General features: G+C 39.7%; 3 protein-coding genes, 1 long non-coding RNA gene and 1 pseudogene across 9 annotated transcripts; 3 read left to right on the forward strand and 2 right to left on the reverse strand.

Moving 5' to 3' along the window:
- Positions 1-95,680: 95,680 nt before the first annotated feature.
- On the forward strand, positions 95,681-100,175 carry LOC130681132 (uncharacterized). The gene is made up of 3 exons (XR_008994216.1): positions 95,681-95,835; positions 98,162-98,281; positions 100,060-100,175. It is a non-coding gene; the product is annotated as an uncharacterized LOC130681132 (long non-coding RNA).
- A 17,938-nt stretch (positions 100,176-118,113) lies between these two features.
- LOC118931662 (putative gonadotropin-releasing hormone II receptor) lies at positions 118,114-119,865 on the forward strand (annotated as a pseudogene).
- A 176-nt stretch (positions 119,866-120,041) lies between these two features.
- Positions 120,042-120,735, reverse strand: LOC130683503 (RNA-binding protein 8A-like). Its single transcript, XM_057501207.1, has one exon. The coding sequence runs from the start codon at positions 120,725-120,727 to the stop codon at positions 120,206-120,208; it is 522 nt and encodes a 173-aa protein (XP_057357190.1). The 5' UTR covers positions 120,728-120,735; the 3' UTR covers positions 120,042-120,205.
- Positions 120,736-132,636: 11,901 nt separating this feature from the next.
- PLAAT1 (phospholipase A and acyltransferase 1) lies at positions 132,637-147,252 on the forward strand. Of its 3 annotated transcripts, none has more exons than XM_036875250.2 (5): positions 132,671-132,827; positions 136,833-137,037; positions 137,512-137,650; positions 141,159-141,427; positions 147,001-147,252. In XM_036875250.2, the coding sequence occupies exons 3-5, from the start codon at positions 137,512-137,514 to the stop codon at positions 147,127-147,129; spliced, it is 537 nt and encodes a 178-aa protein (XP_036731145.2). In that variant the 5' UTR covers positions 132,671-132,827; positions 136,833-137,037; the 3' UTR covers positions 147,130-147,252. The 3 variants fall into 3 exon arrangements, with proteins under 3 accessions (XP_036731147.2, XP_036731145.2, XP_057357220.1); XM_057501237.1 differs by having other exon boundaries at positions 132,681-132,827; positions 136,982-137,037; XM_036875252.2 differs by lacking the exon at positions 136,833-137,037 and having other exon boundaries at positions 132,637-132,827.
- Positions 147,253-147,433: 181 nt separating this feature from the next.
- On the reverse strand, positions 147,434-243,377 carry ATP13A5 (ATPase 13A5). Of its 4 annotated transcripts, none has more exons than XM_036875248.2 (30): positions 243,198-243,377; positions 230,454-230,627; positions 229,617-229,763; positions 229,384-229,412; positions 229,157-229,237; positions 223,580-223,649; positions 220,826-220,960; positions 212,389-212,461; positions 211,416-211,544; positions 203,959-204,129; positions 201,528-201,685; positions 198,575-198,763; positions 194,797-194,858; positions 192,981-193,131; positions 190,664-190,750; positions 189,890-190,046; positions 187,809-187,926; positions 184,370-184,494; positions 183,393-183,553; positions 181,225-181,350; positions 180,055-180,134; positions 177,667-177,709; positions 175,689-175,798; positions 172,270-172,366; positions 170,150-170,222; positions 162,360-162,534; positions 159,865-160,067; positions 154,963-155,051; positions 152,641-152,721; positions 147,434-151,104 (listed from the first exon to the last, which is right to left on the reverse strand). In XM_036875248.2, exons 1-30 carry the CDS (start codon positions 243,255-243,257, stop codon positions 150,844-150,846), a joined length of 3,615 nt encoding a protein of 1,204 aa, XP_036731143.2. In that variant the 5' UTR covers positions 243,258-243,377; the 3' UTR covers positions 147,434-150,843. The 4 variants fall into 4 exon arrangements, 3 of the variants coding, with proteins under 3 accessions (XP_036731143.2, XP_036731142.2, XP_057357208.1); XM_036875247.2 differs by having other exon boundaries at positions 229,342-229,412; XM_057501225.1 differs by lacking the exon at positions 181,225-181,350 and having other exon boundaries at positions 229,342-229,412.
- Positions 243,378-243,793: the final 416 nt, after the last annotated feature.

A 243,793-nucleotide genomic window follows, 5' to 3' on the forward strand; every position in this document is an offset into this window, starting at 1 on the left:
CCGGCACCATATGTATTTTCTTGGGGAAAACCGATGACCTAGGAAGTGGCTCTGTGATTAATGGGAAGATGCTTTGCCTCCCCGGTGGAAGTGGTACAACCCTGTGGTGAGCAGACATTAAATCAGAGCTTTTGAACACCAAGTATGACCTCCCCACCGGGATTCTGTGTTTATTAAGGGAATTCAACAAATTCAATAAATATTCACTGAGTGCCTGTTATGAGCTAGATTCTAGGCCAGGAACTAGAATTATGAAAATGTATTTCATAGTTTCTGCAACAGATGTACACAATTAAGTGTGTCAGAAGACAAAAATCTACTCATTCAGTAAGAAAGGAATAAGCAAAAGCTGCCGGACTGAGGGCTGTAAGGGAGGCATTGTGTTATTTCCCAGCTTGGGTAATTAACTCGACCCCTCTGTGAACATTTCTGTAAGTATGCAGGTAAGATTAACAACTTCTGTGAGGCTTAATGAGGTAATAGTGCGTGGAAGTGGGGGTTCTTAAGGAATTAGGTTTTCTCCCTCCTCCTGTATCCATTCCTCCCACACTATTACCATATTGCAGGCAGAGACTGGGTCTTGCTGCAGTGTGTCCTGTACATCTATGCTAATGCCGTGCCTACATATGCTCAATAAATATGGATTTGAGTGGAATAGTTCATTGATTTAGCTTAGGAAAGGACTAAAAATGACAAATTAAAAAAAAAGAAGGAAAAATAAAGAGCTGGCTTAAGCACTGTGGGCAAAAGACATGCAGTCAGTTACAGTAGCTCTGCAATTGGAAGCACACCTTCTACCAGACACACCCTACCTTTCTTAGTCTGTGTCTGCTTTCCTTGAGTTACTAAATGAGCCTCAGGTATTTAAAGTGAGATTGCCAAGTGTTATCAGATTATCCAAATAAATAGCAGAATTTGCAAAAATTGAAATAGCCTGAGGGTTATTATTATTTTTTAAATTTGTGATACCAAACAGTAAACCGGGCTGCTTTTACCTCCGGAATAAACTCATTATAGAACAAACATTTAATAGACTGATTTTCTTCAGTGTCCCATAGACCTATTCTAAGAGGGTATTATCTTTCCTCTTAGCAAATATGGCAACCACCACCAAACCCTCACCTACCTGGATTACCCACACTAATCCTTATGAAAAACAAGTGAAAGCAACTCCGAACAGAAAGGCGGACAGAGCTCATTGCTCTTTCATGAGAGTGGTATTCTGATTTTTTTGAAGCCAATACTGAATTTTTTCAAGTTGCATTTTTTACAAAGCTATATAAACTGGCCAAAAAGACATAAAAATTTTTACTGACCAGGGCCTGAAATCTACCCCTTTTGGGGCAGCATTCAGCATGCATTTGGTTTGTAATCTTGTCCCAAACCTGGGTGGGCTCTGTAACACCCAGCAGGTCACAGGTTAGGATACTAGAGTAACCTCTTTGCTTCCTCCCACACACCTTTTTACCCCAGTTTCACCCTTGAGGCTGCTCAGTTCCCCCAGCAACTCATTTAGCAATCCCCTGGCCTAGCTGCCTTGAATTATTTATGTTTTTGTGTTCCTGACTAGAATGTAAGCTCTTTGGAGGACAGAAACCACAACTCATACACCTTTATATTCCCTAATTGCCCTTTGCATAGAGATTTTGAAATATGAAAAGCATTTGCTAAATAAATATTCAGTAAAGCAGGCCAAGTAATATACTATATCAGATTCCCAATTATACAACAGTATTTATTGTTAACTATGTTGCTATTCAAAAATTAATCCTAATTCAAGTTGGTATTATAGTTTGAAAAACCTTCAGAATAAAAACTAATCTGAAATTATATATAAATATTTGTAGGATATATCCAATACTGTTGAATGGGCCTATTTCTGGCTCATTGTCCATATCTTCAAATTGACTTCAGAGAAAAAGATAATGTAGAAAAGGTTTGATGTTTGCGATTTGTACTAACAAGATAACATTAAACTGCTATAAGCAAATTTCATTAGATAGAAGTAAATCCTAATTAGTTTAAAATTGCAACATGTTAAATGAATTATAATATTTATATTGTCAGATAAAGCTCCACTGAGGAAAAATTACCCATGTTAACCAGATAAAAATACTGCATATATTACTGTAAGTCCCGGGAGAGGAAATCCCAGGGCAAAATACCGCTTAAAACCGAAATCAGTCAAAGAGAGAAATAAAGTTTAAAATCTGTTTATTGCTTACAAAACTCCAGTCCAGCCCACCTCTCCTGCTCAAGCAGCAGCAAAACCAGCCCTCCCCCTCACCTCTCAGGTACAGATAAGCCCTCCTTACCCAGGTAATTACCCATTGATATGGAGATGAACTTCTCTCCACCCCTGAGGAATGATGCAAATGCACTAAAGCCATACTTCTTTCCATCTCTGAACGCTTATTGATATGCAGATGTATTAAAGCCAGGTGAGATATTCTGGAAATGTTACAATTTTACCCACAATTACTCAACTTTGGGGATTCAAGATATGAGAGCTAAAATCCCCCTGAACATTAAACAGGAAGCAGAAGTTCAAACGCCCATAGAGGCCAGGCCAGAAGCTCAATGCCTCTAAGTGGGGGTAGAATACGGGCAGGAGTTGGGCCTCCTCCTGCAAAGGAGCAGCTGTTGGCAGTCTCAGGTTCTGATTGCCATGTAGAGATCAAGGTCCAGAAGAAGAGAAACTATTATATTTGAGGGAAACATCTTGAATTTTAAATGGCTTCAGATTTTGGGGGGGTCAAAGTAGGTCAGATTTAATTTAATAGGTTGTCAATTCCCAGATAAACCACAAGATCTTTAAGATACTTTCTGACTCTGAGATCTGATCCTGTTGCCTAGAGCATGATATAGTTAGCAGGAATCCTTCCATATTTTCTGCCAGATGTTGCCTACCTTAGTCTTACTAAAATTATTTAGCTATTATGTAAACATGCATTGCAAGCTTTTTATTTAAGAAAAAAAAAAGATGTTCCCAGAGAACAACTGAAAGGCTTAACTGTGTAAAAACCCGGCCAAATCTCGAACACCTCTGTAGAGTCACTCACAGATTTTTATCTCTACATTTTGTGTCTTTTTTGGGTTAGATCCATTCATTGTGAATGTTAAATGGCATTTTGAAAAGGAAACAGAAACCTAAAATGGTGTCCCTTTTCTTATTTAGGCCTCCCATTTTCTTTGGATCTCTATCAGAGATGTCATAACTGTAGATGTGCACCTGGAGAAATCTTCTGGCTTTGATGCAAGAATCAGTAATTTGCCTGGACTCAAATATATTCACTTCTTGACACTTAACATTTGACAACACTCCATCTAAAAGCAGATGTCAATGAGCAATTAATGCCCTTAAATGCAATTATATTCTTAAGCCACACTAACATCTTACCACTTTGATAACTATTAATTTTTAGACATACACATAATAGCAAGTGTCTTCTCTGATCTCTTGGGAAGTTCATATGCCTGAGTCTAGAAAAGAAACTCTAAGGCTAGAGTTGATAGCATGAATTAGATTGAGCTTTATGAATGATTTTACTAGTCAAGTTGGTTTGGAAAATAGCTAGATGTCAAAAATGTCTTCAGTTTTTTTTCAAATTATTGAAATCATGCTTCCTGACAAAGCAGCAGCCCCTCAGAGCACACCTTATATATTCCATGCCAATCCATTGGGTTAATGTGATTCTGTGATTAAGTAATTGGACATTCTTTCAGTTAACAGTCTCTGGGGATCTATAGGCACTGAGGAGAATGAGACAAGACACTTGTCCTCAAGCAGCTCAGAGCATGATGAGAGATTCCTGCAATGGGGTACCAGGCCCTTGACACCCTGCACCCTTCTTCATTCAAGACGCCTGCCATGTGTGGGACTGTGATGGAGCAGACAGGCATGGCCTTGCCTCTACAGGGCATGAAATGTACCGTAAAGTTGAATAAGTAATAAACTTGAGTATACATAAAATTAAACAAATAACAGGGTAGTTTTTGATTCTGTAAAGGGCTACAAGGAAATGCCTCATTTCTTGTCATGGTGTCCTTAAATTTTATGTTCTCTCAAAACAGAACTGCTTATGAGTCTCTGAGCATAACCCATTGTTTCATGCCTTGGTTTCTTTCCATATGTTAGCGGGTCTACTTGGATGGAGTCCTCTGGCCTGCCACCCCTTGTCTGCCTGGCAACTCCTACTCATCTTTGCAAGGCCATCTGCAAATTTTGTGTACCACTTGACAATCTCTCAGCCTCCCCTGCCTCTCATCACAATTGCTGCACTGGTTCCAGGTGGGCACCAACCAGCTTCACCCAGGTGCAATCTGACAGTGACTGGCCTCCGGGCCCCACCATGCCTTTCACTTGCCATGTCAGTCAGTGCCCAGGTATGCAGACTCTAAAAGTGCCAGAGGTTAGTTCCCTGAGGAACAAACCCTGGGTGGTCCTGAGAGTTTGTACAGCTCCTCAAAAGGAAAAAGGAAAAGAAATGAGAAAGGGAGGAAGGAGGGGAGACGGGAGAAAAAACGGGAGAGAGGAAAGGAGGGAGGCTGGAAGGGAGGAGGGAAGAGATTTGCACACGAATAATTGTAAGTCAAGATGCCGTAAGAAAGATACTAACACAGGATGTCTACTGAGCATTTAGAAAAAAAACCCAAGTGTGATAATATGAATCCAATGTGATAACAGGTGTTAGTAAAACCATGGTAAAATAAAAGCAACAATTAGAAATTAGCAAATGTTGTTGACTGGCTAGAAATTTTAGGTCTAAGAAAAAAGCCATCATCTCATGGTGTGAACATACCCAATTTGGCTGAGGAGTCAGAGAGCTGGGAGGGATAAGCAAGCTCTGTTCTCGGGATTTGCACAGAGCAGTGAAATTCCTAGTTCTACCTCTTTGGAGGTTCTTTCAAAGATAGCGCAGTGTGGAACCTAAGGGCCAGTGATGGGGTGTGGAGATTGTCAAATGTCGCTTCAGACTATCTCAAGTGGTGTTACAATGCTCTAAAGTGAGGCTAAAATTTCACCATGACCAGCAATTCAATATGAATTCAGATACTTTTACTATACTGGTAAAATAGTATTTTCCAGGTTTTGATTTTTTGTTAACATTTAAAAAAAATCTGACTTTTGTCCCTGAGCATCTATAGTGAATAAAAAAGTTGTGAATTTTTAAAGTGATAAATGTCCAACATATGGAGAAGCCTCTAGCAGTGGTTCTCAAACATTGACACAATAAACACCAAGGAGCTTGTTAAAATGCAAATTTTTGAGCCCTAGTCTAGACCTTCTGAATCAGAATTTCTGGGGGTATGACCAGGAATCTGTATTGTTAAAATGTACTGCATGTTACTGTGATATAATCTAAGTCCTTGGAATTTTGAAAAACACTGGCTTACATAAACAAGCAAAATTAATCCAAAGAATTCATGTGTATATATGTATGTGTATTAGTCTGTTAAAAGTAAGCATGTGTAAAGACCAACAGCTTATAACTTTTACTATTGATCATAATTAGTCAAAGAAATGAAATACCTGTAATTCCAAAGAAAAGAAATATCTTCTTTGACTCTAGTATTAAAGAATAGATATTTGTTAAAAATATCAGTCTAATCAGATGGAGTGTATATGTGAAAAAATCATTTGCAATTTTAAAATAAAAATAGATCATTGTATTGTAAAAGAAAAAAGCTGAAGCAATAAAATTCCCAAAAGCATCATGGAAAAATGAAGAAGATGGGTTTACGTTTTTATTTTTACTCTGTAGTTTGCTGTTTTAACTCTGAGAGATTTCCTGTTGTGTTCTTGGACTGCCCCAGCATTTTCCAGTCTGTGAGGTCCCAGTCACGCTATCAAGCGTCTGCGTTATACTTACCTACAGCAAGTCCAGACTCTCATGTCTACCCTTTCCAAGGTGTTCTGGAAACCCCCAGGGAATGCTTTGTTGTTCCCGCTCCATCCAGGTCTCGGCCACTCCAGTCCACTGTCCAGTTCTTGCCTTGGAGCACTGCGTCTTGCAGTCCTGCAAAAATTTTCTTCAGTTCAGGCTGTTGCTTCCCTCCCAGCACCCCCTCAGCCAGATCCTGGACAGAGAGCCTTCCATGAAAAGGGGAGAGCTGAGACCATGTTACCGCAATTGGAAGACTTTAGTAATAAAGGCTTGTTGATAACTGAAGGGAATCACAACACAAATAACTTAAACACGGTTATGCTGCCCTTAGAAAGTGACCACAGGCCTAAGACCCTTGTCACCAATCCCTTCCTATACAAATTCTTGTCTAGCTGTCTGTGGTCTAGCTGGGTCAGGGAGTGGCCTGCTTTCCCCAGCAGAAGTCCCTCTGTCATAGTCTCTTTACCACAATCCTAGCCCCATATCCTTGAATCCCAGAAAGAACATAATTTTCCTCTCCTTCAGTCAAAGGGCCACTAGTCACTCTTACTTCTTCCAAGATGACAAACATTGGGGGTGTCATTTCCCTTGAGAGGGAATTCCAACTTCATACACAATGACCTTATTTTAGACTTTAACCCAAAATAAATCAAACCATAGATAACTTTTAATTTTTATCAATATGTATATTAAATATACTTATTCAACATCAGTATAATTCTCCAAGTCTAGGTTATTCAATCATGAATAACACCACCTGTCAGACTTTCTCTTTCATTCACTTTCAGCAGCAATACTTTTCCATTTCAACAACAGGCCCCAGTATGGGGTTATGACCAGACCTGCACAACCTTCTGAGTCTTTTTGAGATCTCATTCTGATCTCCTTTGAGCAACAGTTTGAATAACAGCAGTCACTTCTACCAGGATTCAGTAATAACGTATGAGCACAGAGTAAGCTAATGTAATTTGGAATGGCAAGATCTGCTAAAAAAATGAATCCTATTTACATTATTAAGCAGAACCTTAGTTTTTCATCCTGAAGCATCAGTATCTGGATTCTTAAACTGTGCGTGAAAACTCTTCCCCAATTATAATGCACAGACGCTTGTCTTGCCTAGTGGTGGATTCTCTACATTCCCTCCCCACCACCAAGGAGGCCATCTCCCTGGGGTTCAAGCCTCCATGCCTTAGAAAACAAACATTCTGCACTTTATGAATAACATTTTTTTCCCAGTCTCTCTCTCTCTCTCTCTTCAGTGTTAAAAAAAAAAAAAAGATCTTTACAACCTTATAAAGATGAGATTTTTATTTGTTTATTTACTTGGTTTGGTTTGGTGATTTGGTTTAGTTTTAGATATTCAGAGACATGCATCCAAGAGGTAAGACGGTTGGTTATCCAGGCAGATCAACTTTTCTTCTTTCAGCTACTGCTCCTAATTCTTAGAGTTGATCTTTCTTTGTCTCCATTTTCCCTATTGTTAAATGAGAACAAGATAATACTTGCCAAATGTGGATTAATCAATGTAAAGTACTAGTTGAGTGCTAAGTAGTTTTGCTCTTGTACTTATCTTCAATGAGAAATCATCTTAATATTGTGTAGCTGACAGTAACTTTTTGCAGTCTGATAAGAAATAGCACAGTAATACATGAAACAGACATATACATCGTGATCCATTTTTTATAGGTGACATATTTAGATGGGGTATTTATGTTGGAACTCTGATATTATGACCTCTAATTAATGTACTTAACTAATTGATTAATAAAGACATTATCTTGAAATTTTTATAAATTTCCATTCTTGGTGGGATAGTGGATAGAAGTTTGAAATAGTCTTCTTTCTATGATTCAGTTCATGTCTCTCTTTACATTTTACCTATTATCTATGTGTCTGTCTATCTATCTAGTTATCTATCGATCTACTTATCTATCATCTATCTATCATAGCTAATGTTTTAACATATTTCTCTTAGTAACTCATAGAACAAGCAGATTTAAAAAGAACAATAGTAAGAGAAAAGATTTGAACAACACAGTTATTTAATTGAAGAAATGGACATTTGTAGAAACTACACCCATCAACGGAAGAATACACATTATTTTTCCAGGTGCATATGAAACCTTTATGAAGAAGGGACCATATGTTGTGCCATAAAGCAAGTTTCACCAGATTTCAGAGGATTAAAATTAAGTAGAGTATGCTTTTAGACAACAGTAGAATTAAGCTATATATCAATAACAAGATTTCCTAATTACTTGGATATTAGATCATATAGTTTTAAATACCTCATGTTTTAAAAAGAAAATAATGGAAATTAGAAAATATTTTAAAATGAGTAATAATGAAAACATGATATACCAAAACTTGTATGACTAAGTTAAAACAATATTTAGGAAGAAATTTGTGGATCTTAATGCATATAATTGAAAAGAAGATTGAAAATCAACTTTCTAACTTAATAAGCTAGAAAGAATAGCAAATCATGCCCAAAGAAAATAGGAAGAAGAAAATATTAAAGATAACAGAAGTAATCAATGAAACAGAAAGCAGATATACAAAGAAAAAAAAAGGCAAAAATTCTTTAATAAAATAAATGCAACTGGTAAACTCTTAAGATTGTTAAAAAAAAGACAGAAAATGCAGGTTATAATATTAAGAATGCAGATGAGGACATGGCTATAAACCCTACAGATACTAAAAATACAGTAAAAATATTATGAACTATATGTTAATTTGACAATTTCATTGAAATATAGAAATTCTTGAAAAACAGAACTTATCAAAACTGACCAGACAAGAAAGAGAACACCCAAATCCTCATATTTATCAAGAAAACAGAATGCATTTTGAAAAACCTTCCCGGAAAGAAATATACTGGCCTTGGTGGTTTCTCTGACAAATCTTCCAAGCATTTATGAAAGAAATAACAATCCTGTTTGATATCTTCCAGAGATGATACCCTTTTATTGCAGGGATATTAAAATAAAGGAAATTTATAGTCTATTTTCTCTTATAAACATAGAAATAAAAATCTTAAACAAATCATTAGCAAAATGAATAAAAAGATACTCATGACATAGTAGAATTTATTTCAAGAATGCAAGGGGTAGTTTAACAATAGAAAATCAATCAATATTGATTACTGCATTAATACAGTCACAGAGGGAGATTTTAATACACTTTCAGAATTGATAGCTCATGCAGAAAAATAGTAGTAGCACTGTAATAATATGAATAATGCATTTAATTAGCTTGATCCAGCACCTATATACAACTTAGCATCAAACAAATAGAGAAATTATTTTCAAGTATACACAAAAATTGTTCTCCCAAATTGAACTTTTCTCATGGCACAGTTAGGACTCCCAAAATATTCCAAAGAGCTGATATAATACACAGTACATTCCATTACCAAAAACAATTAAATAAAAAGTTAATTGAAAAGTTTTAAAAAATAAATTTATTTGAAAGCAAAGCAGCACTTAATTCATAAGTTTAAAAGGTAGTCATAATTGAAAATATGAAATATTCAGTTTTGAAAAAACAAAGGAATTACATATAAAACCTGTGTGATGTTGCACTTATTTAAAAAGCATAATGCAAATAAATGAGATAAGGTTTCAAGTCAAGGAGTTAAAAAAGAAAAGAACCAGAGCACAGAGAAAGAGTATAGGATAAAATAAAAAATTATGAAATAAAGAATAAAAGAGGAATAAATTATCGAAAGTAAAAAGCTAATTATTTGAATAATAGCAAAAACATAATGATAAAATTAATTGAAAAGAAGGAAAGAAATCACAAATAAATACTACAATGAATATGAAAGGGAAAATATTACAATTATTGTTGAATTTTTAAGATTCATCCAAAGAGTGCCTGAATAATTTTTGCCATAAATTTAAAAACTTGAATGAAGTGGCAACTATAAATTAAAAAAACTGAGCAAAGAAGTTTAAAAACTAACATACAGAAAACAAAAAAAATTCTTTTGCCTATATGAGGCAGTTTTACAGGTGAATTTCTTCAAATATAAATGGAATAAATATGCCCTTAATATGCAAACTGTTTCAGAGAAAAGAAAAAGGGGGTAAGTTACCTTACTCATTTTAAGGCTACAACCAGAGTTAACCAGTATTAACAATGCACATTAATGCGCAAATTATAAATGATGCCATACAAACAGAATTTAACACAGTACTACATACATACATATTTGAGCAAATAAGATTTGTTCTAAGAAATGATAATTCAGCATTAAGAGTCTATTAATGTAATTTATCAGACAAGTTTAATGGGACTGTGGGGAAATATGGGTAAAAGGGAAATTCAACTTTAAAAGTAGTATTTATTTTATGTTTCTAAAAGGTCTGAGACAATTATGACAAAATCATATTCCATCTAGGTAATGAGTATATGTTCCTCTTTACATTATTTTCTGTATTTTTCTGATTTTGGAATCTCCTAGATTACAGCCAAGGGTTTCTATGTTAGCAATTGCTAAGTCCAGGGAGAGGAAATCCTGGAGCAAAATACCTCTAAAAATCTAAATCAAAGGGAGAAATAAAGTTTAAAACCCGGTTACTGCTTACAAACTGCAGTCCAGGGCAGTCCAGCTCTCTCCTTTGCTCCTGAAGAAGCAAGCAAGAAAGCAAGCAAGCCCCTCCCTTTAAACTCTCAGGTTCAGACAAGACCTCGGTTGCCCAGGTAATTACCCACTGACAGGGAGATGAACTTCTCTCCACCCCGGAGGATATGCAGATGCACTAAAGCCAGGCGAAATTCTCTAGAAATGTTACAATTTTACCCACACAATAGATAAAGCTATTTCCTTAAGAAAGCCTATAAAAACCAGCCTCCTACTGCACTGATTTATTCAATTACAGTGCGTTTGCTTATAAAAAAATAAAAACCATATGTATTGCAGTGAATAAGAAACAGATAAACCTTAAAGGTCATGATTGACTTTCTGGGAGAAGGAGGAACCTGTTTTCCTCAGGGAAAGCGGCTGCCTGTGGTGTAAGGAACAAGCGGATCACAGCACCTCAAGCAGGCACTGTGTTGTGAGGAGACGCCACAGCCTGCAACTCCCTGATACCTTCTCTTTTAATGTAAGTATTTAATTCCATTCTAGGCCACTGGCCTCATAAAAAGCTGCCTCTGAGCCGCGTCAGAGATATACATCTCCACATGATCTTCTTTTGCTTGCCAGGGTAATCTGCCTCTCTCCTTAGAGAGACAGAGAAGCAAAGGTGGGATTTAATCACTGAGCTCTCAAGGTTACTGACTCCCAACTTCTGAGCTCCAGCTAAGCTCTTGGGTCGTTTTGCTGTAAGAAGGAAGAAACGAGTCATTTTGGACTTCACTGAAACTGTGCTAAGTTTTTAAATGATCGGGTCTCCATTGCAGGATTAACATCATCATCATTTTAAATTAAAAGGATGCTGTTGATAATAATGCTTCTTTTAAGCATGGGTACTAGACTTTTTTCTGTCTCCAGACTCGTCACCACGTTTGCTTGCTTGACTCAGGTTTCTGCTGTTGACTAGAGATGGCATGAGGGGTTTGAACAAATAATACACTGAGAGACTTAGCACAGTGGTCTGACTCTAAGCAGGTGATCAGTGTATATTAGTTTGTCCATGGCCTCTTGACCAGCCCATCCAAATCTTTGACTTGGAGGAGAACACAAAAGGTAGGATTAGAGATGATTCCAGAGTGCCTGAAGGATTTTGGAGGAGGCAGCTAGGCTTTGAGTTGGCTCCATGATAGTTTTAGAAGGATGCAGGTTATTGTAGGGTGGTACTGCCCTTAGATCAGAGTAAGAAGAAACCCACCCTGGGCCTTAGAGTAGGCGTGGGAAAAGCTTTTCTGTTAAGGGCAAGATAGTAAATATTTTGGGCTTTGTGGGCCACTTAGAATCTCTGCCCCACACTCTTTGTATTTTTTTTTTTTTACAACCCTTTAAAGATGTGAAAGCCATTCCTACCTCAAAAGCTATACAAACAGGCTAGAGGCTGGATTTGGCCCACAGGCCCATGGTTCACCAACCCTTGCCACCCATCTGTGTGAGATTTCCTAGGCCCAAGGAGTGGCCAGAGGATGTTGTTTGAGGGGAGGTGTATGGGAAGAGTTTGTATGAGGCCTGCATGCCCACATATGTGTGCAAGAAGACCCCTGTGCTAGAGGGTGCTTTATAAGATGGGAAAAGATGGGGTGGGCTGTGGGTTAGGGTCTTATGGCCAGCTCTTCATGTGCTATCTTGTTCTGGGCTGGAACTTGAAGGTATCTGAGAACTTTCAATTTAAAACTAGACTTCACATAATGTAGATGCATTTGTCAATGGAACGTAGAGTCTTATTTTGTTTAATAGTCTATTAGCTGAAGTTTGGAACTTTTATTAAAGTTTAGGCATAGGGTACATGGGCCTTTATTTACGTTGTTACTCAAGGCCCCACAAATGTTGAGAGCAAATCTGTCCCTAAACGTCTAGTACCCTCTCTTTGAAAAAACTCCTGCCAATTCCTAAGTAAGTTCCAGGGTATTCCGAATAAATCTGTTGTATCCTGATATGTATTCTCAGCAGTTTTCCTTTGCATAAATGATATCCAACCAGAGAGGCTAAGAACTGATCCAGCCTCTAAGCAACTCGCCTGCGTCTGTCCCAGAATTTCTGCCTTGGTATATGCAGTCTAGGGGTCACTATTCCCAGATCCCCTAATTCAGCATCACAAACTAAAATGCCTTCAGGGGCCTGGGTAATTAAAATGAAAGAAGCAGACTGGTGTCAGAAAAAAAATACACACTGAGGAGGGAAGGTACCTTCTAAACAGGACAGCCATCTCTCATCTCCAGTGACTGCTGTCACAAAAGAATTATGGCCCAACATTGCCAAAGTTCCTGTTTTCCAAAAAAAGAAAGGGCAGAAAATCTCAATTTACATATAAAATCTCCAAATTTAATCATTTGGCAACCAATTTAAATTTTTAAAAAATTTATTTGGTCAAGCAAACTTGTCTGGGGGCTGGATTTAGTCCACAGAATGACAATTTACGCCTTCTCCAATTCTTCCTAATTGAATATGTGTGTCCTCCGAGGTAAAACCCCTCTCCTATTCGTATTTACCCAGTGTGCATAGGCTTCCCACGTATGCTCTAGCAACTACAATTACAATGCAAAGGGCACATGCTGGTGGCAGGAGGCCTGGCCTCTGCATCTTGAATTGCCTTCACTCTTCTGTGAGACTGGGAGCTGATTACTGTTGTCCTTATTCCCTCAGTTGGGGAAACTAGCTAGGTGATATTTTAGTTCTGTTCCAACTTAAATATTTTTAAAAAGAAAATTGTAATCAGAAATGTGACCTAAGTGAAATTTAAACATGCTAAACTTTGTTTGACAGCACTGTACCACTACAAATGTTATTATAAACCCATAATCTGTTTATCATGTTTTTCAGATCTGTATGGCAGTAAGAATTTGTTAAAGCTGAGTTTTCAAGTCATTTGCAATACAACATCATTTATTTTGAGTGTCAGTAGGAGATAATACCTTTATTTTCTCACTTTGTACATACAAAATATTATTTAATACACACAACCTCTAACATCTGGAGAGCATTGTCCTTTCCCTTCCAGTGGGAAAAATACCCAAAGGTTACACAACAGGTATGCTATGACAGTACATTTTACATTGTTCCTGTATTTTGTCCTTGAGATTAAGCCGAGAACAACACCTCTTGGTTTCTTTATATCTAGGATAGATTATAGTCAGGTGATCCTGCAGGTGTAATGGGGTTGATTATATTTATAGAAATGTGACAATGTGCCACAGGGATAGTGCCACACTTCTATTAACAAAGGAGGAGACACAGAGCACATCTTAAAAATCCTGAACTAAGTTCCAGGAGATGTCAAAGGCTTTGGAGGTAAGAAATTTTGGCGACATATACAAGGTGCCTGAACTGCCCTGGTGTGCTCAGGACTGAGGTACTTCCTGGGACATGGGACTTGCCATGTTAAAAGCAGGAGACCCAAATGTGTGTGTGGGGGCACGGGGAGGGCTGTGCAACACAGAGAAGACAAGTAGTGATTCTACAGCATCTTACTACACTGATAGACAGTGACTGTAATGGGGTTTGTCGGGGGGACTTGGTGAAGGGGGGAGCCTAGTAAACATAATGTTCTCTATGTAATTGTAGATTAATGATACCAAAATTAAAAAAAAAAAAAAAGCAGGAGACCCAGGCGAGCCAAGACAGTTGGTTACCCTGTTAACAATATGGGGATTAAATGACACCCACCCGAAGACTGTTGTGAGGATTCTGAACCAGTGGAAAGTCTAATCAAAATAAAATTTAAATAAATGCAAAATGTATTCATTCAACTCATTTCAATAGTCTCCTCTCCCTACTTGGTTTTATCTACAATTGACGTCTACTTCAATTGTTGAATCAAATCTTCCTGAAAATCAGAAATCAGTATGAATTGATACTTGGTTTTTGCTTCCTTTTTGAGTGAAGGTTTTTTTTAAATTATGGTAAAGTATACATAACAAGAAAGTTATCATCTTAACCAGTTTAAGTGTATAGTTCAGTATGTTAAGTACATTCACATTGTTGTGCAGTCAATCTCTAGAACTCTTTTCATCTTGCTAAATTGAAATCTATACCCATTAAACCACAATACTCCATCCGCCCCCCTCCCTCTGGCCCCTGGCAGCCATCATTCTACTTTTCATCTCTGTGAATTTGACTATAAATCACACAGTATTTGTCTGTGTCTAGCTTATATTATTTAGCATAATGTCTTCAGGGTTTATCCATATTACAGCATATGTCAGAATTTCCCTCCTTTTAACACTGAATAATATTCCATTGTATATATGCATCCCATTTTGTTTATCCATTCATCCATCAATCAATACTTCAGCTGTTTCAACCTTCTAACTATTGTGAATAAAGCTGCTCTGAGCATGGTATACAAATATCTCTCTGAGTTCCTACTTTTAATTCTTTTGGGTATACACCAGAAATAGAATTGTTGGGGGAGCGTTGTGTATTTTCCTCAGTTCTTATCCCCACAGCAACAAAGAATTGAAGGGCAGAGACACAGTAGTGAAGCAGAATAAAAGTTTTATTTAAAGTTACTTAAAGAGAGAAAAAGTGCAGGTGACCTCAAAGAGAGAGAGGAGCGCCCTGAAAGGTTTAAGCTTTATTTAAAGAGAGCAAATTCACACCCGGAGAAAGGGGAGTGTGAACTACCTCATAGAAGAGGCGTGCTGAAAGGTGGAGATAAATTTTTAAGGCTATGCACTTAGAAAGTGTGGGTGACCTCAGAGAGAGGAGCACACTGAAAGGTTTAGGGTCTGGGGTTTTATAGGAGGTTGAGGATTTTCAGGAAAGCGACCAAGGGTCAGGTGCAGATCGGCCAAATTGTCCCAGAAGGTTCATCTTTGATAAGACATTGTTTCCTTTTTTTTTTTTTTTTAACTCAACACAAGAAACATACTGCTTTGATTCCTTTCCAGGATATCAGCTTCTGTCTGGAAGCATATCAATCAAGACTGTCTGCCCTGCCTCCAAGGTGGGCTGAGCCACTGTCTGTCTGATTAAAATGCAATCTTAGCTTTAAGATAGAATTCTTCCTAAATAAGGTGAGCTTCTGAGCAGGCTAAAGTAAATCTTACAATGGTAATTTCTAATTGACACAGTGAAAACATAGACTATGCTGAGATACTTTTCTTTATTTGGGGAGTATTCAAACTCCTAGGCCAAGTTGCTCCTGGACTTCGAGCTTTTTATTTTTAACTGGTTAACTCCCTGAGTCCCTTCTAGTGGGCTTATTGGCCTTATTTTCTTTCCAACCTGCTCATATCTATTTTCCTGCCTAACAGAATTATTGGATGGATAAGTACTTCTTAAACTTTAATGCACATACAAATAAACTTGGAGTCTTGTTGTGATGCAGATTCTTATTCAGCAGATCTGAAGTAGGGCCTGAGATTCTGTATTTCTAACAAGCTCCCAGGTGATATTATTGCTATTGGTGGGCAGACCACTTTGAAGTGCAAGAGCATAGAAAAACTGAAATACTTTAGAAGTGAAGACACCTGGGTTATATACAGTTCCAACTCTGCCACTGATTGGAGGTATGACTATGGGTGGGTAAGTCACCTAAATTCTCTGAGCCTGTTAGGTCATTTTCAAAATGAGGGGCTTGGACTAAATGACTTCTAAGGTCATTTCCTTCTCTGATATTCTGTGTTATCATGTATGCCTACCATAAGCTTTATTTTCTTTTATATACTTCCAATAAAATATATGGAAAATAATAACTCTGTTCCTATGGAACTGGAAGGATTGCTGCTGGGTGTGGAAGTCCATGAGTATTAGACCAGTAGATCTAGAAATATCAGACCAATGAGCAAACAGCAAATAGACTGTGTAGGAAATGGAATGTTTTCTTCAACTCTGTCATATTTATAAAGGTACTTATTGACTACTGTGGCAACCATTTTTATTTAAAAGAAGAGAAAGCAGAGAAATTTCATGGTGAGCTCTAGGAAAACTTTCATCTGAAATGATATTAAAAGAAAAGTGTTTTTGGTTACATATAATTTCTGTTTCCAAGGCAAGTGAAGCAAAAGGGGAGTGAACTAAGGATTGGACCAGTGGTGTGCTGGTAAATGGTTCACAATCGGCTGAGGGGCTGGAGACCCTGATTTGTAGTATTTGCCAGTAGGTAAATGCTCCTGTGTGACCACTTTCAATCTACCAATGTGACACCAACTGGCTAGCCAAATTTCTGAAATTTTAACAAACAGCTTTCATGAGCTGGCACAAGCCAATTTTAGCACACCACTGAAGAGTAAGAGTAAGTTTGAGTTACTGGGATTAATAGGAGAAACTGTTCTAATCATCTCCCCTTTCCTTCTGTCACAGTGCTTCTCAATTTTGGTTGAATATTAAAATAAAAAAAATTTTTTTTTTGAGAGGGCATCTCTCATATTTATTGATCAAATGGTTGTTAACAGTTAGCAACAATAAAATTCTGTACAGGGGACTCGATGCACAATCATTAATCCACCCCAAGCCTAATTCTCATCAGTCTCCGATTTTCTGAAGCACAACGAACAAGTTCTTACATGGTGAACAAGTTCTTACATAGTGAATAAATTCTTACATGGTGAACAGTGCAAGGGCAGTCATATCACAGAAACTTTCGGTTTTGATCACGCATCATGAACTATAAACAATCAGGTCAAATATGAATATTCGTTTGATTTTTATACTTGATTTATATGTGAATCCCACATTTCTCCCTTATTATTATTATTATTATTTTTTTTTAAATAAAATGCTGAAGTGGTAGGTAGATGCAAGATAAAGGTAGAAAACATAGTTTAGTGATGTAAGAAAGCAAATGTAGATGATCAGGTGTGTGCCTGTAGGCTAAGTGTTAATCCAAACTAGACAAGGGCAACAAAACAACCACGGATGCAGATTTCTCTCAAAACAGGGGGGTGAGGTTCTAAGCCTCACCTCTGTTGATCCCCATTTTCTCACCTGATGGCCCCCCTGCGACTGTGCCTGTCTTAGGTTGTTTCTCCCTTGAGGAATCTTACCCGTCTCTGGCTAACCAGTCATCTTCCGGGGCCATACAGGGAAATGTTAAGTTGGTAAGTGAGAGAGAAGCCTTATTGTTTGAAAAGGTTGGCTTTTTACTTCTTTGCATATTTATGCCCTGTAGCTTCTATGCCCAACATTTGTCTTGAGGTATCTTTACCACTTGGAAGAATTATGATACTCAGTAAATTTGATATGAGGCACGAATTCTATTTAAGGGTTGTAATTAGGAAGGAAGAAGAAAAGCTATAGAAGTAGCAGATGGAAGAAAACATGGGAAGATTGGTTATTTCTTTGACATATCTTCTTGTAGAGTAACTTAAGCATGTATAAGTTTTAATAAAAATTTTTAATTAAAACATTTTTTAAACATTGATAGAACACCAATGGTCAGGCCTCAACCAAAACTAATTAAATCAGAAGTTCTTGGGGTAAAGGTACAGGCCAAAACTGTCTCAGAGGTTTTTTTTTTTTTTTTTTAATAATTATTTTTTATTGAAGGGTAGTTGACACACAGTATTACATTACATGAGTTTCAAGTGTACAACACAGTGGTAGAACATTTATATACATAATTCTAGGTTCCAGCTATCACCCTACCAGGCTGTTACAATATCTTGACTATATTCCTTATGCTATACATTACATCCCGGTTACTAATTTATTTTACCATTGGAAGTCTGTCCTTTTTTTTTTTTTTTTTTGTGAGGGCATCTCTCATATTTATTGATCAAATGGTTGTTAACGACAATAAAATTCTGTATAGGGGAGTCAATGCTCAATGCACAATCATTATTCCACCCCAAGCCTAATTTTTGTCAGTCTCCAATCTTCTGAGGCATAACAAACAAGTTTTTACATGTAGAACAAATTCTTACATAATGAATAAGTTACATAGTGAACAGTACAAGGGCAGTCATCACAGAAACTTTCGGTTTTGCTCATGCATTATGAACTATAAACAGTCAGTTCAAATATGAATACTCATTTGGTTTTTATACTTGATTTATATGTGGATACCACATTTCTCTCTTTATTATTATTATTTTTAATAAAATGCTGAAGTGGTAGGTAGATACAAGATAAAGGTAGAAAACATAGTTTAGTGTTGTAAGAGAGCACATGTAGATGATCAGGTGTGTGCCTGTAGACTATGTGTTAATCCAAGCTAGACCAGGGCAATAAAACATCCACGTATGCAGAAGATTTCTCTCAGAACGGGGGGGTGAGGTTCTAAGCCTCACCTCTGTTGATCCCCAATTTCTCACCTGATGGCCCCCCTGCGACTGTGCCTGTCTTAGGTTGTTCCTCCCTTGAGGAATCTTACCTGTCTCTGGCTAACCAGTCATCTTCCGGGGCCATACAGGGAAATGTGAAGTTGGTAAGTGAGAGAGAAGCCTTATTGTTTGAAAAAGTTAGCTTTTTACTTCTTTGCATATTTATGCCCTGTGGCTTCTATGCCCAGCATTTGTCTTGAGGTATCTTTACCACTTGGAAGAATTATGATACTCGGTAAATTTGATATGAGGCACGAATTCTATTTAAGGGTTGTAATTAGGAAGGAAGAAGAAAAGCTATAGAAGTAGCAGGCGGAAGAAAACATGGGAAGATTGATTATTTCTTTGATATATCTTCTTGTAGAGTAACTTCAGCATGTATAGGTTTTAAGCTACTACTTAAATTGCGCACACACATTAACATAATAGGAGTATAGTTACATAACCAAAGCATATCTGTAATTACCAGCCATCTGCAGTGAAACCAAGAAAACCAGTTAGGCACCTTAGGCATTTGTGAAAACTTATCTATGATATGGTGGATATTGTCCAAATGAACTTGAACAGTCTGAGAGAAATCAGACAAATTAAAACAACCCATTCCTGGGGACTGTTCACATGCCATATGTTCTTTTAACAATAAATAGTTTGTAGTTGTAAGACTTTGGAGCGCTACAATTTGCACTTCTCCAAATTCTTGGTTGAGTTCCAACAGTATAGATCCAGTCCAATTTTGTTGTTTTACTGTATGCACAGGCCAGCTTAGATATCTCCTTCCTCATTCCCATGGCAGGTCCAGGAACTGGTGGGATGAGTGCATCTACAGCTGTAGCAGTGCGTGGATCTTTGTTGGGGTTTTTTGATGATCATCTTCTGGCATGAGTCTTCCAGAGGGTGCAGATATTGGAAGTTCTTTTTCATATCGTATCTTAGTTCATTTTCGGGGTAGCCCAATTAGGCTTTGATCCTCTGTATAAACACAAACAGACCCTTTGCCTACACTTTTATATGCCCTTTATACCCTTGTGTAGAACTCGTTGGAGGTTACCACACAGGAACTGCCCTTTTTTTTTTTTTTTTTTTTTTTTTTTTTTGCTATCACTAATCTACACTTACATGACGAATATTATGTTTACTAGGCTCTCCCCTATACCAGGTCTCCCCTATAAACCCCTTTACAGTCACTGTCCATCAGCATAGCAAAATGTTGTAGAATCACTACTTGCCTTCTCTGTGTTGTACAGCCCTCCCTTTTCTCCTACCCCCCCATGCATGTTAATCTTAATACCCCCCTACTTCTCCCCCCCTTATCCCTCCCTACCCACCCATCCTCCCCAGTCCCTTTCCCTTTGGTACCTGTTCGTCCATTCTTGAGCTCTGTGATTCTGCTGCTGTTTTGTTCCTTCAGTTTTTCCTTTGTTCTTATATTCCACAGATGAGTGAAATCATTTGGTATTTCTCTTTCTCTGCTTGGCTTGTTTCACTGAGCAAAATACCCTCCAGCTCCATCCATGTTGCTGCAAATGGTTGGATTTGCCCTTTTCTTATGGCTGAGTAGTATTCCATTGTGTATATGTACCACATCTTCTTTATCCATTCATCTATCGATGGACATTTAGGTTGCTTCCAATTCTTGGCTATTGTAAATAGTGCTGCGATAAACATAGGGGTGCACTGATCTTTCTCATACTTGATTGCTGCATTCTTTGGGTAAATTCCTAGGAGTGCAATTCCTGGGTCAAATGGTAAGTCTGTTTTGAGCATTTTGATGTACCTCCATACTGCTTTCCACAATGGTTGAACTAACTTACATTCCCACCAGCAGTGTAGGAGGGTTCCCCTTTCTCCACAGCCTCGCCAACATTTGTTGTTGTTTGTCTTTTGGATGGCAGCCATCCTTACTGGTGTGAGGTGATACCTCATTGTAGTTTTAATTTGCATTTCTCTGATAATTAGCGATGTGGAGCATCTTTTCATGTGTCTGTTGGCCATCTGTATTTCTTTTTTGGAGAACTGTCTGTTCAGTTCCTCTGCCCATTTTTTAATTGGGTTATTTGTTTTTTGTTTGTTGAGGCGTGAGAGCTCCTTATATATTCTGGACGTCAAGCCTTTATCGGATGTGTCATTTTCAAATATATTCTCCCATACTGTAGGGATCCTTCTTGTTCTATTGATGGTGTCTTTTGCTGTACAGAAGCTTTTCAGCTTAATATAGTCCCACTTACTCATTTTTGCTGTTGTTTTCCTTGCCCGGGGAGATATGTTCAAGAAGAGGTCACTCATGTTTATGTCTAAGAGGTTTTCGCCTATGTTTTCTTCCAGGAGTTTAATGGTTTCATGGCTTACATTCAGGTCTTTGATCCATTTTGAGTTTACTTTTGTATATGGGGTTAGACAATGGTCCAGTTTCATTCTCCTACATGTAGCTGTCCAGTTTTGCCAGCACCACCTGTTGAAGAGACTGTCATTTCGCCATTGTATGTCCATGGCTCCTTTATCAAATATTAATTGACCATATATGTCTGGGTTAATGTCTGGATTCTCTAGTCTGTTCCATTGGTCTGTGGCTCTGCTCTTGTGCCAGTACCAAATTGTCTTGATGACTATGGCTTTATAGTAGAGCTTGAAGTTGGGGAGTGAGATCCCCCCTACTTTATTCTTCTTTCTCAGGATTGCTTTGGCTATTCGGGGTCTTTGGTGTTTCCATATGAATTTTTGAATTATTTGTTCCAGTTCATTGAAGAATGTTGCTGGTAGTTTCATAGGGATTGCATCAAATCTGTATATTGCTTTGGGCAGGATGGCCATTTTAACGATATTAATTCTTCCTAGCCACGAGCATGGGATGAGTTTCCATCTGTTAGTGTCCCCTTTAATTTCTCTTAAGAGTGACTTGTAGTTTTCAGAGTATAAGTCTTTCACTTCTTTGGTTAGGTTTATTCCTAGGTATTTTATTTTTTTTGATGCAATTGTGAATGGAGTTGTTTTCCTGATTTCTCTCTCTGTTGGTTCATTGTTAGTATATAGGAAAGCCACAGATTTCTGTGTGTTGATTTTGTATCCTGCAACTTTGCTGTATTCCGATATCAGTTCTAGTAGTTTTGGGGTGGAGTCTTTAGGGTTTTTTATGTACAGTATCATGTCATCTGCAAATAGTGACAGTTTAACTTCTTCTTTACCAATCTGGATTCCTTGTATTTCTTTATTTTGTCTGATTGCCGTGGCTAGGACCTCCAGTACTATGTTAAATAACAGTGGAGAGAGTGGGCATCCCTGTCTAGTTCCCGATCTCAGAGGAAATGCTTTCAGCTTCTCGCTGTTCAATATAATGTTGGCTGTGGGTTTATCATAGATGGCCTTTATTATGTTGAGGTACTTGCCCTCTATTCCCATTTTGCTGAGAGTTTTTAACATGAATGGATGTTGAACTTTGTCAAATGCTTTTTCAGCATCTATTGAGATGATCATGTGGTTTTTGTCTTTCTTTTTGTTGATGTGGTGGATGATGTTGATGGACTTTCGAATGTTGTACCATCCTTGCATCCCTGGGATGAATCCCACTTGGTCATGGTGTATGATCCTTTTGATGTATTTTTGAATTCGGTTTGCTAATATTTTGTTGAGTATTTTTGCATCTACGTTCATCAGGGATATTGGTCTGTAGTTTTCTTTTTTGGTGGGGTCTTTGCCTGGTTTTGGTATTAGGGTGATGTTAGCTTCATAGAATGAGTTTGGGAGTATCCCCTCCTCCTCTATTTTTTGGAAGACTTTAAGGAGAATGGGTATTATGTCTTCCCTGTATGTCTGATAAAATTCCGAGGTAAATCCATCTGGCCCGGGGGTTTTGTTCTTTGGTAGTTTTTTGATTACCTCTTCAATTTCATTGCTGGTAATTGGTCTGTTTAGATTTTCTGTTTCTTCCTGGGTCAATCTTGGAAGGTTATATTTTTCTAGGAAGTTGTCCATTTCTCCTAGGTTTCCCAGCTTGTTAGCATATAGGTTTTCATAGTATTCTCCAATAATTCTTTGCATTTCCGTGGGGTCCGTCGTGATTTTTCCTTTCTCGTTTCTGATACCGTTGATTTGTGTTGACTCTCTTTTCTTCTTAATAAGTCTGGCTAGAGGCTTATCTATTTTGTTTATTTTCTCGAAGAACCAGCTCTTGGTTTCATTGATTTTTGCAATTGTTTTATTCTTCTCAATTTTATTTATTTCTTCTCTGATCTTTATTATGTCCCTCCTTCTGCTGACCTTAGGCCTCATCTGTTCTTCTTTTTCTAATTTCGATAATTGTGACATTAGACCATTCATTTGGGATTGCTCTTCCTTTTTTAAATATGCTTGGATTGCTATATACTTTCCTCTTAAGACTGCTTTTGCTGTGTCCCACAGAAGTTGGGGCTTAGTGTTGTTGTTGTCATTTGTTTCCATATATTGCTGGATCTCCATTTTGATTTGGTCATTGATCCATTGATTATTTAGGAGCGTGTTGTTAAGCCTCCATGTGTTCATGAGCCTCTTTGCTTTCTTTGTACAGTTTATTTCTAGTTTTATGCCTTTGTGGTCTGAAAAGTTGGTTGGTAGGATTTCAATCTTTTGGAATTTTCTGAGGCTCTTTTTGTGGCCTAGTATGTGGTCTATTCTGGAGAATGTTCCATGTGCACTTGAGAAGAATGTATATCCCGCTGCTTTTGGATGTAGAGTTCTATAGATGTCTATTAGGTCCATCTGCTCTACTGTGTTGTTCAGTGCTTCCGTGTCCTTACTTATTTTCTGCCCAGTGGATCTATCCTTTGGGGTGAGTGGTGTGTTGAAGTCTCCTAGAATGAATGCATTGCAGTCTATATCCCCCTTTAGTTCTGTTAGTATTTGTTTCACATATGCTGGTGCTCCTGTGTTGGGTGCATATATATTTAGAATGGTTATATCCTCTTGTTTGACTGAGCCCTTTATCATTATGTAGTGTCCTTCTTTATCTCTTGTTACTTTCTTTGTTTTGAAGTCTATTTTGTCTGATATTAGTACTGCAACCCCTGCTTTCTTCTCACTGTTGTTTGCTTGAAATATGTTTTTCCATCCCTTGACTTTTAGTCTGTACATGTCTTTGGGTTTGAGGTGAGTTTCTTGTAAGCAGCATATAGATGGGTCTTGCTTTTTTATCCATTCTGTTACTCTGTGTCTTTTGATTGGTGCATTCAACCCATTAACATTTAGGGTGACTATTGAAAGATATGTACTTATTGCCATTGCAGGCTTTAAATTCGTGGTTACCAAAGGTTCAAGGTTAGCCTCTTTAGTATCTTACTGCCTAACTTAGCTCGCTTATTGAGCTGTTATATACACTGTCTGGAGATTCTTTTCTTCTCTCCCTTCTTGTTCCTCCTCCTCGATTCTTCATATGTTGGGTGTTTTGTGCTGTGCTCTTTCTAGGAGTGCTCCCATCTAGAGCAGTCCCTGTAAGATGTTCTGTAGAGGTGGTTTGTGGAAAGCAAATTCCCTCAGCTTTTGTTTGTCTGGGAATTGTTTAATCCCACCGTCATATTTGAATGATAGTCGTGCTGGATACAGTATCCTTGGTTCAAGGCCCTTCTGTTTCATTGTATTAAATATATCATGCCATTCTCTTCTGGCCTGTAGGGTTTCTGTTGAGAAATCTGACGTTAGCCTGATGGGTTTCCCTTTATAGGTGACCTTTTTCTCTCTAGCTGCCTTTAACACTCTTTCCTTGTCCTTGATCTTTGCCATTTTAATTATTATGTGTCTTGGTGTTGCCCTTCTTGGATCCTTTCTGTTGGGGGTTCTGTGTATTTCCGTGGTCTGTTTGATTACTTCCTCCCCCAGTGTGGGGAAGTTTTCAGCAATTATTTCTTCTAAGATACTTTCCATCTCTTTGCCTCTCTCTTCTTCTTCTGGGACCCCTATAATACGGATATTGCTCCTTTTAGATTGGTCACACAGTTCTCTTAATATTGTTTCATTCCTGGAGATCCTTTTGTCTCTCTCTATGTCAGCTTCCATGCGTTCCTGTTCTCTGATTTCAATTCCATCAATGGCCTCTTGCATTCTATCCATTCTGCTTATAAACCCTTCCAGAGTTTGTTTCATTTCTGCGATCTCCTTTCTGGCATCTGTGATCTCTTTCCGGACTTCATCCCATTTCTCTTGCGTATTTCTCTGCATCTCTGTCAGCATGTTTATGATTCTTATTTTGAATTCTTTGTCAGGAAGACTGGTTAGGTCTGTCTCCTTCTCTGGTGTTGTCTCTGTGATCTTTGTCTGCCTGTAGCTTTGCCTTTTCATGGTGATAGGAATAGTTTGCAGAGCTGGGACGAGTGACGGCTGGAAGAACTTCCCTTCTTGTTGGTTTGTGGCCCTCCTCTCCTGGGTGAACAGCGACCTCTAGTGGCTTGTCCTGCGCAGCTGCGCGCAGACAGGGTTTCTGCTTCCTGCCCGGCTGCTATGGAGTTAATCTCCGCTGTTGCTGTGGGCGTGGCCTGGCTCGGGCAGCTGCTCCAAAATGGTGGAGTCGCGTTGGAGCAGGAGCTGCTGGGAGGCTATTTATCTCCGTAAGGGGCCTCCCTGCTCCCTGCAGCCCAGGGGTTAGGGTGCCCAGAGGTCCCGGATTCCCTACCTCTGGATTAAGTGGCCCGCCCTGCCCCTTTAAGACTTCCAAAAAGCACCCGCCAAAACAAAACAACGACCACAAAAAAAACAAGAAAAAAAATTTTTTTAATTAAAAAAAAAAAAAATTTTTATTTAAAAAAAAAAAGGTGGTCGTTCGTTTTTCTTTATTCTCCGGTGCCAGCCTCAGGCCTCTGCTCACCGGTCTTTCTGCCCTGTTTCCCTAATATTGGGGTCCCTGTCCCTTTAAGACTTCCAAACAGCGCTCGCCAAAACAAAGCAGCAAAAAAGCAAAAAAAAAAAAATGGTCGCCCGCTTTTCTTATGTCCTCTGTCGCCCAGCCTCCAGTGCCTGCTCACTGTTCTTGCTGCCCTGTTTTCCCAGTATCGAGGGCCCTACACTCTGGCCCGGATGGCTGGGGCTGGGTGTTCGGCAGTCCTGGGCTCCGTCTCCCTCCCGCTCCGCCTGCTCCTCTCCCACCGGGAGCTGGGGGGAGGGGCGCTCGGCTCCCGCAGGGCCGGGGCTTGTATCTTACCCCCTTCACGAGGCGCTGGGTTCTCTCAGGTGCGGATGTGGTCTGGATGTTGTCCTGTGTCCTCTGGTCTTTATTCTAGGAAGGGTTGTCTTTGTTATATTTTCATAGATATATGTTGTTTTGGGAGGAGATTTCCGCTGCTCTACTCACGCCGCCATCTTCCGCCCCACCCCCCTGTCTCAGAGGTTTTAATGCATTTTCCAGGATGAGAGCAATGACCAGGTATTGATTCTCTGACATCAGATGATGTCATTACAGCCCATACTTCAGGTTCTTCCTCCTGCCAAAAAGGATTAACACAGTCAAAGAGTAAAGTTTCTAAAAGTGAATGATGCCTTCCTGATCTAACCGATAAACTTTGTGTGGGCTGTGGGGATTTCAAGCCACTGAGGGACACTCATCTCTTGATCAGGCAATGGATGATCAGAAGTGCTTCACCTCTAAGGCTGAGACACCAATAGGTAAAAACCAATGAGGCTGGTGGCAGTTATGTCCATTGAATGGTGGTTATGCTCTCCTGAATCCTACTCTTTATAAATAGACCTGCAGAGCTTTATGGAGAGCAGGTGATTTGGGAGTGGAGAAGTAGGAAGAAATGAAGTTGAGATTAAAGAGGTGAAATTTAGAATGAAAACTTTTAGAAAACAGCTGCTTTTAGGAGATGATTCAGCAAGTTGGAACTGAGGGCATGCTGCTAGAGAAGAGCAGAGGGAGAGATCACAGGAATAATGGGGTCATCCAAAGCCAGAGTTTTATGGAGCAAATAATGTATGAGCGACAGGCAGTTGCCCCTGGATGATAGCAGGGATGAGTGGAAGAAGTAGGAGGGTGAGAAAGAGAATAATAATATAGACCCAATACTTATTGAGCATCTACCTTGCACCAGATACATCAGGAGATAGTTTGTATTTTCTCATTTAATTCTCAAATCAGTCTTAGGAGGTGCTATTATTATCTTTTCTATTTTATAATTGAGAAATTAGGGCTTAGAGAAGTCAAGTATCTTACCCAAACATAGATCATGTGCTTGAAAATTGAGTCAAAAGGAAAAAGAGACATCTCAATAGTCCTGTATCTATGAAAGGCATTCAATTTGTAAACTAAACCTTCCTGCACAGAAAACTCAAAGAAGATATTTTACTGGTAAAATCTCTTTAGCATTTAAGGAAGGAAAATATAAATCTTATACAAACAAATTCTTTCAAAAACTAGAGAAAGAGAAAATGCTTACCAATTCACTTTATAAATTGTGAAAGAAAAGAAAAAATAAAGGAAGGGAGACAGAAATAGAGAGAGGGAGGGAGGGAGGGAAGGAAGGAAGAAAGGAAAGAAAGAAGAAAATTAGACTTTATGAAAATGTAAAACTTGGTTATAAAAACATTGTTAAGAAAATGAAAAGATAAATCAGAGATTGGCAGAAACTATTTTTAATACATATGTATAACAAACAACCTGTATGCAAAATATGTAAAGAACTCAATTTAAAAGGATAAGCAAACCAATAAAAGTGGGTAAAAGGCTAGAATGAGCACCTTATAAAAGAAGATATACAAGTGGCCAATAACATGAAAAGATGATAAATATCATTAATCACTATTGGAAAAGTAAATTAAAATCAGCATGAGATACATTTTCATACTCCCTATAATGGTTAAAATAAAATACCTGATATATATGTATTAGTGGAGCTGTGGAACTATGAGAAGATTGATACATTACTGGTGGGTGTATAAAAGTGTACATCTACTTGGAAAACAATTTGCCAGTTTCTTTCAAAGTTAGACAGACACCATATGATTCAGTAGTTCCATTTAAGTCTACAAAATATCTGTATACTAGGTACATGGCAATTTTTTTCCTAACAACCAAACATGGATCAACTCAAATGTCCATCAACAGGTGAAAGAATAAATTGTGGTATATGTATACAAGAGAATATTCTTTAGCAAGAAAAAGAAATAAATTATTGATATATTCCACAACACAGATAAATCTCAAAAATATTATGTTGAACTAAAGAAGTTTGACACAAAAGAGTATATACTATATGATTTCAGTAATAAGTTTTGAGATATGTATTATATGCATATGTTAATTACTTATTACTCCATAAAACCATCACTACAATTAAGATAATGAGCATGTATATGACCCCTATTTATCCATATTGTTGTACATATTAATGAATTTGTTCCTTTTTATTGCTGAGTAGGATGCTGTTATATGGATGTATCATTTGTCTGCTCACCCCATGCTTACACTATTCAATACTTAATTGAAGGACACTCACCAAAAATCTCTAAGTCCTTTTTCTCTTTAGCTCTCTCCTCTCTACTACTCTGCTTTATAAACTCTAGGTACCTTAGTCTCCCTAAAATCCTAGCCCAGGGAGTTCATGGGGCTCCATCCGGGTTCACTCACCTGTGGGGCTGCCCGGAAACTCTCCCGGCTGTAAGATGGGGCATCACAGGGCTTACCTAATTTGTTTGCCATTCTCAGAATCGTTGTCCTTGCTGGTCCAATCACTCACAACCATTGCTTCACTTCATATATTTTGTATATATATTTTTTCTTTCCCAGGAAGAATAAATTGGTCCCCCTTATTTCATCTTGGATGGCAGTCTATGTCCCCTCAGTATGCACTGTATCAGAATTCGATCTTTAACTTTCCAGCTGGGTCTCAGTTAAGCAACCACATGACTGTTTTTATCCCTGGGGTTCCTCAAAATCTTACAGTTGGTTGAAAGTCATTATGTTATACCCGTCTCTATTCTCGTTTGAGTATATATTGTTTGCGAAGGCACTGGCATCTAGAATATGATTCCTCACATACTGCTTTTAAAAGCATATGCTTTCTGCTTCTTATCCCATAAACCTGACGTGGCAACATGGTCTACTCAACACGGGGCTGGGAGCACATAACCACAGGATCCCATGCCAATCCTGCCTTTAAAAGTCTGACCTTGGGCACTTTTCTTTGCCTCTTTCAGCCTCAAATTTCCCATTTATAAAATAATTTGGGGGTGGGTAGAGTAATGAACTTCAATTTACTTTTCAAAGCTGGGATTCTACCATGTCTCAATCACTTTGATAGCTTCTGAGAAATGAGGCCTCTAACAGTCTCAGTTCCCCCATCTGCTGTGAGCCAAGGCTGAGACCTTTTGAAGGACACAAGGTGATTCAATCTATCCTTGTTTCCTCTACTCTCTTCTACTGTCTGCAAGGAATTGTGGTTTATGGCAGCTTTTATCTCCATGGTCCTCCAGGGACAGAAACAATAGAGGACAGAGTTAGCAGGAAAAATCTCTTTTGTGGCCTGCTTCATTGAGAATGACTGGCTTTCCATTTGTCTTTGTTGAAAGAGCCAATCAGCAGGGTAGGACCCTGGGTTCTTTCACATTCTTTCTTGGCTGATCAGTGATTCATAGAGTCCATTAAAATGCTTGGATGACCAAGAGCTCAATTTTCCCAGGCGAAGACTGCTTGGCAGCAAAGAGGCTATTTCTCCCCCTTAGCAACCACTGAAGAGTCAGCATTTGTAGCTCTGGGGAAAGTACATCTCAGCACACTATATTAACCTCTCTGGCTCGGCCTGGTGGCCCAGGTCCAGCAGTTAGCCAGCCGACGTTAGGGTTTACGATTGCTCGGGCATTGATAAGTGGCCATGCTGACAGTGCGGCAGGCTCAGGAAGGGGGCTTATTGCTTCTGGGCACTAGGAGGATACTTGAGAGCTGTTTATTGTGAGTCCTTTTCCCAAAGCTTGGAAGTCTAGGCAATGACATGCTTCCCTTTTCTAATAAACAGTTAGAAATATAGTGAGGTGATTTCTGAAACACGAAGGCTAAAAATGTATATATCAGTGGGGTGTTCAGGTTTTTCCATTTTCTAACAGTGATTCTGTAGGCTATTACATGGGATTGGGGATAGGTCTACCTCACTGTGAACTCATGGATGTGAGCTCTGTACCCATAAAGTCCACATGGGACAGCTTAGAGTTATTATTGAGGACTTCCCTGATTTGCCGTATTGCCTAGTTTCTGATTCTACTAAGGAAGAATTTTCTCTGTAATGTCTTTCTCAGTTGCCCAGTGCTGTACCCAGCTCCACTCTTGATGTTGCTTTGACTTTCCTCTCTACTCCGTCATTTCTAGCCCTGTCATCTCAGAGGTTCTGCTGCAGCCCATCTTTCCTTCCTCTTGCCTGCGTCCACTTTGCCAGCTCCATCCATGCGTAGAGATGTGGCTTCTGAGAGCTCTCCACTCAAGTGTTCCCCTTGCCCTCAGTGCCCCTGGTTAAGAGCACTCATTTCAGGTCTGTCCCTGCTGACTTGTGACAGCTCAGTTCTAGCCATGTCCTAACAATAACAGCAATAGCTATTATTACCTGAGCACCTACCATGGACTGGATCTGTGTGTGCATTCCTTCTAAACCTCACAACACTATGTGGTAAGCACTGCCATTATAGTCATTGCATAACCCAGGAAACAAAAGCCCAGAGAAGTTAGATAACTTTCCCCAGGACACAGAGTTAATAAGCAGCAGAGCCAGGATTCCAAGCAGAGTCCATTAGCCTCCAGAGCTTGCTGCATTTCTATTACACCAAAGCATTTCTCTTGGAGGTGGACATTTTGCATTTCATAGATGAGTAGCCAAATATCTACTCTGGGGTGATTAAGATTAGGTCAAAGAGAAGAAATTGTGATCAATAAATATCTTCATAATTAAGGTAAAGCTATTTTCTGAGCATAGATAGGCAGGCCCAAGGAGCATTTTCCTATATAGCCGGTGAAGGTAGACTGAATTTACTTCACTTATCTTCAGTATGGTTCTCATATATTTAAACATACAGTTAACCTTAATAGAATGTTACCAGCTTCTGTGAATTGGGCACTGTCATAGAAATGTTCATATATAAGGCAGCATATAATAAAAAAATGATAAATACACACAATCAGATTCAAAGACTGGTATATATAGGACACAGAATATCATTCAATAAGGGATACTATTTCAATCATGTTTCATCAGAAGGCACAGAAAAATTGAATTGAAGTCAATAAATACAGGCATGTTTTTATTATTTAAATAAAGATCATTAAGTGGCTTGATCAAGACACCTAAAAACTGTGACCTTAGGTTGATAAATGAGGTTTCCTATTCAGTAATTCAAGTCGACCTTAACCTCCTGTCTATATTTTGCATACATGAAGTGTCTCAGAAATACATTATTAACAGATAGGGCAAGGGCCACAATAATGAAATCTACATAACTATATTTTTATGACAGCTTTCACAAAGGCATTTTTGTTTTCTGAGAGGAGTGATTACTCAGCCTATTTTGGGGTAGGTCAAACTCTCTTGACAAAAGAGCTTTCAGAGGTAAGCTCCTCAGTGGAAAAGTTTCTGATAAAACTGTGTTTCTTTTTGACATCAATTTGACATTATGTCTTAACCTTGATTCTTAACTCCATAGGGCCAAACTTGCTGGGCAAGGTAAAATGTTTAGTGGCTAACATCAGGATGGTTACTTATTTCAAAGATGCACAGTGTCTAATAACATTAAGTATTTGGTTTTTCTGTTCCTATTATCCAATGTGCATTTTCTAGAAGGTCAACGGTAAAATTCAAAGAGCCCTTTTCTACTATTTTCTGTGCATATAAAATAAATGTTTTGGGTTTTCTTACCTAATGTATTGCATCATTCCTGGATATAGAGCATAAATAACACATATTTCTTTAATCATTAATCTGCTGGCCTCTTAATTAAATACAATGGTATCCAAATCAGATTTTCAGAAAACTATAATTTCCACTATATTCCTCAAAGCCACTCCAAATGGACTTCAAATCCTAGTAAAAACAGTGTGTTTGCTACAAATTCAACATCAAGACCAAAATTGGAAAGCCATTTTGTTATGATATGAATTCTAGAACTGCTACCAGTCATCTCAGATGCATTTATACTTTTGAAAAGATTATTAACATTAATTAACAGTGTACTCTGATTTACAATCAATATGTTTAGAGATGGAAGCAATACAAGCAGTCTATAATTAAAAACTAAAATATTCAAAGTAATAAAGCAGAAGTTTTAAATTGTCATTGTATGTACCTTATCCTGGCATTCAGAGCTCTCTACCAGTGACCCAGTCTAGTTTCTAGCAACCTCCCCCCTGTTATCACACATTACACAGTCCAGTCATAGTAGATGAGCTCATTACTCCACAAATACAGCCTGTGCCTCTTGAGCTCTCCATTTTTGCCATTTCTGTTCCTTCCACCTATAATGTAATTTCATGCCCATCTTCCTGTTGGGTACCTATTGAATTGTTACTGCTTTTAAGACTCAGTTCCAAATCTACATAAAATAGCCCCCAACCCTCTACCTCCCTGTGTCCCATGCCCCAACCTCAGTCAGTTGAAATGAAATGCTTCCTTCTTTGGGTTTCCAAGGTCATTTCTATCCCTTGTTTGCAACTTAATAATTTCCTTAGGACAGAAGTTAATATAATTTATTTCAGAGCATATCTGTCTTTATCACCAGATAACAAGTTCAATGAGGGCAATGAATGCCTCAAGCATCTCTTTATCCCCAGGCCTGATATCAGCCTATTAAGCTAAATTGAATTGATGATACAACTAGTGTGAACAAACTCTGTAAGAAGCAGTCACAGATAATAGCAGAGAAGTACTGCATAAGAGAATGGCAGATTACTCCTGATTTGTTAGTCACTTTTCTTTATATAAATCACAAAATCTGCAAAGTCAGTATCTTTCATTCAAAAATTTTACAGTATATATGATACTTAGATAATCCATACTGGCTGTCATTGAAAATGTCACTTCCAAAAAGGAAACCCTTATCATGATCAGCCTTAATGAGGTTTTATTTCTAAGGTTATTGCCTTTTTCTGATTTTCTCTTTCTTTAATTTGTAACATTACTTAACTATAAAAACACAGTTTTAGTTCTACCATTCTTACATAGATGGAAGGCTTTCATTAGCAATACCATTCCTTAACCTCTTTGGGGATAAAAGAAACTTTAATCCTTACTATTCTTGTAGATGGGGTTGTGGTTTACTGAAAGCCAAGTAACCCATGGTCGGAAGTTTTCATTCTCCACTCTCCTTTTGATATTATTTTTAGGATTGGGTAATCACTTTCAGATTCTTCCTTAATTCTCTTGAATCTTTCCTCCTGTTCAGTGGTTTCCAGGTGGGAGGGATTTTGCCTAGGTTTTGTCATGTCAGGGATTCACTCCAGCTTCTCCTTTTTTCCTCCTCAATCCTCCACATTGCCAACTCCATCTGCCTACCCGCTAGGGTACCTTCTGTAAGACCCCCACTCTGAGTGTCCTCATGCAATATTTGGGAGCCATTCCGATGGTCATGACGAGGAGATGCCACTGCTTGCATCTCGTGGGTAGAGTCCGAGGAGACAGAGTCCTACAGAGCACAAGGCAGCCCTCTGCAGCCAAGAACTAGTCCCAAATGCTAATAGTCCTGCTCTAGTTGTACCCTCTGTGTGACAGAAACCATTCAGTCATTTTCTGTATACTTATTCTCATGGATGAAAAGTATTCTATTGTGTATATATATATATATGCCACAACTTCTTTATCCATTCATCCATCTATGGGCAGTTAGGTTGTTTCCATGTCTTGGGAATTGTAAATAATTCTGCTATGAACATGGGGGTGCAGATGTCTTTTCAAGTTATTGTTTTCATTTCCCTTGAATATATTCCCAGAACTGGAATTGTGGGATCATATAGTAGTTCTATTTTGAATTTTTTGAGGATCCTCCATACTGTTTTCCATGGTGGCTCTACCAATTTACAACCCCACCAGTAGTGCACAAGGGTTTCCTTTTCTCCGCATCCATGCCAGCATTTGTTATTTGATTACTCCTGGGAGATGTTTTCCTCTTGCAACTCCAAACAGACAGGCTCACTTGCTGCTTCCTTAGATCCATGCATGGGGATTTTTAGTCCTCTTTTCACTGAGAAGAAAGCCACCTATCTCAAATGGGTCTCAATTCTCACTCCCCAGCTTTGGCCAAGAATGTTGCTTTCTCTATAATGAGCATTAAAAACCTAGTCCTAAGCAATTGCAACTTAAATCTAAATCCAACTTGGAATTACAGTTTACAAACTTAACTTTTGACAATGTTAAACTTTATCTGAGCCTTGTGCTCCTGGAATATAGCAATGGTGAAGAAATCCCTATCCTTTTGTTTTCTGAGAAATGGCTAATGCACAAAGGACATCTAGCTCTTCCATATTCCAAGATAAGAGCCATCTCCACCTTTTCTCAATAAGTAATGTAAGACCCATCTTCATCCTTCTTCTCATTCTCATAAGAAACACAGATGACTCCTTTTTAACCTGCCTCTTCCTAGACCCCCTTTATTTTCTCTGAGATGATTCTCATTACTAAACATTCTACCAATCACAACAGCCTGATTAACTATCTTCTTAGCTGTCAGGTATAGTTGTCTTTGATATTTTGGTGCTGTGACTCACATGGGATTGAACCTCACCTTCAGATCCCTGTTTACTCTGTCTCCATAACAAAGCCTCTCAGGGACCTTTGTGTTCTGTTCCTGACTGGTGATCTGAGTACTCAGTGGTGTCTCTTATTCCTGATCGTGTGTTGTGGAATCTTGTCTATCAGTAGCATGATAAGGATTTGATTTTGATTATTTTTGAGTACTTACTTGATTTTTGGAGCTGCTCCTTTTGATTTCATGGTCTGACAATTTGGCTATTTTTATAAATGCATTGATTGGTAGAGATCTTATTTCTGTTGGGTGAAAGACAACAGGGAATCTGGGTTGTTAATCTGAAATTCAGACATGTCTTTACTTGTGTGATTGTGTAATTTTTTTTTATCTCTGGATGGTATTAATAAATAAGACTATAAAAAGTCTTAAGGAACTCTATTCTGATTGAGAACTCTAGTAAAGATAAATACTTACATAAATTGAATATATTTAAACTTCCCAGAATTAAAGAAATTGAACTTCCAAAACTTTCAGTAATCTAAAAAAAATTCTAAAGGAAACTAACAAATATTTTAAAAAATCAAGATCACATAATTTTGGGAAATGTTTGGCAAGTAAAACTAGTTTAATGATTTGGGTTTAATAAAAAACTATGTCTACTCTGATTTATCAGTGTTAAATATAATATGTGTATAGATTTTATTTCACTTGGTTATGTTCTTACTAAATGTACACAAGTTTACTTCTCAAATAAGATAGCATCATTTCTATTTAGCGTTTAAGGTTATACATGATGGAAATTTGTGTTTAACCAAATGGAATCATTCTGACAAACTTTATTTCAATGGTAATTTTAGTTTCTAGCATGTAGCTTGACAATAATTTCCAAGATCTTTAGGTAATCTTAAAATCTTGAACTGAAACTAAATTGGATTGATGAATGGATATTCGTTAAATATTTGGATCATTTCTAAGTAAGATGGAATACTTAGAACTATTAATTTCAAGACATAATTTTAGGCTTATAGTTTATCTTTTATTTTTACACTGAAGCTATATATATTTGAATCTATTAGTGAAAGTATTCATTTTTGCCACTCTGAGGAGTTGTTTTATAAGAGGTATGTATAGATGCAGAAATCAGTAAAAGATTCATGGAAAGAGAACTTTGTCATGGTCAAAGCTATGGTTTGATGAGTTCATTTATGAGATTTTCAAAAAGATCTATAATAGCAAATATTACATTAATGCATTACTAGAATTTGGCTTTTTCTCTCTTTGAGAAAAAGTGACCTTTTTCCTGAAGTAGTCTGCTCTTACTAAAAGTTTATAAAGATTTTTTTTTATCTTTTGTGTAATTTGTCTAGATAGTTAATATTCTGTGTCTTACCAGAACACTTCTGCAGTCTGTATTGACTTTATTATGTCCTTGATTATTTAAGAAAACAAAAATTTCTCACATATGAAAGAATTAAAATTCTTTTCAGTCCTGTTACCTCTTAGGTTTACTTTCAAAATCTTTTATTGCCAGTTTAATAGTATTGTTTCTCAGTCACCCATGATCTCACCTTTTTTTTTCTTTAAATTTTTCTACTTTTTAAATTTCACTATAGTAAGATCCATGATCCTGTCTTAATCAAGCTCAGATATGCTGACAACTTTGATGTTTTGCCTTCCAAATTGAATTTAAACTAATATCTTCTGGACCTAAAACTGTCTTTGATATTTCCCAGAAGGCCCCAGGAAAATCACAAAGAATATATTCTTCTACCTTATAAAATAGAGGTGCTAGACATAATTAGGTTTATCTGATATATTACCATTGATGAATTGCATGGGAAGAGTTGTCAGATCAGGAGTGATGATTAACTTTCCCTAGATTAAGTTTGTGATGGAAAAATGTTATTAATATGAATATTTCAGAAATCGTATGCTATATGGGAATTTCCTAGAGATTTGTCAATGCCCTCACTGTCCATGATGTGTTTCCCTTCATCAGAGTCCTGGTTCTGATTTCCCTGATTTCAGACAATATAATGAATAATCATTTTAGGTGATTTTTAAAATGTTAACTTAATCTCAATTTTACTTCTTTAACTTGAATCTATCATCTTCTAGGATGGTGATTTTCACTTGGAGATCCACATAAACTTACTTACGTGAAATATACAGATGTTTAGGACCTATTGTAGACTTACAGAATCTCTTTATTTGTTATTCTTAATGTAAGAATATTATATAGCTATACTGCTCAGTATAGCTATTGTACATTGTTTCTCATGATTATTATATGTTATATCTGACCATGTTTTTCTCTGGAAGAGTGTATTTTCATCTACTTTTACAGAGTAACTGTAACATTCACTTTTCTGTAAAAATAGGTTTAATCATTATGTGTAGAGATATTTTGTCCAAAATTTTTTGATTGATTTTTTAAATCTTATTTTGCATGCCACAAAAACAACCAGCTTTCCTGGTCAGTTGCATTATTCTTGAATACTCATTAGATCTCCCACTTTTGAAAATTATCAGTAATAAGTTAACCACAGCTATTTTAAGCCTTTTGTCATCTATAGGCTGTTTTTTATTTTACTCTGATGCTTCCCTGAAAGTATAACTGAAAGATTTTTCTCCAGTGACTTCATGGAATCCACTATACCAGCTACCTTCAGGGTTGAACTCTTCACTCTTACTTTAATACAGACTTTGATATTAATATTTCTCTTTTCCATTATAGGCATCCCTCTTTTAAGATGACTGATCACCAGGACCCTAAAACAACTGACCTTTGCCACCACCTCTAGACAGCTATTTCAACTGATTTGAAGGAAAAATGCCAATAGCTGAAGAGTATTATTAGACCCTATTTCACCCGATCAGCAGGTTTCTGATTGCCTTTGATTTGTTCAGAAAGGGAGTACTTACAGTGAACTGCATCCCAGCCCTATGCTCTCAGAAAATAATGACAGTGAAGAAATCCCCCAACCCTTTTATGTTTTGAAAGAAAAAGCTAACCACCCAACTGTAAAAGACTAGCAGGTGCTGGCATATTTCAATATAAAACCCACCTCCACCTTTCCTCAATGATCCATATAAGACCAGGCTCCATCCTTCTCATGGTCTCCCTAAGACTCAGAAACAAATCTTTGTTTTTGTGCTTTTGTAAGTCCCCAGACCCCTTTTCTTTTTTTTTTGTAATGCTCCCCATTAGTAAATATTCTCCCTTTTACAATAGCCTGAATAACATTCCTCTACTTAATTCTTTGGTACTTTTTTTTCTTTCACGCCTCTCTGACTTTTAAGTTCTATCTTCTTTCTGAATCCTGGAAAGTAATCTTTCTTTTTTCCAAGTTCAGCTGGATATTAAACATTTTCTGAATTTATGTAACATTTTTATAAGCTTTTAGCAGGAGAGAGCTCCTCAACAACCTCCTCATAGTGATGGGAGACTGATGTCACCTCTATTCTCTTTCCAGTCTTTTGTTGACAGGTATATTTTGTTCTCAGTTCCTTTAGGGCTTTGTGTTTTGATTTCCAAAAACCTCTTTCTCTTTAAAATATAAAGCACCAAGCTTTGGCTTTCATAATTACTGCCTCTGAAGTAGGCATTAAGAACCTTTCTTGGAACTCAAAATCTGAACACCAGCTCTCCTTGCATTTCTATTACATCAGTCTTTCCCCCAGTATTGGGTGCCTCTGGATGAATAAAGGGAAGGTTTTGTATGATTAAATGCCAAAAAAAATTTTTTTTCGATTTAATTTTGATTCAATTTAAGAAATTATGTCAGTGTAGTCTCTGTCATTCCTACCTGTCACCCAGCAGAATATACTCCCTGAATTGTTGCATTATGTAACTCTGGGGGAATAAGCCCAGGGCAAAATATCTTTGAAACCGAAATCAGTCAAAGGGAGGAATAAAGTGGGAGAAACCCATTTATTTCTTACAAGCAGTCCACTTCTGCTCTCCTGTGTCTCTCGTGACTCGGCTGCAGAAAAAGCAGCCCCCAACCAACCTCTCCAGTCTGGATAAGCCCTCGCTCCCTCTTGTAATTCCCTATTCATATGGAGATGAACTACTCCTCTCCATCCCCTGGAAACAAACACCTATTGTAGGGAGATGCACTAAAGCCGGTGAGAGATTCTGGAAATACTGCAATTTTACCCACACACAAGAACCCCAGAAGAGGGGATTCCTGTCGTGCACATTCATTCACAAGTCCTGAGCCACTGATCTGACCTTCACGTCAGGCTGTTTCCCCTCAGAGATGGCTGACTTTGCTACTTTCATAAACCTGCCTTGTTCTTTGAATCTGACTCACCCTGTTGCTTCCTGAGTTGCAATTTTGACTTCGTCCTTTTGTTAGCCATTTCAGACAACACAAGTCAGATCCATCCTAGGACAGACCTCCAGATGTTCTCACCATTTGTGAGAATAATATAATACAATACCTAACTATTATCCTTGAGATGGTGTTGATAAGCTACCAGTCAGAGATAGAAAGAACCTAAACAATAAATCCAGTGGGAGAAGAAAAGATGCCATAATTTTAGCACCTTTTAAAGAAAATTTGTTACCCACATAATGTGGTAACTACAGAAAAAAAAACAGAAAGGAAAATAAAATAATACTATCTAGAGACAACCAGTTATGGAGATTTTATTTTCACCTACATCATTCTATATTTTGATTATATATGTGTAAATAATTTATTCAAAATAATCCTAGTATTGGGACATTTGAGTTCTTTGTAATTGTTGCTATTATAAACAGTGATAATTCTTCCTCTCCAATGTCCAATTTTGTGCATTTTGGTATGCATGTTTTGATGCTCTAGTTACATGCTCCTATATTACCCTCCATAAATATAAAGCAATTTTTGTACTTACTACTTGTTATAAAAACAATTGACAACTTGTTTTTTGAGAAATTACCAAGGGCCAGGCAATGTTCTAAATGCATTGCACAGATTATTTCAATTAATTCTCCATACTATTCCACAACACAGATACTAATATTATTTCTATTTTACAGATGAGGAAACTGAAACTTCAAAAGGGTAAGCAATTTGTCTAAGACCGTGCAACTAGTAGGTGGCAGAAACTGAGTCCAGAGGATGAATTCTTAATCACTGTATGCTATCACACGCGAGTGTACAAGGGCACAAAGGCGCACGTGTCCACCATGTGATCAGTTCTGGAAATTTTATATGTATATGTGTATGTGTACACATATACACATACATGTATGTACACATACACATATATGTATACACACACATATATATACAAAATATACCAGACGAAGCAGCAAAGACTGGCATTTATCTTTTTCTTTTAAAAACCAAATTTTAATCACACTATCATTTGCCTAAGGGGAATGAACACTGATGACTGATTTAACATTTCACATAATTTTTTTGATCTTACAACAGTCATGTAAAGTAAGCAAAAAAACATAATCAGTGCCAGTTAAAGGTCTTTAAAGTCACTCTTCTCACAGACTGAGATACTCATTCACTCCCCCATCCTCATGTGGCCTTCAGTGTGAAAACATTGCTAAATAGTATGATAGGTATGAGAGTCTAACAAGTTCTGAATTTTCTCATAATTGCTATGGCAATCTTTCTCTACAAAATTGAATATTTCAGTTTTCCATTTCTCTGTTTCTCTTTGATGTTGTGGAAGATGTGGCAGTGTTAGGGGAGGTGTTGTGTATTTTCCTCGGTTCTTGTCCCCACTGCAACAAAGAACTGAAGGGCAGAGACACAGTAGTGAAGCAGAGTAAAAAGTTTTTTTTTAAAAGTTACTTAAAGAGAGAAAAAGTGCAGCAGGCAACCTCAGGGAGGAGAGGCGCCTCGAAAGGTTTAAGTTTTATTGAAAGAGAGAAAGTCTATGCACTTAGAAAGTGCTAGTGACCTTAGAGAGAGAAGCGTACCTAAGGGTTTAGGGTCTGGGGTTTTATAGACGGTTGAGGGTTTTCAGGAATGCAACACAGGGCCAGGTATGGACCTGCCAAATTGTCCCAGAATGTTTATCTTTGTTAACACATTAGGTTTCTTTTTTTTTAACTTAACACAATAAATATATTACTTTGATTCTTTTCCAGGATATCAACTTCTGTCTGGAAGCATATCAATCAAGACTGTCTGCCTTGCCTCCAAGGTGAGCTGAGCCACTATATGTTTGATTAAAATGCAATCTTAGTTTTAAGACAGAATTTTTAATAAGCTGCACTTTTTAGCAGGTGCTAAAGTAAATCTTACAATGGTATGTTCTAATTGACACAGTGAAAACATAGGCTATGCTGAGATACTTTTCTTTACCTAGGGAGCACTTCAAACTTCTAGGCCAAGTTGCTCCTGGCTTTTTTGAGCTTTAACTGATTCACTTATTAACTCTGGGTCTTCTTTAGTGGGCTTTCCTGGTCTTATTTTCTTCCCACCCTGCTCATATCTATTTTCCCGCCTAACAGCAGCATCCTTCCATTGCTATTATCTCAAGTACATGGGACACTTGAGTTTGCTCATGTGCATAAAGCCAGCATTAGGCACAATTGCTGTCGTTGTCATTTTAGTGTGATTAGAGGCTGGGGAAGCTGCAGGCCCTGACCAGACTTGCTCACCAGCAAGAATAGAACTGGAAGCAGATGGAGCTTTCACCTCTCCCACCCAGAGCTTCTCCAGAGGTGCTGCACAGACCCATGTCAGTAGCCAAAGTGTTTATTTCTGGTCCTTAGTGTGTAGGCACAAGAACTGAGGGTAAATGTTTGGAGACTTTATAGCAATTTGGCATTGCCCTGACACCCAAGCCTGTGACCAGTGGACTCATGTGCATAAAGTGGGTACAGACCAGTTGTTCTGCTCAGTGGGGAGTCATACAGGGTGAGCCCTTTCTGGACATGGGCAGTCATCTCTGCATTTCAGGTATTTTTTCATGATGAGCTGGGGTGGGAGTAGGGTCATCATGTAAAACACAGGACACCCAGCTAAGTTTGAATTGCAAAAATCAGTGGATAATATTTTAATAGAACTGTGTCCCAAGAATTTTTAGGGATGTATTTCTGCTAAAAATTATTTTAGGTTTACCTAAAATTCAGGTTTAATTGAGTGTCCTGTATTTTTATAGCTGTATCTGGAAACCTGAGGTGGACAACTGGTCCTCCCTTGGGGCTTATGTGAGAAGCTCTGCTCTGCCCTGTGCTCCTCCAAAGCTCCGGGCCCCAGTGACTGAGTCGTGGGGAGCGGTGGGTAGATCCCTCTGTCTTCCTCTGCTTCATTGACTTGATCTACCAGACATGTGGGCTAAACACATTCATGCTCTCCTCTGCTCAGCTGCTCAGTTATTTTTCAAATCTAGATGTTCAAAGGGATACTATTTCTTTCTTTTTCTTGCTATTCAGTGTTTTTAGAAGAGTAGATGTTTCTGAATAAGAGATCTGCACTACTCTGAGGATTAATGGCTGACAGCACTTTGAGAGATGCAAAGCGCTTTCTCCACAGCTCACTACACAATAAAACTGTTCCCAGTGTGCCTTGTTATTATCACCTAAGCTGTTTTGCTGTGTTTTCCACCACTATTCCAATCCATCTTTAAAATTCTCTCCTTAAAGATTAATGATGAAATACCCACTATGTCCAGTAATTTGTGTACAGGGAAAATGAGTATGTTCTGCTTTAAAAAGACATCTGAACAGTTCTGAAGAGTGAGTGATGACTTCAATTTCCTCATTTATAAAATTGGGTTGTTGGGCTAGGTGGCTGTGGGATTCCTTGGTAGCTTGAAAGCCCTGATTGTGAAAGTCGCCAGAGAGCCAAAGCTGTGTAAAAAGGAAGAGCAGCAGATTGCCTCTTTCCTTGCTGAAGGGAGAAGTTGCACAGGCTGATAAATGCCCACGAATACCAGCTGGCAGAGATGCTTCCTTCTCCATTTCCTCGCTAAATCTGCCTCCCAAAATCAAGTTCTTCCTGTTTATGAACTGTGTCAAGGTGCATTAATGCGGGAGGGGACCGACTGGGCTGGGAGTCAGGAGTAGATTGGAATCTTGGCTTTGTCATTTTCTAGCCATGTGCTTTGGGAGCCAATTTATAAACCGAATGACCACAGCTACTTCTCCCTGCACAGGAGTAGAACTGTCCACATCAAGATGGTAAGTTCTATTGATGAAATGATCTTAAAGATCTCAATAGGCCTTTTTAGTTGTGAAATTTAGGGTGGCTGGTGCTAGTTTAGATGATCAGGGTTGCCTCCAAGAGAATGAAATGCTTTGCAAGAAAAACGACAAGAATGCTAGCTCTGCTTTTTCCACCAAAAAGGAATTAGGCCCCTGGAAAAAGAAAGAAGGAAACTGTCAAGTGAAAGTTACAAGCCATGCCTGGTCCATGTTGAAAACACAGCGGGTGAACTCCTGGGGGAAGGGGTGCCAGCTCTGCGGGGCAAGGCCTGGTCAGGGGCAGCCGCTGCACTGTGCCAGGCAGCCACTGCCGTGCGTAAATGGAGGTCCACACTCTCAGGTCTTCCTGTCTTTCAAGGGAGTCAGAAATTGGAAAACTCTTTATTTGAAAATGTTGGAAACTAATTTAAAAATTTTATTTAATTACTGTACTGGCCAAACAAAATATGTCTGTGGACTGTGTTTGGTCCATGAATTGCCATTTTAGAGTGTCTTGTCTAGAGAGAGAAGGGTTCCAAATAAGGGAGTAAAAAATAATTTTGGTACAGTCTAGCCTTTTCTCAGTTGACTTATTTTCTGTTTGCCACAAGAATCTTAGAGTACTTCAAAATTTCAGTAAGAATCTGATATACATAACAGCTTCACTTAGTGAGGAGGTAAGATACTGAAGGAAGAAGTATGTTCCTCAAATGGGACAAAGTAGCATGAAAAGGGACAACAATAGAAGGAGTGAGCTAAGATAAGATTAAGAATGCAGAATTCAGCAGAAGAAATCTGAAGAGATGAAAAAGAGAAACCTCCCAAGAACACTGGAACATTTATCCATCTAGACAACAAGAATATTGGAGTGATGTCCTGATAAATGGAATGAGGACTGGTGCATTCCCAGTTTAATATAAAAATAAAGACAGATCCCAGAAAGCTGGAGAACTTGGAGCTATCTAGTGGCAGGTACTTAATTGGCAAGAGGAAGAAAATGATTTGAAACCCCTCAAAGAGTAATGTCATACACACAAAAATATCTGCTGCAGGAGTATTCTGAGGGTGTATGAGAATGGAAGCAAATGAAAATTTTGCTTCTGACAGGGTCTGGGACCAGAGGGAGGCGCTTTAGTGACCTGCCTACAAAGCCGGCTGCCCCAGTAGGCAGGAGAGGGAGAAACAAGGAGACCCGCACCGCCTGGCTTGTCATCACAATAATTAGCGTGTACCGAAGAGAGGTCATGTGCTCGGCACCATCTGAGGAAGCTGGAAGGGTGCCCGGCCTGGTCAGGGCCATCGAGCTAGATGAGGCATTGGGACTAAGAGGGCTCTGGGTCCTCCGGGAAGCTCGCACTCAGTGCTGACATTTATGGAGCACTGCACTGAACACTGGATTTGAATTGTCTCATTTCTTTCTTCCTCAAATCTCAATGGCAGAGATATAGTGGTTACTACCAGTTCATAGGTGAGGAAACTGAGGCTTACAGAAATTAGGTGAAATGCCTGAGGCCACACAGCTAGTCAGTGGCAGAGCTAGGACTTGATTGCAGGTTAGTCCGAGCCAAAACCCAGCCCCATAAGTCCCTGGCAATGCCATGGGTGACCACTGATCTGCATATGGCTAAAGTTATTGGATTCAAGTCTCTGTGGAAGTACAGGTGCCAAATCCACAAAGTATCACTTTGAGAACAAAGGCTGGGCTCTCAAATTATCAATGGGCCATCAAAATAACTTCATAATGTTAGAGCTAGGCCATGAGAAATGACCAGAACACCCATGGGGCATTTCTTCCTAACTCCTTCAGCCTCACACACAGTTACAGGGCTACCTTTCCACACCATCTGGACACCCAGACTTTAAGTCTCTGCATGAGTATCAGGGTGACCTAGAGCGACGTTATGTCCCATTCCAAATATCTCTGCTCCCCACACAACGTAGTTGACCACCTACACCCGCAACCTCTCTAACCTATTTCTGGGCTGGACTGAACACACCATGTTAAGAAAAAGGAGAGAACCTAGAAACATAGGTACTCAGCGATAAAAAAACTACCTTGGTATCTGGTGCAGCTGATAGGCAGAATTTCCTCCTTAATGTTTGTCTCTTCTGTTCTTTTTTATTTTTAAATTACTACCATTAAATTTTGTTTTTACCAAAGTAACCTACGCATACAATTAAAGCAAAATGAAATAATACTGACATAATTTTGATAAAGAACACCGCCCCCTAACCCACAGTCCCACACCCCCAAAAGGAACCACCTCTACTCTGAGTGGTTTCTTCTGGTAGTCACCTTTATTTTTTGTAAATGTACTGATACTGCATATTTCTTAATTTCTCCATTTTAAATGTTAACTCTTGATTTTCTATTATTCTACATGAGTTTAGTGCTCTTATACACCCTCAATTTCCTCCCAACCTTATTTCCTTCATGTAGTTTTATAATGGGTTATTGTTTAAAAAGAAAACAAACCATTATGACTATTTAAATTTTGACTCTATACATGAAAACTTTTTCCAAACAGTCCACCTGATCTGGCACTTATGTTCTCCTGAGATGCCTGCCCCCACTCCCTTTTTCCTGCAGCTCCCTGTCCTCTCTCCCCAGTAGGACTGTTTGCGCTCTGGGCCTGCTACACAGCAGCCATCCTCTTCTAATTTCTTGATTCTTAAGTCTTCCTTTTTCTTACTTCTCAGTGTTCATCCTTGTTTCTTTGTACAACATCCTGCAGTTGCTTAATGGTGTCTTGAAAAGGAGTGCATGTTGTCAGACTTTCAGCTTAACCAAAACACCTCTAGTGACAGGAAGCTCACTCTGTCACAGTGACAGGCTGGCTCTTCCATCTAAATGCCAAAATGTTTTTTATTCATTCATAATACCAAAGCATTATTAATTCTCTGTTACCCCAACATTTATCCTCATGTATCCTCATGTTTTCTTACTTTCATTGTTAGTGTTCCACATGATATCCAAATTAAAAGGCTGCAGTCCCCACCTGGCTCACTGTGGCAAGCAAAGTACATTCCTTGGCCACTGGTATTCTTGAGGTCAGGCTCCGCCTCTGTCTAGCAACACCTCAGCTCTTGATACTGAACTTCAGCTTCTCTGCTGGCTATGCGGACTCCCTTCCTGCAACCAACTGAGGGACAGCAGATCAGTGAGTCAATACCTTCCTCCTGGGGACTGGTAGAATTGGGATTAATCTCAGCACGTGAGTTCAATAGCTCCGCAAAGTAGAAATCTCCCCACCATCAAAAAGTTTTCATGCCTTCTCCTGCTCTAGTCTCTTATGTACTTGGGTTTTCTCCATTTCCCCCAAAGCAGTGCCTAAGATAAAGGTCTAACCCCTGCCTAGACCAATTGTAGCCAGCCTTCATTGCCCCTTGCCCGTGAGCCCCTGTGGATAATGTGAAGGTTCCTGTAGCCAGGATTCTCACCTGTCCCTGATTGGTTAGCTTACTACCCAGGTGTGGGCAATGCATCATTATTGGCTCTATATAAATAGCCTTGCCCAGTGCTCTGGGTGACACGGTGGCATGGCTGCAAGGCTGCAGGAGAGCAGAGCAGAGGCTGGAGTCGTGGCAGCGCCGAGGACAGAGGCCCATAGGCAGAGACCGGCTTGCTGCGTGCAGACTCTCTCTGAGTGAAAGGGATTTTAGTGATTGACCTACCGCTGTGGAAATAATAAAGTTGGGTATAACCCTTTCACCCCAAGAATGTTCTACTGTCATTTTCTTTGGTCACATTGAATCCATAGTGAACTTGCCCGGGGCTGAAACCCATTGGTAAGACAGTCCTGTTGCCATCATTCCCTCCTGCATACTTAGATGGAGTCCCAGATGAACTGATTTTGCCCTACATTCCTATCCTCTTCCCTAGGCTAACCTCATGCCTTTGAACCAAGCAGGATTCACGACCAGCTTTGGACTGATGTCTGGCTCCTTCCTTGAGATATCTTCTGTTGCTTCCATTTGTTCCAAGCTCTTATCAGCCCTTGGCCAGGACCAAGTGGTAGAGTATTTTCAGCTCCCTCCTAAAACTCAACTGTGAATCTAATTCTCCTTCCAGAAACTCCTGAAAAAGAAATCTGTCATGTTAAATCTTACAGATTTTCAGCAAAACCTGTTTAGAACAGGGGCAGAGATGTAGGAGTTCGGTTTGGGGGTACCAGAAGAGCCCTGCCCAGAGAAACGTTAATCAGCAGTCAACCAAGCCCCCAAATTCAAACAGCCTTTAACCAGACGGTGGTCTTACCCCTGGCTGAGACTGAGCCCCTAGAATGAATGTGTAAGCAATGCGAGTGCCCAGCTCCACACCCTGAGATTCAGATTTAATGATTGGTGAGGGGCCTGTGTGTCTGTGGGAAGAGTTTCAGGTGATTCTAATGCACAGCGAGGCTGTAAACCACTGCACTAAGGATAAGAGTAAGGCTTACAGTGTTGTTATCTCTTGAAGGAAAAACACCCCGCCAGTGATACTAAGGCACAAGTGCCTGATATGTCCTCTGACTGAGGGCAGTGAAGTGGGAGAAGGAAAACAGAACAGAAAGCATCACCAAGAATAACTTGGCCAAGGATGGGGCCTCATCTCCACCTAGAAATTAAACATATTTTCTTAGCCTTGATAACTTATATAGCCTCCCCCTACTAGCTGTTAGGCCTTCAGTTATGGGGCCAAGGGAGAAGAAAATGAGTTGGTACTGGGAACGGGGTAAGTGTGGCCTTGGTGCTCTCTGTGGGGGAAAGCGTGCTTGAACAGGGGCTTGAATGTAACATCCAGAGTGTGATAGCTTGTGTATAATCTGGACTTGTTTTCTTAACAGTCTGCATATAAACTGCTCATGATGGTGGTTCGGAAGTGGCAGTGTGGGTTTCTGAATCTAGGGAATAGGGTATCTTTGAAGCAGGATCCTGCCACTGATTGGGATGATGGGGTAGAGTCCTTCCCTTCCCCTGCCCTGACCCCTGGTGGGTGGCAAGTGCTAAGTAGATTCTCAGGGCTCCAAGCAAGCGGACTTGTCACATGGATTGGGAAAACCTCGGATAGAGGAAGGGAGAGTTATCACTCTGAGTATAAGATGGCTTGGGGAAAATAAATGATAGGACTTGAGATGGCAAGACAACCCCAGGTAATATTCTTAGATGCATCCTCATACTTTTAAATTTACTTTAAATTTACACTTAAAAGGAGCAGTAAGGTGACAGATGTGACAGTACGAAGCCTGTGGGCTGTGAGAGCCTTAAAATCCAAGCTCTGGATACAGACAGACCCAACACTGCACCAAGGGCCCAGGTCATAGCATGGTAGTGTTGTTAGACAGAAAGACAAGACATGAGTGGTGGAGGGAGAATAGGCCAGTTGAGTCCATTAAAAGGGACTCAAAGAGTTAACCAGATAAAACCAGAGAGCCCAGAAAGGACTCACAGAGTTAATGACTTAATTAGTTGAAGTTTCAAAAGCCAGGAGTGACTTGGAGTGTCCGGATATTGCCCAGATAAAGAAAAGTATTTGGGCGCAGCCCATGTCTTCATTGTACCAGTTAGATCACACCACTATAAAATCTACTTAGCCTGAAAAACAGGCCCAGCTTATTCTTTAACTTAACCTATATGCCATTCTTCCTCTTCTTCCAACCCCTTAAGCAAGTAACTTTGTGACCAGGGCAGGAGAAAGATCCCCGAAGTGTAAATAAACCTGTGCGGACAAAGACTGCTGCTGTCCAAACTAACACCGTCATCTAAATAACCCTGTTCTTAGGACAGAACTTCAAAGGAATTATAAATCACCTGCATACCTCATGCCTTATGGTGATTCCTACCTGAAAAGCCATATAAAATCCCATACCCTAAACCATTAGAGGTGCTCTTCTCTGAGATTGCTGTACTCCCCTTTCTTCAAGTGTGCACCTTTTTGCCTTAAATGAAAACTACTCACTGCTGAACTTACTATGTTTTGTCTCTGCACTCTTCCAGTGGTGTCTTTGTTACTTTGCTATTTCATTCTACTCTCCAGACTTAAGCATAAATCTTCACTCTGTTTCTGTCCTACATCAGGTAAGTAGGGAGGGGCTGGTGACAGCTCTGATTTGGGCTGGCAAGTTCCCCGTCACCTGGGTGACCCAGACAGGACTGCAGCAGTACAATCTTACTCTTTAGTCGCCTGCCTGAAAATCTCTTTTCTTTGGCTTTGGGAAGTTTTCAGAACAATCTCACTCCATCCAGCGTTCTGTGGTTCCCCCAAATCCTGGAGCGGTAGGGACTTAGTTTCCATGCTGTGCAGATTCAAGCAGATGCTGGACACCAGGGGACCCTGGCTTTAGAGTTGGCAAGGGACCTGCCCTGTGCCAAGCAGTTCAATGGACTTCCCTATCGTACATCTTTCCTGCCTCTATTCTTTGCTCTCTGCTGCCTGCAAGGCAGCTGCCATTCATTGTTGTTCTCACTTTAATGAATTCTCTCCTCCCCTTGTACTCTGATTTCCTTGAGTCTCTGAACCGAATTCCTCTGAAGCAGTATATGGAATGGTTATTTTTCTTCACACTTTAAAGTTATAGTAGTTCTAGTGGTTAAGTTATTTCTGCTCTGTCTCCACTTCCTCAGCATAAAATGATGATGCTTTCAGATAATCTGTAAGGCTCTTTCACATATAGCATTCTATGAGTTTGTTTGCAAAACATAATGAGAAACACATGGAAAAAGTTACAGTCATGCTCAATCCTGGCTGTTCACAAGTATCTCCCATTCAGCTATAATTCTGTATTAGCCATTCTTGGAGCTTCTTGCCAGTCCTTTTTTAAGATCACATAATGCAATAAAATTACTCATAGTATATGTAAATTTTGTTAGAGAGGTTTCAAGGACTTTTGTTTCTAATTCAGGAGAGAAAGCTAGGTGATCAAAAGACCAACGAATCATAATTAACTGCAAAAGAGAGGAATTCTAAATAGCAAAAATGATCTAGCCCTCTCCTGGACAAGAGCTATAGGAGTGCTGGTAAGCAGGTTAGGCAAGAAAGGAGGGAAACCAATTTCAGAGAAAGGTTTCTTTGAAAGAGAAAGTGTGGGGGCAGTCAGCTGAAAATAATGCTGATGATAAGTACAGACCATTCTTTAACATACAGAAATTAGAGACAATTAAGGGATCATATCTGTATCCTCTCCCTGAGGCCTCTGAGGATCATAAATTCTGAATGGCAACTAGTAATATTCTCAGGGGGATGGGGCAAAGCACAAATCATACTTTTCTGCTTCACCTTCAGTACTTTTGTACAGATGAAATCAAGTAAAAGGGGACAGTAAAAACAAAAGGAGTCAAAAAGGGTGGCAAACCTGGGACTATAAGGCCTCTGAGCTGTGAGGGCCTTGAAATCCCAGGCCACGTGGTGCTGATACACCCAATACCTCTCCTATGGCCCAGTTCATAGCATGGTAGACATCCATGAACGAGAGAATGAATCAATGAGTAATTGATCCTATGAAATTTGCCTTAGGAAGGGTGAGGAAAAGGGAAGGTTTGACTGCAATTATATTATGGGTGATATATGCATGAGCTAGATTTTAAAGTATGCTGGAGGACTATTTCCATCTTAGCAACACTCATGGGTTACCATCCATTGATCAGCTGTACGAGATGGCAGGTTACAGTGGGAAGAGCAGCGGGGCAAATCTCGTGGCTTGATGGCTTGATGACGGTGGTAGTTCCTCATTCTCAAGTCTAGTAGTATTCACTGGCTACTTTCCCAAAGGAATCAGTAGAGCAAATTAGACTTCAGAAGAAATTGAGGATATAATGCTAAATATTCAGTAACATCTTTGTTGGAAAATTTCTCTTAAGCCCAAGCTAAAGGCCCTCAGAGACTTAGAATCTCCTTCCAGATGGACCCACATGGTTGTAGGACTTAAATGGAGCTCCTGGGTTTTCACTAAGAAACTGATCTCTTATACTCAGATGGGTGTAATAGTCATCTCTTGCTGTACAGTTTTCCTCCTTTGCATATTTATTTCCACTCCCACCTTCATTAGATAGGGAAAATAAACCTAGACTTATTCAGAACTCTGAAAACTGGAATCTTGCTGCTTATTAGTTGCGTATCTTTAGGTAAATCTCCACACATCTCTGAGTGTTAGGATTTGTAAAATAAGGTTTGCACCTATCTCACAGTGGGAAATAGAATTTCTTAAAACCCTGCACACTTATCCCATAACAATTAGAATACATATTAGTGGAATAGCCTAAAGGATCCCTTTTGGTCTGGCCCTTGCCTGTCTCCTCAGTATCATGTTCTATTTCTCTCCCCTTGCTCACTCTGTTCCTGTTATGGGCACCTTCGCTCTGTTGCTTAAATATGAATATTTCTCCCACTTCAGGGGAAAATAATCTTCTCCTTGACATCCCCTGCTTATTCCTTGCCATCCAGGTCTCAGCTCATATGACATCTTTTTCAAAGAAACTTTCTTGATCCACCCTATGAAATGTTTCACACCTACACACACCACATTCCTGCCCACAACTGGTCATGGCCTATTACATTATTCTGTTTTATTTTCATGAGAGCAACAATCACTATTTGAATTAATTTACTGATTTGTTTGCTTACGTGTTGATTAGTTGTATCCCTCCAATTGATAATATAAATGTTAATAGATCAGGGACCTTATTCACTTGTACTTGGAATAACATCTGGCAAGCACACAGTAGATGGTAATAAATATTTGAACTGAAATAGTGAATGCAGTACATGTTGAAATATTATAATGAAAAGAATTTATAAATCGTGAAGTGCTGTGCCCAGGTAAGGTGGCATTTAGCTCCATTGAGAGGGTACCAGAGGGGGAAGAGCAGAAGGTAAAGAATACTAGATTTTCATTTTGCCTTTACTGCTTTCCAACAGTCTCGACTAGGTCCAGTCACTTCTTTGCCTCTCTCTACATTGACTTTCTCATCTGTAAAAGGAGAAAAATGGAATTTACCTCAGAGGTTATAAGACTCAATCCAATATTGACCAAATTACTGTGCACATTGAAGTTGCTCATATAAATTTTTATTTTTCTCTAAAATATGATCCTAAACCAGAATGAGGAAGTTCTTAACATCTTTCAAAAAAGCAAGAGTTATTTCAAAAAGTTGAGTTCTGTGTGACTTTAATGAGAAATTGTGGATGCAGTTAATTTTACTCAAACTCTTCCCCAAAGCATCAAAATTCTGTGATCCATGGCTTCATTTGCATAAGTATATTTGCATGTCCTAATTAGAACCTTTGGCAAGAATCCCTCAAAGGGATTTAGGCTTTTGCCCTCAAGGAAGAAGATAATGCTTTCGAAAAAGGCCACCACATTTTCATGCTGCAGAAGATAGGGAGCTAAGTCATTAACACTGCTTACAGAAATTAGACTGAGCAGTCGGACTAACATCAACCTACAAATGAAGCAGGATAAGCTATTTCAAACAAAGCACATTATATTTTATTTAGCAACAATTTCTTGCCTCTTCTAGCTCTGTGCAATGGCAACTGTTCTCATGTTTTCACAAACAAGGTTTTCCAAGAAGAGGAAAAGTGTGCCCATACTGGGTCTGAGTATACACACCACACTTTTCTGCTGAGGTCCAGAGGTTCCTTAGAGACAGCACACAAGCAATCTCAACCTTCAGGTCACCCTTTGACTCTGGGGGAAGCTCAGGACTGGTGTGATTCACAGCCCTCCAGCATGGGGCTTGGAATCAGAGAGTCTGGGCTTGAAGAGTAGGTCTGCCATTTATTATCGATGGGGGACCTTGGGCAAACCATGGTCCATTCTCTTAACCTTTAATCCCTCTGCTGCACAATGGAGATAAAATTGACATGTCTCAGGGCATTGTTGGAGGTACTAAATAAGATCCTATGTGGTAAAAGTCCTTTGTAAAGGGCAAAGTGCTATATGAACGTCCCAAGTTTTAAATACTGTCCTCCTTGTTCCCTGAGTCTTCTGCCACAAGGAATTATTATGTTGCTTCTCTTAGTAGAGGTTTGCAACACTCAAGGCCTTGAGTGCTCCCCAGGAGGGCACACGTGGTGCAGATGCAGCTTTTCCCTTCTTCTGCGGTCGCTGGCATTGCTAATGAATCACTTTGTACTACTGAGATTGGACCCAGTCTCAAAATCCTCACCTTCACCTACCATCCGTTGCTGGAGTTGGCCTGGGGGATAGAGCTGATTGCCCATTCCTATGAAGTCTTTAAGGCTGGTGGCCAAAGTGTCCCATACTCTCTTCACTATTGTCCAGAGGGTTACATAATGCAACACAAGCACACGGAGATACCATCCTGCAGTGACAGACCCACTGGTTAGTTAACACACATATACAGGAAGCTACTCTGGCTCATTCGTTTGTTACGTCTGAGTTAATTTCATAGTGGAAAGAAAAGCAAATGTTCAGGGAAAAGTTGGCAACAGTACAATTTATGATAAATCAAATTGCCTGAAGAGATGTGCAAAAAGGTTTCGGAGAGAACAAAGGCTCTGGGACTGAGCAGCAAATGTCAAGTTAGCTGCGTGACTGACTAGTGGGAGTACGTACACTGTGTAACTGCATCAGTTCCTTAATTGCTCTATGTTTGCCCATCAAATAGGATAATTAGAAGACATTTTGATTCTCAGTTGAATCGATTCTTTCCTTAGGCTTTGAGAAGAAGTGTGTCTTCTAGAGAATTCAGATGTTAATATTGAAATCTCTCCCTTCTGCGATCCTAAAGGTAAGGTTTAGTTTCATTGTGTGGATCTGATCACAGGCCCATCCTTTGCAATCCAGATAGCAGCCCTGAGCAAACAGAAGTGACCTGCACATCTCAAGCTCCCTACTTGCAAATGGAAAACTGTGTCTTTCAGTCAGTCCCAGTGTGAGTTTGCCAGGTGTGAGATTACCCACTCTTATTATATTTTACCAAGGTCAAGTCATCTCACATTTCATGGGAAAATGCATTTGGCTATGACCCAAATGGGATGAAAGCACCAGCTCTGCTTTGTGTCGTCAGGGATATGACCAAAGAAAGACTTACATTTAAATATGCTTTCTTAATTAAAATAAGAAAATGTGTTTTTTATGCAGAAATATAACCCATTTTACGTTTTCACCAGCTTAATTTTCAAAGTGGCAAGTAACAATTTGCATGTTAATAAATATTTTAAATCCTAGAAACTAAAAGTCTCATAATAAATAATACTAAGAACAAAAGTAGCAAAAGCTCTGATTCTTCTGAGCCTGGAGAATTGCCTCTATTTGCTTTAAGGGTATGACATTAGGGCCCAACTCAAGAAATATATCTTAAGAAAAGTGGATCTTTATTTTGGACCAGGGAGATTATAGCTCCTCTGAGACCTGCTGACCCTTTATTAGCCATCTTTTATTTCACTGTTGAATAGTTAACAATGACCTGGTAGTTTATCAGGACTCATTTTTTTTTTGCATTTTTTTGTTATCTTATTTGATCCTCATATGACAGTTTTAGCAATATCAATACCAATCTTCAGAGGGAAAATGGAGACTCAAATGGGTTAAGCCACTTGGCCAAGATCACATAGCTAAAAAGTGCAAAAAATAGGACCTGAACCTAGCCAGGTAAGCTAGGATAATGTTCTTCCCTGCCACATGCATACCTAAAGAAGGATTTAAGACAGGGATTGTGTTTTCTGTTAGAAACAGAACAGGGGATTTTTTTCTACCCAATAGAAACACCTGGGGCTAGGGGAGTGAGCCAAGATGAGGTCAATATGGGAAATCTGAGACCAAAATATCAGCGAGAGCAGAGCCCAGGGAGCTGAAGATGAAAGAAAGTCTGAGGCTGGGTGAGGGTGACATCACAACAAGAGCAGAGCAGTTGAGAATAAACAAGACAACTGATCTGCCTATCAGCGGCTATTCACAGTGACCTTAGAAACTGCAAGGTTTGTGATGCCTGAGTTAGGGGTTGGTGTAATAGGCCAGAAGTAAAGAGGTCAGTTTATAGTCTTCCCATGCTGGTGGAAACAAAGTGCCTACAACCGTTGCAGGCTGGGCTTCTACTGGTTCTCCGCCTTTGCTGCAATGGGCTGGGTAGCGTTTGTGAGAAACTAAACAGTAAAAGGCTGCCACTGAGGCAGAGTGACATGTTGACACATTTTAGATTGTTGTTTCCAATAATGCAGAATGTCATAATACTTACATTCTAGTTGATGAAACTGGCCCTCCAGAACTGGACATATTTAAGAATGGAGTACATGTACCAGTGGCAGAGGACAGAGCCAAACAGTAAAGAGAAATCCTTGTCAAACATAAAACAAAAGGAGGGACACATCCCAGCAGCTGACCCGTGGAGAGAGCCAGCCATAGACCAGCCCAGACCAGCCCAGAAGAAGGGGTGCAGAACAGGGCCCAAACCTGAGCTTAGCCATCACAGCAGCAATTGCTGTAATTTAGTGCCCACTTAATAGGTGTCACGCATGTATACAGTGACATACTCTTTCATTCATCTTCAAAATACTGCAAACTGGTTATTTTTAAGGACATTTTTGTAGATGAGAAAACTGTGGTTCAGCGATATGCAGTGACTTATTCAAGGTCAGACAGCTAGTGGAGATAGGCCAGAAATGAGCTAAGCGTCCTTCTTATCACACGTAGTGGTTGGACAGTAAGTTGCATGTTGAACTCTAATAGCCTTGCTCCAGGTCTTTCTTAGTTGTGTCAACTACATACAGTGGGCTCTGCCAAGTGTTTTCTTTATGTTTATGTGCTGCTCTACTGGCTTTGAGCACCACTGACAACAACTGTGAACCTACTGTCCTTCCTTCCTGAGCTTTAGGAACCTTCACTTAGTAGCCACCAACTCCCCAGGTGTCAGTGTCTAGCTAGCCTGTATAATCTTAGGAAATGCTATTGACCTCTTAGAGCCCACTGAGCGTCAGGGGAGCAGGTGGTTCAGTGTCTCAAGAACAGCTCCAAGGAGAAATCTTTCACAAAGATTTATATAGGCCATTGTCCATATTATGACATCTTTTATATTCCTTTCCTGGTCATCTCCCTCCCTTCACCACAACCCACAGCTCATGACAGGCCACTGAGGGCACAGACAAAAGAGAAAGAGCAAACCTGTTGATGCAGCCCTAACTTGGCCAGTTTGAAGATGGATGCCTGTGGGAGTCTCATTTTGAATGTGAGTCTTCTTGTGGGCATTTGGCATCACAACCCTGAAAACACCTCACAGGGATCTGCCTGCCTTCTCCACACTGGGTCAAAGGTATAGTGCTTCACTCATGCCCAGCAAACACCGGGACTGCACAAGTGCTAAGGCGCATCTAACTATCCCCCCTAACTGGAGGCTGTAACTTATTCTAAGACAAGAGGAATTTGGACGTTATCAAAATGGAGCACTTTACATTGAAAAGCAAAGGGTAGGGAACTATAGGCCAACACATCCAATGCCCCCTGAGCTTAGTTTCTGATATTGCTCACAGCCATTCTTTTTGGTGGACTCCAACCTCCCCCAAGAGTGTTTGTGCCTTAGAGGGTTGTTATTAGAGTGTAGGCAGTGTTTTAGTATTAGTGCTTTCGTTTTCAGTAAGAGAAGCTGAATCGCTCTGATTTCTGCAGAACAGTAATGATACAAGAATATTGTGGAGTTATTAGGGAGGCTGGAGAAGCAGACCCAGAACAAAAGGAAAGACTAGTTTGGTGAGGATGCTGTCCTGGTACCACGATGGCCACAGACAACACCAGAACTCATTCACTGTGCTCTCTGACCCTGGATGCAGCTCTGGCCGGCCCGCCCTGCTGCCAGTGAAATGGACTCTCACTAGGACCTATTTTTGCATCACCAGCTTCTGATTTGAATTCCCATGTGGGTGAATATGATCTTCCAGGTTAGAGTATGTGTTGATATTCTAGTTGCAAAGAAGACTGGGAGAATTACTATAGGGTCTTGTCAGCTTACATAGTGGAATGCTGGCTCTGTTTCCCTTCAGAATTCATAAGGTAGGAAACTCCCCTTAACATGGGTTTGGAGGTGTTATGATGTTTGCTAGTCAAAAATGTGACACTTTTTGTCTCTACTACTTCTACATTTTCCAAATGACACCATCTCCAAACTCTGATGATACCTTGTGTTTTAAAGAACATTATTTGTTTAATATTTCAAGTCTTTAAAGAACTTTCCGAGATTCAGAATTATTCTTACATCATTCTTAAAATCTATTCAAGGACATTACTGGATAATCAGGATGTTCCTAAAACTAGGTAAGTGAAATTCCCAGCTCAATAAGCTTTATTTTTGTTTCTGGGTCATTTCTATTTAGCTCTATCAGTCAGAAAAATCCATGCTTGCTAATAAAAAAAAAAATGAATAAATAAATAAATAAAAGAAAAGGCAAGCAGGCAGATAAATTGACAAAATACCAAGTATTTAACAAATATCTACTACATAGGTATCCCTTTGTTTTGAATTGCAGCTGCTTGCAATAAAGAATACAAATGTAAACAAATTCAATAGAAATTCCAGAAAGAAATTGTTTAGAATAGCAGACACTCCATACTCTTAAACAATCCCCAAAAGAATCATTCAGAATATGCCACTCTTTATTCAATACCGTGAAATCTGTTTAGAATCAAACCAGTGATTAAACCCCTGACAGAAACCCTGATGCCTTGTGTACAACTCTCTGTACTTTGATACAGATATCTGTTTCTTCTGTGGAGTTAAAATTAATATAAATGTGTGTGTGTGTGTTTACAAATAGTTTTTTTCACCTGAAAGAGACCGTCATGTTTAGTTGTTGACCATATAGTACTCCCAGATATAGGACCAACAAATGGCTGCTTTCAAATCTAGTTGGTGAAACTTATTCATCAAAACTTTCAGTTAAGGTAGTGAATTGAACATACCTATCTCCACTCTTTCATGAAACCAACTTAACGAAGAAAGAAAAAGTATACATTTTAAAAGACAAATCAAATTGGAAAGGAGACAACCATGGATACATTTGGGGAACCTAGAAGGCGCATGGATGAATTTCCAACTTAGAAAGGCAGACAACGCTGAAATTTAAGTCAGTAGGGATGAGGTAAATAAATAGGAAACTGGCCTATTTGCTTTGTAGAACCCTAAGAAGGTTCAAGAATGAGAGATACTAGGAATCTGTGAAGATAAAGGGGCACATTTGGGTTAAAAAAGGACTGTTGGAAGTCTTTCTAAGGAACATTTAGAACTCCAGTATCCTTACTCTTCCTTGGAAGAAGAATAGAGGTCTGCCTTCTGGAGATGGAATATACAGGCTCTGGGCTAAGGGACACCAGGAACTCCAAAGGACAAAAGTAATGCCCTTTATAGACAATAAGGGCAGTAAGGGGAAGTGGACACAAGTGAATGAGAGTGTCCATCCATCTCCATGTCTGGGCTCTTGGATGATGGCTAGGTGGTTTACATACATGAGAAATGCTCAGCAATCAGTACATCACAGTCACCAATGTTGGCAAGAGAAAGCAAGATCTTAGTGGAATTGAGATTACTAGGACATGGTGAAATGGGGGGTCTGTGGCTTCTGGTATGTCTGTCAATATTTTTTAAATTGCTATGGCCATATCACTAAATACATGCTAAATAGCAACCCTGCTATATTCTCAGGCCAAAAAAGAAAAAAATAATAAGAAAGAAAATTACTCTAATGGGTGTGTGGACTAGTTTGATAGAAAAGAGCACAGGCACTGATACTTGGGGTTCCAAACAAAATGGCTAGACCCTACCTGATCACCCTACAGTGAAGCCTACTATGCAAGAAACTCCTCCCATATTCATTGTTTTCAATCTGTATTTTAGATCTTATTATTATGTGAATCACCAAGGATATCTAGGCATTAGGTAACACCTCTGTTTATCTTTAAATAATTTAGAAAAAGGGAACTCAGAGGAAACAAATAGTTTAAAGAATAGAAGAAAACAATTGAAAAGCTGACTTCACATTCTCAGAGATACTTATTCATTAAAAAATATTTATGGAATATGGTAACAAATGCTCTTTTAAGTACTAGAGATATAACATTTAACAAAATAGACAAAGATCCTTCTCTTGAGGAGCTTTTATAATGTGTACTATACTATATTACACTATGATATAGATAGTATACTAGAATCATATTAAAAGTGATGAGACTAATAAAGAAAATACGGGAAGGGAAAGCAGTAGAGAATGTGGAGCAGACAGTGGTGAGCAAACACGGCTATTTCATGTAGTGTATCACGAAAGGCTGGTATTTAAAGCTATGGAAGTAGACTACATAAGGAGAGAATGTGACTAGAGAAGAGCAGAGATACCAGGGCTGAGTCCTGTTTTAAATGGCTAATTAGTTAAAACATTTAGACAGAGCAAGTGGACAAAACCATTTAAACAAAAGTGAAGTGTTTTAAGTAGTTAAAATGTTTATATATTGAAAGGGAAAGCAAAGGAGATGAAGAAGGAGAGCTTGCATCCAGGGAAAAAAAAGGGGGCTATAAAAAAGAATATACAGAGCATAAGTGTTCTATCCAAAAGGTCTTTTGACAATGAAAACTTGACAGCAGAAATACAAAATTCAATAGATGACTGAGAGATAAGGTTGAAGAAGTTTGTCAGAAAGGAAAACATAAAGAAAGAAAAGAAAAATTGGAAGAGATTAGAAATCTAGAAGATCACATCAGTGGTACTGATGCCGGGGTTCTTGTTTGTGGAGCCGAAGAATGAGCTTCCCAAACAGCCAAGGTAGGAGAGCAAGGTACAGGCTTTTATTTAGAGATAAAGTGAAAGGACAGAGCTCCCGGCTCATGCCAGGAGGGGACAAGAGAGTCCGTAGTGGTGCGTTGTCTAGGGGGTTTTATAGGCAGTTGAGGATTTTTTGAGAACATGAAAAAACTTAGGGGTGGGGACTTGTTAAGTGGTCCCTGAATATTAAAAGTTAACTTAACTGTAAGGAATTTCTTGCCTTGATTTTTCTCTGGGACACCGGCGCCTTGGTCTGGGAGCATATCAAAAGGCTGCCTGCCCAGCCCCCAAGGTGGGCCGAGGTATTGTCTACTTGCTAGAGAATCTTGCCTCTTGAACTTCTTGGGTGTTAATTTGCAATCTTATCTTTCAGATGGAATTCTTTCTGCCTTTAACCATGCCGTCTACAGCTGGGTCTGCATGCTAAGTTAGTTGCTCAGTTTGAAAAATCACCTTGTCAGATGTGAAGGAGGAAAGACAGCACATAGGCCTGGGCCTTTTAGCATGCTAAAGTGAATCTTCTACATGGTTACAAATGTTTAGCATAATAAAACGTGTGCTACTCTTCTTTATCTGGGGAACATTAACTGATTTCACTAAAGAATGATTCTAGAGCTCAATGTTAAACATAGAGTTTTAGCAGGGGGGGTTTCCTTGCATGTAGTTACATTGCTCTGACTGCAAATATCCCGCCCTGCCCCCTCCAGAGGCCCTCACCCTACTCTGACTACATCCATGGTCCCTGTCTCAGTACCACTGTCCAAATGATAGGCATTTCAGAAAAAGAGAGCATAAAAGGAGGAGAGGAAATAGAGACGATATAATGGAATTTCCCAGAACTGAAGGACTTGAGTTCATGAGTTGATTTCTCATACGAGGTGAAGGGATCTGCTGAGATCCTAGCATAATGAGTGAGTGTGTGTGTGTGTGTGTGTGTGTGTGTGTGTGTGTGTGTGTGTGTGTGTGTATGTGTGTAGTTGTGCAGGAGCTCATCTAAGTATCCGGAATCACAATGCCATGAGATAACTCAACAACAAATTGAGAACTAGTAGTAAATGGAGCAGTTCTTTCAAAATGCTGAGGAAAACTAAAACGTGTATACAGCTAAGTTTGAGAAAAATAAAGATATTGTAGAGGAGGAAATATTTCCTTTCTTCCCTTTTAGGCTCTTTGGCTGGTCTAGTAATTTAATTGACATAGGGCAGATAAACAAGAGAAAACCAAATTTAGTTTTGCATGTATATGAGCTCAAAAAAATATGAGACTAAAAGTGACCAAAGCAAGCAGTTTCGGTATCTTTTAGACAAAGAAACAATACATTTCTGAAGAACTGACAAAATAAAGGAGTTGGGCTTGGGGTAGCAAATGATAAAGTAACAAGATTTGTTTATGTAGCCTTCTTGGCTGGGAACTGCCTATCTCGAGATAAGGATGCCTTTTACTCTTCAGGTGCAGCGACAGCAGGCTTCACCTGGGAGGTTTATTTCCTGCCTTCAGGGCAACAAAGGGCCATCAGGGTGGCCTCCTTGCATCAGCTCTTTCTTATGTAACTTTAATTCAAAATAATCAATCTGCCACAGTGGCACATTTTGGGAAGGCCTGCCCTGAACCCCATCCATATCTTCAGACATGTAAAACCGCAACAATATTACCTTTTTCATAATGCTACTAGAAGATTTGTTCTAGCAAAACTGGAATATAAAGTATGAAAGTGGAGGACCCTATATACAAGCATTGAACGACAATGTTAAAATGATGGTAAAGGGACATCTCAGAATAACGCATTTGAACAGGTCTAGAGAGCAACCTGTTGAGAACAGAGAAAGAGGTCAAAGGGCTCCAGAATAATGTATCTAAAGAGGAAAAAATGTCTAATAGAATGAGTACCCGATAGGCTTGAACAGGTAGAGGTTTACAATTTTGCTAGTTTGGGAATAAGTAAATAATAGGTAAATAAAAACAAGCAAAAAAGTAAGTCAATTTCAAAATTATATAAGAAAATATGGTCTAAAATAATACATGATTCCACTATTAAAACTGTTTACTTAGTTTCAAAAATGCAAGCAGTGAATATTGATCGTACAGGACTCAGTTTGTATGGCTCCAGACTCGTTCTTCACCTCCCCTCAACCCCACACATTGGCTTCTGGCTCAGTGAAGAGTAATGGCCACCAGACTGTCTCCTGATCTTAGCCTCTCCCAGCGGTGAGAGCTGGGCGCCTGCACACCTTCATCACATCCCCTGCAGAAGGTCGCACGACCTGGCAGTGTGGTGTAGTTAAGACCCCACTGGGCAAACTTTGATGACTCTTGAGAAACAGAACTTGGGAAGGAGATAACAAATTCTCTACCCTTCCTTCTCTAGAGCAGACAGTTGGGAGGTTAAGGGTTCTAATCTCCCTCTCTGGAGGGTTCATATATGGCCACTCTACTGGCTAGGTTTCTCGTGAGGTTGAAGCAAGTGCTCAGTAATGCATCACCTCTTACATTTGCTTCCCTTTTTTTTTTAACCTTTGGCACCTTGGGTTTGCACCTGCAATAAAGCATTAGCATGTAACCTTTGTCCTAAGAACTGTTCTCTGGGAACACAGGCTAAAACATTGAACCAAAAGAGTTCCTAGAACTAACTAAACTGGTGGAGGAGAGAACATAAAGAATAAAATTCTCATCTTGTAGGAAAGCAGCTTACGTTCAAACAGAAAATCAAGTAATGATGCTATAATCTTGCAATTTAGGAAAACAGAGATGTGTGCTAAAAAGAGTAACTAAATTGTTTTTAAATGGTCCTTTCTGGAGTGAGAATCAGTGTGTCTATCAGGCATTCAGGAAACTAATGGTTTTCATTATAAGCATAGTAATACTATTTGACTTTTAAAACTATGGATGTTAAAAAATTAAGCAGAAATAATATTCACAGTGTGTTGCAATTATTCAACAGATTTTGAGTGCAATATAACATATAAGCAGGTCAGAAAACAACACGTATTGCAATTCTGTTATATCTGTATCTATATTTATATAGATAAAATGTAGAAAGTTACACGAAACATTTTAATAATTATTAACTCCGAATTATGAAATTTCCAGTGCTGTTTGTTTTCTTCTTCAGAGGCTTCTGAATATTTTGAACACCACTTGAATTATATTTACAGATAAAATGAATAATAAAGCCATTTCCAATTTTAAAACTTCATCAGATGACTCAGTTTTTCATAACAATTTGTAACCTGACAAAGATATTTACTATATATTTAAGATTGTTTGTGAGCTAAAATACATTCTAAAACAAAAGAATAATCTGTGACACTAACACAAAACATTTGTATTAGTTATTGTCTCCCCAGAAAGGATATAAGTTACCTTGGGGGCAGTGCTTCTGTCTCAGCCATCATTCCGGACTCCACCGTTCAGCCGTGGCGCCTGGAAAACCACACTTGTTCTCTTGTCTCTCTCTCTGTCGCCCTATATAGATACATATACCTATAAATATACACATAAATACATATAATATGTACACTATTAATTAACTATACATTATTAACTATATATGTTAATAACTATACATATATTAACTCAGAAAATATATGAGCAAAGACTGTGTTGAAAGCATGACATTTAGTTTGTTGAGCTGAAAAAGTATCAGTGAAATAGAATAATGGTTAAAGGAATGAAGGACCCCTTCATGTCTGTGGTGGTTAATTCTATGTGCCAACTTTGACTAGACCAAAAAGTGGCTAGACATTTGGTCAAACATTATTCTGGGGGTGTCCGTGAGGGCATTTCTGGATGAGATCAACCTTTGAAGTGGTAGACGAGCAAAGCCAATTGCCTGCCCGCCTGTGGGTGGGCCCCACATACTCAGCTGAAGGCAAGAATGCAGCAAGTATGCTCTTCCCATAAGTAAGAGGGAACTTCTCCTGCCTGACTGTTGAGCTGGGATGCTGGTCTTTTCTTGCTTCTGGACTTGAACTGAAACATTGGCTTTTCTTGGGTCTCCAGCTGGCCAGCTTTCAGGTTAGAATTTACACTATTGGCTCTAGCTCTTAGGTGTTTAGATGCAGGCTGGAATTATGCCATCCACTCTCTAGGTCTCTGGCTTGCTTACTGCAGACCTTGGGGTTTTTCAGCCTCCATAGTCATTTTCTTGTAATAAATTCCTTTCTCTCTCTCTCTCTCTTCTCTCTCTCTCTCTCTCTCTCTTTTTTCTCTGCCTGTCTGTCTTTCTGTCCTGTTGATTCTGTTTCTTTGGAGAATCCTGGCTAATTCAAGCATTAAGTGAAATTAGGGTCAATATTTATCATTCTCTTTGTGACCCATGGCCATTCATGTTTCCCATGCTGCAGCCTACTTGCCATTATCATTCTAACTTTATAGAATGTTCTAAATATGACAACAAACTCCAGCTCCCTGAATTTTCAAGGGTAACAGGATAAAGTCAACTCTGTGTGAATAAACGTCTCTGACAAGCAGATGTTACCCTTACCCAAGTCTGTCTGGAGAGCGGTAGGACACTAGCAGGGTGGATAGAATTAGTTTATGGACTCAACACACAAGTAGTTACTTATCAAGCACCTACTATGTGCAAAACATTATGCTAGGTTTTGTGGGAAATACTGAGATGGATAATCTCCTGTGCATATCTGTAGACCATGAAGGCTGGGAATATAGAATGCAACATTCTGATGAGTTATACTGTACTTTCTTTTGACATGCCATCTTTATAATTTCTCTTTAAGTGAATCTGATTGAGGCATGATTCATGGGTGTTTCACTCTCCAGTGGGCACATCATGCTCACAGGTAATCAAATTAAAAAAAAAATGCCCTTAACTATAATAATGTGTGACACCAAAATGAAAACCTTGATTTTATAATTTTCTGAGTTAGTAGCAATGATACTATGTGAACTATTGGGAAGTTCACAATTGTATGTCCAGCCAATTAAAGTCCACCCTGAACATATAGATAATAAATTCATTTTCTGTGCCATGATATACTTTGGAATCTCTTAGGTTCCTAGTCATAGTAAACAAAGCAACCATGTGGTGGCTAATGTTGACACCACATTTTTCTCAGGAACTGAATATTTAATTCAAACATGTAGAGACTAAAGAAATTTGAATACATCTACTTAAAATAACAAGCATACAAAATAGGAAGCATACATAGAGAAAAAATATAAATCTATAGAAACAAGATGAATCCTGTTCTTTGTTGCTTTTTGATAATTATTAGTTGGAGTTGAACACTCTTTAACCCCAGGGTGAATATATAACTGGTGCACCAGAGCTCAAATTTCAGGCAGTATTGAAAGCCTCTCCAATCTGGTGATAGAATAAAAGGGGGGAAATGAGTTAGGTTAAGGAATTTCCATTTTTATTAGCACTGTCACATCTATCTTCTTTTAAAAAAAACAAAACAAATTGTAGACCTTTGCCTCCCAAATTTAGACATGACAACAAATATTTATTTCTAATGTGAATTTTCAGTTTTAATGTGTATTTTATGTAAAAGAAGGCAGTCAACGCAGTGAGACATCCCTGGTAATAGTTATCTGGGCAGTTGGAAAAATAGATAGCTGTTTTTTACATTTTTAGCAAATGGAATTTTTTTCCTTTAACATATTATATGGTTATCACTTTTGATAGTGTATGGTTGTCATTGAATCAATCTCATCAGCATTAGTATTTCTATAAAACATACTCCATGCACAAAGTACCTCAAATCTCAACTGTTTTGAACATGGACACCATAGTTATATAGACATAAATTATATATATTTATATGTAATTCTGTGTACAGGTGTTCTATCTGAAAATTAAATTAAACCTTTGCATACATATTACATATATGAATGTATGCAATACATTTTACATATTTGTTTTAGAGAGAGAGAGAGACAGAGATAAAGAGACACAGAGACAGAGAGAAAGAACAAAAACATACCTGACTTGACAACAGACTTCCAAAGGCTTCAGAGTTTTATTCATGTCCTTATGAGGGATAAAGAGTGTTGGCAACAGGAATTAAATGACAGGATTCTTCAATGCTGCTTTGTCATTTCTGAATAAGCTGTATGTTACAGTATTGGTTATTTCTTTTGATGCCCTCTAATATCATAAATACCAAGGAGGATGTTCTTTTTTTAATTGTGCATGTCTAATTGTCAATATTTAGTGCAAAGTTTGCTAGATTTGCAATGAAAATACTGTGGGACTCTGGAAGAGATGCTTGGCATTTCCATTTCTCTTGGCACCTTGGCATCTCTATCTTGGCATTTCTATTTCTTACTTATGAACTGGAGAGAACACCTAACTCTCAGGGTTGTTACAAGCTTTGAATGAGTCCAGGAAGAGTGCTTTGTATATCTCACCCAGCCAGGGATATTACTATTCATTTTCACAGTGTAAGTCACCTTCATCTATTTATGACCCATCATAGCATTTTGTAGCCTACATATTACCTCAACCAGCACTGCAGCATCTTGGACACTTGCCTCCTTTGCTGCTTTGGGCAGTAGAGAATGTAGACAAGCAGTGAAGCAGTCGGATTTAGAATCATAAAATTTTATAGCAGAAGCGACCAGTAAGATTATCGTGTCTTTTGCATTGTGCTAAGCATTTTTGGGTCTAGAATGATGGGCAGATGATTTTGAGGGTGCTTACTTACAAGGCTGGTCTGTGCCTAAAATTTAGATAGCAAGTTTCAGTCATTTTAAAATATGATCATGATTTTTTTATTCTCTTCTCTTAGATGAAATAATATTCTAAGCAAATAGCCTCAAGATTCTTTGGCTTTCACTTTCATGCCCCACCTGCCCACTGACCTGCCCCCCACTACCTCTCTGTATAGGATAGGTTATATGTTTTTTTACCACCAAAAGAACACTGACATCGATTCAAAACATAAGCAGCTGGTTGCTGGATCTCATATAGCTTTTTAAAATTACTCCATGATCGTGTATATTTTTATTTGGAATGACATGGGTAAGTAAAAGTTTCTAATCAATGAAAAAATGAGGTTTAAACTAAAATTACAATTAGAAAAACATTCTTTCACACTGTAGCTGTAAAACTGTACTATTTAAATATGAAAGAAAAAAATGTAGAAGAGTATAGTGAAGCTTGAGTCCCTGGGTTCAAAGCATGGCTCTACCATTTCTTAGCTCTGTGACTGGGGCCACAGTTTCCTAACCAGTAACGGTACCAGTTACAGTCTTAGTGTCTAACAGTAATGGTGCCTAACTGACAAAGTCACCATGAGGATTAAGTGGTTTAATACAAATAAAGCACTAAGAACTTTATCATAATAAATGTTAGGTATTTATCATCATCCCATCCTCCTCCTTTTTAGGAGAAACCTTTTTAAATTCTCAAAATGCAGACTAATCATCTTACTGAACATTTAATCAAGTCTTTTTCTTCTCAAACTGAAGGTTGAATATCACCCACATGACCTTTTATGTACATAAGAAGCAGTTCCAGGCACAAGAGCTCACCACCGATCTGCTGAGCTATGTTCCAGCACACTGAGAAAGCAGAATAATGGTCCTGGCTCATTAAATATACGCAATGTTTAAAAACTCCAGAGCAATACACTTACTTGTCTTCAACCAAAAAAAAAAAAATTTTTTTTTAAATTTAAATAACTCAGGAGAGGAATAGTTCTAGCAAATGAAGTTGGAGTATTAGTCAGGCTAAGAAGTAGACATGTAAGCAATTCTTTGTCTTATAGGAAAGTCATTAGGAGGAATCAAAAGGAAAGTAGAGTGTTGAAATTGGGGAACTACGTGAATGCCAGGGCTGACTCCTGGGACCCTGGATTTTGCGTCAGTCCATGAGGCGCTGGGAGTTTGGGCACACCACATCAAGTCCTATGGATCATTAAACAGCCCTCTGCTTTCCCTCCAGACCTGGTCTTTCTGGGCTCTCTGCTTCTCCTATGTTGGGGAAGTGGTCAGCCTTGTACTAGAAGATCCTCTACCAAACACTACAAGACTTTAGTGGCAGAAGTACACCAAATACAGATTTGGGGCTAAATGTTAAAGCCAATGTAAAGTCGAATCCAAGTTTGAGGCTCACTTTAACCCCATCATCAGGGTCACCAACTCATTCCAGTGTGTCCTGGACTCTCCTGATTTGGGCACACCTATCCCATGTCCAGGCACCCCCTCAGTTGCGGCAAACCAGGGATTGCTGGTGACCCTAATCTTCAGGGAATGAATATCTGAGAACACTAAAATCTGAAATGTTATAAAAATTTTAATTGTTGACATTTTCAGAAGTCAAAATTTAAGAGTTTGACCTAGTGCAGGAACAATAATTTCTCAGCACTGTCAGCTTCTGGACCACATATATGGTCACTAAACTGCATATGTGGATTGGGAATAGATGTTTACTTTCAGCTGAAGTGAGAGGAGGAACAAGATTCTTTTGGCTAACTCTCCCAGTGTAGGCAACAGTTCAGGTGGTGTGGCAACCAGGATGTATGACAGGCTGCTTTCTTAGAGTAATAACTGAAGTGAAGACTTCTTTTTCTCTTCAACTCCTGTGCTTGACAATTTAGTCAGTGATGGCGACATAATTTCACTGAGGCAATTCCATGAGCTAAATATTTCTCTATTTAACTATCTGAAAAATCTTCAATTATTTTTATGTATACAAGGAACATGTTCACAATCAATATGAATTATTACAGCATTTTACTCTGAATTCATAAATACATATTTATACTTCAACTGACAAAAATCTCGAAAACAAAAGCATACAAGGAAATTTTAATCCTACCTATATCTAAAATGCTTACCCATATTTGAAAGTGAATGTTCTCATGGTAACAATACATCTCAGTGACATGCCGTTTTATGTTCCTGATGCTGATACATTGACTAGACATGAGGGGTACTTATGCAATCTCATGATCATTGGTCACCCATAATTTTTGAGATGCCAAGAATGACACTATGGTTAGGCATTCAGCTATTTGGCCTCTTAAAGGCTGAGGCTGGAGCCAAAGCAGAAGGGCAGATATTGGCTAAATTCAGAGGCCGATATCCTATGTTGCAGCATACCTATCTGGAAATTAGTGACCATTTCAAGGAGGCTTTGAGGCCAAATCCTATGAGCTTCCATTTGCAGTAGCAGCTCTTGATTGCTTTGAAGGCTACTTCTCCCATTGACTTGTCCACTCACTCACTCATATCATACCTGAGGGCATTCAGTAGGACATCCCCAAGGACATGGCTAAGTGAGCCCAGGACATACTGAGTGCAGATTCCCATGGCTAACCAGATTAGGGGATGACACAGGCATGCCGGGAGCAGCACATACGTAATGTCCACGTGTGTGCAGTAAGCATGTTAGCAGTCATTTGACTAGATCAGACAGGTTATTTGCAGAACTTTAGGTTATTTGAAGAATCCATTCACCCCACTGCTGGCCTTGTGAGCCAGTGTTTATGAGGAATTGAACCCTGATAACCCTCTGATTCTGTCTTCCATGGCCCCTCATGGCTAGGTTCAGGAAGAGCCTCCATCTGGACCCTCAGGGAACAGGGATGATGCTCGCAACTCTGTCACTCTTGCCTCCCACAACCACCCGACCCCAACTCACCTTTTTAAAAAAATTGTGTTAAAATTTACATAGCATAAAATCTGCTGTTTTAATCATTTTTAAGTGTATGGGTCAGTGGCATTTGGTACAATGACAATTTAGTACAACCCCAAAGCTGTTCAGCCATCACTTCCTTTCATCGTCAAGAGCTTTTAATCCTCTGACAGAATCTCTGTATCCATTAAACAATAACTTTCTATGTTCTCTCCTCCCAGCCCCTGGAAACCATATCTCTATGAATTTGACTAAAGATTTGATTAAAAATTAGTCCAGGCCTATCATACCCCATGGAATTGAAGAAACAAATGCAAAAACCTCAGCCCGGGCTACTCAGGATGTCTACTGCCAACAGGTGATAGTCAGTGAGATAATGGCTCGAGAGATTTTAGGAATTGATGGAATCATTTCAGACTCACAAAAAACAATATTTTCTACTATATTGCTAACTCTTCCGCATAAGATTCCCACAAACATAATGTACCACATTTACAATCACAAGAGGACAGTCACCACAGACAAGTTTACATCCCCTTTGTGTGCCCCTGAAGAACATTATATTATCCTCTCTGGTTTAGCTATCAACAAATTAAGCCAAATGCTTTCCTCAATTATAGTTACTAGTTCTTATTAATAGTAATGTCTGTGAATTCTCCTCTCTTCCTCTTCTCTCATATATATTGCATTTTCACATAAATTGCTTTTGGAAAGAGAAAGGAAAACGTCATGAAGGAAGGGGGACTGTCTGGGACTCTTGGATATTCCTGTCCCTTCTCATGTTGAAGGCCCTGAAGATTTTGCAGCTAGCATCTGGGCTGCAGTCTGGCCCTCAGGGAACCTCTGAAGGTGTAGTGCCTCCCAGGTATCCTAATTATCTCCTCCGGTGGCCCTTATCACCTCTTACCTCAATGCTGCCTCTTGCCTTAGTCTTCAAATCGATTGTTCAGTTGGACTTTCCATCTGCCTTTTGCATTGTAAAGATGCTCTTTTTCTTGTAACTCTGGGATCTGTGAGTGGTACCTCCTGCCTCAGCTTAAAACACTAATTTCTAGGTGTTTATCAGAGAGGAGAGTTGGAACTATAAAAAAGAAATGATGAAATGATGAAAAGATTGGTTACCTCCTTGCTACATCCTTAAAACAATGTAACACATTTGCGGAGTCACAGTTGCGATGGTCATGACCAGTGGCAGTTAAAATGGTAATAATGAACTCACAGCTTTATTCCTGGAGCTACAGATGAACAAGACAGATCACTCTACGTATAAGAAGCAGCACCCAGTTCAACAGTAGCTTGCTGCCTACAGAATCCTCCTCAGAAAAGGAGCAGTCACTGCAGGGAAATGCCGTTAATGCTCGCCCGAGTGAGAAGAATCTACACCACGGGGAGAGAAATAGCTATAGAACACCAGATGTGTGCTAATTATTTTCAAACGAAATTGATTAGACTGAGTTTTAAGCAAAGATAATCTGGGAGGGTAAAATAATGTTGCTTCTTCCCTTGACTTTCATAAATAAGAGTAAAAGTACTCATCATTGCCTCTGTGCCCAGTCCTGTCTCCAATTATTAAGCCCTTCATTTTGCCTCAGGAATCACACTGGGTTCTGCTTGACTCAGGAATTCTGCAGTGTTCGCTTTCCTACTTCTCTTCTGCTCTCCAGTGTGAACAAGCTGCTCCTCATTCAGCTGCTTTCTCTTGGCCCACTCTGTCGGCATTCAGTATAAAATATCTTAGGACTTCCCACCTCAAGACTCACTGACAGTCACATAAGAGAATGCTTCTGGGAAACTCAGAATTATTTCAGTGTTTGGGCAAGACAGCAGCAATTTTGACAGAATGGACCCTCTACTCTTCCTGGGAGATAAGCTAATTATGGAAACGGATAGGTTTTCTTTATTGAGGAACAATCAGTAAAAGCATAGAGCTGCGCAGAATTAAAGCTGCAATTCAAAGGAAATGGACCACACAGAAGAATGAGCGTTGATCTCCACCTAAAACAGATGGGCTGAAAGAAACACACATTTATAAATTCCTTCATTCATGTTCTCCACACAAATCCAAATGGGTGCTCTATCTCTAAAACTAAAACAAACAGCCCTAGAAAGGGAACTACCTGATATCAAGTAGAATTGTGTGGAGGTTTAAGGATCATTTCCAAGGTAAAAACTATGATAGAAACAGTGTTATGAAGTGAATCCTACTAAACATTGCATTTCTTAAGTGCTAAGACAAATATAAGAATATTTTCTCTTGACTTCAAATACAGCTTGGTGTGGCATAGAATATGAGGATGTATTTTCCCTTACCAACTCTGTTGACATTGTCCCAAAGGTTAGTATCCTTAAAATTCATCGAAAACAATGAAAAAAAATGACAAAACCAAAAAAGCTACAATCAGCAGTTTACAGATGCCTTAGCCTCTGAAAGCAGAGGCTGAAGTAGGACTTTTGTGCAAGTAACTTATTTAGGGGAGAGGGGCTAAACCCAGGGGTCAGAAGTGAGGAACCAAGCAGATTGAAGTTGGGGAGGAGGGAAAGCCAGCACCATGATGCGTAGCCGAGTCGGCCACCACCATGGCAGCTGAGGCCCGGTCCCACTGGGAGGTGCTCAGGAGCACAGAGGATGCTCCACATTATCCCCCTTGTTCCCTACTAACAGAACTCAGGTTTTTTGTTTATTTCTGTTTGTTTGTTTTGTTTTTTTGGAGAGTACAGCAATTTGTAGTTAGACTATGATTGGTCTAAGCCAAATCTGAAAGTCCTCTTCCTTGTTTTCCAGCATTCCTTGCAAATAGGATTGACAATACGACCAGGCTCTGGCCAGTGAGACCAAAAGAAAGTCAGTGGGGCTTCTGAGAAAGCCTTTGCTTTCCAGGTAAAAGAAGACAGATGGAGGTACTATGTGTATGTCCCCACCCCTTCTCTTGCTCTGTGCCTCAGACACAGATATGATGTGGTGCCCAGCTTTGCAAAGCTCCAGCCTTACATTTGACTAGCTTGGCAATTCCAGTGCATCAGGGGGCCTCCCATCCAATGGGTTTCAGCATGTGCCTTTGCAGTCAGTCCTACTGGCCTCACTTAGGTAACTTGCAAGTAAGGAGCAGAGGGATGCAATACTCTGAAGGATAAGACCTGAACTATGCTCTGACCCCTGGAGTGTGGGGTTGATGTCAGTCTTACACAAACTACATGGAGTGAAAGTGGGGTCATGTAGGTCCCAAAAGGAAATCAAGGTGTGTGTTATACCCAAGGATAGAGGAATGGATGATGATCAGGTAGAACAACAATGACATTGTTCATTGATGTCTCTCACACCAAAATCCTACTTGTCCTTCAAGAGTCAGCTTGGCTATTACTTCCACTGTGAAGTTTTCCTGTCCTCCCCATGACATCCGTTCTAGACTAGCTGCCCCTATTCTGTTGTCCCATACCATCTTGCACATTCTCTATCATAGCAGTTCTATACTGTTTTGTAATTGCCTATTTGCTTCTTTTTACTCTTCACTAGACTACAAAGGCCATTAAGGCAGGGAACTTGATTCCTATTCACCACTGCATCTCCAGTGTTCACCAGAGGGCTTAGCACATAAACATACTTGATAAATATTTGCTGGATGAATGAATGAAATGCACATGATAGAAGACAAGCATAATTGAAAATGCTTTCAAGGCCTTGAACAAGATAGGTACTGTAGAGTACCTCAGTGTCCTCTCACCATGTCCATACCCTTGTGGCCTTCATTTCCTTGAGGAAGACAGAGTTGGCACATTGGTGAGAATCTAGAACATTTACTGGGCTACATTTATTAATATTCCTTAAAGACTAGCAACTCTGACTGTTGCACTCTCTTTTCCTTCTGCAGATGTAAACAGGGTCAGCATCTTTGATAAAGGCCAAACCAGGTTTCTTTCTCAAGACCTGCCTTGAAGATCTCTCTCTCTAAATGTATATACTGATCTCAGAATTTAGAGTAGGTGGAGTATTAGAATCTGCATTCTCATCTCAAAGTCCAGACCATGTATGCCAGCACAGTTTACAAGAAGGCCCTTGAATGAGAGTTACTGAACTCTCACATACCTACTAGGAAAGCAATATTTTATTTTCTATCTGCTAATGTTCTTTGTATCCAATTTCCTCTTTGGGGAACCCTACAGGTAGAAGTGGTTGTCACAGAATAGGATTTGGACAGTTCTTCATTTGGAGCTATAATGGGCATTGCAAACACAATCCTGACCTCACACTGATTCCTAAGAGGTAGCAGCTCACACAGCACTTTCCATTTCCCCACACAACCCCTCAATCAGCATGAATGAGATGCCTTGCTGAGCAGAAAAGTCTACATGAGGTGGGTTGGGCATGGAAAAGAGATTGTCCAGTTCTTAAAGGGCACTGGTTAGTCTCAGGTTTACACTGATGGTGCCCAGTACAGTATTTTTCATCATTACTGACTCCATTAAAATACAGAAAACAATGTGGGGATCACTAAGCCTTCACAGAAATAACAGATACGATTTTTAGGTACTTTTATTTTGAACATGATTTTTGGTATGGCCTTAGTGAAACTTCATTAAGTAATTCCTAAGAAGAGATTTGTGGCATTAAAAATTTTTAGGAGCCTAATAGCCACCAATTGATTAATTCAACAAATGTTTACTGAGAATTTATAATGTGCCAGGTTCTTGCTAAAAAACTAAACTATAAACTGTTGCTGTAATATTGCAAAATGAGTAAGTCATGATACCAATCCTGGAGGAGGTAATATTCAAAAGACACTTACACGAACAATTATAGCATTGTTATAGAAGGTAGATAGCCAGACATGAACAGGGAGAGGGCTAGGGACTTTGGCTGGTATTTACATTCAGCTAGATGGTGTTTACATTCTAAACATTCTATGTAAACTGCCCTCTTGGTATGTGGGGAGTGAGGGTATAGATCTCAGAACTGTCAAACCTGACCACTTCCCACGTGGAGGAGAAGCTGACCTTGACTTCACCTCACAGCGTATTTTATGCTCAGGAGCATACTAACAATCACACCCCCTGGTGGGGCCCTGAGAGTTCCAAGGCAGACTAAGGACACATCCCCCTATTTCCTGCAACCCCCTCCCTATTCCAAGAAAACCCCACCTATCCTGATGAATAGTCCACCCCTGCTTCAACTCCAGCTAACCTCACTGTGCTGCTCACCTCTGTAGCATGCCCGCACTCCCTCAGGTGTGTACTTCCGCTTTATTAAACTGCTCTTTGCTTGTACTTGTTCAACATGCTCATGAATTTTTTCTTGATCAGAGTCAAGAACCCTAGCATGCAGGGAGCTCTCCACTGACTGGATTTCCCTATAACAATATGATGAGATACTGGGGCATACACTCAAATTTGATTCTACCAGGATTGCCTTGCTTTATAATATCCTACAAATCCTTTAAGGCCAACTCAAATCCTCCCTCCAGGAATTCCCTCCAAGGATTTCCTCCAAGAATCCTTAAGTGCTCTTGATAGGGAAAAATTTACAAGGACAGCAGTCTAGTCCAGGTGGCTCCCTTCTGCTACTCTTCTTAGCAAAGGCAACAGAATCCCCCCTGCCTTCACTTCCCACTCTGCCAGGCACTCTCTCCCTAGACTTACTCCCCCTTGCTTGCTTGTTTGCTGTGCACCTAGAAATGTTGCAGATACCAAAGCAGAAATATATATATTGCTCCCTTTGCCTTTGTTGGGGCTCAGACCTTGGGAGATTACTCCCCTCTGAGCCCGCTGGTGTAAAAATAAAACCTCAACACTCCATGACCTCCGAGTTCCGCTTGGTTCCTCTTCAGCGATCCAGTCCATGTTTTTCAGGTTTTTTCCATAGCACTCTGTTCAGCCAAAAGCAATCTCTTTCATCTCTTTCCTCCTCCAGTTTATTATGTATTAATTAGTATTTATGTTAGTAGGTCTTTCCTCCATTTGATTTTATATTTTTAAGGTTCATAGGCTGTATCTCAGCCATCTTTGTATTCTCCAGTTTGACCTGTCTAGTCATTTTCATGTAGCAATCACTGAATGTTGAATTGAAATAACTTTATTACATTAGTCAGACTAGCACTAATGGAGTTTCCAAGTACATGGTTCCTAGGTTATACGAAAGGGCAACATATGCAACATATTTCTAGTTAATAGTCTTAATTTTGGTGAGGAATTATTTGCCTGGACTCAAGGAAAAGAGTACATAAGGGTTTTAATTGTAAAAACATGTGTTCTCTTAAAAACCCAAACAAACCAAAAACTGAGTCATTTGCCCCATGACAGCAAACCAAGAATTATTACAGTTTCAAGTTATTTCAGGAATGTGACATTTTAAAAGTCAATTTGAAATTCCCTGGTCAGTGCAGTGAGGTAATCTGCACCACAAAACCTTACCTTTCCCTTCCCCACAAAGAGAAGATGTACTGGCTTGAAATAATCCTTTCTTTTCTTTTGCCAGTAAATTCCTTGCCCCACCCTCCTTGCTTATAGAAACCTTTCAGTTCGTACACTTCCTCTACTTACTAGATGAAATGCTGCTCTATTCATGAATTGATTAATAAAGCCAATTAGATCTTTTTTTTAATGCCCTTCATTTATTTCTAAAAAAAAAAGTAGTTTTTCTAGATAAAATGGTAAAGTATGTGTGGATAAAATGAGAGTTCCTGTGGCCAGGATTCTCACCTGGCCCTGGTTGACTAGCTCACTGCACACCTGTGGGCAATACATGGCTGTTTACTCTATAAAAAGAGCTCCACTCAGTGCTCTGGGCGCGACATGGTGCCAGGGCTGCAAGGCTGCAAGAGAGCAGAGCAGAGGCTGGAGTGGTGGCAGTGCCAAAGACAGAGAGAGGTCCAGAGGATGGCTGTGCGGGACAGCTGTGTGGACAGAGAGGCCCAGAAGCAGAGACCGGCTTGCTGCACGCAGACTTGCTCTGAGTGAACACGATTCTAGTGACTGACCTGCCACCTGGAAATAAAGTTGGGTATAACCCTTTCACCCCCAAGAACGTTTTGCTGTCAGTTTTTTTTGTCACACTGAATCCATAGCAAACTTGTCTGGGGCTGAAACTCATTGGCAAAACAGTATGTTTTGGGAAAACAAATAAGCTATAAAATGGATTAAAAGAAGAGATCTTGAGCATGAAGCCCCAATAGGAGCAGCTGTTTCTGTTTAATTAAGAGGAGGTGAAAGCAGAAATTACGATGGAAGGAAGGAGGAGGGAACTGAGAATCACAAACAACTGAAGCTGTTCCATTTGCCAAGACATCAGGTTACCTCTGACAGTCTTGTCATTTACCAATGACTCATTTTGTCTTAGTTTTCTTTGGACTTCATTTTCCATTTGTTATTTCTGATTATAATAATAAAGCACTGATTTAGTACCCTCATCATATGGTAAGGCCTTAAAAACAAACATAAATGACAAAGATGTTTCTTCTTTCAAAAGTTCTTTATGATGTTAATTTTTTAAACACTGATGGAATATATCTGAAAGGGCTGGTGATTAAGATAATTTAGTATTATTGTTTTTCCCATGCTCCTTTGGATTTTGAGTGTACTTAGACGTGGCATGCGCTATTCAGAGTACTCAGGTGTGAAAGGTTTGTTCACCACTTTTCAGTAGTTTCCTCATAATGGCTGGAAAAGATGGTCACATGTGCCCAAGCCAAAGGCTTTTCATCTTTTGGCGAGAAAAGCAAACCTGCCATATAAAATAAGTACCTGAGGAGATGGCTCTTACCTTCTAATGAAAGAGACACAATAGGGACTGAAATTTTCTTACTGAAATTTTGTAAATTTCACTTTTTACTACCAGATGGCATTAACTCGTTAGAAATGTCTGAACTAAAGTTCATTTGAGGTAACATTTTGGGGTGTATTTTATTTTAGTCCGTTCCTTTGTTTTCAGAAAACAAAAGTTACTGAAATATATGAAAAAAAAATTCAGGACAACACTATAAAACAACCAGCTGCATTCAATTTTGGAATCAGGATTTTTAAAAAGACAAGCTGTTAAATTCTAGCTGCTCTTCTAGTATAATGGGTTGAGAAATGGAGTCTCTGGTTATTACATCCACAGCTAAAATTATTTCAAATAATTATTGTTCCACTATTTACAGTCCCCTGAAAATCTGCTTGAAGCCTAACCATTTCCCTTGTAGCAGGAGGTAAAGTGGTGTCTAATCCAGGGGGAGGTTTCGCTCTGTGCTCAGTGAGACCTCACCTGAGGAGATGGTTCTTGACTCCAATCAAGAAAGAATTCATGATCAGGTGGAGCAGGTGCAAGAAAAGAGTAGTTTAATAATGTGAAAACGAGACAGGGACCATGGGTGTAGTCAGAGTAGGGTGAGGGCCTCCAGAGAAAAAGCAGAGCAAGATAATTACAGTCAGAACAATGTAGCAATGTGCAAAGAAGTCCCTATTGAACCTCTGTGATAAGCATTAAGCAAAGTCAGAGTCACACTAATTCTCAAGGGTAAAGATACCAGACTAGGAATATAGACATCTTCAGTGAGATCAGTTAAAACTTAAAAGGCCAGCAGCAACTTAGCCTGGAATGTTTGAGTGTTCTGCAGATAAAAAAAAGGGTCTCAGCATAACCCATGACTTCACTGTATCAATTTAAATCATGACACTAGAATTTACCTTAGCCTGCTAAAAGGCCCAGCTTATTTTAACCGTACCTATGTGCTATATTTCCTTCTCTGATCCTAACCAAGTAATCTGCAACCTAGGAAAAAGAACTAATTTAGTAAGCAAGCCCAACTATAAACAGCGCAAGAAGTTAAGAAGATTCTTAACTTACTTCAACAAAGAGGCAACAACCCAGCCCACCTTGGGGGCAGGGTAGGTGGTTTTAATTGACATGATCCCAGAGGGAAACTGCTATCTTGAGAAGGAATCAGAGCAGAAAATTTCTTCTGTTACTCATCAAGAATGAGCATTCTAGGACCACTCAACAAGTCTGCACCCCTAACCCATTACCCTCATTCCTGAAAATCCTCAACTGCACATAAAACCCCTAGACAATGAGCCAACGATGGACTCCCTTGTCCCCTTCTGGTGTGAGCCAGGAGCTCTGTCCTCTCACTTTATCTCTAAATAAAAGCCTGTACCTTGCTCTCCTACCTGGAGTGTTTGTGACGCTCATTCTTCGGCTTCGTGAACAAGAACCCCGGCATCAAAAGTACACATGCAGGAAGGGACTGCAGGCATGCCTGAGAGGCGAGCAGCCTAGTGAGGGTTGGGTTGGGTGGTCTTACAACTGAAGTTTAAGCAGAGGGTGGAATATTCATTGGGATAGGTGGGGATTTCTCAGAACAGGGAACAGATTTTAGGGAAAACCATTTTCTGCCTGATACCGTCAGCCTCAGAACTGTGATGGTGCAGGGAGGACTGATTTTTAGTATGCTAATGAGCATATAATGAGCTTTGGGATAACTGTAGGTTATTTTTTTCCCTATCCTGAATCTAGTAGGTTTGAACTAGTTAGAAACTACATTCTGTTTTGCCATCAGTTGTTTTCCTAAACTCTAGCTGGTTTGTTTTCGCTTAACCTGTTCTGCCAGCTAGCCACATGAACCGGCCACAAGTTTTTCTTGACTCTCCCTGGGCCTGGCTCTTCCTGAATGACACGGCCTGTGTCAATAATATTCAATAAAACATGACCCTGAGAAGTATCTTTGCTGAAGATAATTGCTTTGCCTTTGAGGATTCCTATCTTGCATCAGTAGTTTTCTCCCAGAAATGATTCTTTTTCCCTGGGTTCCATTCCCTGAGTTCATGGAGCATCCTTCTGCCATTTTCCCATGAATGGCTAGTGAGTCAACTGAAGTATACAAATTGTGTTGTGACAGAATTGTGCTACTTAAACAAGGTGTAAATTAGGCAAATTGTAGACCTGGGCATTTCAATATTCCATAGTCCATTACTAGTTCATCCTTATTGCCTCTCCATTCCAAAGCCAATACCTTTTTTTGAAGCTTAATTTGGGTTGAAATTCTCCTGGAATGATGGGACTCTGCTTTTTTGCGATCAGCTCTTGGAAGTTTCTCAATATATAACTTTTTCAGTGATAAACAGTTCCCTTTGGCTTTTATCCAAGCTTTTCCTTTTTCTGAATCTGTTATTTCTCTAAAAATGGCAAACATTTTAATAAATGTTCTTATACTTCTCTTGTCAGCTATTCCAACCCCCTATATTAAATATCACATTTTCCCTAAAAGGACCAACTATTTTACTACATCTTGGTAACTTAATATGTTCCTTAGAAACCAAAGGAACATTAATTTTAGCATCTTAAATTTCAATTACTACAGTCCAAAGAATTCAGGTGAACTTTACTCCCACAATGCAATCTGATCTCACTTAGGATTGCACAACCTATTTAAACACAGGCAATCTATCCAGTCCACTCTAGTAATTTCCCAAGTGAGTATAGGTTAAAATACTGTCAATTCAAGCTTCTATTCTCCTGTCCTCCTCCTTCGGGAACAGCATTTGGACTCGAAGTGATGTGCCTCATAGGGACAGGCAAAGGTAGTGAAGGTGAACTTGTGGTTCCTGACAATCTTTCCATGCTGTCTGCCACTAACATAACATGTAGTCTGTCTTCTACCCCTGGGTCTTGCACAGTCACAACTCTGGCAAGGAAAGAATATGACCTCCTTCCTTGACTCTGTGCCAGAAGTGGTGCTTAAAAGATTTCAGTTCTGTATTTCCCAGCTGGTAACTGAAATATCACACCCTTTTCTACATAAGTTTCCTCAGTTCTTTTAAGGAACTTTTTGCACGTAATGGTTCTCATGTTCAGTAAGTTTCCATATTCCATTTATGGACATGACATTTTGGATCTCTTTCTCACCATTTGTGAGTTACCATAAAAATTTAGGGAGGGGCTATCCTAGGGTCACTGCTGTCTATCTTTATTCATTATTCTGACACCTAATTGCTTTCTCCCATGACCAAGCAGTGAGGGGCTATTGTTAGAAAGAACATTATTCTCAAAAACCTTCATATAGAAGCTGATTCTGGGATCCCTCAGATTTCAAAAGAGAGTTTGTTCCTGTGTCATGTGCTCACTCTTTTAAATTTTCAATTATTTAAGCTTCTAACTTTAATATTCTGATACTAGAGTTTTTGTTGTTGTTTTTTTGGTTTTGGGGGAAGAAGGTGAAGAAAAGTTCACCTTTGGGAAGAAGGTGAGAGAAAATAATTGATTTGGCTGGATGGTAACTATTTTCAAATTCTCTGCCTCACTTTTCAATGCTTGACTATTTATCACAAAGCCCTCTCTTCCAAATTTGTTGTCTTTGTTCATTAGTCTTGATGACTTCTTTCAATGCATCCATCATAGAGACCTATGTACTTCAGGATTCAGAGAGGGCCATAAAGGAGAAATGCGTGCTGATTAGTGTAATCAAAATGTATATTCTAGCCCCAGCTGAGGTTTATGATGGAACCAAATAAAACTATCGGTGGAGATGCTGGTGATAACAAACGAGAACCGCAGGATTCAGTCTAAGAAGGTAAATGTTGGTCTAGGCGAACGATGAGTTTTGGCTGTACTAGGGTCTAATTAGGAGAAAATAAATGTTGCTTTTGTAGTTAAATTTTGTCTCATACTTTAAAATGTTAACATAGTGGAAACTGTCAATGAGGGAACTAAGGACATCATTTTGCATAGAACGCCAGAGCAGACTCTACCTACAGAATGGCAGAAAAACTGTTCTCAAAAGAGGACATCATAAATCCATTAGGTGCTAACAGCATGCAAAAACTCCTTTCAGAAGAGAGATTTTGCACATAAACAGCCCCGAGGGAAGAAACGGCAGTGGAAACATCCATCAAATAAGGAAATGGTGTTCAGAAAATCACTCTTCGATGCCATCCATCATACTATCAGAGACTTGCTGTGTTAATCCATTTACCACCACTGAGCATGAACCCAAAGACAAAACGCAGAAGTATTCTTTGGGGAGAGCTTCCAACAAAAGTTCTGTGGAGGCTAATGTGGGCAATGGAGATTTTCTCCATGTCACATCCAAGGGGTATTGAGTGCAGCTTCCACACCAACATGCAGCTGCAGGTGGCTTTCAACAAAGTCATTTCTGAATTCTCTGACCTAAGGAGCATTTTTTTTCTTCCCTCACAGCACAAGTTCTGAGCTGTGAATGTATGCCGTAGCTCCATCCCTGCCTCTTCAACAGCATATGAACATGCTATTATCCAAAGGGTTTAAAGCCAAATAAGGTCTTGCTTCTCTGAACGCTACTGCAGTTTATTAACTCTCCATGTATAAACAAATGGGTATTAATTAGAAATGCTGCAGTGATTATAAAAAATCTTCACAGTATTACTTTTGTAGCTTCTATAATTGCCCAAAGGAAGAAAAGCAAATGTCAAGTGCTTACTGGGCTATTAAATGTTATCAGTTTCAATATTGATACCTGAATAATGAAAATAATTCCCTTTGGTGTTTACAGTGCTTTTCTCTTTTATACTGCTTTCATACCTTTCCTCACATTTGATTCATTTATATGAATGTTCTGAAAGTTAAACACTTCCTTTAACAAATAATAGCTCATTCAAATGATTGAAAAAAATGTCTACTTTTTTGGTGAAAAAACATAAAATTACAAGATGGAAATGATTTTTAAGTACATTATGCTTTGATGGTTTCAGTGGCTTCTTAGTCAGTGTGATACTGAGTGAGAGGGCAAGACGCCAGGTCTTGTAAAATGGTCATGAGTTGCAACAGCTGCTTTAGAGAGCAAACTGTCAAGCCAGTAAATGTTACAATAGTAGAAAGGATCATTCCATCTAGAGTGATTCCATACAGTATAGGTGAACCATTGATCTACTTATGAGGGTAGATTCCCACAAAGGAAGTTTAGCTTTAAATCCCTTCAAGAAATGGGTAGACTAGTAAAAGCCATTTGCAGTAATGATCACAACACACTATGTTAATGTTAATGTTCTCAAACTTATTGGAATAGAACCTGTGTTTAATACAAAATATTACACAGACATGATAAAATTTGCATTTTTGTTATTTGATGACTGGGAGAAATGTGAGGGCTCCAAGTTTTTATTGGCCCAGTAATATATCATTTTATAAAATTTTACCCTTAAATAATGACAATGTCATCTATGTATGTAGTAGGTAAAAGTCTCTGTGTCTAGGGCTATGCTTGGTTAGCATGTGGATTCTTATGCCTCCAAAGCCCTCAGGGATCTTCAACTTATTAGCTCGGAACCTCTATTATTTAACATCAAGTTACTATCCATAAATTGACTCATGTATTTATTAATTCATTCATTTAGAACAATTTTTAAAGCATCTCTCTAGGCATTGTATGATACTAGGTGCTATTTTAATAAATATATTAACTATAACACTAGGTAGAAAGTAATTCCAGGACTTGAATTTCCAGCAAAATGGTAGATTAGATATGCTAAATACCTTCCCTCATCTGCCAAATCATAAAATAAAGTGGGCCTAGATTTGTTGTAATTCTGTACTTCTGGAAAAGAAAAGAAAATGTTTTTCTGTAGGAATTCATCTTTAATCTAAGATTTCCACAGAGAAAATTCTAAACCTAAAGCCAAAACCATCAAATCCTCCCAGAAAATAAGGTAAACCAAACTAGCAAAAAATAAGAGAATTAAATCAGAAATAATTTCAAATATTACAATTATCACACCTAGACAGAGTAATAGCATGTTTGATATACATAATAACAGTAGGAAAGGAAAATCTGACTAAGGCAAAATAAACTATAAAACTGATCAGGCAGATTTAGGAATAAAAGAAATGAACTTCAAGGAATAGGCAATACTCACTGATATTTAAATGCTACTACATAAGTTATAAATAGGTATAAATCTCTGTGACCTTGAATTAGACAATGAATTATTAGATCTTACACCAAAACACAAGCAACCAAAGAAAAAAGAGATAAATCAAGCTTCAACAAATTAAAAAACTTCTGTGTCTCTTAAGAAAATGGTACTGGACTACTGGACAGCCACACGCAAAAGAATGAAGTTGAAGCTTTACCTCAGGCCTTACCCAAAAGTTAATTAAAAATGGATAGAACTAAATGTAAGAGTGAATATATAAAACTCTTAGAAGAAGACATAGGTGTAGTTCTTCGTGACTCTGGATTTGGTAATGGCACATGCAAAAAAGCACATGCAACAAAAGAAAAAATAGATAATTTGGTTTCATCAAAATAAAAACACTTTTCTGCATCAAAGGGTTATCATGAAATCCTGTTGGGAGGTCTCTGCATGCTAGGTGAGGCCTAAATCCGGGAGAGGGTTCTTGACTCTGATCAAGAAAGAATTCATGAGCAGGTCAAGCAGGTATAAGCAAAAAGTAGTTTAATAAAGGGAATGTACACACTCAAGGAGGGAGTGCAGGCATGCTCCAGAGGCAAGCAGCACGGTGAGGTTTGGGTTGGGAGGTCTTATAGCTGGAGTTTAAGCAGGGAGTGGGTGGGGTTTTCTCAGAATAGGGAGGGGACTGCGGGAGAACAGGATGATGCCCTCCTTTTGTCCTGATCCATCGTGGTGTCAAGGGTGTGGTTTTTAGTATGCTAATTAGCATAGAATGTACTTACAAATGAAGTCAGGGGCATCTTCTCCACGTTGGAAGTAGTCAGTTTTGGCAGTTCTATCGTCTATACCCTCACTCCTCACATCTTGCAAGAAAAGTTTACACAGAATGTTTAGAATACAAACAAGCATCCAGCTAAATGTAAACACTAGCCAAAGTCCCAACACCATCCCAGATCATGTCTGGCTATCTACCCGCTATAACTAAAGGACACAATCAGAAAAGTGAAAATGCACAGAATGGGAGAAAGTGTTTTCCAATCACATATGTGATGAGGGTTCAGTATTCAGACTATGTACAGAAATAACAAAAATATGAACAACCCAGTTTAAAAAATGGGTGAAGCACCTGTAGAGTCATTTCTCCAGAGAAGATATACACATGGCCAATAAGCATATGAAAAGATGTTCAACATCATTAGTCATTAGGGAAACAAAAATCAAAACCACAATGAGATAACATTTCATGACCAGTAGGTGGCTTAAAAAAAGAGTGGCTTTAATAAAATAACCAGTGTTAGTAAGGATATAGAGAAATTGGAACCCTCATATACTGCTAGTGAGAATGTAAAAATATTCTGTGGAAAAAAGCCTAGCAGTTTCTTAAAAAGTTAAACATATTGTTACCATATGACCCAGCAATTGCATTCTTAGGTATATACTGAGAGAATTAAATACATATGACCACAAAAAACTTGTACATGAAGGTTCATAGCAGCAGTACTCATAATGGCTACAGTGGAAACAACCCCAGGGTCCATCAGCTGATGAATAAGTAAACAAAATGGGATAGAGCCTATACAACAGAATACTATTTAACAATAGAAGGAATGAAATGCTGATACATGGCTACAACACGGATTAACTTTGAAGTTATAGGGCTAAATGAAAGAAGTCAGTCACACAAGGCCATGGTTCCCTTCATAGGAAATGTCCAGAACAGTCAAATCCATAGAATCAGGGAAAGGCTAGTGACTGCCAGGATCTGTGAGGGAGGGGAAAGAGAATTGATTGCTAATGGGCCTGAGGTTTCTTCTTGGGGCAGTGAAAGTTCTGGAATTGGCAAATAGTGATGGTTACACAACTTTGAGAATATACTGAAGACCACTGAGCTGTACACTTTTAAATGGTGACTTTTATGGCATGAGAATTCTATGTCAATTTCAAAAACCTTTAATATATGTGAGATATTGTGATTTATAATAAGAATATATATTTTCTCATTGACCCTGTTCTTCATACTGAGATTCTAAAACCTTGGGGATTTTCTAAGTGATGAAACTCGTCTTGTGTCATGTTAATGAGGTGACTTCTGGACAGCACCTAAGGGTGGAGGCTGTTTGCCAAGGGAACCAATCATGTGATCAGAAGGTGGGAACTTTTAATCCCATCCCTCTAACCTCTAAGGGAGGGTAGAGGGAAGAGAAGGTGAATCAATTGTCAATGGCCAATGATTTAATCAGTCACGCCTATGTAATGAAGTCTACATAAACACTCGAAAGGACGGGTTAGGCGAGCTTCATGACTAGTGAGCACACGGAGTGGCTGGGAGAGTGGTGCACCTGGAGAGGGCATGGGAGCTCTCAATAATAATAACTCAACAATAATAGAAGAGAGTTTAATATCCTACTTTCTCCTATATGTAAAACAACTAGATATAGGATCAATAAGAAATAGAAGACTTAAATAACACTATAAACCAAATAGGCATAACTAGGTCAAGAACAGCAGGATACACATTTTTCTCCAGTGCAGATGGAATGTCCTCCAAGATAAATCATATGGTAGGCCATGAAAGTTCTCAGTACATTAAAAAGGACTGAAATCTTATAGCCCCTTTGCCCATCCCTTGCCCTATGCTTCTCTTCCATCTGGCTGTTTCTGAGGTATATCTTTTTATAACAAACTGGTGATTTCTAGGTAAAATGTTTCTCTGCATTTATAAGCTACTCTAGCAAATTAAGCAAACCCAAGGAAGGTATTGTGGGAAACTCCCATCTATAGCCTTGTGGGCCAGAAGTGCAGGTGACACCCTGGACGTGTGAATGGCATCTGAAGTGTGTGGGGTGGGAGGGAGGGGGAGGAAGTCTTGTGGGACTGAGTCCTTAACCTATGGAATCTGATGCTGTTTCTGTGTAGATAGTGTCAGAATTGTTTGATGATGTAGGAAAGCCCCACCTCCCACCTACACTTACTGGAATTATTGTGTGTAGGATTTACTATGTTATTTCAGACAATATAAGTGGGGAAAGAATAAGTAAACTGGAAGATAGAAAAAAGTGTTCAAAATGCTTCTCAGGGTGAAAAAGTATTAGAAAGTATGATGATGAGAAAAAGTGATATGGAAAAGGGTAAAACCCAGGCATACACCTAACTGGAGTTTTGAAAGAACAACATAGAGGCAGTAGGAGAGTCAATACATAGGAAGTTAGTGTCCCAAATATTTCAAATGTATTAAGAAAACAGTCCTCATGTCAGGAAACTGAACAAATTCTGAAGAGTATCAATAATGAAAAAGAGAAATCCACAAGTAGATGCAGTATAGCAGAACACAAAGAGAAAAAGAAAGAAGACAAATTATCTATCTGCAGAGAAAAGACAAATTTTCTAAAAAGCACAAATATTAAGAAGGCAGCTGGCTTTTCAAGAGAAAATAAAAATGGAAGCTAGAAAAGAAAAGAGTGAAATAACATCTTGAAGGTATTGAAAGGAAATAACTGTCGGTCCAGAATTGCATATTTCATTTAAAAAAATCTTCTAATAATGAGAGCAAAATTAAAACATTTTTAGGAAAAAAGTGAGAAAATGTGCCAATAATTGATTCTCACTAAAAGACATTTGGAAAGATGGAAAGTTTGACGTGCAAGAAGGAATAGTGAGCAAAGATATAGGTAAATATATAAGAAACTACACAAAAATCAACACTATAAAATAATAAATAATAGTAGTAATGTCTAATTTTCAGAGATAAGTAAAAGAGAACCAAAATTCTGTACAATAATAACATAAATTGGGAGCAAGCTGATCAGCATTAAAGTAATCTGATTTGTCTTGCATTTCTTATGAGGAGAGAAAAGATAATGATTACACTTTATACACAAATTCTCAGAGGGAAACTGACAGAATAATAGAAAAATTAATAGAAAGTAATAGAGAATATAACTTCCCATTGCTAAGGGAAAAATGAAATGAGAAAAAAAGCAAAAACAAAACCTTCTGTAATAGCTGTGTAACAAACAATCCTAAAACTTAGTGCTTTAAAGCAATAATCCTTTATCAATACTCAGGATCCTGTGGATTAATCAGGCAGTTCTGCTAACCTGGTCTAGTTTAGCTGTTCTTGGACGGATTCACTCACGCAGTCTCATCGGGGGGCTGGGCCCCTGGGAGCTGGCTAGTCTAAGCCGGCCTGGTCTAGGACAACCCATCTCTGCTCCGTGGGAACTCTTATCAGGGCAGACTACCTGCTCTTGTTCACATGGCAACTGGACAAGTTCTGAAAGAATGAGTGAAAGTCTCTTGAGGCTTAGACTGAAGGTTGGCAAACTTTTTTGGCAAAGGTCCACACAGTGCATAATTCAGACTTTGTGAGCCACTTTGTCAAGAAAGCATCCATATCCAACTTGTAAATGGATGAGCATGTTTATTATAATAAAAGATTTACTTATAAAAATAGGCAGCACTTTGGCCAGGGGGCTGTAGTTTGCTAACTCCTGGCCCAGACTTGGAACTGACATTCACTTCTCTTTCACCTCTTGATAGAGGGAAATACAGTCTTATTGTCGAAGGGATTTGCTTACAGGGAGAGAAATAATTGTATCCTATTTTTGACAAAAAAAAATCTATCACAATTTCAATAAATCTAAAAGAAGTCAAGAAAAGAGGGGGAAAGTACCACAGAAAAAGCAAAAATAGGACAGTATTCAGCAATACAGACAAATTTAAACATCACATTATTCACAAATTCACAATAAATATGAGGGGAATCATCTCTCATTTTAAAGATATAACATCAAAATTGCTAGAACTCTGAAGAGAAATTTTAAAATTCATCAACACTGCAGGAGATTTTAGCTCATTTGTCTCAGTAACTGATTAAGCAAATGACATCATGGCGTGCCACTGAAGATGGACAGCCTGCACAACTCTGCAATTCTAGTCCCAGATACATATTCTCAAGTTACTCTCATATGTGTGCACCAAGATTCATGTACGAGGAGGTTCACAGCAGCATTGTATATAAAGCAAAATACTGGAAACAACCAAAATATCAGTCAAAAACAGAACAAAAAAGAAAATGTGCATGAGCCCTATAGTAGAATCCTACACAATAGGGAACATGAATGAACTCCAGTTAAGCGGATGAATCTCAGGAACTGAGTGGAGTGTGCAAAGCACATTGCAGAAGAGCACATACAATCTGATTTAATTTACCCAATGCTGAAAACATCCAAAGTAAACAACATATTTTTAGGAATAAACACATATATGCTAAGACTGAAGATGGAGCTCATCTTTGTAGGTTGGGGTTGGGAATGGGGTGGGAAAGGGCATACAGGGGGTTTTAAAACCTCTTAAGGAGGGTGTCTGTTTTATGTTATGTCTTTCCATAGAAACCAGGTAGGCTTCTCTGAGCTTCCTCTCCTCTCATCCATTACTTCGTTTGCATAATGCATACCCTGTGAGGCCTAACTCATCTTAGTGGAGGGGAGAGAGGAAGGGGTTAATGCGGCCTGTGACAGATGAAGCTGCTCTGGGTTCTCATATATAAAAATTTCCCTTTCATCTGATAATTACATTATCCAGTACGTGGAAATTGTATGTCATTCTACTAAGCAGAGAAACTTTACAAGCCATTTTGCAAATTCTTATTGTAAATTAAATTTGTGCTCAGTAGAATATAATCTGATTTTTATTCTTTATTGATTCTGGTCTTTATACTTGATTTTAATAAATATGCATTTAAGAATTTTTGTATCGCTTGAAAGACTCTTTAAGCTAAAGTCTGCAAACCATTTGGATTGTTTAATCCACCAAGTAAAGTGCGTTATTGCAAAATTTAGTCTGGCGTGGATATTTTCCCAAAGCTAATGCCATTAAACCAAATGGTCCACCTTTGAACCCTGAATCCTTCAGTAATGAAATGGAGTCTTGGGTACTCCCGCCCTCCTCCCTCCTATTATTTGTCAGGAATCCGCTTGTTCACTCAATCACTCGGCTGGGTAGGGTGGAAGGAGAGAAGGAACATTTTCTAATCTCAGCAAAGACCTCCACTGTGCACATGATCTCCAGGGAAATGACCTTCCTTTGAACATTAAAGGGACAGGGAGCCACAGTGCTGAGAAATGACTTATCTTCTAGATGGGATGAGGCAGAAGCATGTACTTCACTCCTTCCCTTGCTTTGTCTGTAGTGCCCAACAGCTTTGGACTTGAGGCCTTGACCCTTGTCCCGTTTCATGATTGCCTGTGGAACTTGACGGCAGAAGTGAATTTCTGTGTCTTGCTGCCCCACTCTCCTCAGCCCAGGGCTTTCCTCTGCCCTCTGGCTCCTCCTGTCACAGGATATTTCAGGGCACCCCACTTCCTGACCTGGATCGCCTGCTGGTCAGAGCTACTGTGATCCCTTGCAAGTGACGTTTACATGGCAGAAAGGCTCAGTCTTCCTGTCTTTGTCACACACATTATATTACCCCTGTGGTTAAGAATGTTGTCTGTAGAGCAATACTGCCTGAGTTGGTTCCCAGCTCTATCACTTACCAGCTGTGTGGCCTGGGACATGTGATCATGTCTGTGTTTCTTGGTTTCCTTTTTATAAAATGGTTATTAAAAAAGTACCCACTTCATAGGTTTGTTTGAGATGATTAAATTAGCTAAAATATTGTTAAACGTTTAGGACAGATCTGGAATGTCATAAACTCTCAATGTTCATAATTCTTTCTGTTGTGTTTTAAGGTAAGTTCTGGATGCAAAGGGGATTTTATATCTAGAGACCAAGTATGACTTTGAGAGTGCTTTAGCATTAATGCTGGAGCAGCAGTGCTCAAACTTTTGATTGCAAAATCTTTTACACCCTTAAAAATTGTGGAAGATCCAAATAACTTTTGTTTTGTGGGTTATATCTGTTGATATATACCATTAGAAATCAGTGCTGAACAAATTTTAAAATACTTATTAATTTGTTTAAAAGAACATTAATAACTCCCTTTTGTGCAAACATATATAACGTGTTATGAAAAGTAATTATTTTACTAAATAAAAATTTGGTGGCAAAGTAGCATTACTTTCCATTTTTACAAATCTATTTAATGCCTGGCTTAATAGAAGGTAGCTGGATTCTCATATCTGTTTTGCATTCAATCTTTTGTTATATCACATGCCTTGTAGCCTTTGGGAAACACTATACTTGTGAGAGAATTAGCATGAAAAAGAAAATATAATGGCTTAGTATTTGTATAGAAAGAGTTCTGACCTTGTGGAGCCCCTGAAAGGGTCTCAGTCAACTCGGGTCCACAGATCACTCCTTGAAAATCATTGTACTACAGCAGGTAAAAGTAGGAAAAAAAACAGGCTTGGGAGTTGGGCAGATGAGTTTACATCCTGGCTTTTCTGCTTTGCAGCCATGAGACATCAGGGCTGCTGTGTTTATTGGAGCCTTGGCCTGGAACAGTCCTACCCTGCACTTCTGTATAGAGGGCTCCTCCTCATTCTTGAGCCTTTATTTTAATGCCACCTCCTCCGATTAACTGTCCCTGACTACCCTAAAGAAAGCAGGTATCATCTGTTATTCTGAGGCATAGCATATATGAAAGATCTGTTGATATCAGCCTATTATACAAACGCAGTTTCCCTAACGATGACCTGCTCACTTGCAGATATATATCAGGTAGAATCTATCAGACCTCAGCACAAAACCATTAATCTTCCTGAAAATAGAATACTCTGATGCTCTGTAGATGGAGAATGCCATCCTCATGTAAGAACAGCACAATTTGGGTATAAATTTTATTTCTGCAGATCCAACTACTGCTCATAATTCAAGGTCCAGGTCTCTGGTCAACCTCCTCCATGAAGTCTGTGCTAATCTCCCACTGAAAATCATTTTTTCCCCTCCTAGAACTCTATTTCTCTCTGTGGCCCTGGAAATTTCTTCCTTCCATTGCAGTCATCTGGACCTGTGTTTCCTTTTCTTCCTTCCGGTTTTATTGAGATATAATTAGCATAAACATCATATTAGTTTAAGACTCATGACATAATGATTTGATACATGTATATATTGTAAAACGGTTGGCCCAATAAGTTTAGTTAACATCCATCACCTCAGATAGTTACAATTAGTTTCTTGTGATGAAAACTTTTAAGATCTACTCTCTTAGCAACATTCAAATATGGAACTGAGTATTGTTAACTATAGTCACTATGCCATACATTTATACCCCAACTTACTTGAAACTGGAAGTTTGTACCTTTTGAACACCTTCAGCCATTTCATCCACCCCACCCCCACCCTCTGATGGCCTCCAATGTACTATTTTACCTATGAATTCTTTTTTTTAGATCTCACATATAAGTGGGTTTGGACCCATGTTTTCATTCTCCCACTAGACCCAGGAGCAGGCACTGCTGTAACTCTCACTGCCTCCTCAGCAGAGCCCATTACCTGCCAAAGAGATGTTTGGCATATAGTAAATAGTAGAAAGTGAATGAATGAAGCATTTGTCTAGTATTTCAGAATTAAATATCCTTCTCATTTGGATGAACTCTACTTGATTCAGCTTTAGGAACTAATTTATACAAAAGCCCCTTAGGAATTAATTTATACAGAGACCATCTACTATGGCTTGTTAGATGGCACTAGGCCTAGAAGTTGGGAGATAATTCTTCCTGCTCATTTCCTCAGACCCTTGGGGGAAATACCTTATGATTTCTGTCCTGGAAGAGTAGAACTGAAAGGTCCATAAAGGTCATTTAGCTTGTTTGCTGAGACACGCGGTGGAAGAGGGACTTTATAGGTTGGCACTGTGCATTAATGGTCAAGTCACAGCTGGGGCTGGCTTCCTTACTTAATCTATGTGGTATAAGTCACAGTGCTGGTTACCACTGCAGGGCCTGGGCTGGAGAGGTTCATGAAAACTCTCCTAGGCAATAGATAGGCTCTAACTTAACCTGGAGGGTGGTTGCTGGAATGAAAAGTTCTCCCAGTTCTGCACTTAAGATTTACACATTGTACCAAGTGTAGTATTATACTTCAGAAAAGAAGAAGAAAAAATATATTTTAATGAAATGACCTAGTTCTTCATCCATTATTTTACCATTTCTATTTCTTACATGTCTGCATTTTTTCTAACTATAAAATAATATATATTTAGTAAACATTCCAACCTATCAGAAATGTAAAAGCCTGGAAAATGAATGTTTTGAAAAGTACCATTCTCCAGAGGGAAAAAATATTAAAAAATCATTATCTCCAGGTTGTATTTTCATATGACAAAGCAGCCCCTTTGAGAGTAAGAAGTGCTAAGTGTTGTCACCCAGCTCATGATCTCTAGGAAACAGTAGCAAGGCTGTGAAGTGCTGCTGTCTGAGGCCACACTCCCTCTGCTCTGAAGCTTCTCAAGCTCTGGTCTCCTTTAGGTCCTGGACAAGTTTTGCTCCCATTGTTTGTTTTCCCCCAGACTCTAGAGTTTTGGGCTTGTTTACCTTTCATGGACTCCTCCAGTTTGCCCTCCCTTTTGTGCTGCTTTCCCCAGCTGACATTAGAAAAGTATTAAAATGTCACCAGGGCTTCCATTATTGAGGCTCCCTGAACAGGTCCATGGTACTGCTCTGTTTCATAAATTCGTGGCAAAGTAGTGTAGAGGAATGAACCAAAGGTAATGGACATAAGTAACCAGTAAATGAACATGAGTAACCAACCCAGGAACTGACAAAGTCAGGGAGTCTGAACACAGGTCTTCCTCCCTGATTATCAACACGTAACCAGGGTTTACATTCCCTCACTCTTCCCTAGTACTAGCAGAGGGGAAGCCATGGATTCTGTCTCCATTTAAGTTCCACACATTGGATAGGAAGCAAAGAGGACAGAAATTTACTTGTTTGCATGAGCTTGAATTTTGTAAGCTCTTCCTTTTCCCTTCTCTTCCCCTCCTGAATATTTCAGTCCTGAAGCCATTTAGTGGGGCTGAGCAGGGTAGGGTCAGTCAGAGCCTGGGCATCTTTTGCCAGAAGGCTGAAGAAGTGCGTAAAGAAGATAGAGGCATATCAAAGATCACACAGAATGTCAAGATAAATAATGACAGCAAAGGATTATAGGAGAAAATAGGGAACTAGGAGTTAACAAATGAATAAACTGTAAGTGTGGGGAAGAACAGGATATTTACACAGTAAATGTCCCTGCAAAATGCCTGCTAATTACAAAGGGGAAAACTGTAACTTTACCATGGGCAAATCTGGCAGACTTTAATAGGTGATCTAAGTGAACATCATCAGTAATGGAACAAAGTGAATGACTGGATGCAATGAGAAAACAGCATCAATTCTGTGATATTCCTGCCGGAGACGAATAACTTAGATCTAACTATGAGGAAACCTAAACCTGGGATTTATTCCACCAAATAACTAGACTTTACTCTTCAAAAGCTTCAAGGCCATGAAAATGATCCAAATAGAAATATTTAAAAGAGACAGGTATCCTGCGATTCTGAACTGAATCCTTTTGCTATAAAGGATATTATTGTGATAATTGGTGACATTTGAATGAAGCCTAAGGATGAAATGGAAATAACTTATCAATGTAAATGTCCTAATTTTAATGGTTGTGCTGTGGTCATGAGGGAGAATTTTCTTATTTTTGGGAAATGGGATATGTTAAAGTATTTGGAAGTTAAAAAGTATCATGTCAACAGCTTATCCTCAAGTAGTTCAGGTGAGAGGGTAGTTTTTGTACTGTATGTGCAACTCTTCTGTAAAGTTTAACTTATTTAAAAAAAATCCTCATTTGCTGCAATGATTTAACTAGTCTCTTCAGATAATGTTCTACTTGAAAGCAAAATACTCTACCTGCCTCTCCCTTCCTTCTGCTCCTCTAAGGTGGTCTGGGTGCTTGTGTGAGTGAAGAGCTTATGTGAATGGACTGGAGCAGATTAGGTGACATCTTGATACTGAGGAAGGCAGGGGAATCATCAGATCCACTTGGCTTCCTGGGACTGTCTGCTGCTCCTCTGTTCTCTGAGACACTGTGTCTTGTCACTGGTCACAGCTAATATCTGCTGTCATCCGATCTCCCACTCTGGGCTTGCTTAAGCCTAGTGATGCTCCCTGGCTGTCTCCACCTTTCCTTACTCTTGCTGGCATTTAAACATTTCTAAGCCTCTTCTCTGTCTTCTATCTATCCTCTGGCCCATGCAGTCTAGCTTCTACTGTGGAGCTTCCCCTCCCCTTGCTTGCTACATGGCCCTGTGGCAAGTCATCTTGCAAATCAATCATTTCTGAGACTTCTCTCTAGGGGTAACACAGGTCTGTATTTATGATAAGCCTCTGGCCTCATGGGCCTCTGGGCTTCTTCAGATCATCTAAAAGTGCTTAGCGCCTAAGTAGAATAATGTAGTGTATTTTAAATGAGAATTTAGAGCTGCTTAGGCAAACTAAGTATCAAGGCCTCTTGCTATCTAATTATGTTGCCAAATTTACTTTGACATGTTGGTATAGAAATTCAGCCCACCAGGAGATCTCTTTCCAGAGTCTTAACCATATGGAAATGGAATATCAGCTCTGCTCTCATGCCCATTAGTTTACCTAATGCACCTCCTCTCTATAGCCCTGAAGCCCTTAGGACACATGGGCCTGCCCACTACTCACAATGGTGTCTCTGCCCTGACACCTTCTTTGCCTCCAGGTCATCACTTCACTACTCCTGCCACAAAGGCAGCCATACTTGTTGGGCCAGTCGCTCATCCACACAAGGGTCACTTCTGGGATTAGTTGCTAAACCTTTGTTTTGGTGTAGAGTTTAACCGCCTGCCCTGGAACAATGAATTGCCACTGGATCTAAGATACAACAAAGGAAAGACACTGGAAGATCTCATTTATAATGTCCATCTTACGACTTTGCTTATCCCTGGTGTACAATTCTCTTTCATCTAGGACTTATGGGAACCAACGATTCTTTTAGAGCCCAGAGTGGTCATGGTACAGTGGACAGAGTTCAGCCCCTGTATTCTAGGCCCTGTGCTGTCATCGAACCATCTGTCTTCTGCCAGTTGATTAACGTTCCTGAGCTTTGGCTTTCCTACTGGTTAAGTGGGAATGTTAAAGGTATAAATCTAAATTTACAAAATGCCTTCTTCATAGTCTCTTATTAAATGGGGCAATTAACTTCAGTAGACATATAAATAATGTAGCCTAGTTGAGTAAAAAGAAAACAAAGCTGGGCTGTAGTAGAGTGGAGTCTAATTACTTTAGACAATCACTTCTGGGCTTTAGTTTCATCATGTGTCAAATGAAAATAGTCTGCCTATGTCTATAAGAGATTTAAATGAAGCAAATTAAAAAAATAATTTAGTTTCTATATAAATATAACATTATTAAATTTACCATATATTTCTATAGATTCTTTTAGAACAAAACCGTCCTGAGAGTCAATGCATGACAACATTTTATCTGTTGAGCAAAATTAAAACTAGGTCCATGTAATACAGATTAAAGCCCCTGGGGTACATCCACTCACTTAATGAAGTCCACTGTAGAGTAGAGTTTAACAGCACTGTATTCCAATTGATTATTTAATGTCTGGTCAAATAAAGGATGGCCTGTGAAAGTAACAAGCAACATATTCAAGCAGTGATATGTGTCATATGCATGTGGAGTAGAGGCAGTGGTTGGGCAGTGGAGGAATTTTAAAACAATATTAAACCAACCAGAAATCTTTTTATTGTTACTATGTGTTGGTGATTATAAATCCTATCACTGCTAAGATCCTACCCCTTTAAGGCTAGACCAGAGTTTTCCCCCAACCCTCCCCCTTGTGATGTCAGCCTCTGTGTTCAGGAATAGAAACAGAACTTCATTCCTGCAAGGAGAATCCACAGGCTACAGGATACACCTTCTCTTCACACATGCACACGCATACACACAGCACACAGCACAGATACACACCATTGAGCAATACCCGTTTGACCTTCCTCACCTAGGATCTAGAGGATTTTATAAGAGTTCTGACAGAAGCTAGTCTGCAAAACTTGGGACTCTGCCATGCTGTCTTGCAGGTAAATATGGAAAGATCAAATCTAGAGAAGCAAGTGTCTCCTGGAAATGTGAACAACTGGTTTCAATTGAAGATGAAATTATATAAAACTGCTTTTTTGTGGGTTACCATCTTTACCTATGACTTGCTCTTGCATCATATTTTAGTTTTGAAATTGCATCATATTTTAATTTTGAAATATTGCCTCTCATTCTAAGGAAATTTCTTTTTGACTCTCCATAGTTAAGCCAGCTAATGAATCATTTATAACAGATGAGTTCTAATTTTTATATGTAGATATAATTTCTATGTCTTTTTCAGTCACAGCTTATAGAATTTTTGTTTTTTAACTGCTCTGGGGTTCTTTTAAATCATCAGAATCTGCAAAGTTCAACTGCAGAACTGAAAACTTTATTATAGAAAGTATTTAATGACTAGATATTTTTAAGTATTCTTTGAAAAGAATATTTGCATAGTTATTTGTATGCTTACTGGGGACTTCTTGGTTTTATTTCAGGTATTGTGTTTTCCAGTTTATTTCCATTTGTTCACTTATGTCTATCTTCCTTTAAATCTATAAATTGTGTGTAAGAGCTGTGTTAAGCACTTGATTGCTAATTCCTGAACTTAGGTCACCTCTAGGTCTGTTCCTGTTGACTCCCACCCCCACTACCATTCCGTTATGGGTCCCACACATTTTGCTTTTCAAAGAAAAAGACCTAGTTGTTGTCATCATTATTATTATTTTTTTAACTTTTTTAAATTTATTAAGGTATCATTGATATACAATCTTATGAAGGTTTCACATGAGCAACATTGTGGTTACAACATTCACCCATATTATTAAATCCCCCCCACGCCCCAATGCAGTCACTGTCCATCAGCGTAGTCAGATGCCACAGAGTCACTACTTGTCTTCTCCATGCTATACTGCCTTCCCCATGATCCCCCCTACACTATGTGTGCTAATCATAGTCATTATTTTTATTTTAAGCCAGACATTGGAAATGCTCCATTTTTGAAAGTTTGGATATTTTTCTTCCTGGAAGGAGAGATGAATTTTGTTATGGCAGAAAGTAATTGACTGTCAGATCTGCTACATCCCTTTGAAGCTTGTTTTTAAGTGGTGATAGTTAGAGTGAGGTCTAGTGCAGCTCTTAGTTCAAAGGCCAGCTGTAGCCCATGGATTCTTCCTGTGGGAATGAAGTTCTATCTCTATTCCTGAACACAGAAACAGACATAACAAGGTGGGGCAGGTGGGGATCGGATTGGAGAGGGGACATCGGTGTGAAAAACAGAGAGTGGGAGGGATGTTCCAAAAGTCGAATGAGATTGCTTGTTGCTAGGAGTGGGAAAAGGTTTGTGGCTTTCAGAACTAGGTTCAACTTAGCTGACAGCTGGAGGCTTGCCGGCTCTTGGGGGAAAGCGCCCAGTGCTGCACAGGGCTCCTTGCTCAGTGCAGTAGAGCTCTAAGTCTCCCAGCCCTGTGGGAAGTGCACATCCTCCCATCAATTCACAGCTGTCCAGTAGCTTTTTCCTGAGACCTCACTGAGCTCCCCACCGGACATAAGTACTGTATTTGGCTGGAGACAAGAGGACCCTCATGTAGGTTTCTGGCTCTCCTTCTCGGTCCAAGTCCCTCCTCTTGGTACCCTGATAGTCAGGTCCCAGCAGCCACCCCCAAATCTGATCCTTACTCCTCAGCTGAGTAAAACTGCTCTGCTTGGACTTCCCCTCCCTGAACCCATCAGGACAGTGCCCCAGGCTAAAGGACAGCCAGACACCACGGGGCTCCCTTACTGAGGGTGTTCTTCTTTTAGGAGTCACATTCCTGAGCTGTTTGCTGACCAATGTCTGAAAACAGGGACTTCATATATTATGCCCACTTCTGTATTTGTTTAAAGCATGAGTTTAGACCTGTCAGTACCAGAAGCAGACTAGTTTTCTTGCTTTTACTCCACTGTTTTAAATGTATTCATAATTTTTTCAATACTTTTTATTGATCTCTTAAGAAGTGTTATCAAAATATGTATTTCCATAATGTGTTCTATGAAAAATTAAAATGATTCTGTGCTAAAATAGCTTGGGAAATGCATTTGTTTTGACAGCAGGATACCTCAGAACCATAAAAAGCTAATAGGGATTGTAAATTTTCAAGGGTCTGTGTTATTTCAAATTCATGTGATCACAGAATCCATTTTTAACAGATTGTCTTAAAGGAGTATTAGACAATGAACCACTTTCAGAGTATGCTGCTCTGTAGTTGATATTTATTAATTTTATTAAAAACTTATATGCCTAGTTAAAAAGCAATCATAATTACAACTATCTTTAAAATTGCTTTTTAGATGGAAAGTGAGCTAGGCTGCTTCTTTCTTCCTCTAATTACCCTTCCATCCAAAATTATTCCAGGAAGTCCTCAAGAAATATATGGAGATACATGTGTACATACACATAGATTCCCAATGGTAAGTTTGCGGTTGGGGTCTTTCAATATTTTATGTATTATGAAAACAGGAGAATTTTAAAGGGAGAAGTGAAATTATGCATCATGAAAACATGTATTTTATTTTGACTTTGTTTTCCCAAATGGAAAAGGCATTTTTTTCCAGACACTGTAAAATAAGGTCAGCATTTTTCATTCTGTGAAGTCATCTTATCATGCTGTTTGATAAATGAGATGTCACAAAAGACAGGAATGATGAGCCTTCAGAAGGAGCAGTGACAGCTGCATGTCCTCTTTACCATTAATAATCATTATTATATAATAATTATTATACATAAAAAGTTGTTGTAAGTGTTTCTTACAGAGCAATCATCACCCTCCAGCAACACAGTCAACACATATGCACGGCTGGCTGGGGGCAGCTCCCTGCCGCCGCGCGTCTAAGGACTGCGTGGAAATGGCAGAGAGGGAACAGACTCGGGGATGACTTACTGAGATTCGAGGCCCAGCGTGCAGTTTGGCCCTTCCACTGCCCACCACCAGGCAGCCCCTTTTTCTGGACCTCAGTTTCTCCTACAGGAAAATGAGTTTTTTGGAAGTGATGACCTCAGAGTTCCCTTCTAGCTCAGCCCTTCCATTCTATGGATCCCGTTGAGTAGCACTACATTGACTAACAAGTGATAAGAATGTCATTTGTATAAAGCATTGCCTCTCTGACTGGGAGCAGGAGAGTTGTGTTCTGAAAAACAATGGAAAAGGTGGCTGTTCAGCAATTTGTAGGTTCATTTTAGCTTTATCCCTATAAAAAATTCTTACCCTCCAAGTTTGGCCTTCACAGCTTAAATAATTACCCTGATCACAATCATCATCTGTCAAAACTTCACATTTTAGTTCTTGTCAAGTGACAAAGGTGGTGGCTTTTCTCCTGAACTTTATTCTCTGTTAGTTTCCTACTGACAGTAGAGGATTAAAAGGCAGGAGAGAATTTCTCCCCAAAGATACAAGGGACTTCTGCAGAGAACCAGAACAAAAGGTTTTTGAATTCCTAAATGAAACCAGGGGAAAAAAAATAAGTCATTCTGATTTCAGTTGCTAACAAAGGGAGAGAAAGAAAAAAAATCAGTTGCTGTGTTATTTCTCCATAAGCCAAGCTCAGCACAAAGTGAAAAAGGATTTCCTGATATAGCTCTACAATATCTTTAATTGCATTATTGATTTAGATTATAGCAGAAGGGGGGAATCAAAGATCAAAGCCTTTGTTTTTCCTGGGGCTGCAACTGTATCTAATAATATATCTCTTGGTGAGAGCCCGGTGGGGTGCTCTGTGCTCTTATCCTGCCCAAGGGCTGGTCAACCCAGAGAGCTGTGAGGTACAGCTCCTGGGGTTGTGTTACCTGAGGCAGTGCATTCACCTGGAGCTGTGGAGAGCAGTACCAGGCATGGTCCACATGAGAGCCTGGGCCTCACAGGTGGAGATGCAGCGGGAGGGTTAGGCCTAAGGATCAAGCCAAGTCTGCACAGGGGAAAGGAGACAATGTCTAATGCAAGGAAGAGGAGGAACACAGTAGAAAATGAAACATGAGGCAGGTCAGGGCACATGGTATGTGAAGGAAGCTGTGAGGAAGATGCAGGGGTCTATGCCCATTTTTATATATTACTCTGACTCAGTAGTTATGGGGCTTAGGTGGGGCCACCCATCATTCCTTCCAACCCTTACCAGCCCACCTCTTTGCTTTAGAAAAGGAGGCAGAGATGTGCTTTCCCCTCACTCGGTGATTGTGTGCAACTTTCTCATTTCAGAACTTTCATAAAGGATAGTGGCTAGTCTCACAGACTTCAGCAAAGACTGCCACTCACTGTGATCTGGCGCAAGTGGCTCAGTTCTTCCAACCTTCAGTGTCTTCCTCTGTGAGGTAAGGATAATAAATTTCACAAAAGCAAACAAGGGGAGGTAAATAACTTTAATCCTAGGTGTTGATGAGAATTTAGTGAATGAAAGCAAGTAAAGCCCTTAGTACCTGGAGCAGCAAGGGTAAATGTTAGAACTACTAAGACTCCATTTTACTGCCCTCTAACTTTGCCTGCCTCCAGGTATTCCCAATAGCTACTAGAATACAAGCTCCAAAAGGGCATGATGACATCCTGCAGGGCACTCCAGCCCAAGCAGAGTACCCAGCACACAGTGGGTGCTTCAGGAATGTTTGTTGAATGAATGAAAAATTGAATAAACAAATAAAAGAATTTTTGATCAGTACTCTTAGATATCCTGTCTTGGTCTCTGTGACAAGAGTCATGCAGGTGCCAAATACTAGGACCCCCAGGGTGAAGGGCTCTGACCCTGCCTGGTCTGGCCAGGGACTCTGACACCTGCTTGAACATTCATATTAAGTGGCTCTGATTATGTAGGCACATGTATTTGCTTTTTATTTCTGTCTCTAGCACTTTGGTCCAAGTCTTTTTTTATAGTGTGTGGGAGTATAGCATATATCTCTTTTTGGTATTTTCATTTTCATAAACATTTTTAAATTCATGGTGCTGGGCCAGTAGAGTAGTTATATCACTTTGTCCTACCTCCCATGTAATTCCCAAAAGAGGGCAATTATAGCAGGCATTTCACTTCATTTGTTCTTCGACAATAGGTAGTATATGGATCTATCATTATCCTGACACAAATTTTCCTCACTGAAATTCAGCCACTAAAATCTGGTTTAAAGCTTTTCCCATGGAAGGACTGACACATTTTAATGTATCTTCTTGTGGGGTCTCACTTCATATGCAAGGAAAAGAGAAAAGATGGAAAAATAGAAGGAGGCATGTTGGCAGTGGCGCAACTAGCAGTCTCAAGGGTTGAAGACTGTGTTGGAGGAGGGAGATGTAAAGGATCACAGAGGAGTCAGAGAAATGAAGGGGTTGGGAAGGAAGGCAGTTGGTCACCAGCAACCCCCCACACATGCTGTTCATACCTCTTATTATAGCCTGTGCCACATTTTCTGAAATGTTTCTTTTTTTTAAAGTTGTTTTCCATCACCATGTTGTAAACGTGAGGATGTAGACCCTGTCTTATTCTAAGAGTCTAACAGTCTTTGGCATATAGTAATTCTTAAACATTTTGAATGGGTGATTGCAAAAGTGGATGGATGGATGGATGACTAGGATAGACAGAGAAGGGAGAAGAGTGGAAGTTATTTAGTAGGAACTATCAGAGTATCTAAGACCCATAGCACCTCCCAGAACTGCCCCCAGGTGCAGAGTCTACTTGAGTTTGTACTGAGGGAGTTTCTCCCCTGAGAAGGAAAGGATGGAGTGAGGCATAACTTTTCATCAGAAGGCCGAGTTCAGGGTGATAGAGAGAAAAGGCCAAATATATCATCAACTGGGAACCATAATCAACATCTTAATATGGAATTGTAGGCTACTGCTTAGAAAAAAGTGGACAACAGTTCAGGATACTTACTGGAAAGAGATATTGCTATCTCATTAGATATCATGTGTCTATCTTGGGACGGCTTATGAAGGTCCTGGCTCTTTTTTACAGAGTTAGGTATGAGGGAGACATTCTGATTCCCAGAACCCTCCTTCCTAGTCATCCCAGGGGTGTGGGGAGGCACCACATTTCATAGTACATTCATCCCAGTCCTGAGGCTGAACATGGTTTTGGCAAGAGTACAGAAGTCACCCACCTTAGATTCTGGGATCAAGGAGATGTGCAGAATAGAGTCTCGACTGGCCAGATGGAGCACAAAGTGGTGAGAACAAGGTGGACAAAAATAATAAAGGAGAGAGGCTGGAGTTGCAAACTGTAAAACCACAGGGTTGATTACATGTATTGATTTGAAATACTTGGGGTCATAGTCCTCCAGGTTTAGCAGATGCAAGAGCTCTTGTGTATCATTCCCATCCTAGATTCCTTGCTGGCACTTTCCCTATTCTTTAGCGCAAGGGAGAGTATCTTCTATGTCTTCTTAAATGTTCTCAGGCTACTCCAGGAATTCTCTTATTATTGAGGAGGTGGTGGTTCTTGGCATAGGGAATTTGGGGGCAGAATCAATACTTATTTTGAAAAAGGGTGCCTGTATAGAGTAGCAGGATGTGTTACTGTAGGCAGCAACTGTCGTGTCTGGGTTGATTGGACAGTCCTATTATTCGCAATATTCTTGGACCTCATTGATGACTTCAGGTTGTCCTTGGCCTAGGAGAAGTATGGATGGGCAAGATAGTATGAGTGTAAAGTCCAAGCTTGGAGAACACTTTCTAAAAAAAGAAGTTAAATCAAAGGGGTGTAGTCAGAGATCAGATAACTAGACATTCTGTGAAAATAAATCTTTTTGATAAAGTGTTGAGAGCCGGGGCTGTGTCCCTTCCCCCATGTCTGAATGCAGCATGGGAAAGCACAAGCTTGAGAACAACCGGTGCAGTCCTTGGAAGTTATCTGCCCACAAAAATGTATCTTGTCCTCGAAGACGAGCCAAGACTTCTCACTCTGAAAATAGGGAGACCTTGAGGATGTGTGAAAACACCGCCCCTGCTTCTGGTCTGCCTTCCCCCACTTGCTGGAATGGAGAACAAAGAATACCCTGTTTACGCATTTCATGAGCAACTGACAGGAACCCTGCTGAACCTACCTTTGCCCAGTTACTGCTGACGTCAAATACTGTGCTTGATTGTTTATTGGATAATGCCATTTCCTGGAATAGTGAGCTTTTTGCTGTATAAATACCCTAGACCTTCAATAAAGTTTTGCTGGTGACGCGAAGGAGCGTCAGCCCTCCCCAGCTCTCTTGTGTCCTTTATTCTGGTCTCCTCACATCCTTCGGTAGCTCTGTTCGACTGTTGCGGCTGGACCGCGACAATAAAGGGAGTATGATGGGTAAAAGCTAGGGATGGGGTGTTAGTACTAACAAAATATGTCACTTTGGTGAGAGCATTTAACATTATTAAGAGAGATTCTTGGCCACCAGGAAGCAGAGTACCTAAAATAGACCTTTTTGATAGTATCCCAGGATGTTTGAGATGAGAAATATATAGGTCTTTAGAACTCCCAGGACTGTCTTAATCTAAAAGTAACTATTCCAAATACTTGTGAGTTTTTGAATATGCCTATGCAAGCTACCAAAAAAACTCAAGATTATGTTTAGGGACTTTAATGGGCTTTGGTATCTTGACATGTTGGTACTTTTACTGGAAGCCATTGAGAACTGGAGCACTACAAGAAGGGCTGCCCTCCAGAAAGTAATTTTGGTGACCTGCAGCAACTGTCAGCAATGCTCTGGTGAAGCAGGAGGGATGGGAGAAGAAATACGCAGCCCTTCTTTTTTCCCTTCTCTCTCCTGCAAGTACCTCCCACCACACAAGCAGAAGCCAGTCTGTAAGGGAGCTTAGGTTTGCAGTCAGAGCTTCCCAGGTCATGTGGCAGGGAAGATAACACAGAGAATAAGTACAGAAGTGGCACTGGAAAGTGTAAAATAACAATAGAGCTTCCATTTCAAGAGGTAGCTAGATTGACTGGGGTAGGTAAGGAATGACCAAGACATAATTCAGTTGTATAAACGATGGATGTACATACTGTGGAAGAACAACAACATGTATCCTGAATTGTCATAAAGAGCTGACAAGATAGAGAGCTGATGGCCTGTGTTGGTAAGGGTCAGTTTTTCAGGTTCAAGTGCAGCAACAAGTGCTGTCCTGCCAACCTATTGGTAATTAAAAACATAAGCTTTGGACTTGAAAGTATGAAGATGAAGTCTGAATTTTACCTATATAGAGCTCTTTCTTATAGGTAGGCCATTGGGAGAATTAGTTAATTATCTTTGAAAGGTACAGGGGATGAAGTCTTTAATATGGGTTCATGACTGAATAGGGGTGTGGTTAGGGGTGTGGTTAGGCCTAATGGGTAACTCTTCTTGGACAAGGAGAAGCACACAGTGGTTGGTTTTGACCTTAAACCAGTGGTACTGTTAGGCAGGAAAACAGATATGAGTGTTGTGGAAAGAGAATAGGGCCAGGAAATTCCACTAGAAGGGACTCAAAGAGTTAACCAGTTAAACATAGAAAGCTCAGAAGGCCAGGAGCAAGTTGGCCTAGAGTTTAAATACTCCCCAGATAAAGAAAAGTATCTCAGCATAGGCTATGTTTTCACTGCGTTAATTAGAACATACCATTATAAGATTTACTTTAGACTGTTCAAAGGCCCAGCTTATTCAGGAAGAATTTTATCTTAAAGCTAAGACTGCATTTTAATCAAATGGATGGTGGCTCTGCCCTTGGAGGCAGGGCAGACCGTCTCGACTGATATGCTTCCAGACAGAAGCTGATATCCTGGAAAGGAATCAAAGCAGTAAATTTCTTGTGTTAAGTTAAATGTCTTATCTAAGAAACTTAATGTCTTATCAAAGATGAACATTCTGGGACCATTTGTCCTGAAAATCCTCAACCGCCTGTAATACCCCAGACCCTAAACCCTTAGGTGCGCTCCTCTCTCTGAGGTCACCCACACTTTCTAAGTGCATAACTTTAATAAAACTTTTACTCTGCTGCACCGCTGTGTCTCTGCCCTTCAATTCTTTGTTGCGGCGGGACAAGAACCAAGGAAAATAAACAATGCCCCTCCAATAGTACCAGACAGCACTAAGTTAGGAGGTAGGAGGCTCAGGGGCAAGACACAATACATTAAGGTAAGGAGGTGAAAGGCATTCAGTCTATTACAGAAATGTTGATTTTTAATTCCAGAATCTGCGATGGTTTTCCAGGAATAAAACTTTCACCATGGGAAAAATACCAGTGATGTTTTCAGGGCATCTGACATGGAAATGACTGTCATGAAGGAGGAAGTTTGTTATATTCATAGATACCTAGGAACAAGAGGGACAGAGTGTCTTGGAAAGGGGCCACATGGAGAACAACCAGGGTCAGTTAGGACGCAGAGGGAGTGATGGGAAATGTGGGCAGGAGACTTTGTTGTGGTTTCTGTGGGAAGAAATGGGTGAATTATGGCAAGCAGGTTTAAGATTAGCTAATCTGAATAATTTCAGTGAGCTCTGGGGCTTAGGTGCTGTTCCTAGTTACCTGTTACCTGGCTGTGATAGTTAATTTCAACATGGCTGGACCATTATGCCCAGATATTTGGTCAAACACTATTCTGGATGTTTCTATGAAGGTAGTTTTTGGGTGAAATTAATGTTTCCATCACTGGATTTTGAGTAAAGCAGATGATCTTCCATAATGTAGGTGGGTCTCATCAAATCAGTTGAGGCTTGAAGAACACAAAGACTGACCTCCCCTGAACAGGAAGGAATCCTTCCAGAAGACTGCTTTTGGACTAGAACAGCACTTCTTTCCTGAATCTCCAGCCTGGCAGCCTGCCCTGATGATTAAGGATTTGCCAAGCCTCCATAATTATATGAGCCAATTCCTTAAAATAAAATAAATCTCTCTCTCTTTCAACACACATATCTCCATTGGTTCTGTTTCTGGAGTTTCCTGAATACTTCACTGGACTTGGGATGATCAGAGTAGATGGATAGTGTTACCAAAAGCGTGAGAGCTTAATAAAGGAGGTGGTTGGAAATATGGGTTCTGGATTGACTGCTTTTCGTTCAGAAAGTATGGGTGTGAGTTGTTGACTCTCTCTAGGAATTGGATAACCCTGGGAGAAGCCGTCTTCCCAATGTCATCAAGGCCTCAGATGTTAAAGCACTAAAACATAGAAAATAAGGATATATGGTTAATACAAGTGTGAAAGAAGGCAGCTATGGGAACTGATGGAATAGACTGGGAGCCATGCATATCTCCAAACAAAATGTTTCAGTAGCTGTGACTGAGAAGCTTCTATGATGTGCAAAGACAGGCAAGGCTCTTGCTGTCAATGCTCTTACACTAGAATGAATTCCTGAGGGTAAGCAGTAGGCACTTTCAAGTGTAAAGGCCTCTAAAAGGTGGCAAAGAAAAATAATGTGCCTCACCATGGGCCAAGGCTGGTAACTGAAGTAGAAGCAGGCTTGGCCAGGGAATCTAAGCCCTTACGAATCCTGACCATTTATTTAGAACAGACCCATTTAGAACATGTATTAAGCATTCTTTTTTTTTTAGGTACCTTAATTATTTATTTATTTATTTATTTAGTTATCATTAATCTACAATTACATGAAGAACCTCGTTTACTAGGCTCCCCCCTTCACCAAGTCCCCCCAACACACCCCATTACAGTCACTGTCCATCAGCATAGTAAGATGCTGTAGAATCACTACTTGTCTTCTCTGTGTTGCACAGCCCTCCCCGTGCCACCCCCTCATTATACATGCTAATCATAATGCCCCTTATTTTTCCTTGCCCTTATCCCTCCTTTCCCACCCATCCTCCCCAGTCCCTTTCCCTTTGGTAACCATTAGTCCATTCTTGGGTTCTGTGATTCTGCTGCTGTTTTGTTCCTTCAGTTTTTCTTTGTTCTTATACTCCACACATGAGTGAAATCACTTGGTACTTGTCTTTCTCCACCTGGCTTATTTCACTGAGCATAATACCCTCTAGCTCCATCCATGTTGTTGCAAATGGTAGGATTTGTTTTCTTCTTATGGCTGAATAATATTCCATTGTGTATATGTACCACATCTTCTTTATCCATTCATCTACTGATGGACACTTAGGTTGCTTCCATTTTTTGGCTATTGTAAATAGTGCTGCAATAAACATAGGGGTGCATCTGTCTTTTTCAAGCTGGGCTGCTGCATTCTTAGGATAAATTCCTAGAAGTGGGATTCCTGGGTCAAATGGTATGTCTATTTTGAGCTTTTTGAGGAACCTCCATACTGCTTTCCACAATGGTTGAACTAATTTACATTCCCACCAGCAGTGTAGGAGGGTTCCCCTTTCTCCACAACCTCACCAACATTTGTTGTTGTTCATCTTTTGGATGGTGGCAATCCTTAGTGGTGTGAGGTGATATCTCATTGTGGTTTTAATTTGCATTTCTCTGATAACTAGCAATGTGGAGCATCTTTCCATGTGTCTGCTGGCCATCTGAATTTCTTCTTTGGAGAACTGTCTGTTCAGCTCCTCTGCCCATTTTTTAATTGGATTATTTGCTTTTTGTTTGTTGAGCTGTGTGAGCTCTTTATATATTTTGGCTGTCAAGCCTTTATCAGATCTGTCATTTATGAATATATTCTCCCATACTGTAGGGTACCTTTTTCTTCTATTGATGGTGTCCTTTGCTGTGCAGAAGCTTTTCAGCTTGATATAGTCCCACTTGTTCATTTTTGCTTTTGTTTCCCTTGCCTGGGGAGATATGTTCATGAAGAGGTTGCTCATGTTTATGTCCAAGAGATTTTTGCCTATGTTTTTTTCTAAGAGTTTTATGGTTTCATGACTTAGATTCAGGTCTTTGATCCATTTCGAATTTACTTTTATGAATGGGGTTAGACAGTGATCCAATTTCATTCTCCTACATGTAGCTGTCCAGTTTTGCCAGCACCATCTGTTGAAGAGACTCTCATTTCCCCATTGTATGTCCATGGCTCCTTTATTGTATATTAATTGGCCATATATGTTTGGGTTAATGGTATTAAACATTCTTTAGTGACCCTCAGCACTATGCTCATCCACACCAAGCCTGACTTCTTTCAAATGAGCAGAGGAACTCAGCCCCAATGGGACTGTTGTAGTAACATTTATGAGAAGTGTTGCCAGATTTTGTAACCCCAGGAGGAGTGAGCCAGGTAGGTTGGGAGGCTGTACCAGGGATTAGGAAAGTGAGGACTAGAATGGCACTGCCTTTCAACCGATCTACAGGTCATATAGTCCAGCTTTCATATTATTTTGTCTATTGCCTTGTGGCAGAGGTGGCGGCTTATCAATTAATTTCCTCTGGCAATTAATTTTTCTGGGCATAGTTTGACCACATTACCCAGACTCTTTAACAGATAAGTGTGTCCATATGACTGAATAGAATGTGAACACAAGTGGTAGGTATCGTTTCTAGGCAAAGGCTTTAAAGAAACAGGAACACCTCCTCCATGCCCTTTGCCCTTTATGGCTAACTGGGATGGTAACCTCCAGGGTGACCTTGTAAATCACAAGTTGAAGACAGCAGGTGCATTGTGAGCATGGTCGCCTGATGACTGTGTGGAGGAAAGCTGACCTGCAGACCGGGAACACCTGCTTTGGACTATTATGTGAACAAGAAACAAACTCCTGTTTCAGAGCTATTGTTTACATTAGGTCCATTAATTATCATGACCCTAAATGATGTATGGGTAAATGAAAATTATTTTCTCCTTTGATAAAGGGCAAAGAGACCATTTTCTTAGGATTCCTTAGAGACATAATAATTCTGAGGTTTTGCTCTAACCTTTGGAATGAAGATAAATCTCACTAGGCATTATGCCCAGTCTCTAGTTTTTATATTATAGAGATATCTCCAAGGTCATGAGCCAAAGAACCTCTGTTAATGTAACAAGGAGCTTTTGTAATTAGCTCGGTGGCCTCGCACAGGATCAACACAGACTGTCAGAAGCTTCAGCCGCTTTGTCTCTGAAGGAGATAAAAGAAGTTTTAGTTGCTCTTTCTACCACTTTACTGTACAAATCTGAGTGAAATTCTGCCCAGACTTGGTAGTCATTTTTTCTACCTTGTGCTTATGTAAATCTGTTAATGCTTACTCGAGAATAAATTGTGTTCTCTGTCTCTCCCTCTTTCTCTCCTATATTGGTATAGAAGGGTGTTTTGTTGGAAAGACTGGATTATATCTCCAACACTAACCAGAAATTGATTCCAGAAGTGGGACTTTGCTATAACAAAATCCTGAAATGTCTGGGTTTGGGTCAGTGTTCAGGCATCTTCTGGGAAGGAAACAGATATTAGTGGCAGGAAAGATAACCCATGATACATGGTGAAAACCTTTGGTAATATTGTCTCCTCGAGTAACCTGGAGCCAGAACAAGTGTCTTCTAAATCTTTTTAGGGAAATAGGTTAGAAAAAGCCAGAATGTTTGTGTGTGCATTTTGTGTGTTAGTGCATTTAGCAAGGTATTATAAAGAAATAAGTGTATGGAAGGATTGTCAGCTTTGAAAATACAAATAAAAAGTGATAGGAATCCACGTATTTGAGTCTGAAAAGCCCACTGCTTCCGGACTCCAAACAGTAAGAAATATAAAGGCTGTGAGCAGAGAGGTTTATAAGAACCTATAGACTTAATGAAGAAGCCCAGTCCTGCAGCACAGATCACATGAGGGGTGTCCCCTTCCTGCCCAGGCTTACTGTTTTAGATCTGCTTCAGGATAATATTAGTTTGACAGAGTTCAGCATAGGTGTGAGAAAATTGAGAAATACAGATGGCAGGAGCACTGGACATTGGGTATGGTCATTGGCACATGATATTGACAGGCAATGAACAGATCAGAAAGAAGCCTACTATTTTTGAGGGAAACGCATTGCTAAAATAAACTTTAAGTCTTGCTTTAAACACTCTTGAATTTAGAAATATTTAAGCCTATAACTTCCCTGAGGGCTGAGCTGGGGGTCATAGAAAACAACCAACTAGGGAATTGTTCCTCCCAGAAACCAGCTCCAAGTTTCTTACAAACTTCCTTCACTACAGAACAAGAGTTCTTCCCAAGACCCACCCATCAGCACCTCGGCCTTGCCATGGACCACTGCCTCCTTAGTTGGCCGTATTTCCTTTTCCCAAAAGGGAGCTTTATTTGGATTCTCCCTCCAGGTCGCTCCCTGTACAGGGTGCTAGGGGTGGGATAGCAGGGACTTACCTTTTCTATATTTCCAACCACAGGCGCTATCCCAGAATGGACAGAAAGGGCCACAGATCACCAAGAGATCCTGGCCTTAGGGAGGTGAGATGGGACTTGGGATTATCTCCTTTTGAGTGAAAGTAAATGGAACTTTGGGGAACAGGTGGGGAAAGATTTCAGGAAGCTTTGCTCTATGTCATCTCATTCAATTATTTTTCTCTTTTTCAAGTCTTTAGCAACCAGAATATTTCTCAAAACTTTCAGAGACAGATTTGTTTTTTATTTTTCCCCAAACACAGATAGGGTTTAAGCTGGAGAAAATTTGAGATAGACTGGGTTATACACACATCATATTTATTTGACTAAATAAACACAGCATAGGAAAGACATCGCTAGTAAAGTGGTCTTTACAAATAGGCATTATGCTTTAATTTCAAGAGTAACTTATGTATTTGCCCCATTTTCTACTTCCACGAAGGAATCCAGTTTACTCAATTTATATACACTGGTTATTATTGCTTATCTTTAACACCAGGGTATTTATGTCATGAGCTGCAAAGCTAAAGAAAGCTACAGTGTCCTCATAGAAAATGCATGCTTTTCTTCTTCCATTATGGAGATGGGGTAATCCACGGTTGCACTGGCTTAATCACTCGTGCACCTGGCAATCACTCTTCTGGAGATTGCATCTCATTTGGCATCAGCACAAAAAGGACTCTTGCCAAGTAGAAACAGGGGCAGAAAATGCAATTCCAGTCTCTGAGAGTGACTGAACAAGACTATGCCAAATCTTTGCCTGATGTCCCTGGATATGAAACATGTATAGAAAAGTTGCTGAATGTGTGGCTCATGCTTCCTTCTAAATGAAACCATCATACATTTTTCATTACACAATTTATCCACAGTAAGAACATGGGACACAAAACTAGAGAGCTATGTTCCCTGGAGGAGATATAACAGAATACGAGAGGTATACTCCAAGTAGACAGATCAGTGACAAGAACTTCCTCCTGAATGCTCCCACCCATGTATGAGAGTTTTCTAAATGTAGAAATGCTCACCGTAAGTTTAACCCTCTCCTCCTCCATTTAATCCATCACCTGCCTACCTCATTTTCTTCCCTCTCCTAAAGAGGCCATTTAACCCGTGGCCCATTTAATGCCTTAATCCTTCCTGGAATCACAAAATCACAGACTGTTGGCATAGGAAAACTCCATGAGCAATTTTGCCTCATTCCTTTGTTTTGAGAATGGAAAACTAAGCCCAAGAATGGTTGTGATCTATCTAGGTTCAAACAGCTAGTAAGTGTCAGACTCAGGATTAGAACTCCAGGCTCCCACCTCCTGGTCCAGAGCTCTTCTCTTATTTATAGACACTTTTCCATTTACATGCAGAAATCCACTGATAGACACTTATCAACTGAATCCAGTAAGTATTAAAACACAATGCTAAATTTTAACACTGCTGAGAAGACACAGAAGAGGCAACTTCAATGCTCAGTTTGAAGAGAAAAAATAGCACTCCTTGGATTCTTTTATGAATTGCATCCTTTATACTCATACATCATCCTCAAACAAAGATTTGTGGCCTGATAATCTGGAGTGAGATGTATTGGCTTGTCAGAAGAAGGAATTTATCCTGGAGACAAGGAAGTTAGCAATTGCAGAGCTACACATAAAGGACAGTTGTGTGAAGACTGTTAAGGTTGATAATTATTCAGTTAGTTAACTCATTCTCCACTCATTTCATGTGCATATATTTAATGCCTGTAGTGTTTACAAAATACTGTGCTACTGTTCATGGGGAACACAAACTTAAGTAAGGCCACGTCTGCCTTAATGAGCTAACTTCTGGTCTCCTAAGAACTAAGTAATGGACATTAAACAGGATATTTTGATTTGGTACTTGGGGAGAAAACACAGATGTTTCTGGAGAAGTTTAGCTGTCATATTTTCTCTGTATCCATTTTTCAAAATAGTTTTATTGAGGTATGATTGACAGACAATAAGCCACATGTACTTAAGTTTAACCCTACATTTTGACATATATCACCACAGTCAAGATGATGAAATATCCACAACCTTGCAAACTTTGCTGATGCCCTTAGTAATTCCTGCATCTCACTCCTCCTTGAACCCATTCTCCAATCCCCAGGAATACACTGACTTTTTTCTGTCACTATAGATAAGCTGCAGTTTCTATGATTTTATATAAATGGAACCATCACACTCTTTTTTTTAATGGGTTTTTGTCTTTCAGCATAATTATTTTGAGATCCACCTACATTGCTGTATGTGTGAACAGTTCACTCCTTTTTATCACTAAGTAACATCCCACTAAATAAAATAATGAAATATACATACATACCTATTTGTTTTTCCATTCATTTATTGTTGGAAATTTGCATTGTTTCCAATTTTTGGCTATTACAAATAAAGCTATGAACATTCATGTGCAAGTCTTTATGTGAACAAATGCTTTCATTTATCTTGAGTTAATACCAGGGGCTGAAGTTGCTGGATCATATGATAGGTAGATGTTTAACTCTTTAAGAAACTACCAAACTGTTTTCCAGAATGGCTGTACCATTTTGCATTTTCACCTGCAATATATGAGAGTTCCAGTTGCTCCACATCCTTGCCAACACTTGGTATGGTCAGTTTTTTTAAGTAAGTTCAGCCTTTCTAAAAGTATCCTTATATGCCCATTTATACTCACTGCATTATAGAGAGGCTGGTGGCCTCTTTGGAAAAAAACCTTGAATTCTCTCTACCATCTGCATTCAGACATACATGCCAGACACTACAGAGAGACAAAATGTACCACTGGAAAACAGTTACCATAAGGGAAAAGAGAAGGTATCACAGGAACCAGACTTAGCAACAGTCAGAGGACACTGGCAGCCCTGGGAATTGTGTGTTGGTGAGAACAGAACTCATCTTGCTCCCATTTTGTTGACCTTATGCATATGCACAGGGGAGAGAGTTATTACATCTATAAAGCCCGAAACACTTGAAGTGTGAAAATAAACTTGTTAAGGGTCTCTTCTCTGCCCAAATATCACACAGAAGGCATGTTGTCCTTTTCAGTTCATGTGGGTGAGAGCGAGGATCTCTGTGGTTGAGCTATTGCCATCCCACCAACACTGCTGTGGGAGCTTCCCAGCTCCAGCAGGTCCTATATGATGGTAGTGGTATGGGTGGGTGCAGAATCCCAGCTCCTAGGGACACCACTGAGGAACTGCTGGACTCAGACTGATTGAGGGGATGATTTTTAATTAAGAAGTGATTATGGAAATATGAGAACAGCCTTGAAGATCACTGCGAAAGGGCAGTGATTTTTCCAGTTATATTTCTGAAAAATCAAGAAGAGGGTAGAATAAACGGGAATAAATTTATACTCAGTTTGCTGAAGCCTGAGGCATTCAGGTAATATACAAATAGCTATGAAGCCAGGCAGAATTAAAAAGGGTCTTAGCAGAAGGATACTGATAGCAGTCATTTATTGAGAACTTAATGACATGTCAGGTAGGATACAGAACTCATTTAATCTCTTAAGAACAGGGCTTTTATATTATGGGTTTCAACCCCCCCACCCCCAAAAAAGAACAAAAGCTAAAGTGTTCTCATAGAAATTATGTTTTTCTTTTTAAACTATGGGGATGTAGTAATACACAGATATATTCACTTTATCATGTCTGTGCCTGTGAATTGCTGTCAAAATTCTATTTTATAGGCGAAGAAACTAAGACACAATGAGTTTACGTGTATTGTCCAAGGTTATGTAGCTAAGATGTGGCAGAGCCAACAATGGAATCAAGTTGGTGTGGCTCCAGAGGCAGTGTTCTTAACCACTCTGCAGGGCTGACTCTAGAAAGAAATGCAAAATGTTTCTGAATTAAGAGAAATGTAACACACTATTTTTTACTGAGGGAATAAGAAAGGCTTCATACAAGATACAGTATTTTAAATCATATCTTTGCAGAATTATAAGAGTAGAGAATTGGGATTTGTAAAGGTGAGGATGAGATAGACAGCATTTCTGTCTTCTATTAAATTATGCAATGATTTTATATACCTTTGTTCACTCTGATTTGACCATGATTACAATGGGTGCATATATTCAATATCACTGGACTGTTTACTACAGATACATATTTTTTAAATTAACTTTTGTGTAATATAACACACATTTTAGTTTTATCCTCCTGTTTCTGATTACTAGGAGCCCCATTTCTTCTAATATAGCCTGGTGAGGAAAAGACTGATAGCAGATAGAACTACCTGAGCTTGTCCAATTCCAGGCTCTGCAATTTTTAGCTCAGAGGCCTTGGACAAGTTACCTTCTTGTCAGAACTGTGAGGAGTCTGAGATTTTACCTACTTGTAAGTTAACAAGTTTTCTGCCACAGTTTCTTAGATCCTGGCCTAAGATGTGAGACTCATGAGTCAAAGGACTTTATGTCTCATGGCAACAGCAGTTACTCAGTGTCAGATTTTGTGCCCATTCCCTGAGCCCAATTCTTATAGGGTGATGAGAAGGGGACAAGAGATGCTTGCATGTGCTGTGAGGTGTGTTATAGGAGAGAAGCCTCTAGTACAGGGAACCCAAATCTTTTACAATGGGCAGTAGGCCTGATGAAGCTTTGCCCTGAAAAGACATGTTATCTTTATTATACTGGACAAAAACCAAACCTGCCTTTTGGACTGAGTGACTGAGTGTGAAATAAACATTCACACTATCTCTATTTTCCAAAATAGAGATAATCTCTATTTTCCAAACCCATTTTCTATACAAATATCCTTGAAAGACAGTCTAGAAAGTGAGTGTCTCTACTCACAAGATGGACAGAAACATGAGAGACCCATGGAGAATCATCTCCCAACACCTCTATGTGCAGAGTTTATTCATCCATGAAAGGCAGATAATTATAAATCTTCAGGGGGTTGCTGGGAGAATTCAATGAAATTATATTTGAAAAGCACTTAGAAGGATATCTGCCACATTTCAAGCATTCAGTAAATGACAGTTCTTGTTGCTATTATTTATTATTCTATTATTATTATCTCCTGCCCCAAAAGAAAGAAAACTTGAACAGAATCTCATTTAACTGCAAGAAGTCTTGCAAAGAATTGCTGGGGTTTGTCTATTATCTGCTATTTCAAACTCCTGCTCAATTCTCTGTTACTTCGATGCTCTTTCAGATTCTTCAGCCTTCTCTGCCATCTTTTGTTCACAAAATGTGTCCACAGTCCCCTCTCCTTCGCTCTTCAAAGAACAAGAAATGGAAAGGTCTTCTGAGCAACCAATTTCCACTGAAGGTTTGGCTAGAATGATTCTTTCAATATTAGTTATTGCAGTTCTAAAATTCTTTAGCTGTGTCTTTCAACAAAGGATCACTTCCTCTCATACCATTCCTGCCCTACCTCCTCATCACTAGTAGGAAAGCTTTCCTGTCTTTTATTTTGTTCTGCAGACTAATTTACTGCCCATTTCTCCCTAGACTAGCCTGGGCCTTCTTTGTAACTGAAGATCCATTAATCATTAATGTGTTTTTCATAAATGAAAGAGCATTTCCACACCCCTACCACAAGTCCTATAGTTTCCCTAGAATGTAGAAGTGGTTGACATTAAATTTTTTAAAATTATTTTTCTTTCTATCTCCCAAAGAAGCTACTTAGAATTGGTACTAATTTTTAAAACAATCTGTGGGACTGTTCAACATGATCAGTCTCAGTCTTTTAGATAAAAAAATCCAGAATACAGAACATTTAATTGATTTGTTCAAGAAAAACAGCAAATTTATGGTTGAATCATAGTAAAACAATATCTAGATGGTCCATGTTTAGCATTTTAACTTTTAAAATTAGATTAAGGTACAAAATTTCCAGTTCCATATTTCAGGAAATCTAAACAAGACAGAAAAATGTCTTCCCTTTTTCTTCTCCTCTTATAGCATACTTGAAGGTAAAACTATACTATTTGGGAATTAAAGAAGTAAACAATAGTCCTTAGAGGTGAGGTACTTCTTTGCTATTACTGTTTAATTACAACCAACAGAATAATTGTGGTCAATTATTACTCACTAGTACAATATTTAAGTTTAGTAAAATATAATATCCATTATTCTTAACAATGGAATACTTTCTTCTTTACCTTCCTGTAAAAGATGCTGCTAATGATTAAATGGAGGAATTAATTTTGGCATATTAGAGTCAGTTGACTTTCTACATACACATGGTCACACTGCCTTCCCTTTTGAATATTTAAATGAATAATTAAAATTTTTCCTCCTCAAAATCAGTCAAAACGAACATTTTATATCAGCATTTTAATGAAATTTGCTTTGATGATTAATTCAATGTGAAGTTAGTCAACACTTACTTTTGAGTTCAGAAAATACAAACCATTATTCCAATACCTGAGTTAGGTGAACAATGATAGTCAAGCACAACAAAATCCTGTTTAGCTAAACTTATCTAATAGGAACTTTCAAGTAAGTTTTCACTTTGTTTGTTTCTTTTGGAAATCAGAAGAGGGAAAGAGGGAATATTACCAGATACAATAGAATAAAATAGCTTTAACCTTTATCCTTTGTCCTGAGAAATTCAGGCCTTCCTTAACTAGTGGCTTTTTTTTTATACTTTGGTATTTTTAGTAGACCATGAATAGTCTCATGGGTGCTATATTCCAAAATGGACAATCCTAACTTACCTAATCTCACATTTCTAATAGGAAGAAAAATCACATTTTCCACATTTCTTTTTCTAACAGGCAGCTGAAAATCACACCAAGGCCTCACAGAGACACCTAACACAATCATTTGGCAATAAAAGTAGCGGAAAGATAGTCATCTACAGCTATTACACGTGACAGCTAAACAGTTTGGGAATCCACTGGAACTTCTTAGTGAACTTATTATATCTTTAATAGTTAATCATAGGCCTCTGTAACATTTACCTCGATGAGGTTATTTAATTGTAACTTAACTATTTCTCTATAGGATTTAGGAAGTTTTCAATTCACACATAAACACATACATAGAGACAAACAGGCACATGAAGGTGCACACACACGTACATGCACCATGGAACAACTAAAACAAATACAGATTCAAGGATGCGAACCCAGGCAGAAGAGGGGCACCAAGAAGCATCGAAGCCCTGGGGTGGTGGTGGAGGTGGTGATGGCTGTGTGCTGATGGTGGTGGTCGCTGTAATTTTCTGGGTGCCTGTGTGGCTGGTCATGACGTTAGGAATTTTATTTGCAGAGGGGCTTGCTACATTTGAACATGAACATTAATTAAGCTCTAAGACTCTTGCAACCAAGTCATGCCTATTACCTAAGGTGAACATAATTTAGGAATAGGAAAATAAAGTTAGAATTTGTAGCCAGAAACAAACTGCCTACATGTGGTTCAAATACCACATACTGTCAAGTATCTGACTGAGTTCTCATTGAGTCTTGAGAAGGTATTTCTTCATTGGCTGTTTGCTCCTGGGGTCAATTACAAAAGCTTTAATTAAAAAAAAAATTCATGCAAGTGTCACTGCAGAGTGCGTCACTGAAGTTCCTCATGCTGTCACAACAGAAGTCAGTCTCCTTAGAGCACTTTTTAATGGATATATTTTACAATGCTTTGAAACAGAACAAAAGTAGAAGGTGTGTCACAGATGTGCTTGGTTTTTATAAATGTCATGTTTTATCCAAGACCCAGACAAATTCCAGTTGAACATTTTGGGCTGCAATAATCACTTTACACAACTAGGTTTGGTGGGGCAATTTAGGTGATTTGTAATAACACAGAAAGTACATCTGATGTACAGTCTAAGGACAGACAAACCTCCTAACATGTCTATTCTGGAAAGTACTTAAGAGGAAAAAGAGTTCTTTCTCTTTCTCCTTGTTGGATTCAAATCCAATAGCTCTTGGCTAGTTTATTTTAATTAGAGCTAGCAAAAAAGAAAAAAATTTGAACTCCAGATTTCAGTTTAATCAATAAATTCTGCTTTTTCTACCTAAAATTTCTTGTTTGGAGTTTTATTAAAAACCAAGCAAAGGGAATGTAATTAATTATACAATTTTTCTATGGTTGTGCAATAATCTAAAGTGAAACATGTATGAAACAGAGACAAAACCAGAACATTTCCAGGTAATGTTTTTTTTTTTTTTTTTTTTTGGAAAAATGTTAAACTTTATTAAACATTATTTCACCATTTTCGTTATTGTACACAAGACTAGCGCTTAATGGCCACTTCACATTGGCTTCCAAATGGCCTGAAATTTTAGCAGCACCCATTTTGTACAAGATCTTTTCCCCACAGAATTAACCAGACACACCAGAAAATCATTTCAGCAAAAAATGATGAGGTGGTAGAGATGTCCTTTAAAAAATGCAATGTTAGACTAGTACTTGAGAAGGTAAATCCAAGGATTTAAAAAACTTAATGATCAGCTCCATAGCTTAAGGGGGAAGATAGGGACTTTCAAGATGTATCTAGTCTTTCATATGCCACACCATGGATGAACCACTATTCAGGACAGTACTGTTCTTCAGAGAATTAAGAAAGGATTGGGAGGGTATAGTGAGACAACAGTGGGTAAGTTGGGAGGGTGGGAGGAGACCCATTTTAATAGTCTTCAACTCCACTCCAGCTGTTCCTGTTCCATACTGTCTGCAGAGCTGGCCCAGTACCCTTCACTCAGTGTGTCAGCTAAGGCAGCTTCAAGGCTCAATGGCATAAGACCACCTATAACCTCTTCACTTTCTGCTGCCATTGACTGCCATGACCATCTGCTATAGCCACATTGTCCTCAATGTGTCTGGTCCCTGGACAAGGAAGGAGAACCATGGTGAGACTCCAATCCCCAGGTGCTAATCCATATTCTAAACTATTGCTTCTAGCCTTATTTATCTGACAACTATCTGTCAAGCCAAAAGTGAGATCCTAACCATATCCCTAGGACCTGATGCGGTACATAATTTTATTGAATGCCTTCAATTCCAGCCAGCTCTAGCCATTCTCTGAAGTTGAGTTAGCTGGGGCAAGGACTAAGAAGAAATGTTATCAGTATTCTCTTTACTCTCAGACATGAGTCTTTAAGTAGACTTAGTAGCTTCATATAACAGAGTACCTCAATCAAAACCTTTTATCCAGCATGTCTATCATAATCCCTTGAGGGAGGGGAACATACAGTCCACCCTAGACTGGGAAGGGTGGAGAGGGCTTGCAGCATTACCTTGTTTGCAGCATTCTCTTCCCTGTAGGAATCCTCATTATCTCTGCCCACCCATCAATTTATACTATACTCAGTGCAGAAGCTGAGGGGTTATGAATTTGAGTGTATTTTCTAAATGCCTAGCCCCTGCTGGTGAATTTACCCTCCACTGCTCCTTAGACAATTGCCCCTGTGTTCATCTGCGAGCCAGGTGACTGGCCCTGCTTGTCCTGCTGACCTTCATTCTCTGCTGGATACCATTATTACCTGCTGGGTCTGTGGTACTGGTTTTATCCCACCATGCTAACTGAAGTCTCTCCCAGCCTCAGCCACATGCTTTGCCTCTTTGGCTTCCTCAATGCTCCTCTGGATCATCTCTATGGGAACCTTCACCCTCAGCTACCAAGAACTTAGTATGGACTTCTCCAGCAAAGAAGAAAGAACACCCCAACAAAAGATTCAAGACCTCAGACAGCTGGAAGTACAAACAAATGTGACGGCAAGAAGGGCTGGAAAAACAAGAGAAACATTCCTGTAACATCCATTTGCCCAGGAGAGAGTACATACAGAGCAATTATTCTTTACTAACTATCATGACAACACCTCATTTCTACCTCTGCTCTGATAGCTTCCAAAAAAAAAAAAAAAACCGAGCAGTGTCTCTACTTTGACCCTAGTCTCTACTATGACCCTAGACTATGACTAATGTAGAAACTCACACAGAAGTCAGTCTCTGGGAGAAGTATTTTCAGTGACCCATACTGGCTTACTTTTAAATAGTGCATCAGAGCTTCCAATGTTAGAACAGGAAAGTAACTTTAAATGTAGAAAACAAAACGGGACATTTATTCATAACTCAAAAGAAACATAAACCAGGTAGGTTAAGAAATTAAATATAAACAAAGTGAGTTCCACCTCAGCCCTGTTTCTCCAAGGCTGCATTGTTAGATGGAATCTCTGGAGAGAACACCTGGACAACAAATGGACTGTCAGCGCCGCCTCCGGTCTGGACTCCTGCTGCGTCTTCGGCCACCTCTCCTCTTGCCCTTGGGTGGACCCCGAACAAAACACCAGTCCACACTGATCGGCTGTCCCATCAAATCCTGGCCATTGAGTCCTTCCATAGCAGCCTGGGCCTCCTTGTATGTTTCATACTCAACTAGAGTATACCCCTTCAGGTATCCTGTACGCCTGTCCAGGTTGAGATGGATGTTTTTTATTTCCCCATACTCTGCAAATTTATCGTGAATGTCTTCTTCAGTGGCTTCCTCATGGACTCCAGTGACAAAGAGAATCCAGCCTTCAACAGAGCGTTGTGGTCCAGGTTCATCGCCATCCTGCTCTACGCTGTCATAATCCTCACGCATCCGAGCTCGAGAACCCTCGGAGCCGAAGCCGTGGCCCTTCCGTTTCTTCGCCTTTTCTTTCAGTTTGTGGATGCTCTCGTCCCCATCCTCATCCATGGCGAAATCCTCGCCCCCGGCCTCATGAAGATCCAGCACGTCCGCCATCTTGCTTTCTTTCTGTTTTTCCAGGTAATGTTATCAGGATTAGTTTTGGGTGCATATAAAAGGAAAACCAAGATAGCATCTACTTAAGCTCTCAGGATGTATTCTTCTGATATAAGAGAAGGTAGAGTAGGTCCTCCAATGTTGACATGAATGCTCCAAAAAATAATTAGAAACTCAAGTTCCTTCTCTCTCTCTGCATGTGGCTTTCATCATCTAAGTCATTCATGGTCCAGAACAACTAGCCATGTCTGTAACTCACATAACAGAAAGAGAGAACCAGAATGAGAGAAGGGTGCACCTTCCAGCTGTGTTAACTCTCTTTACTGGAAATACCACAAAATGATTCCAGGGCAATTCTTCTGTTATCATCTCTTTGTTCAAAGCATGGTTACATAGCTACACACAGCATTCAGGAAGGCTGGGAAATTTAAGTTTTAGATGGGCATATTGCCAATTCAAATTAAAGTGGGGTTCCTTTATTGAGAAAGAGGTAGAGAAAGGTTTTGGGGTAGGCAACTAGCCACTGTATGATAATCATAATCTGAAATATAGATGACCATCTATAGCTCTGCTTCCTCCCACCTGAATTTATTCAAGTGGACTATACAGAGAAATCATGCAGAATAAATGTATGCCTGACGCTTTTTACCCAAATGACTCTCTCAACAAACTTCAGGGAAATTGTAGCTGCTGGTAGATCTCACATAGACCAGGACTTGCCTGAGATTAAGCATCCAGGCAGTCAAATCAGGCAGAGCTGGGTTATAATCCTCTCTCTATGCTTTGTATTATGTGACTTCATTTTCCTCAACTGCAAAGAGGGCTATCAGGGGAACCTGCCTGAAAGAATAGCTGTGGGTTAAGAGAATGTAGGATAATCCCTGAGGATTGTGCCTAGTAAACAGTGACCATGCTTTAAGTGTTAGCTGTTATTATTATTCCCCATAGCAGCTTCCTTTGTCATTTGTCCCACGTGACTTTTAAAGACTTTAATCAAAACAGATTTATAGTCCTATTCTAAGCAAAGTAAGACTATATGTCCTTGTCTATGTTTGGTGACACTGAGCCACTGAATGGGTCAAGGGCTATAACAGCAATGTCCATACAGGTGAGTTAGCCAATTCGCTGATAGGTGCATCTAGGATAAGGCTTTTATTTGGCCCATAGTCAATGTGCAACAAGTTTCATATGGCTAAACTGAGTCTGGACATGTGGTCTCATGTATAAGTCATGTATAAGTCATGGTGGCAACTGGCCAATATACTTTGGGGACTACCTAGAAAATTTCCCAGGTTGGTCTTTTACCCAGGTAATGAAACATGTATTCAGGCATTGTATTTAGTTTGATCTTCCTGAAGAAAACAGTTGTAGAATACCTAAGACAGCCAGGGCTAAGGTATAAATAATACTATGTCTCTACCCTCCATTCCCCTGGTGAATTATCTATTTTGTAAAGTGATTTCAAATTCTTGATACCCTCTGAACTTTGTAAGAATCCAGCAAGGTCAGTAGGGCCTGGGAAAGGAATATTTTCTTTGTTTTGCACATAAGGAAACATCTAAGCATCATACCTGAAGTCATATGGATTTCAGGGTGCAGAGCCAGGCCCTTTGACTACAAGCAGGTACCTTTCCAGCTCTGCCAGAAAGCAAATCAGTGGGAAGCCTGCTGAACAGTTTCTGAGTTGTCAGCTGAATATGCAGTGGCTTCTGGAACAGCACTGATGACAGCAGATGAGTAAGGGTTGCTGTTTTTATCAGATTATAATTTTGGGTGAAGAGCCTGAATAGAACATCCTTCATTTACCCTCAAGGAGTTAGTAAGATGCACCTTGCTTTCATTCTTATCTGAGGTCTTGCAGGAACATGGTATCAGAGCAGTGGGAACTGGCACTTGTGATTAGCAAAATGACTCCTGGTGAGAAGCGCCAGATGATAGTAGGGAGACAGAGAGTAAAACAAAGGCAAGTTCATTTAAGTTTTTCATTTTCCAAGATTTATTCAACCACTGGACACCTGCAATCCTGAGTTAGGTATTAGGGACAAATATGTGAATAAATTCAAATCTATTAATAGTTTTGATATTGAGGTGCTCATGATCTACTGAGGAAGAAAGAAAAACATATATGATAGGCATCATTTTAGAAAGTTATACATAAAGTGCAACAAAAGAAAGGGGGGAAATGCTGTTCATTTTTGGAGCAGTGACATTTGAATTGCTCCTTGAAACATGAGGAGCTTTTACCACTGAAACAGGATGCAGGGAGGGCTAATGGATATGGAGACAAGATGACATCTGTCATGGTCAGGGAATTTTAAGTAGTTCAAAGTAGCTAGAACATATGGCGCAGGGACTGAGGGTGGCCTGGTGGAAGGGCGAGGTAGAAGTGGGAGGTAAGGTCTGAATGGTATAATGGAATCTGATACCAAGGACAAAGGGAAAGGCTGAGCAGCTTATACTTCATTTTGCAAGTGGTAGAGAAAGATTTAGTCAGGGGAGTGGCATGAGCAGATCTGTGTTAGAAGTGATTCTTACTGTCCTGTGGAAGTCAAACTGGCATGGGGTGTCCGGGGAGGGAAGGCAGGAAAAAGTAACTCAGCAAAAAACGGATGCTTCATTGGTAGCATAGCTCTTTCCATATTTCCTTTCCCTTAAATTTGCTGCCTCTCTTTTATTTCCCCCAGTAGTTTCTAGGCATTCTGAAGTTATTAGTGCTATTTTCAACAGCCAGAGGTTACCTCCAAAGGTCAGTTTGGATATTCATGAGAAAACTTGATAATACCGTTCAACAGGAGTTCAAAAAGTGCTGGGCCTTGCTCTGCAGAACCCTCCCCCAATCTGGGAACACTGCTTTGCCGCAACCCTGCAGAACTTTACGCCTGTGTCCTGGGGTCCATCACTGGCCCATTTGCCAAGTGCAAATAACCTTGCTGACCTTGATATGCAAAATCCCAGGTTCTGAACTCTATGCTGACAGGGTTATCTGGATAAAACAGATAGTCCAAGGGTTCTTCACATTTCTTACAACAGTAACCCACAGAAAAATCACTATTTAAAGTTTAATATTAAGAAACTGAGCTTAGGTGGCCCTAGGAAGTGTAAAGATTAGTGATTTGCTGAAAAAAGAGGGAGGCTGCTCTAGGCAGCCCAGAAGATACCTGTTCAACCAGTTCTATGGTCATAATGGAATCAATCAGATAGTGATAGCTTGGGCACAGAAAGAAAAAAGGTCACTTGAACTAAAATCTTGGTCTCAACAATTTAGAGTCCTGGATTGAATGATTGGATGCTGGCTAAATTCCCCAGGTAGTTCAGTGAAGAGTCATGTTTTATGCATATAGACCAAGTCAGAGAGAAATGGGCATCTGGGATCCATTTTACACACGGCAGTGTCTTCTATATTTGAAATAAGCAGCATGCTATAATTTCTTATTAATGGGTTTGGCAATTCTTTTTTTACTTAGAAATAAAATATTTATATTTCCTCTGTCCTCAAATCTGCTTAGTCAAAGTTTCATTTCCACCATGGTCTTCCAAGTGTCCACTCACTGAACGCCTGTCTGCTTTGGGCAGCAACAATAATGGTAATAGCTAACTTTTACACGGTATTATAAAAAAATTAAATAATGTTTCATTCTCACATTAACCTAAAAAGGTAGGTCTTCAAAGAAGATGGGAAAGTTGGGGAACAGAATGATTAAGTGGCCTGCCCTGTCCACTGCTACACATGGCAGAGCTGTCCTTCTTATCCCTGAGGGGACCATTTTCAAAGAGATGGGAGAACCTGCTAATTTGGTCACTATATGTGAATCAGGGGTAGCAAGTCAGTATCCTTATCCCAGACATCACAAATGACAAAAGATTTCACAGCCAGTGGTGATTTTCATTAACTCTGTTTTACCTGTTTTTATCCATACTTGGTTATGAAAAATATCTGAGTGGCTAGGTATTCAAATGTCATTTATTTAAAAATGTCTGCCTCACATGTCATCCTAAATGTCATCACAAAATGCAAAAAGCTCTCCTTAACCCTTAAATGATGACAGGAGAAAACAGTGGGTTATACAACATCTGTGTGATTGCATCATACGGGGTTTACCTGAAAATCTGGTAGTGCTGGCACCTTGTATCTTAAGGTTCATGCTTTTAGAACTTCTGATTCTAGGGCTCTGGGATTCTCAGCCATTTTTTTTTCTTTTGTGCCAGAGAATTTACGACTGTGGGACACAGAACACCTAAGATGAATAGGTATCAGACTCTCCTTCCTTCCTTTCTCCCGGTGCAGAATCCTGTAAGGTTACCTTCTCATTTGTTGCTCACATTTCAGACCTGAACTACATCTCTTCACTGTGTGGTTGATACATTAAGCCACTGATAGCTCATGAAGGATGTGGAGAGGGGAGTTTATTTGGGTATCCAATCCTGGGGTCTTTTCCAGACTCCCTTCGAACTTGGAGGACACCGTGATGGGCCACAGCATCAGCTAAGAATCAAGCTTTGGTAAATTATTTAAAAGAAAAAATAAATTATTATGCAGTGTCTGATTTACCCATCTTGTGTAAAATCCTGGTTTGGGTTCTTTCACAAATCTTACTGAATAAGGATCGAAATCAAGTAGTAAACGATTGTCTCTAACTCCTGTCCTTGCCCCAGATCCCACCCCTGACCCCCACTAATACAGCTGCATTAATCTCTCAGCAGGCCAGACCTTTTCTCAGCTTTTCTCCTTTTTCCTAGTCTGAGGTGTGAATGTCTTTTGGCCATTTTCCTTCATCTGTCTACCCAGTTCTCCTCTTGATATACCCTCCTGTCAACTTTCTCTAATGGGATTATATAAGTGTTTTTTCCACATAATTATTTGAAAATGTTTTCATTTAATGAAACAGTAATTAAATAGGGAAGATAAGTCATATTAATGGCTACATTTTCAAGATGTGAAGGGTGGAAAAAATAGGAGCATTACAGGGTGAAAGCTCTCTACTGAGTGCCTCTGGATCTCAAGGTTTACAGAATACTTAATCAGCCATGTGATATAACTGGGGTGTACTAATCATGGCATTTTATTGGCATGATGGTTTTATTAATCAGTTTCCTCCCTTGTCTGTCTCCCTCTCTAAAGGCTAGGAAAGCCAACTATTGACTTTCTTAGCCTTTCTTAAAAATAGCGGTAGCTGTTTATATTTTATTGATCAGTTCTAGTCAATAAAATATAAAAGGAAGTCTGCTGGAAGATTCTAGGAGAGATATTTGTTTGCCTGCTAAAAGAGAAGTGCAGGAGGAAAAAGATTCTTCCGCCTCTGCCTTCTACTTCTGAAGGAGGTTGAGGACATGATGGTGGGAGCTGCTGCAGTCATCTTGCAGCACGGAGGAGGGGGCCAAGGGGACTGCGGAGACAATGACAGAAGGACTTGATAGCATTCAGTTGCTGCAGTATTCATTCAACAACTGTTTACTGAACTGTACTAGTGCTGATTCATATGACAAAATAAACAATGTCCCTGCTTACAGGGAGCTTACATTTTAGTAGGAAGAAAGACAATCATAAATATATAACATGCCAGCTAGAGTTAAGAGTTATAGTCATGAAAAAAATTAAGAAGGATAAGGGATCTGGAGAATGATGGAAGTGAAACCTTATGTAGGTGGATAAAGGAAGGTCTGTCTGATAAAGCAACATTTGGGAAGGAAGAGAGAGAGCAAGTCGTACAGATATTTGGTGGGTGGGAAGGAGGGCCTCAGGATTAGGGAACAGCATATGCAAAGGACCTAAGCAGCAGGAAGACCAGAAAGGTCATAACTGAGTGAGCAACAGGGAAAAGGAAGGGGATGAGACCAGTGGGATTCACAGGCACCCAGATGGTTTGGAGGCTTGAAAGCTATGGTGTTTGAGGTTTCACTCCGAGGATACAAGGAATCTTTGGGGATTTTGAGCACAGAAGCAACATAGAACCTAAATTTTACTTTTCTGGTCTTTAAAAATGTTTTATGATTGTTGGATATATTATGTTAAAGAAGAGCAAGGGCGGACACAGGGAGACAGAAAATTACCTTGAGGTATGCCACAGGTGGAAGTGGTGGAAGAAGAAAGAAAGGTTAGATTCCAGGTATTTTTGAAGGTCAAACTACCAGGATTTGCTGAAGGGTTGAATGCAGAGTTTTATTCCAACAAAAGCCTAACTTCAGACTTCTTAATACATGAGAAAAATAACCTCCTTTTGTTTAATCTCCTATTAATGCGGCATTCCCTTACTTGCAGCTCAAAATATTCCTGATGCAGCTAGAAGCAAAACTACTATTTCTTCATTTGTTCTTTACTGCCTAGTTTTATAAGTTCAAACTGAGTCATTAGAGTCTTGAATCATTACAAGCTCTTAGACAAAGATTTATCTATAAAATTCACTTAATTATTAAACTCCATTAAAAATAGAAGAAAATTGAGACTCAGAAGGTTTAAGTGACGTGACAAAAGTCAGACTGCCAGTTATTGAGTTATTGATTGATATTACAACACAGGTTGCCATTTGAGTTCAGATTACAATAATAGTACAAAATATTGATACAAACAGCTTTAGCTATTTTTCAATAACAGTGAGCCAGTTTCAGCACAGAGAAGCACTCTTTTTCTAGGTACTTATCAGACTGTGTCTAGCATTGGGGTGCTTTTCCTGGCAAACTGCGGGGACTGCATGAGTGGGCCTTATGGGGTTTCACAGGGGCAGACCCGCTGTCTCATCGCCTCTTTGGAAGCAAAGATAAAGAAGAGGATTGATTTGCACACTGGGATTTTTCCATGGCGAGTTACATGGGAGAAAATGAGAGAAAAATGGGTCAGAAAGAGAACCACAATTTAAAGCACATCTTCTAGTGAAAGCAGTCAGTGCTGCTAATGTTATCCTGGTGAAAGTAGAGCAGACCAATTGCAAGACTGAGAGAGTCTGGTATCCAGGAAATTACAAAAAGTAGACCCCTTTTGGAAGCTTTGGACATTTTCATTACAGCAGTGCTGTCCAATAGAAATATAATGCCAGCCACATGTATAATTTTAAATATTTTAGCAAGCATATTAAAAAAGTAAGAACAGGTAAAATTAAAGTCGTGTATTTTATTTAACAGAATATATTAAAATATTATCATTTCAACATGTGACATAAGCCACATTTCAAGTGCTCGGTAGTCACATGTGGTTAAAGGCTACCATATTGGACAGCACCTCTTTAGAGAACAAAACATGAAAATATTTTTAAAGAGAAAACTTCTGTGAGGACAAAACACAAAGTATTTTTAAGAACTTGATAATTTTCCCTATTTCAATGTGTTTCAACGTGTTTCAACCAAAACACAGACCATTTCTAAGCCATTAAAATCTAGAATAACATTTGAGAAAGAATCCAGGACTTGGCAAAGGAAGGGAAAATAGGGATAATAACAACCCTCAAGACTGATGTGAGGACCAAATGAGGTGATATGTTTTAAAAATAGAGCACGGTATGAATATGCCTCCATGAATAATGTTACTTCTTTATTTTATTAAAATGTTGGTCCTTGGTTATATACACACTTCATATAACTAAGATGATTTTTCCCTCCAATATTATATGTTCTTTGCTTTTAAAGCCATTATACATTAGGAAACGCTGACCAGGAACACATTTAAATTCCCAGGAATATCAGTTTGATAGAAACTTGTGGCATTTTCTCCAAACATTCAAGAAATATCTGGATCTGCAGATATGGAAAAATCTAAAGAGTTCTGAATGTAGTTAACAATGTCGTGGAGCAGGGAGCTGAAACTGATGGTTTCTCAAGCCTTTTCTGGTTAAAAGTCTGACTTAAAGACACTGTACTCTGAGAGATGTAAGTACATATGAACATGTAAACTTTTTTCTCCATAATGCCTGATATTTCTGAATTTCTTTGTAATTATATTTAGCAGAGGAAAACATCCATGCCTGTGCTGAGCAGCTCCCAGCAATCTGTCAGCTTTTCACAGCATATAACCCACTGATCACTGCCTCAGCCTTTCAATAAATACGTCGGCCGCATTGCGCATGTGCTTACAGAACTTCACAGGTTTCCATGGATACAAGAATTTTAGTGCTCAGACACATTTACTATCACTTTTCTTGTCACCAAGAGTCCTGTAAACACTTTTGCTGTAAGATTTTGAGCAGAAATTTAGCGTTTTATAGAGAACCAAGTCAGTATTACCTTTTCCCAAATGCACTGTATAACTTCCCCTTAGGGCAAAGTCCCTGAAATCATTTATATTTGTGGCCTCTTCTTAAGTGATGTACTTTTATTTATTAGGCTAATAAAAGACAATAAAGGCTTAACTACACTGTCAGTATCACTTCTGAGTGTCAGGTATTTATACTGTGTAAATGTTATGTAATTAATAAATAAGACAACTTGCTCTGAATTTAAAATAGAAAAAGGCAAATAGGGAAAGCAGAATAGGAATATTATATAGATAGTTAGCCATTTCTCTTCCTGAATATAGTACTATTTAGGTGTATTTCTGAGGATACTCTGGTATATCTATCATCCAATCATACTTTGAATTTATTCTCTTATACACATTAAGCTTTTTGTATATTTAAAAGACGGTTGTAGAAATCTGTGAAGATGGCAGCTATGTTATTATTTCTCCCATTTCATATATATATAACTGAGGCTTAAAAGTGTTAAGGAATGTGTCCGTGTCACACAATTAGCAAGTGACAGAACTTGGATTAGAACCCAAGACTCCAACTCACTGTCCAGGGCTATTCATTGTCTTTTTCCTGGGCAGAGTGCAAGGGACTTCTTCCACAGAAGGCATACTCCTTTCCTTTCTTCCTTGCCACATGATGATAGGTTTCTGTGCCTCTGAGCTGGGTTCCATTAAATTGTTTTTTTCTCCACCCATACCCTCAGCTGTTCCAGAGACATGGTTCAGCTGAATTTACCAAGCTTAGTAATTGCAAATGCACATGACCATGGGAAGCAGCAGTCACAGAAAGATCTTAGCCTGGATGTGTACTACATGAGGACTCTGTAGGAAACAGATTTCTAGTTCCAGTCATATTGACCAAGGGTATACAAAGCAGATTGAAGGAGAAGATTGAGCAATTTTTAAAAAATCCAATCTGAACAGAAATATTGCCTGACTGTTTTAGTCAAGAAGAAAGCTTTCTTTAACAGCATGTATTCAGGGGATTGGGTTAGAAGTTTTGAATGACTGTCTTCATCTCACTATGCTCCTGTAGCCAACAACCTCTTTTATCATCTAAGCAAACACTCAATTAAGGCCACAAGATCTTTATAAGACCATATTTGTACTAGGTCTCATTCACCTTGTATTTGTACAGATCTTTTTTTCATGCAGATTTTTCATCTAAAAGAAAGACTTTGCTTTTATTGTCTAGTGAAAGAGAGAGTCTGGGTAGAGGAAGAACTTTCCACTGAAAGGCCTGCTCTCATCCTACCCCTGCAGACCGGGAGTGAAGCACTCCCCAGCTCAGGCCTCAGAGAAACTGCCAGGACCTGAGTAGACATGAGTTTTTTGTGAGGATCAAATAAGTGAAAGGATATGAAAGTGCTTTGCTGTTTATAAAGTATGTGCAAAAAAATAGGGTGATCTTGAGGACTCTGTCTGACATTACATGCCGATTGGTTTTAGTCTCTGTATGTTAAAAGGCAACTAATGACTTGCTACTTTATAGGGCTTTTACTGGAATGTGGACTTTATTCATTTAACAACAAATATGATAAATCATCTCCATTATGGTTATTTCAATATGCTTCAACCCTTTCAATCAATTAGCAACCAACAGCACCACCCATGATGCTCCACTTAATGCAATAGCCAAAATAATGGGAACTGGTTATTTGGATGTAATCTCTCACCTGTTCCCATCACATAACACATGCAGCCCTGGAGATCTCAGGATTACAGCTCTAGATTCAGACAAACTGGTTTTTACTGCTATTTCCTCATTCTTTCTGAATGGAAATTTTAATTCGGCTCTGCTCATCTGTAGAGTACCACTGAGTGATGAACTAGCTTTCTACTCTATAGAAAGGAAGGGAGAAAGGAAGCGAGAACTCAGAATTCTCTTGAACTACAAAGCTTTCTCTGTTTCTTCTACAAATCCATTTAGGCATCAAACTGAATTTACTCTTAACCAAATGTACTTTATCTATATCTGGCAGGGATCTGGAAGTAAAATTATAAGATTTATTTCACTTTAATTCTATTATGATGCATTTATCACAAATATCACTGCCCCCACCCCCCACCCCAAATGAAAAGGTAATTTATTATTTTGCGCTGACTGAGAAACCCTCCTTGGTTCACATGCAGGGAGGAGATTGGTTGATTAAGTGTCCGATTAGAGAAAACAGATTAACCTGGCAAACATAATAAATTTAGCTCATAAACAGGATGGCTTTATAAATGCTCACAGTAACTCTCCTGTATAAAATCAAGAACCACTTCAGTGATGACTCAGTTGAAATAGCTGGGGAACATAAAGCAAATGTATGTTTATGGCTTGCTCTTTCAGACATTAAATGGGTATTGAAAGGAATATCTGATTCAATTTATAACTCTAAAAATATATTAAATAGGGAACATGTAAGACAAATATTAACACATGAAAAAACTGAGCTATAATCTAACTGTCCTAGTTCCCACTTTGACAATAATTACAGCTAGATCCCTCATGCTTTAATATCTTTCTGTGTACTCTACATTTCCAAAGTTGCCAAAGCCAGACCCACAATTTCAGCCCAGGCCGATTCACCCTTAACCTTCAAAACAGATTCTGATTCCTTCACAAAGACGGCTGCATCTCTTGAGTCCTTAGTGCATTTTGACAAAACACATAGAATTCTCAAGCTATTTCAACCTTTGAATTGGTAGGAAAAATTCCTTTCTTTTAGCTAAGATTCCATTTACATCAGAGTAAAAATCTAGGTTATGACGTGTTCAAGAGAAGTCCTGTGCGGTGCTCAAAAAAGGGCGCTTGGCCAGCAGTCTGCCAATCCAGCTTCCTTGGCTGGTTAGTATTCCTGGCCTTCCTTTTTTAGCAATGAGAAAACGGATACTCTTCACGCCCAGCTTTATTTTTAAACGCCCATGGCTGTATTTCTGGAGGCTTCTGCTGGCCTACCGGGCCTGAAAGCGGGTCAGCTAAGCCCGGCTTTGTCACATGTACCCAAGTCACGCTGAGTAAGGGACTTGCTCTGCTCCTCTAGGCAGAACCAGACCTGTCAGGGGCAGGGCAGGGCAGGGTTAGGGAAGAGGGAATGGACTGCCCGAGGGAGCATTGTCTTTACCGGAGGGCCCCTCCCATCCGCGGACGAGTAAATTTCCCACTGGGGGAAACCAGTACCTGGAGGTCTAGGAGCTGGCCACCCTTCCTTTCTCCTTATTGCCTTTCTCCCCACTTCGCACTCTGAAGGCTGGAAGGGGTCACAAGCACATGAGGTGTGGAGAGGTGTGGGTGGTGGGAAGGAGAGAGGTTTTCTAAGGCCCCTCCTAACTCCCACCTCCCCTGCATCAGGCCGAGATGCTTTCCCGGGCCCCGGGCTAGGAACTTCCCACTGTAAAGGAATTTTTGTAGCGCTCGAAGAGGGTGTCCTTCGAGACGGTGTGTGAGCACGAGTGTACACGATCGTTTCTGGGCTCAACAAGACGAGTTAACTTCCAAACCGCAGCGCCCTGGCACAGCCCTGGGTACCGTAGTTTGACGCGGGGGCTGGGAGGAGTGTGATTGGCCAGGTACCGCGCCGGGCTGCGCGCGCGTGCAGAGGGGCTCCGGGTGAGGGGCTGCGGCGTGTGAGCGAGGCGGAACGGCGGGGTCACGCGGAGGTGGCCAGGGACCCCTAGAGGCGCGGGGCCCAGCGCGGGGCGGGGGCGGCAACGCGAGCATGCGCGGCAGCGCTGGGGCGCCGGCGTGGGCGCCGCGGTGCGGCGTTGGTCGTGACCTCCCCGCGGGCAGGGGGAGTCGGCCCGCCGCCGCTGGAGGAGGGGCGGCAGCTGCCAGGCCAGAGCGACCTCGGGACCCTCGCGTCTGCCACCGGTGGGGGAAGATGGCCTGAGCTTAAGCGTGAGGTGTGCTGGGGATAAGGAGGGAGGACAACTAGGCCCCCAGACAACATTGCTTGAACCAACTGTCAAAACGGAAGCTCTAAGGATCAATTAATCTAACTCATACCCTCTTTTTAACATACGGGGACGGGGTGGGGAGGGGCATTCCTGAGTTCACAGGGAGAGACTCACTTCCCCAAGTCTCACAGCTGTTAATGGCAGAGGCAGGACTAGAAACCTGGTCTTGTTTGCAAGTAATTATTATTGTAAAATATTAGATTTGGGGAATATGGATGGTGCTGTTTAGGCATTCAGAACTGTTTAATAGAGTTTATGTGCTGAAAGAACCCAGTCCGTCTGTCGTCCCTGGGTGTAGGCTTTTCGTTCCTTCATTCACTAAGTATGGGCTGGGCAGTTTTTTTGGGCCAGACGCTCTTCTAGCAACTGAAGGAAAAGATAAACAAGAACCAGTCCTCCACATAAAGCAAAAGAGATTATTTCCTAGATACCAGTAACAACTCAGGTGTAGGAAACACAATAGGCATTAGTTACCGCGCACTATGTAAACTCTGAAGGAGACATCATTTCTGACTGACTGGAGGACCTTGGCGAGGAGGTGGCAGCTGAACTGAGTCTTTAAGAGTGGGGCACTTGGAAATGGGCAGCACATCCCCGGTAGAAGGTTCACTGTTAGCAGCAAAACTCCAGATGAGTGTGAGGAATGGTGAATAGTATGGTTTTCCTAGAATGCAGGCGTGAATAAGGAGGCCAAGATCATAGAGGGGGCAGGGTGGGGAGTCAGTGCTGAGGAACCTTGGACGGATTCTGTACAGAGAATGACGACAGCACAGTGGCAGAGGACGGGTCATCCGTCAGAGGGGTGGAATCCTCGGCTGTAGAGTTTCTTGCAGCCCTGAGATCTGTGAATTAGCCAGTCTGGGAGTCCAGGGCTTCATGGAACCATCTCAGGGAGGCAGGACTACAGATGAAAAATGCAGCTGGAGTGGGAAAGGGTACAAATTGGATGGGAAGATTGTTGGACTACAGTAGCCCGCAATAGTGTTTCAGACTTCCAACAGCATTCTTGGGAGTAGTTTGTGGAAAGATGCTCTTGGTAGCCCTGTAACACAGGTGACCTCGGAGACATGAGCAGCAGTTAATCAGCCTGTCCTTACTTGTGCAGTTCTTTCTTTGGAGGCAACCCCAGGGACCAACGTGGAGCTATAAACAGGGCAGCCTGTTTGGGCAGTTGGAATGGGAAATTTCTTATACAGACTCTACTGATTTATCTTCATGCGACTCTTCATTATAAACTCATCAGACAATTCTGTGCAGGTTAACTGTTAAAATGAAGTACTTTTACCTAAATGTGGCCCACACAGGTTGCAGTAGAGGAGTTTATGAATGTACCTTTAGTTGATTCTGTGTTCTCTCATACTCTTGAAGCACTATATTACATACTTGTGCCTGAGTGAAGTGGGCAGATGTAATCCATGTATATCAAATTATCCAAACAGGTTATAGCCATTTGCCTAAGGTCTGAGTCCAGGCACCTTCAAGATGCTTGTAGCCCCACCTTGACACCTCCTCTGCAAGAAAAGAGGGGATCCTCGAGGCTCCACTTCTCATACTCACGGGTTCTGCCTACGAGTGTTTAAAAACTTCCTATATGTTTTATGAAATATATATTCTGTGTGCTTGTGCAGCTTCTCTGTTTAATGGGCATTTGAGAAGAGGGAAATGGTGAAATGTTTTTAGTAGCAATTCCTTTGGTTAATGACGTTAATCAGGGGTATAAAGAAGGAATATGCAGTCTGAAATAAGAAGACAGACCTGAAACTGAATTCTAGTTCTGTCACTTACTACCTGGGCCCTACTGACTTACTGACTTTATTTAGGCCCTACCCTTAACTCATCTGAGTCCCAGTTTCCTCATCTGTAAAATGTTGATCATCATCATCATCAGCTCACAATTGTTAACCGGTCTAGCAGCATGCAAGAGGCACTGCAGAAATGTCAGCAATACCAGTGTGAATGGGGAGAAGCAGTTAGGATTAGGAACCTGACCTGGGAGGTAAGCTAATCTGGATCCAGGTGTGGGTTCTGCCCTTTCTGTGTGACTTTGGGTGTGTGAGTTCCTGAACTGCTATGAACAAATGCCTCATCTTTGAAGTGGGAGAAACATTTACATCTACTTTATGGTGTTGATTTGAAGATGACATCTCACACAAGTCTCAGGAAACAGAACTTTAGAATTGAAAGGGACCACAGAAGGCCTTCTTAGCCTGACCCCACCATGGAAATCTTATTGTTACCAATCCTGACTGTGTTGCAGCATTCCCAGTGACAATGCTGTCTGCTCAAGGTGCTGCATTCCCATTGTTGGATTACCTTCAAAGAAAGAACAACTTTCCTCATATACAGCTAAAAATTGCCTTAATGTGTCTTCCACATATTGACCCTTTTCTATGTTCTACATTTAAAAAAAAGCATTGATCTCTCTTTTTTAAGTAACATTGTGGCTGAAAGAAAGGATCAAGAACTAAAACCACACATAAGCCATGAACCAATAGCTCAGCCTTTACAAACAGCCACCTCTGTGTTCCCAGCCACCTGTCTAGTTGTTGCCAGTTCACAAAACACAGCAGCTTTTAGCACATTCATGAAACATTACTTGGAACAGCTATTTGAGATAAACAAGTCAGCCCTACATTCTGTGCCTGTCTACAAAATGAGGAAACTGAGACTCAGTTTGAATTACTTGCTCAAACTGACAGAATGGACAAATAGTAAATAAAAGACTTGAGGGAAGAACTCAGGTATATAGCACCCAGCCCAGTTACTTTCCCCACTATTTTATCACATAAGGGTTTCAGTGGGTATTTTCCAAAAGCTGGCATTTGCTACTATAGATTATTTTTCCTGTAAAATGGGGTAATAACATAATAAACTGAAATGCTTGTAGATTTTTAAAAATTAAATAAGGTTAAATGAGACAGTGCATTTGAAAAAACATGTTACATTACCAGTTGCTGTCTGTTCAAATGGTGGTTATTGTGATTTTGGCTAGGTCTGAATTCTAGTAGGCAGCTGTGTGTACTTGCTGATTCCTATTCATGGCGAATGTGTTTGTTTATATCATAGTATGTTATCTATTTTTCCTTTTAGTATCCACATGGCCAAATTGTGAACTTCATATTAATAAGACTCAAACATATTTGAGAGGGTGGTTAGATTTAATGGTTTCCATAAAGTTGTTTTAATAGTTATTTTCCAACAGATGGACAGCTTACGTTTGGCTACATTTCTGTGACAGTGTGGTGATTGAAGTTTTCAACAGATGGCATACAAATACTTGGGAAAACACCCTCCCAATAGTAATTGTTGTTAAAAAAGATTTTTAGAGTGCCAGAAAAATAATAGTCTGTATTCCCAAGCCCTTAGCCTATGCTATTATAATTATAATTTAGTTGATTTGGAAGTTTCCCTTTCTGGCCCTTGGATTTATTTTGTAAATGAGCATACATGTCTTTATTAGAGTGAGAGATGATGAGGAACGCTCTGTTGTCAATTAGAGATTCAGCATGGATAGAGCATGAAATCTCCTTTTGATCAATGAATGTGCATAACTTCCTCTTGTGAATCACTACACTTCTGTGCCATACATAGAAAATGTAACCTTTCATAAAAATCAACCATCAGATACTAACATGTTCTTTCTGAAAAGTATTGATTTGCAAAGAAGAAAAGCTTACCAAACTTGGAATTTTCAGACATATTCATCATTATGATGAACTCCCCAGCCTTCCAAGTTGTCCCCTTCTATGGTGACCACTTTGCACTGCTTCTGGAATCAGTAAGTAAGGAATCAGACAGTGAGCAGGGCAGGAGGGAAGTCGTAGAATCTGCAGGGGTTCTTTGCCTTGTCACAATGACAAGGGCATTTCCTGACATTTAGTGGGTTAAAGCCAGAGTAGCTACACCTGCACAGCAGTTTGGCAAAAGGAAGAAATGTCCTGTATCCTACAGTATGCCTGAATGTCTGTCTGGCTGGACACTCATCTGAGCCTGGAAATTATCTGCTGAAATTAAATGATGCAGTGAGTTTTACAAAGTATTTTTTGCATAGAATTTTAGCATTCACCTCTGCTCTTTGATTTTACTATGCTGGTATATAGAAGGCTGAAAGAGTTTTCTCATCTTCTGCTGCCGAATCCTGACTTTTTCATGCCAAGTAAGTACAAGCATATAGACACTTTATTATACTTCTTAGTATGGTTGTGAATGGAACATTTACATAGCAGAACAGATATTATTATAAATTTACTTCCCCTTTCTATTCCAAATAGGGCTTCATATTAATATTTTTGGAATGTGTATAAATTATATTATCCAATAATTTCTGGACTTAAAGAAAGAATTATAAAATGCTTATTATAATAAAGGGGTCCTAGGGCTGATCTGGATGAGAAGCAATTGCTATAAAAATTAAGCAATAGCAGACAAAGTCTTTCTCCACTCATCCCCTTGCACATACATAATTTCAGTGTTAGAATCATTCAAAAGAAAGGACAGTGGTGTGGGCCTAAGTCTTTAATAAGAAACAACCCCAGTAAATTCTGTATCTCTGTACTTCCATGGAAGTCTTAAACTGATTTTCTATCGGCAAGCCATATCAGCTATATCTTCTTTGTGTCTGTCCTTGCAGATGGCGTTTAATGATTGCTTTATTTTGAACTATCCTGGCAACCCCCAGCCAGGGGACTTGATTGAAGTGCTTCGTCCTGGCTATCAGCACTGGGCATTGTACTTGGGGGATGGTTATGTTATCAACATAGCACCTGTAGGTAAGGTTTGTTTCAGCAACTCCCGGGAGCTATTTAGTTTTCTTGTCATAAAAAGAAAGGATGAATGAAATCATAAAATTAAAAAAATAAAAATAAATAATAGAAAGTAGATAAATCTATCTGATCTAGGTTTAGGGAAAGATTCTAAGACCAAAAGGCCATTGAGTATATCATAAAGCTCAATTAGCAATAATACTAAAAACCTCTGGATTAAGAAATACCCAATTTAAAAGCAGATCAGTTGGGAAAAAACACAGACATGACAAGAGTCAGCATTTTAATATATCACACAAATCAATGATTTCAATTCATTCAACATCTGTTTATAGATTACTCAGTATTTGCAAATGCTGTTCTAGATGCTGGGGGTACATAGATTCCTGCCTACATGTAGAGCTTATATTTTAGTGGAGAGAGAGACCATGAAGAAAACACAGAGAGCAATGTTAGAATAAAGAGGAGTGATATGGAGAAAATAAAGCAAAGAAACAGAGTAGGAAGTCCTGGGTGTTGGGGGTGCTGCAGGTTCAAACGAGGTGGTCAGGGAAATCTCATAAGAAAGTAACATTTGGGGAACAACTTGGAAGAGGTAAGGAAACCAGGCAGATAATATTGGGGGAAAGAGTTTCTGGGGTGAGGGAACAGCAAATATCAAAATCCCTACAAACAAAAGGTCAAAGAATTGTGAACAGTTTGTAGAAGAAGAAAAGCAAAAGCCAACACCAAATTTTAAAGGTTTCAATTTTTTAGTCATCTAGAAATTATAAAATAAAGTGGCAGGTTTATGCCTATCACACTAGCAAAGGTTAAAAAGATGATAATGTTGATAAGAGTATAATGAATGAACCCAAGATTTTTGATAGAAATAAAAGCTGATAGCATCAGTCATGAGAACAGTTTAACAGTATGTACTAAGAGTCTTGAAAGACTCTGTATGCTTTGACCTTGTTGTACTTCTACGAATCTGTTCTTGGGAATTATTTATAGAGATGTAGACCTAACATTTCTGTATAGGAGCATTCACTTTTATCTCATTTATAATGGTTTAAGAAATAGACAATGGCTTAATGTTCAACAGGGGAATAAATGAATTATGATTTAGCCACAGAATTATTTAGTACCTGTGTTTGATAGAATTCCTTAGTTACAAGTAGCAGGAATCAAACTCAAATTAGCTTAAGCAAAAAGACAAATCCCTTGCTTCACTGAGGAAAACTACAGAAAGAGTAGAAGTGGTGCTTGTCTCACAGACGCCCGGAAATAGGGGTTTGAACATAATTGTCAAGACCGTCTGCCTCGGCATTTTGTATTTGTTGTTTTCATCCTCCCAGTCTGTGTCTTCCTAAGAAGTAGGGCTCGAGCCATCAGCATCCTCCTGTGACCCAACAGGAGAGAAAGCTAATCCCAGCCCATTGAAGTTAGAAAAGTCATGGAAAACAGCTCTAATTGATCCTTGCGTCTATTGCTGGGCTGTCCTATGCCCAGAAGAATGGGATATTATGATTGGCCTATAGAGAATCTTTTTCAGAAAGAAAGAGGCAGTGGTGGAATAGGATGCTGGATAGATCAAAGCAACAGTCACTACAATAGCCATTAAAAATCATATTTCCTGCCATGTTTAATTACATGAAAGATTATCTTGTATGATATTTATGTGAAAATTCCAGATGAAAGATACAATATGTAATGATAGCCAGTTTGCAAAAAAATTATACATACATGACTGCACACATATATGCACATCTACAGATGTGTTAATTAAAGGCATAATAGAAGTACATCAGAATAAAGATAGTAGTTGTTTCTGGGTGGCAGGATAATAGGTGATTTATATTTAGATATTTAAGCTGGTTTTTTTTCTGTTTTGTAAATGTACAAAAATAACCACCAGATTTATTTATTAGCAACAAAAATGTATGCAAATAACAAACATCCAGGAATATTTTTTTTCCAAGATATCCTTAAAAAGAAGTGTTTATAGGCCTAAGTCTTACTGTCTTGGGAACTTATGAGAATTTTTAATGAAGTAGTTTTGAAACATTTTGAGATATTTGCCTCTTGTTCTGGAGAACTGGCCATGGAAATGGCAAATAAAGTGACATTTACAATACAGAGCTGCTAGCTGTTAGTTTCTGCAGAGTCTAGTGATTAAGTTTAGACAACTCTCTACATTATTTCTGAGTTTTCATATCTGGAAAATAATATAAGATTTTGGTACTGTTTCCTCATTTTCATGTCTTAAGCTCTGAGATTGAAGCACTGAGCTTTGATCCTGTGGACTGAAATTTAATTCCTGTTTCTGTTAACTACAGAATATTTTGATATTTTGCAAGCCAGTTTTCCTCCCTAAACTTCAATTTCCTCTTCTGTAAATTGATTTCATTAGACCAGTTAAAAGAAGTTGAGTAATTCTAACTAGGATGTATATGCTGTAGGAACTTTCAGTGTGTAAGATACTAGCTGGAAATGCTGCTCCAATGAAAAGGAGCTTGGAGGATAGAAAAAAAAGAGGAGTAGAAAAGAAGGTTTACTTTTAATTATTACTAAAAGAGAAAGTGTCTAAATGCTGGTTATTTAGCGACCCTTCCCTTCATGTTCACTTGAACTCTGGCCAAGCATAGCCGTCCTGGGCAGATGGAGAGGTACTGTGGCCCACTATTAGAGCTGAACACTGAGGAATCATTTGTTCAGGCTCAGATACTGACAGTGGCAGGCCAGGTTGCAAAGGTTCCTGGCAGTCTAGGCAAATTCTTCCCAGCAGAGGCAGTGAAATGGAGTGGCTGGCAGGCATGTGCCACTCCAAGAGGTGGATGGGGCATAGCATGAGGGCCCATCTAGTGGACAGCACCTACTAGGTTAGGATCAGTTTCAGGACTTGGTTTCTTAGCCAAAGGAATTGGCAAGGCAACAGCAGGGCCCAGCCTGCCTGAAGGCAACTGATCCTTAAAGGACTGAGGTACCATATAGGTTTCAAATTGGACCCAAACTGAAGCCAAGTTGAAAGAATAGTGTAAAAAGTGGAGGAGAGGTTAAGGAGTACAACTTAGACACTAGGATGAGCCTACTAAATATAATACACTATGCTGAGACCCAGAGATGTTAGTTTTGAAGGGTTCAGATAGTGAAAAGCCTGCTTTATCAAGAAAGTGGATGATCTTATCTGTACTATGTTAGGAATGTGTACCAAGATCTCCAATTGATACCAATTGATAGATAACTTATTCCTCAAGAATGGATAGAGTTTTCTCACTGCATTTGTTCTATGGAGAGATACAAATTTTCAAAAAGTTTTCTTACAGTCTCACTCATATGGTATTGTGTTATGGATAAATTACAGAATGAGTGCTTAAGGATGGTAAGATCAAGTGGTTTCTGGTTTGTGATAAGTCTGGGACAGAGCTGCATTTAGTCATCCTGATACTTCCAAAAACATGCATTGGAATTCGATGGCATAGGATTTCACTGGGCCTGGGTCACTGTATCTTGCTAACTAGAATTCTCCTTGTAGAAGATGGCATTCCTGCATCATTTACAAGTGCCAAGTCTGTGTTCAGCAGAAAGGCCCTGGTGAAGATGCAGCTACTGAAGGATGTTGCAGGAAATGACACATACAGAATAAACAATAAATATGATGAAGCATACCCCCCTCTCCCTGTGGAAGAAGTCATGCAACGGTCAGAGTATATTATTGGACAGGAGGTGGAGTATGACATATTTGTCAACAATTGTGAGCATTTTGTGACTTTGCTTCGCTATGGAGAAGGAATTTCAGAGCAGGTGAGTTTTCTTTAGGAGATATGTAAGAAGTTTCTTGCATTCAAAAGATAGTAACTACTGACTATGATAAGGCCTCAGGCAAAATGAAAAGAACAAAGAAAATATGAGAACAATGAAGGATAAAGAAAGGAACTGAGTTGTCCAAGGTCATGCAGCCAGTTAATGACCAAACTAAAACCAGAGTATAGATATCAGGAATCTGGGGCTAGAAGGGACTTGAAGCCAGCAAGATCATAGCTTTCTGTCTTACTGCTCTCTGTCATTTGGGTTTTTTCCCCTTATCCAACAATCAGTGACCTCGTATACTGAAAAGAATGCTGATTTTTTTTTGAGTGAGAGTTCATTTGCTAAAAATAGAGATGGTAATTCCAAGATTCTTTTCCATTAGTGGACAGGGACTAACTAGTGACATATCTTAGTGTGTTTGAAAATGTTTTCCATTTCTTTGCAATGCTAATTTTCAAGGAAATGTGCTTTTAAGTAGATCCTTTGATTGAGTTTTTAGATGATTTTTAATTCATTAACTATTTTAAAAGTAGCTTGCAATTTTGTCATCTACCACCAGTATTTTTGTAGTATGGCAGATTTCTAGCTTAAAGTGTGCCTGAGTCAATTGCACTTTCCTTACTTATCGTCCCACCAATCCAATTCCATCATTGATGTTTTCACCTAACAATTTATTGAATTGATAGAAAAGAATGAGTGTATAAGGCTCCTAGGTCTTGAAATGGTGGATCAGTTATATCAACATGTATTCTAAGGAATGAGGTTATAATTCTTCTCGTGAAAGCTTGGGAAAATGGAGGATGGAATATAATGAAAGGACATATTTGTTTTCATTAGGAAATAATTTAATTGGAAATTCATTTTTATTAGGAAGTACATTAACATAATGAATGTTCTACTCACATGTAGCAATAAATTGCTTCTGAGCCAGAACACAGAGGCCATACACACAAATTCCTGCTTGCCAGTGCATTGAAAATGAGTGGGATAGCTAGGAAATAGTGTTCATCCTTCTCCTTTATAGTGAAGTGTCCACTGCACTCAATAGGCAGTTTTTAAAAGTATGGTTAAATGACAAGGAATTAGAATTGTCTTCTTGCTTTGACTCCACCATCTTCTCACATTTCATACTCAGAGTCAAGACCCATGAAAAAATAAACATTTCTCAACAACTAGTAGAACCGTTGTTCTAGCAGGTCCTGATGAAGCCGGTGCAGTGACAGCCTTAGGAACCCAGCTAAGCTTTGGAATTCTACTGACCTGAGCTAAAACTTCATCCTCACCACTTACTAGCTGAGTGACTTTGGGTACATTGTTTATCAGGTTGCTGTTTCCTAATCTGTGAACTGAGGTTGTTTTGAAGATTATAGGAGATATCTGAGTCTCTTAGCAAACTGTATTACATATTATCCATCCCAATATACAGCATACTTCAGATGAATATTATTTCTAATTTAAGTATTTCAGCATTTTATAGATTTTTCTTGGTAGTCTTCAATAAAATTTCTGTCAGTCTAATGGAAAACACAGCAATTAGATTGTTATTTTTATTATTTCTCAATAATGAATAGTACTATAACTAATAATACCTACTATTAGAATAGTTTTGGGTCCTCTTAGGGCTTAAGGATCTTGAGCATAGAGCAGTTTTCTTGGGGAATGACTATGTATTTATTTTTATTTATGAAACTGTAAATGCATAAAAAATATTAGAAAGGGGGAAGGGTTATGGCCCATGGTCCCATCTTTTTCTTCTTTGTTCTTTTCTGTACTTAAAAACAATTAATAGACTTAATTTTTGTAGAGCAGTTTTAGGTTCACCGCAAAACTGAGCTGGAAATGTAGAGAATTCCTGTATATGCCCTGCCCACCACACACATTCACAGCCGTCCCCACCATCAACATCCCATGTCACTGTAGTATATTTGTTACAAAAGATGAGCCAACATAGACATATTAACCAAAGCCATAGTAAAGGAAACCAGAGTGTCACCCCAAGATGCATGTCATGGGGACTATGAGTTGAGGGCCATTGAGAGGAAACCAATACAAGGAAAGCTCCCAGCCCTTCCCGTATTTGCCTACAAGGAGGACATAAATTTTCAAAGGTATTCTTCATCTCCTCTCTGCTAGGAAGGACAAAAGTTAATCATTGGGGACAACCAGTGGTTAACATAAGACTCTTATCAGCCTACAGAGGGCACCAGAGGAATCTGCATAAAAAACTAATCTACCATTAGTTTCTCATATATTTACTTACCTTCTCATGATCTGTCACCCTTAGAAGCCTAAAACTGCTTTCATTTTTGCATTTCTTTACAAATTTACTGTTTTATATTGAAGATGCTGTATAAGCCTGAAAAGCCACTTTTTTAAGTTATTCTTTCCTGAGCTTCTCCCATATATACATATACAATAAATGTACATGTTAATACACTTCTGTTTGTTTTTCTCAAGTTAATCTGTTTTTATTTCAGAGCCTTGGCTAAGAACCCAAGATTAGTAAGTGAAAAAATTTTCATGGTTTTACCTTTTTCAGAGTATCCATACAGTTAAAATCATACTAAGCCATATGGGTTTAAAATTCCTCCATTACTTTTCATGATTTGATAGCTCATTTCTTTTTATCACCAAGTAACATTCCATTGTTTGGATGTACATTTACTTACTGAGGACATCTTAGTTGATTCTAAGTTTTAGGAATTATGAATAATGCTGCTAGAAACATTCAGGTGCAGATTTTTGTGTGGATATAAGCTTTCAGTTCATTGGGTAAATACCAAGGAGCATGATTGCTGGGTTGAATGGTAGGAGTATGTTAATTTTGTAAGAAACCACCAAATTCTTCCAAAGTGGCTGTACTGTTTTGCATTTCCACCAACAGTGAATGAGTTCTTGTTGCTCCACCTCTTCTTCAGCATTTGATACCATAAGCATTGTGGACTTTAGCCATTCTAATAGGTACATAGTAGTATCTCATTTTAATTTGCAATTCCCTAAATACATGTGATGTTGAGCAACTTTTTATATGCTTATTTGCCACCTGCATGTCACAGATGACGATGTCTCTTGACATCTTTCACGATTTTTAAATTGGGTTGTGTGTTTGTTTTTTTATTGTTGAATTTGAAGAGTTCTTTGCATATTTTAGATAACAGTCCTTTATCAGATTTGTCTTTTGCATCTGTCTGTGCCTTATCTTTTCTGTATTCTAAAAATTTCTAAAATCAACATTTTGCACTGTTATGGTCTATAATAAAGTTATTAAAACGTGTCTGTCTTATTGGAAAATGAAAGCACCCTTGAATAGGCCCAGACAAGCTGATACACAATATACCCTGACCTCAGCCTTAAGAGTCTTGGGGGAAGAGTTTATTTTAGTAAACTCTGTAGTGATCTGTAAACACTGTGTCTGGACACAGTCCTCCAAGTCCAGCTAACATTTCACTGGGCATGTGTAAATCATCAGAATGAGGCCTTGATTACAGCCCATAGATAGAAAGCCATATACAGGATGAAGCGTGCAGAATCAGAGGAAGTGTGCATGAAGGGCGCCATGAAGTAAAAGCTCTTGTTCATGGTGGTTCAGCAAGAATATCCTAGGATGTTAAATAGTTCTGGTCAGGTACCATCACACATAATTGCAAGGGACTGTCCAAATTACATGGCATTTTGCCATCTAGAATGCAACTTGAAACACGAATTTGAGGTTTGGGAAACTGCATGCACTGCCAGAAGTGGCTTTATTTTCATTGTATCTGGCCTTTGCAATCTCAGGGGGCTTTGGTTTAGGGTCTAGTTACTCATCCCTTTCTCAAGCCTCTTAGATTAATGGTATTTCTCTCACATATGTGTTTCTAGTGGCTGAAAGATACCCAGTGAGTTAGGTCTGCAACTAGCTGGGGCCACCCTACCCAAAGGATCCTGCCATTTTCACAGGGCCTTACAGTACCCTGCTGCCATTTGACATCTCTCTTTAAAGACACCAATTGCACCTTCCTATTTTTCCATTGCCTCCCACATTTCCCTGTATCAGACTTCCTTGGGATCTCAGAATCTGCCTGGAATCATATAAGGATTGGCCTGATTTATAATCCCCGATCCCTGTCTGATTATGATTCTGCTCCTCTTTGTCCTGTGTCTTGTGTCTCCCTGCCCCTCTTTGCTTTCCATGTGCTCAGTACTGGCTCTCTGCTGCAGTGAATTCTGACTCTCTCATGGGAAATAACTTAGTAGCAACTAATTAAAAAACATAAATAAAAGAATCAACAAAATGAATGAAATTAGGATTTGTCAGTAGTTAGCCAGTGCCATTCTCCCTGGCAACTGGGGATGGTAGCAGAGCAGGGGAGGTCCAGTTATAGGCCTTGTCCCTACAGATCACAAGGTGGTGTAATGGAGTGAAACTCCTGTCTGTGCTTCTTTCCTGGCCATGGACCTTGCTGCCTGTTCCCAAGGGGAAGCTGCAGCAAGGGAGACAGCACTATGTGCCAGTAGTGTGGGGGTGGGAGGCTCAGCGGCAGGACCTGTGCGTTAGACAGAGGGTATGCTCAAGTATGAGCTTGGTCAGGCTTTCCAACATTTGGGCTGGCTCCCAGACTCATTTAGGAAAAATGTTTTGCTTTATTTGAAAGCCTGATTCTTAAATCTCAGAACAACTGAGATTTATTAAACAGGTTATTTTCAGAATGCCTGATGACTCTGAAATATCTGAATATGGCCTTTGGGTCATAAAATTGTACTCAAACCTGTGCAGGTGGAAGACAGTATTAGTTGAGTACCATGAAAACCATGGATATTCATTAGATCCCTCATGATGACGATGACTAATAATCTTAAAGCTATAAATGTCTGAGCTCCTTTATGGACAATTGAGCTTGAGAGTGGTTTATTTTAGTTTGTCTACATGAGAAATTAAGTTTTCACAGTATAGTTAGCATCAGTATTGACTCTCTTGAAGTTTGCTTATCAGAAGAGAAATTGTATCTACCAAATAAGAGCTTCTAAGTACATAGCTCAGATCACATCACTGAATTATTTTGCTAACAGGCATTTCTGAGTCAGGGAAAACACACACATACACACACACACACACACACTGTGTGTGTGAATATTCAGATATTCACTCTGGTATAGACCCAGCACAACCAAATCAATATGTGTAGGGGGGGAACACATGGTTCAAGACTCCTGTATCCAAACATCCTGATGGCACGACCTTGGGAAAATCACATTTAACTTCTCAAGTTTTGCAAAACAGGAATAGTGCTACCTCCCAGGTGTTCTATGATGATTATTAGGAATTGTGGAATGATTAGTTTATAAACTGCCAGGGCTATAAAATATGAGGAATATTTTACCTTTGTGTATTTGTCTTTGTCATCATTATAAAAATTATAAATATATTTCTTCCTCCTCATACAGAATTTTAACTTTGCATTAACTTTAAATTTATCCATTGTACATTAAAATGAGTATTCGATTCAGGAAATAAGCTACAACTTGAGTATAGGACACTGAGATGCCTTTAGGATAATATGTGTTTTTATTTTCTTGTCTCCTTATAGGCCAATCGAGCAATAAGTGCCATTGGGTTTGTGACGGCTGCTGCTGGTGCCTTCTCGTTTCTGAGCCTCTTTCAAAAAAGCAAGGAGCAAAATACTATTAAAATTTTACTGAAGAAATATTGGAACTGAAGGAATTTGTGATGAGAGAGAAAAAAACCCTGAGATGAATACTTATTTTCAATGCATTATTATTGTCCCAAATTCCAGTGATGAATGGCAGACTCTAATAAATTGCTCACTGATATGATCTCATCACTGAGCCATGGAAATTTTTCTCTCTTCTAACATAGATTTGCCCTGGCAGCTTGACCAAGAAGCAGTAGCCTTTTGAGTGAGCCAGCAGAGGATCTGAACCAAATCATTTTATCTTCTATAAATATTGTTTTCCCTTTCCCTGAGGGTGGCTATTTTGTATGTGTCAGAGGGATGAAGATCACATTTATATGTGATCTTGAAAGAAATGTTAAGCACCCCAAATTCTTAGGCTTACACTCAAATTCATATTCCTTTCCTGATGAGAAAAAAAAATTGAAACACAGCATTTGGTTAGGTGGTTTGAGGAACTTGGATTAACAAGCTGTTTGAGGGTGCACCCCTATCTCCTTGCTCCTGCGTAGATGGGTGGGGGGATGGGATAAGGGGCTCTTTGCTCCATGGTCTCAGATGCAGCGATTTCCTGGAAGCTACTCAGTGGTCAGGAGTATGACAAAACAAGAGTGGACTGTGTTACTGCCACAGAGCTACATTGTTCCTTCTGGATTGTGAAGTATTTCAAGGTTTGAAACCTTTTAACCTTAGCCAGAGATCATTAAATAATAGGTTGAAGGTGCCACATTTAGAAAACAATATCCTATGCTAGTTTTTAAGGCTTTTATTGTAAGTCAAGGGGTGTTGTGATTTTATTCTTGCAGTTGATTGATTATACAGTGAATGAAGCAAACTTCTTTTTAATACCTTCCTGCAGAATTCTTGTTGGCAGCAGGTGGGAAAAAGTGCATGCTCATCTCCATACCCAGGATTGTATCAGACATTATAACGTCACACTACAAACCACACTACCAGCCAATGGCTTCTGGTGCTATCTTTAAAAGCATGGGGCAGGGGGTTGGGTGCCATGCAAGAACTAGGAATTTGGTAGATAAAGTAACTAAACAGAAGACTCAGTGAGTTTTGAACCTATTAAACTGATTTAGATATTACCCCAGGGCCAGAAATTCTCTACAATCTGATTGCAGGGTTAAGAATAATGAAAACAGAAGGGATCGTGTGCTGTAGTCAGCACCAGCAGAGATCCTGAATCTCTTCCTTGTTTAGGACTAATCCCTTCCCTTTTTATGGCACCAATTCTGTCCCCAGATAACCCCAAAACTCTCTCTTTGTCCACTGTTCTCTGGGGAGTATGAGTGTCTCCTACCAGATACCACGATCCAAAATTACCCATTCAATTTCATTCTAAATTCAGTTCTTATTCCTTTTATGTCCTGCTCTCTAGTAATAGTAAACAAACAAAAATATTGTTTTTCAAGTATTGTCAGATTAGGCTGAGATTGACAGCGGCTAAATGTGCTACCTCTTCAGTGTGTGTTTACCTTTTCATAAAGGATGACTGCAGAGGACAGATCATAACCCAAAGCAGGGGATTTGGGTGTGCTGGAATTACCATGCTGACAAATGGGAAAGAGAGTGGAACTGGGGACAGAGTGGCCTTCTTCAGGACCCTCACATCAAACCTTTCTAGAGAACTCTGGGCATCTCTACTCCAGAAGATAGTCCTAGCTATGCTGGATAATGTCACAGATGCACTTCGAAATTCATGGGTTCATTTCTCGCATAGGTGGTGTTCAAAGCTCCAGTTTTCTCACCTTTAGAAATAAGCTCACAAAATTAGTCATCAGTTTTCCCGTAAAAATAGCCATTCTTGACAATGGACAGTTTGACACTGTCCAGTTTGTTTTTTCTATAGGTGATCATTGGATGTGAGGCCATGTTTATTGTACTTTTTACCAAACAATTTTTTCCCAAGGCTATTAAACCTTTCTCTGAGTTTATTTTTAGCAAGGGCAAGTGTAGTATTCAACTTTAGTAGGTCCCCCTCCCCCCAAAAAAGACATGTGAAATAAAGATCATCACTTATCAGATACCAAATAGGTTGTTGGAAAAACTTGGTGGGAGAGGGTGTACATTTATTGAATAAAGATATTTACAAAAAATCTTCTGCTATCTAAATGTCCTAGTATATCAATTGAAACCTCTCATCCTAAAGGTCAAATTACTAAATACAGATATGTCAGCTCAAGGAACCTGAGCTGCCTTGTTTTTTAGGTTGGCGTACATTTGTTAATTATAAGCTAAAAATCTTGTTTACCTTTTGATCTTTTATTGGTCTCCATTAAATTAGACACATTTTAAACTACACAAGAGCTGTGTACCCAAAGAAAAGGCTAAAAACAAATAAAATGTAAATATAAACTGTATATAAGAACTTTCATGCTGCTAGTTTGTGTAACAAAGTATATAATACTATTTACAGCAACAGATTACTGAAACGTTGAAAACATTTCTTCAGTGCTCAAGATTTGAAGATTGTAAAGATATTATTGAATTCATATATCACAGTATGGCACATAATTGCACTTATGGATTGGGAATTGTTAACTAACTGCTTATGATCCATAAAATGTCTGTTAAATTGGCAAAATTATTGTTACAAGGAAAGCCTTATAGGTAATTTAAATGTCCACTAGGAATAAATGTCCTCTCAAGGTCACAGTGAGGTTAATATATATTAAAGGCAATAGTGTGCAAAATATACTCATATAGGATGTAAAATGTACCCTTTCTTATGATCCTTAATGCACATCTAATAATTGATTTGGATCATGAAAAGATGAAATGGAACTCAAGATTGTTTAGTAGGCTGATAATTGTCATGCTGTAGATACAAGCATTGTTAATCCCTTCCCTATGATTGTTAAGATGAGCAATGCTGAATGTGGCCAACTTTTCGAGTTAAAACTTGAGGTTTTCATCTGTCAGTACTTAAGAGAAAATAAAGGTGCCAAGCTTCTTTAAATGAAAAGTACATTTTAACAGTTTATTTTATAACCTTTGTGATTTCGTCTGGACCATCTAGCTCCCTGGCCCCAAAACAAAATGCTTTGGGAGATGCCAACTTCAGTGGAGTTTGCTTAGAAACATCTCCTGTGCCCACTCCAAGATTATATGCAATTAACAGACACCTCCACCATTCTCCACTTTCACACTTGCTAGAGTTAGAGTTGAATTTTCTGAAGTAAGTATCAATTATTGCTTCTCAATTAAAACCATAGAAAAGAAAGAAAAAGGAGAGGTTTGTGACCTTGGAAAAGGTATGTACATAAATGTTCTTCACAAGTAAATAAAAGGTTATTTAAATGTGACAATTTATTGAGAGTTTTTTTCCCCCCGAATTCTCTTATTTCTGTAAATGAAAATAAAAATATACTGGTGAAACTTTCAAAGATTAAACTCTCAATTTTCATTTCTTCTATTGATGTTCATGCCATTAATTTCAGTACCATGAAGTTGTGCATTTTAACCAGATAATGTTGCAATGTGAATGAAGTTTATCAGAAAAAAAAAAGAGAACCCAGGAAATGCATTTTCTTCCCCTTCAGTGATAGAAAAGACAGCGAAAATAAGCATTTTAAGGTCATTTGTTGCAAGGTTCAATGCACTGAAAAATGTGCTCGAATGCTCAGACGGCAAGAGGAAAGGTCAGGGTAGTTGGTCACCCCCTCTCCACAGTGTGTTAGTTTCTGGGAAGAAGGGGATGCTGTTAAGCATGTAGGATGGCAAGGCTGATTATAATATAGTCCAAAAATGCTGTTCTGTGGTTTGCCCTCCCAATTCACATTTTTCTTTTGGAATCTGTTCAGGGCTCTCATAGCCTTGGTTGATGTAGAATCCATTTTTGCCATCACCTGAATAATCTGTCCTGTTTGTGGGAGGCCAGGTGGAATCTTCTGCCAGTTTTCTCTGCCAGTTCCTATACTGATTTTTAGAATAGAATCCAAGTTGTTTTTTGATCAATAGCCAGAGCTTTCGATTTTGAAGGATGGCATCCTGGAAAATCAGGTGGAAAAACAATCAAACCATCATCTACCTCCCCCTGCAGGTTGCTCACTGCCGCGCTCCGTCCCCGAGGCCTTCCTCTGAGACGGGCTTACTCCTGCTGCTTCCTCGCAACTTCGCCCTGGCATCCCCGGCTGTCTAGGAGCTCCCTAGGTAGGTTCTTTGCCTTAAGAAGCAAGAGCTTGCTTGTGTTCACAGAAATCTGCAGAAAGCTTACAGCCTTTTATTTCCACTGGATTTCCTAGTTAAATCCTGGCTGGTGATTCACTTAGAATTATTTTACTGCCAGACTGAAATGATAACAGAATAATGTACCATCAAAGTCTTGAACAGAAAAAAAAAAAATCACTGCTGACACATGCCACATAGCAGATGCCAAATAAGGGTTTGTTGAATGAATAGATGAACTCAAGAAATAAGATGGGTTTGGTTTCCATTTTTTGAGTTCTCTTTTTTTTCTATGTTCACATGCACACACAAGTTTTACACTTTTATAATAATAGAAGTGGCCAAATTTTGCATTATATTTTTGTTAGACTTCATCAAATACAATTTGTAGCTGCAGTCTTCTTAACATTTTTGGTGATTGCATAACATTTCTTCAAATTGCTGTATAACTTAATATTTAATATTAAGTAACTTAATATTTAATAACATTTAATAAAAATAAAATGTTTAATAAAATAAAAATATTAACTTAATATTTATTTAAACTAACAGCATCTCTACTTTGGCACTCGATTGAATCTAATATTTTACCACTGAAGATAATACTATGATGAATACCTTCATTCATGTAAGCTTTTTTTCTCCTTTTGGGTTATTTGAAAAAACATGTAGTCTCAAAAATGGAATTCCTTAGAGAGTATGGGGATTTTTATGCTCATTGTATACAAGGAAATATTTGTGTGTGTATGATTTAATTAGGTTGATCCCTTTTCCCAAGGAACTTACAGTACACGAATCTTTTACTTTTTAAACTGTCACTTAAAAAATTGAGTACTCAAGCTTCCAATGAGTAGGTAAAGTCATTTAGTGACACTGAGTAGAAGAAAAATACTATAGGGGAAGACCTTCAAGGGTGAGAACTCACTAGAATGAGCAATGGCTTCCCTTCTCTCTTAATTAAGGATACCCTCCTCAAGACAGTTCTTCACTCTAAAAGGTCTTACTGAATTTTAGAGCTGGAAGGACACCTGGCCTGGTCTCTACTAGATTATTGAGAATACTAGAAAAGTACAATACAGTGACTTCATATGAGGCAAAGTAAGAGTTAATTTGATGTTTTCTTTCTATGCTACAGAGCTGAGAGCATTTGAATGCAGCCTTCAAAGAATTTTAAATAATTCTCTGAGGAATTTCTACCAAAGAGAACATGTACAGCTTATACAAACTCTTAATCACTATCACTTTGGAGGACAAAAGTGATTTTGTTCATCTAAAAAAATGAGCACCTGTTGAGAATGAGATCCCTTATTTGTTTATCTCCCCAGAAAAGTAAAAAGAGCCATACATAAATTACTTTACCTCTACAAAGAAGGCCACACAGAACTGGATGAGGGCTGCCACCAAAATTGAAACCCTCCATGATGTTATGGTTGGGATGAACTGTTAAAAAAGAAATACCACCTTTATATTTTGCATACCTTACCCTCTGAAAAAAGCACATATTATTAAGTTTAGATAATTGTGATAGCTCTCTGAGCTTGGAGAGTATGCATAACTGTCTCCACACATGAGAAGGCCAGTACCTTGCCCAAGGATTCATAGCCAATAAATAAATGGCAGAGTCAGGACTCAAAGGAGAACTGACCGCCCCTTGACCTGTGCTCCTTCCACTGCCTGACAACAGACATTGAACAAATGTGCCCGAAGTCGCAGACATGAGGCACAGCAGTTCACAGCCTGTGTATCTCTCTTCATTTTTATCTTTTCAAATAAAGTGTATAAGATTAAATCATTCATCTAATAATATTGTTACTTCTAATTCTCCCAAAGAGAAATCTGCTTTGAGTTCATTCTTTCAGTAAAATTGACATATGAGTAAAACATAAGGGGGACAGAGGTTCCAGTTTATTTTAACTGGAACTGGTAAACTTTTTCGGAACAAATGTTCACAACCCTAAATCTAGTGACTTGATGAAAGTTGAATCCATTCACCTTTTACATCTCCTTTTACAGATTAAAGGGTACATACTGACCCCCAAATACACTTAGTTAATTGTTGTGAGTGCAACTGCATCCCATCCCATGGCTGCATCCACAGGAACTCACCCGGCTCCCAAGGGTAGACTGTGGATGACCAGGTAGGGGACTGAGCTGCCTTTAGACTAAAACCACAGACCCTCCAGGGTGTCCAGTGTCTACACCCTATTCTGATATGGGTTATTTCAAAGTAACACTTTTTTTCTCCCAAGTGGAGACAGCCTTTCTCAGGGTTGTGAAACCCAGCACACCAGGTGCATGGTCGGAGAAGGCTGTGAGATGCGGCAGTGGGGCAGATTATAGTGGAGGACCTGGTCCTTTGCCTCCCTGCCGCCCTGATCTGGGAAGTCTCTTCTCCGTCCCTTGGCCTGGAAGGCACTTGTCACAAGCTTTGGAATTATTTGCTTATGTGACGGCCTTTCCTCCTAGCTGCTGAACCACTTGAGAACAGTGAGCACATCTTCCTCCTGTTTGCAACCCCAGGGCCAAGCACACTCTGGAGCTTCATAATATTTCGTAAGTGACTGAGTGGCTTAGGTTTCCATTCCGTAACTGCTTATCTCTCCACAGCTCTCTGCTCTTACACCCTTCCTGCCATCATCTAATTAATCTGTCTTAAGTTCCCTGCTGAAAAAGCTGCTCAGATACCTTCCATGACTTCTGTTGCCCTCTACCTAAGAGTCCAGACCTCCCTGGCTGCCTCCATCCACCCGCACTTCCCTCACACTCCATAGCATGCTGCCTTGGTCTTGGGCAATCCTCCAGGTGTTCTGTGAATAAGACTTGCTTTTGTTTTTCATCTCTACCACCCCACATTCTTGTGTATTTTCAAGACAAAAGAGATGCTTTCAGGCCTCACTGCTTGTGCTTGAGCAATTCTCTGCCTTGGAAATATCCCTCCCTCCTCTGTAGCCAAATCTAGCTTATCCTTCTGGACCCGGGTCAAGTTACACCTCCCCTGTGAAACCCGTATGCTGGCCACAGGCCCTGCGAGCACCACTCTTTCCTGCGCTCCTCCTGTTTCCCACCGCGCCTTCTTCAAGCCCTGACGCCATCATTTCGCTTGCGTACGGCTCATGCATGCACAGAACCATAGATTGGAAGTAAGGAGTCAATCCTTCTCTTTTGTACTTTTCTCTCACAATGCTAGGTCCAAGAATGAGTTTAATAGCCTCTTATAAATTTAATTTTAACACTGAATTAAATGATCACCAAAAGAAAACTTTCTACATTTAATGTCTGACAGAACATGATTGGCCTGTAAGTCTACTTTTTCTTACTCTTCACAACTACATCATAGAAAGTTTCTACAATGCGTTTAAAAAACTAAATTTGAAGAATTACTTATTGTATTAATATGTTAATTTCATTGTATTAGATCACATGGCAGAAGGAAGTATCCAAGCATAACATTTCAGGTGTGAACAGGAAAAATGTACCCAATTGATAATACTATCAATTTGGAAACAGAGGCTAACATAGGTGAGATCCAGATATGTTATCTGCTCTTCTAGTAAATGAGAATAGCCTCATAATATCCAGTGGTCAGCGAGAATATGGTAATAACTGACCTGCAAATTATATGCAAATATGGCCCCATTGCACACGTGAGTCACATGAGACATGCACATGAATGCCACTTACCTCCATCCCATGGTATATATCTTGAAAGTCAGAAAACAGAATGAAAATGGTGAGGCCCAAGGCAGATATGAGCAGAAATGAGAATATATCTGAAGAAACACCAAGAATTATTTTTAGATGTTAAAGGAATGTTTCATATAATTTGGCATACTTTGCAGAATCAATTATCACTGTTGGGCAAATAACGGAAACATCTTCAGATGTTTTGATATATCCTCATATGTTTTAAAATATGTTCTAATGCTTACAAGACAAAGGTGTTATCTTAAACTTTTTCCTTGAATGGCTGGCTGTAGAAAGCTCCTAATCAAATGTATTATAGTAAACTCCATAAAGGAGTTACCCAACTGAGGAATCCTGGGGCTGGGACACCCTGCAGTGACCAGCCCTTGTAAATGGCCACCAGAGAGGGCCTGATGCCTTATCACCAGGTCTGAATTATGCATAAATGGATAGACAGTCAGTCCCTTGGCAGTACTTCGTGCTTCTTCATTGCTTGGAGAATAAAGTCCAAGGATCTTTAACTGACATTCAAGGGCTTCCACAATCTGGTTCCCATCAGCCTTTCTAAACTGATCTCTGATTATTCTTCTTTATGTGCACAGGAGCCTTTGGTCACATCTTGTGTAGATGATTTTCTTTCTGTATTGGCAAGTTCCAATTTTTCTTAAAAAGCGCAGGTAAAATACCACTTCCTCTTTAAAGGCTCCCCAATCCTCCCTACACAGTTTTATTTCAGATGGTGTAGATCAGGCTCTGCTATGCATGATCTTCATTAAGTAATAACTAGACTGTAACCACTTGAAAGCAACTTTGTATCTGCTTCTCTGGGACTCTGAATTGCAAGAGTTAAGAGAGAAACTAGCAGCATCTGAGGCTTCTTTCTCTCCCACCTGTCCAAGCTGCTTGCTTTGGGAGCTAAACTCCCTGGAGTGAAACTGCTAACATCACTGTTTGTATCCCTCCAACCTCATCCACTCCTGTGTCCATCAGACTTTTAGGCACTTTGTAGATGGTGCCTTACAGATGCTTTGTGGTAAGATTAGCATCTTCAGGCCAAAATGATACTATTTCATTGGTGTATAAATGATTCTAATAATCATCAAATTTTGTAAACGAACAAAGTAGGTTTCTTCTTATGTTCTCTGTACCTCATTTATTAGAATGTTTTTGGTCTATCAGTCCTCAACTCCGTATAGGTCTATACCAACCAGAAATTGGCAGCTTTATAGCAGGCCGTATTTTTGGAAGCCACCAGACCTCTATTTCCACCCTTGCACACTACACCCACCCTTCCATTTATCAAGCCTCAATTAAATATACAACCAGATGTAGCACCTCCCAGTAGAATACTCAGGCTTGCTTGGGAGGGATGTGAAGCAGACAGAAGAAAAGTGAGAGGCTGTGTTTTCCAAAATAAAGCAATCTGAGCAGCTTGGTAATAAGAAGACCCCAGGAAATGCTGTGTGGATTTTTCTGTTATTTCATTGTTTCCAAGTCCCAGGGACCAGATTCTGGGAAGAAGAAGATGCCCTAAATGTCTATCCAAATGAAGGTATGGTATTTGCAAGCACCAGGCTGAGCACTGTGCACATACCCTCAGACCAATGGTCTGAAAAGCAAGTCAGGCTAGTGCACAAATGAGCAGAGCAAAATTACAAGGCCCTTCTCTTAATTCAGTTTGATTGGAAAATGCAGTGAAGAACTGAAGTGAGTGTTGCCTTCCTTGGCTAGTTGCTATCAATGAGGGAACTTGGAAGAATGATGCTCTGTTTGCACAGGTGATTTGGAAAACAAGTCCTGGACCAGCTGTTACAAAGATCTTTTCAGATAAGCAAAGTGTTAGTGAAGAGAGCTTGTGAATGATTGCTAAAACTGGTTTAATATAGTAAATGAACATTTCCAAATTAGGGATAGGAATGAGACCTACTTTTCTAAAATCTATGACTTATTTAGAAAATCAGAGATCAGAGTTTCTGCCATGTGATATACAAAACGGTAGTAAATTCTTCAAAGCAGAAATTTTATTGCTAGTTTCTCTGATGATGACAATAAAACTAGAAATCTAGAAATTATTAATCAAATTTAAGTGAAAAATCTCTCCAAATATACCAATTAAAAATAAAATTTAAAAAAATCTGTTGGGCAAAAGGAAATCAAGCTCGTTTGTAAGCTATTGAGAAGAAGAGTAGTAGGAGAATGAAAACAAAACCTCTTCTCACTTGAAAATTAAGAATCACTATTCTGAAAACTAGTGGGTCAAAGAGGATATTAAGTCACAATTAGAGACATATGAAAATGTAGAGTGTAACTCAAACTACAGTTCTTGGTCTTGAGTGCTTTTTCTAATTTCACAAGAATAAAAGAAAATACATAAATTATAAAATCAATTAAAACATTAAAATTTTTTTCAAAGAGTAAGACAAGAGAAAAAGAATGGAAAAGCAAAAATTAACAAATTAGAAAATAAAAAGCATATGGAATTATTAAATGTAAGAGCTAGTTCTTTAAAGAAAACAAGGAAGAATACATTTCTGGTGAAAATAAGCATACAGAAAAATAATTAGGGTGAGAAGAAGATAAAATAATCATAGAAGGCATTAAAAATTATTTTAAAATACCACTCCACATCCTATGCTAAGGCTTGATAACCTCAAAGAAGTGAAATTTTATGGGCAAAAAAATAATTATTTTAAAAAACAGTTTAAAAATTGGAGAAACTAAATCCATTCTTAAAAAAATAATTCTTTCAAAGGAAGGATTTGGAATCAGATGATATTACTGGGTATTTGTAAATTGTCATGGAAAGATTATTTATAGCTAAAAAACATTTTTCAGAGAAAAGAAAAACAAGCTTTCAAGTCTGAAACTCAAACATAACAAAACACTACATAAAAAACTTAGGAGCAATTTAAAAAAAACATAAATTCAATTCAATGAAAGTATAATCCACAAAAAATATATAATCTACAAAGTACACAAATAAGTAAGGTTTGCTGAAGAATATGAAGATGATTTAATAATGAGTTTATTAAAATAGTATGTTCTATTGAGAGGTCAAAGGAGGAAAAAAAAGTAGGTAATGGGAAGGCATTTGATGAGATACATTGCCAATTCTTGACATATTCTTGATTTACTGGAAAAAGGAGTATTTTTTTACATAATGTAACCTACTTTGAACCAATTTTCAAAATCATATTAACAAGTAAAAACTGCTAGAAGTATTTTTATTAAAGAGTAGAACTCTCTGCTGTTACTATAATTATTTAACATTGTCCTGGAGATCCTAAGACAGAAAATACAAGTAAGTATTTTAACTATTGGAAAGGAAGAATGAGCATTATTACTTGCAGATGATAATAATCATCTTTCTAGAACACTCAAGAATCAAGGGTTAAGAGTAAAGTTCAGAAAGGGTTCTGAATAAAAAATAAATGTAAATACTATAAGTTTATTAATATAATATGTTCTTTTGATGGATCAAAGGAGAAAAAAAAGTAGGTGATAGGAAGGCATTTGATGAAATACATCACCCATTCTTGACATACTCTTGATTTACTGGAAATCACATGTATTAGTGATAACCAGTTAGGAAATACAATGGGAAAAAAAACATTCACAATATAAAAAATATAAAACACAGAGGATTTGCTTCTTAAATAAATATGCAGGATCTATATGGAGAAAAGTACACAAATTTACCAAGAGACACAGAGGAAAGCATGAATAAATGGAGAGATATGACACACTCTTAAATGCTAAAACTAAATTGTATAAATGAATAAATTTTTCCCAAAGTATCAAAATTTCAAAGGGCATTTTATAAAGCCTGACAGTTTAGGCTAGAGCTTATCTGGAAGAAGAAACAAGAAAGAAAATTAAGGAAAATTTGAAAAATGAAGAGTAATGAGGATACAATAATCTTACTATTTATTGAAACTTACTACAAAACTATAATTTTTATAATATGGTGGTATATCAAGAATGGACTAGCATATAATAAAAAAGAAAAGATAGTATAGAGATAAATTAATTCTATATATAAATTAATATATAAGTGTACAAAAACTGTATATAAATATAACAAAAACACATATAATATAAATTACATATATAAGAAAACTATAAACACTGTATATGTGAATATAGGTACTATAAAGGTGGCATTACATTCAGCTGAGGAATAAATGACTAAAAGGAATATTAAGTAATAAAATCTTCTGGGAAAACTAGTGACTAGTTTGATAAACTAGTTTGATCTCCACCTCAAATTTATGCCAAAATTAGCATTATATTGAAAAGGATTAAAAGAAACTAAAAAAAAACTAAGTAAGTGATAATCTATCTGATTTTGTGATGCCAAAACACTCTGTGCATAAAGGCAATGGGAAAAAAATCACAAAGGAATAAACAGTTCATACAAATAGATAAGAAGAGCTATGACAGCAACTCCACAGGAAAAAAATGGGATTAAAAATATAAATAGACAATTCAGAGAAGAAATAGCTAATAAGATGAAAATATGTTCAAAAGAAACATCTAGAATGATTAAAGTTCCTTGCTCAATGTTATAAAGCTCTTAAGAGATCAAGTTGTCTTTGAATCGGGTAGAAAGACTTTTACAAAATATCTTGAACATATGTATGTGCTTAAAATCATTCTTGATGACTCCAGTAGGATGGGACTCATGTGACCATTTGGTAATATATGTGAATCTCTACAAATGAGTAGAGTTTTGCCCATGGGCTCTATCATCTATTAAAATTATCATGCAGTACTCAATTTTAGAGTAATGCAATTGTTTCCTTCCCAGCCAATCACTTCACTAGTGAGTTGCAACCCAGGAGAGGAGAGGAGTAGCAACAAATAATCAAAAAGAAAAATTTAACTTCATATACTTACAGTTTGTGTAGATGGGTTTTCGAAATGGCTTTCCCTTAGAAAAGATGAAAGCTACTGTGATACAGTTGATGGTGGTGATGGGCCACAGGGTGGTACTCTCAAAACTTAAAATTGAACCAGGAATCAGAGTTGCATTTCCAGTCCAGTTTCTTTCCACACTCACATTTGTGGAGAAATTACTTTGGTTGTCCAGAAAGCACTCACTAGAAAATAATCACCAGCATTTATGGGACTTTTTATTCTATTTTTAGTGAGCTAGTAAGAAAAAAATAGCTAATCATTGCCAAGGGACCTCAGCTTTTAAACTGTTCCACTCAGTAAATTCCAAGACATATTTTGTTCCTTTTACAATGACAAAGCAGAAATAACTTCAGAGGGAGACAAGATTGTTCTTAGTCCAGCACTCCATTTGGAATAACTGATCTGTCTTGAAAGGGCTAGGATGGCAATTTTCTATGGAAGGCCTTTCAATTCAGAGTAAATCAACTCGTGTGTGTGTGTGTGTGTGTGTGTGTGTGTGTGTGTGTGTGTGTGTGTGGTGTTTGCTCGGTGGACTAGTGTAAGCCTCCTAATATGGGTCCTGAGTTGGAATCTGCTCACTCTAGTCCATTCTCCTCAACACAACCAATGGTTCCCCCTGAGCATCTGAACATGACACGTCTTGCTTATGAGAGCCTGTACTCTCTTTTGCTAATAAATTAAAGTCAAACTTCTCAGGCAGGACCCAGTCTTCACTCACTAGTCTCACTCTGCCTTGCTAGCCTTATCTTTTGTCAGTCTTCCCATGTGCTTTATACCCCAAACATTTAGGAATATCCCCTGTTGCCGAATATCACAATTTGTACCCCTTTGGGGCAGTCATGTTATTCTCTCTAACATCACTCTATCTGAAACGTCTTTATGTTTCTGGTGAGCATAACTGGTGCCCCTCGCTCTTCCCTCTAGATGCATTTATCTCACTGTTCTGCAATTATTCATTTACATATTTTTTATTTTCCACACATGGGATGAAAGTTCCTTGAATGTGAATTTTTTTTTTGTAAACTTATATTTACAACAAACCCTTGGAACCTAGTACAGCAGTACCACATAATATTTGCTGTGAAAAGTATTTTAGATTTCTCAGTCCAAATTGATTTGCAATGCTTATTTTTTTCAATAATCAAAACCACAAATTTGTTTCCATTCACTTTTTTGTTCAGCTTGGAACTTTTTACTATTAATAATGATATATAAAATCCATTTTCTGGTTGTGAACTCAAATGCAAGACTTAAGTCTTATTATCCTCAGCACCATAGGGTTCCAAATGTACTCTGCATATATGAGATGTTTAGTTAAAGTTCATTGAATATATTAATGACAAACAATCAGTAGTCACAAAGCATCCTTGCACAAACAGGAAAGTTGAGGAGCCATACTACTCAGCTAGTTAGGCACAGAGGCAGGACTACCCATTAATCACCCTTTGGCTACACCATGTTGTCTCCTAGATTCAGTAAGAACTTTACTTCTCTGAATACATGTACTCCAATTTGGAAAACAAATCTGGTTTAGAAACAAAAGTGAATTTCATATTCCAAGTAATAATTGACTTTCTGAATTTGGGATCTAAATGACAATCTTAGACATCATTTGGTACTTTTCAATCTGTCTTTCTCTGATACCTGGGGCTCTGGTGCCTTCAGGATCACAGTGATAGGTGGATGGAGGGTTTGTACAACCCCAATTTCAAAGGAGCAGCTCTTTTCCTGCATTTCATTTTGGAAATTTTTCAAAAACCCCAGGCTTTGTCAAAAAAAAAAAAGTTTGAACATCAATGGTATAAGGTCGCCTCACTTACCCTTAATTTATAGTTAAAGAAGTTAAAGTCTGGGGAGGTAAAGAGACTTGCTCTAAGTCTGAATTCAAACCTAAGTCTAGGGTTGAATTCAGAACAATGATACCATCGACTAACATTTTAATATTAACTTTCATTTGTAAAACCCAAACTAATTTAAGCAAATGTCTCTTGCAAATCAGGAGCTGGCTGACTACAGCCTGCAGGCCAAATCTGACTCACCACCTGTTTTGTAAATAAAGCTTTAATTGGAAGATAGTAACACCCACTTGTTTGCATATTGACTATGTCTGCTTTTTCACTAGGAAGCTGTGATGAACAATCGCAACAGAGACCATCTAAGCCTAAGATATTTACTATCTGGCCCTCTGCCAGAAATGTAACTACTAAGGAATGAATCCTTTCACTCAGTCAACCAGTTGTTAGATCTACACATCATAACCAATGTGAAGATTTTTCCCATCTACTCTACATGGCTCACCCCAGGATTCCACCACCCATTTACTGTGTTCTGTCTCATCACTGGTGTTTTGCAGTGTGGGGATAGAACTTCTGTTAATTGTAACTTTAGGGTGTATGTTGAAACCAAGTTGCAGAATGTCATTGGATACTCATTTTATCACCTTCAGAAAGGAAAACCAAGAAATTGAATTTTACCTGTATCTGTAGACTTCACAATACCAGGGCTGCTGCTTCACATAGAAAAATGCACAGATCTGCACAATGCAGGTGAAACAGGTATTCAAAAATACTGAGAGCAGCAATGGGGGAGAGAGGAGCTGTCCTGCTGGTCGGTATGGAGCCAGCTTTGGGTAAGCATGAGTTGAACTCACTGAAAGAAAAATACGTTTTTCCATTACAATTTTATTGCTGAGAATAAACATTGAGATGCATATTATCTTGAGTCTTGCATTAGGGTTCAGATTTAGCAAACATGAATTGAGTGTTTACATCAAGGTAAGCACATTGTCTGGTTGCATACCCAATGCTACTGGCCTTTGCCTACTCCATGTTTTGTTTCCACCATCTGTAAGTCTGGGGAGAGGAAATCCTGGGCAAAATACCTCTAAAAACTGAAATCAGTCAAAGGGAGAAATAAAGTTTAAAACTCGTTTATTGCTTACAAACTCCAGTCTGGGCTTTCTCTCTTTCCTGCTCCAGCAGAAGCAAAACCAGCCCTCCCTCTCACCTCTCAGGTACAGATAAGCCCTCTGTTGCCCAGGTAATTACCCACTGATATGGAGATGAACTTCTCTCCAACCGTGAGGAATGATGCAAATACACTAAAGCCACACTTCTTTCCACCTCTGAATGCTTATTGATATGCAAATGTACTAAAGCCAGGTGAGATATTCTGGAATTGTTACAATTTTACCCACATCATCCAAAATGAAAACTAATGGATTCAAAAATTTTGTAATTAACACATTTACCACATTGCATAGTGCAAATATTTTCTCCACAACCAGACTGACCAGGAATTGTTGTAAAAGAGGAAGATGTCCTTCCACATGGATAAGCAGTACTGTTACCTCTCAGCAATGGTAAGGAAGTGGAGGATTGGGATGAGGGAACTAAGGTGAGAAATCTTCATATGCTGGGAATTTTTTTTTAAGCATTCTATTATTCATTCAACCAACATTCTCTGAACACTTCATTGTATCAAGATAGATTCTAGAGGTATGTTCTGTTCTTTTCTGGATAAGTGTGTAGTTGGAGAACTGCTAGAGCAGATTAGAATGGTTAGGAAAAAGAACTCATTAAAAAAATTTTGCTTTGAGCTGAGTATGTCAAAATATATTTTTGATCCTAGGATTTAATTTTAAGGGATTGACAATGGGCAGAGATTAAATAGAACAACTACCAACAAAATATGACTACATCCTTCTTAGAAGCCATAAATTCTAACAAGCTGATGAAAAATGAATGTACTTCTTAGGGCAGAGCAAGAAAGAAGCATGGAGAAATCAGGAATTAGATACATAATGTTTAAAGGTTGACATCATAGGCGTGTTCCAGTTCTTGTCTTTGGGTCTGTCACCCTTTCCCTTTTTATAGCTTATTACTGTTTTCTTTGATGTAAGGAAGAAAGCAGGGTGTTTATGCTTAGGTTTGTGTTCATGCATGTAGGAGCAGGTGTGGAGTGCATGTCCAATTTAGGATAATAAAACTCTGAAGGAGATCTTTGGTTTGTTCAGTATGTGTTCTGGGGTAATCATAGGAACTCTCTTGTCCTTTACTTTCTCATGTAGAAGATGAATGTGTTGGAATGTCTAAATGGTCTCCAAAGGCTCTTTCAACTCATTTATTCTATAGCTCTATGACACTCTAAGGGCTTACCTTTACCAATTTAATCATATTTCTCCAGGACAGTGTTGGGCTTGAGGTTGCAGGGTATGCAGAGATGAGAAGGATATCTCATCTGTCCTCAGTGAGCTTGAAGTCCAATGAAAGGCACAAGATGGGTTGTGTAATAATGAATCTTAACTCTTAATGGGTTGTGTAATAATGGGGACAAAGGCTGGCCTTTGTCCCCAGATCCTGGGATGTATCCTCTAAATCCTGGGATGTATCCTCTAAATCCTTGGGGTTTCCTGAGTTGATAGGATTGTCTTTGTTATTCATGGTGAGCCCTGATAGTTTGTGTTAACAGGGTGACTGATGGCGGGGCCTGAAGAGAGTCTGTGCTAAGGGATGACACAGGATGGGGACTGGCCTAACCAGAAAGACCAACTGCGTGATTAGAGGGTTGGGGCTTTATGCCACGTGATATCCACCTAACCTTCAGGGATAGTGGGGGCTTTATGCCACGTGATATCCACCCCGACCTTCAGGGATAGTGGGGAGCTCAACATAATGGCCAATGATTCAATCATGTCTATGTAACAAAACCCAAATAAAAACTCCAACACACCACAGTGTTGCACAGCTGAGCTTCCCTGTCTGGCAATACTCTGCATATTGTTCCACCCTGAAGTGCCAGCTGGGTGAGGCAGATTGACTCCCCGGGGAGATGACAATGAAGTGTTATGTCTGGGACCTGCCTAGACCTTGCCTTATGTGTCTCTCCCTTTGGCAGGTTCTGATCTGTATTCTTTTGCTATAATAAAACTGTAATTATATGTATATCACTTTCCTGAGTTCTGCCAGTTGTTGATGTGACTTACTGAAGCTGAGGGGGTAGTGAGAATCCCAAATTTGTAGCCAGCTAGTAGAAGTGTGGGTGGCTTGGGGACCCCCAAACTTACAGCTGGTGTCTGAAATGAGGGCAGTCTTGTGAAGGCTATGCCCTTAACCTGTGAAGTTTGTGGACTCCGGGAAGTTAGTATGAGAAGTCACTGCATGGCACACAAGGAGGGGGCACACTTGTGGACTGTGGTCAGTACTAAGGAGGATGCAAGGAGACTGTGGTCAGGGGCTACAGAAGGCAGACGCTGCAGGGCTTGGAGTCCAAGGAAGAATGTGGCCAGAAGGTTCATAAAGAGGCAGTGGGGGGTGGAGAGACGTGTAACAGCGTCTCTGCATCTGGCTTCTCTCTGGTCTTCTTTTTCTTAGATGCTCTCTAGTTTCTGGCTTTTCTTTTACACAGGGATTGCTGTCGATTGAATCATTGGCCTCCTTGTGGTAGAGTGTACTTTACTAACCTGTAATTTTGGATTCACTGTGTAATTTTCTCTGGACAAAGAAATGTGAGCAGAGGGTTGAGGCCTGCTTGCACAGCTGGGCTTGCTCTCTGGTCTGCTTTCTGTGATCCACAATGAGAACATGCCTGGGTCTGTCCATTCGGCCTGGCCCCAAAATGAAAAACTAGGATAGACCTGAATCAAACCAATCAAGGCCAACTGATCTCTATCCTAAAGCAGAAGGGCCTGGCTGAGCCACCTACAGCAGGTGAATAACAGTCAAGCTACAGAGCAATGAGTGGTATTGTCAGCCACTCAGTCTGCGGGCTGGTTCATTATTATGCAGTGTTACATGGGTATAGAGTCCTCACACAAATTATGTTTAAGCTTTTCCATATTAGAAAGTCCTAATATTTTTTAACAGGGAATCTGTTTACTTGCTACAAATAAAAATAAAAATAATGACTATCATTTTAGGGTTCCTACTAGGTTCTGGAGACTATGCTAAGTGTTTTATAAATGTTATCTTTGTTTAAGCAGCAATGCAAAATAGATATTTAATTTCTTATTTTACAGGTGAAGAAACTGAGGTCAGAGAAGTAGAATCCCTTATTTAAAACCCCACAGTTAGTGGGTGATAGGGGGTGATGTAGACTCAAGTCTCTTTGATGGTAAAGCCCTTTGTTCTCTGCTCTGATCCATGCCCATTGCAGGGGCATGGATCTCATGAATTACAAAGGGTAAAATGAAGAGCCCTGAAATACAAACTTTGACAGCAGTATTGTTTTTTAGCATCCAGAAGAACCTTTCAGAATTGTTCAGGTTCCCATAAAATGATGATATATGTTATCAGGTGTGTGCAGAGGAATGAAAAGTTGTGAAGTGTTATATTTTACTCGAAATTAATCATTCCCTCCTCTGAGTTTCTATAGCACGTTACTCATATCGCTGTTACATAGTGAAGGTGTCTTGCATTAAATCTAGTTGTTTACACATGCACTGAGCAGACTGTGAGCTCCCTGAGGGAAGAAATTCTGTGTCATTCCACCTTCTGTCTCTTCCCCATCCTAGCACAGGGCCTACTTTATGGGAAGACTTAGCACTTTCAAATTCTATTCTCAAAGGATAGTTTTTAATTGTTCAGCATTACTTGGCTATAGTGTAGGTGTGATTCTCCTAAATAGTTGGTGCACTTTATATTATGGACATTTCAAGTCATGTAAGTGAAATTTCAGGAGGTCCATGAACCACCTAAAGTACCTGCAAGATTTTGAGTGTGCTGTGTGAGAGTTTTAAGGGGAAAGATGCATATCTTCCATCAGATTCTCTAAGGGAACCAAGACCCACTAAAGGTTGGGAGAACTTGGAGCACTAATGGAATTGATGTAAGACATGTATTTATATAATGGGAGAATTCCCTCTTACAGCCTCCATCTCTGAACTCTGCTTTCTCCCCTGTGCTGGAGAAGTTGATGTAAATGCTGAATAACAGAACCACCTTTCATTCACTGCAGAGACTGGCTTAGAGGTGGACACCTTACCCAATTTAGGTCAATAAATTTTTTTTCCAAAAGATTTGCAAATGAGACACTGAGAGGCTAATTAGCTGTGGGAAAATAAGTAGAAAGGTTATGGAGATTCAATAACAGAGTCACCATTTTGGGTCATTTACAAGGTGAATGAGCAGTAGAAGTCAGAGGCAAATAGTAAGACTGGAAGGAAGAAAGGCAAGCTGTTCCCTTGGAAGTAAAGCAAGCAACCTCAATTTTTTACCCTCTGGTGTTGTAGTCCTCCTCAGGCCCAGGTACTTCTGAGCTTCCGTTCTCAGATATTTTTGAGAGTTATATTCTTAAATATTCCCCTTCCTCTATGTTCTTGATCTAATTTGAGTGGGTTTTGTTGAAGAGGAGAGAGATGTAGCTAGAATAAATTCTTTTTAAGATGGCTTCTATGCCTATTAGGATCAAGTTGGACTTCAAGATACACGTTTTCTTCATGGACTTGCCTGACTTCATCTTACTTTTCTCCTTCATTTTCCCCTTAATATGTTATATCTTGTCTTATACCTGCCTTTGTATGTTGCCTTAAAATCTTGTGGGAACAAGGCAGGATGTGCATAGATAGGCAAGTAAATAAATGATTTAAACACATGGTGGTATTGTCTTGGCCCGTAGCAACTCAGGCTTAAGGTAAAAGCCTCTAACCTGGGAACCTGGAAATGCAGGTGCCTTCGTGAGAGTGACTCTCCGTGGACAGGCCGCTCGCCGGCGCCTCCTAATGTCTGCAGCCCGTCCGTGGTTCTCAGTCCGCTAGTCAGGGCTCTGTCTCATCCCACTCACCTTTCCAAATTTTACCTCCTGCTCTTTCTTTTCGTATATACTACCCATCGGTCAGTTGAAAAACTCATGCTCTGTATTTATCAGCTCTTTCTTGTTCATGCTGCTTCCTACTACCAGGTATGTCCTTCTTTTACTGGCAGATATTTGAAATCTATCTACCTTTCCTATTGTGGTGGAAATGTCACATCTGCCATGAAGCAGAAGCTCCGGGCGGTGGCCTGAGGTAGAGGGCCCCGCAGGAGGAAAGGATCTGTGAGGTGTGCCCCCAGCAAGCCCCCAGAAAGCAGCTGCAAGGCCTCCTGAGCAGTCAGAGGGGGCGTGCACCGCCAGGCCAGGGGTCGTCTAGTCTCCACCCACCCCCAGGGAGTCCTTAGGAAGCATCCCCGAGGTCGCCAATAAGCCCCAGGCAGGCGGCCTGAAGGCGGAAGCCGCCCCCAGAGGGCGCCGACAGGGGAGAGCCACGGTGCCCCGCCTGAGCAAAAGCCCTTGGCTCCCACCGCCCCCCTCGTCCCTGAGGCAGGCAGGGCTGGGGAGCTGGGGGGGGACGCAAGGAGAGCAGAGGCCATGGCCGCCTCTCTGCTGCTTGCCCCAATCCATTGTCAGGCTTGATCTGGGGGAAGAAAAGCTTTGAATCTGAAGGAAACACGAAATGTACACTAACAGGACTTTTACTATCTACACATAAGATCATTTTACTACCTGGAAGGACCAGATAATGATCTGCCTGTGGGATGACTGAGCTTATAGGAATGGGAAAGCAATAGTGCTTGCAAGTAGAGGGTAGAAAATAAACAAAAACAGCTTTTTCCTGACTCTATTTCTCACTTTCACCAGTCTACCCTGAGTCTAGCCCAATTACTGACCCAGCTACATGTATGTTGAATAATAACTGGATAAAGTGCTGCCATTCTGGTAAAACATTATGCTTCTGTTCTGTCACCTTTCTGGACACCCCCCCCCCCCCCCCCCCGGTAACAATGGTCCCAGCTCTCTACTGAGCCCACTCTGAGATGAGAGGCTAAATTTCATAGGGTGACCAACTGGCATGAACTGTGGTGGACAGGCTATTGCCATAGAGAAAAGTAAAGTATGCCCACTACCATGGGAGTCAAATTCACAGCCAATATCATGGGATTATGAGATTAAGTGTAAAAAAGCTCAAAATAACTTTCTCAAGACCATCTAGCACTTCTAAGGCAAGGCTAAAACTACAACCCATGTTTTTGAATTTCTAATCAACCAGTCTATTTCTACACGGTCTAATTCTTCTCAAGGACTCACCGAGTTAGCCAAACATTTCAAAAGAAGCAAAAGGATAGGCTGGCGGCATGCTATCATTCATCCTGCAGTGAGTGCTCACAGTGTGGGATGTGCTCCACACTTCACATGCATTGTTTTATCAGGTCCTCAAAACTCTATGAGGACACTTCATATGATGAAATTACTTATAAATAATTTGCCCAAGGACACAGAGATGAGAAGGGGAGGAGGATGGCCATGGCCTTCCCCTTCAGCTACTGCCTGTTGGCTTACTTCTTGCAATTTCCTGGTGTTCTTTTTTCTTTTTAGCATCATTGACCATGTTCATAAGAAAATCACATAAATTGCTTTAAAATATCCAACATTTTAGAAACAATATCATTGATTCAAAATTATCCAGCCATGTGAATATTAGAAACATGTAGAAAAATATTTTAATGGACTGTGCATAGACAATTCAACCCTAAGAATCCAAATGGCTATTACTTATATCTCCAATGCTGGTAAATTTTGTTATTGGGTTGATACAATAAGTGACTTCAATATCAGTTTCCTGTCTGAAGGTGCTGCATGAAATTCTACAGGTTATTAATATCCTGCATTGCCTGATGTTTTATCTGTTATTTTTCGTAACTCCCATTGTTGAGCAAAGAAAAATAGATGACTGTAGTTCTTTTCCTTTCCTCTGTGTTGAGGCAGTCACCTTTCTCACTTATTAAGAGTTAGTATGAAGCCCTGAGTACTTTGATAGGAAACATTTTATCAGTGTCATCCCAAAGGAAGGAAATGAGCAATAGCTGGTGGAAGCCACACCTTGCTTTTGAGAGCATTCCACTAGAATAAAATTATAGCATTTGTCCTCACATATCAAAGACCTAGCAAAAATCTGCTTTCCCGTCAATGTGAAACATAGCTGAATCATGTCAAGTGACCTTCGGGTTTTAAAGATTTCCCTTTCAAGATTTCTTGTACATTTTTTATGTGCAAGACACAAACCAACAAAGAACTCAGAATATGTTGACAATTTTATGAGACTAAGACCTATCTGCCACAGGACATTTTAATGCCAAGCCTGAGCCTCAACTTACTCCCAACACTACTTTTAAAAAAGTCATAGGTAACGAGGTTTTAGTAGTTAAGGTGTGTCTTTTTCAGAAGCTGTTATATGGACATTTCTAGAATTTCATAGATAAATATATTACAGTTTACTCTGCTAAAAGCTTACTTGTTAAACAGACCATCAGGGTAATGGCTACATCTTGCATGAGATACTGGTAATTCCCAAAGAGTTGTAGTTGCTGAAAAGGAAAGAAAAATAAACATAAGTGTTGCTTCTGCCATTGTAGCACTTTTGCGTTGTCAACACTCTTTCTGAAAGCAGTCAGGAAGCAACTGCTATTTTTCTCTCCTCTTTAGGAAGAAAGTGATTTCCCTAAGATCTTTAGCATCTCACTGGAAACCAGATCACTATTTTTCTCAGCTTTTAACTTAATTCCATATTAACAACAACAGTCAATCAGTTGGGAAAAACACCCTGCTGTTGGCCAAAGTAATTCTGGCAGCTGTAGTCTCAGTCTGGACAGTTGAGTGTTCAAAATAAGGTAGTAAAGCCTGAAGTTTCCACTGAGAACGTCAAACTTAAAATTTGAAGTCAAGGTCTCAAATCATTCAACAGATGTTTCTGTCCATCCTTGTCTGTAGATTGAGAAAGTACAGTTCTCATGGACTCCATTTATTTTTGCAAACTGAACAAGTGCCCTACTCCAAGTGAGACATTACAGACTTCAGTCCAGTACACCCACCTTTCTAATGTTTGTGTAGACAGAGAGCTCCTTTTAAGCTCACATTTATGGAGTTGAAGTATTTAAATAAAAAAATCAACTCATTACTCTCCAGAAACTTGCCTTACAATGCCATTTGCAGCCAGGTCTGTTTACCTGCTTCCTAGCTGTTGACCGAGCACTAAATTATAACCTGGTTCTGTGCACACTGTAGACCTGATTTATGCAAAAGAAAAATATTTCTGGCCTCTTAGAGGGTGAACCCAAGGCCCAGGAGTTCCTGGGTCAAGGTGCTTGGGAGGCTCTCTTATTTAGGTCTAGACTATGAGAGTGAAGGTTTCAGAGTGCATGGTGCATGGTGGCTTCAAGTCCATCCATGAAGACTTGGAAACTGAAGTCCTGTTCTCATACTTTTGAGAGCATGCAAATAGTTCTGCAGGATTCCTCTCCTCCTCCAATTGTTTTTCTGTCCTTCTAACATCTTGTTCTCATATCTTTCCCCCTTACAACGGTCCAAGTACATATACACTGGGTGAGATGGAATATACTTATATATATATATATATAAGTATATATACACAGGGAGAAATTTTCAAAGGCAACTTTAGTTTTCATTCTAGGAGCAATTTTCATAGAACTATGAGGGGCTTTGGAGATCAGCCAGCCTGACTTCCCAGAGGCAGATAAAGGCTTGGCCAATGGCAAGATATAATTTGTTCTTAGTGATTGAGGCAGAACTTGAGTTTAGGTTTCTTGACTTCCCATCCAGTCCTTTTTTTTTTTTTTGGCTATACACCTGGTTACCTTAGCCCTCTGTGTGTGATCCTGGCAAGCAATAGCCCACCAGATGCTGGATCCAGGCTTCCTCTCACTCACCTCTCAAATGTCTCAGGAAACAGTAAAATAATTCCCTCCTTGAAGAGTTCCCTGAGCGTACTGGATCATTTTACTGAAGAGCAAGTTAAGACTAAACTAAAGAATATTGCTTTCAACTTCTGTGTGTTTCTTCCATGCAACAAATTAATTATTAAATGGTTATTTTATCATTTAATTTCAAAAGTCTTTTAATGTTTTTTTAAAAATTCCAAATCCTTTACTAATAACATGTGTATTCTGAGCAGGTTCAGAAGTGAAGCTCCAGGATAGTTTTCCTGGCTTATGAGTCCCTCAAAGTCAAATTCAACAACTCTTCTTCCTTTTCATCTCTTCTTAGCCCTTGGACAAAAATATATTCCACAATTGGAGACTGGTCCATTTCCTGCTGAGTTATATTAGGCTGCTCTGAATCTCTCTTTTTATTCCTAGTGAAGAAATAGAGATTTGAAGAGGTCAAGTGTCTCAGGTTAGAGAAAAACAATACTCCTAGAAAACTGAGCCACAGCTGCTTATTTCTAGTTCTATGTTTCATGCACAGTTATACCAAGTGCTCACGTCTGCAGATACCTATTTTGAGAAATGTCATTTATTTATAAACATTGAATCCTGTGTAGGAGCCATACCCAAAAGAATAAACCAGGAATGTAAATGCAATCAGAACTTGGAAGAAAATTATTTTGGGTCATACCCAATAGAGCAGTGATGTACCAACAAACTGGATTATGCCATACATGGTCAAGTATTTAAATACCCCAAAGGATGAAACCAGAGCAGCTCGGCCTTCTCTGTTTAAGAAAAAAATAAAAATAACTGGTTATGCATAATACACATCACCTGGTCTCTTCTATATTTCAAAAGTTCAAGTTTTAATATTCTGTTGATAAACATTCACTTAATCACTGATTCATCCTCTCTATTATTTATTTAACCACTCATTCATTCATCTGTTCTGTCCTCCACTCATTAGCTCACTCAATGATTCATATACTCACTTCTATTTATCTTATGAGGTACAAGAGTTAAGATAAGACTCATAGAGAGAATAAATTAATCAGGCATAATCCTTATTTTCAACAAGCTTTAAGTGAATTAAGAAGATTAACATGTGCACTATAAACACAATACACTATGATAAGGTACAAAATGTCTGGCACTGACTCGAGTGTGACTCATTACATCTTAACAACACTTACTTCCTGAGAATTGAGTTGTATGTGTTCTAGAGCCCCTCAGAGACATAAAGCTAGAAGACAGGTACTCTCAAATTTTAGGAAGTGTGGATGTGACTCCAGTGTTTGAGATGAAATGGGTTTTCTCAGCTTCAGTGCTCCAAGAAGAACCCAGAGTAACAATCTGGGCTGGTGTGGAAATCCAAAGAGCTAATAAGGGCAGTAAAAACTGCAGGTTTAAAAATATATGTATCTCTCCTTTAAAAAATTCTGTTTGAGCTGTTATTTCTTTAAGTGATGTTGGTTGGGTGATGGTTATGACAGGCCAAAGAAGACAACGTGGGGAACCTGGCAAATAACCTCTTCTTGTCATGTTGAATCCACATGGGAGGCAGCCCACAACCTCGTCATTCCCAGTCCCCAGTGACATGGACACCCACACTGCTCAAAGACTGTCAACATAACAGGGACATGAGAAGCAGAACTTAAAAACTTAACTAATAGCCACTTTGCCTCAGGCAAGATGAGACAGTTCAGTTGGAGATGTTTTCCACCAGGCTGAGAGGCACTGACATTTGTTTTCAACCCAGGGAAGAGCAGAAGATGAGCTGAGAAGGGGCAAGCATGTGAAGCCTGGTTCGTTTTCTGAAACTTTATGATTTTATCCTTTTCAGCTTTTTGTGTGTACATTTCCAGGAAAATGAAGACACCCATATTCAAAAGAAAGTGCAAAAAAATGTTCTAAATAAAGCATGAACAATGTTTGCATGGGTCTTCAAAATTACTGCTATTCCTAATGATTGTGAATTTTAAGCAGCTCACACATTTACTTATGCATTCCAACAAACATTCATTGAATGCTCTGATGTGTCCAGATGAGTGCTAAGCATAATGGTACACAAACCAATAAGGTATAGTCCTGGTGGTAAAAGGCTGGAACTAGAACAATTAGTCAAGGATAAACATGAGAACTTGTGGATCAGAACCTATGAATCTAAAACTTCGCCTTACTGCCCCTCTGGAAGATGTTTTCTCAGGAATAAGCATGCATCAAGGATAGGAAGAGTAAGATGAGCCTGACAGAACTGAATCGTATCTAATTTTTATGAATCTGTGAAATATAAAAGCAAAGAATTTCTACCCTGAAGTCTTACTAAACCATTTGCTACTAGAGACATTTTACATCAGGACTTGTATTTTAAAACAGATACTGTATTCATAAATGCATTGGGCCACATGCATGAGAAAGACCATCTGAAGTTCAAATGCCACTGCCTTTGGATGAATCAAGTAGGCTCTTTACGTAATGCTCCAATAATTTAAACTCCTTCTGCAAAGCCTCTACGCTGGGTGCTCAAGCTTAACCTCCGCAATTCCCATCTGAGAAGCCTTCCAGCCCAGTTGGGCTATTGGGCCCCTGCACTACCCGACTAAAACCCCCTTTCCAACCATGGCTCTCCATCTCCCCTGCCTGGAATTCCCTCCCACCTCCTTTCTGTTCACATACATCCTATCCATCCTTCAAATCGCAACTCCTTTGCTGGAACCTTCCCCCCTGGCTTAAGTTGTCACACCAAACTCTTGGAACAATGACTGTACTGTTTGGACATGAATTTTTTTTAAGCTAGTTTATTGAGTCCTTCTCATGTATCAGGTAGAAGATGCACTGTTTTGTGATTATATACAACTATTTCCTTTATTGGAATGTAAGTCCTCCAGAGAAAGGCTCTGTCTCATTCTTAATACACCACATTTCCAAGCACGATGTTTAAAAAGAGCCCCATGAGCTGTGCTGCTGATGGAAAGCCTGAATCAGGGCGAGGTTCCCGGAGCACGCGTGTTCTGTAGTCCCATGACAAGAACCAAGGTTAGGGTACTAGAGGGTAAGGAAAGGCCTTGGAGAGGTGCTCTGACATGCCAGAAGACAAATCGGGGTGACACAATGCCTGGTTGGCTAGGGGTGATGAAGAGCAAAGAGCTCGAAATGCTTTAAGGCTCTGAGGCTCGATGACAGACTGTAAGGACCAAATGGCCCTCAGAGGCAGGGAACATGGGAGGGAAGTGGAGCTGCTTCAGAGGCAGGGGAGGGGAGGGTGCTCCAGCGTGTGGAAGGACACCCAGTGTGCAAGAAGGTGTGCCGCCAGACAGGCATGGAATTTCAGTCCCAGCCCTTTAGGGGAGTGATTCCTTCCCGTAGCTGCCCATTCAGATGCACAAGGGACATGCCCGAGAACTTCTATGTTTATCTTTTTTGCAAAAACTTCAAGATTTGGTGATGTCTTCCAGACCACGGCTGGGAAAATGGCCCAAAGTTACTCCACAGTGTTACAGGAGAACAACAGGGGAATAAGATTTATGAACAAAATATAAAACCTAATGTTTTATTCTTAATTACATTTAAAATATGAGTAGAAACAAGACCAGAAATGAGAGTGGGTTGGAGGTAAGGGAGCTATATTGGGGGAAAAAACAGTTTTCAATTCCTTCCCCTTTCCTTGATTATAAAATCTTCTATGCAATCATTTTGCATATTCACTCATTTGGAGAGATAGCGCTATTTGGAGAAGCCATCTGACGGAGTGTTCCCTCTGTGTTTCTTCACCCCACCTAAATCCTGAGAGAAAGGTTCTAATAAGCAACCAGCATACAAAAAAAGGATAAAAGCAAGAAATGCAATCAGACTTTAGCATCAACTCTAGCTTTCAGGTGTCCATGTGACATAGCTACTTAACCTGTAAGGCTCAGCAACAGTCACTTTCTGTGTGTTTTTTACCAGCATTCTCAAGAGGCACTGAGGGGCCTCTTAATTGGTGCTCCAACCGCACTTTACCCATAGCTCTGTTGTGGCATTTATTACTTTAAATTACAGTTAAATTAAGTCCAGAGGAAGACAATGAGCCCATGGGTCATGAGGGTGATAGGGGAAGAAGTGGCTTACTTGATGAGATGGGGCACACACTCGATGTTGGCTGTTTTTGAAGTGAAAGGGGAGGCCACAGACGCCTCCTGCTCTGACAGCGAAATGCCCGCATGAGCCATTTTCAAAGCCTGGAATAGAGAATCTCTGTTATTGCCAGGACTCCACAGGCCAGACTCTAGCCATTCAACAACCACGAGGCTGTTCTCCACATTAGAATTTAGAGCACTGCAACCTACCCCTGGGTCTCTGTTTATGCTGTTCCTCTACCTGAAATAACCTCTCGTCCCACCCACAAAGAGGCAATCAACTAAACAATGATCCAGAGGCAGAGGAGTGTGGTGTGCATGTGTGCATGTGCGCATGTGTGTGTGCATATGTGTGTGTGAGTTGTGGATGTGATAAGAAATGGAAGCACTCATTCAAGAAGTTGATTAAAAAGATGACAGCACTGGGCTGGACATTTGTGGGTGTCTTCATTATCATAGTTCTTAACTTAGCAGGTCACCTTCATGAGCAACAGGAAAAGATGTCTAACCCCTGCCTTTTCCTAGGCTGCCTGAGCTGGTCAACCAGCTAGCTGCTGGGATGGAGTATGGGGTACACAGTATCTCACTGGGAACAGGAACCAGACCACACTCATCACAGAATCCTTCTAGGACTTGTGTTGCTTCACTGAAATAAGGGCTAATTCTCATCAAGGCTGAAAAGTATCCAGACAGGGCCCAGAGCACACAGTAGCCAATAATCAGGCCAGCAAGCTCAGATCCTATAAGAATTGTGTGAGCATAAAAGGAGATTTTGTATTTCTGAAAAACTGCGAAGTACCTGGTTACCATGGCCAATACATACTAAATCCATGTTCAATAAATATTAGAATATGTCCTTCCTCCTCTTTTCTCCCTTAGTAGTTTGTATGTCTATTACATGATTCAGGAGCATTCACTTTATGTTAGGGCTAGTTTTATGCTTGATTCTTACCCCACCAGATAATGAACACTTTGGGGGAAGAGGCTACATCCTTTTCAGGACTTAATTTGTTTTTTTCTAAAAGCCACATGTTTAATGGAGTAGATACTCATTCTAGATTTTGAAGAGCAGACTAACCTTCATGAGCTTCTTTCTCATGAAGAATGCAGAAAAATTCATAATAAATCTCTACATATGAATATAGTTTTTCACAGAACTTTGATGGAACTATTTGAGAAGGAATTAAAACAAATAACTAAGTCTTAAGTATCTAAGAAACAGAAAGCATCTGTATCTTTGGAAACAGAAAGCAATCTCTTTACTTCTTGTCCCACAAATTAGCTACTAAAATATTTTCTTATGTACTTCAGTCTTCAAGGTAGGCTATTGCTTCAATCATCTCTCCAAAACTCAGATTATAAAACATGTACTGTTTTCTATTCTCTAGGAGAAGTAATCTGCTGAGAATCATTTAATTTAGGTTTGCTCAGTATATAATAACCAAATACTTTTGTTTATGATTTTACTGAGCATAAGAATTTTTTGGGTAAAGCCAACTTTTAAGAACTAACCCTGAAGTAGAAGTTTGGCAGGGAAAAAAAAATGTTATAGGCACGTAATTCAAAAACTTTATAATCAGTTTCAAACTTTTCCTTCACTAAAACTTTACCAGCTGTGTGACTTTGGGCACAAAAAGAATTTGCCTCCTTGAGACTCATTTGTTTGTGGGTAACATGAGAGATTTAAGCAAGTTCGTCTTACAAAGTCCCTTCTGGGTCTGAAATCTGGGAGTCTAAGTAGCCTGGCCTTGTCTTTATTATGCTAGCAGTTGGCAGAAACAGCTGAACTGCCTCATCTGACTTTACTCCTCTCTGCTTCCAACCCACACTCTGGTAGAGGAGGATATGAAGAGCAAAATGATCAAGTGACTGCTGGCAGAGGGTTAAGGGACAGACCCCAGGGGAGTGTGGAGTCCCTCAAGAAGGATACTAGTGAATTGCCTGTTTTAGTAGAAGTAATTTCTACTCACCCCACAGTCATTAGCTCCATCTCCACACATGCCCACATAATAACTGCAGGGGAAAGGATAAGAAAAATTAATAGCTTAATGCCTCAGTCGAATGATTTTCATCATAACTAACTCACATGCAGAATGTGTGAACACATGTGAAATCAAGCTGAAGGCAAATGACTTGGAGAGAAATATTCCCAGAGGAATAAGGTCACTGTATTATTTAAATTATTTCAATCAATCACATGGAAATGATAGCCATACTGTCAAGGACATCCACAAAGATGATCACACATTTCAGAAGGAGCCCTCTTTAATTATGGTCACCAAGGCCAAGTGTGAGAGTGTGCAACCATTATCATAGCGCTTCCCATACACTCACTACACAGAGCATTGCCTGTTCTGTCTGTGTTTTGGTTGCTGACTGCAACTTCAAGTTTAGAGTTCAGAAGCTAGGATGAGAGGCATTTGGGAAATGGTTTAACAGGTATAACTGGAGATGTACACACATATTCTTGATGAATCTCAGAGTGAAAATGAGATAATGTACTCCCCATCTACACCCGTTTTATGTGCAAACATAATATAAATAAAAGAATAAATATTAGAGCTGTTGCCAAAGAAAAGGAACTTCTGATGCAGAACACACTCTGTCTTCTATTATAAAGAAATAATACAGTATTGATTAATGTAATTATTAGTAAAAGCTCAGTGGCAATTTGCCAAAAACAAGTGGAAAAACAGAATCAACCCAAGGAAACAATGAAATCTCAGAGAATTTCCTTACTGTGGACACATAAGAAACTGTAATTTTTATAGGTCAAAAATGGTCAAATGTAAACAAGTTCATATATTTCAATCTAATATTTGGCTAGTACATATGAAAATCATCCTATAAACATTTGCATGTGCTCATATGAATATCATGACTATGTGCATTTGCTGAAAATAGCTTCCTTTCTTCAGGCTTAAAGTGCATATTTAGAATTTATATCACATAAGGAATCTTACATGTTTTAGTGTTCCCTGAATTCAAAAGAGAATTCAAACAGCCTTATGCATATTGCCAATAATACAGACATGAGGAATAAGATTGAGAAATTAAGAAGACAGCTCATTCTGAGACATTGTATGTCTTCCTGAACTGATTTTTCTTTAGAGGAATATAGCTTTTCAAAAGTAAGCATTTAAGTTGGCAAAATTCCCCAGCCATTAGAAAGGGTAAAATTAGTTTCTTCAGCCAATATCATGTAATGACCATAAAAGTAAAATAGTCATTTTAGACACTGGTTATTAACCTAGCCTCAAGGCATTATGGGACTTAACAGGCAGTTTTGAAACTTCCCTAAGAGTGCTTGGGCAACAAAAAATAATAGTCAAAGGCAGTCTCCTGATTTTACATACTACTTATCAGCAACTATGTGAAATTTCACATTCTCCATCCCTTTTCAGAAATCTGCAGCCCATAAATTGAAACTTTCTCCGCAAGTAATAGGTGGGTCTGGTCTCAGGAGGAGCCGTTTCACTCTTACGTGACTTGATCATCATATTTTTGAAGGAGATAAGAAAGGACGTTTTTTGGGAAAGTCTGGCTTCCATACCAGGGTCAGAAACAGTGACAATGCCATCCCACCTCTTTCCTAGAAGACCTGAAATTATTTTTACATCTTCTAACAGACAACCGCAAATAATTCTGGGTGATAACTCACATACTTTCCCATTTTTCCCATTCTGAGCTACAGAAACCCCTATCATTTCTATTGCCTACACCCACCCAGGGCATCTTCCTCAGAGATAAGCCCTATGTATGGGCCACAGAAGGAACGCTCTCTGGTGTAGGCAGCATCCAGCACAGCTGCTAGTGATCTCTACTCCCTGGCATTCGTGATGTTGTGTAATGCCTTTCCTTACTGTGGGCTGGACCGGTGGCTTGCTTCTAATGAAGAGAATAGAGCAAAAGTGAAGGAGTGTCATTCTGAGGTAAGTATCTATGGAATGGTGACCTGTCTTGCTCTGGCTCTTCCTGCTCGGCACTCCTGTGGAGCCTGGGTACCACACTGCGAGCTTCCTCATGAAATACCCATGCGTCAAGGAACTGAGGGTGGCCTCTGCCCAAAAGTGAAAAACTGAGACTCTCAGTCCACCCACAGAACTGAATCCTGCCAACAACATGGGAGTGAAGCTGCTGGCAGGTCCTTCCCCAACAAGAGCTGAGATGACTCAGTCCTGGCCAGCACCTGCTTATGGCCTTGGCAGAGATCTCAAGCCAGAAGGTTCAGCAAAGACACCTGGATTCCAAACCCACAGAAATGTAAAAAGTGGTGTTATTGTAAGCCACTCTGTTTGGGGGGTAATTTACACAGCAACAGGCCACCAGTGCACTCTCCTTTCATGCAAAACACCTACTTCAATTTCTGAAATTCTTCAACAAGGCTAGATTTCTGTCCAGGAGACATTCTTGCGAAAATGGTTCCATTCACCAGAATCTAAAGAGAGAAAACAGCTATTGCAATACGATTAAGAACAAGAACACTTTTTAAACAAAAGAACAGCCCTGGAAAAATCACTCCTAGCCACTATTTTAATACCGCATTGGGTGGTGTGTCATTAGAGCAAATGTCAGGAAAGGGGATAAGGGGATTTAATACTTTAATATTTAACTTTCACTCTCAGCCCTCCATCTCAACTCTATTACTTCTTTCCAGGCCCTTTTTCCAGACGAGTGACCTGTAATTAATAATAATAATTAAAAAGCAGGAGCGTAGATGGGATAACAATGCTTAAGGAAATACAGTTCTTAATGCTGAATACAATCCCCATAATTGCAGCATAGGCAGAGGAAAGACCAACAGATCAGGAGCGGAGAAACAAGGTTCCATTCTCAGTTCTGTCCCAGCTGGCTGTGCAAAGCTTCGACAAGTGACTTGACCTCTCTTGAGTCCCAGCATTCTCACCTCTCCAATGAGGAACTGCACTCACGATTTTCTAGAAGCCCGTGGGGTCTAGATTCTACGGTCCTTGACTGGTAAGGAGACAACATTTTCAAGAAACTGCTAACAGATGGTTGCTGCCCTCATCTTGTGCTCTACTTACCTCCTCCACATGACAGCGCCACCCTGCACAGCACTACTAAACAGAGACCCACAGAGGACAAGGTAGCAGATGATTTTTGAGAATAAACTATGTCACCTCCCACTGTCATTTACAAATCCAGACAGGAAGGGGAATAGAGCTCAGCCTGACATCAGTTGGTAGCTTTCAGAGAGAAGCTGACCCACATAACAGGCAGCGTTTGGAACTCCCTCCCTGCTGGGGAGGGAAGGGAGAGCAGGGTGGGACTAGACTGGTCATGGTGCAAGGGCTGCACCAGAACTCTGAGGAGGAGGCCGTGCGCATGTGCAGGACCGGTAAGCCTAGGTGGGGCGGGCAACTTGCAAAGGAGCAGTGCCCTTCTGAGGGGTTCATTCCCTCAATCTGAGACCACACCTCATCACCTTCACCACCTACTCACTTCCCCTTTTTTTGCCTCACTAATTTGAGGAGCAAAACAAAACACTTCATTTCTCCAGCACTTACTTTTGGAAGCAAGCTGTTGAAATGCTGGAATATCACTTTGTATGATTTCCCACTCATTGCAAAATGGTAACAGCTCCCTCTGTCCCTGGCCGGCGCTGGACTGTTTCCAATGTTAATGTAGGTTTCCTAAGATCAAAAGGGCATCATTTCTACATTGCCTCTCAAGGAATGTCTCTGCTGTCCTATGCTCTGTGGATGAAGTGTGTTCATGTTACCTAATAGTGCGAGGGCCAGCAAATACATATGTAATTTGCCTAAGGAAGTTAGACTCATATGAAAAAGACAGTCAAAATATTCTCCCCAAATTTTATGAGCATATGATACTTTGACAACATGATGCTCTTGTTCTTGTCCTGGGAGATAATACATGTGATGTCAGTCTACTGAAAAAATCATTCCATAGTACCAATATCTGATTCTAAGGAAGAACAGGAAACATTCTTCCCTTCTCCTCCTCATGCAACCTTTTACTTCTTAATATCTCTTACCAGTCATTCATTCAAAATCATGCCCCAATTGCTTCACTGTAAAATAGGCAGGCTCTTTCTTTACAGCCTAATTCTTTTTAGCACCTGACCTGTCACCACCCCACCAGGAAAGCTCATGGTGCACATGTCATTTCCACACCCTGTGTACTATTGCAGCTGCACCAACCCTTTTCTGAAACCCTCTCCCCTCTGCCTTTCACCTGCCAAGGTATTTCCATCACTGTGTTCATCTCCATGAGAGAACATTTGAAAAATGCATTTGCATTTTTCAAGTCTGTAGCCAGTAATGACTTTTCATTCAATATTTCTCAGAAAGCCTTATGTTGTATAGGACTGTGAATTGAAATAGTGTGAAAGGTAAGAAAATTTTATTCATTATAGGAATTCATCTTAGGGAAAATATTTTATTTGGAATTAAAAAATATTTTGATGTGTTAATTCAGAGGCAAGATGATAAACCTCTCCATTTCTACTCCCCTTGCAAAACAGCCAACAAAAGAGATGCCCTAAGACATTCCACATGAGGCAAGGACAGCATTCCTTTTGCTTTTACTAGAAAGTATGGGGGGAGGAAGCCACAGAGGTGGAGAAAAGGCTGAGACTGTGATGTGACTTCTCCCGGAAATAACCAAAACCAGTAAAGGTATTAAACTCATGAATGGGTAGTGTGAATGGACTGTTTGTTAAAAATTAGCAAGGACCTGAGTCTAGGCACACAGTAAAATTGAGGCAACATGCACTGATGCAGAAGCAAGCTGCAAAAGCAACTTTGCTTTTTTGCAAAGAAAAAAGCCCCATAAATCTCCTGAAAGCACAGAGTTGGCTGTCATCTTTTGCAGCTAGTGCAATGGGGTTTGAGCCAATGTAAGCCACCTCTTCACAGGGGAGGTGCAGGGACACAGCACAGTTGTATAGTCTGTATACTGAACAAAGGCTTATTCTACACTTAACAACTCAAAGGCCTGGTCATTCTGGATGAAGGGACATTTTTGCAATTTACCACTTGGAGGACCATCTCTTTGAATTTCACAAAGGCAGAGGTGTGACATTTAGTGATGGGATGGTAGGTTACAGCCCATTCTCATCACACAAAAGAGCTGTCCTTGTACAAGAGCACAGAAAACTTGCTCTCCAGAGAAGCCTGACACCTGTTAACTTCCTGCCACAGTCCCAGCACAACCTAAATGCCCATGGATATGGGTGGAATCAAACAAACATGAATTTGATTTCCTGCTCTTCAATTTGCTAGTTATGTGCCTTAGGCAAGATTACCTCTCCTGGCCTCAGTTTCCTCATTTGTAAAATGAGCAGTTTACTCAAGTGTATAGAGTAACTGAGGGTATAATGCGAAATATGTATGTAAATCAGTGGTTTTCAACCAGGGCTGCACATTGGAATCCCCAGGAGGAAGTACTAATGCTGGCTCCCAGCCCAGACATTCTGATTTAATCTGCAGAGCCTTGGCATTGGGGAGCGACATACTCTTCCAGGTGATTTCTGTGTGCACCCAGGGCTGAAAAGTGCTAACAGAAATGCTAAATGCTTTGCAAACTGTAAAACTCTGGACAGATGTCAGGGATTATTACTGTGGTAACTTCTAATGCTGAGAGAAGGCTGTCCGGGGCCAGCACTGTATTCCATCAGCCCAGGCCACGGCAGGCCATTCTGACATTTGCTCACATTCTTCTCAGGTCCATTCTCTTGGTTCTCTACCAGCTGCCAGGTCACAGAGGCAGGAACAAACTCTTCTGGTTCATTGGCTTCCACAAGGATCACTCGGCTCCCTCGAGGAATCATTTCGGAATTCTTTGCAACAGTAATGGCGGTTTGAAGGTTGTCACCTAGATGACAAAGAAAGTCAGCTTGCTTTATGTATAAACCTCTCAGCAACCAGAATTGGGCTCTCCCTCCACTGAGTGTCCATACCACTTTGTTGGGGGTCCTTGGGGAAATTTCTTGCTTTCTGCCTTATTTTAGAACCATTTATTTTCCCCTCTGCCCAGGCCTGCCTCTCCCTGGTCGTCAGGCACTATGTCAGCATCTCCCTCACACGGCAGTTAGCATCATGCCCTAAACATTGGATATCTCCAAAGCATGTATACATGAATAAACATTTAAGCACTTCCCGATTGATCTTGAGGAGACTGACATCTCTTAGTGATGAAAGTAATGGGGGCCCAGTCTGATAGCGTAAAATCATCCTTGGAATCTGGATTCCAACTTTGCAGAGAGAACACTTAGGGCTGCAACGTGCTTGGATTTGATCATCATATGCCACACCTGCCCCCTGCCTAGAAGGACAGACTAGCAGAGTCTCACGCCCTTTACTGACGTCTCACTGCGGTTCTGGATCAGGACACATCCGTTCCTGTGTTAGAACATTTACTGTGAGTACATTAGCACTGCACTGGTCCTGGGGAGGAAGGGAGAAAAACTGAGCACTGGACATAGAGGAAGGGTTTTGGAGAGTCCAGATATGCACCTCCCAAGCTCTGGCGGTGGTAGGGGGCTTCCACCTGGAGCCCAGGGGAACCACTGACAGCTCAGCGTACTTCCTTCTGCCTCAGTCATGTGAACTCACTCAATTCACATGAGCTTTTCCCCTTTTTCTTATGCCGGGGATACCCTCAGCTTGCCAGGCCTCTAGAAACACATACCGGTAATCATCACGGTCCTGATGCGGGCCTCACTCAGCTCCTTCAAGACTGGCTTGGTCTCCTTCTTCAAGCGATTCTCCATGATGAGAAGTCCCAAAAATGTTAACTCGGACTCCGCCTTCTCTCTTTCAATTCAGGAGTAAGTTAGTTTTAGCGCTTATGTAGTCTCAACAGTTGGATTTATTTCTTCCTTTCTAAAATGTCTAAGTTTTATCAATGTAATACATGCAAGTGTTTAAAAAATAAAAAATAACCCAAAAGCTTATAATAAAAACCACCAGTTCCTGTCCCCACGCCTGCTCATCCCTTCTCCTTCCCAGAGACATCCACTGTTAGCTGCTGCTTCCAGTTTTCAACTCCATTTTTAAGAACAGTGTGCTTATCTTCCAACTCCTCAGTTGTTTTTAAATTTTTTATTTTCTATTTTTTAAATTTCCAAGAACTTTTGTTCTCTTGAGCTTGTAATCCCTTCAGTTTATGAGACATTCATGAAGTACGTACTGCGCACAGGATACTACAATCATAGGTGCACATGGAGTCATTCGCTTCAACCACCAGCTGTAGCCTCCAGGAAATACACGGCATCAGTCAAGGAGCCGAAGTTTTCAGAATTCGAAATAGGAGGCTTGGAGTCTAATTAGGTTAGATTAGTGATGTGTGACTAATGGAATAAGTCTCTTCTGAAACAGAATAAATTTCATGTGCCTTTTTAAAAAGTAAATTTGGAGGCCAGGAGGTCTTTCTTGATCACATCTTTCCTTTTTTCTGTCCAGAGTGGGGCCAAGATTTCGGGGAGAGGAGCGTGGGGGAGGAGGAGACCTATGGCTCTGACCTTTCTGTACACTGTCATTAATTCCTGGTGTTCGGGCCTGAGTCTCACCTCCACCTACTGTAGTGCATGACGTGTCTGAGTCCTGGCCTTTCCTGGGTCCTACACGGTGACCCAACTTTCCTCTTGCCATCCTTCTGTGTGGTGGGGTGTAAGCTGTAGCTTCTGCCATCCTGCTGATTCAGCTGGCACTCCCCCAGCGAATTTACATCTTACAGAAATGTGCAGAGACCTCTCATCTGCACTTAATGCTCCTCTAGATTCCATTGATACTATTTCTCTCCATTATGTAGAGGACTTTGGAGGGAAAGGAAATAAACATACGATCAATGAACCTTCTTTAAGAGAAAGATTGGAGTTAGATTGCTTGATGAAAAATGTAATTCAAACTTGGATGGGAACACAATGAAGAAACCTGTCTCTGGAGGAGAGTATAAGTTGCTACATCCTTCATTCAAAAGTCCATTTACCAAATAACTATTTTGTCTTAGATTTTATATTAGACACTTTGGCAAATACTCAGAAAATCATATATGAATCCTGCCTTAGTGATTTCAGAGGATATTATAAAAGAAAATCTATACCTTAATATAAAACTCATTATACTGCCACCATTTGGCTTCATGACTTTCTTTTATAGATTGGGTAATATTTTCTCATTAACCAGAACTAAAAGAAAGATTCAAAATTCTTCTCACCAACGTATTCTGGTTCTGGTCTTATTTCATGACTCTTCCCTTCATTCACTGTTTCAAGCATTTTGGCCTCTTGCAACCCTATCCCACTCCCAGCACAAGCCGTGGCAGGGCCCTTGTGCCCACTATTCCTGTTGCCTGCAATGCTCCTCCCCTGGATAGCTGCACACTTTGCTTCCTTACTTTACTGCGATCTCTGATCAAATGTTGCCTCCTCAGAGGGCTTACCTGATCATTCCATGTAAAACAGCATCCTTTTTTTACTTTTAAAAATCTTCTTAACTTGATTAATTTTTTCCCTTATTACTTGACAGTATGTTAAAGGATTTATTTTATTATTCTCTTTCCCCAATTAAGATATAAGCCATGAGGGTAAGAATTTTACATTATTCACTTCTTAATTCTCAGTGCCCTGAAGAGCATCTCACACACAGTCAAGCTCAATAGAAATCTACTAAACCAATGAAAGAGCTTGATAAAGTATTTCTCCTGTTTCTTAGCTTTGTGTTTTGTTTTTCTAAATCATCTCAAAAATGGTTATAATCCCATTTATGATGTCTGTTTTTTAGACATTTTTCTATTTCCTAATTGAAAAACTGCTAAATATAATTTGATTCTAATAACAATCACGACCTTATTCCTTTACCTTGTTTGAAAACATTAACTAAATTCCTAGAAGCAGAATAGGTTCCTGATATTCTCTGGAAAAATGTGAGGTGGCTGGAAATTTAGCACATTTTGTCCTCACTTTCCTATTTTTGTTATATTTATAAAATGTCTATCTCACTAGTGGCTTTTAAATGAGAATATCACAGCCGCATTTGAATGTGGCAGCTGGGTGGTGGCTACTCTCCAGGTCTAGCTAGGGAAAGCTTTTCTTCACACATGACCTTAACTTCCATTATTAAATTTTATGTCTTGAACAATTACAAAATTCTATTTGTTATGGGTCTTTATGCTTGCTCAAGAATAGCTAACACCTTGAATGTTAAATCTGAGAGTGCCATTCATACATTTCAAAATGAGCATTGTGATTCTATTTAGAAGATGAAAATGCCATGGTTGAAAGGCTCCTTAGAGATTATCTAATCCTATGTTTCATAAGTGGGGGAAATAGACATAGTCTAAGAAAGAGACAATGATTACTGATTATATAAATAGTAATGTTGAACCACAGATATCCACATCTTATGAAGAAGGGCTCATCATATATAAAAGAGGATCTCTCTACCAGTAACACAAAATCAAAGATAAGGAATGCATGAATGATCTGTTATTCAACTTTCCATAGTATCTCTCTACTCCTTTATCATAGACAATTTCAAAAACAACCTTTAAAAACTGAGAAACATTGAAAGAAAAAAATAGTTTACAATTTTTCCTCTAATGTGCACAATTTATCCCTTAATGTAATTAAGAATGCTGAATTCTATTCCATACATGGAATTCAGTTTGCACTCACTACCTCTCCAGATCTGAAGGAGGCATACTATTGAGCCCTAAAAGAAGCTAAGTCTGAAGAATTCTGGAGGCCTTTCAAAGGGCCAGCTGTGTCCTCCTCCTAACCTCTTTGTATGTGGAACCCCAAAGCCAGTCTGCTACATGATGTTTGGAGGTTGAAAGACAGCTGGATATTTTTGGTGGGATGATGGGATGTAGGGCAGAGATAACTCACTGGCCTCTGGCAGTTAGGAGATCTCAACTGTCATACTTGTTCTGCCACCAACCAGCACTGGAAACTGAGCAAGTCCTCCCCAGGGTGGTTTATAGTTGCCCATCTCTGAGTCAGAATGAGATTGTTTCTCTGTCTCCCAGAGCCTTCCTGTTAATGTAAGCTGTCCATCTGTCCATCTCCCAGGCTCATTCACTTCTTGCACACCGATCCTGCCCTAGTGCCAATTTCCAAGTTCCTTACCTGGCTAAACTCTCTACTTCTGAAAGCTTCCCCATCATCAAGGCTCTATGAGCAAGGGCAATGACGCGGAACCCTTGCATTGTGTATCTCCTCAGCTCCTGTGGGAAATTCTGGGGCACTGTCAGGCAAGAGGAAAGAGGGAAATGTAAGGTTACTGGCCACCAATTCCTATGCGAGATTTGAGATTCAGTCACTGTACCTTGTTTTAACCCTCACTCCAAAAAATGCTTTAATAGAAAAGCTAAAGCTTCAGTTAAAGGCCACAAACGACTTCATCAGTGTGTCTTTATTATTCTGATAGAAATGAATGCTGAAGATGTGCTGGTTATCAACTGGGTGTCAAATACACAGGCTGGGTTTAGTAAGGACAGACCTCAGAACTATGTCCACCTGAATGAAATAAGAGACACAACCAGTCCTCTACATCAGAGGTCAGCAAACTACAGGCCAAATCTGGCCCTTTGCTTGCTTTTTTAAATAAAACTTTGTTGCAACAGAGCACAGCCCATTTGTTTGTTTGTCTATGGCTGCTTTTGGGTGACAATGGCAGGGTTGAGAAACAGATATAGAATCAGATCTTTAGAGCCTAAAATATTTACTACCAGACTTTTTGCAGAAAAGTTTGCCAATCCCTGCTTCAGATAATAGATGAAACAGTGTCAGCATTGATGTGTGTGTTCTGGCATGAAAATCATAACTAATGTTAATATAGTCATAAAGTCTTTATGGCGTATAGCATGCTTCAAAGGGTGTTAGAAAGAAGCACAGTACAATGGGATGTGTAGTGGCTTGGGTAGCAAAACACCTGGATTATAGTCCTCACTTTACTGCCCACTAGTTCTCTAACTTGGGCATGTTGAATCTCTCTTCTACACGTCCATTTTCTTATCCATAAAATGGGACAATTTTGGATCTCATGTCTCCATGCACCTCAGACTTTCTGCAATTCTAAAATAATCCTGGAAATGGAGATCTAATTTCAAGAAGCTCCTAGCTCTCTATTTCTTAAATACAGGGGGAAAAGCAATCACTGAAGATGATATTAGTGCATGTTAATGATCAGAGGTTAGGACAATAAGTAAAACAGGAAGGGCTGCCAGAAGCATGAAAGGTGACAAAGGACAGGCCCAAACCCTTACTGATCAAGCAGGGACAGTTAGTCACCAGTTAAAAATTCAAGAAGATACTCCCCTGTATCTATGTGGCTTAAAATACAAAAAAACACAAAACAGTGAAGCACAGGCCATCCATTGGTGAAGTAGAGAGTTAATAGGAGTCATAAGGAAGATCAAGTCAGAAAAGAGGGATACTTCCAGGGTAAAAAAGATTCCAAGTAGAGAGAGAAATTAAAGCAATTATTTGCCAAATCTGAAATTCTGTGCACAGATGATGGCTATCAGCAATCCTAAGGAGAATATAGATGAAAATTAAGAGAAAAAGGCCAATTTTATCCAAATGAACTCATTTGAATGCAACAATATTCTTATAAATCTAGACTGCCGCTTAGAGAGTGCATATGTTTATAAGACAAGAAACAATACAAATCAGCTCAAAATCTGGTCCAGAAAGAGGAAATGGCTGTGAAAATGATCAATTACTTTGCTCTAATACCATCTAATTTACTCTCATCACTTTTTTCTAAAAGATGTATCTTTTCTCTATTTTCCTTCCATCAATCTGTCCGAGGCCCCTTAAGTGGTGCCCCCCAAAGGTGAGGAAGCGGCCCATCCACGGAATCAGTCAAGTGCCCAGACCTGTCCCTTTGGCCCCCTCTGAATGCATCTCATTCTCTCCCATCCTGGTTCTATAACCCCTATGCAGCTTCCTGTTCTAGCTCCAGATGTTTGAGTCACATCTCCTTCCCTGATACCCTACTGTGGGGTGGGCCTTTCTGGCCGGACCACAGCCAAATATTTATTCTCTGCTTCTGCCTTGAGATGGTCACCTCTGCTTTATTGTATCTACTGGGCCCACTACAACCAATGAGAAAACATCCACCTCTACAAGCATTGATTTAGGCTTGTTTGTTTTATGTGTTTGGGCTTTTAAAATATTTTACCTCCTGAAAAGAAAAGCGTCACCTGTTTCAGATCTGCAGAACTTGACCAGCATCTCTGGGGCACCCTTCATGTAGACATGGAAGTGATCATCCCCTGCTAGCTGAGCAACCACAGACATCCTCTGCAGGCTCGAGGAAAACGGAAACTGGCGCAAGATGGCGATGGCTTCCACGGGACTCTGCGAGCAGGCCAAGAAAGGGGAGCTTAGAAACTTTTCAGTGAGATTTAGCAGATGCACATCAACAAGGCGTTTACTCAGCAATGATCCCAGGGGCAGCACGAAGTAGTATATTTGTCACAACATTGGTATTTTTCAGGCTCCCGCTAAGGCACTTCTCTGATTAAGTTCTTCGGTCTGCGAAATTCTGACCATCTTCCAGGCCAAGCTCACAGGTCTGCGGTGCTTCTCTCTCTCCCAAAACGTATTCACTCCCTGCTCTGAACTTCTGTGGCAGTTTCTTCAGCCTTTGTTACAGCACTTGGCAAACTGTATTGCACTTATTCCCACCTAGGCTGATTTTCTGCGAGCTCATGTACTCCTCCAATATAGATCCCAACATATCCAACTTTAAGATCACTCTATCCCTTAGCACCTAGTACAGTGCTCAAGCATACACAGGTAATTGGTGAGTGTTGAATAAATTAATGGATAAATTCAGGATAAAAGGATAAAACCAACTATGGACACTGTTAGGATAAGGCAAAAAAACAGGACTATAAAAATATGTGAAAGCTGGAGAAGTTTCACCAGTGCTAAGGGCACAGAGCTACATAATTTAAAGAAGCAAATCATACCTGACTGGCTTTTGGTCCTGGTTTCATTATTATGTTTGAATCTGGCATCCCAAATTTGCAGTAGTCTGCATTGCAATCTTCCATTATCTGTTTTAAAATGAAAACATTCATAAGATTCCTTAGAGAAAAATAAGAAAAAAATCTCTTTCATTTGCATAGCACTTTAAGCTTTTCAAAGCCCTTTTCACATATTTTCTTTTCTAGGCCAATTACCTTAATGCTATCACTGTCAAATTTCTGTGGTATTGATATATATTAAGGACCTTATTGTAGACTGTCAGAAAGCCAGAAATATTGTGACTACATTTTAAGTAGTAATTGATGGAAGAAATGCAAGCTACAGGCCAATGGCTCTTCCTAAATGGTATATCCAGTAATTGGATGAAGGTTTAAGTGGAGATCTACATTCCAATATAGCTGAGCACATTAGCTCTCAGATAGGTAAGGATTTGGTCTTGAGATAAACGTGGGACTATCTCTTTTGCTACATCTATGTTATTAGCCTAACTGGTTGGCTAGAGAGTTACCAAGTTAGCTGCTAGCAAAATAGACAGCATATTTGAAAATCGTTTGATTTCTTTGGATGTTACAACAGTATAAGTTAAACCATCTAAGAAACCAATACTGACCTAAAATGTGGGAAAGGGAGTTGGTTACATAAACAGAAGTCAGAAAATAGGAGACATCGGGTCTCCATTCTATCACTTACCTGTTTAACCTTGGGGACATCACTTCATTTCTCCTGACCTCAATTTCTTCTGAAAAATATTCTGATATCCCTTCCAGTGCTAAAATTCTTAGAGTCTTTAAGGACATTTTCCCATTCCTTTATGTTTAATGAAGAGTTGCTAACTACCAAAGGATATGTAATTCAAGCTTCAAGTCAATGAATAATCTTATACTTTTATGCTTTGTTTGGGGTAGATACAGTGTTCTTACAGACAGTTCTTACAGAGCTAATGCTAAAGGTTTATGTTCCCACACAAGATGCCAATTTATATGTCATTTGTACAAGTACATCAACCCTTCTCCAATGCAGAAGGGGGCACCATTAGAACCAGAATCAATGTCACATATAATGATAATGACCCTGTGCAATTCATCACTGTATCAACTTCAGTGATGCTGGTAAGGATGTTATTTATAATAATTACACTGATTCCTCTCTATTAAGATCCAGGAGAGTGATTGCTGCTTTGTTTTTATGTCAAAAATTTCTCCACAGCAAATGTGGTACTTTTAGCTTACTGATACCAGAAACTTCCCCATTTACCAGGTTTCTCCTTTTATTACTTCGGTCTCTAGAAAGCCATAATTTTCCTACTGTACATCTTCACGTTAGTCTCTTTGTGAGGTGTACTCCATGCTCCTGTAAACATTTGTTTCTATTCCTTTGCATCTCTGTTTCAAATGCTGTCCTGTAGTTCATGTATCCATAAGAAGCTTTAAAATGCCTTTTTAAGGGCATAATAGTGCAATGAATTAACTATTGAATGAGGAAATAAACAGCCCCCATTTGCTGGGCACGTTACAATATACACAGCCTTGTTAGGGACATAGTCTCAATGTTCCCCACAAGTCCACAAGTAAGGCATTATTACCCCAAATGCACATATAAAGTAACAGTCAGTGTCTTAGTTCTGGATTTGTGATCATGTAACTAGAGAGGGATGGAGTAGTTGCCAGGATGGTTTATACCCTTCAACTGTTATTCACACTCAGTTGGACCAAGGGACTTCCAGCTTGGTGCCTCATGCAGTAGCTCCCAGCAACTTGTGGCTATTGAAATTTAAGTTTTAATCAATTAAAGTAAATACTACTTAAAATTCATTTCCTCAGTTGCACAGCCTCACTTCAAGTGCTCAGTAGCCATGGGAAGCTAGTGGCTACTGTAGGGCCCAGTGCTTTGGACTGCTGTTTCTCAAGGGGTGTTTTGGAGAACACTTGTTCCATGTTTTGGCCTGTCAAGGTTTTGTGGTCAAATAGGTTTGGTAAATACTGCTTATCATATTTTTTCTTGAATATTCACAATGCAGCACAGTATATTAAAGAAATCCTGGAGTCAAGAAAGCAATTTAATGTTGCTTAAACAGCTGTTCCCAAATTTATTTGATCATGACCCCCATTCCACATTGTACTCATTAACAGAGTTTTTTGGAGCAGAAGTTGGGAAGTTCAGGAAGTTATCTAACCTTCACTCATGTGTTGTTATGAATCTTCTCTGGGTTTCAACCAAAGTTAGAAAAGCTTTAGCACCCCTAAGAAGGATTTCTTCAAGTTTTCCTTATTCGTTTGAACCAGGAAACAATAACCTTACCCAGGCAGTGCCTTCAAACATTTTGACATCCAGGGGGTCTCCCTGGATGGTCCCGTTGAGAAGGATGAGAGAGTGGCAGCTGGCCATGGCGGCACACAGTGGGCCCCATGGCAAAGCCTTGCCTGAAGCAAAGCTGTGGACTTCCTGGAAACTGGTGGAGAAGATAATAAGGTCAGGTCTTCAACAGAATCATTTGGCACTCTCTGCTTCATCATTCATGCGCACCTCACTCAATGCTCCAATCCTGTTATGGCTCCCCGTGCCCTATGTGATGAAGTTGGAGTTCTAGGTTCTAATCACAGGGACTTGTAAGGCCATTTGCAGCCAGCCCACATGGTGGCAGTATTAGAAGATACAATTGTCGGAAGGCTCAGAGAGGATAACCTGCCACACCACAGAGCTGGCTCTAGAAAGCCACACACCCCAGACAAGAAGTCTCAAGGTCACTGAGGTATCAGTGATGGGAAGCAAGCCTGCCTGCTGGTTCCTGTTTCTTTCAAGTAAAAGCATGCACGGACTCTGAAGTATTTCTCACTGCTCAGCCTTTTGGCCTTTGCCCCTCTTTCCTGAAACTCCCAGCATGGATATCCAGTGTCCAAAGCCCGTTTTCTTTTAGACAGTAGATAGGTTTGATTTACCTTTCTCTCTTCCCATTATAGAGCTGAATGGAACTGCATCTAGTTGTTTCTATTCCTCCAAAAGCTTCAGAGTACTAAGAGAAAGGTGGGGTGGTGGGGGTAGGGGTGGAAACTACAGACGTCCTTTTACCCTTTCACTGCTCTGACCAGTAGAGGACAAAGCAGTGCCTTTGTGGCCCCAGCATCTGAGCAGCCAGGAGCAGAGACACACGAGTAGAGCCAGAGCTCCTGTACTCACTGACACCTAGCCCAGGTGTCTCTGCAACCTCACACGGCCTGTCTGCTGTTACCTTGTGCCAGTGCTGTGTCTGGCCCCATGGCTATTGGGGCCCTTGAATAACTCCTCAACGACAGCAGTCTCAGCCACTGTTTAGAGCCAAGCTGGGGTACGCAAAGCTTAAGAGCATCTCCACTCAGCCTGAGAAGCAGCAGCCCCCTAGAGAAGGGAGCTCGAAACAGGGGACACACTTCGGAGTGAAAGGGGCATATTCTCCCCTCCCTAGTTCTTTTCTTGGGTAGCATCTTTGTAATTGTCTTCTCCCATCCCAGGTGCCAGCTTTCAGCTCATGTCTGTAGAAATTCTTGCCGTATACCCTTTAAAACCTATCTCAAATGCTATCTCCTTCAGTGGTTTTTCTTGATCCATTCATTTTCAAAATCATTTTCTACCTTTTATCCACTATGTTATTATGGAAAGCAGGAATGTGTATTATATCAAGCAATCATTGTTTCTCTTTCTCTTTTCTGATATTTGTGCTTTTCAAGGCCTGTGTTGAACAATGGAAGTGGGTACATTTACACCTTTTTATCACACTAGACTGTGAGCTCTGTGAGGGAGACGATGGAGCTCTTCTTTTCTCAATCCCCCACCAACTAGTCACTGGGAAGTCTTTGCCTTGTCTAATTAAGCACAGTTTTGATGTTACTCTTTGCTATTCTGGTCTATTCATTCAGCTCCTTAGTTAACCACCTCATTCTATTCCATTTTTTACGTGTGGTTTGAAGATGTATTTTTCCATCTGATTTTGAACTTAACAAGTTATAACAATTGGGAGATGATTCCTGCCAGTTATTGTATGCATTTTATGTGACATTCATCCTTCAACACTGGAAGGCTGGATTTGGGGTCACCAAGGTCACCCCACCCATTGCACATTCCCCCTCCATGATGTGCCTACCAGTTGCCAGCAGTGGGGACCGTCCCCCAGAGGTCCAGCCCGTCTTCTGTAAGAGTGCCAGTCTTGAAAAAAATGAGAATTGGTATTAGCATAAGATTTAGAGCTTTTACTTATATCATGATTTAAACAAGCCCAAGCTCTCAAGACATTAAAGTTGATGTAGCTGTCCAGAGCCTTTGTGTGTAACCATCAAATTTTGAATCAGAGAGGATGCCTGAAAGAACAATTCAGCAGGTGATAGATGATTCCCAAAAGACCATGCTAATAATTAGATGATGCTGGTTACTCATTATTACAACAAAATGCAAGTGTTTTGTTTTTGCTTGTTTACTGTGACTTGCTGTTGTTAAATGAGACAAGTTCAAGGAATGGAAATCCAACCAAAAACAGAGAGAGTTTGACTCCTTAGTTGGCACCTGCTGTCTTTCTAAAGCAGAGCTCAGAATTTTTTTCTTTCTTTTGGAGACTCTTTAGTTCATAGTCTGCCATCTGGTTCACAGCAATTTTCTAAAATATGGATGACATGGTGACTGTCCAGATTGATAATGAAATGTTGATAAAGAGCTTTGAGCCTATAGGGAGAAATGAAGTGCTAATAATAAATATTAATTAATGCCCATGAATGGGTTTATTGTTAGACCAAGAGGAAAATGGTTGGGAGATTTGATTTACTGTATTATGGGAAAGTATTTGTCAGATAATGTAACTGAGAAAGCAAAATGGAACTGACTACTATCACAGCACTTTTAATTTGCTCATTGCTTCACCTCTGACCATTAATTATGGACCCCTGTGTCTCTCTGTGGCAGGCTAACGGCACTAGGCCTGCTTAACTCCCCGGCAGAGGAAGGAGGTGGCTACGGCTGCTTCTGCAGACTCAGGTGGATGAGAGCGATGCCCCGAGATGGGCAACATCCTGTCTCAACACTGACACCCAGTTTCTGCCACTATTTTTTAAAGGTCATCTCTGTATAAGACACTAAATTTTCTACTTTTCTATCAGATGCCTTTTCTGTCATGCCAGTACATCACATTAGCATAATTCTTACAGTAAAGTACGTACAGAACTTTCAGTTGTTACAGCTGAATAGACCTGGTGGAGACCCACTTAGGATGGAGGTGAAATGAGCAGCCTCAGGCACCAGAGGCCAGTAGGTTGGAGAGAAAGAACAAGAATCCAACCCACCTGGAGTCTTCCACTAGATGATGGATGTTAAATGAATTCTGCAAAGCATGTGGAAAGACAGAGCCCATACTGGGCTCCTGGAATAAAGAATTAAGGACTCTTTGCTTCATTAATTCATTTGGACTTCATGGGAAGCTAACAAGATTTGTGTGAGTTATTCCTTGAACAAAACAACAAAAAGCTATTTATTTCACTTCCCTCCTGCATTTTATATGAGTCCCAGGCTGTGTGTTTAGGTTCCAAATCTTCTTGAGTTGTTCCATTTCAAAAAGAGTGAGCAACTTAATTCAAACTGAAATGTTTTCCTGATGATTAGGCTATGATTTCAAACATCAATATTTTGACCATGAAAACAGACATGATACCGCAGCAAAGCAGAAATGGAACTATGTTATTTCTCCACGTGGAAATGACCTTTATACAACAAAATAACAACAAAATAAGCAGAAAGAAAACTAAATTATAGCTGTGGTTCTAAAGGGAATGAGATAGAAAAAGAAAACTCCTCAGCATAATACTAGCCCAGGCTTGAAATAAGTTGAATAAAAAAGAAAGAAGAACTTGTTTTAGAGAACTTGTAACAAACCAATATATATTGGAAATATATGGGAACAAATGCACTCAGATGTCCAGTGGTGAATCTCTTCTAAAGTGAAATAACACTAGATGGAAATTCAATTAATTGTGGAGTGCTTTATTCCAACATCATGTTGGTAGAATTTTATAATGTGAACACTAGAAAGAAACTTAGAGATAATTGTAGTTTCTCTTAAAAAGCCATACAGAAACTTGGTGTCAAATGCTGGATTTGATTTCTCATCTTGCCCACTCCCAGTCATGAGTTCTTTGCACTCTAACATGCCATCAGGTTGTGGTCCCTCAGTCTAGCAAAAGAGCACATGAAGATGTGGAAAGAAAAGCTTTATGTGGGAAGTAAAACCAACACCTCTGGAGAAATTAGTTTTAGAAACAGATGAATATGTAATGAACATATTTTATAAATCTCCCTCTATGTTCTAGACACTAGTGAGGCCGCTAGGTGAATGATGGGAATCCCCACCAGCAAACTTCCAAGGGGATGTTATCTGGCCCTGAATCTAAAGGAACTACTGTTAAGTTAACCCTACTGGTTCCCACCTGCTGGTGATTGAGGACTTACTTTGCAAAGGGAATGTGAAATAATAGAACTGAAATGATCTTATTTAGAGTTATGCTTCTCTCAACTGGGGCCAAGACTTGTCTCCTCCTGGGGAATCTCCAGTCCTTCCTCCGCACCCCACTCCTGCCATCCTTGGTGAGGACTATAAGCCATCTCTTTAGTTGTCCCCAGATACCCTTCTGTCTCAGTTTTATCTCCTTTCCATCCCTTCTCACCAGTTCCCCCAGATGAAATGACTAAAACACACCTATAAAAATATCAACAATCTTTTTAAAACATAAGAAGGGCTCCCATTCTCCTTCATGACAAGGCCTCACTCCTTAGCTTGGTATCTCAGGCCCTGAGCTGTTGGGCTCCTTCTCTCCAGCTACACTCCTGACCAAGTGGCCAGAATTCTAGCCACACCCCACTGTCCTGTCCCGCATGTGCTAGAGGTCTGGCACCCCTGTGCTTCTGAACTGCTCACCTCTGAGCCTGGGGCCCATTCTGTCCAACAACCAGACCACAGCCCCAAGGTGACCTTTCCCCTGTGGCACATAACCACACCCTGATGCTTTGCTTAGACCTGTACTAAGCATGCATTTCACTGCATTATCCTTTTCCACACTTCTGTTTTACCTGTTTCTCAACTAGCCCATGAGCTTCTCAAGAGCAAGGAACATCATTAATGGGTCTTTCTGGCAATGTGGGCTCACTATAAATTCGCAGGGCCTTTACCTGCTATTTAAATGCTAGTGAACCGAAGACATGGAGGGCCCAAGCCAGGCTCACTGTGTGCCAGCAGTTAACTGGCTTGCCCACACTGAGGGCAGGGTCTGAAGTCCCTCCAGGCTTCCATAGGAGCACAAGGGGTGGTCTCAGGCCCTGTCTTGTACCAGCAGTCCTCCCATCTAGACATCTGCCTCATTGCCACCTTTCCAGGGCCCTAAGCACAGAGACAACCATTTCTGGTCCTGAGTCCTGATAACCTGGGGAACAAAAGAGAAAAAGGGGTTGGAGTGCATAAACACGGGTCAATGTCTACTCTCTCCCTTTCCTTAAAAGTAGGAGAGGAGGAGAAAGGAATATGTCCACTTAAGCACAGGACAAAGCATTTCAGGGAAGAGAAATGTCCCTTACATTTTTTTGCTTGAAAATGCCAATCAGTCACAGAAATTACTACAGCAAGAGATTGTTTTGAAACCCCAAACAAGCACAAGAACATTACTTTTTTTAGGGAAGAAATTCATGATGTGATTGCTAAACCACTTCCTTAGCACTCATTAAATGGGCTTCTAGACTGTGACCTCACACTAGCTCGCTATGCGACCTTCTCTGGCTCCAGCATTCCCATCTGCAAAATGAGGGGCTGGACTAGGCATTCTTGGAGGCCCTTCCCAACTCAGCTCTGCCTAGAAATCATTAACTTATGATCTGGAAAATTTAGATCATACTTTGTCAAAGCACACGAGGTTTATTTGCCCACACATATTGATTCTCTGTGGGGAGATACAGAAGATTTTCTTTTTCTTCAGCCTCTTTTGTGCGTACACGATGCCGGTGGTCAGGGCAGCTGGTAGCACGGGAGGGACGGTCACGGTGAGGAGGATCAGGGCCATGGTCACCGAAGCTCCTGGAGGGGCCTGGGAAGGAGGAACACACAGGTCAGCCGAGCAGAGCGCGCTGGCTCCCTGTCGGGCACCATCCCTTTCAACACCACAGGAGCTCCAGGAACTCAGAAGGCTCCCAGCGTCAGCTCTTTAGGTGCAACTGAGTGTTCTCGAGGCTGCGCTCAAGAAATGAACACGTAGTGTCCCACTGCAGAAGAAAGGAGACCCTGATCTCCCCTCCACCCCACCTGCCCTTTCCCGACTCGGTTTCTCTCCGCTTCGCATTCTTTCCACTCAGAGCACCCACCCCTTCTCTGCTCATCATACTTCCACACACCTTCTGGACTCCCAGGGCACTGGGACTAGTCTTGAGTTGTAGGATTTCACACCTTGGCTTGACTGTTGTATTATAAGTCTCTCTCCCCTGCAAGCCTATGAACTCTTTGGTGTAGCAGCTGTGGCTTATTCATCTTTAAAGTCCTGTTCAAACTCTTCACATTCATCTCTAGATACTGAGCCTGGCAGTTTCTTGACACAGAGGAGGTGCTCAGCATATTGAAAGGTGAACAAACTGAGTGAATGGTAACCTAATAAGAACCATGACCAAGATTCTACAAAGATCTCAGCATATTTTATCTGCAATATGAAAGCCAATAATAAAAATATCTTGCTCTCACTGGACATACACTCTAGGGAAGGCATTGTGTTAGGCTACATACGTTATTTAATTACTCCTCACAATAACCATGTGATATAAATACTACTATTTTCTTCATTTAACAGGTATGGAAACTGAGGCTTAAAAAATTAAATAACTTCCCCAAGGCCACATGCCAGACAAATGGTGAGTATCTGAATCCTAGTTGGTCCAACCCCGGGACACAAATGCATAACCAGCTTGTTATATTATCAGGACTGTTCTTGTGAAGTCAGGATCCCATGTGGGTCTCAAAAGTTCACATGACTGATAAGCACAGGGCCAAGATTAAGTCACAGATAGCTTGTTTTATTTTTCACACACTCTAGATATTAATGGCCCTACCATCCATGAATTTGACAATAAAAAACATAAAAAATTAACTATAATTTTAGCCATCAAGTCCCCTTTTGAGTACTGGAAACATAGATTCATGTCCAGTAACAATGGCTGCTGAGTACATCTTTGGTCCAGCCTCAGTTTATCCCCAAATCCATCATTCCCTGCTTGGCCCGACCACAGCCAGAGGAGTTTGACCCTGAGGTCTTGGCCCTGCCTGACCCTGAGCCAGTGCAGACAGACGGCCAGCAGGTCCACAAAAGTCTGGGCCCACAGCAAGCAGGGGGCTGCGGTTAGCACTGTTGCTTTGGTGTGTACGGCGTCTGGCCCAGGAATCCTTCCTTCCCCAATTACTGCCAACACTGTCTGGTCCACAGGAGTGGGCTTGCTGCTTGTTTTCCTGCTCCACACTCCTGCTTCCCAGCTGGAACTGTAACACTGCCTCCAATTCCAGCCCTACTGACTGTGAGAGTCTGCCTAGCTCTTTCCAGAGTCCATTCTTTTGGTGCCAATGTGCCCTGGCCTTCTCTGCCCTGCCTGCCCTAGAAAGGGGGACTTTCAGATTTAGTGACTACTCAGAACTCAAGTATGAGCATGAACAGTGCCTACTGTTCATGTGACTGTGTCTTTGCCCACCAATATTCACCCCTCTTCCCCACAAAATACACATAAAATGTACTGATGCTGCCAGTTTGGGCATTGTAATTAGGTCACTCACACCCAATTTCATACCCATGTTTGGGTCCTTTCATTCATAATTTTTTTTTCCCTATAAGCCCACACTGCAAAAATTCCAGCATATCTCACAGAATAGACTGCATGGTTCACAACAGAATCTGTCAGACCAGAAAGGACCTCAGAGGTCGTATGTGACAACCTTTCCTTCTATAGTCATCATAGCTATTAAGAGAGACATCCAAATGAAACCAGACCCACTGAGTTTAAAAGGAAGTGGGAATCCGTGCAGCATACAGCTCTGTAAAGGTAGATGTTTAATTTCATTTCACAACCTAATGGTACACAGGGACAACTCACTAACTATATGGTATGTTGGGTATGTGCTGGACAATGTACACATGCAAATACTTTAGCCCTCTCAAATATTTTCCGGACACAGCATTCAAGATCTCCTTCAATCCCATCTATTCTTACCTTGCTAGATTTAATACCTTAATTGTTTGCTTGCTCCAGAAGACCCGTGTGCATTTCTTCTTTTGTGTTTTGCCCATTCAAATTCATAGGCCCTTCCTGCTCTCCAGTCTGATTGACCCAATCCTCTTCATCCTATCAGCCTTGAGCACCTGTATTTCCTCTGAGGCTCTTTGGACTTGGGTATGGCAAATGCCAGACTTGCAGTAAGCTCACATTCCCATCCAAGTGGCAAAAGGGGCCACGAACTTGGCGATTTTACATAACCGCACCATCTGGTACAATTTTCACTAACCACATATGGCAATTTCAATGTAAACTAATTAAATAGTTGAATTATTAATTTAAAGTAATTCATTAAAATGAAATAAAATTCAATGAATTTCCTCAGTCACCCTAGTCACACTCCAAGTACTCAATAGGCCCATGGGGTTAAGGCCTACCCAGTTGGAGAGTATAGACACAGAATATTTCCACCATCTCAGAAAGCTCTATTGGAGAGCATTGATACCCAGAATCATGGAACTAAGAGGTAAACTTATCTAACTCTTCTTAGTTAGGTCAGCCTCCTGGAGAAAACTGATATTAAAAAACCTGAACCCCAGTACTTACTCTGTGGTGCATATATACACCAAGGGCATAGAAAAACCCCATGACTCCAAGGCAGGCCAGAAACACTATGAACTTGAAGGCATCATTGTATAGTTTGAAGTTCAGAGGCCGTGGGTAGAGGATGGATCTCACCAAGTCCCCTTTGGCTGTATTGAAACCTACATAAAGATAATCACATATAGAGTAAGGCCCTTTAATACAGCACCCCCTAAATCAAAAATGGTTTGCGTTTTGGAATGAGCGATTAGCTAATAGGATTGCTTGAATATAGAATGAAAACAGCATGGCTGTGACCTAGCAGTGTATTTAAATGTGTTGCTCTTACAAGTCTCCAGCCACAAGAACAGGCGTTCGCTTAGCCCTGTTCAATTTCTCTCACTCTGGGGGTGCGGCGGGGTTGGGGTGCTTCAGTATCTCACACAGTGCAGCTCTCCCCACATACATGGGGCTTGGGGAGAGGAGACTAAGGAGCTGATGAATGCAGCAATCAGAGAAGATGAGCTGCCGAGAGAGGATTTTAAGGCACACATAGGTGTTGAAAATAGTAGAAAAATCAAGAGAAAAGGAAAACACAGGGCAAGTAATTTCTTAAATATAGATATGCTGCTGCTACTGTCATTCTTATGCTCAAAAACAATCCAGAGTCCTCACTTTTTAGAATAAAGTTTAAATTTCTAGACTTGGCATTCAAGTCCCCTTCAATCCAATCCATTCCTACCTTGCTAGACTTAGCTCTTAATTTCTCACTGTCCCAGAAGGTCCCTGTGTGTTCCCTCCTTTGTTTTGCAGACACAAATTGCGTGTCTTCCAAGCTGTCTGATATGATTGGCTAAGTCCTTATCATTCCATCAGTCTTGGCTCAAAATTCCACTTTAATCAAATAAATGTTTCCAGAATTCTACTCCCATACTTCACATCAAGATAATTTCTCCCAATCTTTGGAATCTCTGTAACACTGGTCAGATGACATCCATCACTGTTCTGCGTTTCAGTAGCTCTAAATTCATCTGTCTCCTGCACCAGATCACCTTTTTTAAGGGCAAGGAGCATGTTACAGTGTTTTTCTTTAGCCTTTAGTGATCACCTTTTTTAAGGGCAAGGAGCATGTTACAGTGTTTTTCTTTAGCCTTTAGTGCATAGCACTTGTTAGATACTTAATATATAAGTTATTGGAAAAAAAATGTTTGACTACTATATATTCTTGATCCAAGTCGGTATTGTAATTATACAACATGCCTTATTCCCACTGCTGGATGAACATTTGGTCTCCTCAAACGTGGGTTTGCAGGCTTTGGAGTAAAGGAGCAGTTTCCTCTAACCCGTTCCCTGACCATTTCACAAGCTCAAATCAGGTGGTTTCCGTGATCCCACCCATTAGCTTCTGCTTATCAGCAGGCTGAGAGATGGTCTCCTGCCCACCAGCTACTTTGAACATAAAAACAAAACTCAATATTTTTAACTTTTCAAAAATCATGTAGAACAACTGGATCATAAACTAAAGTATAGAGATATGGAAGTGCTAAGTGGCAGAAACGCAGATCAGGGTGAGTATCGAGAGCTGGGAACAGACCACAGAAGGTGTTGGTCATGTAATGTCATGTCAAAGATTAGGACTAATATTGGTTGTCTTGGAAAGTTTTTGAGCACCGTATATATGAATTGCTTCAAACTGTGTTTAGAAATATGACTTGGTGACAGATTGAAGGATAGGTTAGAGAAGGGTTGAACAAAATACAAAAAATTTTGAGGTTAAATTTGAAAGGAATAGTCAAAAGCTTATTTCTGTTGTAATAGTTTAGATAGGAGATGATGTCTCAACAAAACATCAACCATGGGGATGAAGACGACGGAGATGGGACTCAGAAAGTATTTGTGGAATTGACAGCAGGTGGCGCACTATTTGGTATGGGAGAAAGTAAGGAGTTTAAAATGATCTGAAGTGAGGAGTTCCATGGTGGTGCTGTCAATAGCAGGCAGTGTTATAGAGGAGGATGCGTTCACTGTCAGATGCCTTGACTTGGAAGCCTCTGTAGGGAACCCAAGTAGAGGTATCAAGCAGGGACCTTGAAATAGCAGCCCAGCAAGCAAGCCTTTGAAAGGAAAAAGTCCTCAAATGGTAGCAGTCGAACTGTTTTCTTAGTAATCACTTAGATGGGGTATAGAAGGAAAAAAGAAGCTTATGGACATAAGGCAAAACAAGAACTAGGAAATGTACTTCATTTTTGTGTATGTCTCATCATACACAAGGGTTTTAACAATGAACCTTTCTGTTGGAAGTGGTGGCAACTTCCAACAAGGGTCTGATTTGGAAGTAAGTATGGTTGTTATTACCAGAATGTGGCAAACTCCATAATCCTAAACAAAATCTCCCTAATGCAACTCCCCCACCTCCAATCATGGACTGTATTTACAAAAAGTGGAATCTACTAACCTGTTTGTAAGACAACTGCTTTTACTGGCCCCTGCCCGGAGGGCTTGACCTGGATAACTTCCGTTCCGCAGAAAAGGACATGTTTCCGATAATCCTCCGAACTGTGGGATTTCCAGGCCATGGTTTTCTCCGCATGGGGCAATGGTGTCTTTGTAACAGGTATACTTTCTCCTAAAGAAGATTGTATTTTGTTGATTCTGTCTGACCTCTGTGTTTAGACCTGGTGCTTACCAGTTCCAAGAAAATATACAAACCACAGCTAATCTGGTTTTAATGCCCATCTCATGTATCAGATGACTATTCTTAGGATGCTGTTGGTGCAAGCAGTGGTACACTTGATTATATTTAAAATATCTATTTACAATCTGCCTATCTTTTCCACACATGATCTACATGGTCTGTGTTATAATGTAAAAAACAGTCCATTTTAGCAAAAAGAGCTTCCATTTCATTCTCCTGTGTGTTCTTTGAGCCCAGCACTATTCTAGGCAATAAAGAAGCTATAAAGCATGTGTGTAATTATTATTTGCCTTTCATTTACTCATTGATCTATTCATTCAACAAATACTTTTAAGTGCTTATTCTGTACCAGGTACTGCTCTAGATGCTAGAAATATAATAATGAACAAGACAGGCAGAAATCCTGTCTTCATAAAGCTCAGGAGCCAGGCTAGTAAATAGCAGTAAATAATTAAATACAATAAAGTAGGTGTTCTGGTGATGTGAAGGTGATCAAATATCTAACACTAAAGGAGGATCAGAAAAGATTTCTTAGATAATTAATAAATGTCAACGTGACAGGAGAAGGCCAGACAGATCAAGCAGGAGAGGAAAGTGTTCTTGGAAGAAGTGGGAGGAACAGCATGGTGTGTTCTGGGCACTAAGATGGTTGACGATATTCAGGAGATTGAGGGTGAGAGTAGAGGTAAGCAATGCTACAAGTACAGAGATGAATGAGAAATGATGCCTTCCAAAAAATACAAAATATTCTTTATGATCTTTTTGGAGCTTGCAGTGAAAGATAGAAACCAATACAGCAAGACAGGGAGGGCTTCTTGTTTGTCTTTCTGGATGGTCTCAGCCCAACTTCCCATATGTAGCACCTCTAAATAGATACGTCCGTAATTGTCTATCTGCATTTGTCCTCTCTGCTGGGCTCTTGTTCTGAACTTCCCGACTGTGAGCTGTTCATTCCAATCCAGATATCCCATTAGCTTCTCCAACTCAACATATCTAAAATCTATATCAATATTTTTATCCCTAAACTTCCTCCTGACTTTCCTCTTCCTTTATGGTACCACCGTTTTGCTGAGTCCCTGGTTTACAGTCTCAAAATCATCTTTGATTCATTCTCTTCCCATCCTCTGCCCTCATGGAATGATGCTCCAAGTCCCAGTGCATTTTCCTTGTTAGTGGACAGCACGAGTCATCCTCAGACTCTTGCATCTGGGTCCCGATGGCGTCATTGGCAACTGCTGCCTGACTCCCGGTGGTTGCATTAACAATGGATTAACTGTGCTTTGTTTAGTTCTTTGAAATGAAAACATATTCTCTGGATAATGTGAGGCCACAGTGAAACTATAAACCTTTCCTTATGAGTAAGTACCTTAACCACAACCTGCCTTGACCTCCAGAGTCAGGCAAAAGCTCCCATACTTCCTCCTGTGTTTCTCCTTTATTCTCACACTACTACCACACTCACACTTCTGACAGCAGAGGGTTTTCTCTACAACAAGCAATTCTGTGAGATCAACTGGTTGTTGTACAGTTTAACTCAATTCAATTGACTGTCTACCTAGGAATAGCATCAGATCCCATAGGTTAAGGGTTCAGTCCCACAAGACTGCTCCCACTCCACCTGACTGCAAATCCGTGTTGTCACCTGTGTTTCTGACCCATAAATCTGAGGTTCCAGTGACCCCCTCATCAGGTTTAATTAACTTGCTAGAGTGGCTCACAGAACTAAGAGAAACACTGACATTTACCAGTTTAAGGAATACGAAAAAGGATACAGATGAGCATCCAGATGAAGAGGCTCACAGGGCAGGTCTGGGAGGGCCCCGAGCGCAGGAGCTTCTGCCCCCATGGAGTTGGTGTGCGTCACTCTTTGCTATATGGATGAGTTCATCCACTTGGAAACTGTCCAAACCCCCTACTATTGGGACTTTATTAATTCCATTTCTAGGACCTCTCCCATCTCTGGGCAATGAGGGGTAGGGATGGTGAGGCTGAAAATTCCAAGCTTCTAATCATGGCTGGTTCTTTCTGGGGACCAGTGCCCATCCCAGAGCCCTCCAGGAGCTCAGCCAGAGTAGAACAGGAGATGCTCCATATGCTCTTATCACTTATTAGGAGCTTTGTGCCAGGAACTGGGGACAGAGACATACGTATCCTTTTTTTTCTATGATCTCACACCTCTTAACTAGCCTCTCCCTTCCAGTCTCCTCCCTCTTTCCTCATCCCACACCACTTTCAGATGAATCTTACCAAAATCCCCTTTTATTATCTCACTCTTTTCTCAAAAACCCTTTAGCTTTTCCCTTGTCATGACTAATAACTCTCAAGCTCTCCTGCTAGAGTCAAAGCCACCACAGCCAGTGCATCACGGGCTGACACTCCCCTACACACGCTCCCGCTAAATGGGGCCATCTGCTCATACAGTCACCGACTGCCAGTCTTTGCTGGTACCATTCCTCTCCTTTCTGTGCTGGCTGTAAGTCAGGATATTTAAAATACAAGGAAAATTAGCGCAGAGTTAAAAAAGGATTCATTTCAGAGACAAAATACTAACAAAATGTTAATAGCACTTCCTGGCTCCCAGATTTAAAGGCACTAAAATGAGTTTAAAATTCCACCAGTATTTTGCTAACTGTTCAATTAGCAAGATAACATGTCATACTTCTAATTTGGAACTGGTATTATATGGATTATAGTTATACAAATGTACGTTCTCTCCTTCTAGGTAATAGCTGAGGGCAAGGACTTTGACACATATAACTTTTATGTTCCTCATTTCCTTACTGGTATGTAATAGGCTCAAAATACATATTTTTGCTGAATGCCTTGAATAAAAACAATTACCCAGGTTTTTCTATGATTGTTTTTTAAAACTAGTTTTCTATATGGTGCATTTTTTCCACATCCTAAGGTACAAGAAGCTATAAAATTTTATTAGTCATTTTGAATATTCTTCTGGAAATTTATTTAGCCAAGCATTGTCCCTAGTTCATTTTCTTTAAAACAGTTATGACATTCATCTTTTGTGTGGGTTTATCACTTGCATTCTAAATGCTTTTGTGAAAGGGACAGAACCTTTTGACCAATCTTCAAATCATTACACCACATTGTTTTGAAATCAGCCTTTGTAAAAGAAGATATTTATAGATAATTTTAAATGTTTTTCTCCCTTTGGATCACAGAATATTAATCCATAACATATGCTTAGACTAATATTAGTGAATATTTTCTGTCCACACAACCAACAGTATCAGGGGCAGGCAAAGATTTGATCAACCAGAGAGAGGAGTCATTTAGAAATAGTGTTTCAGAGATAACACTTAAGTTCCATGATTTTACACAGAGATGATTCTCAGGTTTCTTTTATACTCATCACATTTTAATAAGGAGTCTCATGCTTAGCCTTTCTTGGAATCTCAAGAAGGGATGATTCGCCTGCAAAAATTTGGAGGTCTGCGTAGGCTGGAGAGGGTTTCAGAAGGAAGTACACTTGTCATCAGATGTTGAGCTGGCTTCCAGGAGCTGGCCGCTGAGACATGGAGATTGCCTCCCCTGTGCTCAGTGAGCCAGATGTTGACATGGCTTGAAATGACATATTGTTTCATATATATATATACATATATATATATATATATATGTATATATATATATATATAGGGGGCCATTAGACTGTAAACTGTGTGAGGGCAGGGCCATTTTTCATCTGTCTTGGTGATTCCAGCACACAACACCATGTCTGGCACATAGTAGGCATTTCTGAATGCTTATTGAATGAATGGATAAGTGAATGTATACATGAAAGTAAGGGAGAAGGGGCAAGAAGAAAAAGGAAAAGAGGAAAGACCTGAACTATCACCCGATGGTGAGCTTCTCTGACAGGATGTGAATGTGGAATTGCCATCTAGGGAAATCCTGGTGAGATCGGGATCCCGTCCCACACAGAAGGTTCATGTAAACCAGCAATTCTAATGAACAGAGGGAGAGGGAAGGGACTGTGGCAGAGTGAATCCCACCCCTCTCCTCCCTAAGTACCCCTGAGAGAATGAGAGGCAGTAGTTACAGTCATGTGCTCAGAAGTCAAAATGCCTGGGTTTAAGTGTTTTATTTTCTTCATAGAACTTGTAAGAATTATGCCATTTAGTTATTTTCATGTTTTCTGTCTCTCCACTAGAGTGTCAGTTCCATGAGGGCAGAAGCCTTATCTGCCTTGTTCACTGCTGTAGCTCCAGCACCTTGTAGGGTTTCTGCTCCATGGCAGGGGGTCATAGACATTCGTGGAATCAATGAATGAATAAATAAACAAACGAGCCAAATCTCAGCTCCACTGTGTGACCTTAGGCAAATTACCTACCCTTCTGAACCTTAGAGTCTCCCACCTTATAGAGTTGTGGATAGAATGAAATAATATATGTAAAATGTTACCACAGTGTCTAATACATATAAGAACTAAGAAAAATTAGCTATTGTGCCAAGAGGAAATTTCAAGTTCTTAATAAAACTTCCCCCAAGGTATTCCCTTTTGCTTCTTAACTGCTTTGTGAGAAGCTAAATGTTGAAGGGGATCATCATGTCAGGAGGCAGAAAAAGAGCCAGAGAAGTTGATAACAGACTTTCAAAAGTCATTCATAAGTTTGATCATGAATTTTAGAGACTGCCTGAGAGCAAAAACCAAGCTTCTCTGCTCACCATGCCTTCCCTCTAACTACTTTGCTAGCTGAATAAAAATCTCTGGACTGGGAAATGGAAGGAAATCCAAAGGAAACAGATATTATGTGTCCCTGAGGCCTGCACCAAAGTAGGGTATAGAAGCATTCTAGAAGTATGTGGCAACTGAGAGCAAAGCACGAGGGTCTGAGTCCTGTTCAGATGAACAGGCCTGGGACATTTCCCAAGCTCAGAGTTGGGGGAAGCGGGCAAGTAAAGAAGAGCTTCCCTAGCCCAGACCTCCTCTCCAAGGCCTTGCACAAGCTCTTGTAGCTAGACTAGGAGGACCAGGACCGGCTCATTGACGGAATAACTACCCGACTCATGCCAGATACTTCACACTTCAACTTTCAGGGGCAGCGAAAATTGGAGCCAAAATAAACCGTTTAAGTGTAATTACAAAATGAAATGAAGCTTCTTGCATAGTTGACCCTATACTGATAGGATGGCGATGAGGAAGATCCCACAGTGGGCCTGCGCTGTGGATGCAAATTCACAGTAGAGAGAAAAAGGTGATGCGGCCCAAGCGAGGAAGGCAGCTTACCCCCTCAGCCTCCTTTTCCTCACTGCTGCCCCTCATGTCCCAGGGCAAATGCCCCCACCGGCCCTGATCCCTTTACTTGCTGAGTGGCCCTGGTGTCTTTTTACTTCAGTTTCTTCATCTATAAACTGGTATTACAATAGCTCTTAGTCTAATTCGTTTCACACCACAATGAAGTGAGTTACAAAAATTATTTACAAAATATACATTGCTATAGGGATGCTGGCAGTATTTGTTTTTTTTATTCTTACAAAATGAAGAATTCTATACACGCAAAGGCCTATTTTGTGCATGGGGAGAAGTATGTGAGTCACATTTGTGGACCAATGCTCTAGTTTTTGCAGTGTCAGGAATTGAACTCTCACTGATTGTCCAGTCAGATCTTTCCCACAAATAAGCACATGCATGGGAGGATCTATGCAGGCTGTGCCATGAAGTATTTATCACATGGTGGTACTTAGGGCTTTTTGAAAAAGTTAATGAGAAAAAAACAAGTATTTCTGTTTTATGTGTCTATCTCTAAAACTGACTTTTAGCAGTACTTAGGTTACGTAGCTATTAATGCTGTTGACTTAATTTTTCCAGAAACAGGCCCCAGGAAAACCCATTTATCATATAAGGCCATTTTAGGCGATTTAGTCCTTTTGTTGAAAAGCAACTTTGTTTACCATGTCCACTTCTCTGGAGCTCTCTGAGTGGGCCTCAGAATCAAGGCAAAAACGTTGCAGCTGAGCCATAGGCCTGGGGGAGTGAGCACTGCTGTCTGTCCGCCCCATTTTCTCACAGCCCTGCCTTCTGTCACCAGTGAGAGAAGCCACCTTCCTTGGCAGACTGCTGGGGAATGAGACAGTCCCTGCCTTTGAGTGAGGAGGACGGTTTTTCTGGAATTTGAGGCTTGTACACTGGGTACTATGGCAACATTCAGTATGAAAGATATGATCAGTATGCAAATCCCATCACTGTCATTATAAGGCAGTTAGATTTCAACACATTAAAGCAGTATTTTGTAATTATGCTGAATATATTTATGTTTACTACATTTTCTTGTCTCAATTTTAAATTAAGCAGACCCATTTTAAATGTGAAATCTGCTTATGTTGAACAATTTAGGAATAAATAATGAGTTCCTTTACATTTAGGTGATGTGAAAAAGTTTGTGTGAATGGGTTTTTTTCCCTGTCTTTAGCCATTTGGAAACAGAAAAATGCAACAATTTCCAAGTACAAAAGACAAATAATTTCTTTTTTTTTTTTTTTTTTTTAAGTATAGTCTCTTCTCTCGTTATGATGTCCTGTATGGGTTTTTTATTGTTGCCTGAAGAACGTTTTATAAATAGTGCCTTAGTAACTATACAAATTCAAGTGGAACTTTACAAAGAACATATGAGATCAAGGACAGTTCAAACCGTAAGTACACAACTGGCTTTCTGCTTGGTGAGATCAACTGGAAATACGATTCCAAAGAACACAGCTGTTACACTGCCTTTCTCTAAGGTTTGACTCAATCTCCTTCCCAGTGAAACCTGGGGCTCAGGTTTCCATTTACAGAGAGCAGGGCTGGTCCACCCCGCCAAGGGTGGGAGCTGGTGGTTTTTAAGACTGGGTTCTGTTTGAATAGGTGCCTAAGCCATTCTCTTGTTTATGAAAAGATTGCACATGAAAGAGCATAGAGCTCTCACCCTCCTCTGAACTAGAGCCCCCTACTCACCCCAGCCATCAGGCAATCCATTCACCACATGTATTAGATTTTCCTAGTTTCATATTTATTGTGGCTTGATTATTATATTGTTTAATGCTTCCTCTTCGCATATCTTGAATCTCCATCTGCATGAATAGGTCAGGTGTTTCTCCCACATCTATTTCTCAGTATCTTAGCATGTAGGCTGGTATGAAGCAGGTAAGTGCATTGATCTGCTTTGGTAACACTTAGACTGGATGTTGGACAGGAAAGAAGCAGCTCCATGACATCTGCTTACCTGTGAGCATGCCTTCATTCACCACACAGCTTCCATCAATTAGAAGAGCATCACATGGCAATGAGAATTTTCCTGGGAGAATAAGAATATCTCCAGGAACCAGGAGACGGGATTCCAGCACCTGCAAACCTACATAACAGCAAAGTTTCCATGACTGGCTGAACTTTTCCTGTTTTTGCCTAACAATGAAAATGACAGAACTCTCATCAACCTGCTGGCCAAGAACTCCAGGCTCACCTGCTCCAGCCCCTTCCCACTGACTGCAGATTCCCAGAAACCAGAATTAGGAAACTTATTCCTGGGCCATAGCAAAGAAATAGCTCTGCAACAAGATTCCATCTTGATCCTCATGCCTGGCACAGTGCTCTGCCCACAGAAGATACTCAAGGGGTTGGTCAATGGAGGAGCACCCCTTTGCTGATGCTTTTTCTCTTTGCTGGGTTCCTGACCCCTTGGGGTATACTCTGTCCTTGAATTGAGGCTTAGTATAAACCACCCAGGCAGCCCTGCAGCCCTGGGTGCAGCTGCTCACATTTTACAGAGAGCCATGCCACCCCATCCCAGGCTCAGTCAGAGCAAATGCCCAGCCACCATCTACAAGCCCTATTCAGGCCTAGGTTCTGCATAACCCATGGAAATGTGTGATTGGGATGGTTAGTTGAGGACATCTAAAAAGCCCACAGAAGGCTTACCTGGTAATATTCAAATGAGTAAAATGTGGAAGGCAGAGGGAATTTGAAGTAACCCAGACATTGGGTAGAAACGGTTCAATCAGGGCTGGAGTGAGGGTGAGGGTAGAAAGGTCAATGAGGCCCTCACTCATCAGGCCTGCAGTGCAGGTCAGCAAGTGTGACCTTGCTTCCTTAAGCTATGCATCATAGATGCCTTATTTGCCTTACCTGGGTTCAATCAGAAAAGTCCAATTCTACCCTGAGATGTTAGAGTGCTAAAGATGGCAAAACTTACCACTTACCTTTGCCTTTTACAAGGACGGTGACCTGGACCTTGTTGTGCTCCTCCACGAGGTTGTGCAGCTTAACGGATTGCTGCCAATTTAAAGTGAACATTTAAATATTAGACAGTCTATAACCCAAAAAGACATGACCTCAATACAGTAAATGCTGAGCTTGCTATTACAGCCAAGCCTTAGGGCAAAAGCTCAGGTTCTACCTTTGATGCTTCTACTTCGTGGCCCCAACTCCTTCCCCACCCAACCCCTGGCCTTCAGCAACAAATACAATCATTAGTTTAATGTATTCAATTCCAGGAACACTAATGCACAGCCACTGCCCCCCAAGGACCAAAGTTAACGCAAGCCTTTGCTTCTTGAGATGCACAATTAGGCTAGGGAAGAACGAGACCAGGAACAGGTCACTTCCCCTCTCAGTGCCTGTTGCCTTGTCTATCAAATAACAAAGCTGAACTTGATCTGTGAGTGGCTTTCGGTTGTAAAAGCCTTTGAATATTTGGGTTGTATTTTGATTGCATGTAGAACAGCCATCCCCTCCTTTATGAACTGGTGAATTGTCACATCAGGTAAGTCTGCAGATTGGAGTCACAAGATTCTGTTTAAATTCCTACTGTTACCACTTATGAGTTAGTTAGACTGTTTAATTCCTCTTTGCTCATCTGAAAGTGGAGACAGTATCTATGTTATAGGACTGTTTTACGCTAGTAAATGCTTCTCTTAGTTATCCCTTTGAATAGTACTCATCACAATGGTAAGAACTCAGTGAGTGTTAATGATTAATAAGAAAGTTGTTGTTGGAAAAATAGTTGTCTGAGTACATCAGCTGGAAAGATTCACATGAGGTGAAATACTGAACCATGTATGACCCTGTGCAAAGTGGAGAAGATGGAGGCAGCCTGGAGAAGTGGGGGTATCATCTCCTTGGATAGCTCAGGAGACAGGAAAGCAGGAGTGAGTGGGGATGTTGTCTACACAGTTCCCCATACTGACTGTCAGGGCACCATCAGCTGGAGGGAGTGCAATACTGGGTTAGCTGGGACACCCTTGGGAGGCACTGCCCCTTTCTGCAGAGATGCCACTTACGTGGATACCTCTACGTAGAAGAGATCTGAGTACTGTCACCGGTACTTGAACACAGCTAAACCTAATTCCAATATAAAACTTTTCCTTTTAGATGTTAAGGAAAATTATTTTCATCTGTTCTATTGATGACTTTTAATATTACGAATGTCACGACACTAAGACATGCTTTACACACAATTATGCAACTTTCCTCTTGAGAGAACTTAATGAATTCAGTGTTGATATTTATACAGAACAAATTTTTTGTTTACTTCAGTTGTGCATGAAAAGCTAAACTTCAATCATTTGGACCAGTTAAGTAGAAGAAGTGATATTACTATTGGATACATATTCATTGCCCTAATTTGGTTTCCTACAGCTTGCCTGTTGAGGCATCCATTTTAATGATGGATAATAGTGAGAAAGTCTGCTGTGGTTCTGTGACAAGAACACTGAATTCCATCAGGATTTGTTAGTTGCAGGTCAGGCTTACCCCCTAACTAGCCATGCACTGATATGTAGGAAATTTCACCTTCCTAATTACTTCCTCTGTAAACAGATGACATTGAATTGGATAATTTTCAAGTTCTTTACAAACTCTAAAATGGTGTGATACTAATTTATTTTGCATATCAGAGGTTTATTCAAAACCACCAAGGCATCATAGAAGAAATACCCAGGGTTTATAACTGACTCAAATTATTATTGTTTTTAAACAGTTTAGAACATTCAGCAACTACTATGTGCTAGGCACTGTTGTAGGCAATTGGAATATACACTTAATTTTTTTTAATCCTCAAAATAATACTATGATGAAAATGTTATCATCTCCCATGTACATATAACAAAACAAAAACAAAACAAAAGGCTTGAAAATGTTAAAGTAACTTGCCTACAATCATTTACTTAGTATTAGGATTGACAATCAAACCCATGTTCGTCTGACACTAAAGCCTTTTCTCTTGACGAATACGTTCTCCTAAAGTGCTTGAAAGCAGCCTTTTTCCTTTAAGAAGATAAACATACTTCTTTATAAATGTCTTTATTTTCTTGCTTGGCAAACTCTTATAGTCAATGCCATGATAACTTCAACTTAGCTTAAGAGGATGATAACACATTTGGAAATGGTGAAGGATGAGTTAATAATGCTTGACTGAAATCCTCAAAGCTCATTATGGCCTAAAGCTGGGTTTGTTTATGGGACTTAGCATTCCGCATAACCTGCCACGCTTCCATGCCTTTGTTCGAACTATTCCCCAGAATGTTCACCCCAGTTTTCTACTACCAAACTCTAATCCTTCACATAAAGCCCTGTTCAGATGTCACCTCCCCTCCATAAGCCCCTAACATCCCCAGGAAGAATTCATTATTCTGCTCTCCATGTTTGCATCTGCATCAGAGCACTGGTCACATTCCATTAAGCTATCTTTCTTGTCAGGTCTCCCCTGTGAGTCAGGCCATTCAAGGAAGGGACTGTATTGTATTCACCTATGTATCCGTGGCGTCTATCACATAGTAGGCCCTCAGCAAATATTTATTTACTAGAACGGAATTATTCTACTTCTCCCAACACACTGGAGTAGGATAATATAAGCATCCTTTTTGAGCTAATGTACTCAGAAACTCTACAAACACAGGTTTCTATGACAACCAGCCAGCTAGGAGAAAGCAAGTGCTGTGACGCTTGCCATGACTTGGGAGCTTGGCCTGATTTTCATTAGGCCCCCTCTGGTTTCCCCACTCCCTGTGTAGTGGGACCAGGATCAGTTTCCAAGACTAATTTGCATTTTGTTATTATTCAGCATCTGTTGCTGCGTGTCCTTGTGTTTGCTCTGGCTGGATTTCCTCCAGAGGTGAGTGATGAGGGCACTCACTCAGGGGTCTCTTGAGCCCAGCTCAGCCACGACCGAAGGCAAAGCGCGATGGGACAGGTACTCTCAGCGCTCTTTCCAGCAGCTCCCATGCCCAGGCGGAGCCAGCAGTGGAGTGCGCAACGCAGCTCAGTGCCCGTACAGGTGAGTGCCAAGGTGTGCACCCCTGCTCCACCAGCCTTGCAGGAAAGGGACCACAGTGGATGTTTCTTGGCTTAGAAAAGCTCAGCTCTGTGTGGCATGATTTGGGGCTAGTGTAGATGCAGGAAGATGTCTCATTCACTCCTGCCAACACCTCCCCTCTTAAAATTTTCAAAAAGCATGTATTTTTGTTCAGCATGATTTGGGGATGGCAGTAGATGCTCCTTTTTCCATTGCTGCCTACCACCTTCCCCAAATCTTCTGTCAGAAAATTATCAAACAATAGTTTAATCAAAACAAATAATGCTGCAAGGAAGCTCATGGGTCATGTGGAGGTTTTGCTGAGTAGAACAGCATGACTTGAAAACCCTCAGGAAACCTGGGGCTGAGGTCCAGAGCCATTGTTGCTGGGGAAGCGTGAGCCAGTCACTTCACCTCCCGTGCTGGCCCTGACCCTCTTTCTCAGGTGGTGTGAGGCCATGACAGTCAGATGTGTGTCCTCTTCCAGTTTGCCATGTCTCACTTTCACTAGGGATGTGCACGTACCCTACGGATGTTTGCCATGTGCCACACAAATCTTACATTAGGACTATGGAAGCCCTTTGTAAACTATAAAGTACTAGATATTGATTGTTGAGGATTTGTGATTTAAACTAAAAAGACAGAGTTTAGGAAACTGGCCTGCTTTGCATAGTGGTACAGGATGCCTTCCGAGTTGAGTCAGATAAGCTTTTATTAACAAATACTAACTGCTAATGGGATTAGTGCCTTTTTTGTTTTTTAAAGAAATCTTTCGTAATACTGCCATCAAGTCTAAGTTCCCATGTCAGTCACTGTTTTTAGCACAGGCACTTAGGGGTTCTGTTAAGATGTAGAACCTAAATGTTTAAATTCCATTAAGGATTTTTAAATACATATTAGGAAAATTACAGGTCCAAAAAAATAGAGAATACCTAATTTTGAAAGAGAAGATCTTTATAAGCAAACAGGAGACTCAGAACTCATAAAGAAAAAAAAAGAGAAACACATTTGATTAGACACATTTTTAATATCTGGCAAAAGTTTAGGTCAAGAGAAGAAAGGTAGACTAAAAAATAAAACTTTTCCATATGCATCATGAATAGAAAGAGGCAGTAAATAGCAGAGAAAGATGCTAATCTCCGGTAGTCAAAGGGAAATGTATCTAATCTCACCAGTAATTGGAAATGTAAATTAAAACAGTGGGACACAATTTTTAAAAAGTATCTTAGGTTGAAAAATTTTAAATATCGGTATACAACACCAAATGCTGGTGAGGATCTAGGGAAATGGGTACTTTCATAAGGTGCTGATAGGAGAGTGAATTATTTCATTTGGGGAAAATAATATTGCAGTATCTATTAAATATACCCAAAATATACATGTCTTTTGATTCAGCAACTTGGCTTTTGGTTGCTTTGTTTGAAAAAAAAAGCAAACAATAATAAGTAAAGACACACCTAGAATGTAGCTACATTTACTTCAACATATAAACATCCTCTGGTGGCAAAAATTGGAGAAGAAACCCTTTATTTTCCATAAACAAGAGAATGGTTGAATTAATTATGGTATACTATGGAATGTCACACCTTTCTTCTTAAGCATGATTTAGAATTCTTTGTTTACTTGGTATCCAATTACTTGGCCACTATATATATTGTAAAGGGAGAAATGCAAGATCCAGATTAATGTATTGAGTAAGAAGCTGTTTTATAAGACAAATACATAAATAAATCTCCATATAAACTTATATTTCTGTGCATCTTAGAGTAAAAAAAGTGAAACAATATGTTCAGCTGAAGATTACATTAATAAATAACAAAAAGATGTATTTGGGGTCTTAGTGCTTGAATTTGCCCTTTGGTGGATTCCCCTATAACAATAACTCTTAAGCATATAGAATGCATAACAATCACCTGTTATGCGACTTAATAATGCAGGTTCCTGTTATTACCTGGATATTTTGATTTAATAGATCCCGAGCTCAGGAATTTTGATGAACTTTTTACTGAACATTGCCCTCTAGAGTGTAGAATCAAACCTAATTTTTTCTACAACCCATCTACAACAGGAATTTCTATATTTCAGGGAGTTTCCTTAAAGAAGAGTATACCTGAGTTCCAAATGAAGAAATGGACATGGTACAGGAATTTTATAAAAGAGACTGAAGTTAGTCAAAAACATAGATGGGAAACGTCTAGAACAAAGACAATGTTTCAATTAGGCAGAAAATGCAAACGTTCTAGGGGACATAACAAGGAACAGAAACTTGTTAGGTTGGTTTAGGCAGAAGATGAGAATTTATGAGGATGCAGGGATGTCTTAGGAACCTAAGGTGGAAAGTGCAGCCAGGTCTCCCAAGAGGTCTGACTAGAAAGAGGAAATGCTATGAGGAAGAGGTTACTCTCTCTCTCTTTGCTGTACTGCATGTTGCTCACCTGTGTCTCACTGTGGATTTGGTTCAAGCTTGCTCTCTTCCTCTGCAGAAGCTTTTTCTCTGCTTAGCCACACACAGGGATCAAGGGTGGCCATCCTGGGTCTAGCTCTACATCACTTCTCAGATCACATTCCTAACAGAGTACGGCCAGCAGCTTCAGGCACTCATGCCAGAATACCAGGCAAAATCCCTTGGTCTCCCTCCTGCTGACGGGTTGGCTGGCTTCTACTGGTCAGATGCCTCCTGTTGCACTACATGTGCTGGGCAGTGGGCAGGGCACGGGGGACCATATGGAACAAACCAGGGGAAGGCTGCCACGGCTCTAGGTGCACCCAATTCTCAGAGAAAAGGAGTGCGGGTGGAGTACTTGCCCTAAAATATATGTTCATTTGTTCCATATCTGTCAGAAAAGAGGAGGCTAGAGAAAGTACCCAGGGTCCTGGGTCCAGCCCCTGGTAAAGTGCCTCTGTACTTTATGTCCCTGGGTTCCTTGAGCTACTGGTGCCTAGTATATATATCCCATTTGTGATTAAGGTAGTTTAAATGGGTTCTTTTATTTGCATGCCTTTTGGCTGAATAGTTTATCTGGATTATTAGTCCAACACCTAGCAGGGCCCAACAACAACTGGCTCCAGTCTGCAGCACAGTCTCCCAGATTTCCAGTGGCCAGAAAATTTCTTACTAGTGTTTTAAAGTTTTCAGGAACTTTTTTTTCATTCCTTATTGGTGGCACTGGCAAAATGATAGAATCCTATAATGGTGGCACCCAAAGCTACTGAGTTTAACATAATTTGCAGCTGAGGAAAGTGAACCCAGGAAGAAGAAGAGAGTCCTGGGGGGGTCACACAATGAATAAGTCAGTGGCTGTTAGAAGCCCTGTCTGGGGATGTTCCCGTTCTTCTGCCTTGTTCAAGTTACAGTGCTCCTCCCCTCAGTCTCTGTGCCCTCTCCCATCATTCCATTGCCTACTTCCCCCACTCTAGAAATAATAATAAAAACAGCAACAGCAACTCATTGATAACGTTTGGTGAGTGCCTACTATGTAGCAGGAACATAGGTGCTTCAAACTCATTGTTTCTCCTAATTCTCTCAACTGTAACACTGAATACCCAGCTCCCCACCTCCAACACCACAGAAGGGGAAGTTGATTATTGAAGTGTCGAGTTACAATAGTGTCAAGTAACACAAATAGGAGTGGTAAGGGAGAGATTTTAACATGACCAGACAAGGTCTGCCTGCCCAAAGTCCTGAGAGAATCCTGTGGTTTCCCAGGTGCTGCCCTGGTGCGTGACGGGGCAGTCACTGACTGGGCATAGGTGTCTCCCAACAGAAGGAAGCACATGGAGGAAGGACCGTAGTCACTGACATTTGACTTAAGCCAGAAAACATATGAGCGGCTTGCGGACATCAAATTAGTCTATTAAAGCAAAGATGTTTTAAAAAAACGGAAACTGGACATTAGATGTGGGGACTTCATGTTACATACCTCTATCAAATGACAAAGTTTGGGACACTGTAATTTCCCACTGTGGCTGAGCAGAATGGGTCAGACCTTTCATTGTCCTGGTGTCTATTTTCTTGCTTTTGCTCAAATGCCCAGCATTCACCAAAGGGTCAGTCACATTCTTGCTCCTGACTCGGCAGACAGATAGAAAGGATCTGCCACCATTAAAGCAAGCTACTAATCATTGTTAACATTTTTAAATTTAAATTAGTTCTGAAGAAACACACTCAGGCATTCATTTAAAAAATAAAACAAAACAGGAAACCCAAAACCCAAAAAACAAAAACAAATAAATAGAACAAAGCCCTTCTAGTCCTGTCTTGCTCAAAGTATCTCCAATTATTCAACTTTTCATTTTTAGATCCTGTTTTCTCTTTAAATACATATTGTCTTTCTTTCATTTCTCATGAAACACTTTCTAACTCAAGATGTGTAGGATCTAAACCCAGCTAAAATAGCCAATATTAGACCTAATATTTGTTGAGTGGCTGAAATAGAGCTGGAATGAAAGGTCTCTTGTCAGTTAGGCTGTTTCAGTCCACGTCTGCCTCACTGCCACGTGCCCGGAGTTTACTCTGGGGACAGCTAGAAATCATGTCTCCTCTCCCACTTACATTTGACTTTCATCCCCAGCTATGTCTGTACTTTGGAAAGAGCTTTTTGCTAAGAAAATGTTTTACATGCAGTAGAATTTCATTTTACCAGAGGCCAGAAGCCCTGACTGTCACAAACTGACTTTATGGCCCTGGAACCAGCTCCCTGTTTCTTAGGTATGAAGTTTGAGACCAGGTGGTTTCAACAGTTCAAGAGAGTCAACAGGCTGATACAATACCATGGCTTTCATGACTGAAAAGCTAATTTCACAGTCAGGTTTTCAAAAATATACAACAAATGAGGGTTGCCTCATGATTCAGTCTGACAAACTTAAGCAAAGCAGCAAACCATTTTCTGGAAGGATGATTTGGAAGGGCTGTGGAGTTATAAGAAATATTCAGCTAAATTCCATTTGAGAATGTGCGGTGACATCATTTTAAAACTGATTTTTTTCAAAAAAGAAGATTTTAAGCTATAAGATGAACGATGATGGTCAGAAAGAGGGAAAGGTCCTATGTTGGCATCATTAATCCATCACAGCGTCTTTCCCACGGTGCTCACACACAGCTTCAGAGTCTTTCTAAGCACAGTACGTAATGCAGACTTTGGTCAATAATCAGAGTTTGCAAAGATTTAAATCTACCTGATATTCCTACATCCCTCCTCCTGAGATCCCATGTTTAGTAAGCCCTTGTTTTTGGCTTTATGACCTATGTTTAACAAAGCAACTCTGCTCTCAGTGGAAATTCCATAGGTTTGGCTGCCTGTATAGCCAGAAACTAAATAGAACCCAAATGGGATGTCAGATCTTACCTGTCGCAAATCATACACACTTAAGATAATGGAGATAACAGACAAGATGATGATGGCCACAGAGTATTCTATGTAACCTTGAGACAGCCACAAAGTCAGGGTAAAGGCTTGGAATACATAGAATGGATTTAAAACCTGCAGGTAGAAAAAGAACATTTGGTCATTTGCATGGACCTTTAAGGTAGTGAAGATGCTGTTATTTCTTTGTAGAATGTTTTTTCCCCAATCTTTAAAACACACTACATCTTTTAATATTTAGGAATTCACTTAGAACTCAATTAAATTTTGGTGGAGACAATGTCAAGCATATAGAATGTGATATGGTGGAAGCAAAATTATGTTAAGCACTCAGAGTCTACAAATTGTTCTTATTTATTTTTGAATGTTCAAAAATATTTGACCAGTAATAAAACTTAAGAATTCTCCTTAGATTTATCCATAATGGAGAAAAAACGTGATTCAGTGTCTTTTTAAAACAAACTTCAATTTTAAACTTTTTCCCCCATTATTTATTTATTTGTTTGTTTTTCATTTTTTTCATTGGAAAGGAGTTGATGTACAGTATTACACTGGTTGAACATTTTTATTGCAGTTTCTTCTTCACATAATTACATGCTGCAGATTTAGTCAAGTTGTGCAATGGATAAAGATTCTACTTTTACCAAGTCATTTAAAAATAACATCCTCTTCATGTTGCGGGTGTTAGCAAGATGCTCTGAGAGCAAGTCAAGTGTGGGCCTTTACCTGACCAAGGAGGGCCAGTCTAACCCAAAGAAGAAAAAGGGCTCACCCCAAACTGTCTGACATGAAAATTGTGGCACAATGTATCACTAGCTCCAAAACAGGTCACCCATGCAGGTATTTTTGGCCACTTGATAGTACCTTCAACTTTTGTTATTCCCTTAACTGTCCCCATCTTGGTCCTGCTGACTCCACATTAATAATGACAGCAGAGATGGCCAGGGGGAGGGAGCTCGGGATGGCTCCCATGACGTACGCACACCGCATGACTTACAGAGCTCTCCTGAGCAGAGCAAGAATTCATTGCTTCATGAAGTGCTCTTTACGATTATTACAAATTAGAGGAAATGTTGCCTAAAACCAGTGTCACTCTTTCTTACCTCTCCTTTCTATAACTCCCTAATATGTTAAATAAACTTACTTTAGTCCTAAAAATGAACTGACATCCAGTCTGTAAGTTAATAGGCTGTATTAGACCCTTGGCTATATTTTGTACATTAAAAACACTTTTGTTCCTTTACATTTTTTGTTATTTCAGTTGCAACATGCTTTTCTTATAAATTATAGCTCTTCTGTCTTCTTGGCACAAAATGCTCCAATTGTAAATTATGCACTAATGGTAATACAATTTTGAGTTTATAGGAACTCAGTAGAAAATTAGTTAAATGCTTCTTGTAAAAGAAAACAGCACTACCATAATTAATCTAGCTCCCTTATTCAATATCCTTTTGAAACCAAATGTGAAGAACTAATTTTACTTGCTTTTTTTTCTATTATAGGCTTAGTAAGTGGGTGCCAGAAAATACTAGCACTCTTTTCAAAATAGACCAAATTGACACTTGGGAAAGTCTTTGGCAATTTGAAAATGTTCTTGAATAAGAAGTTTAAAAAGCAGCCTGCTTATGGGGAGGAGGGACTGTACGTATGTGGGGGCATGGGTTGTATGGGGTATTTCAGTCCATTTTGCTGTGAAACTAAAATGCTCTAAAAATTGTCTAGTAAAACATGCAGCACTGAGTGGGGACTCATTCAATCAGCCTGCTGGGTTTCATACAAGGGCTAGAGAGTGAAGGCCAGGAGCTCAGTGCTGGGGGAGTAAGACAGCAGGTGCCCCACCCTGACAGAGGACAAATCAAGCTTGCTGAAGGAAACAGCAGTAGCAGTGGGCTTTCCCTGCCCCCAAGTGGAGGCTGAGAAAAGTCACCCCCAGGGGTGGTTCACCAGCAGAGGTAGAATAAGATAGAACTGAGCTCATGGTACAAACATCAACTTGGTCAAACGCCAAGCTGGCTCAGGGTCTGTGTCTAAGATCCCAGAGGGACAGAGCCCACACCTCCCATAAAGGCCCTGGTTCTGAACAGGGAGTCCCTGGGGACTGTAAGTGGCAAACTCGGAGCCATCAAGGAGGGAGAATGAGCACAGAGAGAGAGAGGAAAATGGAAGTGGCATTAAGGTCCCACTTAAGGTGAGCTTACAAATAATAATAATGATAGCTTCAAAGCACACAAAGAAAACATTCTAAAAAGATCCCACTAACAAAAGAAGTCATTCTTGAGAAAATGGATATAACAGGGCAATATGGAAGAGACCAAAATAATATATTTACAATCTTTAAAAAGATCATAGAAGTAATAACAATACCTGCCCCAACTACCGTGATAAGCACCATCAAAAACTTAAGAAACAAAATAAACAGATTAGGAAACAGGAATCTGTCCCTCACACTGGAAAGAGATTTTTAAAGTAGATTTGAATTTAAAACAAGTGGTTATTGAAAAGGATCAGTTAGAGATCTGAAATAAAAAAACATTTTTATTGAAATATTTTTTTTAAATCTCAGTACACAAGAAAAACAGACTAAAAGACAATAGGAGTAACAGAAAGAAGTTGCATGAAACACAGATTTTGTTCACACCAAACTATCCATGTGTGGTTTAAGATTTCCCTGAATTCTAGGAGGTTAAAAATAAAGGACAGAAAATTTTTTTTTCAAAAATAAATGAAAACAGTTACCTGTTTAACAAGCAGCTTCCAGATGGGTAGGATTTCAACCTCAATTGCATTGGGCCCGCACACTAATCTCCTGAAGGAGATTGATATTCTGTTAGTATTACACCTACAAGCTCATTGATAAGTGAGTACAGGCCAAACTAAACAGAAGTCATTTCTCTATGCTTCAATGACTTTGTGCCTTAAATCAAAAATTAATGCACAAATTCTAAAACAGTAATGTATTTTAAAAATGAAAATTGGTGCATGATGGACAAAGTTGTTTTTCTGATTAAAAAAATATCTTAAGTACAATACAACTCAAGAATCAACATGCAAATAATAGACTGTATCCTCCACTCTAATAGGATGTTAATCTATTGTGAACGCCTAAAACAGGGCCAAATATGTAAAATGCACTCAAGAATTATTTGTTGAATGAGTGAGTGGGTGAATGATAGGTGAGCCTCGGTTTCCTTATCTATAAAATGGGCTTGATAATACAAGCCTAATAAAATTGCTATCAGTAGCAGATGCTATAAACATGGAAAGCATTTAGCACAAGTGCCTGGGACGTGACAAGTTCTCGATGAATGGCAGCTATCTTTGAAATCTTCCCTGCTCCCACAGGCACAATTAGCTGTAATTTCCTCTCCTCTGATATCCCTTCTTTTCTTAGTAACAGCCTGTGTCCCTTAGAATTGTAATGTATAGTTAGTTATATGTCTTTCTCCAAAAATTTCCTAGTCCTTCTTTAATGGTAGGGATGGAAGGTTTTCACCTCTGTTTTTCTACCATGTAGAGGCACAGTGTCTGAGACAGGCAATGTCCTTAAATATTGGAATTAACTAATGAGGACCCTTCTGACCCTGCGTACAGTACTCTCTCCCTGGTTTACAAACCATGGCAGCACACAGGCTGGGGCCAGTCAGTTCAGAGAGGAACAGGCTCCGGACCCCATGCTTTGTCATCCCCATCTGGTGAGATGGTTTCTGATGTCACTGTTAAAGGGAGAGGAGCTCAGCTCCCATGGGGACTGACGTCTGCTGGATTAATAACTAGGAAATACCTGTGGATTTTCCTAGTTAGGGTTCATCTGGGCCCTGCTCGACTCACAGCCTGGCATGTACCTGGTTGCTGCATCTTTTCTGCTGTCTCCTACCAGAATCATGTTCTGTTTAGGGATCGTGTCCCCATCTCAGTCTCGGCACAAACCAAGCAGAATTTTTAGGGACATTGCCCAGTGACTGAGCAACCAGAAGGAATATGAAGCTTGATGCTGGGTCATGAGATAAGTTCCCAGGAACAAAGGAGATGACATGCTCTGACTTTGAAAATCTGACCAGCTGACAGGGAAAGAGGCCCTAAAATTATTCCAGGGGGTCTCACAGAACTAATTAGGCTGAAAAAAAATGAAATAGACTTGCCTAATATTCAGAACTATCTATTAGAGAAATAATTGCTTTGGAGGTAGAATGTCCCTCTCCAAAGAAGATTAAAGGATCTGCACTGCCTACGAGCTGCACGTGAAGGAGCACTGAGGGCTCCTGACACCGGGCGGTGGTAGTCAATCTGCTGGAATGTATTTATTTCTGAAAAACAAACATGAATGACTAGCAATACTTTCTTTTGGATGGTCTATGTCCCTTTTCAATTTGATTACTTGTTAATTCATTCATTTACCTATTTATTCATGAGAACATGTTGTGTGCCAGGCCCTTTAGGCTCCAGGTGGTGAAGAGTAGGCTCCAGGGGGTTCTCCAGGGGACAGGAGGACCATGTCAGAATCACTTTTTCAGACTACACATGGCCACTCGGCTTCCATTTGATAAGCCGCCAACAGAGGATGGGAGACCTTCAGTTTCCCAGACAGTCAATGTTGAGCCAGGGGACCCTGCATGATCCACCTCCGGGAACCTGGGGATTTTTAGGAAGCAGGCTTATAGAGTCTGAAGTAGTTCCCAGGTGACACTGCAAGCCAATCCTCAACCCCCTAACACTCCTGCTCTATACAGGCAAGGAGACCTAAGAAATTAACAGACGAATAGAAATGGCATCCGATCGCTGGGATTTGGGTATGGTCATATAGTATAACAGCGATGTTGGTCTTAGAACCCTCCCATTAAAAGAATAATAATGAAAAGATTGGCATGTTTTGAGAAATTGCTTTCCAGGGGAAAAAAATCTGTAGCAGTCCTTGAACCTGCCTCTATATTTTAATGAGCCGTTTATACAGAGAAGCTTCATTTTATAAATGACATGAAAGTCATTTGTGTTTCACAGTTAGTCCTCATCTGTGACTGCTCTATTTCTCTCATTTCCTCAAGCACATTTCCAGATGGTCTGAGAGAAAGTCAGGCTCTTACAGGATTTCATGCCCTATATGTAAGTTTCATGAGACACTTCCAGTCAGCTTTTTGGGGGAAGTGCCCAGAACATTTTCATGCTGGAGGATCCAGAAGGCAGAGGACCAGGAGGACATCTGGGTACAGGTGGAGGAGGAGAAATGCCAGGCAGGATCTTGCCAGGGAGACCCAGGATGTAGGCTTACTGATGCTGCCATGGGGCTTTGCTCTGAACCAAGGCTTTAGAGTTAAATGATTTTGTACTTTTAATGGGCCCAGACCCATTGAACTGTGGGTTATATTTTTAAGTAACTTACTCACTTCTAAATTTGAGACGGTTTTATTAGCCTCCAGCAGAATGAGTGAAGACTCTCTCCTCTACTCCAACCACCCTTCCCTGTTGATTCATAAAGAATTATCTGATGGGAAAGCATCTACGATTGGGCTGCTTTCTAAGATGGAGCTTTCAAAGGGGATCAAGGTCATGGTATAGAAGTACGATTTCTTTTCTGACCTTTGCTTCCCACCAGATGTGAGCAGTAAGAGAGTAGAGTCTCATGGGGGCCCTAATCTCTCTATCATCTCCTGCCTCCTTCTTGCTTTTTCTTTCTCTTTCCTGATATGCTCTCTTCTCCTAGACAGCCTCCATGAGCTTGGAGCTGAGCACTGATGACCAACCTGCCCTCTTTTGCTACCCGTCACTTGGATTCCTTTCCTCCGTTACTATCAGGCATGCCCTTTTTCTCAGTGGTGTGACAAATGGTAACACAGTCTGGCCCTGCAGTATCACTGAGCCAATTGTGAGCATCTCTTCCCAGTTCCAGGTTCAGTGATGTCACACTAATGTCTTGAAATCAGTCTTGGTTGGGGCATTCCCATTATAGGATTTGGCAAACTCTACCCATCAAAGTCTTTTTCTTCTTCCAGAGAGTGGGGTTACCCACAAGGTGATGGGTCTGGAGCTGATCCCCAGGGAAGAGATGCTTGCTATCTCTACTTCCAGGAAGTTTCCCTTCTCTTCTCAAGCTAAACCAGGGAGGCAGGAGCACGGTGGTATGAGTGAGAAGGTAAAGAGACACTCGACTTAAAACCTAATAAGAAGACAACTTGGACAGATGGAAGATGCGGTAGCTGTGTTTTTTTCATAGGCTCTGTTTCCATGAGATAAGAGAACTATGAAAAGTGTCTGTGGACCTGTCAAGGACAGGTTCTAACATGGAAAGTTGCATTCAGATCATGAATGAGTGAAGATGGGAACAAGGAATCTCCTGGAATAATTCCCCTGCTTTCTTCCTAAAGCCCTCTGACAATTCTCTCTGTGGTAAAGTTACTCTCCTGATGTCCTGATTAGCTGTTTTTGCTACTGAAAAGTGAGAGCTGTGTAAATCTCTTCATTTCCCCTCTTTGTCTGGCTGCTCCGAAGCCAAAAAAAGAAGGTTGCATTTAGAGTCAGTGGCTTCTCCTTATCTGAGCTATTTGTGCACCACTCCCCCATCCTTATTTCTCATATGGTATCCTTGCTTCACACACAAGCAAGCTCAAATACATTTAGGAAATTGATTTCACTCAACCGATCCATCAATCATTTAGTTTTTGAGAAAAGGCCTTAGCCTTACACTAAAAAAGGAAGAGAGATACTTGTGGGGGATGGGCAGTAATACTCCAAATTCTGCTTATTCTCTTTACCCTCCAGATAGAAAAGCCTACAAAATAAAATATACCTATGTGTTTACAAGTAGATTATCTCCTCTACTCTTCATATTTGGGGAAACTATACTCTTCATCTTGCTTATTAGATTGTCAAGTTCTTTACTGTGTGGACCAGATTTAAATTTAATTCTGTATGATGTTTATTAAAGCTAGGCACTTGATAAACAAGGACAAATGTGAGGTAGCTACACTGATGGGAAACCTTCCCTGTGGAAATAGTTTCTCAGGAAGAGTATATCTATATTTATCAACCAGATTTCCTAAGTAGATCAATCCTTTAAATGTCTTACACTTACGTTAGTAAACCAATACGTTTTTAATGACTTTAATGACTTTTTGATTTTTCAATGCAGTAAGCATTGCATCTGAAATCTTATATAATGATACCATTTCTAAGGCATCTTGCAATATTGTTATAGTGTGGATGCTTGGTTCATTTTTCATAGTGTTCAGGCACGGGGAGAACCTAAAAAACAACAGTTCAGTAATTTTCAGATGTGATATACATATGATATGGATTGTGGCAGTGCTTGCTAAATATGCATGTTTCCTCTCACACCCTTACCCCTAGCTCCTACTACTAATGCATGATGGGGCAAAGTCCAGGAACCTGTACTTTAAGTACCAGATTGCTTCTTAGTTTGAGAATTCATGGTTTAAATAGACTGTGGAGAAGGTCAGGCAGGTAATGTCCCTAAAATTGGGTAAGAAATGCAGGTGATTATTAAGATTCTGGGGAAGGCTTGCCATGGTTTACTTTCAGATTCATCAGTATTCACCATTTCAAATTACAGGTGAGGGAAGCACGGCATCTGGGTCACTGAGACTTACTGAGTAGCATACACATTTCCTATGCTATCATTATGCTGTATTTGTCTAATCTCTGTACATCTTTAGGTATCATTCTCATGATTATGCCCTGTTCTTTGTCTCTCTTTCCCACTAGTCAGTGAGTATCTGGGACAATGACCAAGTCTTATTTATCCTTAGCTCCCTAGTGTGTTGCAAATTGCCTGGCATATTAAAGGCATTTAGTTAATAGATTAATGAATGCCTTCATTTATTCACTCATTCCACAAATACCTATTGAGCTTCTACCATGACTCGGGCGTTATTCTAGATGCGGTAAATACAGTGGTGAACAACACAGCTAACTGGGCAAACAAAGTCATCATCTCCAGGACTGCTTCCCATAGGAAAACACAATCAGTATACTGTGTTTCTCACAGAAGATCTGGAGGCTTAAGAAGGTGACATTTCCAAAATGACTCATGATTTTTGAGAAAATAATAAAAAAAGATAACAGAGACTGTTCTAGAATCCTAAGAGAAAAGATCAAATGTTTTTTGATTGAGTTGTTCTTTTAGTCTTTTCTTTTTAATAAGTTTGCCTAAGATGAGAACAATTTATAACATCTTTCTGTTGCTGGTAAATGAATGAGATTATATGAAGTTGATGAAACATCATGTCAACACCTTGCTGATCATCAGTGGTTTGATATTTCAGTTTCGGCTGGCAGAGTTTCCTCTCAGGGAGCAAAGCCTACCTGACCTCTTGTTCTTCACTGGTCAGACCCAGTCCAAATGTACGATGAATGTCATAGCAGGAGTTGCTGTCTTCCAGCGACCTGGGATGTGATCAGACAGGAAATACACTTTAGTTCACAGTATCAACAAATCAGTGTTCTTCTTCCTTACATCCTGAAGGGTGCTAAGGAAAAGTTGGACTTACCCAACTTTCTGAAATTTCTTCTCCAAGTTGTTCCAAACATACCTGATTTTCTGCACTCGGATACATCGTAGCTACAATTACAAATGTGACAGAACAGACGTTATTCACAAAGAAAAGCCCATCGGGGGAGGTGAGGAGTGCTTAGTAAGGGTCCCCATGCGGCTCTCACTTTTCTTGATAAATAGTTGTAAATCCCAGCCCAGCAGTGTGATATTCAGAACTTTGTTCTTTCTTAGCAAGAACAGCCAAAACACTGCACTCTTAAAATCACTTACTTTTAATTCTGGCTTCAATACAGCTTGGTTTATGACAGAGTGGCGGTCAGACACCAGCGGTTCTTCAGGGTTCTTGCTTATAGGAAACTTCAGTGTGCGTAAGTAGAGGCTGATCACCTTCTTCCTCATGTATCTTTGGAATTCATCCTAGAGAACACAATCCAGCCTGTGAAATTCTCAAACGTTATTCAGTAAGGCTCACAATCAACTAAATGCCTACCAAGTGCTAGACCAGTGCTTCCAGTTTGGGCTGCAGACAAGAGCATCAACATTGTCTTAGAACTTGCTAGAAATAAAAATTCTCAGCCCCACCCCCAAACCTACTGAATCAGAAATTCTGGGGTGGGGCCAACAGTTTGTGTTTTAAGGAGCCTTCCAGGTAATTCTGATTTGCACTAAAATTTGAGAATCACTGTGCTAGAAGATAAAGACAAAGATACACTTTGCAGGAAAGTTTTGTATCCAGCAAATAGTTTCTGGCTATCTTAAAATGACACCTAGATGTTTAAATTGTCTAATTTCCGTCAAAATACATATTTTTGAGAAACTGAATGATTATTCCCATGTTACTCTTTAAGAGTTAGGACACTGAGGGACTGCTCATGCCCTGGCTGAGAGCAGTGACAATTAGCCTGATATGGTAGAAATTTCCCCGGGCTGACATGGAGGAAATGTGCTTCACTTCTGGGTCAAAATCAAGACATGGCAAGTAGATTGTAGGGATAGTTTTGCCATCTCCTATTTGAGGACAGAGGAACTTTTAAATAGCTGAACATTGATTCTGAATGCTGGCCAGTCATTGACTGTACCACAGCTATGACACAGCAGGGCACGCACCGTCGTCCTTAACAATACAGTGTCTGCTTCTTGCAAGGGGCATGGGATGCAGCTGGCCCACACTCTCCACTGGGGCTTCCAGTAGAACACCAGCAGAAGGACCCCACAGGTCAGCGCGGATATTACAAAGCACAGGGCTCTACGTAGGTTCTGGGTCCGGTAACCAAACACCTCCTGGAGATAAATAAAATATGGCTCTATTTTTCTTTTTTCACATAAACATAACCTTTTGTTCCAAGAAACACAAACTTTAGATACCGGGGTGTTGGTTGGGAGAGAAATCTGGTTTCAGCTGGTTGAATCAGGCTGATTGCTTACAGCTGTCAGCTGATATAATAAAAAAAGAAAGACTCATTTTGCTGCCCTGGCATATGGAACTGAAACATTAGACAAGAGAAGCAAGGAATGGGCAGACTGATTTGGTTCTAAATACATCTCTGGTTTTTATAAACTACCTCATGTTTCGGACCAGATTTACTGTATTTAGGTGTAAGATTTTTTAAAATAATTGTTCATATGAATTTACTGGAGGAAGATGAAAAAATAATCTCAGATATGATCCACACATATATCTAGCTCTATTCAAATTCAGCTTTGTTTTATCATAATATGACTGACAAGGATTGAAAGTATAAATAGGTATACTGCTTTTTAAAACAGCAGGATGATGTGAATTAAGAGATAATCTGTGGACATGAAACATTTTCAAAACAGAGCTTATAGGTATTTACACTGAGTACTCCGAAATGCTGAAATAACTCTACCTTTAGCAGTAGGTTAGTTAATACTTGTCATGAATTAAGACTTGAGATATGGTTTTAGGAGAAAACAAATAGCTTTAAACAGTAGATGTGTTTATTTAAAGCCAATTTTTAGTTTCCATCTTCTACAACAAAGTTTCAGAGAATTGCTTTTTTAAATTTCAAAAACTATATTTTTAGTGTATTTGGAAAACCCAGAGAGAAGCTGATTGTGAACATCATTACCACACAGTTATATTGGTTCTGTTGTTTGTGTGTGTGTGTTTTATTACTCTTGAGTCCCTGTGTCCAGATCACAGAGGTGTAATGACAATAAAATGCGTTTTTACTGTGTTTCTCTAGTACTTTTCAATGATGCACTCTCCTGAATTTTATGCCAGTTTAGATCTTGTTACAATAAGCCTAATGGCTTAATTTTTTGAAAAAGTTTTCCTCTTCAATATGGTCATTTTCATTAGTTTTTTCTAATAAGTAACTGTAGTAGATCAAGATTTTAATAATAGTTGTTGAAAGTAAATCCTTAAACGGAGAGGAAAGGTCACAGGTTTAAGAAGCAAAAATGAAAGTTTGAGTCACTGCTCTACTAGTTATTAGCTGTGTGACCTTAAGTAAATAATTTCACCTCTAGGGAATTCCAGTTTACTCTTTGACAAAACGATTAGAAATACATGCCTTACAGAGTACTTGTGCTCAAATGAGATAATGTCTCCTTAAGTGCTCTGCAAAGTAATTACAATTTTAAGAGTTCCTTTCCAGGGCTCAACATTACCCACCTGGGAAAAAAATTAAGTTTAGTGATGCAGCCCCTCTATTTTGAGATTATTCAGATTTTTTAAAGATTTAAATGTAACTTAGAAAAATGTGTCCACTCTGCTTTTAAGCATATTTTCAGTTAGGTCTTCTTTCTCTTTTCTGATCTTCCCTCTGACTCTATAAACCTGTGCTGGTTTTGTGAATGGAATTATAGTTTTATTAGGCTCAAATAAAATGTATATGCCAACTCAAATATTATGTTATAAATATGCATTCTTTTACTCAATTACTCATAGGGGCTTATTGCCACAGTCCAAGCATGCACAACAGAAGAGAACAGTTTGGAATTTTAGTCCTGCTTGTAGCTGAAATGAATACTTTGTAAATGACTTACTTTTTTCTTTGTGTTACCTGCACAGAGAAATGGCATTGCTAATCATAAATCTGGTCCCCCTTAAGTTCTTCTCTATACAACAATTTTTTTTATTAAAAGAGGAATTTTATTAAAAGAGTAGTCTTGCTAGCAAGACTACTGTTAAATCACTACAGTTACATACTGCTAATAACCTTGTAAATTAGAATAATTCTTTAGGGAAAGTGAGGTAACAAATGATATCAAGAATTATATAGATGTTTCTTTCTCTTGAATCAGTAATTCCACACCAGAAATATACACTAAGGATAACAATACATGAAGTAGAAAGTGATATATATATATATACACAGATGTCCAGTGCAATGTTGTCTATAGCAAAGTTATTGGAAGAACCAAATGACAGATAATGGTTCGGTAAGATATAAAACATGAAAACAATGAGCTATGATGGAGCCATTAGAAAAAAATTTATAAAGTCAATGTAGAAACATGGGACTTACTGTGACATAATGTTAAGAAGAAAAGAACAAAAATAGAACAGATGGAAAACAAATAACAGCACTATGAACTTTAACCAACTCTACCAGTAATTTTATTAAATGAAGTAGCCTTAATACTATGATTGAAAGCAAAGATTGTCAGACTAGATAATAAAAGAATACCCACTATATGCTATTTATAAGACACACACATTAAATGTAAAGAACAGGGAAATATGCCATGAAAAGAGTAACAAGAAAAAACTGCTTATAACTATATTAATGTCAAACAAAATAGACTTTAAGGAAAGAAATGCAAGAAAAGTACATTTCATAAGCTAAAAGATCAATTCAACAGAGGAGTGTAACAATCCTAAATTTTTGTGTATCTATAAATATAGTTTCAAAGTATGTAAAGCAAAATTGATAGAACTTTAAATCCATTCTTATCATTGGAGATTTTAACATGCCATTCTCACTAACTGATATAACCATCAGACAGGAAAAAAAAAACAGTAAGAATATAAGAAGTTTGAACAATTTTATTAGCTAAATGATCTAATTAACAAATACAGAAAATTGTAGCCCAAAACAGCATGATTCAAATTCTTTTAAAGCACACATAAAATATTTACCTAAGTTGACTACACTCTGGAACATAGAGTGTAATTATAATTAAACTAGAAATTAACAACAGAATGATAACTTAAAGTTTCCCAAATGTTTGGAAATTAGACAACATATTTCTAAATAACACATGAGTCAAGTAAGAAATTACTTTAGGAAAACTTTTGAACAGCATGAAAATGAAAATTAACAAGTCAAAATTGTGAGATGCATTTAAGGCAGTGATCAGAGAGTAATTTATAGTTTTAGATGTATATGTCAAAAAAGATAAAAATATTTGATATCAACAAAGTAAGCTTCCAACTCAAAAAGTTATAGAAAGAAAAGCAAATTAAACCTTAAAATATATAAGAAAGGAAATTATAAAGGTAAGGGCAGAAATACATAAAACAGAAAGCAGACATACAATAGAGAAAATCAATAATACTAAGTTTGAAAGATTAATACAATCAGTAAGCCATAAATCAATCTGAAGTATTTTTATGGTTATTAAAAAAAATTAATGTGTAACTATAAGTTTTTATTCAAAGATATCTTCAAGCCCAGATGGCTTATAAATCACTTCAAATATTTAAGGTAGGTATTTGGTGATATTGTTCTTGCCCAAACTCAAATTCTCAACTATTTTTATGAAATCAGCATACTTAAATACTTAAAAGTCTGATAGGTATGTTACAAGAAAAGAAAATTACAGGCTAAGATCTATCATAAATATAGATGAAATCATACTGAAATAGAATAACTAAATCAGTGACATATTAAAAAGGTAATGCATCATTACCAAATGGAGTTTATTTTAAAAGAACAAGAATTTGAAAATCAATTTATTTTGGTATGTTAACATTTGGAGGAGGAAAATCAGAAGGTAATATCAATAGACATGGAGAAATACTTTCATAAAATTCAGTACATAGTTAAAAAGAAGAAAGAAAAGAAACCTCTCAGCAAACTAGAAATAGATAGGAGGATGGGAACAGCCTTCAGCTAGCATCACATCTAATGACAAAATATTGAACATTTCCTTCCTGAGGTCACAAGCAAAATATGATTACCAATGATTACCACTAATATCCAATATAGTACTTGAAGTTTTAACCACTGAAATGAGGCAAGAAAAAGAAATAAAGCTTATAACAATTGGAAAATAAGAAGTAACAATACTACATTATATACTTGAAAGTTGCTAAAAGAGTAGATCTTAAATGTTCTCACCACAAAAAAGAAATGGTAATTATGTTCTGGAGGTGTTAGCTGATATTACAGTGATAATCATTTCACAAGTATATCAAACCAACACATTGTACACCTTGAACTTACACAATGCTATATGTCAATTTTATCTAAATAAACCTTGGGGGAAGAGTAAAACTCTCTTTACAAGCAGGCAATGTAATTATATGTATATGTAAAGAAATCCAAAAATAACGTACAAGCAAATTATTAGAGTTAATAAGTGAATTTATCAAGGTTCCTGGATATGGAGTCAATATAGAAAAAATAATTGTATTTGTATATACTACTAATAAGCAATTTGAAGATGAAGTTAAATACCATTTATAATACTATCAAGGGGGGAAAAAACCCAATTACCTTGCAATAGCTCTAACAAAGTTGTACAAGACCTTTAAACTGAAAACTTTGTATTATTGCTGAGACAAAAATCTAAATAAATGACAAGATATATTACCTTTGAGGATTTCTAATCACCTTTAAAATCACAGTGGACATTTTCTGTGATAACTGTTGAGCTGATTCCAAAATTGGCATGGAAATGCAAAGGGCCTAAAGTAATCAAGAAAATTTTCAAAAAGAACAAATGTGGAGGAATTAAACCACCAGAACTGAACTTCCCACAAAGTTTTCAAAGACTTACTCAAGGAAAATGAGAAATATGCAAGAATAGATAAAAAATTCAAAAAATTGTCAAGAAAGAGATTCAAATATTACAATCACTTCATTTACAAAAAAGGAACAACTACAGTTCGGTGGAGGAAAGGATGGTTTGCTCAATAAATAGCGCTGTAGCAAAATGAATGGTACTGGAAAAATGAGTTTTCCACCCAATTTACAACATACACAAAAGTTCACTAGTGTTAGTATATACACCTAAATATGAAAATCTGAAACACTCAATCATCTGAAAGAAAACAGAAAAAATTTTCATTGACTTCAAGTAGGCAGATATTTCTTATATAGGAAACAAGAAAAAACAAACTATATATTTGACTTAATTAAAAATTAAAAGCTTCTGATCATCAAAAGATCTTTGGAGAAGTTATTAGGTATATGTATTTATCTATATATAAAAACTACTACAAACCAACTTAAAAAATAAGTATATACACAATAACAAATTGCAGAGGACTTGAACAGTCACTTTACAAAAAAGGATTTCCAAATGGACTATAACATTCAAGAAGATGCTCAATAGAGTGTCATTAAGGAAACACAAAATACAACTACAATAATATGCAATGGCCAAGATGATCCTAAAAAAGAACAAAGTTGGGAGAATTACACAACCCAATTTGAGGACTTACTCTAAAGTTATGCAATGATAGAACACAATGATATAGCCACAGAACAGCTAAAATTAAGAGTGAATATTCCAAGAGTGGGTAAAGATGTGGAGCAATAGTACTCACACAATGTTGGGAGTTTAAATTAGTGCAACATTTTGAAAAATGGACTTGTTATCTTTTATATAAGATAAGTGAATGTATATGTCCACGAGAAGATTTGTACAAAAATATTCAGATCAGCTTTACCCATAATCTAAAGGTACATCAACAGCAGAAGATAGTCTTGCTTTCATGCAATGGAGTATTGTATGAAAAACAATAAACAATAAAATAAAAAGGAATGAACTTCTGATGCACATAACATGGATGAATTTCACAGACATTATACTGAGTAAATGAAGTCCAGCAAAGCAATGCACAGTTCTATTTATATGAAGTGCAAAAATGAGCAAAACTAATTAATGATAGGAGTCAATTGTACAACTAGGATAACTACATTTTATTGATACCACTGTTTTATATATTTCAATAAAAAGTAAAAATAAATTGGAGTATGTTTATTAGACACTCTGTTCCAAGCAGGTAGAAGGTACTTTATTTTAATGGGATTAGACTGAGAAAAAGAAAATGGCAGCAAAATTTGAGAAAAGAATAAAAAAAAGAAAAGAGCCAGAGGAAGGATTCCTATGGGAAATGGGAGGTTTGGTGAACTGGGAAGACCGGCTGCCTCCTGGTGAGGGTGATTGGGAAGTGCTGACTTCCATAGGAGCAGAATTAAAATCACATCCCTAATAACCAAGACAGGGAAAGCGGTTTCTGTGAAAGACACTGCTTATGGCTAGGAGAAGCTCAATCTAAATGTCAATGGATCTCTTCCCTGTTTGTTAAAAAATAACTAAGTAAATGATAGTTAAATAGACAGATAGATACAGTAGATGATGATAGATAAAATATCTTATAAATGTTAAAGTAACTTTCAGAAATGTGTAGCTGTCTTGACAATCAGTTTCAGCCCTGAGCAAGTTCACTATGGATTCAACGCAACCAAAGAAATGACAGTAGAACGTTCCTGCGGTGAAAGGGTTATACCCAACTTTATTTCCATCATGGCAGGTCAATCACTAGAATCCTGTCCACTAAGAGTGAGTCTGCATGCAGCAAGCCTGTCTCTGCCTCTGGGCTTCTCTTTCCACACAGCTGTCATCTGGGCCTTTCTATCCACACAGCCATCCTCTGGGCCTCTCTGCTCACACAGCCATCCCAGTTCTCTGTCCTCAGTGTTGCCACCACTCCAGCCTCTGCTCTGCTCTCCTGCAGCCTCGCAGCCATACCACCGTGTCGCCCAGTGCACTGGGCAGGGCTCTTTATATAGAGTCAATAACAATGTAATGCCCACACCTGTGTAGTGAGCAAGCCAACCAGGGCCAGGTGAGAATCCTGGCCACAGGAACCTTCACTTTATCCACAGTGTTCAAAAGAATTATTGAAATAGTTCAACCTATTAATTTTCCCCCTTATGCTTTCTTTTTTGGAGTAAGAAAGGCCCTTAACTCTTTAGTGAGAATCAAAAGCCAATGTAAAAGTGATGATCATATTAGCATATCAGCTACAGGCTTTCCTATATGGCCCACCAGGGCTAATAAAACAGAAGTACTGACACCTGTTCTTCCTGAAGTAAAAGTGCTGCTTCAGATCCTTGTTCGATGAGGCTAATGACGAGAACACAGTACATGTGAATCAAAAGGTAATGAGATGCATGGGCTAATTGGCAGGGACAATTTCTGGAACAAGAATTTACCCTAAATCAAGGAATGGGACAACATGGCATGTTCTGTTAAAGTTTATTCATGGAATAAGATCATTACTAAACAGGAGGGATGTTTCAGAGATCTTTTTGGCTCCAATTCCTTTCTTGGAAAAAATAGCTCTTTATCATCCTTTGCATATAAGCATCTACTGGCTGCTTAAAACAAGCTGTTCACTACCTAACAGGGCTGTGTCTTCAATCGTTGGGCAGCTGTGATGGTGTAGGTCATTTACTATTGCTGCACAACAAACTTAGTGGCTTAAAACAACACAAATTTATTATCTCACAGTGTCTGTGGGTTAGGAGTCTAGTTAGCTGAGTCCTCTGCTCATTGTATCACAGGATGGAAATTGAGGTGTCATTTGGGCTATGCTCTTTCTGGAGATCAAGGCCCTCAATCAAGGTCATGTGGGTTTTGGCAGGATTTGTTGCTTGTAACTTAGTACAGAGGCCCCCCTTCTCTGCCTGGTTGTCAGCCAGAAGCTGCTTCTTAGAGACCACTCTGAGTTCCTTGCCACATCGAGTCTTGGAAGCTCCCTTGCCTCAAATCCCTCTTACGTTTTAAATCTAACTTCAGAAAGGTCACAGTCCCCATATAGGCTTGTCTGATTAGGTCAGGCCCACCCAGATGATCTCCCTTGTGATGAACTCATCTGAGTCATGCTGACATCGGTAAAACCTCCTTTCTGCACATAGCATAACAGAATCACAGGAATTACAACTCATCATATCTATGGGCTGTGCCTACAAGCAACTGGAGGGGATTATACAAGGGCGACATTCATTGCAGGGGTGTCGTGTTAACATTCTGTCACCAAAATGGTTAGGAAGCTCTTCCCTTAGGAAAATAAGTCAGGCCACCAACAGAATCTACTCTGTTCTCCACATCAGCCACTCAACTGCAGGAAGACAAACACCATGATGGTTACCGGGGAGCCACTGCCTATGTTTTTTAAATAGTTCTTACCTTGATATTCAGATATCCTTCCAGATATACTGTGCTTCTTAGGTGGATCCTATAACTAAAAATAACTTCCTAGAGCTTTCTTAAATCATACAGATTCTAGCAAAATGTTATTTATTCTACTATGCAGAACAGACTCCTACTGAGACATCCAAGGACTGATTTTTATAGCTATATCATATTAGCAATTAAAATTTAGCCATAACCAAATAAAGTACTTCAATTACTTTTTCATGCATAGCTATTAAGCTCAAGACATTGATACCCTCACCTTGTATTTTGATAATAACTTACAACAGGAAACTCAATACTGAGGCCTGTTACACTGCATTTTGCCAACTTCTCTCCTGCAATCCAGTCTAGAAAATTTTCTGAATCTTGATTCTGTCACTAATATTGCCGTCTCTCCCTCATCACAAGGGGTCAGTTGCAGCGTAGATAAGTTTATCTTCATCCAAGCTGTTAATATAAATGTTGATGGAAGACAGGAAAGAGCAAAGAGGGCTTGCTTTTTGATTTTCAATTTTGATTATTTAAGTGGTATTTTTGTCCTTTAATGGAATATGAGGAGAATGTGATATGAGGATACTATTCAAAATAAATCAGATGTGTAAAATTCCTGATTTCTCTTACCAACTTTTCACATATTATTTGCTTCTATAATAGCAAACCTCAGACAAGTTTCATTCCTCAAATTTAATCAGAGAAAGTGGTAATAGTCTCAACATCACTTTCAATTAATGTATGTATTCTCACATTTTCAAATTGTACACCCTAACACCTGACTCGTTGGATGTAAATGAACTCTTTATATTTTCATGGAACTTTCCACGTTTCTTTTGTGAACTTCACAAACCTTGTGCCTCCAGAGGAGTAAGTGACACCATTCTCGGGCAACTAGCAAGGTTTAAAAAGGTGTCTACAACCAGACAGTTAGCCGTGGGGCCTTGATGAAAGCTCAGATCTGCTGTCTGGGTCCAGGGCTCCTCCACTGTTACCCAGAAAAATGTCACCACAAAGCGCGGTGCTCGCCTGTCAAACCCGTGTCCTCCTTGCTCTCTGGGGCCGCTGCCACTCGTAGTTTTGACATGTAGTCAGTAGGTGCCTGTGCAGACAGCGAGCACTGATGGAACAGCCGGGCATTGAGGCCGACAGAACAAAGCAGTATTTGTGTCTCAGGAGCCGAATGACCATCTCCAGAAAACAAGTGCCACGAGTGTGGCCAGAAAGGACTCTGAAACAGAGGCTAATATGTGCTCAGCTGGGCAGAGATATCATGACTTTTGTTCTCCTGGAAAGGTGATGATGATATAACAATAGTTTTCATTCACTGACAACATCCTAACCTTTCCCACAGTGCTTCCATGGGGCAGTAGTCATGAGAGAATCTGTGAACACCAAAGATTCCATGGATACATGAGTTTGGAAAATCGGGTACGCTATAATCCTCCTCTTAGTCACAAAGAATCATGATGTATTAAAGACTCCTGGAGGCTCTGCTGTTATCCGCTTACCTGTTTCACCTACTATTTCTCAAACCTAATCAATAGGGAGAAAAGGGGGCATTTTACATAATATCTACTAACAATATGTTTTGCAGAAGCTGTTTTTGGAAAGGCAGTGTTAACCTCATTTAATCCTCACCACAACTCTGAATGGTAGGTATTACTATCCCCATGTTATAAATGGCTCCAAGAGGTTAAATATCTTGCCTAACAGGACCAGAATTCAGACCCAGTCAGCCTGAAACCAAATCCTAGTCCAAGTCCCATAGCAATACTGCCTGAAGCTCCCACTCACGTCAGGCTGGCGGTGTGAAGGCCCCTGTGGAGTGTTAGGGAAGCTGTGGGTCCTGAGAGACCTCAAGAGAAAACAAGACAAGCTGATTGCGAATGGAGGGGCTGATGAAACATTTGGAGAGAAAAAAAGGAACGCTTTTAGGAAAAAAAGAGTAGAGGAGAAAAGAGACTATCTGAGCTAGGCAGTGGTGGGAAGGAGCGCTGGACAGTGGGGTGTCTGTCACATGGGTTGTTACCAGGTGAAACGAAATGCTGTTTGCCGAGCACCTGGTACCATGCCCGGCACAGCGAGTACCAGCTGCTGCCCTTCCTGGAGAAGTGAGGGCCAGAGAACAGGAAACTGGAAGGACAAAACAAGGTTCAACTCTGGAAGCTAGTGCAATGCTTTATATCTGTGCTGAGCTCAACAAAATGACCCTAACTGAATTGAATAATCACACAGGCACCCCTCTCCCCCTCAGGCAGTTTTCACCTCAAATCCTCTCACACATCACAAGGGATTGTTCACTTGAAATGAGGATTGCAAATAGAAGTCAGATTGGGCTGTGAGGAGCTTCAGGAAAAGATAAGTAGGAGAGGATGTAAAAGTTACAGACTGATAGTCCCCAAAAGCCAGGACTAGACCATGCCTGTTTTTTGTCTGGCTACTGAATATTAAAAAAAGAGACAGAAGAAGAAGAATTTGTTTCCAAAATTTATAATAAGGCTATTTCACATAAACACACAGTTTTCTGGCTTCCCTTTAAACTCTGAAGATCTGACAGTGCTGGGTCCATTGTCCTGCAGGACCGCAGTTGCCAGGAGCTAGGGAGCAGCTTTCTCTTAGATTGTGTGCCCAGGAATCCTGCCGGACAGGCCGACCTAACACACTGAGTTTTCTGAGCCACCGGGTAGGATTTGCATCTGTGCTCTCTGCCCAAGCTCATGAGGAATGTTCGGGAAGGAGAAATCCACAGCCACCTCCCCCTGCCCAGCTGCCTGCCCTGATGACCTGAGGTGAGCGCAGTGGGATTCCCAGTAGCTTTTTGGTGGATGTCTCTAGAAGTGTTTGACCACCAAAAAAAAAGAAGGAAATAGTGGTAATCCTTTGCTATCCATGCCCACTCTGAGTAAGAGAATTGAAATGCCAGGCAATAAACTTAACAAGCACAACACCTGGTTAGAGAAATATAAAGAGCAACCATAGATTTTCATGAAAACTCATATTTTTTCATGAATAGTAATTTTTTTCCATGATGTTGAAAAAGGATGAGAACTGGCACAGAACTGTTTGGCAGTGAATGTGGGTGAGTAGGTTTTAGCTCTCAAATCCTCCCATCTGAAGATTTTAGAGCATTGTGCCATTGGCAAGATCAGTGTGGTATGCAAGCCGCTGACATGAGCCACATTTGTAACTTAAACCTCCCACATTTGTAACTTAAACAAGTAAAAAGGAGGTGAAATTAATTTTCATAATTTATTTCATTTAGCCCAACTTACCCAAAACTTTGTCATTTCAATGTGTAACCAATACAAAAATGGAGATATTTTATGCTTTATTTCACTGTCTTCAAAATCTGGTGTGTATTTTAACCATAGAGCACATTTCAGTTTGGACCAGCTACTTTCTAGTGTTCAAAAATCACACGTGGCCAGTGGCTGCCTTACTGGACAGTGCAGGTATATGTGAAGTCACTTATTTTAAAAACCTAGGTTAGCAAACAAGGGTAAGTGGAGAGAGGGCAAGTGGGGATTTTCCACAGGTCTCATAGGGACCAAGGAGGCCAAGCAGGAAACTGACACCTTTCTGCTGCATGACCCATGTCCTCTAGCCCCCCACCCACCCCGTGCGCCCTCTCTGTCCCATCTCCACCCCAGCTCTGTCTCCCTCTTATTACTTAGCTACAGACAATGTTGAGTGTGAAGGAGGAAGGAGTGGTCTTGGAGGCCCCACCATCCTTTGCAAGCTGAAGACCTTGGGCAAGTTACTTAGCCTCTCTAGTCTGAGATTTCTTTTCTATGAATAGAATTAATTCCCTCATCACTGAGTTCTGAGGATCAAATAAAGTAATAAATGTAAACTTGTCAGCAGCAAATAGACACTGTGGGAGTTTTTGTTTTAATGATTATTTTTTTCAAGATTGAAGTATGTTTGGTGGAAGAGGCATCAGGGAAAAAGAATTGGAGAAGTGAGAACTTTTTGTTACTATGAGCTGAATCTCCAGCCACACTCTATTCCTTCTTCAGTACTTGGTTCTTAAAACATTTTTATGGTCTTAGCATGATTTCAGTCCAAAGCACACTGATCCTAAGTTATGCAGATACACCAAAAACACTTTAAAAAAGAAAGTTTCCATTTTTGCCTGAGTTTGACCAATTACACAGAAACCCAGATGGTAAGGGAGGCACCTCTACAAGCACCATGCGGGGTATAACCCTATTACTCTACCAAATGTCTAAGAAGGAAGCTTCGTGAAGTCCCATGCATGTAAAGATGGCAAGACCTCCATCGTGTAGAAGATAAACTTTCTCAGTCCCTGCATTCTCCCCACCCCACCCCAACCCTCCTCTCTCCAGGAGCCCTAGCCGACTTAACCCTCTCCAGGCCCTAGAGCCAGTACAGCAAGTACCACAGCCGCTGGTACTTGGGGAAGATTAATAAAAAGGGAAGACTCACCAGTTCATTCTCCTCCCCTTGGTTAAGCAAAGCTCCATGGTCCTTACGTTTCTCCTCCATCTAACCAGACCTCTTAGGTTTAACCTCTGGCTAATTTATGTTAACCTCTGGCCAACTCCCTGGGGAAATGTCAAAATCACTGACTGCCTATGTGAACTCAGAACAGTCACTACTTGTCATTGCTGATCTCAGGTGTTTTGGAAATCTCTAAGCACAGACCTCACCTATTAGGCTAACAAAGGAGAGAGAAAAAATACTCCCTTTAGCCACAGGATTGGTATGTTAATCTATCCACTGGGAGTGTTTGTTTTTTTCTCCCTAGTGTTGATTTGCTGAGCTAGATGTGCCTCCGGACTTAAGTGGTTGAACTAGAAAGAAAAATAATTTCATGTGCTGTCTGAAAATGTCTCAGCCTATGAATGCAAGTGGCCACTTTGCTGAAAACCTGAGACTAAAAGGATTAACCAGTGAGAGATGAGTAAAAATCCTGTGGTTTTGGGGAAAGTAGTAGGCATAGTGGGAGTGGTCAATGAGAAATGAAAGAAGTTTGGCTCATGACGGGGAATCATTTTGGAATCACAAAAGTCTCCATTCCA

The sequence above is a fragment of the Manis pentadactyla genome, chromosome 1 (assembly GCF_030020395.1).
Source record: "Manis pentadactyla isolate mManPen7 chromosome 1, mManPen7.hap1, whole genome shotgun sequence".
In the NCBI taxonomy this organism is placed as follows: Eukaryota; Metazoa; Chordata; class Mammalia; order Pholidota; family Manidae; genus Manis; species Manis pentadactyla.

Excerpts from the sequence above, each read along its gene's own strand:
- ATP13A5 (XM_036875247.2), bottom strand. The coding sequence starts at position 243,257 with ATGGAGGAGAAACGTAAGGACCATGGAGCTTTGCTTAACCAAGGGGAG. Across the intron at positions 230,628-243,197 it reads AAGGGGAGGAGAATGAACTG|GAGGTGTTTGGTTACCGGAC; the intron begins GTGAGTCTTCCC and ends ATTTATCTCCAG. Across the intron at positions 229,238-229,341 it reads AAGAAATTTCAGAAAGTTGG|GTCGCTGGAAGACAGCAACT; the intron begins GTAAGTCCAACT and ends ATCACATCCCAG.
- LOC130683503 (XM_057501207.1), bottom strand. The coding sequence starts at position 120,727 with ATGGCGGACGTGCTGGATCTTCATGAGGCCGGGGGCGAGGATTTCGCC.
- PLAAT1 (XM_036875252.2), top strand. The coding sequence starts at position 137,512 with ATGGCGTTTAATGATTGCTTTATTTTGAACTATCCTGGCAACCCCCAG. Across the intron at positions 137,651-141,158 it reads TATCAACATAGCACCTGTAG|AAGATGGCATTCCTGCATCA; the intron begins GTAAGGTTTGTT and ends TTCTCCTTGTAG. Across the intron at positions 141,428-147,000 it reads GAGAAGGAATTTCAGAGCAG|GCCAATCGAGCAATAAGTGC; the intron begins GTGAGTTTTCTT and ends GTCTCCTTATAG.